General features: G+C 33.0%; 12 protein-coding genes across 12 annotated transcripts; 11 read left to right on the top strand and 1 right to left on the bottom strand.

Annotated features, from left to right (window-relative positions):
- The first annotated feature begins 1,037 nt into the window (after positions 1-1,037).
- Positions 1,038-4,062, top strand: LOC134691582 (transcription intermediary factor 1-alpha-like). Its single transcript, XM_063552147.1, has 2 exons — positions 1,038-1,070; positions 2,227-4,062. Exons 1-2 carry the CDS (start codon positions 1,038-1,040, stop codon positions 4,060-4,062), a joined length of 1,869 nt encoding a protein of 622 aa, XP_063408217.1.
- A 6,904-nt stretch (positions 4,063-10,966) lies between these two features.
- LOC134691581 (E3 ubiquitin-protein ligase TRIM33-like) lies at positions 10,967-12,895 on the top strand. The gene has a single exon (XM_063552145.1). It carries the CDS (start codon positions 10,967-10,969, stop codon positions 12,893-12,895), a length of 1,929 nt encoding a protein of 642 aa, XP_063408215.1.
- A 14,182-nt stretch (positions 12,896-27,077) lies between these two features.
- Positions 27,078-28,997, top strand: LOC134691580 (transcription intermediary factor 1-alpha-like). Its single transcript, XM_063552144.1, has one exon. It carries the CDS (start codon positions 27,078-27,080, stop codon positions 28,995-28,997), a length of 1,920 nt encoding a protein of 639 aa, XP_063408214.1.
- A 10,736-nt stretch (positions 28,998-39,733) lies between these two features.
- On the top strand, positions 39,734-41,629 carry LOC134691579 (E3 ubiquitin-protein ligase TRIM56-like). Its single transcript, XM_063552143.1, has one exon. It carries the CDS (start codon positions 39,734-39,736, stop codon positions 41,627-41,629), a length of 1,896 nt encoding a protein of 631 aa, XP_063408213.1.
- An 11,732-nt stretch (positions 41,630-53,361) lies between these two features.
- Positions 53,362-55,301, top strand: LOC134691578 (uncharacterized). The gene has a single exon (XM_063552142.1). The coding sequence runs from the start codon at positions 53,379-53,381 to the stop codon at positions 55,299-55,301; it is 1,923 nt and encodes a 640-aa protein (XP_063408212.1). The 5' UTR covers positions 53,362-53,378.
- A 6,402-nt stretch (positions 55,302-61,703) lies between these two features.
- LOC134691576 (uncharacterized) lies at positions 61,704-63,638 on the top strand. Its single transcript, XM_063552141.1, has one exon. It carries the CDS (start codon positions 61,704-61,706, stop codon positions 63,636-63,638), a length of 1,935 nt encoding a protein of 644 aa, XP_063408211.1.
- A 45,393-nt stretch (positions 63,639-109,031) lies between these two features.
- LOC134691669 (E3 ubiquitin-protein ligase Midline-1-like) lies at positions 109,032-112,015 on the top strand. Its single transcript, XM_063552231.1, has one exon. It carries the CDS (start codon positions 109,083-109,085, stop codon positions 111,003-111,005), a length of 1,923 nt encoding a protein of 640 aa, XP_063408301.1. The 5' UTR covers positions 109,032-109,082; the 3' UTR covers positions 111,006-112,015.
- A 16,565-nt stretch (positions 112,016-128,580) lies between these two features.
- Positions 128,581-129,183, top strand: LOC134691575 (SUMO-specific isopeptidase USPL1-like; the record flags this gene model as incomplete). Its single annotated transcript, XM_063552140.1, has 2 exons — positions 128,581-128,801; positions 129,117-129,183. Coding segments are annotated over exons 1-2 (288 nt in total), but the record flags the coding sequence as incomplete, so codon positions are not given.
- Positions 129,184-131,961: 2,778 nt separating this feature from the next.
- On the top strand, positions 131,962-132,607 carry LOC134691574 (E3 ubiquitin-protein ligase Midline-1-like). The gene has a single exon (XM_063552138.1). The coding sequence runs from the start codon at positions 131,966-131,968 to the stop codon at positions 132,605-132,607; it is 642 nt and encodes a 213-aa protein (XP_063408208.1). The 5' UTR covers positions 131,962-131,965.
- Positions 132,608-132,810: 203 nt separating this feature from the next.
- Positions 132,811-133,752, top strand: LOC134691573 (uncharacterized). Its single transcript, XM_063552137.1, has one exon. The coding sequence runs from the start codon at positions 132,811-132,813 to the stop codon at positions 133,750-133,752; it is 942 nt and encodes a 313-aa protein (XP_063408207.1).
- Positions 133,753-140,801: 7,049 nt separating this feature from the next.
- Positions 140,802-287,972, bottom strand: LOC134690650 (uncharacterized). Its single transcript, XM_063550642.1, has 32 exons — positions 287,484-287,972; positions 279,970-280,061; positions 272,635-272,709; positions 265,191-265,286; positions 250,811-250,990; positions 240,343-240,987; positions 210,150-210,342; positions 205,231-205,385; positions 203,355-203,433; positions 202,796-202,874; positions 201,680-201,863; positions 200,998-201,131; positions 199,749-199,937; positions 198,936-199,085; positions 197,735-197,880; positions 196,681-196,779; positions 195,090-195,229; positions 193,933-194,212; positions 193,103-193,274; positions 192,293-192,322; positions 190,473-190,544; positions 187,259-187,294; positions 184,574-184,702; positions 184,152-184,211; positions 183,812-183,877; positions 182,110-182,130; positions 178,853-179,051; positions 176,961-177,018; positions 175,847-175,990; positions 174,020-174,161; positions 172,698-172,730; positions 140,802-142,714 (listed from the first exon to the last, which is right to left on the bottom strand). The coding sequence occupies exons 4-32, from the start codon at positions 265,216-265,218 to the stop codon at positions 142,682-142,684; spliced, it is 3,876 nt and encodes a 1,291-aa protein (XP_063406712.1). The 5' UTR covers positions 265,219-265,286; positions 272,635-272,709; positions 279,970-280,061; positions 287,484-287,972; the 3' UTR covers positions 140,802-142,681.
- On the top strand, positions 163,470-165,372 carry LOC134691478 (transcription intermediary factor 1-alpha-like). Its single transcript, XM_063552023.1, has one exon. The coding sequence runs from the start codon at positions 163,480-163,482 to the stop codon at positions 165,370-165,372; it is 1,893 nt and encodes a 630-aa protein (XP_063408093.1). The 5' UTR covers positions 163,470-163,479.
- Positions 287,973-288,358: the final 386 nt, after the last annotated feature.

Genomic DNA, 288,358 nt, shown 5'->3' with positions numbered 1-288,358 from the left:
TAAAGTTACATAAAACCATTGTCACTGGACGATAGTTACATAAAACCATTGTCACTGGACGATAGTTACATAAAACCATTGTCACTGGACGTAAAGTTACATAAAACCATTGTCACTGGACGATAGTTACATAAAACCATTGTCACTGGACGATAGTTACATAAAACCATTGTCACTGGACGTAAAGTTACATAAAACCATTGTCACTGGACGATAGTTACATAAAACCATTGTCACTGGACGATAGTTACATAAAACCATTGTCACTGGACGTAAAGTTACATAAAACCATTGTCACTGGACGATAGTTACATAAAACCATTGTCACTGGACGTAAAGTTACATAAAACCATTGTCACTGGACGATAGTTACATAAAACCATTGTCACTGGACGATAGTTACATAAAACCATTGTCACTGGACGATAGTTACATAAAACCATTGTCACTGGACGATAGTTACATAAAACCATTGTCACTGGACGTAAAGTTACATAAAACCATTGTCACTGGACGATAGTTACATAAAACCATTGTCACTGGACGATAGTTACATAAAACCATTGTCACTGGACGATAGTTACATAAAACCATTGTCACTGGACGATAGTTACATAAAACCAAAGTCACGTGACGATAGTTACATAAAATTGATCAATCAATCAGTCAATCTACAGATGTCGATTGAGTTGAAACATCAGTGGATTCATTTTTATTCGTTGGACCCCAATTTTCGTTGGTTTTGTGGGTACAGGTGAACAACGAATTGCAATGTTCAACTCACTATAAATTTTCTATATGCTTTTGTTTGACAAACTACAATTTTTAAATCTACGATAAATTATAGCCACGAAAATAAATTAATCCAAAGTATTAAAAAAAAAACGTTCAGGACAATGTTCTACTGTGATTAGATACATATGTAAGAAGAAATTTCATCAACCTTCATTTTAGAGTTAAAATCAATATTATAAAACAATGTAGAATATTGATAGTAATTTAAACGTAGAAACCATATTAGGAGATATCAGTACAAAATGTATCATGATAATGATGATCACGTGTTTAAGGTAGCACAATACAAAAATGTTTTCACTTCCAATCAGTAACCTTTAAAATGCTGTAACATTCTTATGAATGCATAAACAATAATAAAAGAGGTATATATAGATAGATAAAAGGTTAATCTTTTGAATGGATGCAATATTTTTATTATGCAGTTATTATGTAATCAATTATTACATAATTAGTGGCAAAATCTCAGTCAGTTCTTTTGAATGAATTTAGCTCTATCATCTCTTTTACAAAATGAAAATTTTAACGAAATCTTAATCAACACATCATGTGCTTCAAAAGGGTGTCTCAAATTGTCCCTATGGTATTCCATTCTCTGATAAATCACTAATTAGTGTAAATATCCTTACCACATAAAAGAAGATAATGTTCAATGAGGTGTAAAATTTGTTCTATACAGATTCTAAAATCTGAGACAACCTTTTGTAGATAATGTCCATAGGAACAACATATAATAAAATAAACCCTCTAGGAATACCTATGCAGAAGCTAATTTCAATTGAAAGTGGAAATTTGGTGAAAAGTATTTTAGACACAGTTAACATTATAATTGGTTACATAATTGTTGCATAATACTAACATTGCATTAATTTGAAAGAGTAATCTGTTAGCTATCCATAACCACTTTTATAAATTTCCAAGCATTATTAAGAAAGTTACAGCATTTTAAAACTTGGAAGTTGGAGTTATAAAATTTTTGTAGTGTGCTACCTTAAACAAGTCAAGGTAAGCAAGCTATATATATCCGATTATAATCATAACTGATCTTTGGACAAGGGAGTTAAAAAAAACACTCGTGTATTGGTCCGTTGTTGTCCTTTCGGTACTCCAAATTTCTGTCCTTATACACCTATTTCATCAAGTTAGATATTACAGTTAAAATGGACATAATTTGAGAATGTTAATAGTAATTTTAACGTAGAAACCAGGAGATATAAGTACAATCTCAACCATGATAATGATAGTCACGTAGTCCAGGTAAGCAAGCTATATATATATTCGATAATATTTATAATTGATCTTTGGACCAGGAAGTTTAAAAGTTACAACAAAATGGCGATGTCGGCGGAGACGAAAGGAGAAAAGTTGAAAGAAGATATTGATGATCTACTAACTTGTTCAATTTGTTTGCAGACATTCAAAGAACCTTAGTATCTGCCGTGTCTGCATACGTTTTGTAAGTCGTGTATTAATACATATATTGGTTCTACCGTGACAGAAAACAATCCGAATGGATTCAAATGTCCCGTATGTCGTCGGTATGTGCCAATTGATGAAAATGATGATAATTCGGAAAATTGGGCCAATAATTTACCCGGGAACCATTTTATTCTATCACTTATTGATAGAAAGGCAATCCAAAAGTCGGAAAAACTTTGCGATACTTGTAAACTAGAGAATATTTCCCAGAATGCACTCTCATTCTGCACTGTATGTGAAGAAGCTTACTGTGAATCATGTCAAAGATGTCATACGCTTTACAAAGCAACAAGAACTCACAAAATAGTTCCCATCACAGATATTATAACAGACACCACCATTTCCGGTATATATGCGCATGTCACTTGTAAAGAGCATCCCAATAAGACGATAGAAGTTTACTGTCAGGATCATTCAAAACCTTGTTGTACAGTTTGTGCCACTGTCCACCACAGAAAATGTGGACAGGTTGTCACTATCGATAAAGCGGTTACCGGGATAAAAGCATCCGAAAAAGCAAAAAACCTGTTGACAACATTAACAGAAACGAGTAACACATTAAGTAAAGTTCTTCAGAACCAAAAGACAAATAAGGAAAATTTTGAAAATGGCATAGAAACAGTTCTTCAAGAAATCACAACTTTACGAGAAAAAGTTTGTAAACATTTGAATGAACTCGAACAAAAACTTCGGGACGAGGCCAACTGTAGAAGGAAAGAAAAAATAATTAAGCTTGATGACGAAACAACACATTTGTCCAGCCTTAAGAATACAGTTGATAACTGGAAGAGTTTATTCGAAGCTTGTTTATCTCAAGGATCAGAAATACAATGTCTGGTCAAGATGGACGAGATTCTAAACAATCTTCCTCAAACTGAAAAAGACATTTCTAAACTTTTACGTGAAATAAGGGCTATATCCGTAAAGTTTGAACATAAAGATATCATTTCAGACATGACCTCTCTCGGCAGTTTGATTTTTGATGAGCAACAGCCTTCTGCATATTCTATTCCCGGAAGGAAGATAGCAAATTTCCACACAGGAAAAATCCGAATAGCTTTCACAATTGATGTAACAATAAATGCTGTAAGTGGGATATTCTTTAATAATGATATCATTTTGACACATTATTCTCATAAAAAGATCGTGTATTACGACAACAAAGGGAAGCAACAAGGACAGTTAAGTATTCCTTACAATGTAACAGACATAGCTAAACTGAATGACCAAAAAGTGGCTGTGTCTTCAAATGAAAAGAAGATAGTGGTTATCAACGTTAAACCGCTGACTATCGTGAAGACTATAAATATCAGCAATCCTTTGTGGGATATTTCGTTTTGTGAAAATGAATTTGTAACTGCTTATAATAGTAAAATATCTTGGTTTAATGCTGAAAATGGTACAATAGTTAAAAGTCAACCAACTACAGCAGGAACAAGACATGTTTATTGCTACAAGAAAAATGAGTACATCTACTGGGATAGAGGACAGTCCATTAAAAGAGAGAGCAATGAAGGAAAAGGCTTTACGTACAGCCATAGTCTATTACAAGGCCCCTTCTCCCAGGACGTTGATAGCGACGGGAACATTTATACAACCGGGTATGGTTCTAAAAACATACATCAGTTAACATCTACTGGAAAACTCGTACGAATTATTCCAATATCAGATATAGACAATACCATCACAGCTTCTCCATGGGTAATACGGTTCCAGCCAAACAGTAACAGATTTTTATTGACTTTTGATCATGGCGCTACTAAAGTCCTTGTGTGTGAAATTGATTAGACATTTAGAAGTAGAGAACTTTAAACTTATATGCGACGGGGACAATGTTTACCTGCAGTATAAGACAATTTCTTGCATATATCAAATAGAATCAGTACTTAACCTTCCAGAACATTAAATTGTTTGTTGTGTGATGATAATATTTGACTCTCTACCAAGTGAAAAGATCGCGAAAGTGTCAAAGATAAAACAATATATCAAATTGATAATTGTACTGTTTGTTGTTTCTTAATATCTTGATTATAATTATATATGAAATGTAGCATATGTTAATAGAAACAAGATTAACAAATGTGTTGGATAGATATAGGATTCCATTTTTATCAACATTTATTATTTTCCCGATTGATAACCAGATTGTGTTTATTTTAGCTACCAGAATTACAAAATATGTTCCATTCTTGTTAGAAACATATTGTACCATTTAAAAGTATAAAGCATTCAGAAGAAAACATAAAGACCAATTTTACAAAAAAGTTGTGCCAAATACGGCTAAGGTAATCTATCCCTGGGATAAGAAAATCCTTACTTATTCGAAAAATTCAAAGTTTTGTAAACAGGAAATTTATAAAAATGACCACATTATTGATATTCATGTCAACACCGAAGTGTTGACTACTTGGTTGATTCCCTCGGGGACTAAACGTTCACCAGCAGTGGCATCGACACAGTGTTGTCAATAGTTATCAAAGGTACCAGGAATATTATGGCTATCATGATTTTCTTGATAGAGGGTTGCTGCTCACAAGGAAGCTATTAAATCAAGAGTTCCAAATGGTGAAGTTGAAATCATCCCTTCGTAAATTGTACGGACCCCATCACGAGTTGGTTGACCGTTATTGAATAATCGCTTCACAAATGATATCGGATATGTTCCTTACGTCGTCCAATTTTCGTGGATTTCGTGGGAACAGTTGAACCACGAAATTAAATGTTCAACGAATGATAAATTGTCTTATAGCTTTCTATGCAGACTTCGGCAAAACCACGAAATCAAATATCCACGAACATGTGAGTTTTCAACAATCCACGAAAATTGGTACCCACAAAAATAAAGGAATCCACAGTAACTACAATCCCCTTCCCTTTCATGAATGTGACCTACCGAATTAGACTATTTACCGGATTTGTAATCACATAAGCCACACGACGGGTGCCACATGTGAAGCAGGATCTGCTTACCCTTCTGGAGCACCTGAGATCACCCCTAGTTTTTGGTAGGGTTGTTTTGTTTATTCTTTAGTTTTCTATGTTGTGTCATGTGAACTATTGTTTTTTTCTGTTTGTCTTTTTCATTTTTAGCCATTGCGTTGTCAGTTTGTTTAGATTTATGAGTTTGACTGTCCCTTTGGTATCTGTTGTCCCTCTTTTAGTACAGTTCAGTGTTTCTGTTGTTCCGTTGTTTTCCTCTTATAGATGATGTGTTTTCCTATATTTTATTTTGCAATCCGGAATTGTTGCCTCTTTGTCAATTTATAGATTTTGACAGTGGTTAACTACTATTGTTGCATTGTTAACCTCTATTTTCGTTTCCTGTTGCAGTTATGAGTAATGTACGTAACTATATTTGATATATATAATCATTTAAAAATATGTCAATACCTTAGTCTTCATAAAAATCTATGTACCAGATCCTCCATGAAATAGGAAAATAAAACTTCTAAATGTACACAAGTCCGTCCGACATGGTTAACCGGACATAACACTCCATGCATTGTTCAACATTTTGTTAGTCCCATTTCACAGATACTATACCTATGTCCGTGTTGCTCAGTCTTTCGTTATGTTGTGTTTTGTGTACTATTGTTTAACTATTGGTCGTTTACAATCTAGCCATGGTATTGTCAGTTTAATTTCGACTTATGCCGCCCCCAAGGGTGGCTGAGGAATAGAAATATGGTCACTTGGTAATCTCCCCACCGGCAGTAAAACGCTTGCCGAAGTAGGTCGTCCGTTTGGCTGTGCGGGATGTATTAAGTTCGCAGTCACGTCCGGTGTGAATGACGTTAAATTTGATGCCTCGTGTTAAGAGAGTGCCACGTTTTTTGTACGTTAAGAACCCTTGCAACAACTCTTTGAGGGGTCCGTAGGTGACTATTTCTGTCCATATTCAATATACCCATAATTTTCTTGTGGCAGTCCAAATGTCCCCGACAATCATCCCAGATGACATCTCTTGTGACAAGACATACCTATTGTATTTAATGTGAACCTATTCTCGTCCTGAATATGCTGAATTATTTTCCAATGAACGTTAGGCAACCAACAATCAATCAATCAATCGACCAATCCGTTTGAATGTCCCTCTAGTATCTTGCCTCTCTTAAACAATTTTTTTTCAATATTTGATGTATAAGTTTGCAGGTACCATTTAACAAAACAGTGATAGGATAAGAATAGAATTTTGAGACAAATAAAAAAAAAATGACGTGAACAAACCAGGTCTCAAAAAGAACTTATAACAAAAACCAATGGTATCTTTGAAATATGAAACGAGTAACAGAGATCGTTTTAGACATTTTTTTCAGCTGAACTGTTTGGAACAAAAAATTAAAGTAATACAAATACTTTGTTCGAAGTGATTACCATAGTTTAAACATGTTTCTTTGAAAATATGTATGCATACTACTTTGTTTAAACAGAGCCCATAGCTTTAACTTGATTAAAGAAAAGGGACCTGGAAGGAGCATGGGTTTGACAAAGCAAGGGGTGCACATGTTTCCACTATGCCCCTCCCATTTTACTGCAGCCTAAACCCTTTAAACAGGACTGTTAAATAACTTGTAAAGGTTGAATTATCGGAAGTACAACACAAATGACATGAAAACAAAGTAAACGGTTTTACCACTTTTGATATTCATTATTACTTCCAGTTTTGAATCACTCTTACTTCAATATATCATGTGATTAGCGGAGAAGTAGCATACACCAGTTTTCATCAGTTTGACCTTATCGGAGATCAAACGCCGACCTGTCGCTTTTAATGCGTCAATAGTAGTATCGATTATTAATTCATTATCCACAGATATATAGTAAAACATTGAAAAATCATTTAGTAATGTGGCAAGTTCATTTATGTTCAATTTATTTTTTTGATAATATTCCCAACTTTGTACTTCGTACATATCTATTTTACCTTTATGTTATATTAAGACATGCTTACAACTTCTCGTCCAATCAAATTGCTTGAATTTGCCTTCTAATTTTCATAGTTCACACTTGTCCGTGTACTCAGTAACTACGCATGAATGACCACAAGGGTAAGATTTTATTGTATCGTAATCAAGATATTAGAAAAAAAATTGCCACTGGCTATTTTGAAATAAATTCTGTGTTCCAAATTAACTAAATAGATTGTAATTAGTTTTCAAATAGATTTTTAACATCCTACTAATCAATCTTTTGGTCTAAATTTTGTTTTGACAATTAAAAAAGATTCTTTCATTAAAATAAAAAGTAATACTTATGGTGCTTTATACCTTGATTAAAGTTCAACTCAATCTAAAATTTGTAATCCTTTATCTTCCATGCAATTACTTTGTAAATTTAAGAATGATCTGCTCTTGTAGCATATTAATCTATTGCAATAAAAATTCATAATTTCAACTAAAATTTGTAGATTTAGCTAACTAAGTCCTTATATTTGTATAAAATAACATTCGTTTATAGTGGAACATTGTTTTACATGAATTAGATGCAATCACAATTTGCTTGCTAGTCCCTCTCTGTGATCACAAATAGATAACTCTGGCTCATTTCCCAATCAATCTGTCATGAAGGTATGTAATCTCCTGCAATTAATATTCATAGTCTATTTCAAAAATGATAAAAAGTTCTTTATATTAGTATGTAATAGTTATCAAAAGTACCAGGATTATAATTTTATACGCCAGACGCGCGTTTCGTCTACATAAGACTCATCAGTGACGCTCAGATCAAAATGGTTTAAAAGCCAAACAAATACAAAGTTGAAGAGCATTGAGGACCCAAAATTCCAAAACGTTGTGCCAAATACGGCGAAGGTTATCTACTCCTGGGGTAAGAAAATCCTTAGTTTTTCAAAAAAATTCAAAGTTTTGTAACAGAAAATTTATAAAAATTACCATATAATTGATATTCATGTCAACACCGAAGTGCTGACTACTGGGCTGGTGATACCCTCGGGGACGAAACGTCCACCAGCAGTGGCATCGACCCAGTGGTGTTAATAGTTATCAAAAGTACCAGGATTATAATTTTATACGCCAGACGCGCGTTTCGTCTACATAAGACTCATCAGTGACGCTCAGATCAAAATGGTTAAAAAGCCAAACAAATACAAAGTTGAAGAGCATTGAGGACCCAAAATTCCAAAAAGTTGTGCCAAATACGGCTAAGGTAATCTACTCCTGGGTTAAGAAAATCCTTAGTTTTTCAAAAAAAATCAAAGTTTTGTAACAGAAAATTTATAAAAATTACCATATAATTTTAAACGTTTCAAATTCATGAAATTATATTCGTACATCAATTGTTTTGATACATCAATAACAAAAACTGAAATATATTGCATTGATTCATTTTGTAATTATTCAAAATTACTAGAACACACCCGTGACATTGCGGATCCGTGACTGAATTCAAGTATATAACTATGCGCAAGCCTTATTTTAGTATTAGTATTGTCATCTGATAAAGTCATGCCTATTATAAGATACACAGTTTTCTCTGCTTTCAAATCTTTCTGTGTGTACCCGTCGAACTGGAAATTATCAACATTTGGTAATATTAATTATTTGTAAAACAAAAGGTCCTGGTATGGAGTCTTTTTAAATCAACAGCATTGTCCTATATTAGTTATAAATAAAATTGAATTCTTTGATTCTACAATAGGTAACAATTTGACAAGTAGTGTCAACCCTGTGATTATGACCCGTTTATATATACATGTAGCATATTAATCCTGAATACACCGTTTGGTGGTGCGCCTGTCAGATGCGGAACGTACAGATAATGTAATAGGTAACATGTGATTATACTATTGGTATCGGTATCGGACTCGACCCGGAACTTCTTAATGATGGCAATATTAATTACGTGGAAAACAAAAGGGCCTGGAGTGGTGTAATTTTTAATCTACACCTTTGTTCTATATTAGTTGTATATAAAGTTGAATTCTTTGATTCGTCGTTTTTACGTGATGACGGCTGACAAATTGGACTTCGTAATTTTAGTATTATAGATATCAGAAACCTAAACATAATTATAAAAACAATGAACCTGTTAAGGGGAGACAATTCTCTTATAATTTTTTCGAAATGGCACATACTACCACGGAATGTCACTCATCATACAAATGGCACACCCATATAATTAATTAACTTCGCAATCGCGCTCCACCTTCAATGATGATTCTGAATTATAAATATAACCAAAAGTTGTTAATCTATAGATAGTGAAGACTAATGAAAGCTAACCCACTGTAAAAATATTTTTTTGCACTTTTTTAAAACTTCCTCAGGAAAAATTCTCTAGCCACTTGACTTTCATATCTCAAAATTAAGTAGTTACAGATTATTCGCTTCTCAACGTGTAAGACGCAATAAAAATCGTATGCTTGCACAATCTTACCGAAATACGGATTTAATTAAGTCCTAAACATTTTGACATTTCTTCGTATATTTTTATCGAAAACCGGTTTAAACAAATCACGCGTACGTGTTAAGATCCGACTAAATAACTATTTCCCGATATGGTCAGGTAAAATTGCTAGCTCTTGGTCAATTCATTTTGTCATCTTTCCATGTAAATAAGTACACGTATAGTAAAACAACGCTTTATATCAATAATCATACTTACACCAGCAGCTACCTTCTTTACATTCAAAAGTCAAGGGCCTTTTGAAATCCCATTTTTATAATGATATAATAGTGAGTAGATTTACAAAACTATGTATATGAGCTACATCCAGTCAGCCAAAACATATCAATAGGCTAATTACAGGATTACTCAAGTTGTAAATATGTGCTAAATTGGATGTTGTATAGAAAGGTATATACTATGAAAATAAGAGCTTGAGGCAAAGCCCCTCACTCTAATTTTCATAGTATATACCTTAAGCTTTCTATACAATAACCGAGACATGTTATAATAATCTCACTATATTGAAATGATATGGTTCAATGAATCCAAATAATAGATTTAGGTTTTTTGATATTTACTCACCACTGGCTATAGAACAACTACTTTTATAACTAATTGTTTTATCTGGTTCTGGTTAGTTGGAAAGTTCACTTTGACTAAATATACTGTAAGTTGTATCTATATTGGCAATGCAGAATATGTTACACCAGAAGCAACATTAAGAGCCGTAGCCATCAGAATAATGTATTTTTGGTTAAAAGTTTTTGTCTTACATATATTATTTAGTTTCATTTACTTTGCTTCTTGTATTTCAAACTTTATATTTGATCATTTTACCTGTAGTTAACTTTGCAATATTATTTATTTGCAAGTATGTAATTAAACATAATATAAATTATTTGCTACAAAAGAGTGACGAAAGATACCAAAGGGACAGTAAAACTCATAAATCTAAAACAAACTGACAACACCATGATATATTCATATACATTTATTTGGAAAGTTATTTTTATTTTTGTCATTATCTTTATATCTCAGATCTGTCATTGCCTTCTTTATATTATATAATATTGTATTTGAAAGTTCTGCTTTCCATTCACCAATAGTCGTATTTCACCTGGTCACAGTAAAACAGTGCAAACAAATTCATCGTGATTTATTGAATATGGTATTGTAAAAATGTAGAATTTTGATAACAAAAATCACGTGAAAACTAGTCAAGGTAAGCAGGCTATATATATATCCGATCGATCTTCAGACAGGGAAGTTTAAATTATACTACAAAATGGCGATGTCGGCAGAGGTGAAAGAAGAAAAGTTGAAAGAAGATTTTGATGATCTGCTCACTTGTACAATCTGTTTGGAGATTTTCAAAGAACCTAAGTATCTGTCGTGTCTGCATACGTTTTGTAAGTCCTGTATTAATACGTTTATTGTTTCAACCGTGAAGGACAATAACCCAAGTGGATTTAAATGTCCCGTATGTCGTCGGTCTGTGTCAATAGATGAAAATGATAAGAAGCCTGACACTTGGGCCAATAAATTACCCGGGAACTATTTTATCGTATCACTAATTGATAGAAGAGAATTACAGAAACCCGATAAGCTATGTGATACTTGCGAACAGGACAAACAGAAAGCTATTTCCTTCTGTACTGTTTGTGAAGAGGCATACTGTAAAACGTGCAGAATGGCCCACAAAATTTTCAAAATGTCGAGGAGTCATAAGATAATATCAATCAACGATATCAATGCAGAAACTTCAAATTTTAGTATACATTCGCATGTCAAATGTAAAGAACATCCCGACAAGACGATAGAAGTGTATTGTAAAGATCATTCGAAACCTTGTTGTACAGTTTGTGCCACTGTCCACCACAGAAAATGTGAACAAGTGGTGACTATTGATAAAGCGGTGACTGGGATAAAAGAATCCGGAAAAGCAAAACACCTGATGACAAAGTTAACAGAAACGAGTAACACGTTAGGTAAAGTTCTACAAAACCATAAAACTAATAAAGACAATTTTGAACACGGAATAGAAACAGTTCTACAAGAAATCTCAGGATTAAGAGAAAACGTTTGTAAACATTTAAATAAACTCGAACAAAAACTTCGAGACGAGGCCAACAGTAGCAGGAAAGAAAAGGTTATTAAGCTTGATGACGAAACAACAGATTTGTCCAGCCTAAAATATACAGTTGATAACTGGAAGAGTTTATTCGAAGCTTGTATATCTCAAGGATCAGAAATACAATGTCTGGTCAAGATGGACGAGATTTTAAACAACCTTCATCAAACTGAAAAAGACATTTCTAAACTTTTACATGAAATAAGGGCTATATCCGTAAAGTTTGAACATAAAGATATCATTTCAGACATTACCTCTCTCGGGAGTTTGATTTTTGATGAGCAACAGCCTTCTGCATATTCTATTCCCGGAAGGAAGATAGCAAATTTTCATACCGGAAAAATCAGAGTAGCCTTCACAATTGATGTTACAGTAGTTGCTGTTAGCGGGATATTCTTTAATAATGATATTATTTTGACTCATTATACGCAAAAGAAGATCGTGTACTACGACCACAAAGGACAGCAACAAGAGCAGTTAGGTATTCCTCACTATGTAACAGACATAACCAAAGTAGATGATCAAACTGTTGCCGTGTCTTCAAATGAAAATAAGATATTGGTTCTTAACGTTAATCCGCTGGCTATCTCTAAGACATTAAACATAAGCAACCATGTGTGGGGAATTTCTTTCTGTGAAAACGAATTTGTCACTGCTAATGGTCAAAAAATATCTTGGTTAAATGTTGAAAATGGTACAGTAGTTAGAAGTCAACAAACAACAGCAGACACAAGACATGTTCATTGCTACACGAAAAATGATTACATCTACTGTGACAGCGGACATTCTATTAAAAGGCAGAGCAATGACGGAAAAGGCTTTACGTATAGTAATACAAGTTTACAGTACCCGTATTGCCAGGACGTTGATAGTGACGGAAACATTTATACAACCGGGTATGGTTCTAGAAACATTCACCAGTTAACATCTACTGGACAACTCATGCGGATCATTCCCATATTGGATATAGATAACACCATCACAGCTAGTCCGTGGGTAATACGGTTCCAGCCAAACAGTAACAGATTTCTATTAACATTTGATGGTAGTGCTTCCAAAGTTCTTGTGTGTGAAATTGATTAGATTCATTCAGAAGTGGAATAATTAGAAGTGAAGGGAACAATGATTTGCTTTAGGGAGTATGAGCCCATATCTTGCTGATTTGTTGTTTAAATTACAATAGTTGATATTGCGTTATGTTGAACTCTCTATTATGTGAAGAAATAGTGTCAAGGATAAGACAATATTATAATAACTGAGAGTTGTATGTTGTGTTGATTTTTAATATCTCTCTTATAAGTGTATATCAAATGTATTTAAACAAGATTTAATTTTTATCTTTTTTTTGTTTGCCAGATGGATATCCAAATTGTGTGTATGTAAAGTAACCATACTAGCAAAATATGTTTAATTCTAGATATAAAAGGATTCAATAATTTATAAGTAGATTCGCAATCAATCAAATGATAAAACGTTTAAATCGAAACATGTTTTTGAACTTATCTAAGTTAGAAATCTGATGTTCAGTGGGTGTAGTTTGTTGATGCGGTTAATAATTTTTTGTATATTTAAAATTTGAATATTTCGAGAAAAACTATGGATTTTTTTTATCCCAGGCATAGATTACCTAGCTGTATTTGACACAACTTTTTAAAATTTTGATCTTCAATGCTCTTCAACTTTGTACTTGTTTGGCTTTATAGATATTTTGATATGAGCGTCACTGATAAGTCTTATGTAGACGAAACACGCGTCTGGCGTACACAATTATAATCCTGGTACTTTTGATAGATATTAATAAGTGTTTCTCAATTTTATCTAACCTGGCCCGAAGGGCCTAGTGAGCTTTGCTCATCACTTGGCGTTCGTCGTCTGTCGTCGTCCGTCGTCGTTAACTTTTACAAAAATCTTCTCCTCTGAAACTACTGGGCCAAATTTAAACAAACTTTAATGTCTCTCTTGTTTGACATAGTAATATTGTTTGTTAAAATTTTCTATTATAGAATTTGAAATAATTATGTATTTAGGAATATATCTCCACTCAAAGCTCTGTTTTGGAGTTGACTATATCTTAACTTAGATTAAAACAATATAGTAAGTGATAGCTATAGTTTGTGTTGATAACAAATGTATTTAAACAGGAATTAAACAAATATATTATGGTATAGAGACTAGATTTCTAATTTTATCAAAATTGATTATTTTTCCCGATTGATATATATCCAGATCGTGTTTATTGTAGCTACCAGAATAACAAAAGATGTTCAATATATATAAATTAACTTTTTTGGTTTTATCCACTTTTCAAAGTTTGTATGGGATTTTCCATTTTTATTTTTTTTGATTTTTTTTTATTGCAAGCAACACTGTTGTGAGATTTAATGTCTAAATGTGCATATGGTGGAGAAAAATTTGTACCGTTGAGTTTACTGAATGTGAAACATGGATATGTTATCCTGGAGGTAGCGTCGACGTTACCTGTTTATGACGCTTTATTTTACAGTTGGTAGAAGAAATAAACTATTTATTTGTTGCATACAGATGCCTCATATACGATTTGTGATACCTTTTGTTCATGTCCCCAATTTCATACCTATGCGACTGCCCATAAACAAATATATAGTGTGTATTATGTGGAGCAGGATCTGCTAACCCCTCCGAGACGCATATGATCATCCCTGAGTTTTTCGCGAGTTTTGTGTTGCTCAGTCTTTAGATTTCCTTATTGTATAGCCTCAGGATATTCTGTGTCCTTGTCTGTGGATTCATAGGTTAGAGACTGACCATACAAAAATGTATATGTTGTTATATATGGAGAGGAATTGGCCTACCATTCAGAGGCACCTGACATCACGTTTTTTGCGACATTCGTGTTGCTGTTGCAGTCCTTAGTTTTCCATATTGTGTCGTGTGTGCTCTTTTTTTAATTTTCGTTGTTTTTCGTATTTTGTAATGCTATGTCAGTTTTATTATAATGTCGTGTACCAAGTAAGGACTGTGACATTGGTTATCAAATAGTTGGTTTATATTTATGTTGGCGTGTGAATTTGTTTCATTTCAGTCATCAGTGTTTGTGTTGTTCCGTTGTTTTCCTCTTATGATTGATGTTTTTCCCTCCGTTTTATTTTGAAATCCGAATTTGTTTTCTCTTAATCGATTTATGACTTTTGAACAGCTGAATACAACTGTTGTCTGTATTCATTCGACTGACGAGTTGGCCGTGTGTTACCTTTCTTTGTCAGTTTTAATCAAGCGTCGTATTACAGTACATGATATATAAGGCATGGAGATGTTATTGTTACAGATCAGCTCAATTATCTATAGTAAAGGATCCTACAAATTAATGTAAGATACAGTCACACAAAATAATCATATTTATAAGTACGTCTGAGTCGGTGACAACTCTACAACAGATTTATCCATCGGATCATATATACATATATCGTAAGGTATAGCCGACTACGAACTGACACAGTTCTAAAGTACCACTAAGCCAAACACAGATAGAAAAAGAATAGAATCCTGAGATAAATTGAAAAAATGACGTAAACAAACCATGCATCAAACAGTACTTACATGTATGTTAAACAATAGTATTTTTGAAAAATCATACGAGTAACAAAGATTCTTTTCAGATAATTCTTCATAGTCACCTAAAACACATCAGAGCTAGCTATATAGAAGAACAGGAGACAATTGATCTATAGTGTTCTAATATTATCAGACCTACTGTCACACTCAAGCCTTCTTCCTTCGCTTCTCGTTGAAGCTATTTTCAGGTTCTGGAAACCCTAATCCTAGCCTCCCCGACCACGACGTCCTCGTCATTCTGATTATTAGTACGCTTAACGTATCTCTCTCCGGCGGTCATTGTTCGTGTTCACATGCATGATTAGTCAACTCCACACCGCATTATTCATTCAACTTAATCATTGACGGCTTCGGGTTTTATAAGATTCATTAGACCTTCTTATTTCCTTTTCTCCAAATTCCATTCTTTCATCCTTCCAATTCCTCAAAAGGACGTTTTATATACATATAAGAAAATGTGGTATGTGTACCAATAAGATTACTCTCCATCCAAGTGAAGCCACAATATATAAAAGTAAACCACTATAGGTTAAATTCCTGTCTTTAACACGGGGCCTTTGGTCACACCGAACAGCAAGCTATAAAGGATCCCAAAATGACGAGTGTAAAACCATTGCTCGTGTTAACGCGAAAGACTAGTCACTTGAAATACCGCAAGTTCATTCAACTTAATTATTGGCGGCTGCGGGTGATTTTAGCCTGTCATTGGACCTTCTTTTTTTTTTAATTCTTGACGTTATCGGTTTTGCACATTGATAAAGGTCGTTTTGTCTCCAATATTTGGTTATATCTACATTATTTGTTCCCTGCATGGTTCGTAATTTTCTCATTGTCAAAATTTGACCGTCTTATTCTAATGATAATGTTTAAAAACAATAAAAAAAAAAAAGGAACCAATCTAACGAATGACATTGAAATCTCCTCGCTGAAATTCATGCATTAAGTTCACACTCGAATGATAAATAAAAGCATGAAAAACATTATATCGCCTTTATGTATATTCATATTGGCCACCAAAATGACAGGAATACCTCAAAGTGTTTTATACATATATTTTATTTGTCACTCATTCGTATTAGTTTTCTTTGATTCCTCTAGAAATTATTTTCTTCTTTTTACATGTTTTACACGTTAAATTCCTAAATCAGTATCGAGATAAAGGGTGTTAATCCCCCTCCTGATCCCTAAATTCAAAATGTTGTCCTCTTTTGAGGGCATGATTACACAAATTGCAACCCCTTTTTTACTTGCAACGCTCGGCAATCGTACTTTACTGTTATGAAATCCCCCCTTTTCTCTTTTAAAATTCTGGATCCAACTTGACAAGTAAATGCATATTCAGGACGAGAACATGTGAATTTGAAATTAATTGGACAAGATAAGATAGTTTGTCTGTATGAAAATAGGCTAGTGAACAATAAACTATTTTGTTAATAAGTCTAATGATTCCAAACTTCCTGTTTGGGTCAAGTGTAGCAAAAACGAAGGTCATCATTAACGAGCTGATGGAGGAAATAATTTATGATCAACTGTTTGAAATACAAATTCTTTGTTTGAAGTGTTTATGATAGTTTAAACGTGTTTCTTTAAAAATATTTATGAATACTGCATTGCTTAAACAATGTTAAACAAGGCCCAAATAGCTTCAACTGGATTGAAAATTTGTAGATTTCAGAACATACCTGGAATGGAATAAATAAAGATAAGGTGTATATATAATACACAATGAACAGACATTGTAAATCCAAGTGCCGCTCGTGTCAATAGCTGTTTAGACATTTATTAGAAATGTACTGTTTTTGTTTCATTTTAATGTTATCATTTATTAGTACATAGCTTTTATATAGCGCCTATCTAATAAACATAATACTCTAAGCGCATAACATATAAAATTGTAGGAAAATATGTATCACAATGTATACAATAATAGCAAATATATATATCTGTAACAATAACATCTCCATGCCTTATACTGTAGTACGACGCTAGATTAAAACTGACGAGGAAAGGTAACACACGGCCACCTTAAGCTTTATTATTGTGCAGCCCAGTTGGTCGTGTGGTCTAGCGGGACGGCTGCAGTGCAGGTGATTAGGTGTCACGATATCTTAGTAGCATGGGTTCGAATCCCGGCGAGGGAAGAACAAAAAATTGCAAAGCAAATTTACAGATCTAACTTGGTTGGGTCGATGTTTATACGAGTGGTATATATATAACCCAAGATAACTGGAAGAGTTTATTCGAAGATGGCATGTCTCAAGGATCAGAAATACAATGTCTGGTCAAACAGCCTTCCTCAAACTGAAAATGACATAAAAGACGGAAAAAGCTTTACGTACAGCAATAGTCTATTGCAACGCCCCTATACCCAGGACGTTGATATAGCGACGGAAACATTTATACAACCGGATTTAATTCCAGAAACATTCATCAGTTAACATCTGCAGCTGTGCTTTTTGAGCAGTCAAATTGCATTGACCGTATATTCATATGTGATAAACAGTCACTGACCGTATATCACATTGTTTATGACGTTGACAATGACGTCAATAAAACATACAGGTTCGCGGAAATTTAACTTCGTCCGCTTCAAATACAGAAATGATGTTTTTTACCCAAAATACATCATTAAGAACAGTTTCAAAGCTGCAGTATATAAAGAATAACCATACATTGTCTCGAAATATCCCCATATCAAATATAGATAATACCATCACCGCTGCACCCTGGGTAATACGATTCCAGCCAAACAGTAACAGATTTCTACAAACGTTTGACAGGGGTGCTACTTAAGTCCTTGTATGATAAATTCAAAAGTAGAATAATTAGATGCGAAAGGAACAAAGGTTTGCTTCAGGGAGTATGAACCAATATCTTGCAGATTTGTTGTTGTGATAACCATCTTTGTCATTGCGTTTTTGAGTTGGTTATATCTTATTTTAGCTTAAAACAATAGAGTAAGTGATAGTTATATTTTGTGTTGATATCAAATGTATTTAAACAAGAATAAAAAAAAATATATTATGGTATAGAGACTAGATTTCTATTTCTTTCAAAATTGATTATTTTTCCCCATGGATATCCAGATCGTGTTTATTGTAGCTACCAGAATAACAAAAGATGTTCAATAAATATAAATTTACTTTTTTACTTTTATCCCATTTTCAAAGTTTGTATAGGATTTTCCATATTTTTGGGAGGATTTTTTTTTTATCTCGAGCAACTCTGTTGCGAGATTGATTGTCTAAATGTTCATCTGGTGGATAGAAATTGGTACCGTTGAGTTTACTGAATGTGAGACATGGATATGTTATCCTGGAGGTGGCGTCGGCGTTACCTGTTTATGACGTTTTATTTTACAGTTGGTAGAAGAGATACACTATTAATATGTTGTATACAGATGCCTTATAGACGATTTGTGATACCCTTTGTCCTTGTCCCCAATTTCATGAGTTCATTTATGTGACTGCCAATAAAAAAAATATAGTGTGTATTATGTGAAGCAGGATCTGCTAAACCTTCCGAGACGCATACGATCATCCTTGAGTTTTTCGCGAGCTTCGTGTTGCACAGTCTTTAGATTTCCTTATTGTATAGCCTCATGATATCCTGTGTCCTTGTCTTTGGTTTCGTTGTTTAGAGACTGCCCATAAAAACCGTATAGGTTGTTATATACGGAGCAGAATTGGCCTACCCTTCAGAGAAACCTAACATCAAGTTTGTTGCGAGATTCGTGTTGCTGATGCAGTCGTGTGTGCTCTTTTTTCGTTGTTTTTCGTACTTTGCAATGTCATTATCAGTTATTTTAGTGTCCTGAACCAAATTAGGAATGTGGCATTTGTTATCAAATAGTCCGTTTATATTTATGTTGGCGTATGAATTTGTTACATTTCAGTCATCAGTGTTTGTGTTGTTCCGTTGTTTTCCTCTTATGATTGATGTTTTTCCCTCCGCTTTAGTTTGTAAACCGAATTTGTTTTCTCTTAATCGATTTATGACTTTTGAACATCTGTATACAACTGTTGTCTTTATTCATTCGACTGACGAGTTACAATGCCACTTCGACATCGTTAGCCTCTCTTTTGTTCTAATGTTTTAATAATGATACACAGAATCCTTCCAATACATCTCTGTCAGACAGGGTTCCCCTGACTATGGCATCATTTCAATGATTTGTTAGTTTTTTTTAAATTTTTATACCAGATTCTCTATATTATTATGTTTACTTAATTTGGGTTATCGATAAATTATAAAGTGCCCAAGTTTGTCCGACGTGGTTAACATTTCCCCCGGATTATTGTTCAACATTTATGTTGGCCTATTTCTCAGATACTTTAACTGAGTTCGTGTTGCTCAGTCTTACGTTTTCTTTGTTGTTTGTTTCTTATATTGTTTGCCTGTTGGTCTTTTAATTTTATTTTTAAGATATTGTTTTGTAAGTTTAATTTCGACTTATAAGTTTGAATATCTCCCTGTTATTTTTCGTCTCTCTTTAACATGTTTAACAATTTTACTATGTGTGATGTACTTGTATGCAGCTATCGTAATATATATATATATCGTTAGGTATAGCCGACTACGTACTGACACTGTACCACTAAGCAAAAAAGTATGGAATCTTGAGACAAATTGAAAAAATGACGTGAACAAACCATGCTTCAAAAAGTACTTACATGTATATTAAACAATGGTATTTTTGAAACCATTCAAACGAGAAAAACAACAGAACCTGGTGTAATTTTTACAAAAAAAAGCAAGAAACAAGAAACACGTATGAACCACATCAACTACTCAACTTCAGACATGTTTAGCTCAGTTATAAGTCTTAAATGTATAAACCAAATAATTATAATAATATGAAAACATGATATATCAAGACATTCGGCAAAAAAAAAGTTTTTCCTGAAAAAACTATAGCAGAATATATAAACAATGACTGGAAGTCAACATCATCTGATTCCTGATCTCTGAATTAATAAGTTCGAAGAGTTCAAGGAAGCTATCACAATCCAGAAGAGAGACTGGCAACAATGTCAAAAAAAATACAAGTCCTCAAATCACTCACAGAAAACAGTAAGATTGAACAATAAAACCCTGCAAATGGTTAAAAACTAAGATGCGCAAAAAAAGTTATCTTTTTTGCTCGTCTAGTGGCATTGTCAATGTATTCTAGTTAATGCTTATGTCAGTAGCGGATAGGGAAGTGTGTCTATTCTATTGCAAAGACATTACCATATTTATAAACCATCGGTACACGAAAATTCTCTAATCCTTAAATAAAACACTTCTGCACCAAGAAAGCATGATATACGTATACCCGTCTTGTGCACTGCGCTATAGACAAACTTGCACAACGATATACTTCGGTGTATACATATTACCTTAACACATGACTGTGGAATGACAAATCCAAAAATTTCTAAATTGTAAGGTTTATTACATTAACTACATTTACCAAATTCACTAATACATCCAATCACAAACTACAGAAATCTGTTGAATAGGGCTCAACTCATCAAATTGATACAATGCTTATTCAAAGTCAACGACTAATAAAACATAATGTTATCAATCAGTACTCATTCAACATCCGATCGATTTTATGTTTGCTTTTTAAATCAGCTCTATTCTGGATAATTTTTCCCCGAGGATACTGATCGCCCAGTAGTTTGTTACCAAACATGAAATATTGTTGGTGTAAAGGTCCTTTGGTTTTGTGAGTCTTTGTTTACCATTTTGTTTTGATTGTTATTGTCTCTAAGATACCATCATTAAGGGAAATAACACCTAATTGATCAAATTGAGTTAATATCAAGATTGCAATGTAATTAGATATACAACCTGCAATACAACCCTGATAACAAAGATGACAGAAACAAGTACCACATTAGGTAAAATTCTTCAAAACCAAAAAACTAATAAAGAAAACTTTGAAAATGGCATATAAACCGTTCTACATGAAATCATAACTATGCGTGAAAAAGTTTGTAAACATTTAGATGAACTGGAGGCAAAACTTCGGGATGAGATCAACAGTAGCAGAAAAGAAAACTCAATTAAGCTTGATGACGAAACAACAGATTTGTCCAGCCTAAAGAATATAGTTGATAACTGGAAGAGTTTATTCGAAGCTTGTATATCTCAAGGATCAGAAATACATTGTCTGGTCAAGATGGACGAGATTTTAAACAATCTTTCTCAAACTAACAATGACATTTTAAAACTTCTACGTGAAATAAGGACTATATCCGTGAAGTTTGAGCAGAAAATTTTTATTTCAGAAATTAGTTCTCTCGGCAGTTTGATTTTAAATGAGCGCCAGCTGTCTATTCCTGGAATGAAAATAGCAAATTACCATACAGGAAAAATTAAAACAGTGTTCACAATTAATGTTACAACATCTGTTGTTAGCGGGATATTTTTTAATGATGATATTATTTTGACGCATTATAGTCAAAAGAAGATCGTGATCTACGACGAAAATGGACAACAAAAAGAACAGTTAGGTATTCCTCACAATGTAACAGACATAGTTAAAGTGGATGATCAAACAGTCGCTGTATCGTCTAATCTACAGAAGATTTTTGTTTTCAACGTTAATCGATGACTATCAGTAAGACCTTGAATATAAACAACCCTGTGTGGGGTATTTCGTTCTGTGAAAATGAATTTGTTACTGTTTGTGATAAAATAATATCTTGGTTAAGCGCTGAAAACGGTACAGTAATTAGAAGGCAACCAACAACAGCAGACACAAGATATGTTAATTGTATCCAGAAAAACGAGTACATCTACTGGGATAGCGGACATTATATTAAAAAGGTGAGCAATGACGGAAAAGAATTTACGTTTAGTAATACTAGTTTACAACACCCGTTTTCCCAGGACGTTGATAGTGACGGGAACATATATATTAGCGGACATGATTCTAAAAACATTCATCAGTTGACTTCTACTGGAGAACTCGTACGAATTATTCCCATATCGGATATAGACAATACCATCACGGTTCTTCCATGGGTAATACGGTTCTAGCCAAACAGTAACAGATTTCTATTGACATTTGATTATGGCGCTACTAAAGTCCTTGTGTGTGAAATTGATTAGACATTTAGAAGTAGAGAACTTTAAACTAATAAATTATACGCGATGGGGACAATGTTTACCTGCAGTATGAGACCATTTCTTGATGATATCAAATATAATCAGTACTTAATCTTTCCGAACATTAAATTGCGTTTTGAACTCTTTATCAAGTGAAGAGATCGCGAAAGTGTCAAGGATAAAACAATATATTAGATTGATAATTGTATTTTGTGTTGATTCTTAATATCTTAATTATAATTATATATGAAATGTATCATGTGTTTGAAGAAACAAGATTAACAATTGTGTTGGATAGATATAAGATTACATTTGTTATCGACATTTATTATTTTCCCGATTGATAATCAGATTGTGTTTATTTTAGCTACCAGAATAACAAAATATGTTCCATTCTAGTTATAAACAAATTCTACCATTTAAAAGGATAAAGCATTCAGAAGAAAACATAAAGACTATATTCCCCATTTTTTTTTTCAATTTCAAAATTAAGGCGAAAAAGGTCTCACAGGTGTCTAATAGTTATCAAAGCATTGAGGATCCAAAATTGCAAAAAGGTTGTGCCAAATACGGTTAAGGTAATCTATTTCTGGGATGAGAAAATCCTTACTTTTTCGAATGTAATCAGGAAATTTATAAAAATGACCATATTATTGATATTCATGTCAACACCGAAGTGTTGACTACTGTGCGGGTGATTCCTTCGGGGACGAAACGTCAATCAGCAGTGGCATCGACCCAGTGTTGTAAATAGTTATCAAAGGTACCAGGATTATAATTAAGTACAGTTCAGTGTTTCTGTTGTTCCGTTGTTTTCCTCTTATAGTTGATGTGTTTTCCTAAATTTTGATTTGCAACCCGGCATTGTTGTCTCTTTATCAATTTATGGCTTTTTAACAGTGGTTAACTACTGTTGTCTTTATCTATTCGACTGACGAGTTTAAATGTCCCTTTTGTATTGTTCGCCTCTAATTTCGTATCATGTTGCAGTTATGAGTAATGTAACTATATTTGATATATAGAATCATTTAAAGATATGTCAATACCTTAGTCTTTATGAAAATTTCTGTACCAGATTCTCCATGTGATAGGTAAACTAAACTTAGTATATTGATAGACGATAACTGTGCACAAGTATGTCCGACATGGTTAACCGGACATTACCCTCGATGCATTGTTCAACATTTTGTTAGGCCCATTTCTCAGATACTATACCTATGTCCGTGTTGCTCAGTCTTTCGTTATGTTGTGTTTTGTGTACTATTGTTTGGCTATTGGTCGTTTATAATCTAGCCATGGTATTGTCAGTATAATTTCGACTTATGCCATCGTAAAGGGTGACTGGGGAATAGAAATATGGTCCCTTGGTCTTCTCCCGACCGGCAGTAAAACGCTTGCCGAAGTGGGGCGTCCGTTTGGCTGTACGGGATGTATCAAATTCGCAGTCACGTTAGGTGTGGATGATGATTTTTCATTTCCTATCGTTAATTATCCGTTTTTAGATGGTGACGTTCCCTTGTCACCATCTTACGGCGTTTATATATCTCAACTTGTACGATTCGCTCGTGTATGTAACAATGTTTTAGATTTTAACGAGAGAAATTTATGCATTACTGAAAAATTATTACACCAGGGTTTTCGATATCACAAACTAGTCAAAACATTTACGAAATTTTATCATCGGTATAAAGACATCATTCGTAAATATAGCTCAACATGCAGACTTCTTATACGTTCAGGTATTTCACATCCAATTTTTTATGGAAATATTCTTTATAAAGCACAAAGGTGTCAGTATTCACCTCATAAACTTACAAAACCTTTGAATAGACTTATTAAGAAGGGATATAATTACGATACTGTTGTCAAGTTTTTAAAGATTGCATATTTTGGCGTTAATATTGAATCACTGATAAGGTCTTTGCGTCGGAACTAAACACATTTATTCTAAAAACAGTTGTTGGCATGACACGGGCTATGTTCTTCTCATATATGTTATGATGGTATGATACTTAACCCCAAACGGGAAGGATTGTGCCTGATTTTCATATGATGAAATCATAATCTTTCAGTCAGTTTAATTGAAGTATGGAGCTGGCATGTCAGCTTACTGCTAGTAGTCTGTTGTTATTTATGTTTATTGTCATTTTGTTTATTTTCTTTGGTTACATCTTCTGACATCAGACTCGGACTTCTCTTGAACTGAATTTTAATGTGCGTATTGTTATGCTTTTACTTTTCTACATTGGTTAGAGGTATAGGGGGAGTGTTGAGATCTCACAAACATGTTTAACCCCACCGCATATTTGCGCCTGTCCCAAGTCAGGAGCCTCTGGCCTTTGTTAGTCTTGTATTATTTTAATTTCAGTTTCTTGTGTACAACTTGGAAATTAGTACGGCGTTCATTATCACTGAACTAGTATATATTTGTTTAGGGGCCAGCTGAAGGACGCCTCCGGGTGCGGGAATTTCTCGCTACATTGAAGACCTGTTGGTGACCTTCTGTTGTTGTTTTTTTAATTGGTCGGGTTGTTGTCTCTTTGACACATTCCCCATTTCCATTCGCAATTTTATTAAATCTGATGACTCGTGTTAAGAGAGTGCCACGCTTTTTGCACGTTAAGAACCCTTGCAACAACTCTTTGAGGGGTCCGTAGGTGGCCTGTTGCAAGGCAAAATTGCTGTCCGTATTCAATATACCCTAATTTTCTAGTGGCAGTCCACATTTCCCCGACCACCATCCCAGATGACATCTCTTGTGACAAGACATACCTATTGTATTTAATGTGAACTTGATCTCGTCCTGAATATCCTGAAATATTTGCCACTGGACGTTAAGCAACCAACAATCAATCAATCAATCGACTTATACGTTTGAATGTCCCTCTAGTATCTTTCGCCTCTCTTAAACAATTTTACAATATGTGTGGTATAAGTATGCAGGTACCGTAAGGTATAACCGACTTAGTACTGACGAAGTAGCAAATACCATATGCATTAAACAAAACAGTGATAGGATAAGAATAGAATTTTGAGACAAATTAAAAAAAAATGACGTGAACAAACCAGGTCTCAAAAAGAACTAATAGCAAAAACCAATGGTATCTTTGAATAATCAAACGAGTAACAGAGATCGTTTCAGACATTTTTTCAGCTCAACTGTTTGGAACAAAAAATTAAAGTAATACAAATACTTTGTTCGAAGTGTTTACCATAGTTTAAACATGTCTCTTTGAAAATATGTATGCATACTACTTGCATGTTTAAACAGAGCCCATAGCTTCAACTTGATTAAAGAAAAGGGACCTGGAAGTAGCATAGGTTTGACAAAGCAAGGGGTGCACATGTATCCACTATGCCCCTCCCATTTTTACTTCAGCCTAAACCCTTTAAACAGGACTGTTAAATAACTTGTAAAGGTTGAATGATCTGAAGTACAACATAAATGTCATTAAAACGAAGTAAACGGTTTTACCATTATTGATATTCATTATTACTTCCAATTTTCAATTACTCTTACTTCAAAAATCACGTGATTAGCGGCGAAGTAGCATACACCAATTTTCATCGGTTTGACCTGATCGGAGATCAAACGCCGACCTGTCGCTTTTAGTGCGTCAATAGTAGTATCGACTATTAATACATTATCCACAGATATATAGTAAAACATTGAAAAATCATTTAGTAATGTAGACAAGGTCATTTATGTACAATTTTTTTTTTTATAATATTCCCAACTTTGTACTTCGTATATATCTATTTTACCCTTATGCTATAATGTTATTATGATATCACTATATTGAAATCATTTAGTTTATTATATATAGTATATTAATATTTTTACTCACCACTGGCTATAGAAAAACTACTTTTATAACTAGTTGTTTTATCTGGTTCTGACTAGTTGTGCAGTTCACTTTGACTAAATATACTGTAAGTTGTATCTATATTGGCAATGCAGAATAGGTTACCCCAGAAGCAACATAATGAGCCGTAGTCAGCAGTATATTGAATTTATCATTTCAAGGTTTTTCAAATCAATCTATGGTTAAAAGTTTTTGTCTTAAATATATTATTTAGTTTTATTTACTTTGCTCATTGTATTTCAAACTTTATATTTTTTCATTTTACCTGTAATTAACTTTGCAATATTATTTATTTGCAATTATGTAATTAAACATAATATAAATTATTTGCTACAAAAGAGTGACGAAAGATACCAAAGGGACAGTCAAACTCATAAATCTAAAACAAACTCACAACGCCATGATATATTCATATACATTTATTTGGAAAGTTATATTTATTTTTGTCATTATCTTTATATCTCAGATCTGTCATTGCCTTCTTTATATTATATAATATTGTATTTGAAAGTTCTGCTTTCAATTCACCAATAGTCGTATTTCACCTGGTCACAGTAAAACAGTGCAAACAAATTCATCGTGATTTATTGAATATGGTATTGTAATAATGTAGAATTTTGATAACAAAAATCACGTGAAAACTAGTCAAGGTAAGCAGGCTATATATATATACATAGACAGGGAAGTTTAAATGATACAACAAAATGGCGATGTCGGCGGAGGTGAAAGGAAAAAAGTTGAAAGAAGATTTTGATGATCTGCTAACTTGTACAATCTGTTTGGAGATTTTCAAAGAACCTAAGTATCTGTCGTGTCTGCATACGTTTTGTAAGTCCTGTATTAATACGTATATTGTTTCAACCGTGAAGGACAATAACCAAAGTGGATTTAAATGTCCCGTATGTCGTCGGTCTGTGCCAATAGATGATGAGCAGCCTGACACGTGGGTTAATAATTTACCCGGGAACCATTTTATCGTATCACTAATTGATAGAAGAGAATTACAGAAACCCGATAAGCTATGTGATACTTGCGAACAGGACAAACAGAAAGCTATTTCATTCTGTACTGTTTGTGAAGAGGCATACTGTGAATCGTGCCGAAAGGCCCATAAAATTTTCAAAATGTCGAGGAGTCATAAGATAATATCAATCAACGATATCAATGCAGAAACTTCAAATTTTAGTATACATTCGCATGTCACATGTAAAGAACATCCCGACAAGACGATAGAAGTGTACTGTAAAGATCATTCGAAACCTTGTTGTACAGTTTGTGCCACTGTCCACCACAGAAAATGTGAACAAGTTGTGACTATTGATAAAGCGGTGACTGGGATAAAAGAATCCGAAAAAGCAAAACACCTGTTGACAACATTAACAGAAACGAGTAACACATTAGGTAAAGTTCTTCAAAACCAAAAGACTAATAAGGAAAATTTTGAAAATGGCATAGAAACAGTTCTTCAAGAAATCACAACTTTACGAGGAAAAGTAGGTAAACATTTAAATACACTCGAACAAAAACTTCGGGACGAGGCCAACAGTAGAAGGAAAGAAAAATTAATTAAGCTTGATGACGAAACAATAGATTTGTCCAGCCTAAAGAATATAGTTGATAATTGGAAGAGTTTATTCGAAGCTTGTATATCTCAAGGATCAGAAATACAATGTTTGGTCAAGATGGACGAAATTCTAAACAACATTCCTCAAACTGAAAATGACATTTCTAAACTTCTACGTGAAATAAGGACTATATCCGTAAAATTTGAACAGAAAGATATCATTTCAGACATAAGTTCTCTCGGCAGTTTGATTTTTGATGAGCATCGGCCTTGTGCATATTCTATTCCCGGAATGAAGATAACAAATTTACATACAGGAAAAATTCGAATAGCATTCACAATTGATGTTACAGTAGTTGCTGTTAGCGGGATATTCTTTAATAATGATATTATTTTGACCCATTATAACCAAGCTAAGATCGTGTACTACGACCACAAAGGGCAACAACAAGAGCAAATAGGTATTCCTTACTATTTAACAGATATAACCAAAGTGAACGATCAAACTGTCGCCGTGTCCTCAGAACAACAGAAGATAGTGGTTATCAACGTTAAACCGCTGACTATAATAAAAACATTAAATATTAGCAATCCTGTTTGGGGTATTTCGTTCTGTGAAAACGAATTTGCTACTGCTAATAATAAAACAATATCTTGGTTGAACGCTGAAAATGGAACAGTAGTTAGAAGTCAACAAACAACAGTGGACACGAGACATGTTTATTGCTTCACGAAAAATGAGTTTATCTACTGGGATAGCGGAAATTTTATTAAAAGAGAGAGCAATGAAGGAAAAGGCTTTAAGTATAGCAATAGACTGTTACAAAGCACCACCTCCCATGACGTTGATAGCGACGGAAATATTTATGCCACCGGATATAATTCCAGAAGCATACATCAGTTGACATCTAGTGGACAACTCATAAGAATTATTTCTATATCAGATATAGACAATACCATCACAGCTCAACCATGGGTAATAAGGTTCCAGCCAAACAGTAACAGATTTCTTCTCACATTTCATCCTATAGCTAAAGTCATTGTGTGTGAAATTGATTAGATCCATTTAGAAGAAAAATTAAAAACTCAGAATCGATAGGGACAACAGTTAGCTGCAGAGTATGAGCCAATACCTTGTGAGGATATCGAATGAATGACATACGATATAGTCAGTACTTTACCTTTTAAAAACGAAGAATCGGTGTGTTGTTTGATTACAATATTTGACATTGCGTTTTGAACTCATTTTCGAAGTTGCAATTTTGTATACATTGACAATGCAATCTCTTTTTACGCCTAAAACTGTGACACTTTTACTATGAGGTTTCGTGAAAGATAATATCCAAGAACGGAAATTGTATATGCACTACTCTTCAAAATAAAGGGATGTGCGACATATTTACAACATTCATATGCCATGAACCTCTAAGAGTTAAAATTATACTATACTACCCTTACCTCCATTTTTGGACTCCTAAGAATTGATATTTAGGAGCAAGCGCGTTTTTTTCTATACTTGTTACATTCACAAATAAACTCATTATAGATACCAGGATCAACATTTTATATTTACGCCATACGCGCTTTTCGTCTAACAAAGACTTATCAGTGACGCTCGAATAAAAACAAACATTTAAAAAGTCAAATAGAGTACAAAGTTGAAGAGCATTTAAAACCAAACATTCCTTAAAGTTTTGCCAAATATAGCTTAAGTAATCTATTCCTGTGGTTGGAAGCCTTATTTTTTTTTTATCTACGATTATGAACATCTCAAGTGACGACTCTATGAGATGAAACCCAGAGATCATAATGGGAACCAAGACGTTAAAAAATTAACATATTTATGAATATTATATATCTCCCCAAAAGAGGCATGGTTTGAGAAACAGCTGTATCTATTAAGTGCATAGTTAAAAAGATGAACTAATCATATTTTGTAAATGCCCTATAATCGACTTTTGGATATAATATGTCCTTGTCTTCAATTTCAGTGTTAAGTGACTGTCCATTAAATAAAACGTACAGGGCAGACTCTGCTATCCTTCCGATGCAACTTCTATCACCACAAGTTTTTTGCAAGATGCATATTTCTAAGTCATTAGTTTTTTATATTGTTTCTTGATTGCTTTTGTTTGTTTTTGCCATGTCATTGTGTTTGGTTTTTTTGTACCACGTCAGAAGTGTGGCATTTGTTAACGAATTTGAATGTCGCGTTGGTTTCGATTGTCACGATTTCTGTTATTATGTTTCAGAGTAATATTACTATATTTGATACACAGAATCCTTCCAAGACATATCTGTCAGACTGGGTTTCACTGACCTATGGACATTGTTTCAATAATTTATTCTGTTCTATGTTATTAAGTGTACATATCCGGCCGACATATTAAACCGAACATTCCCCTCGGTTTATTGTTCAACATTGATGTCAAATGAATGTTGTCCAATTTCTCTTATACTATAATGATGTTCGTGTCGCCGAGTCTCATGTTTTCTGTGTTTGTACTACTGTTTGTCATTTCTCTCCTCTTTTTAGCCATTGATTTGTCAGTTTGATCTTGACTTATGAAGTTATGAGTATGAATGTCACTGTGGTATGTTTCGCCTTTCTCCAACATGTTCAGCAATTTAACTACATGTGATGTACTTGTATGCAGCTGTCGTCCTACATATATCGTGCGGTATAGCCGACTACGTACTAACGAAGTACAAAAATCCCATTGATTAAAACAGAAATAAAAAGAAATGGAATCTTGAGACAAATTTTAAAAAATGACGTGAACAAACCATGTCTAACAAATTACTGATATTGAAACAATAGTATATTTAAAAAAAATCAAACGAGTAACATAGATCGTTTCAGACAATTCTACTTAGACACCAAAAACACATGAGAGCTAGAGGAACGTCAGACGATTGTATATCTAAAAGTGTCTAAATATTGTCAAAACCATTATCGACCAACTGTCACCCTCAAGCCTTCTCCCTTCGCGATTCGTCGAAGTTATTTAAAGTTGTTGCTACTTAGAGCTTTTTCTCGATCATACTGATTTTTGGTACGCTTACCTGTTATCTCTCAAGCGGTCATTGTTCGTGTTTACACGAACAATTAGTCATTTCAAATACCAAACAATTCATAACATAGCATAATCATTGACGGCTGTGGGTGATCATAATGTGTTATTGTACCTTCGTTTTTTAATTTTCCTCAAAATTATATTCTTTCTTTGTTCCTTTTTACCTAAATAGTCGTATGATATTGTGATAAGAAGATGTGGTATGATTGCCAATGAGACACATATCCATCCAAATTACAGTTTATAAAAGTAAACCATCAACATGATCAAAGTCAAAAAATGGAATTCAACACGGATCATTGGATCACATCGAACAGCGAGCTACAAATGAATAAAGGGTCACAAAATGACTAGTGTAAACCCATTCAAATTGGAGAACCGACAGAGTTATCTATAAAAACCGAGGAACGGGATATACGTATGAACCACATCGACAAACGACAACTACTGAACATCAGGCATGTTTGACCCTGTTTTAAGTCTGAAATGTATAAACCAAATCATTCTAATACTATGAAAACATGATAAATAAACACATTCGGCAAACAAAAATATGTTTGTTAAAAAACTATAGCAGTAGCAAACGCGCGTCTGGCGAAAATACAAAATTTAATCCAGGTATCTTATTTACAACTACTTAGTCGATGACACTGCTGGTGGCGTATTGATTCCCCGAGGATTGCATCAGCCTAGTAGTTAACACTTCTGTGCTGACATGACCTATCATTGATATGGTCATATTTATAAACTAAAAGAGGGACGAAAGATACCAGAGGGACAGTCAAAATCATCAATCGAAAATAAATTGACAACGCCATAGCTAAAAATGAAAACGACAAACATACAAACAACAGTACACATGGCACAACATAGAAAACTAAAGAATAAACAACACGAACCCCACCAACATTTCTTTAGATTTTTTTTTAAATACTAAAGCTTTTCTACCTGAGGAATAGATAACCTTAGCTGTATTTGGCAAAACAATTAGGAATAATGGTCCACAATGCTCTTAAACTTCGTACTCTGATTTTATAAGTTCAAAGAATCCAAGTAGGGCAGTAAAAGCCAAAATAACATGAAAAAAAAAAACAACTTAAAAATAAGAAATAGAAATTCCCCAAAAAGGGGTTATTAACTAACACTTCTAACACCAATTGTCACGGATAGACGAGTTTTGGCTTGGAGGAAGTCTGTACTTACAAAACAAGTGACTAATACTTTAAACAATAACAATTTATTCTAGTACAAATTTAATTTCACAAATTATAATTCGGAAATGTTCAAATTCTTTTTCACTATTTAACGAAAATATACTTAATCAAAACTGACCCAACATAACGTGTAGTTTACGGCGGCCCTAATGACGTCTCTTACGGTTAAGGTTGCCATAGAAGAAACTATAAATTTTTTTCATACCATACTGTTCAATACTTCTACCAGCTGGTTGTGTATCTCCTTACTCCCTACTTTAAACTACATACTACTCAGTCCTCTGATTGAGACCTATCGAAATATATATATATATATACTATACGTTATAATAAAATAGATACATACACTTATGTTTTACACATATCGTATAAGTATTTATAAACTACAATGCTCCGAAAAGGTTAGCGTTTTGCTCCTCTAGTGACACCCGTAATGATACTCAAGTTGAGGCATAAATCTATAGTGGATAAACAAGTGTATCTATTCTACTCCAAAGACATTGTATATTTATAAACCATCGGTACACGAAAATTCTCTAATCCTTAAACATGAATGAGACACTTCTGCACCAAGATAGCATGGTATACCCGTCTTGTGCACTGCACTATAGAAAAACTTGTTTTTGATGCGTTTTGTTTTTTGATTTTGCCATGTGATTATGGACTTTCCAAATTGATTTTCCTCTGAGTTCAGTATTTTTGTGATTTTACTTTTTGCACAACGTTATACTTCAGTGTATAAATATTACCTTAACCCATAACTGTGGCATGACAAATCCAGAAATTTCCAAATTGTAGGGTAAATTGCGTTTACCAATTTTACTAAAACCTCCGCCCAACTCATCAGATTGATACAATGCTTATTCAAAGTCAACAACTAATAAAACATCATGTTATCAATCAGTACTCATCCAGCATCCAATTTAATGTTTGCTTTTTGTATCAGCTCTATTTTACAAGATTATATCATTAAGGTACCAGTCCTGTATTACATTTTCAGTTTCCGGTGCATGTCAAAACATGGAGTGTAATAAAATAGTTCCAATTTTTCTGAATTTTTTTTCTGCACTGCCTATAAACTGTTTGATTAAAACTTTGTGATGAATTGAAAGAACTATTTAAATGTAACAAAAATATGGCATCTTTTTTCAGAAATTAAAACAGGAAGGTGGAAGGATCTCATGTTAACTAGAATTTGTGCGGTCGGATGAAAACAGCAAACAGAAAGTAGAAAAAGGGAGTTTTGACATTGAGGTTGATTAACTTTTTATTCTTCGTAGCAAGGTGCCATTTTTTGCATGAAATCATAGTATGACCTTACTAAATGCATGATATGTAGACTAAATATTTTTCTATGTAGCATTTTTGAATTAACATTTTTTGAAGATCAGCTATTTTGCATGTAAGCCTATGGAGCAATCAATTATAAGACTGCAACCTTAAGAGAAATAACTCGTAATTGATAAAATTGAGTGAATCCCAAATGATTAAATGAATATAAAACCGGCAGTAAAATCAATCTTAAAGTATGACCTCAATTGTGCCGTGAAGGATGTATAAATTTGTTGTCGCGTATGGTCAGAGTTTTAGTGTTAAATTATATGCATCATGTAGAGAGATAGTACCATTCATTCTATTCTAAAGAACCCTTACACACTCTCGTTTATGGGCCCCAAGGTACCATTTCGATACTCTTTATATCTGGCATCATACTCATTGACTTTTTCTATTGACCTTCTAATGGACGACTGATCTACGTATAACGGTCTAGATTGGATTACGGAATACAAAATACTGGATAGGACGTGTAGACTAAAATCCCCCCCCCACCCCCCAAAAAAAAAGGTAAAGAGAAAAATATGTCGAGAAAAATAACGAATAGAGAATAAGGTGCTGAAATATAAAGAATAGAGAAAAACGACATAAAAGATAAAATAATCTCCAATCCAGACAAACACATGTTGTCTTAACCGTTTTAACTACTTATAGTTTTTGTCCTGAACATGCATAAAACATTGTCACTGGACGTTAAGCTACATAAAACCATTTTCACTGGACGTCAAGTTACATAAAGCCATTGTCACTGGACGAAAGTTACATAAAACCATTGTCACTGGACGATAGTTACATACAACCATTGTCACTGGACGATAGGTACATAAAAGCGATGTCACTGGACGATAGTTACATAAAAGCATTGTCACTGGCCGATAGTTACATAAAATCAGTGTCAATGAACGATAGTCACATTAAACCATTGTCACTGGACGAAAGTTACATAAAACCATTGTCACTGGACGATAGTTACATAAAACCATTGTCACTGGACGATAGTTACAAAAAAACATTATCAATGGACGATAGTTACATAAAACCATTGTCACTGAACTGAAAGTTACATAAAACCATTGTCACTGGACGATAGTTACAAAAAACCATTGTCAGTGGACGATAGATACATAAAACTATTGTCAGTGGACGATAGTCACATAAAACCATTGTCACTGGACGATAGTTACATAAAACCATTGTCAGTGAACGATGGTTACATAAAACCTTTGTCAATGGACGATAGTTACATAAAACTATTGCCACTTGACGATAGTTACATAAAACCATTGTTACTGGACGATAGTTACATAAAACCATTGTCACTGGACGATAGTTACATAAAAACATTGTCACTGGACGATAGTTACATAAAACCATTGTCAGTGGACGATAGTTACATAAAACCATTGTCAGTGGACGATAGATACATAAAACCATTGTCACTGGACGATAGTTACATAAAACCATTGTCACTGGACGATAGTTGCATAAAACCATTGTCACTGGACGATAGTTACATAAAACCATTGTCACTGGATGATAGTTGCATAAAACCATTGTCACTGGACGATAGTTACATTAAACCATTGTCACTGGACGATAGTTACATAAAACCATTGTCACTGGCCGATAGTTACATAAAATCATTGTCAGTGGACGATAGTTACATAAAACCATTGTCACTGGACGATAGTTACATAAAACCATTGTCACTGGACGATAGTTACATAAAACCATTGTCACTGGACGATATTTACATAAAATCAGTGACAATGGACGATAGTTACATAAAACCAGGGTCAATGGACGATAGTTACATAAAACCATTGTCACTGGATGATAGTTACATAAAACCAGTGTCAATGGACGATAGTTACATAAAACCATTGTCACTGGATGATAGTTACATAAAACCAGTGTCAAAGGACGATAGTTACATAAAACCAGTGTCAATGGACGATAGTTACATAAAACCATTGTCACTGGATGATAGTTACATAAAACCATTGTCACTGGACGATAGTTACATAAAACCATTGTCAGTGGACGATAGTTACATAAAATCAGTGTCAATGGACGATAGTTACATAAAACCAGTGTCAATGGACGATAGTTACATAAAACCATTGTCACTGGATGATAGTTACATAAAACCAGTGTCAATGGACGATGGTTACATAAAACCATTGTCACTGGACGATAGTTACATAAAACCATTGTCACTGGACGATAGTTACATAAAACCATTGTCAGTGGACGATAGTTACATAAAACCATTGTCAGTGGACGATAGTTACATAAAACCATTGTCACTGGATGATAGTTGCATAAAACCATTGTCAGTGGACGATAGTTACATTAAACCATTGTCACTGGACGATAGTTACATAAAACCATTGTCACTGGACGATAGTTACATAAAACCATTGTCAGTGGACGATAGTTACATAAAACCATTGTCAGTGGACGATAGTTACATAAAACCATTGTCACTGGATGATAGTTGCATAAAACCATTGTCAGTGGACGATAGTTACATTAAACCATTGTCAATGGACGATAGTTACATTAAACCATTGTCACTGGATGATAGTTACATAAAATCACTGTCACTGGACGATAGTTACATAAAACCATTCTCACTGGACGATAATTACATAAAACCATTGTCAGTGGACGATAGTTACATAAAACCATTGTCACTGGACGATAGTTACATTGAACCATTGTCACTGGACGATAGTTACATAAAACTATTGTCACTGGACGATAGTTACATAAAACCATTGTCACTGGACGATAGTTACATAAAACCATTGTCACTGGACGATAGTTACATAAAACCATTGTCACTGGACGATAGTTACATAAAACCATTGTCACTGGAGGATAGTTACATAAAACCATTGTCACTGGACGATAGTTACATAAAACCATTGTCACTGGACGATAGTTACATTTAACCATTGTCACTGGACGATAGTTACATAAAACCATTGTCACTGAACGATAGTTACATAAAACCAGTGTCAATGGACGATAGTTACATAAAACCATTGTCACTGGACGATAGTTACATAAAACCATTGTCAGTGGACGATAGTTACATAAAACCATTGTCACTGGACGATAGTTACATAAAACCATAGTCACTGGATGATAGTTGCATAAAACCATTGTCAGTGGACGATAGTTACAGAAAACCATTGTCACTGGACGATAGTTACATAAAACCATTGTCACTGGATGATAGTTGCATAAAACCATTGTCAGTGGACGATAGTTACATTGAACCATTGTCACTGGACGATGGTTACATAAAACTATTGTCACTGGACGATAGTTACACAAAACCATTGTCACTTGACGATAGTTACATAAAACCCATGTGACTGGACGATAGATACATAAAACCATTGTCACTGGACGATGGTTACATAATACTATTGTCACTGGACGATAGTTACACAAAAACATTGTCACTGGACGATAGTTACTTAAAACCATTGTGACTGGACGATAGTTACATAAAACCATTGTCACTGGATGATAGTTACATAAAACCATTGTCACTTGACGATAGTTACATAAAACCATTGTCACTGGACGATAGTTACATACAACCATTGTCACTGGACGATAGTTACATTAAACCATTGTGACTGGACGATAGTTACATAAAACCATTGTCACTGGATGATAGTTACATCAAACCATTGTGACTGGACGATAGTTACATAAAACCATTGTCACTGGATGATAGTTACATCAAACCATTGTCACTGGACGATAGTTACATAAAATCAGTGTCAATGGACGATAGTTACATTAAACCATTGTCACTGGATGATAGTTACATAAAATCAGTGTCACTGGACGATAGTAACATAAAATCAGTGTCAATGGACGATAGCTACATTGAACCATTGTCACTGGACGATAGTTACATAAAACCATTGTCACTGGACGATAGTTACATAAAACCATTGTCACTGGACGATAATTACATAAAACCGTTGTCACTGGACGATAGTTACATAAAAGCATTGTAACTGGACGATAGTTACATAAAACCATTGTCACTGAACGATAGTGACATAAATTTATTGTCACTGGACGATAGTTACATAAAACCATTGTCACTGGACGATAGTTACATAAAACCATTGTCACTGGACGATAGTTACATAAAAGCATTGTCACTGGACGATAGTTAAATAAAAGCATTGTCAGTGGACGACAGTTACATAAAACCAGTGTCAATGGACGATAGTTACATAAAACCATTGTCACTGGACGATAGTTACATAAAACCATTGTCACTGGACGATAGTTACATAAAACCATTGTCACTGGACGATAGTTACATAAAACAATTGTCACGTGACGATAGTTACATAAAACCGTTGTCACAGGACGATAGTTACATAAAACCATTGTCACTGGACGATAGTTACATAAAACCATTGTCACTGGACGATAGTTACATAAAACCATTGTCACGTGACGATAGTTTCATAAAACCATTGTCAGTGGACGACAGTTACATAAAACCAGTGTCAATGGACGATAGTTACATAAAACCATTGTCACTGGACGATAGTTACATAAAACCATTGTCACTGGACGATAGTTACATAAAACCATTGCCACTGGACGATAGTTACATAAAATCAGTGTCACTGGACGATAGTAACATAAAATCAGTGTCAATGGACGATAGCTACATTGAACCATTGTCACTGGACGATAGTTACATAAAACCATTGTCACTGGACGATAGTTACATAGAACCATTGTCACTGGACGATAATTACATAAAACCGTTGTCACTGGACGATAGTTACATAAAAGCATTGTAACTGGACGATAGTTACATAAAACCATTGTCACTGAACGATAGTGACATAAATTTATTGTCACTGGACGATAGTTACATAAAACCATTGTCACTGGACGATAGTTACATAAAACCAGTGTCACTGGACGATAGTTACATAAAAGCATTGTCACTGGACGATAGTTAAATAAAAGCATTGTCAGTGGACGACAGTTACATAAAACCAGTGTCAATGGACGATAGTTACATAAAACCATTGTCACTGGACGATAGTTACATAAAACCATTGTCACTGGACGATAGTTACATAAAACCATTGTCACTGGACGATAGTTACATAAAACAATTGTCACGTGACGATAGTTACATAAAACCGTTGTCACAGGACGATAGTTACATAAAACCATTGTCACTGGACGATAGTTACATAAAACCATTGTCACTGGACGATAGTTACATAAAACCATTGTCACGTGACGATAGTTTCATAAAACCATTGTCACTATACGATAGTTACATAAAACCATTGTCACTGGACGATAGTTACATAAAACCATTGTCAATGGACGATAGTTACATAAAACCATTGTCACTGGACGATAGTTACATAAAATCAGTGTCAATGGACGATAGTTACATAAAACCATTGTCAATGGACGATAGTTACATAAAACCTTTGTCACTGGACGATAGTTACATAAAACCATTGTCACTGGACGATAGTTACATAAAATCAGTGTCAATGGACGATAGTTACATAAAACCATTGTCACTGGACGATAGTTACATAAAATTGATCAATCAATCAGTCAATCTACAAATGTCAATCAAGTTGGAAAATTTGTGAATTCATTTTTATTCGTTGGACCTCAATTTTCGTTGGTTTTGTGGGTACAGGTGAACCACGAATTGAAAAGTTCAACGCACTATAAATTTTCTATAGGCTTTTGTTTAAAGAATTTGATAAACTACAAAATAAAATTAACCACGAAAATGTAAGTTTTCCTAAATCTACGATAATTGATAGCCTCGAAAATAAATTAATCTAAGGTATTCAAACAACAAACGTTTAGGACAATGTTCTACTGTGATTAGATAAAAAGAAATTTCATCAACCTTCATTTTTAAGTTAAAATCAATATTACAAAATAATGTAGAATATTGATAGTAATTTAAACGTAGAAACTATATCAAGAGATATCAGTACAATATGTACCATGGAAATGATGGTCACGTGTTAAAACAAGTCAAGGTGAGCAAGCTATATATATATATATATCCGATTATAATCATAACTGATCTTTGGACCAGGAAGTTTAAAAGATACTACAAAATGGCGATGTCGGTTGAGACGAAAGGAGAAAAAGTGAAAGAAGATATTGATGATCTACTAATTTGTACAATTTGTTTGGAGACCTTCAAAGAACCTAAGTATCTGCCGTGTTTGCATACGTTTTGTAAGTCGTGTATAAATACATATATTGTTTCAACCGTGACAGGAAACAATCCGAATGGATTCAAATGTCCCGTATGTCGTCGACCTGTGCCAATTCATGTCAATGATGAGAAGTCTGACACTTGGGCAGATAATTTACCCGGGAACCATTTTATCGTATCACTTATTGAAAGAAAGGCAATCCAAAAGTCGGAAAAACTTTGCGATACTTGTAAATTAGAGAATATTTCCCAGAATGCACACTCATTCTGCACAGTGTGTGATGAAGCTTACTGTGAATCATGTCAAAGATGTCATAAGCTTTACAAAGCAACACGAACTCACACAATAGTTCCCATCACAGATATTATAACAGACACCACCATTTCCGGTATATATGCGCATGTCATTTGTAAAGAACATCCCGACAAGACGATAGAAGTTTACTGTGAGGATCATTCAAAACCTTGTTGTACAGTTTGTATCGATAAAGCGGTGACCGGGATAAAAGCATCCGAAAAAGCAAAAAACCTGTTGACAACATTAACAGAAACGAGTAACACATTAGGTAAAGTTCTTCAGAACCAAAAGACTAATAAGGAAAATTTTGAAAATGGCATAGAAACAGTTCTTCAAGAAATCACAACTTTACGAGAAAAAGTTTGTAAACATTTGAATGAACTCGAACAAAAACTTCGGGACGAGGCCAACTGTAGAAGGAAAGAAAAAATAATTAAGCTTGATGACGAAACAACACTTTTGTCCAGCCTAAAGAATACAGTTGATAACTGGAAGAGTTTATTCGAAGCTTGTTTATCTCAAGGATCAGAAATACAATGTCTGGTCAAGATGGACGAGATTCTAAACAATCTGCCTCAAACTGAAAATGACATTTCTAAACTTCTACGTGAAATAAGGGCCATATCCGTAGAGTTTGAACAGAAAGATATCATTTCAGACATAACCTCTCTCGGGAGTTTGATTTTTGATGAGCAACGGCCTTCTGCATGTTCTATTCCCGGTATGAAGATAAAAAATTTCCACACAGGAAAAATTCGAATAGCATTCACAATTGATGTAACATCAAATGCTGTTAGTGGGATATTCTTTAATAACGATATCATTTTGACCCATTATACTCAAAAAAAGATCGTGTATTATGACAACAAAGGGAAGCAACAAGGACAGTTAGGTATTCCTTACAATGTAACAGACATAGCTAAACTGAATGACCAAACAGTCGCCGTGTCGTCAAATGAAAAGAAGATAGTGGTTATCAATGTTACACGGCTGACTATCGTGAAGACTATAAATATCAGCAATCCTGTGTGGGGTATTTCGTTTTGTGAAAACGAATTTGTTACTGCTCATAGTAAAATGATATCTTGGTTAAATGCTGATAATGGTACAGTAGTTAGAAGTCAACCAACAACAGTAGACACAAGACATGTTTATTGCTGCAAGAAAAATGAGTACATTTATTGGGACAGCGGACAGTCCATTAAAAGAGAGAGCAATGATGGAAAAGGCTTTACGTATACCAATAGTCTGTTACGGAACTCGTATTTCCAGGACGTTGATAGCGACGGAAACGTGTATATCACCGGATATAGTTCCAGAAACATACATCAGTTGACATCTACTGGACAACTCGTAAGAATTATTCCCATTTCGGATATAGATAATACCACCAAGGGTTCTCCATGGGTAATAAGGTTCCAGCCAAACAGTAACAAATTTCTTCTTACATTTAATGGTAGTGCTACTAAAGTGCTTGTGTGTGAAATTGATTAGATTTATTAAGAAGAAGAGAATTATTGGAAACTGACATGCGAAGGAGACAACGGTTACCTGCATGGAGTTAACGTATGATCCCATGACTTGTAAGGATATTGAATGAGTGACATGTGATTCAATTAGTACTTAATCTTCCTGAATTTGTTTGTTGTGTGATTACAATATTTGACATTGCGTTATATTAAACAATCACTGGTGACTCGTGAGAACGTGTCAAAGATAAAACAATACATTTATTAATAATTGTATTTTGTATTGATTCTTAGTACCTTCATAATAAGTATTTAAACAAAATAAAAACATAATTATGGAATAGAAATAAGATTCCATTTTTATCAAAAATTATAATTTTTCAAATTGAAGCCATTTTTTGTGCCTATAACAGTTCGATTAACTTGATCTCCATCAAAAGCGCAGTTGTTGTTTTAAAGAACCAGCGTTAGCATTGTGACTAGGCATTCAGTAAGATGCAAGTTAATGAAACTGCTATGGGAACCAAAATGACTCCATCATATGCCAACATGTATATGGGCAAATTAGAAAGAAAACAAACAAATCCATTAATCTTCCATTGACAAAGTGCTTTCCTTGTTTAGATTAATAGATGATGTGGATATGAATGTGAATAAATGTGACGAGGATCTAGATACACTCATAACTTTTGCCAACATCATACATCAAAGTATCAAATTTACTTGAGAAATATCAATCCAAAATCACCTTCCTCGATGCTTCCAGTTCTATAGAACCAGGTTTAATCCACCATTTTCTACATTTGAAAATGCCTGTACCAAGTCAGGAGTATGACAGTTCTAGTCCATTCGTTTTTGAGGCGTTTTGTTATTTGATTTTGCCATGTGATTATTGACTTTCCGAATTGATATTCCTCTAAGTTCAGTATTTTTGTGATTTTATTTGTTATCCACATAATAATATCTGTATTCTAAGCCAATGAGACTCACCAACATCAGTTCCCTTAAGGTTGTCATTCTGCTCTTTGTACTTACAGCATCCCGTATAGTCAGACACTCAGAGTCAAGCGAATACGGTCCAACACAAAAACAAACAAAAAACAACTATGTCAACCCCAAACCTGTTTGGGGAGTAAGGGTTAAAACACAGAACTACCCATAAAAGGTTTCTATAAAGCAGAAACTATTCCAAGGAGTAAACTGTTTGAATACAAAGATAAAAAGGAACATAAAGGGACTCCATGTGTTATTATGTACCACCCATCTCTCATGGACAGCTTCGGCGTTATTCGTGAGCATTGACAAATAATTGATGTCAACACTATCAAAGATTTTACCCGAGTTTCCCATGATAGCTTTTAGGCAACACAAAAGTCTGCAGAACTTGCTGGTGCGGGCTGAAGTGTCTTATAATGGTAATACTTCTGGAGAATGTTGTTCATGGGGTAAAACAACACTGCAAATGCTGCCTACAGATGTATCATGCATCAACATTTCACAGTAAGGCAACCGAAAATAACCATAAGATATTTTGCAATGTTTCCTGCAAAAGTATAAATGTTATTTAGGCCACACCAATCTAATTTCTTGTTCTACGGATTTTTGGGGCGAGCGAGCGATTTAAACATTTTAATAAAAAAAAATTAATTTGCAAATTTTTGAGGCGAAGCTTGTAAAGTAAAAGCGACCGATTATATTTTTTTTTGTAAACATAAAATAGTCGGTTTTGTCAATATAAGAATATAAGTTATAATATATTTGTTTGTACAAAAAGGCGCATGTTTTCTCAAAGAAGTATATATCTATCTGGTATTAAATGGTCAAAACATGTCCAAGAATTTTGTAATATTTCTGAACTTAAACCATGTTAAATTAACACATTTACTTTAAAAGTTTAATATTATTCAAAATAAGTGGACCCCTCTTTTAGAAAAAAGTTGTTTAAAATATGATGTATCATTCCTCTTTTTGAGTACAAAATTCTAAGTTTAAAGGTTTTTTATAAAAAAAACTATACAAATCCTTGGTATTTCTATTTTCTTTTCTTCTTCAGTAAAATGACCCCTTATCTGAGGGAGGGTTGTTCTCAACCTGATTATAACAAACACAGATCAAAGTACGGCCTTATACACAGGGCTTTGATACAGACCAAACAGCAAGCTATAAAGGACCCCAAAATTATTAGCGTACACAATTCGAACAGGAAAACCAACGATCTAATTTTATATCCAAACGGGAAAATACCAATTAACAACATCAACAAACGATAACTGCTGAACGACATGCCCCTGAATCATTCAGTACAGCTAGGTGCATAAACATGCAGTGGCTATAGATAGTTTTGTTTCGCCAGCATACAAAATAATTGCAGTTGAAGGCAAATCCTTCAGAAGTTCTTTGTACTTTATTCTAACCACGAACATTTTTTGATAGGGAATATAAGTAAGGGGGAAAGAAACCAATTTGTTGTTCTTTACGGGTATTTCCGCTGTTATAATTTTATATCGGAGCACTCCCACTTTGGATAAATAGGTTTCATGCTGAACACAAATATTACAGATATTTACACAGTGTGGTGACGAGCTTTTATATACAGGTTAGACTGTGATTTTAAACACAAATGTTGATATCTTTTTATATTATTTACAAAAAAACGGTGCGGGAAATGGACATGATTACATTTCCGGATGCGGGAAGCGGGAATATAAAATTTTTTTTAAAAAAAATCTGTTTTGAAAAAATAGGTGCGGGCGGGTCCGTCGAACAAGGAATCAAATTGCTGTGGCCTTACATTCTACAGTTTTAGGTTTGTGAACTCCAATATGTTTGTGAGTCAAAGTAGTCTTTCTACAAACGCCTAAATGGCCATAGGAGTGATATATCTATAAAGCCACTTCTCACATTTTCTAAGCATTTCAGTTAGTGGTGTCACTACCTTGATGATTTTAACCGCATGAAAATCCTAGTGATTGAACAGAATCATTGTTAAGGTTATAATTATAAATGAACTGTTCACAAAACTTTACATTTTTGAAATACTAAGGCTTTTCTAACTCATGAATGAATAACTTTAGCTGTATTTGGCAAAACATTTAGGAATGTTTGGTCTTCAATGCTCTATAACTTTATTTGGCCCTTTAACTCTTTTTTATTCGATCGTCACTAATGGGTCTTTTGAAGACAAAACGCGCATTGGCGCTAATGCAAAATTTCAAACCTGTGGTCTATGACGAGTTTATTCCCATACCACAAGCTTAAGATTCATTTAACATATTCATTTACGGCAGCGAGTGATCAAAACGTGTCATTGGACCTTCAATTCTTACTTCGTTCCTGTTCATCTAAAACGTCATTTATTCATGTTTGACTCAGTTTTAAGGCTGAAATGTATAGACCAAATCGTTCTTATAATACGAAAACATGATATATATATAAACTCATTTGGTAAATACAAATATCCTAGTTTAAAAACTATAGCCGCTGTTCAAATAAGGAATAAACTAATATTGGAATAGTTTTAACACCATCTGAATCTTGATCTGTGAATTAGGAAGTTCGAAGACTCTTAGGACGCTACTGAAATCTAGAAGTAAAGGAAAGACTGACAAGGCTAAACAAAAAATCAAAACTTTAACAACACAAAAGTCCTAAAATCACTCACAGGAAAAAAATGAGATTGAGCAATAAAATCATGCAAACATTATAATAAACTAAGATGCTCTGAAAAGGTCAGTATTTTTCTCCTCTAGTGGCACCCTTCATGGTAATCCAGTGAAGCCGTAAATCAATAGGGCATAGGCAAGTGTACAAATTTTACTGCTAAGACATGACCTTGTTTATAAAACATCGGCACACGAAAATTCTTTAATGGATTATCCTTTATCATGAATGATACATATCTGCACCAAGAGTGCATGGTACTGTTTGAATTTGGACTGTGACCCATCTAGTGAATGGGGATATAGAAAAACTAGCACTGCGATATACTTCGGTGTAGAAATACATGTATTACCTTAACCCATTACTGTGGAATGACAAATCCAAAAAATTTCCAAATTGTAAGGTTTATTACATTTACCAATTTCACTGATACATCTAACAAAAAACTGTATAACTCAGTTGAAAAAGTCTTTAAAACGTACCAAATCGATACATTTCTTGATGTCAGCCAATAACAAATAAAACATTATATGATCAATCAGAACACATTCAATATACAAACGATGTTATGTTTGTCTTTTGAATCATCTCTTTTCTACAAGATATCATCATTTAGGGACATACCTTGTTGATGTGAAAGTAACATTAAAAAACGTTAATATGTATCCGTTTTTGTGCTCAACCGATCCTGTTATTTGTTCCTTTTTCGAATAAGTCAAGCGCAGAAACTGGTACATACGCGATAATAGAAAAAAGGTATTAGTCTAGCTCAGAAACAGGTACACAAGCGTTAATAATAGGTTAATTTCACCTCTTCGAACCAAGAACAAACTCCAGATATACGACAATAAAGCAGTTAAAAGGTTGAACGTATTAAAATCGAAAAAGGAACAAATAAAAGTATCGGTTGAGCAAAAACACGATTACACGGGTACTATCACCTCAACAAAATAAGAACTATTACCAAACATAAGAATACAAAGAAATAAAAAGGGAGAAAGATGTCATAAATCGAATAATTAACGAATAAGGAGTATAACGAATAAGTAAAGAATAAGGATTAAGTAACGAATACAATGTAGGTAACGAATAAGGAATAAGGAATAATTAACCAATTTGACTGAACTTAGTTTTCAAATACTCTATATATATCAATATATCGTTTGATTAGCGGAGAGGTAGCATAAATCAATTTTCAAATCATTGACTGACTCGATCGGATATCAAATACCCGATCGCGACATCTCGCATTTGATGCCATAAACGGATCCAGGGACAGGCACTGGAAGGCCCGCCCCACCGCCCCCTTTCAAGGGAAAAATTTGTTTGGGTTAAATATAGAAAATCACTGAAGCATCACTCGAGGTGTCAACAGTAGTATCGAAGTTTCCACGTAAGCCACAGATATACTATAGTATAGTAAAACATTGCAAAATTATTGCAAACACTAATTGGTTCACCGCTATGGAAAAACCGTTTCACAGATGATATCGGATATGTTTCTTATGTCGTAGCTACAATATCATCCCCTTCCCACGTGTGTGACCTACCGAATTAGACTATTTTTCGCATTTCTAACACCATAAGAAACGATTATAAGACGACGATTGCCACATGTGGAGCAAGATCTGTTTACCCTTCTGGAGCACCTGAGATCACCCCAAGTTTTAGGTGGGATTCGTGTTGCTTAGTATTAAGTTTTCTATGTTGTGTCTTCTGTACTATTATTTGTTTGCTTGTCCTTTCATTTTTAGCCATGACGTTATCAGTTTATATCTATATTACTCTTATGTTAAACTGATCTTATTATATTAAACACATTTATTATCATATGGTTCAGTGAATCCAAATTATACATTAAGATTCTTTCATACTTACTCAACACTGGCAATAGAACAACCACTGTTCTTAATAGTTAATAGTTGTTAGATCTGGTTCTGGCTAGTTGTGCAGTTCACTTTAACTATATAAACTGTATTTTTTATCTACATTAGCAATGCAGAATAAGTTACCCAGAAGCAACATTATGAGTATTTAGCCAGCAGTATAATGTATTTTTCATTTCAAAGTTTTTCAAATCAATCTCTGGTTAAAAGTTTATGTCTTGAATATAATATTTAGTTTCATTTATTTTGCTTATTGTATTTCAAACTTTATATTTTGTCATTTTACCTGTAATTATCATTGCAATATTATTTATTCATGTTATTTGCGATTATGCAGTCCGTAATGCGGTTCGATAAAATTGCTCCCCTTTTTTATTTCGCTCTCCTGTCAATTCATGTAATTTCGCTACCTCCAATGGTAGACTCTACAACAATGGGTGTCGTCAAGAAAGGTACGATTAAAGGAATCAGCTAGGAATTAGACGATCGTCATTGGTATAGGTGAGTTGTTTAATAGTTATTGCATTGGGATCGATGCATGTTTGGGATTAATTCATAATCAGGAATAGCTGGGAAGGAAAGAAACTTGTTGCTACGTGAACCCGGAAAGGCCGGGACGAATTTAAAAACAAAATCTAGAGACGATCGTTCTGAGTGTGCCACCTGCACATTTAAACGTGTATACAAGGACAGTATTCCCTATCTTTGTAATGTGTTTCATAATTATGTGATATAGAGCAAAAAAAGGTAGCAGTTTTTTGTGTCGTGTCCTTAAGCATTTCCAGGGGATATAAAGTTATTTTTCACGGTGTGTTTGATAGGTTTGTTACATTGTAACATTATATAATACACACTCATAAAGTGGATTTAAATAGTCTCTCACACTCAATTAACTGAATTTCAATTATTCTATTTACCGTAGTGGTATTATATAAGACATAGCACTAATATTCAACGTTTTTATATCGGATTTATTTTTAACATTGTTATTGAACGGTTCATAGTAAAAATTAAAAAAAAAACAGATAAAACCGTTGAATGTAAATGACATGAACCTCCGAAGTCTTATATATTGTCCTTTAATATAAGACCGGAGGTTCATATCATTTACTTTCAACATTATTTATCGATTTTTTGTTTACTTTCAATGTTGAACTGTTCAACGGTTCAACATTGGAAGTTAAAAAAATCCGATAAAAATAAATGGTTCAACATTGATATACATTATTGGACTATCATTTATTAGTTCTTTATACCAACTAAATGCTTTTTTTTTGTGGTGTATATTACAAAACATTAACGTTTTGTACCTTATTAATGATGCAATATCTGTTTACAGAATGAGAGAGATATTTCGTATTCTAAAACTAATTTTTCTCACATGTGTGTTAGATATGTTGAAATTACGATAAATGTTTAGTACGCATACCCATCCCCTCTTTTTCAATCCATTAGTTCAAGATACAGCTCTGAAGAATATGCAATAACCTAACATTGATAATTTAGCTAACAATAAATTCAGTACATTTTTCTAACAAGTGAAGACCAATGAAAACATTTGATAGGTTTTGAAAGCATGGCCAATTCAGTAGGATCTAGTGGTTTCGTAGACATAAATGATAATTCAACATTTTCGATTCATATTCTATAAAATTTAGAAAGGAAATGGTGAGTATGTCAAAGCGACAACCACCCGACCATACAGCAAAGAACAGCCGAAGGCAACCAATGGGTCTTCAATGTAGCGAGAATTCCCACACCCGTAGGTGTCCTTCAGCTGGCCCCTAAATATGCATAATAGTACAGTGATAATGGACGTCATACTAAACTCCGAATTATACACAGGAAACTAAAATTTAAAATCATACAAGACTAACAAAGGCCAGAGGCTCCTGACTTGGGACAGGCGCAAAATTGCGGCGGGGTTAAACATGTTTATGAGATCTCAACCCTCCTCCTATACCTCTAGCCAATGTAGAAAAGTAAAAGAATAACAATACGCACATTAAAATTCAGTTCAAGAGAAGTCCGAGTCCGATGTCAAAAGATGTAACAAAAGAAAATAAATAAAATGACAATAATACATAAATAACAACAGACTACTAGCAGTTAACTGACATGCCAGCTCCAGACCTCAATTAAACTGATCTAGTATATTTAATAACATGTTTATATTTTGTGACACATCTGATGTATAAATCCAGTGCCAGAACCGGGAAAGAGCTCACAGTTCCGATCCGTTTGTACGGGGAACATGTGGTTGCAACCTCCTCTTTAACTGCCTGTTCGATTTTTTGTTTGCAGTGTCGAAAAGGGAGAAAGACAGCAGTTTTATCAAGAAGTTATGTAAAAGATCTGCTATACATCTGACAGTCAGGAATTATTCTGAAGTACACATGTCGACCAGAGGCATGTAACTGAGAGGAGAGGGTACCAGATGCTTATCTGAGATTCCAATTTAAACTAAAGAAAGGCTTAGGCAATATATAAAGATATGTTGGAGAAATAATCTATATGAATAAAGTTATGCCGCAAAAAGGAACTTCTTTTTTTTATTATATACAGAATTTGTCAAACGTATCCATAACAGAAGAGATCGATTTGGATGCATCCTTCATAGCCTTGTAATACTGATGGTAACAATTTATATAATTTCTGAGATGATATAGCAGTTACATTGGTCTCCTTCTTCAAAGAACTTGATCATCTCAACTCTTTTTTTTTTTTAAATTGGAGCCCTGTTCAAGAAGAGTTAAAAGAGCATATGCTTAATTTTCGTTATTTTTTAGAATCATCATTTTTTTTTTAAATGAAACAGGTTGTGCATTCTACATAAAAGATCCCAGTCAACCGTAAATATTAACACCCCAAAAAGGTCTTTAGTATATTCATTTGTCAACTTACAGAATATGTCAAATGTTTAAGCATTCAAACCATTACCATGTGACTTGAGTTTTTGATTTGTCAATATAAAGCAAGGCAATTTCGATATTTTCCCTAACATCATAATAGTCCGTTTTATCATTAAAAAACAAAGGACTAACTCTTGTACAAAACTGTAACAGATTATCAAAGACTGTCTAGTAAGTACAATCTTAACCAAGCCCTGCTCTTTAAGCACCGTCTTAGCAATGGCTTGGTTGATTGTAAGTGTTTGGTGCAGATACTGAAGACTTGAGACAATAGCTTGGAGGTAAGTATGTATAAGAACAACGTTTTCAAGAATATAGGCGGATTCGAGGGGGGGAGCTTTAGTCGGAAAAAAATGTTTGATTAAACATAGGGAATCACTGAAGCATGACTGGAGAGAGCTCTCCTAAGCTCTGCCGTGCTCAGACAAGAAAACCATACCTCCTTTGAAGTTGAATGATTAACTTACTTCCGTGTTGATGGATTGTTTCCTGGGTTGCTTTGGTAGGGTATTGTTGAATGTTTCACACTCGAGTAATATATATATATACATGTGTAGTACATGAAATGTGTACAACTATAGTACTTGACTCCTAATAGTGATAGTGATCATGTATGAGAAAAATAGAGTGAGCTACCGTATACGGTAAAAATTAATATAAGGAATCTTTAATATCCTTGAATCTGTTTCTGACTTGTGAAGAACTATCAAGAGAACTTACAGTAGGACGGTTATTCAAGTAAAATACTATAATAAATCGAGTCTTTATGTGATAAACTATAATAAAATTGAGTCTAATGTAAAACTTTTAAATAAGTAAAGACTTGCAACTTTTCGACTGAAAGAAAAGGATATAAATAGTAAATTCAAATCGTATGAATCGTATGAATGATATTGGCGAACAAAAAAAAGTATCACATTATGTCGTCTGACAATTGTAAGATGCTATAAGATAGACTAAAAATGTATCGAAAATATAGCACAAAAGAAATCATGAAATAACTCATTGCAATCCCAATTTAGGATGCAAACACATGAAAAGAAAAACAAAATCACACCATATCTCCACATGACACAAAACAAAAACCAACTGCAATCAATAAATAAGACGCAAAGAGTCACAAGAAATGAAAAAAAAATCCATTCGCGGGCAACTACGACTTATTATACTGTATGATCGAACACAAACATAGCCAAAATATGACACTCAAGAAATAAGACCCAAACTAAATTACAAGTAATTGCAAGATTAATAAATGATGCATAAAAAATAATTCCGAACAACAATTGGTTAACACAAACAAACGGAATACAACGATGTAAATCTATGCTACCCCAAAAATTCAACTTCACAATGGTCAACCATTATTAAAATATTCAATTTTCTATATTTATAATATACTGGTCAACAAAAGAAACGATACAAGACTTTTTTTCAAATTAAAGATAAAGTTTTCCATTAAATGGACCAATATTGAAGGTAGTAATACTTAATCATCATGGAAATATAAATTCTTTAAAATTTTTTCCTTTTTTTTCTTTCGTGACGTTTTTTTCGCGATTTTTTGTTTTTTACAAAATTTACATAAAACGGCAATTCTAAAAAAAGAAGTTCCAAATAATGATGCCAACCTTTTAATTTAAAGGTAAAGACAGTGTTTGCCATTAAGTTGTTTTTAAAAATCATACAGTTTCTTCATTTATTTGTTAAGCAAAGTTTGTCCCCACGAGAAATCGTTAAAATGTATACATTATCAACTGATTTACCATAGACAGTAAGTGTAAAGTGATATTCAAAAAGCGGTAACAATCTTAAAACTTATCCGAAAGGTTCCAAATTTACTGTGTGTTGTTTTCATATCTAAAGCATTGATTTGAGACGAACATAAAATTATTTTTTTTGCATTTTTTGAGATCTCAAAAAACACTTTTTTCCCAAAAATTAGAAAAAAACAATATTTCAACCCATTACTTACAACATGAACATTACTTGATTAGCATATTAAATATTTTTAAACAAATTTGAAATTTTATTTAGAACTTAGAAAATTATGTGTCGATTTTTTATTCAACTTCCGCAAAACTAATTTGCACCCTACGATCGTTTACACTGAATTTAGATGCTTTCCGACAAGTTTTAATTTTCATTATCACATGTGAATACATTGCAAATGAAAGCTTTTTAAAATAGTGTATCTCATTTTTTTTTTATATTTAATACTTTTTGATCAATTTTATTTCAAAGTCGTGTATCGTTTCTTTTGTTGACTAGTATACATATATATCACTTCTGTGAGAATTAGTATGGATAGTAAAATTGGGTATTTTCTCTGGGTCGTTTAAATTACTCGCAACTAGGTGAGACACGCACAGAAGTGATAGTTATGTATTATAAATATAGAAAATTAAATATTTTTAAAAATTAGAATTTTATTTTTTTAAAATGTATCATAGACCCAAGCGCCTGTGATCAGGGTTACTGTATAACTGAGGTGTAACAAAATGTGTAACAAAACTTTTATTGAATATTACAGAAATTATGACTGTCGGTGTAATTGTAATTGTTAACGAAAAAAACATGTCAAGCATGAAAATATAATTTAAAAATAAATAGTTTAAATCACTTAAAAGTCATTTGATGTTACATATATAGGACGGGTGCGTTCGATGCGTAAATAAATTAACAAACCCCGTCTTATAACATCCGACTTTGAATTTGCGTCTTAATGTCAAATTTAGGTGTGCAACTTTGGGAATGGTCTTAAACGATTGACAACTCATTTCTCAATTTTTGTAATTTTCCTATATTTTTTTCTTTGTCCAGCAAAAAAAGTAGCAGTTTATAAGGAGACCCCCTAAATGACATAACAGCTTGACTTATGGTCGTTTTAAAAACGATTGTTTGCAAGTTGCATTGTGATCTATTGTACAATATGAAAATTAAACAACGTGAATGCAAATATTTTTAATGACTTTACGGAAAATAACCTTTGTGTCATCTTGACAACCGTATACAAAGTTCATTACACTTCTCTACCTTCTAAACACAAGAGGTCGATTTCTTTTGTTCTATTTAAACCGCATATCGGACTGTATGTAATTCAACATAGAATACATTATTTGATACAAAATGATACATTCATCCTGGATTTAATTGTCTGTGGTATAGCAATCGTCGAATTCCCTAAAACAATTTTATCCTAATGTATCATGTGTATTTGATAACAAGAGTCATGTGTTAAACTAGTCAAGGTAAGCAGGCTATATATATATATCCGATCGATCTTTAGACAGGGAAGTTTAAAAGATACAACAAAATGGCGATGTCGGTGGAGGTGAAAGGAGAAAAGTTAAAAGAAGATTTTGATGATCTGCTAACTTGTACAATCTGTTTGGAGATCTTCAAAGCACCTAAGTATCTGCCGTGTCTGCATACGTTTTGTAAGTCGTGTATTAATACATATATTGTTTCAACCGTGAAAGACAATAACCCAAGTGGATTTAAATGTCCCGTATGTCGTCGGTCTGTGCCAATAGATGATGAGCAGCCTGAAACGTGGGCTAATAATTTACCCGGGAACCATTTTATCGTATCACTCATAGATAAAAGGGAATTACAGAAACCCGATAAGCTATGTGATACTTGTGATCAGGACAAACAGAAAGCTATTTCATTCTGTACTATTTGTGAAGAAGCATACTGTGAATCGTGCAGAAAGGCCCACACAATTTACAAAATGTTGAAAAGTCATAAATTAGTACCCATTAAAGATATCAATGCAGACACTTCCGTTTCCGGTCTATATGCGCATGTCACTTGTAAAGAACATCCCGACAAGACAATAGAAGTGTACTGTCAGGATCATTCAAAACCGTGTTGTACAGTTTGTGCCACTGTCCACCACAGAAAATGTGAACAAGTTGTGACTATTGATAAGGCGGTGGCTGGGATTAAAGAATCCGAAAAAGCAAGAAACCTGATGACGAAATTAACAGAAACGAGTAACACATTGGGCAAAGTTCTTCAGAACCTAAAGACTAATAAGGAAAATTTTGAAAATGGCACAGAAACAGTTCTTCAAGAAATCCTAACTTTGCGAGAAAAAGTTTGTAAACATTTAAATGCACTAGAGCAGAAACTTCGGGATGAGGCCAACAGTGGAAGGAAAGAAAATGTAATTAAGCTTGATGAAGAAATGACATATTTCTCCAGCCAAAAAAATACAATTGATAATTGGAAGACTTTATTCGAAGCTTGTTTATCTCAAGGTTCAGAAATACAATGTCTGGTCAAGATGGATGAGATTCTAAATAACCTTTCTCAAACTGAAAAAGACATTTCTAAACTTTTACAAGAAATAAGGGCTATATCCGTAAAGTTTGAACATAAAGATATCATTTCAGACATTACCTCTCTCGGCAGTTTGATTTTTGATGAGCAACGGCATTCTGCATATAATATTCCCGGAAGGAAGATAGCAAATTTCCATACAGGAAAAATCAGAGTCGCGTTCACAATTGATGTGACAATATCTGCGGTAAGTGGGATATTCCTTAATAATGATATCATTTTGACACATTATTGTCAAAAAAAGATCGTATATTACGACAACAAAGGGCAGCAACAAGAACAGCTACAAGTTCCTCACAATTTAACAGACATAACAAAAGTGGATGGTCAAACTGTTGCCGTGTCTTCAAATGAAAATAAGATAGTTGTTATTAACGTTAAACCGCTGTGTATCTCTAAGATATTAAATATAAGCAACCCTGTGTGGGGTATTTCGTTCTGTGAAAACGAATATGTTACTGCTAATGGTCAATTAATTTCTTGGTTAAATGCTGAAAATGGTACAGTAGTTAGAAGTCAACAAACCACAGTAGACACTAGACATGTTTATTGCTACACGAAAAATGACTACATCTACTGGGATAGCGGAAATTCTATTAAAAGAGAGAGCAATGAAGGAAAAGGCTTTACGTACAACCATAGTCTATTGCAACGCCCCTATTTTCAAGACGTAGATAGCGACGGAAACATTTATACAACCGGGTATGGTTCTAGAAACATTCACCAGTTAACATCTACTGGAAAACTCGTGCGGATCATTCCCATATCGGATATAGATAACACCATCACAGCTAGTCCGTGGGTAATACGGTTCCAGCCAAACAGTAACAGATTTCTATTAACATTTGATGGTAGTGCTTCCAAAGTCCTTGTGTGTGAAATTGATTAGATTCATTCAGAAGTAGAATAATAAGAAGCGAAGGGAGCAATGATTTGCTTTAGGGAGTATGAGCCCATATCTTGCTGATTTGTTGTTTAAATTACAATTGTTGATATTGCGTTATGTTGAACTCTCTATTATGTGAAGAAATAGTGTCAAGGATAAAACAATATTATAATAACTGATAGTTGTATGTTGTGTTGATTTTTAATATCTCTCTTATAAGTTTATATCAAATACATTTAAACAAGTTTAAAACAATGATAGGATTGAAATAAGATTCAATTGTTATCTCTTTTGTTTTGTTTTCCCGATGGATATCCTAATTGAGCGTATTTTAAGTACACATACTATCAAAATATGTTCAATTCTAGATATGAAAGTATTCAATAATTTATATGAAGATTCGCCATTCAATCATATGATAAAACGTTTAAATTTTCTTATCCCAGGCATATAAACCTTAGCCGTATTTGGCACAACTTTTTGAAATTTTGGATCCTCAATGCTCTTCAACTTTGTACTTATTTGGCTTTATAAAAATTTTGATATGAGCGTCACTGATGAGTCTTATGTAGACGAAACGCGCGTCTAGCGTACTAAATTATAATCCTGGTACCATTGACAACTATTAAAACGAAACATTGTTTGCACCTATCTTAAGTCAGAAATCTGATGTTCAGTGGCTGTAGTTTGTTGATGCACTTAATAGTTTTGTGTGTATTTAAAATTTGAATTTTTCGAAAAACTAAGGATTTTTTTACCCCAGACATAGATTACCTTAGCTGTATTTGGCACAACTTTTTAGAATTTTGAATCCTGAATGCTCTTTGTCTTTGTACTTGTTTGGCTTTATACATATTATGATATCAGCGTCGCTGGTGAGTCTTATGTAGACGAAACGCGCGTCTGGCGAACCAGATTATAATCCTGGTACCTTTGATAAATATCAATAAGTGTTTCTCGTTTTTATCTCACCTGGCCCATACGTGGCGTCCGTTGTCCGTCGTCGTCTGCCGTCGTCGGTCGTCGTCAACTTTACAAACTACTTGGCCAAATTTAAACAAACTTCAATTATTTGACATAGTAATATTGTTTTTAGTCATTTCTATTATAGAATTTGAAATAATAATGTATTTAGGAGTATATATCCCTCACTCAAAGCTCTGTTTTGGAGTTGGCTATATCTTGTCTGAGGTTAAAACAATATAGCTAGTGATAGTTATATTTTGTGTTGATAACAAATGTATCTAAACAGGAATAACAAATATATTATGGTATAAAGACAAGATTTCTATTTTTATCAAAATTGATTATTTTTCCCATGGATATCCAGATCGTGTTTATTGTAGCTTCAAGAATAACAAAAGATGTTCAATAAATATAAATTTACTTTTTTGCTTTTATCCCCCTTTCAAAGTTTGTATGGGATTTTCCATATTTTTGGGTGGATTTTTTTTTTTATCTCGAGCAACTCTGTTGCGAGATTGATTGTCTAAATGTGCATCTGATGGAGAGAAATTGGTATCGTTGAATTTACTGAATGTGAGACATGGATATGCTATCCTTGAGGTGGTGTCGGCGTTTCCTGTTTATTACGTTTTATTTTATAGTTGGTAGAAGAGATAAACTATTTATATGCTGTATACAGATGCCTTATATACGATTTGTGATATCCTTTGTCCTTGTCCCCAATTTTATGATTATGCGACTGCCCATAAACAAAAATATAGTGTGTATTATGTGGAGCAGGAGCTGCTAACCCTTCCGAGACGCATAATATCATTCCTGAGTTTTTCGAGAGCTTCGTGTTGCTTAGTCTTTAGATTTTCTGATTGTATAGCCTCAGGATATCCTGTGTCCTTGTCTTTGGGTTTATAGATTAGAGACTGTCCATAAAAACGTATAAAGGTTGTTATATATGGAGCAGAATTGGCCTACTCTTCAGAGGCACCTGACATCACGTTTTTTTTTGCGACATTCGTGTTGCTGATGCAGACTTTAGTTTTCCATATTGTGTCGTGTGTGCTCTTGGTTTAATTTTCGTTGTTTCTCGTAATTTGCAATGCCATTGTCAGTTTTATTTTTATTGACCTGTACCAAATTAGGAATGTGGCATTTGTTATCAAATAGTCCGTTTATATTGATGTTGGCGTGTGAATTTGTTACATTTCAGTCATCAGTGTTTGTGTTGTTCCGTTGTTTTCCTCTTATGATTGATGTTTTTCCCTCCGTTTTAGTTTGAAACCCAACTTGTTTTCTCTTAATCGATTGATGACATTCGAACAGCTGTATACAACTGTTGTTTTTATTCATTTAACTGACGATTTACAATGTCCCTTTGGTATCGTTAGCCTCTCTTTTGTTCTAATGATTCAATAATGATACACAGAATCCTCCCAACACATCTCTGTCAGATAGGGTCTTTTTCAAAATTTCTATACCAGATTCTCTATATCATTATGTTATCTAAATTTGGGTTATCGATAAATTATAAAGTGCAAAAGTTTTTCCGACGTGGTTAACATTTCCCTCGGATTATTGTTCAACATTTATGTTGGCCTATTTCTCAGATACTTTAACTATGTTCGTGTTGCTCAGTCTTACGTTTTCTATGTTGTTTGTTTCTTCTATTTTTGTCTGATGGTCTTTTTTCTTTTTAAGATATTGGTTTGTCAGTTTAATTTCGACTTATGAGTTTGAATGTCTCCCTGTTATTTTTCGCCCATCTTTAACATATTTAACAATTTTACTTTATTTGATGAACTTGTATGCAGCTATCGTAAAATATATGTATCGTAAGGTATAGTCGACTACGAACTGAGTTCTAAAGTACCACTAAGCAAACCAGAGATAGAAAAAGAATGGAATCTTAAGACAAATTAAAAAAAAACCATGCATCAAACATTACTTACATGTATATTAAACAATGGTATTTTTGAAAAATCTTACAAGTAACAAAGATTGTTTCGGGTAATTCTTCTTAGACATCAAAAACACACCAGAGCTATAGGAATGGGAGACAATTAATCTATAGTGTCTAATATTGTCAGAACGACTATTTTGACCTACTGTCACACTCAGGCATTATTCCTTCGCTTCTCGTTGAAGTTATTAACAGGTTTTAGCTAACCCTAATCCTAGTCTCCCCGATCATGACGTCCTCGTCATTCTGATTGTTGGTACGTTTACAGTGCCTCTCTCCAGCGGTCATTGTTCGTGTTCACACGAATGATTGATTACTCACTTTCACACCGCAAGATTCATTCAACATAATTATTGACGGCTTCGGGTTTTATAAGAGTCGTTAGACCTTCTTATTTCCTTCTCTCTAAATTCCATTCTTTCTTCCTTCCTGTTCATCCAAAAGGACGTATTATATAAATATAGGAAGATGTGGTATATGTTCCAATCAGATTACTCTTTATCCAAGTCCAAGTCACAATATATAAAAATAAACCATTATAGGTCAAATTCTGGTCTTAAGCACGGAGCCTCTGGTCACAACGAACAGCAAGCTATAAAAGATCCAAAAATGACTAATGTGAAACCATTCAAACGAGAAAAATAACAGTACCCGATGTAATTTTTCTGAAAAATAAAAAACGAGAAACACGTATAAACAACATCAAGAACGACAAGGGGCGGATCCAGTCATTTTAAAAAGGAGGGTTCCTAACCCAGGACATAGAGGGGGTTCCAACCGCAGGACCCCCCCCCCCCCCTCTGGATCCGCGCCTGACGACAACTACTCAACTTCAGAAATGGTTTGCTCAGTTTTAAGTCTTAAATGTATAAACCAAATAATTCTAACAATATGAAAACATGATATATTAACACATTCGGCAAGTAAAAAAGTTCATCCTGAAAACCAATAGCAGTTGTTTAGATAAAGAAGAATACACAAACAAAGACTGAATTAATAAGTTCGAAGAGTCCAAGGAAGCTATCACAATCCAGAATAGAGGCTACAACAATGTCAAAAAACAAACAAAAACAAAAAAATTACTACAAGTCCTCAAATCACTCACAGAAAACAATGAGATTGAACAATAAAACCCTGCAAATGGTTAAAAACTAAGATGCGCAAAAAGGTAAACTTTTTTGCTCCTCTAGTGGCATTGTCAAGGTATTCTAGTTAATGCATATGTCAATAGCGGATAGGGAAATTATCTATTCTACTGCAAAGACATTACCATATTTTATAAACCATCGGTACACGAAAATTCTCTAATCCTTAAATATGAATAAAACACTTCTGCATCAAGAGAGCATGATATACCCGTTGTGCACTGCGCTATAGAAAAACTTACACAACGATATACTTCGGTGTATAAATACAACCTTAACCCATAACTGTGGAATGACAAATACAGAAATTTCCAAATTGTAAGGTTTATTGCATTAACTGCATTTACCAATTTCACTAAACATCCAACCACAAACTACAGAAATCTGTTGAAAAGGGCTTAACTCATCAGATTGATACACTGCTTGTTCAAAGTCAACAACTAATAAAACATCATGTTATCAATCAGTACTCATCCAACATCCAATTGATTTAATGATTGCTTTTTGCATCAGCTCTATTTTACGAGATATCACAATAAGAGAATAAACTCCTAATTTATAAAATTGAGTGAATCCAAATGATGAAATGGATATAAAACCGGCAGTAAAACCAATCTCAAAGTATGGCCTCAATTGTGCCGTGAAGGAGGTATACATTTGTAGTCGCGTATGGTCAGAGTTTTATCGTTAAGTTGTATGCATTATGTAGAGAGATAGTACCATTTAATCTATTCTAAAGAACCCCTTACAAAATCTCGTTTATGAACCCGAAGGTACCATTTCGATACTCTTTATATCTGTCATCAGACTCATTGACCTTTTCTATTGACCTTCTAATGGACGACTGATTTACGTATAACGGTCTAGATTGGATTATGGAATACAAAAAACTGGACAGAACGTGTAGACTAAAATCCCCCTCCCAAAAAAAAGGTAAAGAGAAAAATAGGTCAAAAACATAAAGAAAAGAGAACGAGGGGCTGAAATTTAAAAGGAGAAAAAAACGACATAAAATATAAAATAATCCCCAATCGGGAAAAGCAGATATTGTCTTAACCATTTTATTTGTCCTTAAAATGCATAAAACATTAGTATCGTCACTGGACGTAAAGTTACAAAAAAAACTAGAGGCTGAATCTATGTCGCTCACCTAGGTCTTTGTGAATATTAAACAAATGATGGATTCATGACAACATTGTGTTTTGGTGATGATGATGTGTTTGTACATCTTACTTTACTGAACATTCTTGCTGCTTTAAATTGTCTCTATCTATAATTAACTTGGCCCAGTAGTTTTAGTGTAAAATGTGAGTAAAAATTTACAAATTTTATGAAATTGTTAAAATTTGACTATAAAGGGCAATAACTCCTCAAGGGGTCAACTGACCATTTTGGTCCTGTTGAATTATTTGTAAATCTACTTTGCTGAACATTATTGCCATGTGATTATGGACTTTCCGAATTGATTTTCCTCTGAGTTCAATATTTTTGTGATTTTACTTTTTATTGCTGTTTACAATGATGACTGTGGTCAAGTTTGGTTTAATTTGGTTCAGTAGTTTCAGAGGAGAAGATTTTTGTAAAATTTAACGACGCCGGACGATGACGGACGGACAACAGACGACGGCCGCCGAACACCGGACGATAGGGATTGGAAAATCTCACTTGGCCCTTGAGGCCAGGTGAGCTAAAAAACTTGTCACTGGACGTAAAGTTACAAAAAACCATTGTCACTGGGCGATAGTTTCAAAAAAACATTGTCACTGGACGTAAAGTTACATAAAACCGTTGTCACTGGACAATAGTTACATAGAATTGACCAGTAAATCTACACATGTCAATTAAGTTGGAACATCTGTGGATTCACTACTATTCGTTGGACCCCAATTGTCGTTGGTTTTGTGGGTACAGGTGAACCACGAATTGAAATGTTCAACGCACTATAAATTTTCTATAGGCTTTTGTTTAAAGAAATTGATAAACTACAAAATAAAATATCCACGAAAATGTAAGTGTTCCTAAATCTACGCTAATTGATAGCCTCGAAAATAAATTAATCTAAGGTATTAAAAAAACAAACGTTTAGGACAATGTTCTTCTGTGATTAAATAAGAAGAAATGTCATCAACCTTGATTTTTGAGTTAAAATCAATATTACAAAATAATGCAGAATATTGATAGTAATTTAAACGTAGAAACTATATCAAGGGATATCAGTTCAATATGTACCATGATAATGATGGTCACGTGTTAAAACAAGTCAAGGTAAGCAAGCTATATATATATCCGATTATAATCATAACTGATCTTTGGACCAGGAAGTTTAAAAGATACTACAAAATGGCGATGTCGGTTGAGACGAAAGGAGAAAAAGTGAAAGAAGATGTTGATGATCTACTAATTTGTACAATTTGTTTGGACACCTTCAAAGAACCTAAGTATCTGCCGTGTTTGCATACGTTTTGTAAGTCGTGTATTAATACATATATTGTTTCAACCGTGACAGGAAACAATCCAAATGGATTCAAATGTCCCGTATGTCGTCAACCTGTGCCAATTCATGACAATGATGATAATTCGGAAAATTGGGCCAATAATTTACCCGGAAACCATTTTATTCTATCACTTATTGATAGAAAGGCAATCCAAAAGTCGGAAAAACTTTGCGATACTTGTAAACTAGAGAATATTTCTCAGAAGGCACACTCATTCTGCGTTGTGTGTGATGAAGCTTACTGTGAATCATGTCAAAGATGTCATAAGCTTTACAAAGCAACAAGAACTCACACAATAGTTCCCATCACAGATATTATAACAGACACCACCATTTCCGGTATATATGCGCATGTCATTTGTAAAGAACATCCCGACAAGACGATAGAAGTTTACTGTCAGGATCATTCAAAACCTTGTTGTACAGTTTGTGCAACTGTCCACCACAGAAAATGTGAAAAGGTTGTCACTATCGATAAAGCGGTGACCGGGATAAAAGCATCCGAAAAAGCAAAAAACCTGTTGACAACATTAACAGAAATGAGTTACACATTAGGTAAAGTTCTTCAGAACCAAAAGACTAATAAGAAAGATTTTGAAAATGGCATAGAAACAGTTCTTCAAGAAATCACAACTTTACGAGAAAAAGTTTGTAAATATTTGAATGAACTCGAACAAAAACTTCGGGACGAGGCCAACTGTAGAAGGAAAGAAAAAATAATTAAGCTTGATGACGAAACAACACATTTGTCCAGCCTAAAGAATACAGTTGATAACTGGAAGAGTTTATTCGAAGCTTGTTTATCTCAAGGATCAGAAATACAATGTCTGGTCAAGATGGAGGAGATTCTAAACAATCTGCCTCAAACTGAAAATAACATTTCTAAACTTCTACGTGAAATAAGGGCCATACCCGTAGAGTTTGAACAGAAAGATATCATTTCAGACATAACCTCTCTCGGGAGTTTGATTTTTGATGAGCAACGGCCTTCTGCATGTTCTATTCCCAGAATGAAAATAACAAATTTCCACACAGGAAAAATCCGAATAGTTTTCACTATTGATGTAACAATAAATGCTGTTAGTGGGATATTCTTTAATGATGATATCATTTTGACTCATCATACTCAAAAAAAGATCGTGTATTACGACAACAAAGGGAAGCAACTAGAACAGTTAGGTATTCCGTACAATGTAACAGACATAGTTAAACTGAATGACCAAACAGTCGCCGTGTCTTCAAATGAAAAGAAGATAGTACTTATTAACGTTAAACCGCTGACTTTCGTGAAAACTTTAAATATCAGCAATCCTGTGTGGGGTATTTCAATCTGTGAAAATGAATATGTTACTGCTAATAGTAGAACAATATCTTGGTTAAACATTGATAATGGTACAGTGATTAGAAGTCAACCAACAACAGCAGACACAATACATGTTTATTTCTACAAGAAAAATGATTACATCTACTGGGATAGCAAACATTCTATTAAAAGGGAGAGCAATGATGAAAAAGTCTTTACGTACAACCATAGTCTATTGCAACGCCCCTATTTTCAGGACGTAGATAGCGACGGGAACATTTATACAACCGGATATGGTTCTAAAAACATACATCAGTTAACATCTACTGGACAACTCGTACGAATTATTCCCATATCAGATATAGATAATACCAACAAGGGTTATCCATGGGTAATACGGTTCAAGCCAAACAGTAACAGATTTCTATTAACATTTAACAGTGGTGCTACTAAAGTCCTTGTGTGTGAAATTGATTAGATTCATTCAGAAGTACGTTAATTAGAAGCGAAGGGAACAAAGTTTTGCTTCAGTATGAACCAATTTCATGCAGATGTGTTGTTGTGAATATAATCTTTGCTATTTCGTTATTTTGAATTCTCTATCATGTGAAGAAATAGTGTCAAGGATACATCAACATAATAACTGATAGTTGTAAATTTGTGTTCATTCTTAATATCTCTCTTATAAGTGTTTATCAAATGTAATTAAACAAGATTAAAAGAAATGTCGGGATTGAAATTAGATTCAATTTGTTTCTTCCTTTTTCCCCGATAGATATCCAAATTGTGTGTACTTAAAATAACATACTAGATAAATATGATCAATTCTAGATATGACAGGATTCAATGATTTCAAATAAAATTCGCCTTTCAATGAAATAATAAAATGTTTGAAACGAAACGTTGTGTAAACCTATCTTAGTAAGAAATCTGATGTTCAGTGGTGTCGATTGGTGATGCGTTCAAAAGTGTTTCTCGTTTTTTATGTAGTTTTCTGTTTGAATGGTTTTATTCTGGTCATTTTTTGGGGGACTCGATATAGCTTGCTGTTCTGTATGAATCAAGGCTACATGTTAGAGACATACTTTTACCTATAACGGTTTCCTTTTTCAAATTGTGACTTGGATTGAGTGTTGTTTTAAAGGAACTCGTGCCATATTTTTATATCTATGTACCAAACTAAGACGAAATTGGTTTTAAGATACTAGTACAAAAGAGGAGAAATATACCTGAAGGACAGCCAAACCCGTAAGTCGAAACTTAACTGACAACGCCATAGCTAAACATAAGAATAACAGACAAACATTAGTACACAAAACACAACATATTAACAGTTTTCAGCACAAGAACAACAGGAGACGGAATACTTTCATTTTGATAAAAAAAAATGTGAAGAGTCGTGACAAGCTCTTCTCCCGACATTTGTGATTTTCGTTACTCCGTTTTGCTAATAAGCTTTTTAAAAAGCTGATCTTATACGATAGTATAAAAATAATGAACTTGAAAGAAGAGAAAAATAAAGGGTCTGTGTGCTTGTTTTTCATTGCAATTTTTTGGCAAATGATCCTCTCTTGAATTTTCCTACTTTTAACATTGGCCGCATATTTGTTTCATAAACTATGAAAAAGTAAAAAGGATTTCATCAGATTTAAACAAAAAAGCATTTTTTTTAGAACTATGTAAAACTAGCGATTAGTGGACATTTTTATTAAAAGATAATTTAACCAGAAGATTACGAAAATTAAGCAATAAACATCCTAAAGGTTTTTAAATTAAGTGTTGTCAGAAAAATAATTCAACTTTTTCGCACTCAAGCATTTTCCACCGCAGTTCGTCGTAGCTATATTATATTTAAAGGTTTTTGTCATTTAAATTTCACCCCGAATTCGGTGTCCTCGACCACCTGATTGTTAGTACGTTAATAGTTATCAAAGGTACCAGGATTATAATTTAGTACGCCAGACGCGCGTTTCGTCTACATAAGACTCATCAGTGACGCTCAAATCAAAATTATTTTTAAACCCAAACAAGTACAAAGTTGAAGAGCATTGAGGAACCAAAATTCAAAACATTTGTGCCAAATACGACTAAGGTGATCTATGCCTGGGATAAGAAAATCCTTAGTTCTCCAGGTGTCCTTGTTTTTGTTTAAACTAGGGATGGCAAACAAATCTGAAATTAAATGCATGATACTCGCGAGTACTCAAATACATCTTAAATGTCAAGTGATAGGTTTTGATTTTTGTTGGGACAGTGTGCTTTTTTGGTGATTACTTTTCATAAACTTAATTATAATATGAAGACATCGTTTATATTTAACTTTGCCATAAAAACGAGAGGTTTGGCATGCCACAAAACTAGATTCAGCCCAGCATGTTTTTCTTAAAATGTCCTGCACCAAGTCAGAAAAATGACCATTGTTATTTTATAGTTCGTTTCTGAGTGTGTTACATTTTAGTGTTGCGTTTCTGTTGTATCGTTCTCCTCTTATATTTGAAGTGTTTCCATCAGATTTAGTTTGTAACTCGGATTTGTTTTTTTACACAATCGATTATTGAATTTCGAACAGCGGTATACTACTGTTGCCTTTATTTAAGCTCTGACGCCATCACTTTGCGATAAAAAAATTTATGTTTGTTGGAACAGTGTGGTATTTTGGTGATTAGCATTAATAAACTTAATCCTTATTTGATGATAACGTTTGGCATCCTAACGAAAGACATACATATGGTTGCAGACCTCAACTGTATGACTACAAAATATAACTTTATTTGTACCAATAGAACAATGAATAAGGCACCACCATTTCTAACAAGTAATCTATCATAACAGCAATTAAAAGTTTTGTGTGTTAACGAACAAAATCAGAAACAAGCCAATTAAACAATTGATATATTCATAAAATCCGACTTGACAGACAATCTGTATCACCTGTTCCTGTGAGGTTAGTATTTTTAATGTCACGACTTTGCGTAAATAATATTTCATTATGAATTATACAAGCACATTTTCTATACGCTTTCACAAAAAGGATTCCTAAAAACTTACGACTGGTCTCATGATTTGTCAACAAAATATTTGACTTTCAATTAATTATTTGAAACGATATTTAATTAAACATTAAACAATGATAAAGTTTCAAATTAACATACCAATCACGTTCGAAAGAAGTCTTGAAAAACAAAGACAAAGACGAGTAGTTATTATATAATAAAATCAACGATACCAATTTTCTTGCACCAGATGCGCATTTCGACAAGACATGTCTCTTCAGTGATGTTCATGGCCAAAATATTTGAAATCCGAAGCTTATATAAAAGACGAAGAGCTATAATCCAAAAGGTTAAAAAGATATAGCCAAATCCGCGAAAGGAATCAGAGCTTTGCATTAGGAAGATACATTCCTTAATTTATAATAATTTCTAATATTTTGTAACAGCAAATTTTGATAACACAAAAATCCGTATTTTCATGCCAATACCGAAGTACTGGCTACTGTGGTGGTGCTACCCTAGGGGACTAATAGTCCACCATCAGAGACATTGACCAGTGGTAGTAATAAAATCAACGGTACCAATTTTCTTGCACCAGATGCGCATTTCGACAATACCTGTCTCTTATATAAAATATGATCGAGGTTTACAGCTTGTGAGTTATTAATAGAAACAGTTCTACAAGAAGTCACACGTTTGAGACAAAATGTTTATAAACATTAAAATGAACTCGAACAAAAACTTCGAGACGAGGCCAAGAGTCTGGTAAAGATGGACGAGATTTTAAACAATCTTCCACAAACTGAAAATGATATTTCTAAACTTTTACGTGAAATAAAAACTATATCCGTGAAGTTTGGCCATAAAGATATCATTTCAGACATATCCTCTCTCGGCAGTTTGGTTTAAAATGAGGACCGGCCTTCTATTCTAGGAATAAAGATAGCAAATTATCATACAGGAAAAATTAGAATAGCGTTCACAATTAATGTTAAAACACCTTCTGTAAGTGGGATATTCTTAAATAATGATATTATTTTGACCCATTTTACTCAAAACAACATCGTTTACTACGACCACAAGGGGCACCAACAAGCATAGTTAGATATTTCTCAATCTTTGACAGATATCACAAAAGTAAACGATAAAACAGTTGCCGTGTCGTCTAATTCACAGAATATTTTGCTTATTAACATTAAACCACTGACTATTTCCAAGACATTAAATATAAGCAACCCTGTGTAGGGTATTTCGTTCTGCGAAAACGAATTTATAACTGCTTATAGAAGCAACATATCTTGGTTAAACGCTGACAATGGAACCGTAGTTAGAAGTTAACCACAGTAGACACAAGACATGTTTATTGCTACAAGAACAATAAGTACATCTACTGGGACAGCGGACAGTCCATTAAAAGAGAGAGCAATGATGGAAAAGGCTTTACGTATACCAATAGTCTGTTACAGAACTCGTATTTCCAGGACGTTGATAGCGACGGAAACGTGTATATCACCGGATATAGTTCCAGAAGCATACATCAGTTGACATCTACTGGAAAACTCTTGCGAATAATTCCCGTATCGGAGTTAGACAATACGATCACGGCTCCTCCATGGGTAATAAGGTTCCAGCCAAACAGTAACAGATTTCTACTGACATTTGACGGTGGTGCTAAAGTCCTTGTGTGTGAAATTGATTAGATTTATTTAGAAGTAGAGAATTATTGGAAACTGACTTGCGAAGGAGACAACGGTTACCTGCATGGAATATACTTATGAGCCCATAACTTGTGAGGATATTGAATGAATGACATGTGATACAATTAGTACTTAATCTTCCTGAATTTGTTTGATGTGTGATTACAATATTTGACATTGCGTTATATTAAACTAACTTTATCTGGTGAATCGTGAGAACGTGTCAAGGATAAAACAATACATATATTAATAGTTGTATTTTGTATTGATTCTTAGTATCTTCATTATAAGTATTCCATTTTTATCAAAATTTATAATTTTTCAAATTTAAGCCATTTTTGTGCCCATAGCAGTTCGATTAACTTGATCTCCATCAAAAGTGCAGTTGTTGTTCTTAAGTACCAGCGTTGGCATTTTGACCAGGCATTCAGTAAGAAACATGAAAGAAATTTCGTAACATATCGAAAGAGTACATACGGAAACATCAACGGTTGTTCGTTTTAATGGTTTACTCGAATACATTGAGCGTGGTACCATCTCTCTTCATGATGCATATAATTAAGATTACCTTAGCCATATTTGGCACAACTTTTTTGGAATTTAAATATCCTCAAAGCTCTACAACTTTGTACTCGTTTGGCTTTATAAATATTTTGATATGAGCGTCACTGATAGAACCCAAAGAGATACATCAGGAGATCCGTCCATGGATCCGACGAGAATTGGTATAAAATGGCCGAGAATATGTAACATTCGGAGAGAAAGGATTATATCTAGTGCTATAAACAATGACAGTTCGCTTTTATATTATTTGGACCACTTAGGTGAATATATGAGTGACATTCGATAATTTAAAGAATACACTAGTTTAGTAGAGGATATGTGCGGATAATAACATTACTGACAATCATTTGATGTATATTTTGATTTATGTGAATTTGGTCATAGAACATATCAACTATTTATTTTGTTTGTCTCTATTCTGCCTTGCCCATAAAGGTTCACTTTACAGATACTCTTAATTTCTGTCCTCATACACATTGCCCTTTTTATGTTGGTCAACTCGATCGACCTTTTAATGTATAATTGTAACGAATTTAAAAATATTCGACTTGGATAAAATAAGAGATTTTCTTATCATCAAACTTGATTTTTAAGTTCAAAGCAACATAATTTTATAATGTTTGTAGTAATTTAAACGTAGAAACAAAATCAGGAGATATCAGGACGATATGTACATTGTACCGTGATAATGATTGTCATGTGTAACTAAGTCACATGTTAAAACAAGTCAAGGTAAGCAAGCTATAATTACATTCGATCATAATTATAACTGATCTTTGGACCAGGAAGTTTAAAAGTTACAACAAAATGGCGATGTCGTCGGAGGTGAGAGGAGAAAAGTTGAAAGAAGATTTTGATGATCTGCTGACTTGTACAATTTGTTTGGAGATTTTCAAAGAACCTAAGTATCTGCCGTGTCTGCATACGTTTTGTAAGTCGTGTATTAATACATATATCGTTTCAACTGTGAAAGACAATAACACAAGTGGATTTAAATGTCTCATATGTCGTAGACATGTGCCGATTCATGACAATGATGAGAAGTCTGACACTTGGGCTAATAATTTACCCGGGAACCATTTTATCGTATCACTTATTATGTTTGTTATTCTCGTGGTGTATTGTCTGTTGCTTGGTCCGTTTCTGTGTGCTGTTGCGTTTCGGTGTTGTGTCGTTGTTCTCCTCTTATATTTAATGCGTTTCCCTCAGTTTTGGTTTGTTGCCCCGATTTTGTTTTTTGTCCATGGATTTATGAGTTTTGAACAGCGGTATACTACTGTTGCCTTTATTTATTGAAAGAAAGGCAATCCAAAAGTCGGAAAAACTTTGCGATACTTGTAAACTAGAGAATATTTCTCAGAAGGCACACTCATTCTGCACAGTGTGTGAAGAAGCTTACTGCGAATCATGTCAAAGATGTCATAAGCTTTACAAAGCAAAAAGAACTCACACAATAGTTCCCATCACAGATATTATAACAGACACCACTGTTTCCGGTATATATTCGCATGTCACTTGTTACGAGCATCCAGACAAGACGATTGAAGTTTACTGTCAGGATCATTCAAAACCTTGTTGTACAGTTTGTGCCACTATCCACCACAGAAAATGTGCACAGGTTGTCACTATCGATAAAGCGGTGACTGGGATAAAAGAATCCGAAAAAGCAAGAAACCTGGTGACGAAATTAACAGAAACGAGTAGCACATTAGGTAAAGATCTACAAAACCATAAGACTAATAAAGCCAACTTTGAAAACGGAATAGAAACCGTTCTACAAGAAATCATAACTTTGCGAGAAAAAATTTTCAAACATTTGAATGAACTGGAGACAAAACTTCGGGATGAGGTCAACAGTAACAGAAAAGAAAACTCAATTAAGCTTGATGACGAAACAACAGATTTGTCCAGCCTGAAGAATACAGTTGATAACTGGAAGAGTTTATTCGAAGCCTGTTTATCTCAAGGATCAGAAATACAATGTCTGGTCAAGATGGACGAGATTCTAAACAATCTTCCTCAAACTGAAAATGACATTTCTAAACTTCTGCGAGAAATAAGGGCTATATCCGTAAAGTTTGAACATACAGATTTCATTTCAGACATAAGTTCTCTCGGCAGTGTAGTTTTTAATGAGCATCGGCCTTCTGCATGTTCTATTATCGGAATGAAAATAGCTAATTACCATACCGGGAAAATCAGAATAGTGTTATCAATTGATGTTACAATACATGCTGTTAGCCGAATATTCTTTAATAAAGATATTATTTTGACCCATTATACTCAAAATAAGATCGTATACTACGACCACAAGGGACATCAGCAAGAACAGTTATGTATTCCTTACTATTCAACAGACGTTGCTAAAGTTAATGATCAAACAATCGCCGTGTCTTCAAATCAACAGAAGATAGTGGTTATCAACGTTAAACCGCTAACTATATTAAAGACTTTAGATATCAGCAATCCTGTTTGGGGTATAGCGTTCTGTGAAAACGAGTATGTTACTGCTTATGTTAATAAAATATCTTGGTTAAATGCTGACAATGAAACCGTAGTTAGAAGTAAACAAACCACAGTAGACATCAGATATGTTTATTGCTACAAGAAAAATGAGTACATCTACTGGGACAGCGGATATTCTATTAAAAGAGACAGCAATGATGGAAAAGGCTTTAGGTATACCAATAGTCTGTTACATAACTCGTATTTCCAGGACGTTGATAGCGACGGAAACGTGTAAATCACCGGATATAGTTCCAGAAACATACATCAGTTGACATCTACTTGAAAACTCGTGCGAATCATTCCCGTATCAGAGTTAGACAATACATTCACGGCTCCATGGGTAATAAGTTTCCAGCCAAACAGTAACAGATTTCTACTGACATTTGACGGTGGTGCTAAAGTCTTGTGTGTGAAATTGATTAGATTTATTTAGAAATAGAGAATTATTGGAAACTGACATGCGAAGGAGACATAGGTTAACTGCATGGAATATACGTATGAACTTGTGAGGATATTGAATGAATGTGATATAACATGTATAATTAGTACTTAATCTTTCTGAATTTGTTTGTTGTGTGATAACAATATTTGACATTGCGTTATATTAAACTAACTTTATCTCGTGAATCGTGAGAACGCGTCAAGGATAAAACAATACATTTATTAAAAGTTTTAAACAAGAATATAAACGTAACTATGGAATAGAAATAAAATTCCATTTTTTATCAAAATTAAATATTTTTCAAATTGAAGCCATTTTTGTGCCCATAGCAGTTCGATTTACTTGATCTCAATCACAAGTGCAGTTGTTGTTTTTAAGTACCAGCGTTAGCATTTTGACCAGGCACTTAATAAGATGCAAGTTATTGAAACTGCTATGGGAACCAAAATGGCTCCATCATATGGCAACATGTATATTGGCAAATAAGAACAAAAAACAAATCCTTCAATCTTCCATTGAAAAACTGCTTTCCTGGTTTAGATTAATAGATGATGTGGATAAGGTTGTGCATAAATGGGACGAGGATCTAGAAACACTCATTACTCGTGCCAACAACATACATCAAATATCAAATTTACTTGAGAAATATAATCCAAAATCACTTCCTCGATGCGTCCAGCTCGCTCACAGATAGCATCATATCACCAGCGCTATAGAACCAGGTTTAATCCACCATTTTCTACATTTGAAAATGCCTGTACTAAGTCAGGAATATGACAGTTCTCGTCCATTCGTTTTTGGTGCGTTTTGTTATTTGATTTTGCCATGTGATTATAGAATTTCCGAATTGATATTCTTCTATGTTCAGTATTTTTGTGATTCTACCTTTTATCCACATAATAATATATGTATTTTAAGCCAATGAGACTCACCAACATATGTCCCCTTAAAATTGTCATTCTGTTCTTTGTACATACAGCATTCCGTACAGTCAGACACTCAGAGTCAAGCAAATACTGTCCAACACAGAAACAAATAAAAAAACAACTATAACAACCCCAAACCGGTTTGGGGAGTAAGGTCTAAAAATGCAGAACTATAAAAAAAAACAATTTCATTAATCAGACATTATTCAAGGAGTAAAGTGTTAGAATACAAAGATAAAAAGAAACATAAAGTGACTCCATGTGTTATCATGTACCAACCATCTCTCGTAAACAGCTTTGTTGTCATTCATGCGCATTGAAAAACAGTTGAAAGAAGTCAATACTATCAAAGAGTTTATCCAAACCTCCCATGATAGCTTTTAGGCAACCCAAGAGTCTGCGAAACTGTCAAAGTATCTTATAATAGAAGTATTTCTGAAGAATGTTGTACATGGGATGAAAACGATGCAAATGCATCATGCATCAACTTTTCACAGTAAGGCAATCGAAAATAACTATAAAATATTTTGCAATGTTACCTGCAAAATGTGAATGATATTTACATTCTAGAATTTTCGGTTTGTGAACTCCAATATGTTTGTGAGTCAAAGAAGCCTTTCCACAAATGCCTAAATGGCCATAGGAGTGATATATCTACAAAGCCACTTCTCACATTTTCTAAGAATGGATAACTTTAGCTGTATTTGGCAAACATTAAGGATTGTTTTGTCTTCAATGCCCTACATGTATAACTTAATTTGGTCCTTTAACTCTTTTTTATTCGATCGTCACTTATGGGTCTTTTGAAGATAAAACGCGCGTTTGGCGGTAATGCAAAATTTCAAACCTGTTGTCTATGATGAGCTCTTCCCATACCACGTGATTCATTCAACACATTCATTTACGGCTTCGAGTGATTAAAACGTGTCATTGAACCTGCCATTCTTAATTCATTCTTATTCCCCTAAAACGTCATTTGTTCATGTTTGACATAGTTTAAAGGCTGAAATGAATAGACCAAATCATTCTAATAATATGAAAACATGATATATATAAACACATTTGGTAAATACAAATATCCTAGTTTAAAAACTATAGCCGCTGTTCAAATAAGGAATAAACCAATATTGGTATAGTTTAACACCCTCTGAATCTTGATCTGTGAATGAAGAAGTTCGAAGATTCCAAGAACGCTATCAAAATCTAAAACTAAAAGAAATATTGATAAGGCTAAACAAAAAATCAAAACTTAAACAACACAAAAGTTCTTAATCACTCACAGGAAACAAATGAGATTAAACAATAAAACCATACAAACATGGTAATAAACTTAGATGCTCCGAAAAGGTCAGTGTTTTTTTCTCCTCTAGTGGCACCCTTCATGGTAATCTAGCGAAGCCGTTAATCAATAGTGTCCAAATTCAACTGCTAAAACATCACCTTGTTTATAAAACATCGCCACACTAAAATTCTTTAATATTTAATCATGAATGATATTTATCTGCACAAAGAGCGCATGGTTCTATGACCCATGTAGTGAACGGGGCTATGAAAAAAAACAGCACTGCGATATACTTCGGTGTATAAATACATGTATTACCTTAACCCATAACTGTTGAATGACAAATCCAGAAATGTCAAAATTGTAATGTTTATTACATTTACTAATTTCACTAATACATCCAACCACAAACTACAGAAATCCGTTGAATAGGGCTTATCTCATCGGATTGATGCAATGCTTATTCAAAGTCAACAACTAATTAAACATCATGTCATCAATCAGTACTCATACAGCATCCGATCGATTTTATGTTTGCTCTTTGAATCAGCTCTATTCTGGACAATTTCTTCCCGAGGATACTGATCGCTCAGTAGTTTGTTAACAAGCATGAAATCTATAACTGTTGATGTAAATGTCCTTTGGTTTTGTGAGTCTTTGTTTATCCCTTGGTTTTGATTGTTGTTGTCTGTAAGATACCATCATTTAGGGAAATAACTCTTTATTGATCAAGTTGAGTAAATATCAAAACTGAAATGTAATTGGAGATACAACCGGCAGTAAAACTCATACCACAGTAGGGAGTCCATTGTTCTGTGTTAGATTTTTAATTTGTAGTCCCGTATGATCAGTTTGTTAGCGTTAATAAGTTTTCAAAGGTACCAGGATCACAATATTGGACGTCAGACGAGCGTTTCGTCTATATAAAACTCATCAGTGACGCTCATATCAAAATATTTATAAAGCCAAACAAGTACAAAGTTGTAGAGCATCGAGGATCCAAAATTCCAAAAAGTTGTGCCAATTACGTATACGACTAAGGTAATCTAAACTATCTGATCATTAAGAGAGATGGTACCACGCTCAATGTATTCAAAAAAAAACCTTAAAACAAACACTCGTTTATGGGTCCGTATGTACGTTTTAGATATATATATGTTGCGTTTTTTCTTTCATTCAACATCCAGTTTGAGCCCCAGAGGTCCGTCCATGGATCCGACGAGAATTGGTATAAAATGGCCCATAACATTTGGAGAGAAAGGATTATATTATATACTATTTGGATCACTTAGGTGAAAATACGAGCGACATTCGATAATTTAATTGATTACACCTTATGTAAGAATCCTGGATTTTGATTGGTCGATAACCAGTGTATTTGTCATCAATTTACTGGTATCAAATGAATACCGTTCAATTTTTAATTGCCAAAAGGATATGCCTTTTTTACCCTCTGTGTCGTGGTACTTGCCAAAAAATACTCTATCCGACTGGACGCTCGTAACGTCACGAGCATCATTGCGTTTTTTAACATTAACATTCGGTGTAATTAAGGTAGATTGATGGTATACCGCCATCTTGGATTGTACAATCACAGTACAAAATCGGTCTATTTATTTGACCAAATCAGCAAATTTGGAAACAGATTTGCAATTTTATGGTTAGACTGTTTATTTATATAAAGAAAACTTGTTAATTTATTGTATTATTCAAAATATTTTAACAAATATCAACCTTTTTGGTTTTTAAAATCATTTTTTGCAAATGAGCCATTTAAGGGGAGATAACTCTTTTAGTACAAAATTTATACTAGGCTAATAGGGAAATTTTTAATTTTTACTTGTGGCAAGAAAACAAGTTCGGTGACACCATGTTTTCTTTTTATTTTCTTAAAGCATATTACGAAACCTATCTTCTCACAATTTATTTCGAAATTCTATCTCATAGAACTTTTTTTATGCACTCTTATGTGTTTTTCCATGAACAAACTAACCAAATTTAGGCAATTTTCAACGACTCATAGCTGGAAAAATAGCACGGTGACCCATACTTTTTATCATATTTTTGAAAAAAGCATAGTAAAATCTTCATTTTGGCAAATTATAAGAAAATTCTGTCTCAAAAAACATTTACTTATGATCTACCTTAAACAGATATCTCATGTTCTTGAGGGGTATTTGCGAACAATACTCCTTCTTAAAATGATATATCTGTTTAGAATACACTAGTTTAGAAGAGGATATGTGCGGATAATATTATTACTGACAATCATTAGATTTATTCCATATTTATAAACTATTACTAGTATTAGTAGGTTTTTCTATATGAATTGGATTTTGAATAAATAAGCATATTCATCTGCTTACATTCATTTCTTTCGGATAATGGAATAAAACATTTACTGTCTTTTGTTTCGGTAAATGTGTGGTTTTATTGACTTTTGAAAAACTGATATCCACTGAGGCCAACGGCCGAAGTGAATATCAGTTTTTCAAAAGTCAATAAAACCACACATTTACCGCATCAAAAGACAGTAATTGTATAGTATATTTTTATTTATGTTATTTTGGTAATAGAACATATCAACTTTTTTTTTGGACTCTATTCTGCCTTGCCCACAAAGGTTCACGTCACAGATACTCTTAATTTCTGTCCTCATACATATTGCCCTTTTTATGTTGGCCATCTCAATCGACCTTTGAATGCATAAATTATAACTAATTTTTAAAATATTCTACTGGGATAAAAGAATTTTTTTTTATCACCAAGCTTGATTTTTAAGTTAAATCAACATAATTTTAAAATTTTAGTAGTAAATTAAACGTAAAAACTAATCAGAAGATATCAGGACGATATGTACATTGTACCGTGATAATGATGGTCATGTGTTACCAAGTCATATGTTGAAGCAAGCCAAGGTAAACAAGCTATATGTATCCGATCATAACTATCACTGCTCTTTGGACATGAAGTTTGAAAGATAAAACAAAATGGCGATGTCGGCGGAGGTGAAAGGAGAGAAGTTAAAAGAAGATTTTGATGATCTACTAACTTGTACAATCTGTTTGGAGATCTTCAAAGAACCTAAGTATCTGCCGTGTCTGCATACGTTTTGTAAGTCGTGTATTAATACATATATTGGTTCAACCGTGACAGGAAACAATCCGAATGGATTTAAATGTCCTGTATGCCGTCGATCTGTGCCAATTGATGAATATGATGAGAAGTCTGTCACTTGGGCATACAATTTACCCGGGAACCATTTTATCGTATCACTTATTGAAAGAAAGGCAATCCAAAAGTCGGAAAAACTTTGCGATACTTGTAAACTAGAGAATATTTCTCAGAAGGCACACTCATTCTGCACTGTATGTGACGAAGCTTACTGTGAATCATGTCAAAGATGTCATAAGCTGTACAAAGCAACAAGAACTCACACAATAGTTCCCATCACAGATATTATGGCAGATACTTCCGTTTCCGGTCTTTTTGCGCATGTCACTTGTTAAGAACATCCCGACAAGACAATAGAGGTGTACTGTGAAGATCACTTAAAACCGAGTTGTACACTTTGTGCTACTGTCCACCACAGAAAATGTGAACAGATTGTCACTATTGATAAAGCGGTGACTGGTATAAGAGAATCCGAAAAAGCAAGAAACCTCTTGACAAAGTTAACAGACACGAGTAACACATTAGGTAAAGTTCTTCATATCCAAAAAACTAACAAAGACAACTTTGAAAACGGCATAGAAACAGTTCTACAAGAAATCACACGTTTGAGAGAAAAAGTTTGTAAACATTTAAATGAACTCGAACAAAAACATCGGGACGAGGTCAAGAGTCGAAGGAAAGAACATATTTTATATATAAAAAAAAAAAAGAATTTAGTTGATAACTGGAAGAGTTTATTCGAAGCTTGTATATCTCAAGGATCAGAAATACAATGTCTGGTCAAGATTGACGAGATTCTAAACAACGTTCCTCAAACTGAAAATGACATTTCTAAACTTCTACGTAACATAAGGACTATATCTGTAGAGTTTGAACAGAAAGATATCATTTCAGACATTACCTCTCTCGGGAGTTTGATTTTTGATGAGCAACGGCCTCCTGCATGTTCTATTCCCGGAATAAAAATAACAAATTTTCAAACAGGAAAAATCCGAATAGCTTTCATTATTGATGTTACAGTAGATGCTGTTAGCGGGATATTCTTTAATAATGATATCATTCTGACACATTATTCTCAAAAAAAGATCGTGTACTACGACAACAAAGGAAAGCAACAAGAACATTTAAGTATTCATCATAATGTAACAGACATAGCCAAAGTAAATGACCAAACAGTCGCCGTGTCTTCAAATTACGATACGATAGTGGTTATTAGCGTTAAACCGCTGACTATCTCAAATACATTAAATATCAGCAGTCCTGTTTGGGGCTTTTCGTTCTGTAAAAACGAATATGTTACTGCTTATAGTAGTAAAATATCTTGGTTAAATGCTGACAATGGTACAGTAGTAAGAAGTCAACCAACAACAGCAGACACAAAACAAATGATTACGTCTACTGGGATAGCGAACATTCTATTAAAAGAGAGAGCATTGAAGGAAAAGGCTTTACGTACAATCACAGTCAGTTAAAACGCACCTTCTCACAGGACGTAGATAGCGACGGGAACATTTATACAACCGTATATGATTCCAGAAATATTCATCAGTTAACGTCTACTGGACAACTTGTACGAATTATCCCATATCAGACATAGACAATACCATCACAGGTTTTCCATGGGAAATACGGTTCCAGCCAAACAGTAACAGATTTCTAATAACATTTGATGGTAGTGCTACTAAAGTGCTGGTGTGTGAAATTGATTAGATTTATTAAGAAGAAGAGAATTATTGGAAACTGACATGCGAAGGAGACAACGGTTACCTGCATGGAGTTAACGTATGATCCCATGACTTGTAAGGATATTGAATGAGTGACATGTGATTCAATTAGTACTTAATCTTCCTGAATTTGTTTGTTGTGTGATTACAATATTTGACATTGCGTTATATTAAAAAATCACTGGTGACTCGTGAGAACGTGTCAAAGATAAAACAATACATTTATTAATAATTGTATTTTGTATTGATTCTTAGTACCTTCATAATAAGTATTTAAACAAAATAAAAACATAATTATGGAATAGAAATAAGATTCCATTTTTATCAAAAATTATAATTTTTCAAATTGAAGCCATTTTTTGTGCCCATAACAGTTCGATTAACTTGATCTCCATCAAAAGCGCAGTTGTTGTTTTAAAGAACCAGCGTTAGCATTGTGACTAGGCATTCAGTAAGATGCAAGTTAATGAAACTGCTATGGGAACCAAAATGACTCCATCATATGCCAACATGTATATGGGCAAATTAGAAAGAAAACAAACAAATCCATTAATCTTCCATTGACAAAGTGCTTTCCTTGTTTAGAGTAATAGATGATGTGGATATGAATGTGAATAAATGTGACGAGGATCTAGATACACTCATAACTTTTGCCAACATCATACATCAAAGTATCAAATTTACTTGAGAAATATCAATCCAAAATCACCTTCCTCGATGCTTCCAGTTCTATAGAACCAGGTTTAATCCACCATTTTCTACATTTGAAAATGCCTGTACCAAGTCAGGAGTATGACAGTTCTAGTCCATTCGTTTTTGAGGCGTTTTGTTATTTGATTTTGCCATGTGATTATTGACTTTCCGAATTGATATTCCTCTAAGTTCAGTATTTTTGTGATTTTATTTGTTATCCACATAATAATATCTGTATTCTAAGCCAATGAGACTCACCAACATCAGTTCCCTTAAGGTTGTCATTCTGCTCTTTGTACTTACAGCATCCCGTATAGTCAGACACTCAGAGTCAAGCGAATACGGTCCAACACAAAAACAAACAAAAAACAACTATGTCAACCCCAAACCTGTTTGGGGAGTAAGGGTTAAAACACAGAACTACCCATAAAAGGTTTCTATAAAGCAGAAACTATTCCAAGGAGTAAACTGTTTGAATACAAAGATAAAAAGGAACATAAAGGGACTCCATGTGTTATTATGTACCACCCATCTCTCATGGACAGCTTCGGCGTTATTCGTGAGCATTGACAAATAATTGATGTCAACACTATCAAAGATTTTACCCGAGTTTCCCATGATAGCTTTTAGGCAACACAAAAGTCTGCAGAACTTGCTGGTGCGGGCTGAAGTGTCTTATAATGGTAATACTTCTGGAGAATGTTGTTCATGGGGTAAAACAACACTGCAAATGCTGCCTACAGATGTATCATGCATCAACATTTCACAGTAAGGCAACCGAAAATAACCATAAGATATTTTGCAATGTTACCTGCAAAAGTATAAATGTTATTTAGGCTACACCAATCTAATTTCTTGTTCTACGGATTTTTGGACTCCAAAATGTGGGGCGAGCGAGCGATTTAAACATTTTAATAAAAAAAAAATAATTTGCAAATTTTTGAGGCGAACACTAGTAGCACGATTTCAGTCTGAAACGGTCATTTTGGTCTGATCACATCTTAATAGACTGGATTTACCGCTAGAGGAAAACGTCACGACTTGTCAGATCGTTAAGTTACCCGTTCCGATCGATAGTCTCATTAGGTAAATCAGTCCGTTAAGGCATGTCAAGATAAATCAGACTGATTCTTCTAGCGAGCTGTTCAGATCCGTTAAGACCGTGTCAGACCAAAACAGATCAAATCTCAAAATTGACGTTCAAAAGTGTCAGACCATGTTTAGATCCGTTCAGTATCCCGGTATGATACCACGAGTTACGCCCCTTCTGCTTGATTAGTGCATTTTAGATTAATTATATATGTATTTGAAGTATGAATAATAATAGAAAAAAAAGTAATTAAAGATTAAATTCTCTGTTGATTCTTTATTACTGTTGTAGTTTGTGAAGGAACTAATAGATTATTCGTCTATATCTGTTACTTATTTTTTAATAAATATTAGTTTATTTATTTATATTAACTATAAATTGCAAGGACGCATGGTAATTATATAGGTACACATAAACATGTTTGCCATACATATAACCTTAAAATGTTGTGAACCCTTTGAGAACATATTTGTATTTGAAAATCAGAAACGTAAAAATCTTAAACATAACCTAAAAAAAGGCGATGTTGTATAATTGCCAACGAGACAATCAATAAAAATTAACACATGCGCATTTTTGTTTTAATTCGTATTCTGTTGATATGTCCTACTTTAGTATTACCGTTGGAGCTGGGTTTTTTTATTATTATTTTCGTCCTTATTACTCTGTTAAACTCGGAATCGCTTCTATTAGCATAGCTTTGTACTGTACAACATATCATTAAACAATTATTCATTTTACACAACGGTGCGTCTAAAGACCACCAAGGTCGCTAACGTCCATGAAGCTGATCATGATACTGCATTCAGTCTTAGTCGAGACAGTGTCGGAACTATAAAGTACTATCGTATAAAGATTTTCATTCAAATAATTAGTGTATATATATATATCCTGATGCTTATTGTCTAACCCATATGCACAAGTGTCAGATTACCCGACCGGGGGCACCTGTGTGTAATGTCTCTGCAAAATTAAAATACATGTACATACATGTTGATTAGAATAGTACGTTATATTAGTGTATAATACAATACAGATAAAGATTGATTTACAAGTGAAACTTCTGATCTGTGTTTTTAAAGAATAGGTACAAATATATATGTTTAATGTATTTCATTTTTTTTGGCCGTTAGTTTTCTCGTTTGAATTGTTTTACATTGTCTTATCGGGGCCTTTTATAGCTGACTATGCGGGATGGGCTTTGCTCATTGTTGAAGGCCATATTTAAAAAACTGGCTAATTTGTTTTGAATACCATACATGTACAATATTTGTTTTTTTTAAACGGAATGTTGTATTGCCTTCCCTTCTTATTTCCTCCGGTCCAGGAAAATTTATTGGCAATAATCAAATGCGATTTTTTTCACAAGATCTACTTTGGAGCAGAATCTCGGACTTATACATTTCTCTAAAAGCATACAGTTCTAAAAGTTGTGTATTTTCTTGTCTAAATTACCATGTACATGTATGAGGATAAGAATAGGTTACCATTTATAAAGATAGAAAGAATATATAGATGATAAAATATAAAGAACAAATTGATTGATTGTTTGGTTGTTTTACATCCAGTGGCAAATATTTGATGCATTTAAGGCAGGCAAATATTCAGTATAAAGATAAATGGTATAAAAATAAAAGATATATAGAAATGATGATCTGAGCTCCCCTCCCCGAAAAAAAATCACTCGTATTATATTAATCTACAGTAAAATCTGGATCCGCACCTGTTATATTTGGCGTAATTTCTGTTTTAGCTAAAATACTTGAGTTCAATGGCACGTGCTAGTAATCAACCGAGGCAACAGGAAACAAAATCAATGATCCATAACGCAAAAAGTAAATGACTTTTACAATATACAATAAAAAGGTGCCAAATATATTCATTTTCTCCGTGTCAGATATTTTTATTGACTGTACAATCGCTTGCAAGTTAGCTGTACAATTATTCGGAGCCTTCCTGTACACTCACTTTGAGCTTTCCTGTAGAATTGCTTGGTCAAATTTATTAAATACATTGCATATGCATTGCATTGGTTGTTCCTTGTCTGTCCTATTACATTCATCTATGGTATTTGAAATGAAAATAAGCACAAAACAAGTCATTTTGACAATTAAGATTCTATTAAGGAACCCTTTTAAGGTGACAATACCAGAGACAAAAAAAAAATGTGAACAATAGATACAAAAAAAGAAGAATTGCCAGAGACAACTCTCCACAAGACCAAAATGACACATAAATTACCAACTATAGGTCACCGTACGGCCGTCAACAATGAGCAATACCTCATAGTAAGGCCCGGAAATAACAATGAATGATATAAAGTTTTTAACACTACAACCACAGAAGAAGAGTGGCTGCTTTTATATTTCCATATGTCGGGGTTTAAATCCCATTCAATAGAAGAAGATGGGGGGAAACGGTGTTTGGTTATATTTATATCATGTCTATCATGACGCGGGGAACTTCTACATAGTTGTTAATAATTCGTAAATCATAATATAAATTTCACCAATAATAGGGAGCATTAAGTCGCAGAAATAATTAAGGGCAGTCTCTCTATGTAAAGAATATTCCACATTGAGCTTTCTGAACTTTCTTCTGTCTTCTAGCAATTTCCGGACTATTTCGAAATATGTAGCTTAACGTCTGACACATAAGTATGCAAATTCAATAATTACATGTAGTTTAATCCAGGTTAGATTTAAACGATCAAGATTATTTCTTTATAATGCATAATTGGGACAAATTCGTTGTTCAAAATTATTTTCCAAGTGTTATTTAGATTTCAAATATGCATATTGAAAGTAAATTTTAGTATTGTTTATTGAATCAATTAAAATTCAGATCAAATCCGCTTAAAGAAAAAAAGAAAATAAAACCGGCGAATGACACTCATTTTTGTTGAATTTGGGTTTGACTGACCTTAATTGATATTTTGTTTAAAACAATTCTTCAAATTAAATATACAATTAATTTACGTTTTTAAGGGGGGCATTGAAACTGAAATAAATACTAGTAACAACAATACAGGCTTAAAGTATTTTGAATCATTTTTGAAGTGTTCCAATATAATAAACCAGAGACACATAACTTGTAATTTATGTCTCTGAATGAACGAATGATAATTTTTACGAATAGAAAGAAAAAAGCAAGTCTGTCCGAAAAATTTGTCAATTTGATATTTCAAAGGCAAATGTATAATCATAGTGTGTTCATTGTATACTTTAACTTCAACCAGAATGCGTCGAAATGTCTCTGCATGTTTATAGCAGTCACAAGTCACTTCTAAAATTAAAGATAAGCGATCGATTAAAAATTCATGCAATAATATTTTGTCAAAAGTGATCGAGATGCCCTTATCAGGTAATTCAAATAATCGGACCCTTATGTTTTTTCTTCCAAAACACGTTAAAGTTAATATCAGAGCCATATAATTCATGTTTTATATCTTTGACTATTATGCTAGTACTAGTATAATTTTCTCAGGTTATATTCTCTGTTCATATGCATCTTTCTTTTAAGGTCTTTAAAAGTCTTGTTTTTCTCTAACACTTTAGAATAGTATATCGGGACCATTTCTGAAAATAATCTTTCAAAATGCAAATTTAAGTTTTAGCCTTTAAAACTTGTATGCCAGATAATTTGACCACATGACAAGAAATTCTACAATAAACATCGGTCACGCACGACAGATTCCGATGTGAGACAGTCACACGTGCCGTTACAATAGCCAGTGTACACGCATCAGTGCACACGTGTATGTCAAATCACAGGCGCTTGGGTCTATGATACAGATTTTTTTATTTTTTTTTATTAAAATATTCAATTTTCTATATTTATAATACATATCTATCACTTCTGTGCATGTCTCAACTAGTTTCGAGTGATTTAAACGAACCAGAGAAAAAAACCAAATTTTACTATCCATACTAAGAAGAATGTGTTTTTTTGCACGATCTTTTTCATTTACTCATTTTGTTTGCGAGTAAAAAACAAGCCTTTTTGCAGCTGCGTACAGTGATACCGAGGTCTTTGGCAATTCTGATGTCTACGGTGTTTTTAAGAAGCTCTAGATCTCAAATATCGTAAAATGACTGCAATACACCATCTTCACAACACAACTTAAATAAACTAATAGTATACTACTTTCCAGTGACTTCTTATGTAACAGTTCATTAAGAAATTTTTGGAATTTAATTTTTTAGTCGACATATTGCCATTTTTTCGAAATAACAAATCGGTAATGACCATCGGTATAAAATGTGTTTACTTTAAATTTGACAATTAAGAAAAATTAACTATGTTAAACTTCTTATTTCTATTGAGCTTTTTTTTTATTATAATATAATGATAAAATTACCTATATGATAGCGTATTTTGAATTACCATATGAAGAGTTTAGAAGTATTAAAAGTTAACTATAACAGAGTGTTAATTACCCCGACCATACGCGTATGGTCCGACCATACGCGTATGGTCGGACCATATGAGTATATACCCATATGGTCATGACCATACGCGTATGGTCCAAATACTCATATGGTCCGGAACATATACACAGAGATTGGCAACTCCGTGAAATCCCGTTAAAGATCGCGGCCCAGAATGAGATTCTCGTCGATAAAATTTAGAACATGCAATCAAGTCGGGGATGAATAACCTCGATAGATAATCAAGAAAAGCAATGGGAAAATTATATCAGATCATATTTTAATTTCTTTTCTAATATAAATGTATATATGTCTCTGACCGTACCAAGTGATTATTATTTTTGCACACGACATCTAGGCTGTCGTCCCTCCTCTAACAGTAGACGGTTCTCTTGGTGGGGATATTGTGCATTCAACCGTGAATATGATAAATTCACTGTAATGAACAAAACTGTAATGTTTTGATCGTGCAATGTCCTCATTTTTAAGGTTACGCGGGTTCGGTATTAAGCGGTACAATTGGTATGAACACATTTCGATATACGTGTAAAATATATAAAAAAAAAAGCTTTCAAACTCAAAGTTATTTACGAGGATATTTAAAGATACAAATAAAGATCCTTTTTTATGTTTTTGAATTAGGCTTTTAATTTCCATACCTAATAAGTGTAAATAAAGTGCGAATCCAGCTAGTTCATTTTCACTGTTATATGCGGGTATATCTATTGTAGAATAAAGGATCATGGGAAAACTGTATTTGTTTACGTTATGATTATTGTATTTTCAAATTGAAATACAAGCTGTATAAGGTGAAACGGTATGTGACATAAATTATCCACAGTCATTACAACATGAAATGTAAGGTGTGTGGGCGAACTTTTTTGTTTGCATTGGTACGTGACGTAGAGCACCCTTGATACAAAAAAAAAATGATCCGTAATGCACAGCTCGATACCAGACGGGAGGATTTAGGGGGGCAGGGGGTTGCCCCCTTTTGGGGAAAACACTTGGTTACTTTTATAGAATCACTGGAGCGGGCCCCCTCTTAGGCAGTTATTGGGCCCTACTTATGAAAATTTCTAAATCCGCGAGTGGATACACAGTACCACAGAGGTCAAACAATGCACATTTGGGTAATTGTACACGACATGCATGCTACAATTCATGTTTGATGATCTTAGACCCTTTGGACCTCTATGTCACAGTGGGCTATTTCGGTAACTTGGCAAAAGATCCCTAAACTGGATACACGGTTAGATTCAGCATGTCAGAGAACCCCAAATATCCATAAGGACTCTTTTGTCTATAAATTTGAAGACCACAAACTTGAAAAAGGGACCAAAAATATGAAAATGCATGCATGGGATACATTTGTTATTGAAGGCATGACTGTAACAATATGATGAAGATAAATAAATATCTTATTCTGGGCTATCATTTGGGGGGGGGGGGGTCTGATACCTGATCCCGCTCACTGCTTTGTCAGATTCCCGTATCCCGCTTATACTATGCAGTTCTCATTTTTTGAAATTTTCCGTGTCATGCTATACTTTATTTCTCGTTTTCACGACACAATCATTTAACTTTCACGTGTCACACTTACAAAAACAATCGGCAATTCAGCTTCACGCTTATACCCCAACGCGACTCACTATTCTACTCTTTTCTGACTCATATTAAGCCCATTATAAATATATCAAAAAAGTGTGTTTTTATCCCTTTTTGTCCCGTTTCGTTTCGGTTTGAGCCAGCCCATAGATAGATAAGATGTCGTATGTGACAATGAGACAACTCTCCGTCCGAGTCACAATTTATAATTATAGTATATAATAAAAATAAGTCAAAATACGGTCTTCAACATGGAGTCTTGGTCGACACCGAACAACAAGTTATAAAGGGTCCCAGTGTAAAACCTTTTAAACGGGAAAACCAACGATTCAATCTATATCAAGATGTACGTAATTAGTGGTGAAGTGTCATGGAAATGAATAAAAAAAAAAACCAAGGATATGGAAATGGATAAAAAAAACAATGATAAAAATCCCTATACGATTTATAAGAAATTAAATGGAATACATTTGAAATAAATGAAATTTCTATTGAATTTATTTAGAGTGTTTTAAACCCAAACTTTCCTCCATATGTTAAATTTTATCAAATCCGTCTCTTACTTTATCTATTGTTTGAGCAAGTCGGCTAAATTAAGGCTTTACAGCTAGTTTCCTAATGCATGTAAAGCAAAACTTTGGTTTACTTGCTTGCTTTGTTTGTATAATTGTTTATACAAACTTTGTTAATAAGATTGACATCTTCAAACAATATGTATCGGCATAGTTTAACCTGTATTTATATAATTATTATATTTGAATTAAATTTGGTGTTTATATCATAATGATTGTACATTGTACAATAAAAAAAAACCAAAGCAAGCACGCTAACTAAAGTCTTGCTTTACATCATTTCATCATTTAATTTATAAGTGCACTTGAATTGTTTAGGTTTTATGTGGTTTACAATTGAAGGATGGAAGAGTTATCATTGATATGTTCATAATTATAAATTTATATTTAATAAAATTTTGTATTTTTGAAACACTAAGGCTTTTTATCTCAGGAATAGATAACCTTACGGAGGATGAATTGACGAATATCATTATATCATGAATGTAAAGCGTTGGATGTAGCTATAGATAGACAGACATTTTATACTGGATAATTGCTGCAAATTTTATATCAAACGAATCGCTTTCACGTTCTATACTATTCATGTACTACAAAACTTTTTTAATGTTCAATCTCTGAATTGAGACAGCACTATCGGTCATCTTATATAAAAAAAAATCTATTATACTCTTAAATAAGCAGCGTGTAATGAATATATTCACCCATCCCGTCCCGTGTGCAAATAGGATGAATATGAAGGATCCTGAGTGCACATTGTATGTCCTGAGTGCACGAAGGAGGTCATTAGCGGTGTTCAGACGTACCCCAAATAAAAATTTGGATTTTTGTTCAAAATTAGCTCACATGCAATGCACCACCTCTTCGGAGTCCTCCAAAAAGGTAAAATTCCCCTGTATTAGTATGTCTATTGTGTATATTATCCGTTCCATCTACAATATACGTGGAAGTGACACGGCCGGGTATTGTAAAGCTGTTGAGGGACTTTAAATGTCAAATTCATATCCCTGGGCGAAGAAATTACCGGTTTGTGAAAACTTATATTAGTGTGTTACCTTGGTTCTGGTCTTTCACGCTGTCAGAATGAAAGGTAGGGACTCTGTTGGAACGTCACGATAAGAAACCTATATCTGCCGCAATGCATTTTTTGCATTTGCAACGTTTTTGTAACTGCAAAATAAACAACTTTTCCCTCACTGTAAAAAATAAATAAAAATAGCTTGAGAAACTACAGTATCTGCGCTTTTCAATTCAGTAATAATCTTATATTTCAACGTGTATATTAGCTTGCAGTAAATCTTTGAACTACGATAAGAGTTGCCGTAAACGTCAGTTTTCTACGGAAGCCGATAAGGGCCATTAAAAAAAAAAAAATTTATGTCGTTATTACGACATAGCATGTCGTAATTTCGACATAACATGTCGTTATTACGACATCGCTATGTCGTAATTTCGACATAACATGTCGTTATAACGACATCGATATGTCGTAATTTCGACATAACATGTCGTTATTACGACATCGCTATGTCGTAATTTCGACATAACATGTCGTTATAACGACATCGCTATGTCGTAATAACATCGCTATATATAAAAGAATATGTATTATGATTGGCAAGAGACTAAATGACAAAAAATTAACAATTATACGTCATCATAATGTCCCCGATAATTATAAAAGCCCCCGCATGGTCAGCTATAAAAGAGGGAAGAAAGATACCAGAGGGAGAGTCCCCGAAATGCTGTGTGGCAGACAGTGTTATTATTCAATTATTAGCTCCCTTGGTAAAACTCCAAATTTCATATTTAATGTATTCTATTGTTAAATAATTTACATGAAGCTTAATAAGTATATATTTGTTAATTGCATAGCTTTTGCTATTTGAATTCATTGGTTAAAGATATTTATTTATATTGTAAAGATTAATATTTGCATCGTCTCAAAATCTTCGGTTACCTTCTTTGGATACCTTCAGTGAGAAACTTATATATATGTTATAGACTCCACTGTAGATTAACATGGTCCATAGTGCTAGGGCTGTTCAGTCAGACAAAGTCGTTAAGGTTAAAAAGTTACCGGTCGTAGAACAGCTATGCAGTCACACATGTTGGAAGAATGGAATGTGGAATTATTAGAGGACTGAAATTGTACAACCAAGTCAAGCCAAGCTTTCCATCTCCCTTCAAATAAGGGCAATCTACATGGCTTCTTGGTATAAAGGTGTATTGAAGTATTGATAGCTCTATTTCTACTTTCAGTCGTTGGGCACGCGCGATGTTCCTACAACCCCTAGGATTTAAAACAGAATCTTCGAAATTTCATCCGCAAAACAAAATAAAAATGTTAGAAAACACGAACCAATATTAAAACAGATTCAATATATGTTTTGAATTATGTTTTTACAGCTCTTGATCATCATCTAAGTACTATCTAGTATATTTGAGGATTACAAAAAGAAAGCTATGTGAAAAAACGGATATCCCCATCCATCGTTACAATTATGAAAAACTGTTTTAACTCTTATGTAAAGTGATCCTATTTCTTATTCTCTGATCTTCTCGGATTCTTGACAGGAACAACGACATGTGTCGGTTCTTTGTGGCGTTAAAGCCGTTATTTTACCAAATTTCATTTGACTCGACTGTATATTATAGTAGAAAATGAAAATAGTAAGACAATTATAATATCTAACAAAAGTACAAATATTTGCCTCAATAAAATCTTCTCTATACAGTCGTTTTTCAAACGGTAGCCATTTTGTCCAAGTTGAAATTTCATTTTTCAAAGCAGTTAAGGCGTAATTTTTTTATAATTGATCAAATCAAAAGTTAGATACACGAAGAGTAAAAAATGCCAAGATTCTTTCCTTATTAACTACATATTTGGGTCTTAAAGGAATAAAATGCTTCCATACATTACAAAACGGTAGCCAATTTTTTCAAATGTCTGAAAACGTCTAAAATCCTAAAGACGCTAATTTCCGACGTTAAATGTGCTAAAATTTCAATTAAATGTTTATGATAATTAAAACAAATCGTGTTATGAAATTTGGAGAAAGATGTTAATGATTGCTGTTAAAAAAAATTTAGTGCATGTTGCTTAAGACTCCGCCCGGGGAAATAGGTTCGACACAGGTTAAATTTTGCAATTTTTATTAATTGTATAGCTTTTAACGATTTATTTAAAAGAATTTGGAAATGGGGGGAAAATCCCATTTTGTAAAATAAATTGAAATTTATGTTACGGAAGTACTCCGAAATAGATCATTTAAAGTCGTCACTTCAGTAAGGTGCAATCGCCAATATCAAAACACTTAATACCAGTTCACGGAATGTTTTACTTCGCGATTTGTCCTGCTATTTCGTGATGAAAGTAATTCCTGTACTAGCGAAGCCGGAACTTTTCGTCAATATAACCTTGTGCATGAAATGGAGGTAATTGAAAGACAAATCCCAAACAGCAACGAAAACCGTTTCATCGAATTAAAAAAAACCGGGATTATATTTTTGTTTGCCGTTTTCGCGGACGACCCAGGAGTAGATTACTATATTTTAAAATGTATATATCTGAAGATGACTTGGGAAATAATTCTCAAGCCAAGGTTCAAGTAATTGAAAGGGTGTATTTCGACAACTTATGTGTCAGGGAAAATACAATTCTATTCAAATTTAACCAAGGGTAAAAATGTTCGATTTACTTGCAGAGTGTCAGATATATATATATTGTACTGGGGATGAATTAAGATATAGAAATTTTACAATGACAGATGATATGCAACTTGAAAGTTAAACATCCTATGATAAAAAAAAATTATGAAAACCGTATACATGTACTTCCGTCCCATCTTTCCATCCTACATTACTTGCGACAGTACTGCATTTTAAGTTGAAATAACTTAAAGGGTTAACATTATTATATCGATTTCCACAACTCGAGGTCATTTTTTGATAAAATGACATCACAAAACGAACAGAACCAGAATCAACCAACAATATAAAAAACCGAATAAAACTTGCAAAAATTAATCGAAGTCAAAGACCCTCTTTGACGTCCCATTTTTTAAGTGTAACGTGTTGTAGGAATATCGTGCCCAACGTTTGAAAGTAGCATTAGAGCAATTGATACATAATTCACGCTTATTACAAGAGGCTATGTAGTATGCGCTAATTTTGAGGGATGTGGGATGCTTAGCTGGCAATTTAGGCTCGCTTATGAACATGGTATGATATACCTATTCTGACAGCCATTTAACAATTGTTAATTTATTAACCGCAATTGTTTATCACAAAATAAAAAAAAGTTTCTCACTGAAGGTATTCAAAGAAGGTAACCAAAGATTTTGTGACGATGCAAATATTAAACTTTACAAAATAAATAAATATCTTTAACCAATGAATTCAAATAGCAAAAGCTATGCAATTAACAAATATATACTTATTAAGCTTCATGTAAATTATTTAACAATAAAATGCATTAAATATGAAATTTGCAGTTTTACCAAGGGAGCTAATAATTGAATAATAACACTGACTGCAACACAGCATTTCGGGGACTCTTCCTCTTGTATCTTTCCTCCCTCTTTTATAGCTGACTATGCGGGGGCTTTTCTAATTATTGGGGGCATTATGATGACGTATAGTTGTTAATTTCTTTGTCATTTAGTCTCTTGGCAATCATAATACATATTCTTTTATATATATATATAGCGATGTCGTTATTACGACATAGCGATGTCGTTATAACGACATAGCGATGTCGTTATTACGACAGGATATGTCGAAATTACGACATAGCGATGTCGTTTTAACGACATGTTATGTCGAAATTACGACATAGCGATGTCATTTTTTTTTTTGAATGGCCCTTATCGGCTTCCGTAGTTTTCAGCTATCGAGACAGACAAATGCTAACCCTTTCCGTTCCTCGCGCTATTTATAGAAAGGTAAACAGACAACGAAAATTGACACACAAATGCAGAAATGAACCAGGAATCTGATTTTGTAAGTATCTCGAGTAAAATTGTAGAAGAAGGTAGAAAATTATTAATATTAACGACATTTTTTTATTGTTTTTGCCAAAAATAAGTGTTATTTCTAAAAATAACGGGGGGATCCATACTTTTCCAAAATCTAGAATATTTTCTCCGTAAAACCATGTTGGATATGTGTTGATCTGTTCTACATGAGCAAGGCGCGACCCTGGTAAAGATGGTATGTTTTGTCTAAGAAAAGGCGGGAAAAGATAGCCGTGAACGTTCACGACGTTACAAACCACATGAAATATTTTCTCATTGGAATTTTAAAATCGGCGCTCCGTAGAACTAGAAGTGTCTTCCTATTTTACAACTTTGATATCGGTGATTAACAATTTTTTTTTATTTAATTTTAATCTACTGTGTTTCAATATCTTCACGAAGAAAACTATAGTATTATACTCTTCACACTGATAATCACTCGAGGATAACTATTATCGACAGTGTAGAATTTCTGTTGGTTTGTAATTCATACATATGGGTTAATTCCCTTTCCAGGTAAAACTATTGAGGCACTATGCGGGATAATAAATAAAAATAGCTTCATTCAGAGTCGGCATTTCCATATATATTTTTAACTGCCATAATATAATTCCCAATGAACTGCATTATATAGTTAGATGACAGAAGGCTGTAATATTTATATTATTTGCTAGGCAAATCAGAGAAAAGAATATAATTATGTAAATTGTCAAATAACAATTATTAAGTAGTATGTTTTTTAATTATTATTTTCTTGTTTGTAATTAATATGTACCGAAGGGCCCTTTAATTATTAATAGAATGATTTTTTTTTATTTGATTTGTAGTTCAAATATTGTAAAAATATTTATTATAAAAAGGAAGATGTGGTATGATTGCCAATGAGACAACTCTCCCCACTAAGTTAAGAGACACAGAAATCAAAAACTATAGGTCACTGTATAGCCTTCAACAATGAGCAAAGCATGTACTGCGGCATAGAAAGCTATAAAGGGCATTGAAAAGACAATGTAATTAAACGAGAAAACTAACGACCTAATTTGTGTACATAATGAACAAATTCAAACATGTATGTCATAGACAAACGACAACTACTGAATAACAAGCTCCTGACTTGGGACAGGCACATACATACAGAATGTGGCGGTGGGAAATATGTTAGCGGGATCTTAAATCCATTTGCTGCCATTTGATATCGATAATTTATTGAAAAAATATATAATATGTCTCAATATATTTGAGTATGGTAAATTATTGATAAATAAATGTGACCACATTTACAATGGCAATTGCTGGTAATCATTTGATACCTCTGTTGCATAGATTTATATTTGAAGTACAACAGTGACCACAAAAAATACAAACTTATTAATTAAAGCAGCAACCTTTCCCGTAAATACAATTTATTTAAAGAACATTTGTAAAGGATCAAATCATTGAAATTGTACATATGTAAATTAAAAATATGCATGACACAAACTTTATTTCTCCTTTCAATGGGTTAAAATACCTCGACTTCAATCATTCCATTAGAATTAAAACCCACTATAGAAAGTAAGGTGTCTTCTGACTGTGTTGGGTATATAAATACGCAGTAACGACCAGTGGGGATGGAGACCTAATTTAATTATAATGCATTAGATTGAAACTGATTTACTTTCTGAATTTAAAAAAAATCCTTGTAATGACTCACGACAGCTATGTTGTTGTTCTCTAACAAGCAAACCTCAGGCCAATTGACAACATAACATCAGCATGTACTCAACCACACATGGTTAAAGCAAGGCATATAAGCAAAAAAAATCATAATTCTACAAGCTACACGTAAATAGGACTTTTAAATGTCGGAAATATTTTTAGTATTTTGACATTTTTATGAAAGTAGGTTAATTAAATACATGGTTATATTGATAAAGTTACATCATATCAGTTTGCAACTACTGAAAACTATACTGGAAATTGTTTTTAAATTTTTTATTCATCAGATCTAAACAGTATTTGATATATTTGTTTTGTATCCTCCTGAATATAATGAAATATTTGCCACTTGACATTAATCAACCAATCTACATCTTTGATCCTCCGGAACATAATGAAATATTTGCAACTGGGATTAATTAACCAATCTATAACTTTGATCCTCCTGAATATAATGAAATATTTGCCACTGGGATTAATTAACCAATCTATATCTTTGATCATCCTGAATATAATGAAATATTTGTGACTGGGCATTAGTTAACCAATCTATATCTTTGATCCTCCTGACTATAATGAAATACTTGCCACTGGGCATTCATCCACCGATCTCGTATTCATTACAAGGAAGATTCTCCTTTCTTTTTTTTTTTTAATATTATAAAATGAAAAAGAGTTTATATAGGTATAGAACAAATGGTTTTCATTTCTACTATTTTATACTTTCAGGCTGTGAAACAACTGCTTCAGCAATAAGATGGAACTAGCTGTTTGATGGTGTTTGATGAAGGATTTTTTTTTATTCAGATTTAATTTAGAACATTTTGAAAAATTAGTTTGTCTTGTCTTTGTACTTTGTGCTAACAAAAAAAACACCAAAATAAAGCATTTTATTCTTTGACCTTTTATTATGAGTTAATCTTTTCTTGGCTAACATGGCATTCACGATCTATAGATATAAGAAGATGTTGTATGAGTGCCAATGAGACAACCTTCCATCCAAGTCATAATTTGCAAAAAAGAAATACCATTATAGATCTAAGTACCGTCTTTTTAAACACGGAGCCGAAGAAGGCTGCCACTGAATAGTAAGCTTCAATCCCTTTAATGAATGTGACCTACGGTATTGTACTATTCGCTGGATTTTGTTATAGCATAAGCAACACGATGGGTGCCACATGAGGAGCAGGATATACTTACTATTCCGGAGCATCTGAGACCCCCAGTTTGTGATGGTATTCGTGTTGCTTATTCTTTAGTTTTTATGTTGTGTCATGTGTACGATTGTTTGTCTGTTTATCTTTTTCATGTTTAGCCATGGCGTTGTCGGTTTATTTTCGATTTATGACTTTGACTGTTCCTCTGGTATTTTTCGCCCCTCTTCTTTAAAAGGCCTTAAAATATGACTAATATAAAACCATTTAAAATTGCATTTATATTAAATTCTTTCCTTTTGCACTGCTATAAGACCTGCTCCATTATGATGGGTTGGGGTTCAGAGGGGTCCAATTCCTGAATTTTTGTCCATCTCGATTTCCAGGGCCTTATTTGACAATATCTCATCTCAAAATCCCGATAAAATTATGTTTTTATATTTTTGGAAAATACATTGATTGATGAATGTGCACTGTTCAAAGCAACCAGTCTGAGTGTCTGTTGTGCAGATTCCCTGTATCTTAAATAAGTTGTCCAGTTTGAGCTACCAAAAAAAAGAAGGTAAAAAATGTTCGTCGGTTACTTGATAGTGCATTGTACACGTTATTACTCTTCATAACTCTGCAACTTTTGTTGAACTAGTCTGTAGCCAGGATACAATGTCAATAGATATAGGATGATGTGGTATGAGTGCCATTTTTTTTTTTTAAATAAAGTCTATTTAGCTCTGTGTTATCGTTGATCACCGCAGTGACGGATCCAAGCAGAGGGTTCTGGGGGTTAGAACCCCCTCCTTTTTTGGACGATCAATGCATTTGAATGGGGACATACCGTTGGAATCCTCACCCCCTCCCTTGTCCTAGTTTGGGAACCCATATTTTTAAAATGACTTGATCTGCCCCTGCATGCATGGCGAACAGTAACCGACATTATTCTGTATATAACTTTGTGGAGTGCTTTGAAACAAGATTGTGTTACGCCAAAATCAAACACATTTTTGGGGATTAAAGTCAGAAGAAGCTTTGGGAGGGTAACTTTTATTACAATACTAATATCCGATGAATGAAAACCCCGATTTACTGGACGTATATACACATAAATCCAGATTTCAATTACATTAAATCCAAAAATCCCTATGTTGATATACTTTGTTTCTGAAATCGGAAGTTAAAAAAAAAGAGGTCCGACCACCTCCCCAGTTTTAAATGCTTATTTTTTTTGTCATTTCCACCAAATCAGTAACAATCATAAATAAACTTCAAGTAATAAAATAAAAATTATCCTGTTAAATATGTTCAGTTTTAGTCAAATTTAATTTTTCCAGTTTTACAATCTCAATACTATTATCTCTGTTTATTTCCTTTTTTAATCATTTGAAAAAGCTGATAACGACAACATAAGCTTTAGTAAACAGGAAAAAATACTTTTAAAGACAATGTATCTAAGTTTTCGACATTTTTACATTTTTTGTACATGTATATTCAGTTGGCATTAAGGATGAAGAAATTTTGGCAGAAAAAAATAGTTTTGTCATCAAATTCCGACACGTGCTAGGGGTCAAAGGTCAAATGATTTTCTGAAACCATGTACGTTAAATTTCTTCTGCCATATGGTACATTCAAATAATACATTGATATTAATTACGAAATACTCCTATAAAAATCCCACAGAGTCCCTATGAAAGGTTGAGCAACTTTTGTGGGTTATAAATGAAAAAAGAGAAGACCGTAAAAAAATTTAAGAGAACAGAAAATGAGCTTTACAAACGTGTCTCTAACGATAAAAACAATGTAAATTATTTAGATCATTCGAACTTGTGTAAATAATGAATATTAAGTTGTTAAGACTATTTCATATAATTGTTTATATTTATTGTATTTACAAATTTTATACAAACTTATGACGATTGATCATTCAAACAGTGACCTTTTGCATAGACACCTGTTTCTTGTTGAAGACTAAACATGCGCTCTTGATTCATCTTTGTTTTTTGTCGTTTGGTTGCTGTCAAATTGAAATATATCCCACATCTCCTGTAGTATATGTTCCGTTTGATTACTTTAAAATCAGTTTATAAGTATTTATAATTGAAAGGGTTATTTGCATGAGTATAGACCAATTCAATACTAATATATACTTATATATATATATATGATATTAGGAACCTCATTAATTTCGATCTAAACAAGATAATTATAAAGAGATCGATATTTTAAACAGTCTTAATAAATTATTTCGTGATTCTAAAATACGTTTTTTTTTTGGCGAATTCCGTACACTTTCCTTTTAATTTCTAGCATTATTAAAATCGTAATTTTTGTATCCTTGCTATCCTTGCTAAATCTTTTGCTGTATATCAGAGCTAGTGAATAAGTCTAAATGTCCGTACAGTGTATAGTAAGATCTCTTTTCCACACATGGACATTTCATAAGTATAGAAAGTTCGCTATAGTGTTCCATCATGGTCTTAGTGCAGTTTCGAGACCTTAGTGCACCACGGCGGCCAAGGTTGTTTTTAGACGCACCGTAAAGTCCCTGTCACACCATTGCAACAACGTCCTTTTATGATATATTTTTTTAAATTGCTAGGATTATGATCTAATAGTAAAATATTTCACTTTTAAATAGTAATTGTTATGAATGATAATATTTTATGCATGTATGTATGCTGTCTTAGTTTTTTTTAAAATAGTTATTTGGTATAATATGGGGTCACGTAAGTCATTTTTGGACAGGATATTGTTTGTTTCATAGTATATGTATATTCTGCACGAATATTTTTTTTCGCTACCATTACATGTATAAAAAACTAAACTATGTGGACCTTATGAGATCGCACACAAGACAGCTGATTGGATAAGTGTGATGAATTGTTACGCCTACATACAACTGATATCCAATCGAATGCCAGCAGACACCTGTCAGTAAAAACAAATTGCAAGCGTTGATGGTTAGAGATTTATTTGTGTATTTGATATTTGAAAAATAAGTTAGATATACAATATTCGTTTTCCCTTTTTTTCAGCTGGATTTCAATAACTGTTTTTACACTTTTTTTATGTAACAGAAAGGTATTTGAATAAAAGCGCACCACATGTAATGGAGATTTACAAGCATTTAATATATCGACTGGTGTTTTCGGAACGTCATATTTTCAATAATTCACAGACTTTTGCAATAATATTAAACCTTTATTTTTTAACGAATGCATCTAAATCTGGTATGTAAGAAAGTTATAAATGGCTTTTGGATTATAGACACAATGAAAAAAAATATGGAAATCAAACGCACAAGTCTGAAAAAAATGAACGGACAATGCTATGACAATAAACAGAAAACGACAAAAGACATACATAGTACTGTTATAGTTTTTTCCTGTCTTAAGTTTACAATAACTTAAATGAAATTTATATAGAAAACATGAAAAGTTAAATGATAATGCATATTATTTACAATATTAAAGAAAAGTAACATCAACAATTTAATAAATTAAACATATTAATTAGATAAACATATTTAGATTACGTTTTCAAGTGTTAATCCCGACATCCGTAATTTTTAAGGGTATACAAATTATCTGTAACGTCAAGTTGACACATTCCCCCCCCCACCACCCCCCCCCCCCCCCCCCCCCCCCCACGGCACAAGTCTGTAATTGCATGAATATTTATTTACAATCACTTGTAAACCATTAAATATAAAGTTTTTGATGTGTATATTCAGTGAATAATTATTAAATATAATTTCGACAATCTGTTGATTTTAAACTCAATTCACCACGGTTTGCGCAGCAGTGTGACTTTGAACCACTTATGTTTTTTTTAATATAGAAAATGTTAAATAAATAAATAGGAAGAGGTATGAATTAGAATTGATTACTTTCTTTATTTAATTAAAACATGGCAGACTTTCAATTAACATAAACCATCTTCTTTTTAATTTTAATTTTATTCTTAAAAGGGGAGCAACCCCTGATAAACACTGGGAAAGTTTTACCCGTTTTCTGTCCAAATTAATAAAATCGGAACACGACTAAACACGGTCTGACAACATCTTAACGTAATTTTGTATCCATGGTCTGTTTCGGTCTGACACTGTCGTAACAGATCTTAACAGCTCGCTAGGAGATTCAGTCTTGATAATCTTGACATGCCTTAACGGACTGATTTACCTGATGTGACTATCGATCGTAACGGAGTCTGAAACGGTCTAAAAAGTCTCGACGATTTCCTCTAGCGGTAAATCCAGTCAATCAAGATGTGATCAGACCAAAATGACCGTTTCAGACTGAAATCGTGCTACTAGTGGAAGCTTGTAAAGTAAAAGCGACCGATTATATTTTTTTTTGTAAACATAAAATAGTCGGTTTTGTCAATATAAGAATATAAGTTATAATATATTTGTTTGTACAAAAAGGCGCATGTTTTCTCAAAGAAGTATATATCTATCTGGTATTAAATGGTCAAAACATGTCCAAGAATTTTGTAATATTTCTGAACTTAAACCATGTTAAATTAACACATTTACTTTAAAAGTTTAATATTATTCCAAATAAGTGGACCCCTCTTTTAGAAAAAAGTTGTTTAAAATATGATGTATCATTCCTCTTTTTGAGTACAAAATTCTAAGTTTAAAGGTTTTGTATAAAAAACTATACAAATCCTTGGTATTTCTATTTTCTTTTCTTCTTCAGTAAAATGACCCCTTATATGAGGGAGGGTTGTTCTCAACCTGATTATAACAAACATAGATCAAAGTACGGCCTTATACACAGGGCTTTGATACAGACCAAACAGCAAGCTATAAAGGACCCCAAAATTATTAGCGTACACAATTCGAACAGGAAAACCAACGATCTAATTTTATATCCAAACGGGAAAATACCAATGAACAACATCAACAAACGATAACTGCTGAACGACATGCTCCTGAATCATTCAGGACAGCTAGGTGCATAAACATGCAGTGGCTATAGATAGTTTTGTTTCGCCAGCATACAAAATAATTGCAGTTGAAGGCAAATCCTTCAGAAGTTCTTTGTACTTTATTCTAACAACGAACATTTTTTGATAGGGAATATAAGTAAGGGGGAAAGAAACCAATTTGTTGTTCTTTACGGGTATTTCCGCTGTTATAAATTTATATCGGAGCACTCCCACTTTGGATAAATAGGTTTCATGCTGAACACAAATATTACAGATATTTACACAGTGTGGTGACGAGCTTTTATATACAGGTTAGACTGTGATTTTAAACACAAATGTTGATATCTTTTTATATTATTTACAAAAAAAACGGTGCGGGAAATGGACATGATTACATTTCCGGATGCGGGAAGCGGGAATATAAAAAAAATTTAAAAAAAAATCTGTTTTGAAAAAATAGGTGCGGGCGGGTCCGTCGAACAAGGAATCAAATTGCTGTGGCCTTACATTCTACAGTTTTAGGTTTGTGAACTCCAATATGTTTGTGAGTCAAAGTAGTCTTTCTACAAACGCCTAAATGGCCATAGGAGTGATATATCTACAAAGCCACTTCTCACATTTTCTAAGCATTTCAGTTAGTTCAGCTACCTTGATGATTTTAACCGCATGAAAATCCTAGTGATTGAACAGAATCATTGTTAAGGTTATAATTATAAATGAACTGTTCACAAAACTTTACATTTTTGAAATACTAAGGCTTTTCTAACTCATGAATGAATAACTTTAGCTGTATTTGGCAAAACATTTAGGAATGTTTGGTCTTCAATGCTCTATAACTTTATTTGGCCCTTTAACTCTTTTTTATTCGATCGTCACTAATGGGTCTTTTGAAGACAAAACGCGCATTGGCGCTAATGCAAAATTTCAAACCTGTGGTCTATGACGAGTTTATTCCCATACCACAAGCTTAAGATTCATTTAACATATTCATTTACGGCAGCGAGTGATAAAAACGTGTCATTGGACCTTCCATTCTTACTTCGTTCCTGTTCATCTAAAACGTCATTTATTCATGTTTGACTCAGTTTTAAGGCTGAAATGTATAGACCAAATCGTTCTTATAATACGAAAACATGATATATATATAAACTCATTTGGTAAATACAAATATCCTAGTTTAAAAACTATAGCCGCTGTTCAAATAAGGAATAAACTAATATTGGAATAGTTTTAACACCATCTGAATCTTGATCTGTGAATTAGGAAGTTCCAAGACTCTTAGGACGCTACTGAAATCTAGAAGTAAAGGAAAGACTGACAAGGCTAAACAAAAAATCAAAACTTTAACAACACAAAAGTCCTAAAATCACTCACAGGAAAAAAATGAGATTGAGCAATAAAATCATGCAAACATTGTAATAAACTAAGATGCTCCGAAAAGGTCAGTATTTTTCTCCTCTAGTGGCACCCTTCATGGTAATCCAGTGAAGCCGTAAATCAATAGGGCATAGGCAAATGTACAAATTTTACTGCTAAGACATGACCTTGTTTATAAAACATCGGCACACGAAAATTCTTTAATCCTTTATCATGAATGATACATATCTGCACCAAGAGTGCATGGTACTGTTTGAATTTGGACTGTGACCCATCTAGTGAATGGGGATATAGAAAAACTAGCACTGCGATATACTTCGTTGTAGAAATACATGTATTACCTTAACCCATTACTGTGGAATGACAAATCCAAAAAATTTCCAAATTGTAAGGTTTATTACATTTACCAATTTCACTGATACATCTAACAAAAAACTGTATAACTCAGTTGAAAAAGTCTTTAAAACTTACCAAATCGATACATTTCTTGATGTCAGCCAATAACAAATAAAACATTATATGATCAATCAGAACACATTCAATATACAAACGATGTTATGTTTGTCTTTTGAATCATCTCTTTTCTACAAGATATCATCATTTAGGGACATACCTTGTTGATGTGAAAGTAACATTAAAAAACGTTAATATGTATCCGTTTTTGTGCTCAACCGATCCTGTTATTTGTTCCTTTTTCGAATAAGTCAAGCGCAGAAACTGGTACATACGCGATAATAGAAAAAAGGTATTAGTCTAGCTCAGAAACAGGTACACAAGCGTTAATAATAAAACACGATTACACGGGTACTATCACCTCAACAAAATAAGAACTATTACCAAACATAAGAATACAAAGAAATAAAAAGGGAGAAAGATGTCATAAATCGAATAATTAACGAATAAGGAGTATAACGAATAAGTAAAGAATAAGGATTAAGTAACAAATACAATGTAGGTAACGAATAAGGAATAAGGAATAATTAACCAATTTGACTGAACTTAGTTTTCAAATACTCTTACGTCAATATATCGTTTGATTAGCGGAGAGGTAGCATAAATCAATTTTCAAATCATTGACTGACTCGATCGGATATCAAATACCCGATCGCGACATCTCGCATTTGATGCCATAAACGGATCCAGGGACAGGCACTGGAAAGCCCGCCCCACCGCCCCCTTTCAAGGGAAAAATTTGTTTGGGTTAAATATAGAAAATCACTGAAGCATCACTCGAGGTGTCAACAGTAGTATCGAAGTTTCTTACAAGTTAATTTCAACGTAAGCCACAGATATACTATAGTATAGTAAAACATTGCAAAATTATTGCAATCACTAATTGGTTCACCGCTATGGAAAAACCGTTTCACAGATGATATCGGATATGTTTCTTATGTCGTAGCTACAATATCATCCCCTTCCCACGTGTGTGACCTACCGAATTAGACTATTTTTCGGATTTCTAACACCATAAGAAACGATTATAAAACGACGATTGCCACATGTGGAGCAAGATCTGTTTACCCTTCTGGAGCACCTGAGATCACCCCAAGTTTTAGGTGGGATTCGTGTTGCTTAGTCTTTAGTTTTCTATGTTGTGTCTTCTGTACTATTATTTGTTTGCTTGTCCTTTTATTTTTTGCCATGACGTTATCAATTTATATCTATATTACTCTTATGTTAAACTGATCTTATTATATTAAACACATTTATTATCATATGGTTCAGTGAATCCAAATTATACATTAAGATTCTTTCATACTTACTCAACACTGGCAATAGAACAACCACTGTTCTTAATAGTTGTTAGATCTGGTTCTGGCTAGTTGTGCAGTTCACTTTAACTATATAAACTGTAATTTTTATCTACATTAGCAATGCAGAATAAGTTACCCAGAAGCAACATTATGAGTATTTAGCCAGCAGTATAATGTATTTTTCATTTCAAAGTTTTTCAAATCAATCTCTGGTTAAAAGTTTATGTCTTGAATATAATATCTAGTTTCATTTATTTTGCTTATTGTATTTCAAACTTTATATTTTGTCATTTTACCTGTAATTATCTTTGCAATATTATTGATTCATGTTATTTGCGATTATGCAGTCCGGAATGCGGTTCGATAAAATTGCTCCCCTTTTTTATTTCGCTCTCCTGTCAATTCATGTAATTTCGCTACCTCCAAAGGTAGACTCTACAACAATGGGTGTCGTCAAGAAAGGTACGATTAGAGGAATCAGCTAGGAATTAGACGATCGTCATTGGTATAGGTGAGTTGTTTAATAGTTGTTGCATTGGGATCAATGCATGTTTGGGATTAATTCATAATCAGGAATAGCTGGGAAGGAAAGAAACGTGTTGCTACGTGAACCCGGAAAGGCCGGGACGAATTTAAAAACAAAATCTAGAAACGATCGTTCTGAGTGTGCCACCTGCACATTTAAACGTGTATACAAGCACAGTATTTCCTATCTTTGTAATGTGTTTCATAATTATGTGATATAGAGCAAAAAAAGGTAGCAGTTTTTTGTGTCGTGTCGTTAAGCATTTCCAGGGGATATAAAGTTATTTTTCATGGTGTGTTTGATAGGTTTGTTACATTGTAACATTATATAATACACACTCAGAAAGTGGATTTAAATAGTCTCTCACACTCAATTAACTGAATTTCAATTATTCTATTTACCGTAGTGGTATTATATAAGACATAGCACTAATATTCAACGTTTTTATATCGGATTTATTTTTAACATTGTTATTGAACGGTTCATCGTAAAAATTAAAAAAAAACCCGATAAAACCGTTGAATGTAAATGACATGAACCTCCGAAGTCTTATATATTGTCCTTTAATATAAGACTGGAGGTTCATATCATTTACTTTCAACATTATTTATCGATTTTTTGTTTACGTTCAATGTTGAACTGTTCAACGGTTCAACATTGGTAGTTAAAAAAAATCCGATAAAAATTAATGGTTCAACATTGATATACATTATTGGACTATCATTTGTTAGTTTTTTATACCAACTAAATGCTTTTTTTTTGGTGGTGTATATTACGAAACATTAACGTTTTGTACCTTATTAATGATGCAATATCTATTTACAGAATGAGAGAGATATTTCGTATTCTAAAACTAATTTTTCTCACATGTTTGTTAGATATGTTGAAAATACGATAAATGTTTAGTACGCATACCCATCCCCTCTTTTTCAATTCATTAGTTCAAGATACAGCTCTGAAGAATATGCAATAACATAACATTGATAATTTAGCTAACAATAAATTCAGTACATTTTTCTAACAAGTGAAGACCAATGAAAACATTTGATAGGATTTGAAAGCATGGCCAATTCAGTAGGATCTAGTGGTTTCGTAGACATAAATGATAATTCAACATTTTCGATTCATATTCTATAAAATTTAGAAAGGAAATGGTGAGTATGTCAAAGCGACAACCACCCGACCATACAGCAAACAACAGCCGAAGGCAACCAATGGGTCTTCAATGTAACGAGAATTCCCACACCCGTAGGTGTCCTTCAGCTGGCCCCTAAATATGCATAATAGTACAGTGATAATGGACGTCATACTAAACTCCGAATTATACACAAGAAACTAAAATTTAAAATCATACAAGACTAACAAAGGCCAGAGGCTCCTGACTTGGGACAGGCGCAAAATTGCGGCGGGGTTAAACATGTTTATGAGATCTCAACCCTCTACCTATACCTCTAGCCAATGTAGAAAAGTAAAAGAATAACAATACGCACATTAAAATTCAGTTCAAGAGAAGTCCGAGTCCGATGTCAAAAGATGTAACAAAAGAAAATAAATAAAATGACAATAATACATAAATAACAACAGACTACTAGCAGTTAACTGACATGCCAGCTCCAGACCTCAATTTAACTGATCTAGTATATTTAATAACATGTTTATATTTTGTGACGCATCGGATGTATAAATCCAGTGCCAGAACCGGGAAAGAGCTCACAGTTCCGATCCGTTTGTACGGGGAACATGTGGTTGCAACCTCCTCTTTAACTGCCTGTTCGATTTTTTGTTTGCAGTGTCAAAAAGGGAGAAAGACAGCAGTTTTATCAAGAAGTTATGTAAAAGATCTGCTATACATCTGACAGTCAGGAATTATTCTGAAGTACACATGTCGACCAGAGACATGTAACTGAGAGGAGAGGGTACCAGATGCTTATCTGAGATTCCAATTTAAACTAAAGAAAGGCTTAAGCAATATATAAAGATATGTTGGAGAAATAATCTATATGAATAAAGTTATGCCGCAAAAAGGAACTTTTTTTTTTTATTATATACAGAATTTGTCAAACGTATCCATAACAGAAGAGATCGATTTGGATGCATCCTTCATAGCCTTGTAATACTGATGGTAACAATTTATATAATTTCTGAGATGATATAGCAGTTACATTGGTCTCCTTCTTCAAAGAACTTGATCATCTCAACTCTTTTTTTTTAAATTGGAGCCCTGTTCAAGAAGAGTTAAAAGAGCATATGTTTAATTTTCGTTATTTTTTAGAATCATCATTTTTTTTTAAAATGAAACAGGTTGTGCATTCTACATAAAATATCCCAGTCAACCGTAAATATTAACACCCCAAAAAGGTCTTTAGTATATTCATTTGTCAACTTACAGAATATGTCAAATGTTTAAGCATTCAAACCATTGCCATGTGACTTGAGTTTTTGATTTGTCAATATAAAGCAAGGCAAACTCGATATTTTCCCTAACATAATAATAGTCCGTTTTATCATTAAAAAACAAAGGACTAACTCTTGTACAAAACTGTAACAGATTATCAAAGACTGTCTAGTAAGTACAATTTTAACCAAGCCCTGCTCTTTAAGCACCGTCTTAGCAATGGCTTGGTTGATTGTAAGTGTTTGGTACAGATACTGAAGACTTGAGACAATAGCTTGGAGGTAAGTATGTATAAGAACAACGTTTTCAAGAATATAGGCGGATTCGAGGGGGGAGCTTTAGTCGGAAAAAAATGTTTGATTATTAGGGAATCACTGAAGCATGACTGGAGAGAGCTCTTCTAAGCTCCGCCGTGCTCAGACAAGAAAACCATACCTCCTTTGAAGTTGAATGATTAACTTACTTCCTTGTTGATGGATTGTTTCCTGGGTTGCTTTGGTAGGGTATTGTTGAATGTTTCACACTCGAGTAATATATATATATACATGTGTAGTACATGAAATGTGTACAACTATAGTACTTGACTCCTAATAGTGATAGTGATCATGTATGAGAAAAAATAGAGTGAGCTACCGTATACGGTAAACATTAATATAAGGAAACTTTAATATCCTTGAATCTGTTTCTGACTTGTGAAGAACTATCAATAGAACTTATAGTAGGACGGTTATTCAAGTAAAATACTATAATAAATCGAGTCTTTATGTGATAAACTATAATAAAATTGAGTCTAATGTAAAACTTTTAAATAAGTAAAGACTCTTAATGTCTTGCAACTTTTCGACTGAAAGAAGGGGATATAAATAGTAAATTCAAATCGTATGAATCGTATGAATGATATTGGCGAACAAAAAAAGTATCACATTATGTCTTCTGACAATTGTAAGATGCTAAAAGATAGACTAAAAATGTATCGAAAATATAGCACAAAAGAAATCATGAAATAACTCATTGCAATCCCAATTTAGGATGCAAACACATGAAAAGAAAAACAAAATCACACCATATCTCCACATGACACAAAACAAAAACCAACTGCAATCAATAAATATGACGCAAAGAGTCACAAGAAATGAAAAAAAAATCCATTCGCGGGCAACTACGACTTATTATACTGTATGATCGAACACAAACATAGCCAAAATATGACACTCAAGAAATAAGACCCAAACAAAATTACAAGTAATTGCAAGATTAATAAATGATGCATAAAAAATAATTCCGAACAACAATTGGTTAACACAAACAAACGGAATACAACGATGTAAATCTATGCTACCCCAAAAATTCAACTTCACAATGGTCAACCAATCAGGGTCACAGGCGCTTGGGTCTATGATACAGATTTTTTTTATTTTTTTTTATTAAAATATTCAATTTTCTATATTTATAATATACTGGTCAACAAAAGAAACGATACAAGACTTTTTTTCAAATTAAAGATAAAGTTTTCCATTAAATGGACCAATATTGAAGGTAGTAATACTTAATCATCATGGAAATATAAATTCTTTTAATTTTTTTTTTCTTTCGTGACGTTTTTTTCGCGATTTTTTGTTTTTTACAAAATTTACATAAAACGACAATTCTAAAAAAAGAAGTTCCAAATAATGATGCCAACCTTTTAATTAAAGGTAAAGACAGTGTTTGCCATTAAGTTGTTTTTAAAAATCATACAGTTTCTTCATTTATTTGTTAAGCAAAGTTTGTCCCCACGAGAAATCGTTAAAATGTATACATTATCAACTGATTTACCATAGACAGTAAGTGTAAAGTGATATTCAAAAAGCGGTAACAATCTTAAAACTTATCCGAAAGGTTCCAAATTTACTGTGTGTTGTTTTCATATCTAAAGCATTGATTTGAGACGAACATAAAAATTTTTGTTTTGCAGTTTTTGAGATTTCAAAAAACACTTTTTTCCCAAAAATTAGAAAAAAACAATATTTCAACCCATTACTTACAACATGAACATTACTTGATTAGCATATTGAATATTTTAAAACAAATTTGAAATTTTATTTAGAACTTAGAAAATCATGTGTCGATTTTTTATTCAACTTTCCGCAAAACTAATTTGCACCCTACGATCGTTTACACTGAATTTAGATGCTTTCCGACAAGTTTTAATTTTCATTATCACATGTGAATACATTGCAAATGAAAGCTTTTTAAAATAGTGTATCTCATTTTTTTTTTATATTTAATACTTTTTGATAAATTTTATTTCAAAGTCGTGTATCGTTTCTTTTGTTGACTAGTATACATATCTTTCACTTCTGTGAGAATTAGTATGGATAGTAAAATTGGGTATTTTCTCTGGGTCGTTTAAATCACTCGCAACTAGGTGAGACACGCACAGAAGTGATAGTTATGTATTATAAATATAGAAAATTAAATATTTTTAAAAATTAAAATTTTATTTTTTAAAAATGTATCATAGACCCAAGCGCCTGTGATCAGGGTTACTGTATAACTGAGGTGTAACAAAATGTGTAACAAAACTTTTATTGAATATTACAGAAATTATGACTGTCGGTGTAATTGTAATTGTTAACGAAAAAAAACATGTCAAGCATGAAAATATAATTTAAAAATAAATAGTTTAAATCACTTAAAAGTCATTTGATGTTACATATATAGGACGGGTGCGTTCGATGCGTAAATAAATTAACAAACCCCGTCATATAACATCCGACTTTGAATTTGCGTCTTAATGTCAAATTTAGGTGTGCAACTTTGGGAATGGTCTTAAACGATTGACAACTCATTTCTCAATTTTTGTAATTTTCCTATATTTTTTTCTTTCTCCAGCAAAAAAAGTAGCGGTTTATAAGGAGACCCCCTAAATGACATAACAGCTTGACTTATGGTCGTTTTAAAAACGATTGTTTGCAAGTTGCATTGTGATCTATTGTACAATATGAAAATTAAACAACGTGAATGCAAATATTTTAAATGACTTTACGGAAAATAACCTTTGTGTCATCTTGACAACCGTATACAAATGTTATTACACTTCTCTACCTTCTAAACACAAGAGGTCGATTTCTTTTGTTCTATTTAAACCGCATATCGGACTGTATGTAATTCAACATAGTATACATTATTTGCTACAAAATGATACATTCATCCTGGATTTAATTGTCTGTGGTATAGCAATCGTCGAATTCCCTAAAACAATTTTATCTTAATGTATCATGTGTATTTGATAACAAGAGTCATGTGTTAAACTAGTCAAGGTAAACAGGCTATATATATATATATATCCGATCGATCTTTAGACAGGGAAGTTTAAAAGATACAACAAAATGGCGATGTCGGTGGAGGTGAAAGGAGAAAAGTTAAAAGAAGATTTTGATGATCTGCTAACTTGTACAATCTGTTTGGAGATCTTCAAAGCACCTAAGTATCTGCCGTGTCTGCATACGTTTTGTAAGTCGTGTATTAATACATATATTGTTTCAACCGTGAAAGACAATAACCCAAGTGGATTTAAATGTCCCGTATGTCGTCGGTCTGTGCCAATAGATGATGAGCAGCCTGAAACGTGGGCTAATAATTTACCCGGGAACCATTTTGTCGTATCTCTTATAGATAAAAGGGAATTACAGAAACCTGATAAGCTATGTGATACTTGTGAACAGGACAAACAGAAAGCTATTTCATTCTGTACTGTTTGTGAAGAAGCATACTGTGAATCGTGCAGAAAGGCCCACACAATTTACAAAATGTTGAAAAGTCATAAATTAGTACCCATTAAAGATATCAATGCAGACACTTCCGTTTCCGGTCTATATGCGCATGTCACTTGTAAAGAACATCCCGACAAGACAATAGAAGTGTACTGTCAGGATCATTCAAAACCGTGTTGTACAGTTTGTGCCACTGTCCACCACAGAAAATGTGAACAAGTTGTGACTATTGATAAGGCGGTGGTTGGGATTAAAGATTCCGAAAAAGCAAGAAACCTGATGACGAAATTAACAGAAACGAGTAACACATTGAGCAAAGTTCTTCAGAACCTAAAGACTAATAAGGAAAATTTTGAAAATGGCACAGAAACAGTTCTTCAAGAAATCCTAACTTTGCGAGAAAAAGTTTGTAAACATTTAAATGCACTAGAGCAGAAACTTCGGGATGAGGCCAACAGTGGAAGGAAAGAAAATGTAATTAAGCTTAAAGAAGAAATGACATATTTCTCCAGCCAAAAAAATACAATTGATAATTGGAAGACTTTATTCGAAGCTTGTTTATCTCAAGGTTCAGAAATACAATGTCTGGTCAAGATGGATGAGATTCTAAATAACCTTTCTCAAACTGAAAAAGACATTCCTAAACTTTTACAAGAAATAAGGGCTATATCCGTAAAGTTTGAACCTAAAGATATCATTTCAGACATGACCTCTCTCGGCAGTTTGATTTTTGATGAGCAACGGCATTCTGCATATAATATTCCCGGAAGGAAGATAGCAAATTTCCATACAGGAAAAATCAGAGTCGCGTTCACAATTGATGTGACAATACCTGCGGTAAGTGGGATATTCCTCAATAATGATATCATTTTGACACATTATTATCAAAAAAAGATCGTATATTATGACAACAAAGGGCAGCAACAAGAACAGCTACAAGTTCCTCACAATTTAACAGACATAACAAAAGTGGATGGTCGAACTGTTGCCGTGTCTTCAAATGAAAATAAGATAGTTGTTATTAACGTTAAACCGCTGACTATCTCTAAGATATTAAATATAAGCAACCCTGTGTGGGGTATTTCTTTCTGTGAAAACGAATTTGTCACTGCTCATGGTCAAAAAATATCTTGGTTAAATGTTGAAAATGGTACAGAAGTTAGAAGTCAACAAACAACAGCAGACACAAGACATGTTCATTGCTACACGAAAAATGAGTACATCTACTGGAATAGCGAACATTCCATTAAAAGAGAGAGCAATGAAGGAAAAGGCTTTACGTACAATCACAGTCAGTTACAACGCCCCTTCTCACAGGACGTTGATAGCGACGGGAACATTTATACAACCGGATATGATTCCAGAAATATTCATCAGTTAACATCTACTGGAAATCTCGTACGGATTATTCCAATATCAGATATAGATAATACCATCACGGCTTTTCCATGCGTAATACGGTTCCAGCCAAACAGTAACAGATTTCTATTAACATTTGATGGTAGTGCTTCCAAAGTCCTTGTGTGTGAAATTGATTAGATTCATTTAGAAGTAGAATAATAAGAAGCGAAGGGAGCAATGATTTGCTTTAGGGAGTATGAGCCCATATCTTGCTGATTTTTTGTTTAAATTACAATTTGATATTGCGTTATGTTGAACTCTCTATTATGTGAAGAAATAGTGTCAAGGATAAAACAATATTATAATAACTGATAGTTGTATGTTGTGTTGATTTTTAATATCTCTCTTATAAGTTTATATCAAATACATTTAAACAAGTTTAAAACAATGATAGGATTGAAATAAGATTCAATTGTTATCTCTTTTGTTTTGTTTTCCCGATGGATATCCTAATTGAGCGTATTTTAAGTACACATACTATCAAAATATGTTCAATTCTAGATATGAAAGTATTCAATAATTTATATTAAGATTCGCCATTCAATCAAATGATAAAACGTTTAAATTTTCTTATCCCAGGCATAGATTACCTTAGCCGTATTTGGCACAACTTTTTGGAATTTTGGATCCTCAATGCTCTTCAACTTTGTACTTATTTGGCTTAATAAATATTTTGATATGAGCGTCACTGATGAGTCTTATGTAGACGAAACGCGCGTCTGGCGTACTAAATTATAATCCTGGTACCATTGACAACTATTAAAACGAAACATTGTTTGAACCTATCTTAAGTCAGAAATCTGATGTTCAGTGGGTGTAGTTTGTTGATGCACTTAATAGTTTTGTGTGTATTTAAAATTTGAATTTTTCGAAAAACTAAGGATTTTTTTTACCCCAGGCATAGATTACCTTAGCTGTATTTGGCACAAATTTTTAGAATTTTGAATCCTGAATGCTCTTTGTCTTTGTACTTGTTTGGCTTTATAAATATTATGATATCAGCGTCGCTGGTGAATCTCATGTAGACGAAACGCGCGTATGGCGAACCAGATTATAATCCTGGTACCTTTGATAAATATCAATAAGTGTTTCTCGTTTTTATCTCACATGGCCCGTACGTGGCGTCCGTTGTCCGTCGTCATCTGCCGTCGTCCGTCGTCGTCAACTTTACAAACTACTTGGCCAAAATTAAACAAACTTCAATGTCTCTCTTATTTGACATAGTAATATTGTTTTTAGTCATTTCCTATTATAGAATTTGAAATAATAATGTATTTAGGAGTATATATCCCTCACTCAAAGCTCTGTTTTGGAGTTGGCTATATCTTGTCTGAGGTTAAAACATTATAGCTAGTGATAGTTATATTTTGTGTTGATAACAAATGTATTCAAACAAGAATAACAAATACATTATGGTATAGAGACAAGATTTCTATTTTTATAAAATTGATTATTTTTCCCATGGATATCCAGATCGTGTTTATTGTAGCTTCCAGAATAACAAAAGATGTTCAATAAATATAAATTTACTTTTTTGCTTTAATCCCCTTTTCAAAGTTTGTATAGGATTTTCCATATTTTTGGGGGGATTTTTTTTTTATCTCGAGCAACTTTGTTGCGAGATTGAATGTCTAAATGTGCATCTGATGGAGAGAAATTGGTACCGTTGAGTTTACTGAATGTGAAACATGGATATGCTATTCTTGAGGTGGCGTCGGCGTTACCTGTTTATGACGCTTTATTTTACAGTTGGTAGAAGAAATAAACTATTTATATGTTGCATACAGATGCCTTATATACGATTTGTGATACCTTTTGTTCATGTCCCCAATTTCATAACTATGCGACTACCAATAAAAAAATATTTTGTGTGTATTATGTAGAGCAGGGTCTGCTAACCCTTCCCAGACGCATACGATCATCCCTGAGTTTTTCCCGAGCTTTGTGTTGCTCAGTCTGTAGTTTTCTTTATTGTATAGCCTCAGGATATCCTGTGTCCTTGTCATTGGTTTCATAGTTTAGAGATTGCCCATAAAAAACGTATAGGTTGTTATATATGGAGCAGAATTGGCCTACCCTTCAGAGGCACCTGACATCACGTTTTTTGCGAGATTCGTGTTGCTGATGCAGTCTTTAGTTTTCCATATTGTGTCGTGTGTGCTCTTGTTTGAATTTTCGTTGTTTTTCGTATTTTGTAATGCCATTGTCAGTTTTATTCTAATGTCCTGTACCAAATTAGGAATGTGGCATTTGTTATCAAATAGTCCGTTTATTTTTATGTTGGCGTGTGAATTTGTTACATTTCAGTCATCAGTGTCTGTGTTGTCTAGTTGTTTTCCTCTCATGATTGATGTATTTCCCTCCGTTTTAGTTTGTAACCCGAATTTGTTTTCTCTTAATCGATTTATGACATTCGAACAGCTGAATACAACTGTTGTCTTCATTCATTCGACTGACGAGTTTCAATGTCCCTTTGGTATCGTTAGCCTCTCTTTTGTTCTAATGTTTCAATAATGATACACAGAATCCTTCCAAGACATCTCTGTCAGACAGGGTTTCCCTGACTATGACATCCTTTCAATGATTTGGTCTTTTTGAAAATTTCTATACCAGATTCTCTATATTATTATGTTAACTAAATTTGGGTCATCGATAAATTGTAAAGTGTACAAGTCTGTCCGACGTGGTTAACATTCCCCTCGAATTATTGTTCAACATTTATTTTGGCCTATTTCTCAGATACTATAACTATGTTCGTGTTGCTCAGTCATACGTTTTCTATGTTGTTTGTTTCTTCTATTTTTGTCTGATGGTCTTTTTTTCTTTTTAAGATATTGGTTTGTCAGTTTAATTTCGACTTATGAGTTTGAATGTCTCCTTGTTATTTTTCGCCCATCTTTAACATATTTAACAATTTTACTTTATTTGATGAACTTGTATGCAGCTATCGTAAAATATATGTATCGTAAGGTATAGTCGACTACGAACTGAGTTCTAAAGTACCACTAAGCAAACCAGAGATAGAAAAAGAATGGAATCTTGAGACAAATTAAAAAAAAAAACATGCATCAAACATTACTTACATGTATATTAAACAATGGTATTTTTGAAAAATCTTACAAGTAACAAAGATTGTTTCGGGTAATTCTTCTTAGACATCAAAAACACACCAGAGCTATAGGAATGGGAGACAAATGATCTATAGTGTTATATTATTGTCAGAACTACTATTGACCAACTGCCTCACTCAAGCCTTCTTTCTTCGCTACTCGTTGAAGTTATTTACAGGTTTGAGCTAATCCTAACCCTAGCCTACCCGATCACGATGTCCTCGTCATTCTGATTGTTGGTACGCTTGCCGTGTCTCTCTCCATCGGTCATTGTTCGTGTTCACCTGAATGATTAGTCACTTCCACACCGCAAGAATCATTCAACATAATCATTGACAACATCGGTTATATAAGAGTTATTAGACCTTCTTGTTTCCTTCTCTCCAAATTTCATTCTTTCTTCCTTCCTGTTCACCCAAAAGGACGTTTTATATAAATATAAGAAGGTGTTGTATGTGTACCAATCAGATTACTTTTCATCCTAGTCACAATTTATAAAAGTAAACCATTATAGGTCAAATGTCGGTCTTTAACACGGAGCCTTTGGTCACTCCGAACAGCAAGCTATAAAGGATCCCGAAATGACTAATATAAAACTATTCACACGAGAAATAAGTTCGATGAGTTCACAGAAACTATCACAAACCAGAAGAGAGACTTGCAACAGTGTAAAACAAGAAAAAAATACTACAAACCCTTAAATTACTCACAGAAAACAAGAGATAGAACAATAAAACCCTGCAAAAGGTTAAAAACTAAGATGCGCAAAAAATGTCAGTTATGTTGCTCCTCTAGTGGCATTGTCATGGTATTTTAGTTAGTGCATATGTCAATAGCGGAAAGGCAAGGGTATCTTTTCTACTACAAAGACATTGCCATATATATAAATCATCGGCACACAACAGTTATTCCTTAAACATGAATAAGACAATTCTTAATTAAGAGAGCACGGTATACCCGTCTTGTGCACTGCGCTTTAGACAAACTTGCACAACGATATACTTCGGTGTATAAATATTACCTTAAGCCATTACTGTGGAATGACAAATTAAGAAATTTCCAAATTGTAAGGTTTATTACATTCACCAATTTCACAACCAAAATCTACAGAAATCACTTGAAAAGTGCTTAACTCATCACATTGATACACTGCTTTTTTTCAAAGTCAACAACTAATAACACATCATGTTATCAATCAGTACTCATCCAGCATGCAATTGATTTAATGTTTGTTTTTTGCATCAGTTCTATTTTACAAGATAGCATCATTAAGAGAAATAACTCGTAATTGATAAAATTGAGTGAATCTCAATGATCAACTGGATATAAAACCGGCAGTAAAACCAATCTCAAAGTATGGCCTCAATTGTGCCGTGTAGGATGTATAAATTTGTATTCGCGTATGGTCAACGTTTAAGCGTTAAATTATATGCATCATATAGAGAGATAGTACCACTCAATCTATTCTAAAGAACCCTTAAACACTCTCGTTTATGAGCCCGAATGTACCCTATCGATAGAGAATGAGGTGCTGAAATATAAAGAATAGAGAAAAACGACGTAAAAGATAAAATAATCCCCAATCTGGAAGAGCAGCTTTTGTCTTAACTATTTCAACTACTTATAGTTTTTGTCCTAAACCTGTATCAAACATAAGATTTGTCACTGGACGCACATTTACAAACAAAAAACATTGTCATTTGACGTAAAGTTACATAAAACAATTGTCACTGGACGAGAGTTGCATAAAACCATTGTCACTGGACTATAGTTACATAAAACCATTGTCACTGGACGAGAGTTTCATAAAACCATTGTCACTCGGCGATAGTTACATAAAACCATTGTCACTGGACGATAGTTACATAAACCATTGTCACTTGACGATAGTTACATAAAACCATTGTCACTGGACGATAGTTACATTAAACCATTGTCACTGAACGATAGTTACATCAAACCATTGTCACTGGACGATAGTTACATAAAACCATTGTCACTGAACAATAGTTACATAAAACAATTGTCACTGGACGAGAATGACATAAAACCATTGTCACTGGACGAGAGTGACATAAAACAATTGTCACTGGACGATAGTTACATAAAACCATTATCACTAGACGATAGTTACATAAAACCATTCTCACTAGACGATAGTTACATAAAACCATTGTTACTGGACGATAGTTACATAAAACCATTGTTACTGGACGATAGTTACATAAAACCATTGTCACTGGACGATAGTTACATAAAACCATTGTCACTGGACGATAGTTACATAAAACCATTGTCACTAGACGATAGTTACATAAAACCATTGTTACTGGACGATAGTTACATAAAACCATTGTTACTGGACGATAGTTACATAAAACCATTGTCACTGGACGATAGTTACATAAAACCATTCTTACTGGACGATAGATACATAAAACCAATGTCACTGGAAGATAATTACATAAAACCATTGTCACTTGACGATAATTACATAAAACCATTTTCACTGGACGAGAGTGATTTAAAACCATTATCACTGGACGATAGTTACAAAAAACCATTGTCACTGGACGATAGTTACATAAAACCATTGTCACTGGACGATAGTTACATTAAACCATTGTCACTGGACGAGAGTTACATAAAACCATTGTCACTGGACGATAGTTACATAAAACACTTGTCAGTGGACGATAGTTACATAAAAACACTGTCACTGGACGAGAGTGACATAAAACCATTATCACTAGACGATAGTTACATAAAACCATTTTCACTGGACGATAGTTACATACAACCATTGTCACTGAACGATAGTTACATAAAACCATTGTCACTGAACGATAGTTACATAAAACTATTGTCACTGGACGATAGTTACATAAAACCATTGTAACTAGACAATAGTTACATAAAACCATTGTCTCTGGACGATAGTTACATAAAACCATTGTCACTGAACGATAGTAACATAAAACCAATGTCACTGGACAATAGTTACATAAAACCATTGTCACTGGACAATAGTTACATAAAATCATTGTCACTGGACGATAGTTAGATAAAACCATCGCAATGGACGATAGTAACATAAAACCAATGTCACTGGACAATACTTACATAAAACCATTGTCTCTGGACGATAGTTACATAAAACCATTGTCACTGAACAATAGTTGCATTAAACCATTGTCACTGAACAATAGTTACATAAAACCATTGTCACTGGACGATAGTTACATTAAACCATTGTCACTGAACAATAGTTACATTAAACCATTGTCACTGAACAATAGTTACATAAAACCATTGTCACTGGACGATAGTTACATAAAACCATTGTCACTGGACGATGATTACATAAAACCATTTTCACTGGACGAGAGTAACATAAAACCATGGTCACTGGACGATAGTTCCATAAAACCATTGTCACTGGACGATAGTTACATAAAACCATTGTCGCTGAACAATAGTTACATTAAACCATTGTCACTGAACAATAGTTACATAAAACCATTGTCACTGGACGATAGTTACATTAAACCATTGTCAGAGGACGATAGCTACATAAAACCATTGTCACTGGACGATAGTTACATTAAACCATTGTCACTGGACGATAGTTACATACAACCATTGTCACTGGACGATAGTTACATAAAACCATTGTCACTGCACGATGGTTACATAAAACCATTGTCATTGGACGATAGTTACATAAAAGCATTGTCACTGTACGATAGTTACATAAAACCATTGTCAGTGGACGATAGTTACATAAAACCATTTTCACTGGACGAGAGTGACTTAAAACCAGTATCACTGGACGATAGTTACATAAAACCATTGTCACTGGACGATAGTTACATAAAACCATTGTCACTGGACGATAGTTACATTAAACCATTGTCACTGGACGATAGTTACATAAAACCATTGTCACTGGACGATAGTTACATAAAACACTTGTCAGTGGACGATAGTTACATAAAAACATTGTCACTGGACGAGAGTGACATAAAACCATTATCACTAGACGATAGTTACATAAAACCATTTTCACTGGACGATAGTTACATACAACCATTGTCACTGAACGATAGTTACATAAAACCATTGTCACTGAACGATAGTTACATAAAACTATTGTCACTGGACGATAGTTACATAAAACCATTGTAACTAAACAATAGTTACATAAAACCATTGTCTCTGGACGATAGTTACATAAAACCATTGTCACTGAACGATAGTAACATAAAACCAATGTCCTTGGACAATAGTTACATAAAACCATTGTCACTGGACGATAGTTAGATAAAACCATTGTCAATGGACAATAGTTACATAAAACCATTGTCACTGAACAATAGTTACATTAAACCATTGTCACTGCACAATAGTTACATAAAACCATTGTCACTGGACGATAGTTACATTAAACCATTGTCACTGAACAATAGTTACATTAAACCATTGTCACTGAACAATAGTTACATAAAACCATTGTCACTGGACGACAGTTACATAAAACCATTGTCACTGGACGATAGTTACATAAAACCATTTTCACTGGACGAGAGTTACATAAAACCATGGTCACTGGACGATAGTTACATAAAACCATTGTCACTGGACGATAGTTACATAAAACCATTTTCACTGGCCGATAGTTACATGAAACCATTGTCACTGGACGATAGTTACATAAAACCATTGTCACTGGACGATAGTTACATAAAACCATTGTCACTGGACGATGGTTACATAAAACCATTGTCACTGGACGAGAGTTACATAAAACCATTTTCACTGGACGAGAGTTACATAAAACCATTGTCATTGGACGAGAGTGACATAAAACCATTGTCACTGGACGATAGTTACATTAAACCATTGTCACTGAACAATAGTTATATAAAACCATTTTCACTGGACGAGAGTTACATAAAACCATGGTCACTGGACGATAGTTACATAAAACCATTGTCACTGGACGATAGTTACATAAAACCATTATCACTAGACGATAGTTACATAAAAAAATTGTCACTGGACGATAGTTACATAAAACCATTGTCACTGGACGATAGTTACATAAAACCATTGTCACTGGACGAGAGTGACATAAAACCATTGTCACTGGACGATAGTCACATTAAACCATTGTCACTGAACAATAGTTACATAAAACCATTTTCACTGGACGAGAGTTACATAAAACCATGGTCACTGGACGATAGTTACATAAAACCATTGTCACTGGACGATAGTTACATAAAACCATTATCACTAGACGATAGTTACATAAAACAATTGTCACTGGACGATAGTTACATAAAACAATTGTCACTGGACGATAGTTACATAAAACCATTGTCACTGGACGAGAGTGACATAAAACCATTGTCACTGGACGATAGTTACATTAAACCATTGTCACTGAACAATAGTTACATAAAACAATTGTCGCTGGACGATAGTTACATAAAACCATTGTCACTGGACGAGAGTGACATAAAACCATTGTCACTGGACGATAGTTACATTAAACTATTGTCACTGAACAATAGTTACATAAAACAATTGTCACTGGACGAGAGTGACATAAAACCATTGTCACTGGACGAGAGTGATATAAAACAATTGTCACTGGACGATAGTTACATAAGACCATTATCACTAGACGATAGTTACATAAAACAATTGTCACTGGACGATAGTTACAAAAAACCATTGTCACTGGACGAGAGTCAAATAAAACCATTGTCACTGGACGAGAGTGACATAAAACCATTGTCACTGGACTATAGTTACATTAAACTATTGTCACTTGACGATAGTTACATAAAATCATTGTCACTGGACGAGAGTGATATAAAACCATTGTCACTGGACGATAATTACATAAAACCATTGTCACTGGACGATAGTTACATAAAACCATTGTCACTTGACAATAGTTACATAAAACCATTGTCACTGGACGAGAGTGACATAAAACCATTGTCACTGGACGATAGTTACATAAAACCATTGTCACTGGACAATAGTTACATAAAACCATTGTCACTGGACGATAGTTACATACAACCATTGTCACTGGACGATAGTTACATTAAACTATTGTCACTGAACGATAGTTACATAAACCATTGTCACTGGACGATGGTAACATAAAACCATTGTCACTGTACGATAGTTACATAAAACCATTGTCAGTGGACGATAGTTACATTAAACCATTGTCACTGGACGATAGTTAAATGAAACCATTGTCACTGAACGATAGTTACATAAAACCATTGTCACTGGGCGATGGTTACATAAAACCATTGTCACTGGACGAGAGTGACATAAAACCATTGTCACTGGACGATAGTTACATTAAACCATTGTCACTGAACAATAGTGCCATAAAACAATTGTCACTGGACGATAGTTACATAAAACCATTGTCCTTGGACGAGAGTGACAATAAACCATTGTCACTGGACGATAGTAACATTAAACCATTGTCACTGAACAATAGTTACATAAATCAATTGTCACTGGACGATAGTTACATAAAACCATTGTCACTGGACGAGAGTGACATAAAACCATTGTCACTGGACGATAGTTACATAAAACCATTGTCACTGGACGATAGTTACATAAAACCATTGTCACTTGACAATAGTATCGTAAAACCATTGTCACTGGACGATAGTTACATACAACCATTGTCACTGGACGATAGTTACATAAAACCATTGTCACTGGACGAGAGTGACATAAAACCATTGTCACTGGACGATAGTTACATAAAACCATTGTCACTGGACGATAGTTACATAAAACCATTGTCACTGGACAATAGTTACATAAAACCATTGTCACTGGACGATAGTTACATACAACCATTGTCACTGGACGATAGTTACATTAAACTATTGTCACTGAACGATAGTTACATAAAACCATTGTCACTGAACGATAGTTACATAAAATCATTTTCACTGGACGATAGTTACATAAAACCATTGTCACTGGACGATAGTAACATAAAACCATTGTCACTGTACGATAGTTACATAAAACCATTGTCAGTAGACGATAGTTACATTAAACCATTGTCACTGGACGATAGTTACATGAAACCATTGTCACTGGACGATAGTTACATAAAACCATTGTCACTGGGCGATGGTTATATAAAACCATTGTTACTGGACAATAGTTACATAAAACCATTCTCTCTGGACAATAGTTACATAAAACCATTGTCACTGGACGATAGTTCCATAAAACTATTGTCACTGAACGATAGCTACATAAAACCATTGTCACTGGACGATAGTTACATAAAACCATTGTCACTGGACGATAGTTCCATAAAACTATTGTCACTGAACGATAGTTACATGAAACCATTGTCACTGGACGATAGTTACATTAAACCATTGTCACTGAACGATAGTTACATCAAAATATTGTCAATGGACGATAGTTACATAAAACCATTGTTACTGGACGATAGTTACATTAAACCATTGTTACTGGACGATAGTTACATAAAACCATTGTCTCTGGACGATAGTTACATACAACCATTGTCACTGAACGATAGTTACATCAAACCATTGTCACTGAACAATTGTTACATAAAACCATTGTCACTGGACGATAGTTACATTAAACCATTGTTACTGGACGATAGTTACATAAAACCATTGTCACTAGACGATAGTTACATACAACCATTGTCACTGAACGATAGTTATATAAAACCATTGTCACTGGACGATAGTTACATAAAACCATTGTCACTGAACGATAGTTACATAAAACCATTGTCACTGGACGATAGTTACATTAAACCATTGTCACTGAACGATAGTTACATCAAACCATTGTCACTGAACAATAGTTACATAAAACCATTGTCACTGGACGATAGTTACATTAAACCATTGTTACTGGACGATAGTTACATAAAACCATTGTCATTGGACGATAGTTACATACAACCATTGTCACTGAACGATAGTTATATAAAACCATAGTCACTGGACGATAGTTACATAAAACCATTGTCACTGAAAGATAGTTACATAAAACCATTGTCACTGGACGATAGTTACATAAAACCATTGTCACTGGACGATAGTTACATAAACCCATTGTCACTGGACGATAGTTACATAAAACCATTGTCACTGGACGATAATTACATAAAACTATTGTCACTGGACGATAGTTACATAAAACAATTGTTAATGGACGAGAGTTACATAAAACCATTGTCACTGGACGCTAGATACATTAAAACATTGTCACTGGACGCTAGTTACATTAAAACATTGTCACTGGACGATAGTTACATAAAACCATTGTCACTGGACGTTAGTTACATAAAACCATTGTCACTGGACGACAGTTACATAAAACCATTGTCACTGGACGATGGTTACATAAAACCATTGTCACTGGACGTAAAGTTACATAAAACCGTTGTCACTGGACGATAGTTACATAAAACCATTGTCACTGGACGTTAGTTACATAAAACCATTGTCACTGGACGATAGTTACATTAAACCATTGTCACTGGACGATAGTTACATACAACCATTGTCACTGGACGATAGTTACATTAAACTATTGTCACTGAACGATAGTTACATAAAACCATTGTCACTGGACGATAGTTACATAAAACCATTATCACTGGACGATAGTTTAATAAAACAATAATCACTGGACGATAGTTACATAAAATCATTGTCACTGGACGATAATTACATAAAACCATTGTCAGTGGACTATAGTTCCATAAAACCATTGTCACTGGACGAGAGTTACATAAAACCATGGTCACTGGACGATAGTTACATCAAGCCATTGTCACTGGATGAGGGTAACATACAAATTCACTGGACGATGGTTACATAAAACCACTGTCACTGGACGAGAGTGACATAACACTTCACTGGACGATAGTTACATAAAACCATTGTCACTGGACGATAGCTACATAAAACCTTTGTCACTGGACGATAGGTACATAAAACCATTGTCACTGAACGATAGTTACATAAAACCATTGTGACTGGACGATAGTTACATAAAACCATTGTCACTGGACGAGGGTGAAATAAAACTTCACTGGACGATGGTTACATAAAACCATTGTCACTGGACGAAAGTGACATAAACTTCACTGGACGAAAGTGACATAAACTTCACTGGACGAAAGTGACATAAACTTCACTGGACGATAGTTACTTAAAACCATTGTCACTTAACGATAGTTACATTAAATCATTGTCACTGAACGATAGTTACATAAAACCATTGTCACTGGACGAGAGTGACATAAAACCATTGTCACTGGACGAGAGTGACACAAAACCATTGTCACTGGACGATAGTTACATAAAACCATTGTCACTGGACGAGAGTTACATAAAACCATTGTCACTCGATGATAGTTACATAAAACCATTGTCACTGGACGATAGTGACATAAAAGCATTGTCACTGGACGATAGTTACATAAAACCATTTTCACTGGACGAGAGTTACATAAAACCATGGTCACTGGACGATAGTTACATAAAACCATTGCCACTGGACGATAGTTACATAAAATCATTTTCACTGGACGATGGTTACATAAAACCATTTTCACTGGACGATTGTTACATAAAACCATTGTCTCTGGACGATAGTTACATAAAACCATTGTCACTGGGCGATAGGTACATAAAACCATTGTCACTGGGCGATAGGTACATAAAACCATTGTCACTGGACGATAGTTACATTAAACCATTGTCACTGGACGAAAGTTACATTAAACCATTGTCACTGGACGATAGTTACATAAAACCATTGTCACTGGACGATAGTTCCATAAAACTATTGTCACTGAACGATAGTTACATGAAACCATTGTCACTGGACGATAGTTACATTAAACCATTGTCACTGAACGATAGTTACATCAAACCCTTGTCAATGGACGAAAGTTACATAAAACCATTGTTACTGGACGATAGTTACATTAAACCATTGTTACTGGACGATAGTTACATAAAACCATTGTAACTGAACGATAGTTACATACAACCATTGTCACTGAACGATAGTTACATCAAACCATTGTCACTGAACAATAGTTACATAAAACCATTGTCACTGGACGATAGTCACATTAAACCATTGTTACTGGACGATAGTTACATAAAACCATTGTCACTAGACGATAGTTACATACAACCATTGTCACTGAACGATAGTTATATAAAACCATTGTCACTGGACGATAGTTACATAAAACCATTGTCACTGAACGATAGTTACATAAAACCATTGTCACTGGACGATAGTTACATTAAACCATTGTCACTGAACGATAGTTACATCAAATCATTGTCACTGAACAATAGTTACATAAAACCATTGTCACTGGACGATAGTTACATTAAACCATTGTTACTGGACGATAGTTACATAAAACCATTGTCACTGGACGATAGTTACATAAAACCATTGTCACTGGACGATAGTTACATAAAACCATTGTCACTGGACAATAGTTACATAAAACCATTGTCACTGGACGATAGTTACATACAACCATTGTCACTGGACGATAGTTACATTAAACTATTGTCACTGAACGATAGTTACATAAACCATTGTCACTGGACGATGGTAACATAAAACCATTGTCACTGTACGATAGTTACATAAAACCATTGTCAGTGGACGATAGTTACATTAAACCATTGTCACTGGACGATAGTTAAATGAAACCATTGTCACTGGACGATAGTGACATAAAACCATTGTCACTGGGCGATGGTTACATAAAACCATTGTCACTGGACGAGAGTGACATAAAACCATTGTCACTGGACGATAGTTACATTAAACCATTGTCACTGAACAATAGTTCCATAAAACAATTGTCACTGGACGATAGTTACATAAAACCATTGTCCTTGGACGAGAGTGACATTAAACCATTGTCACTGGACGATAGTAACATTAAACCATTGTCACTGAACAATAGTTACATAAATCAATTGTCACTGGACGATAGTTACATAAAACCATTGTCACTGGACGAGAGTGACATAAAACCATTGTCACTGGACGATAGTTACATAAAACCATTGTCACTGGACGATAGTTACATAAAACCATTGTCACTTGACAATAGTTTCGTAAAACCATTGTCACTGGACGATAGTTACATACAACCATTGTCACTGGACGATAGTTACATAAAACCATTGTCACTGGACGAGAGTGACATAAAACCATTGTCACTGGACGATAGTTACATAAAACCATTGTCACTGGACGATAGTTACATAAAACCATTGTCACTGGACAATAGTTACAAAAAACCATTGTCACTGGACGATAGTTACATACAACCATTGTCACTGGACGATAGTTACATTAAACTATTGTCACTGAACGATAGTTACATAAAACCATTGTCACTGGACGATAGTAACATAAAACCATTGTCACTGTACGATAGTTACATAAAACCATTGTCAGTAGACGATAGTTACATTAAACCATTGTCACTGGACGATAGTTACATGAAACCATTGTCACTGGACGATAGTTACATAAAACCATTGTCACTGGGCGATGGTTATATAAAACCATTGTTACTGGACAATAGTTACATAAAACCATTCTCTCTGGACAATAGTTACATAAAACCATTGTCACTGGACGATAGTTCCATAAAACTATTGTCACTGAACGATAGCTACATAAAACAATTGTCACTGGACGATAGTTACATAAAACCATTGTCACTGGACGATAGTTCCATAAAACTATTGTCACTGAACGATAGTTACATGAAACCATTGTCACTGGACGATAGTTACATTAAACCATTGTCACTGAACGATAGTTACATCAAAATATTGTCAATGGACGATAGTTACATAAAACCATTGTTACTAGACGAAAGTTACATTAAACCATTGTTACTGGACGATAGTTACATAAAACCATTGTCTCTGGACGATAGTTACATACAACCATTGTCACTGAACGATAGTTACATCAAACCATTGTCACTGAACAATAGTTACATAAAACCATTGTCACTGGACGATAGTAACATTAAACCATTGTTACTGGACGATAGTTACATAAAACCATTGTCACTAGACGATAGTTACATACAACCATTGTCACTGAACGATAGTTATATAAAACCATTGTCACTGGACGATAGTTACATAAAACCATTGTCACTGAACGATAGTTACATAAAACCATTGCCACTGAAAGATAGTTACATTAAACCATTGTCACTGAACGATAGTTACATCAAACCATTGTCACTGAACAATAGTTACATAAAACCATTGTCACTGGACGATAGTTACATTAAACCATTGTTACTGGACGATAGTTACATAAAACCATTGTCACTGGACGATAGTTACATACAACCATTGTCACTGAACGATAGTTATATAAAACCATTGTCACTGGACGATAGTTACATAAAACCATTGTCACTGAACGATAGTTACATAAAACCATTGTCACTGGACGATAGTTACATAAAACCATTGTCACTGGACGATAGTTACATAAAACCATTGTCACTGGACGATAATTACATAAAACTATTGTCACTGGACGATAGTTACATAAAACAATTGTTAATGGACGAGAGTTACATAAAACCATTGTCACTGGACGCTAGTTACATTAAAACATTGTCACTGGACGCTAGTTACATTAAAACATTGTCACTGGACGATAATTACATAAAACCATTGTCACTGGACGTTAGTTACATAAAACCATTGTCACTGGACGACAGTTACATAAAACCATTGTCACTGGACGATGGTTACATAAAACCATTGTCACTGGACGTAAAGTTACATAAAACCGTTGTCACTGGACGATAGTTACATAAAACCATTGTCACTGGACGTTAGTTACATAAAACCATTGTTACTGGACGATAGTTACATTAAACCATTGTCACTGGACGATAGTTACATACAACCATTGTCACTGGACGATAGTTACATTAAACTATTGTCACTGAACGATAGTTACATAAAACCATTGTCACTGGACGATAGTTACATAAAACCATTATCACTGGACGATAGTTTAATAAAACAATAATCACTGGACGATAGTTACATAAAACATTGTCACTGGACGATAGTTACATAAAACCATTGTCAGTGGACGATAGTTCCATAAAACCATTGTCACTGGACGAGAGTTACATAAAACCATGGTCACTGGACGATAGTTACATCAAGCCATTGTCACTGGATGAGGGTAACATACAAATTCACTGGACGATGGTTACATAAAACCACTGTCACTGGACGAGAGTGACATAACACTTCACTGGACGATAGTTACATAAAACCATTGTCACTGGACGATAGCTACATAAAACCTTTGTCACTGGACGATAGGTACATAAAACCATTGTCACTGAACGATAGTTACATAAAACCATTGTCACTGGACGATAGTTACATAAACTTCACTGGACGAAAGTGACATAAACTTCACTGGACGAAAGTCACATAAACTTCACTGGACGATAGTTACATAAAACCATTGTCACTTAACGATAGTTACATTAAATCATTGTCACTGAACGATAGTTACATAAAACCATTGTCACTGGACGAGAGTGACATAAAACCATTGTCACTGGACGAGAGTGACACAAAACCATTGTCACTGGACGATAGTTACATAAAACCATTGTCACTGGACGAGGGTGAAATAAAACTTCACTGGACGATGGTTACATAAAACCATTGTCACTGGACGAAAGTGACATAAACTTCACTGGACGAAAGTGACATAAACTTCACTGGACGAAAGTCACATAAACTTCACTGGACGATAGTTACATAAAACCATTGTCACTTAACGATAGTTACATTAAATCATTGTCACTGAACGATAGTTACATAAAACCATTGTCACTGGACGAGAGTGACATAAAACCATTGTCACTGGACGAGAGTGACACAAAACCATTGTCACTGGACGATAGTTACATAAAACCATTGTCACTGGACGAGAGTTACATAAAACCATTGTCACTGGATGATAGTTCCATAAAACCATTGTCACTGGACGATAGTGACATAAAAGCATTGTCACTGGACGATAGTTACATATAACCATTTTCACTGGACGAGAGTTACATAAAACCATGGTCACTGGACGATAGTTACATAAAACCATTGCCACTGGACGATAGTTACATAAAATCATTTTCACTGGACGATGGTTACATAAAACCATTTTCACTGGACGATTGTTACATAAAACCATTGTTTCTGGACGATAGTTACATAAAACCATTGTCATTGGGCGATAGGTACATAAAACCATTGTCACTGGGCGATAGGTACATAAAACCATTGTCACTGGACGATAGTTACATTAAACCATTGTCACTGGACGAAAGTTACATTAAACCATTGTCACTGGACGATAGTTACATAAAACCATTGTCACTGGACGATAGTTCCATAAAACTATTGTCACTGAACGATAGTTACATGAAACCATTGTCACTGGACGATAGTTACATTAAACCATTGTCACTGAACGATAGTTACATCAAACCATTGTCAATGGACGATAGTTACATAAAACCATTGTTACTAGACGATAGTTACATTAAACCATTGTTACTGGACGATAGTTACATAAAACCATTGTCACTGGACGATAGTTACATACAACCATTGTCACTGAACGATAGTTACATCAAACCATTGTCACTGAACAATAGTTACATAAAACCATTGTCACTGGACGATAGTTACATTAAACCATTGTTACTGGACGATAGTTACATAAAACCATTGTCACTAGACGATAGTTACATACAACCATTGTCACTGAACGATAGTTATATAAAACCATTGTCACTGGACGATAGTTACATAAAACCATTGTCACTGAACGATAGTTACATAAAACCATTGTCACTGGACGATAGTTACATTAAACCATTGTCACTGAACGATAGTTACATCAAACCATTGTCACTGAACAATAGTTACATAAAACCATTGTCACTGGACGATAGTTACATTAAACCATTGTTACTGGACGATAGTTACATAAAACCATTGTCACTGGACGATAGTTACATACAACCATTGTCACTGAATGATAGTTATATAAAACCATTGTCACTGGACGATAGTTACATAAAACCATTGTCACTGAACGATAGTTACATAAAACCATTGTCACTGGACGATAGTTACATAAAACCATTGTCACTGGACGATAGTTATATAAAACCATTGTCACTGGACGATAATTACATAAAACTATTGTCACTGGACGATAGTTACATAAAACAATTGTTAATGGACGAGAGTTACATAAAACCATTGTCACTGGACGCTAGTTACATTAAAACATTGTCACTGGACGCTAGTTACATTAAAACATTGTCACTGGACGATAGTTACATAAAACCATTGTCACTGGACGTTAGTTACATAAAACCCTTGTCACTGGACGACAGTTACATAAAACCATTGTAACTGGACGATGGTTACATAAAACCATTGTCACTGGACGTAAAGTTACATAAAACCGTTGTCACTGGACGATAGTTACATAAAACCATTGTCACTGGACGTTAGTTACATAAAACCATTGTTACTGGACGATAGTTACATTAAACCATTGTCACTGGACGATAGTTACATACAACCATTGTCACTGAACGATAGTTACATTAAACTATTGTCACTGAACGATAGTTACATAAAACCATTGTCACTGGACGATAGTTACATAAAACCATTATCACTGGACGATAGTTAAATAAAACAATAATCACTGGACGATAGTTACATAAAATCATTGTCACTGGACGATAGTTACATAAAACTATTGTCAGTGGACGATAGTTCCATAAAACCATTGTCACTGGACGAGAGTTACATAAAACCATGGTCACTGGACGATAGTTACATCAAGCCATTGTCACTGGATGAGGGTAACATACAAATTCACTGGACGATGGTTACATAAAACCACTGTCACTGGACGAGAGTGACATAACACTTCACTGGACGATAGTTATATAAAACCATTGTCACTGGACGATAGCTACATAAAACCTTTGTCACTGGACGATAGGTACATAAAACCATTGTCACTGAACGATAGTTACATAAAACCATTGTCACTGGACGATAGTTACATAAAACCATTGTCACTGGACGAGGGTGAAATAAAACTTCACTGGACGATGGTTACATAAAACCATTGTCACTGGACGAAAGTGACATAAATATCACTTGACGAAAGTGACATAAACTTCACTGGACGAAAGTGACATAAACTTCACTGGACGATAGTTACATAAAACCATTGTCACTTAACGATAGTTACATTAAATCATTGTCACTGAACGATAGTTACATAAAACCATTGTCACTGGACGAGAGTGACATAAAACCATTGTCACTGGACGAGCGTGACACAAAACCATTGTCACTGGACGATAGTTACATAAAACCATTGTCACTGGACGAGAGTTACATAAAACCATTGTCACTGGATGATAGTTACATAAAACCATTGTCACTGGACGATAGTGACATAAAAGCATTGTCACTGGACGATAGTTACATTAAACCATTGTCACTGGACGATAGTTACATAAAACCATTGTCACTGGACAATAGTTACATAAAACCATTTTCACTGGACGAGAGTTACATAAAACCATTGTCACTGGACGATAGTTACATAAAACCATTGTCACTGGACGAGAGTTACATAAAACCATTGTCACTGGATTATAGTTACATAAAACCATTGTCACTGGACGATAGTTACATAAAACCATTCTCACTGGACGAGAGTTACATAAAACCATGGTCACTGGACGATAGTTACATAAAACCATTGCCACTGGACGATAGTTACATAAAATCATTTTCACTGGACGATGGTTACATAAAACCATTGTCACTGGACGATTGTTACATAAAACCATTGTCTCTGGACGATAGTTACATAAAACCATTGTCACTGGGCGATAGGTACATAAAACCATTGTCACTGGGCGATAGGTACATAAAACCATTGTCACTGTACGATAGTTACATAAAACCATTGTCACTGGACGATAGTTACATTAAACCATTGTCACTGGACGAAAGTTACATTAAACCATTGTCACTGGACGATAGTTACATAAAACCATTGTCACTGAGAGATAGTTATATAAAATTGATCTATCAATCAGTCAATCTACACATGTCGATTAAGTTGGAACATCTATGGATTCATTTATATTCGTTGGACACCAGTTTTCGCTGGTTTTGTGGGTACATCTGAACCACTAATTGAAATGCTCAACGCACTATAAATTTTCTATAGGCTTTTGTTTGCAGAACGGTATCAAATGTACCAGGATTATAATTAAATGCACCAGAAACGCGTTTTATCTACATAAGACTCATCAGTGACGCTCAGACCAATATTATTTATAAAGCCAAACAAGTAAAAAGTTGAAAAGCATTGAGGACCAAAAATTTGATTAACTAAAAAATTAAATACCCACGAAAATGTAAGTTTTCCTTAATCTACGATAATTGATAGCCAAGAAAAAAAAATAGTCCAAAGTATTAAAAAAACAACCATTTAGGAAAATTTTCTACTGTGATAGAATAAAAAAAAGAAATTTCCTCAACCTTGATTTTTGAACTAAAATCAATATAATGTAGAATACAGATAGTAATTCAAATGTAGAAACCATATCAGGTGATATCAGTACAATACGGACCATGATAATGATGTTCACGCGTTTAAACCAGTCAAGGTAAGCAAGCTATATATAGATATCCGAGTAAAGTCATAACTGATCTTTGGACCAGGAAGTTTTCAAGATACAACAAAATGGCGATGTCGGCCGAGGTGAAAGGAGAAAAGTTGAAAGAAGATTTTGATGATCTACTAACTTGTACAATCTGTTTGGAGATTTTCAAAGAACCTAAGTATCTGCCGTGTCTGCATACGTTTTGTAAATCGTGTATTAATACATACATTGTTTCAACTGTGAAAGACAATAACCCAAGTGGATTCAAATGTCCCATATGTCGTCGATCTGTGCCAATTGATGAAAATGATGAGAAGCCAGACATTTGGGCAAATAATTTACCCGGGAACCATTTGATTTTATCGCTTATAAATAAAAGGGAATTACAGAAACCCGATAAGCTGTGTGATACGTGTGAACAGGACAAACAGAAAGCTTTGTCCTTCTGTACTGTTTGTCAAGAGGCATACTGTGAAACGTGCAGAAAGGCCCACAAAATTTTCAAAATGTCGAGGAGTCATAAGATAATACCAATCAAAGATATCAATGCAGAAACTTCAACTTCTAGTCTACATGCGCATCTTACATGTAAAGAACATCCCGACAAGACAATAGAAGTATACTGTCAGGACCATTCAAAGCCTTGTTGTACAGTTTGCGCCACGGTCCATCACAGAACATGTGAACAGGTTGTCACTATTGATAAAGCGTTCTACAAGAAATCATAACTTTGCGAGAAAAAGTTTGTAAACATTTAAATGCACTCGAGGCAAAACTTCGAGATGAGGTCAACAGTAGTAGAAAAGCAAAATCAATAAAGCTTGATGACGAAACAACAGATTTGTCCAGCCTGAAGAATACAGTTGATAACTGGAAGAGTTTATTCGAAGCTTGTTTATCTCAAGGATCAGAAATACAATGTCTGGTCAAGATGGACGAGATTCTAAACAATCTTCCTCAAACTGAAAATGACATTTCTAAACTGCTACGTGAAATAAGGATTATATCCGTAAAATTTGAACATAAAGATATCATTTCAGACATTACTTCTCTCGGCAGTTTGATTTTGAATGAGCATCGGCATTCTCCATGCCCTATTCCTGGAATGAAGATAGCAAATTATCATACTGGAAAAATCAGAGTCGCGTTAACAATTGATGTGACAATAAATGCTGTAAGTGGGATATTCTTTAATAATGATGTCATTTTGACACATTTTTCTCAAAAAAAGATCGTGTACTACGACAAAAGTGGACAGCAACAAGAACAGCTACATATTCCGCACTGTTTAACAGATATAGCCAAAGTGAATGATCAAACAGTCGCCGTGTCTTCACATGAACAGAAGATAGTGCTTATTAACGTTAAACCGCTAACTATCTTAAAGACGTTAAATATCAGCAATCCTGTGTGGGGTATTTCATTCTGTGAAAATGAATTTGTTACTGCTTGTAGTAGTAAATTATCTTGGATAAATGCTGACAATGGTACATTAGTTAAAAGTCAATCAACAACAGCAGACACTCAACATGTTTATTGTTACCAGAAAAATGATTACATCTATTGGGAGAGTGGACATTCTATTAAAAGGGAAAGCAAACAGGGAAACAGCTTTACGTATACAAATAGTCTGTTACAACGCCCGTTTTCCCAGGACGTTGATAGTGACGGGAACATTTATACAACCGGATATGATTCCAGAAACATTCATCAGTTGACATCTATTGGACAACTCGTACGAATTATTCCTATATCAGATATAGACAGTACCATCACAGCTCCTCCATGGGTAATACGGTTCAAGCCAAACAGTAACAGATTTCTACTGACATTCAATAGTGTTACAAAAGTCCTTGTGTGTGACATCGATTAGATTCATTCAGAAGTAGAATTATTAGAAGCGAAAGGAACAAATGTTTACTGCAAGGAGTATGAGCCCATATCTTGCAGACTTGTTGTTATGATCACAATCTTTGATATTGCGTTATGTTGAATCCTCTATCACGTAAAGAAATAGTGTCAAGGAAAGAACAATATAATAACTGATAGTTGTATTTTGTGTTGATTCTTTGGCCCATTTTTTTGGAATTTTGGATCCTCAATGCTCTTCAACTTTGTACGTGTTTGGCTTTATAGATATTTCAATATGAGCGTCACTGATGAGTCTTATGTAGACGAAACGTTCGTCTGACGTACTAAATTATAATCCTGGTACCTTTGATAACTTCTTAAAATCTGTTTAAAAGTTTATATCAAATGTATTAAAACAAGATTAAAAAAAATATATCGGATTGGGATGACATTTTTATCTTCTGCTTTTTGTTTTCCCGATGGATATCCAAATGAAGGATTCAATAAATTCAAAAAGGATTTGCCATTCAATCAAATTATAATCCTGGTACCTTTGTTAACTTCTTAAAATATGTTTAAAAGTTTATATCAAATGTATTTAAAGAAGATTAAAAAAAAAAATATCGGATTGGTATGAGATTTTTATCTTCTGCTTTTTGTATTCCCGATGGATATCCAAATTGTGTGTATTTAGAGTAGCCATACTAGCAAAATATGTTAAATTCTAGATATGAAGGATTCAATAAATTCAAAAAGGATTTGCCATTCAATTAATCAAATGATAAAACGTCTAAAACGAAATATTGGTTCAACTTATCCTGAGTCAAAATTCTGATGTTCAGGGGCTGTCGTTTGTTGATGCGGTAAATAAGTTTTTCTCGTTTTTTTATATATAGTTAATTTTGTGTTTGAATTGTTTTACACTCGTCATTTTTGGGACTCGTTATAGCTTGCTGTTCCGTGTGCGACAAGGCTATTCGGTGAAGACCTATAACGGTTTACTTTTAAAATTATGACTTGGATTGATAGTTGTTTCATACGAACTCATGCTAAATCTTATTACGTACCAAACTAAAAAGTAAAATCACAAAAATACTGAACTCAGAGGAAAATCAATTCGGAAAAATCATAATCACATGGCAAAATTAAATAACAAAACGCAGCAAAAACGAGAGAGAGGAAAAACTAAAGAAGAAAGCGGTCTTAAGATACTAGTACAAAAGAGGAGAACTATTCCAGAAAGACAGCCAAACTCATAAGTCAAAACTAAACTGACAATGTCATGGTTAAAGATAAGATCAACAGACCACACATAGTGTTCAATACACAACATATTAACAGATTGTCTCAAAAGCACATCTGCACAAGAAAAACAGGAGACGGAATGCTTTCATTTTGATAAAAAAAAACATTGTGGAACTTGAAATGTAAAGAGTCGTTAAAGCTCTTCCCCCTACATTTATGATATTCGCATCTTAGTTTCACTTAAAAAGCTTTTCCAAATGCTGTTCTTAAACGAAAGTATAAGAATAATGGAACTAAAAAAAGCAGAGAAAAATAAAGGGTCTGTGTGCTTGTTTTTGAGGTATAAGTCATTGCAAATTTGGCGGCAAATGATTCTCTCTAGATTTTTCCTACTTTTAACATTGCCCGTATTTTCTATTTCATAAACATGGAGAATTGATAATTCATAAGATTAAACAAAAAATGATTTGTTAAGATATATGTAATAAAATCACGAAAAGAAAACTAGCGATCAGTGGACATTTTCATTAAATGGCAATATAATAATAACCAGTGGATTACGATAATCTGTCAAAATTCTGTAACAATAGGAGCAAACATCCTTACGGCTGTTAGATAAACATGATAAACAATATCCACTTTTCGCACTCAAGCCTTTTTCCTCCGAACTTCGTCGAAGTGATATTATATTAAAAGCTTTTTGTCATGTAAATTTCAACCCGAATACGATGTCCTCGGTCACCTGCTTTTTTTTTTTTATCTAATGCGTCTCAAGTGGTCCTTGTTTTTGTTTAAACTAGGGATGTCAAAATCTGAAATTTAATACTCGGGCACTCGGTCATTATACTCGCGAGTACCCGCGCCCTTACTGGAAAAATCAGTCTCCTGCAAACATTTGCTGCAAGTCTGCTGCGAACTTGCTGCAGACTTGCAGCGAACATAGAGTCCGTGTTTGGTGCGTATTTGCGGCAAATACGCTGCAGGTCTGGTGCAAACAATTTAAGATGCAAATGAGTGTTTGCCGCAGACCTGCTGCAAACATTTATATGCAAAAGAGTGTTTGCTGCAGATCTGCTGCCAACCTATTTTTACAAATTCATATTTATCCTGCGTGTTTGCTGCAGACCTGCTGCAAATATTTATATGCAAAAACGTGTTCGTCGCTGACCTATTGCTAACATATTTATGAAAAATTAATCCTTCTCCAACGTGTTTGCTGTCTTGTTGTGTACACGTCATTTTATCTCTATTACACACCAAATTCTTAAAAAGTTATGTTACATCCATCCATTCATAACATAATTCAATTATTTTATCATTTGAAAAATTATCATAGCATAAGTTAATACCTTTTAACATGTTTAATAAGTTAAATTAATTCAAAGTACGTTCTCAAATGAATTACATGCATGCACCTTAAGTTAAAAAGATTCGAAATTTACTTTGCGCATATTTATATGATTATATACAGCTATAGTTAAACTAAAATTGTCACAAAATTCAACTAGACTTACATATATTTTGTTAGTTATAATCTCTAAGCATATGAGGGAGTAATGTATATTGCATGGTTACATATTTGAAATTAATGTATTTTAAACCTCATACAGATATCTGTAGAGGGAATGAATTGCATAAGTTAACATTCTACAATGAATATGTACTTACATATAAAGTCTTTAAAAACTTATCTGTTAAGTGCCAAACTATAATGCCTCCCTGAACACTAATATTATCATGACACATACATCACCAACATTTTCAGATTTCAAATCTTTATCTTCCAGGAAGTTACCAATAGGAATGCTCAGTTTTGTTATGTAGTTTCTTGCAATGCTCTTGCAAACATACAAAATTGTAAAAGATTCCTGCAATCTAGCTGCGAGCATCCCTTATATTCTACTTTTCCTGCAATCTTACTGCAAACATATTTCTTTCTGCAACCTTGCCGAAAGCTTGCAGCAAAAAACTGCAATGTTTGCAGGCGGTTTGCAGTTAGCTGCGAACATCTGCAAACATTATTCAATGGGTTCCTGTAAGCATTTTATTTGCAGCAGACCTGCAGCAGGTTTGCAGCAGCAGATCTGCCGCAAATATTTTAGTTCTAGAACAAATATTTAAAGTCCAGCGAAAAGTTTTGATTTTTATTTGGAAAGTGTGGTATTTTGGTAATTACATTTCATATACTTAATAATAAAGAAGATTTTGATGATCTGCTGACTTGTACAATCTGTTTGGAGATCTTCAAAGAACCTAAGTATCTGCCGTGTCTGCATACGTTTTGTAAGTCGTGTATTAATACATATAGTGTTTCAACTGTGAAAGACAATAACCCAAGTGGATTCAAATGTCCCATATGTCGTAGACATGTGCCAATTTATGACAATGATGAGAAGTCTGACACTTGGGCAGATAATTAACCCGGGAACCATTTTATCGTATCACTTATTGAAAGAAAGGCAATCCAAAAGTCGAAAAAACTTTGCGATACTTGTAAATTAGAAAATATTTCTCAGAATGCACTCTCATTCTGCACTGTGTGTGAAGAAGCTTACTGTGAATCATGTCAAAGATGTCATAAGCTTTACAAGGCAACAAGAACTCACACAATAATTCCCATCACAGATATTATAACAGACACCACCGTTTCCGGTATATATGCGCATGTCATTTGTAAAGAACATCCCGACAAGACGGTAGAAGTTTACTGTCAGGATCATTCAAAGCCTTGTTGTACAGTTTGCGCCACGGTCCATCACAGAAAATGTGAACAGGTTGTCACTATTGATAAAGCGGTGATTGGGATAAAAGAATCCGATATAGCTAAAAAATTTATGACAAAGTTGACAGAAACGAGTAACACATTAGATAAAGATCTTCAAAACCAAATAACTAATAAGGAAAATTTTAGGGTAAAACAAAACAATATAGTCATTGATAGATATAGTTTATCTATGTTAAATTTGATGTATGCCTTTTTGTGCTTCTTTGTTACATTTGTTGTTTATGTAGTGATATTAAGATGATAACACAATATTGACTGTTGTACCCCTATTTTTGACATTTTTACTCTTTGAGTATGTTTGTTTTGTTCATGCATCGTTGACAATGTAATGGAATTTGATGCGACTGTCATACAAGTGAGAGGTTTAGCTAGCTATAAAACCAGGTTCAATCCACCATTTTCTACATTAGAAAATGCCTGTACCAAGTCAGGAATATGACAGTTGTTATCCATTCGTTTGATGTATTTGGACTTTTGATTTTGCCTTTTGATTTTTGATTTTCCTTTGTGAATTTTCCTCGGAGTTCAGTATTTTTGTGTTTTTACTTTTTATGTGTCAAATGTATTTAAACAAGAATAAAACAAATACAGTTGGAAAGCGATTATTTCCATTTCATCAAAATTGATTATTTCCCCGATGGATAGCTAGGTCGGATTTATTTTAGCTACAAGCTGAATAACAAAAGATGTTCCATTCTAGTGGTTTACGGGTTCTAATTTTCAAAATATTATTCGCCATTAATTCAAATGATAAAAGGGTTAAGAGAAAACATACAGACTGTACTAAACAAAAGGCGAAGAAAGTCTCATAAATGTCCAAATCTATATTCAGGAATAAAAGATAATTTTGAAAATTTATAATCGATTGCGCTAGTTTCAATGTCTTCTTTGTCATATTGCGTGGTATAATAAAATTGTCTCTCAGGGCATGTTGTGCGGCACAGCAATATTGTCTATCAGGTCATGTTGTGTGGCATAGTAATATTGTCTATCAGGTCATGTTGTGTGGCATAGTAATATTGTCTTCCTGTCATGTTGTGTGGCATAGAAATATTGTCTCTTATGTCATGTTGTGTGGCATAGTAATATTGTCTATCAGGTCATGTTGTGTGGCATAGTAATATTGTCTATCAGGTCATGTTGTGTGGCATAGTAATATTGTCTCTTAGGTTAAGTACTCTATATACCTTCATGATATTTGATCAAAGCATTATCTGTCTCATGTACAACATGTGAGCGGACAAATTGACGGCCAGACGTACAACGGTATACCATAATACTCATCAGTGACGCTTAGATCAAAATAGGTTCAAGGCAAAACAAGTACAAAGTAAAAGAGCATTCAGGACCCAAAATTCAAAAATGTTGTGCCAAATAGGGATAAGGGAGTCTATCCAAGGATAAGGGAAAAAAGCCGTCTGTCAACAGGACACTTATTAAAATGACCGTGTAATTGATATTCATGTCAACACCGAAGTGCTGACTACTAGGCTGATGATACTCTAACATATCTTAGTACATATACCTTGGTGAAGTTGAAATGTGATAGAACAGATATGTAGATTACACCATAATCTACCTGTATTAACTTATCCAAAATTAAGGATATTTACACTCAGTCTTATTTCTAATAAACAATCCAAACTTTTCTGATTTGGTTTCATTAACATATCATCCAGAACTAGAAATTAATGAAACAACAAACACAGCTTCACTGTTAGACTCATACCTCTAACTTGACTTAAGCGTTCATCTCAGAACCAGTATCTATGACAAACAAGATGATTTCGAATTTTTTTATCACTGAAATCCCCTCACCTTCGTAGTAATAGAATTCCAAATTAGACCGCATTTGGATATACATTTCTCAACTCATACGGTATATAGGAACTACTCACACTTAATAAAACGTCACGCAGAACCAGGGTTATGTCAGAAAACATCTTTAAAAAAGTTAATCTGATATATCAGTGACCAGGTGACATGTTGATAAATATTGGGTATAAACTTCACAAACGACGAACAAGGATATAGAAGGATAGATACTAGGTACGGACGTTGTTTACAATCTTAAATATAACATGTTATAGTGTTGAATTGTCTTTGTTAATAGTTATTCTTAACTGTTGTCCATTTTTGGTAATATCCTTTTGGTGTGGCTCAGTACTTATGAATCCCATTAAAGTGTTGTTGTACTGTGGTCATTTTATGCATGTGGAGCAGGATCTGCTTCCCCTTCCGGAGCACCTGAGATCACCCCTAGTTTTTGGTGGGGTTCGTGTTGTTTATTCTTTAGTTTTCTATGCTGTGTCATGTTTACTATTGTTTTTCTGTTTGTCTTTTTCATTTTTAGCCATGGCGTTGTCAGTTTGTTTTAGATTTACGAGTTTGACTGTCCCTTTGGTATCTTTCGTCCCTCTTTTATGTTTTCTTGTCTTTCATTTTTGCTTAAGTGCTTTGTCTATATGGCATTTTGTTTTTGTTAAATCACATATTTGTCATTTCTGTGATTAAAGATTATAACACGTTGTTGACTTCTGTATACTTTCTTTAGACATTTTCGTTTTGTTTGTTCATACATTGTTGTCAATATAATGAAGTTGTATGTGACTGTCATACAAGTGAGAGGTTTAGTTAGCTATAAAACCTGGTTTGATGTGTTTCCCTCGGTTTTGCATTGTAGCCCGGAATTGTTTTTTCCATGGTAGATTTATGAGCTACAGACAGCGGTATACTATTGTTGGCTATATTAATGCACCATTTACTACGTGGGAAAATGTCTGTAACAAGTCAGTAGTATAATAGTTGTTATCCATTCGTTTGATGTGATTAAACATCTGAATTTTCTATTTGATAAGGGGCTTGCCATTTTGAATTTTCCTGTGCGTTTGGTATCTTTCTTATTTCACTTCTGAACAGGCTAATTCCTAAAGTCTCAAAACGACCTCAAGGAAATTTCAGATGGACTGTTAAAATTTTAATCCATTTTTTAGGTGGTATCAATCTTTTGGTTATTTGCAGGGTAAAAAAGACACTGTAAATTTCATCTATGTGTATTTTGATCAATGAATTTTCCAGAATTTTTGGCTACCATGTTAACCAAACAATCTTACATATTTTTGTAGAAAAAAAACTAAAATCAGCAGTATAAATATTGTTCAATAAAATTCAGGAAAATATCACAGCATTAAACAATCACAGTCCCAACACATTATACATATAATGGCACTGATTGGCAAGTCTTATACAGATATACATTATGTTAATCATATGATTACTACTCGAGGATTCCTGACTTCATTCATTACAATATATACATATGCTCACATTGTCAAATTTTCACCAATATTAACACATGTTGTCAAATTTCCACCCATTATTAACACATAAAATTGGTGTAAAATTTCCACCCATTTTAACACAGGTCAAATTTCCACCCATATTGAAAACACATGTCAATTTCCACCCATGTTAACACATGTCAAATTTCCACCCATGTTAACACAGGTCAAATTTCCACCCATATTGAAAACACATGTCAAATTTCCACCCATGTTAACACAGGTCAAATTTCCACCCATATTGAAAACACATGTCAATTTCCACCCATGTTAACACATGTCAAATTTCCACCCATGTTAACACAGGTCAAATTTCCACCCATATTGAAAACACATGTCAATTTCCACCCATGTTAACACATGTCAAATTTCCACCCATGTTAACACATGTCAAATTTTCACCCATATCAACACATGTCAAATGTTCGCTCATATTAACACATGTGTTCAGTAAATCTTATATATCAATAATAACTTGATATCAAATAATTTCTAAATGCTCTTTATAAAAGTCAATAAATAAATAATTATACACACAAAATTACAAATTTGTTATAAAACCCATTGCTAATTTTCTCGTTTTTAACAGATGCATGATTTTATATGACCACATATTGCATTATCTCTAACAAGCTCCTGTCACCAATTACTTAAATAAAATCCTTATTATAAACACAATGTTCTAAATAATTACCACATTGTTAAGATATTGTCATGTGACAGTCATGTGACAGCCATGTGATTCAAGAACAGAGTTGTTGTGGCTGTTCTTAACAAACTAGAATTATAGCACTAAACGTTCACTAAACATAATCCCTTACAATATTTAAATTTTAATAAAAATCAATTTCTAAGATCCATATTTGAATCCGTTTCTTAAATCCATGTGTTTGAATGTTCAATTTATAACATAATCCTTTTCTTAGATCTATGTGTTAAAATCTTCAATAATACGTAATCCATTTCTAAGATAAGAATGTTAACTAAACATATTCCTTTTCTGAGATCTATGTGTTGAAATGTTGAAATAACATAGTTCGTTTCTAAGGTCCATGTGTTTAAATGTTAAATTAACATTTTAATCTGTTTCTAATATCCATCTGTTTAAGTTTTCAATAACAATCAATTTCTAAGATATGAATGTTTACTAAACATATTCCTTTTCTACGATCTATGTGTTAAAATGTTGATTTCACAATCCATTTCTAAGATCTGTGTGTTAAAATGTTTGATAAAACATTATCAATTTCTAGAACATGTGTGTTTAAATGTAAAATTAAAAGAAACCTTTTCTAAGCGCCATATGTTCAAGTGGTAACATAAGCAGTTAGTTTTTATAATAGACCTCATAGCTATTTAAGAATCTGCAACACATCTTTGGAAGATTTTGTGACACTTAACTATTGACGTCATATAACAATCACTGTTGTCTTGTAGAGTACAACATTGTTCAAACACTTTTCCTCTTTGGACACCAAATTTTTAAGGAATGTCATATATGTTCAGTAGTTGTTGACAAATAGCAATAAAGTTCATTATGGGTAGATTCTAATTGATTACATCCTACGGATAAGCCTGTGTCATGACTCAGTTTTCACTTTAATTCCTCTTATCTACAATATAAAAAAATGCATAAGTTACCGTAAAACCACATTCAATGTTCTTATCTACAATGGATAAAAAATGAATAAATTACAGCAAAACAACAATCACTGTTACCTGTATTTTATTTTTTAATGTTATTATTTTACATTTTGAAAATATAATGTCTCAATAAACCAAAAAGCTTTTCGAAATTTAAATGTGATAGTTTTTTTTTCATTTGTTTACATTGTGACCAATGGAGACAATGCACATTTAAATGTCAACTTTTGGTGAGTTTCAAAACTTTTCTGTGAAGATGTAAGAAGGTTTGTAATTTTTTTCTATTTTATAAAGATGTCCTTATAATTGTACAATGTTCAAACACAAATTCATCTTTATAAATTTATCAAATCAACCAAATTTAACTTGAGAGTAAAGCTCAATTAATGGTAATTATATACAAAATACCAGATCACTACTTATGCTATGTAGCACTCATTTACAATGTATAAAATCCACCAGTGCAGCTCTCACCTTTATACAATTATCATAATAATAATGATATAAATAACCCTTCCCCAACTGTGTATATCATAATCCTTTGACTTAAATTGAGTGAATTAATTTTTCATGTTCAACCTTCTTAAAAGAGGGGCGAAAATTCTTAAATTAGGAATTAGTTTTTCATATTTAACCTTTCTTGAATTAAAAATTTATTTTAAATTTTTACCTTTAGAATTATAAATTCACTTTAAACTTTAATCTTTCTTGAATTAAAAATTCATTTGATATTTTAACCTTCTTGAATTAAAATTAATTGAATTTACAAGTTGAACCTTATTTTTCATCCAGAACTTTTGCTAGTAAAATTATTTTTATTAATTTGGTGTCCGTATTATGATGTGCTACATCCCTATAAAAAACGTTGTAATTTATCATATAGCAATACAAATGTACTAGATGACCTGATTTTGACCTCTTTAACCCTATTCTAAGTTTTACATCACCCAATAACCAAACATATGACTAGATGACCTGATTTTGACCTCTTTAACCCTATTCTTAGTTTTCCATCACCCAATAACCAAACATATGACTAGATGACCTGATTTTGACCTCTTTAACCCTATTCTAAGTTTTCCATCACCCAATAACCAAACATATGACTAGAGGACTTAATTTTGACCTCTTTAACCCTATTCTAAGTTTTCCATCACCCGATAACCAAACATATGACTAGAGGACTTAATTTTGACATCTATATATAACCAATAAATTCTATGTTTTCCCCATCACCCAATACCAAACCTGTGACTAGCGACCTTGATTTTGACCTCTATAACCCAATGAATTCTATTTTTCCCCCATCACCCAATACAAAACGTGTGATATACTTCTTAGGCACATCAGACAATAAATCTGGGTCATACAAAACAGTTTTTGCCCTCTTCTTTAATCTATCCAATAAAACGTTCATGTATTCCCTAGCAATGGCAGCTGATTTATTTTGAGGATCACCGTCACCATTTTTAGTTATAAGTCTTTGTATGGCTTCCTCTGCAATGCCATTTTGAAGGGTGCAAAAAGGTAACTAATTATATATTTTTGATTTTTATAAGCCTTTTAATTTCATCCTCTGCATTGAAGGGTGCAAAATAAAGGCAACAGAAGTATACTGCTATTTGAAATTCATATTTTTAAAATTCATTGATATTTTCTACTTTTATCATCTATTTTGGGAATAAATCCAGAACAAGATTTCAGGAACAGAGCAGGATAAAAGGAATTTAATCTACAGTTTCTATGATAGAAATCAAAACACAGGTTATAGAATTTAACACAGGTTATATTTACATATTCCAAGTACACACACTTGCCTATCAAGAGAAGTCTAGCCAAGAAATGTTAGAAAATCACACCCGGACCAGCCACACAGACATAAACAGTATAAACTCTTGGTAAACAGTTAAACAATAAGACAATTAAAACAGGACAGGCTAGCTCAAACAATAAGACAATTAAAACAGGACAGGCTAGCTCAAACAATAAGACAATTAAAACAGGACAGGCTAGCTAAAACAATAAGACAATTAAAACAGGACAGGCTAGCTCAAACAATAAGACAATTAAAACAGGACAGGCTAGCTCAAACAATAAGACAATTAAAACAGGACAGGCTAGCTCAAACAATAAGACAATTAAAACAGGACAGGCTAGCTCAAACAATAAGACAATTAAAACGAACTGTGTTATTATAGAAACTAGAAATCGTACATGCTCTTTTTAGTTTATATTTTGCTGAAAGCTAATCTCAAAATGAAAATTCCAAGTAATATATCTGTAACTTTTAATTAGGCAATTGTTTTTATACAGTTGGTTACCGTCAGACTCAGAAATATATCCAAATATTTACATTGCATATCTGAGGTTAATTTCTTTCTTTATTTTTCACAATGTGTGTTTGATAGTTTAATATAAAACATGCAAATGATCCAAAACTGTCCAACTATGTGTGTTGAAATATTCTCTTGAAAAAAAAATTAGACATAACTTATTCAGGTATGTTTTTTTGTGTATTTCAGACCAAGACCAGGGCTAATTTTTGTCACAAAATTTACTTTCTATTTTTCATAAGAGATCAACTTTCAGTAAATATGGTGCAACTAAACATATTTATGCTGTAGACATACTCACAACATATCCCCATATAAACCTTACCTGCGTGAGTGTAGGCTGTTCTAACATTAAGTCCTACAAGTGTTTGAGCAATGTTGGCCGATCCTTCGTGTAGCGCCACCTGTAGACGATGTTTTAAATCATCTTGTGTTAGCGATCGTCGTAATGACATGATTTGATGATTATACATTCCGTCTTCCTCATTACACTAATGTAGCAGGTTAGGAAAAGCAAGAAAATAGAAAATATAGCAAACTATAAATAGCCCAAATTATGTAGAGTGGAAAATCCAAATCTATAATTAGCAACTATACATAAACTATAACCAGCCCAATTATAGTCGAAATACCATTCTTATAATTAGCAAAAATATACAAACTACAGTTTTATACAATTCTTGCTCACACTAAGTGCCAAAAAAATAAGGTTTAATTTCGATGATCATTTTGTTTCATAAACAGCTCAATTAAACAACCAAAAAGATTCAAGTTTTTTAAGTTATTATAAATCCCTTAATTTCCATTTCTTTGCAAAATCTACATTTTTGTTTCCTTTCTAGGAAGCTTAAAGTGAGCAAAATTGTCAAATGTACAATGAAGAGAATCTTGATTTTGACACCATCGTCTTTTTTTTTTTTTTGAATTAATAAGGATATGGTGTCAAAATGCAAGAATTTCCCTGAACTTTCTAGCAAGCAAATATCTATAACATTACAAACAAATTTCCTCTTTAATACTGTCATAACATTATTTATTGACTGTTTGGATTTTCTGTAAATCTTTGTTGCAAATTATAGCCAAGAATAGATGTGGCAATTTTTTTTCTCTCGCTTAAATCCAAAAATTCCAAACCAGTCTTTCTTTTTAGCAAAAGCACCCTACACCTAATTATGACACATAACACTGCACTCTAGTTAAGCATCTTAAAATATGTATTTAGACATTGATATACTATATACTGCTTATATATTTGAATATTATAACACAACACTTATTAATCTGCATATACTCAGACCTCTATGAAAGAAATATAACCAAAACATGTGCATGCAGTATACAAAAGGGTTAACATATCAAATCCTGATCTTAATAGAGTGTTAACAAATGAAATCTGGATCTTCATAGAGTGTTAACAAATGAAATCCTGATCTCCATCCAAAACATTATTCAGTTGAAAAGCTATGTATATTTGTTATTTTGTGAAATATTGCAAATAAAATTCTGGGCTGGGAGTAGATTTAAAGATAATCAGTTGGATTCCTCTCTTTCTAAAATTCTATGTTATAAGACATGTGTAATATGACATGTGTAATATGACGTGTGTAATATGACGTGTGTAATATGACATTTGGTGAGATATAAAGAAGATATACTTGCCAAAATTGAGTTAATTTTCTCTTTTAATTGACTTTAATATTTTTCATTGAACATAACCAATGTCAAACAATCCACAAAAAGATTCATTCAACTAATTTGTTTCACATTAATCCTTTTTATGACAAATGATTTGTTTAGTAATAACACAAAACAAAACAAGAACAAACAAAGAAACACACAAACATACAAAATGATGGTCCAAGACTTAACACCTAAATCAAAGGCCATTTACAAGTATTGTTAAAACAAGCAAAAACCATTCAGTTTAGAATAAAATCACATGAAAAGAATACAGCTAAATATAGACAACTGGTGTTTACCATACTATAATAAGTTAAATAAAACCATTGTCACTGGTTGATAGTTACATAAAATCATTGTCACTGGACGATAGTAACATAAAACCATTGCTACTGGACGATAGTTACATAAAACCATTGTCAGTGGACGATAGTTACATAAAACCATTGTCACTGGACGATAGTTACATAAAACCATTGTCACTGGACGATAGTTACATAAAACCATTATCACCGGACGATAGTCACATAAAACCATTGTCACTGGACGATAGTTACATAAAATCATTGTCACTGGACGATAGTTACATAAAACCATTGTCACTGGACGATAGTTACATAAAACCATTGTCACTGGACGATAGTTACATAAAACAATTGTCACTGGACGATAGTTACATACAACCATTGTCACTGGACGATAGTTACATAAAACCATTGTCACTGGACGATAGTTACATAAAACCATTGTCACTGAACGATAGTTACATAAAACCATTGTCACTGGACGATAGTTACATAAAACCATTGTCACTGGACGATAGTTACATAAAACCATTGTCACTGGACGATAGTTACATAAAACCATTGTCACTGGACGATAGTTACATAAAACCATTGTCACTGGACGATAGTTACATACAACCATTGTCACTGGACGATAGTTACATAAAACCATTGTCACTGGACGATAGTTACATAAAACCATTGTCACTGGACGATAGTTACATAAAACCATTGTCACTGGACGATAGTTACATAAAACCATTGTCACTGGACGATAGTTACATAAAACCATTGTCACTGGACGATAGTTACATAAAACCATTGTCAGTGGACGATAGTTACATAAAACCATTCTTACTGGACGATAGTTACATAAAACCATTGTCACTGGACGATAGTTACATTAAACCATTGTCACTGGACGATAGTTACATAAAACCATTGTCACTGGACGATAGTTACACAAAACCATTACCACTGGACGATAGTTACATAAAACCATTGTCACTGGACGATAGTCACATACAACCATTGTCACTGGACGATAGTTACATAAAACCATTGTCACTGGACGATAGTTACATAAAACCATTGTCACTGGATGATAGTTACATAAAACCATTGTCACTTGACGATAGTAACATAAAACCATTGTCACTGGACGATAGTTACATAAAACCATTGTCAATGGACGATAGTTACATAAAACCATTGTCACTGGACGATAGTTACATAAACCCATTGTCACTGGACGATAGTTACATAAAACCATTGTCACTTGACGATAGTAACATAAAACCATTGTCAGTGGACGATAGTTACATAAAACCATTGTCACTGGACGATAGTTACATAAAACCATTGTTACTGGACGATAGTTACATAAAACAATTGTCACTGGACGATAGTTACATAAAACCATTGTCACTGGACGTAAAGTTACATAAAACCATTGTCACTGGACGATAGTTACATAAAACCATTGTCACTGGACGATAGTTACATAAAACCATTTCCACTGGACGTAAAGTTACATAAAACCATTGTCACTGGACGATAGTTACATAAAACCATTGTCAGTGGACGATAGTTACATAAAACCATTGTCACTGGACGATAGTTACAAAAACCCATTGTCACTGGACGATAGTTACATAAAACCATTGTCAGTGGACGATAGTTACAAATGTACATAAAACCATTGTCAGTGAAAGATAGTTACATAAAACCTTTGTCAGTGGAAGATATTTACATAAAACCATTGTCAGTGAAAGATAGTTACATAAAACCATTGTCACTGGACGATATTTACATAAAACCATTGTCACTGGACGAGAGTTACAAAAACCCATTGTCACTGGACGATAGTTACATACAACCATTGTCACTTGACGATAGTTACAAATGAACATAAAACAATTGTCAGTGAAAGATAGTTACATAAAACCTTTTTCACTGGAAGATATGTACATAAAACAATTGTCGCTGGACGAGAGTTGCATAAAACCATTGTCACTAGAGGAGAGTTGCATAAAACCATTGTCACTGGACGACAATTACATAAAACCATTTTCAGTGGACGATAGTTACATAAAACCATTGTCACTGGACGATAGTTACATAAAACCATTGTCACTGGACGATAGTTACATAAAACCATTGTCAGTGGACGACAGTTACATAAAACCATTTTCAGTGGACGATAGTTACATAAAACCATTGTCACTGGACGACAGTTACATAAAACCATTTTCAGTGGACGATAGTTACATGAAACCATTGTCACTGGACGATAGTTACATAAAACTGTTGTCACTGGACAATAGTTACATACAACCATTGTCAGTGGACGACAGTTACATAAAACCATTGTCAGTGGACGATAGTTACATAAAACTATTGTCACTGGACGATAGTTACATAAAACCATTGTCACTGGACGATAGTTACATAAAACCATTGTCACTGGACGATAGTAACATAAAACCATTGTCACTGGACGATAGTTACATAAAACCATTGTCACTGGACGATAGTTACATAAAACCATTGTCACTGGACGATAGTCACATACAACCATTGTCACTGGACGATAGTTACATACAACCATTGTCACTGGACGTAAAGTTACATAAAACCATTGTCACTGGACGATAGTTATATAAAACCATTGTCACTGGACGATAGTCACATAAAACTATTGTCACTGGACGTAAAGTTACATAAAACCATTGTCACTGGACGATAGTTATATAAAACCATTGTCACTGGACGATAGTCACATACAACCATTGTCACTGGACGATAGTCACATACAACCATTGTCACTGGACGTAAAGTTACATAAAACCATTGTCACTGGACGATAGTTATATAAAACCATTGTCACTGGACGATAGTCACATAAAACCATTGTCACTGGACGATAGTTATATAAAACCATTGTCACCGGACGATAGTTACATATAACCATTGTCACTGGACGATAGTCACATAAAACCATTGTCACTGGACGATAGTTATATAAAACCATTGTCACTGGACGATAGTTATATAAAACCATTGTCACTGGACGATAGTCACATACAACCATTGTCACTGGACGTAAAGTTACATAAAACCATTGTCACTGGACGATAGTTATATAAAACCATTGTCACTGGACGATAGTCACATAAAACCATTGTCACTGGACGATAGTTACATAAAACCATTGTCACTGGACGATAGTTACATAAAACCATTGTCACTGAACGATAGTTACATAAAACCAATGTCACTGGACGATAGTTACATAAAACCATTGTCACTGGACGATAGTTACATAAAACCATTGTCACTGGACGATAGTTACATAAAACCATTGTCACTGGACGATTGTTATATAAAACCATTGTCACTGGACGATAGTCACATAAAACCATGGTTACTGGACGATAGTTCCACAAAACCATTGTCACTGGACGATAGTTATATAAAACCATTGTCAGTGGACGATAGTTACATAAAACCATTGTCACTGGACGATAGTTACATAAAACCATTGTTACTGGACGATAGTTACATAAAACCATTGACACTGGACGATAGTAACATAAAACCATCGTCAGTGGACGATAGTTACATAAAACCATTGTCAGTGGACGATAGTTACATAAAACCATTGTCACTGGACGATAGTTAAATAAAACCATTGTCACTGGACGATAGTTACATACAACCATTGGCAGTGGACGATAGTTACATAAAACCATTGTCACTGGAAGTTAGTTACATAAAACCATTGTCACTGGACGATAGTTACATACAACCATTGTCAGTGGACGATAGTTACATAAAACTATTGTCACTGGACGATAGTTACATAAAACCATTGTCAATGGACGATAGTTACATAAAACCATTGTCACTGGACGTAAAGTTACATAAAACCATTGTCACTGGACGATAGTTACATACAACCATTGTCACTGGACGTAAAGTTACATAAAACCATTGTCACTGGACGATAGTTACATAAAACCATTGTCAGTGGACGATAGTTACATTAAAGCATTATCACTGGACGATAGTTACATAAAACCATTGTTCCTGGACGATAGTCACATAAAACCATTGTCACTGGACGTTAAGTTACATAAAACTATTATCACTGGACGATAGTTACATAAAACCATTGTCAGTGGACGATAGTTACATAAAACCATTGTCACTGGACGATAGTTACATAAAACTATTGTCAGTGGACGATAGTTACATAAAACCATTGTCACTGGACGATAGTTACATAAAACCATTGTCACTGGACGATAGTTACATAAAACCATTGTCACTGGACGATAGTTACATACAACCATTGTCACTGGACGTAAAGTTACATAAAACCATTGTCACTGGACGATAGTTACATAAAACCATTGTCGGTGGACGATAGTTACATAAAACCATTGTCACTGGACGATAGTAACATAAAAGCATTATCACTGGACGATAGTTACATAAAACCATTGTTACTGGACGATAGTCACATAAAACCATTGTCACTAGACGATAGTTACATAAAACCATTGTCACTGGACGATAGTTACATAAAACCATTGTCACTGAACGATAGCTACATAAAACCATTGTCACTGGACGATAGTTACATAAAACCATTGTCACTGGACGATAGTTACATAAAACCATTGTCACTGAACGATAGTTACATACAACCATTGTCAATGGACGATAGTTACATAAAACCATTGTCACTGGACGATAGTTACATAAAACCATTGTCACTAGACGATAGTTACATAAAACCATTGTCACTGGACGATAGTTACATAAAACCATTGTCACTTGACGATAGTTACATAAAACCATTGTCACTGAACGATAGTTACATAAAATCATTGTCACTGGACGATAGTTACATACAACCATTGTCAGTGGACGATAGTTACATAAAACCATTGTCAGTGGACGATAGTTACATAAAACCATTGTCACTGGACGATAGTTACATAAAACCATAGTCACTGGACGATAGTTACATAAAACCATGGTTACTGGACGATAGTTACATAAAACCATTGTCACCGGACGTAAAGTTACATAAAACCATTGTCACCGGACGTAAAGTTACATGAGACCATTGTCACCGGACGTAAAGTTACATAAAACCATTGTCAGTGGACGATAGTTACATAAAACCATTGTCACTGGATGATAGTTACATAAAACCATTGTCACTGGACGATAGTTACATAAAATTATTATTAAATAGATTTCATGCATTACCTCTCTCGGAAGTTTGAATTTTTATCAGAAACGCCCTTTTACGTGTTCTTTTCCCGGAATGAAGATAACAAATTTCCATACAGGAAAAATCCGAAAAGCTTTCACAATTGATGTAACAATAAATGGTGTAAGTGGGATATTCTTTAATAATGATATTATTTTGACCCATCGAAGTCCAAACAAGATCGTTTATTACGACCACAAAGGGCAACAACAAGCACAGTTAGATATCCCTCACTCTTTGACAGATATAACAAAAGTGAACGATAAAACAGTTGCCGTGTCTTCAGATGCTGAGAAGATAGTGGTTACCAACGTCAAACCGCTGACTATCTTAAATACATTGAATATCAGCAATCCTGTGTGGGGTATTTCGTTCTATGATAACGAATATGTTACTGCTCATAGTAGTAAAATATCGTTTTTAAATGTTGTTAATGGTACAATAGTTAGAAGTCAACAGACAACAACAGACACAAGATATGTTTATTGCTATAAGAAAAATGAATTCATATACTGGGATAGCGGAAATTCTATAAAAAGAGAGAGCAGTGATGGAAAAGGTTTTACGTACAATCATAGTCTGTTGCAACGCCCTTATTTTCAGGCTGTTGATAGCGACGGGAACATTTATACAACCGGATATAATTCCGGAAACATACATCAGTTGACATCTACAGGGAAACTTGTACGAATCATTCCCATATCAGATTAGATAATACAATCACAGCTGCACCATGGGTAATACGTTTCCAGCCAAACAGTAACAGATTTCTACTGACATTTGATGGTTGTGATACAAAAGTCCTTGTGTGTGAAATCGATTAGATTCATTCAGAAGTAGAATAAGTAGAAGCGATAAGAACAATTGTTTGCTGCAAGGAGTATGTGTCCATATCTTGCAGATTTGTTGTTGTGATTACAATCTTTGATATCGCGTTATGTTGAACCCATTTTTATCTCTTTCGTTTCGCTTTAACCGAAGGATATCCGACTTGTGCGCATTTAAAGTAACCATACTAGCAAAAAAAGGAAACATTGTTTGAACCTATCTTAAGTCAGAAATCTGATGTTCGGTGGTTGTAATTTGTTGATGCACTGAATAATTTTGTGTGTATTTAAAATTAGAATTTTTCGAAAAACTAAGGATTTTCTTCTCCCAAGGATAGATTACATAAGCTGTATTTGACACAACTTTTTAGAATGTTGGATCCTCGATGCTTTTCGTCTTTGTACTTGTTTGGCTTTATAAATATTTTTATATGAGCGTCACTGATGAGTCTTATCATGCTTGTGTAGACGAAATGCGCGTCTGGCGTACTTAATTATAATCCTGATACCTTTGATAAATATTGATAAGTGTTTCTCGTTTTTATATCATGAGCTTTTTTCAGTACTTGGCGTCAGTTGTCCGTCGTCGTCTGCCGTCGTCCGTCGTCGTTAACTTTTACAAACTACTGGGCCAAATTTAAACAAACTTCAATGTCTCTCTTGTTTGACATAGTAATATTGTTTGTTGTAATTTTCTATTATAGAATTTGAAATATAGGAATATATCTCCCTCACTCAAAGCTCTGTTTTGAAGTTGGCTATATCTTGTCTGACCTTAAAACAATATAGTTAGTGATAGTTATATTTTGTGTTGATATCAAATGTTTTTAAACAAGAATAAAAATATATATATATTATGGTATAGAGACTAGATTTCTATTTTATAGAATTGATTTTCCCGATAGATATTTAGATCGTGTATTATTTTAATCTGGAGCAACACTGTTGCGAGATTGATTGTCTGAATGTGCATCTGGTGGAGAGAAATTGGTACCGTTGAGTTTACTCAATGTGAAACATGGAGATACTATCCTGGAGGTGGCGTCGGCGTTACCTGTTTATGACGTTTCATTTAACAGTTGGTAGAAGAGATAAACTATTTATATGTTATATACAGATGCCTTATAGACGATTTGAGATACCCTTTTTCCTTGTCCCCAATTTCCTGACTGCCCACAAAAACATATGTAGTGTCATTGTGTATAATGAGTAGGATCTGCTAACCCTTCCGAGAAAAGTAAGATCATCCCTGTTCTCAGCCTTTAGGATTCCTTATTGTATAGTCTCAGGATATTCTGTGTCCTTGTCTGTGGTTTCATAGTTTGAGACTGACCATAAAAAGCGTATAGGTCAGGGGTGGATTAGGCGGGAGCGTGGCGGGCGTGCCCCCCCTAAAACTTGCAGAGCTTTGGTTGTCTTCTAACTTATTAAAGTATGATAAGAGACTATTCCATCTTTTTAACATTGAAATTATATAAAACAGTTAGTTTAACAGAATCAACATGATTATCAATCAGCTGACCTACGATTTATTTAATTTCTATAAATATTCTATAAATGAAAGGTGTCAAACGCGGAGCTGCGTTTAATTAAAAATAAATACGTTTTTAGCAGTTAAAGTACAAACAATTGTTACATTGTATTTGCGGTTTTTATAATAAATTTCCTTGATAATCAAAGTTTCAAAGCATCCCTAACGACCTTACTCACTTTCACAATTTCCTCATGGCAACAGTCCAGGTGAAATTCTTAATGTAAAAATACTATTCCAAGCGAAAGGTTAGTTAATAATTTGCATCTCTGTGTCTTTATTTAGTTCAGAATTTTTGTGATTTTACTTTTTATATAATTCTTACTTGTAACATGGAAAATTTTCCAAATTATGTACCGCATTATTACATGCATGGGATCCTTAGATAATAAACATAACTACGTTAATGCATTTCATTGTTATTTTATGCGGTTTGTTGCGAACACAGTATAGATAAAGTCTGGCACAAACTCAAAAAATCAAAAAAGTGAAAACATATATATTATGAACGGACAATTCAAAATCATGGAGAAAAATAGAAACTTTTGTTTGCAAAATCTAATACTAGTATTGGTCAGTTGGGTTGTTGTGATCTGTGTCGTCTCATCTTGCTTCCGTCGGTCCGCCCGTCTATATGTCAACTCTACCCAGTTCCATCGTCTTAACCAAGTTTGTCGGGTCTAGTGTTATTCTTAAGAGAACCAGTAACATTACACATTATTGAAACCATGTACAATCGGCTTTAACACATTGACGATACGCAAGCAAGGGTTATTTCTTTTTGTCATGGTTCTGCATTTCTTTTTGTCAAAACTACCAGCACCATGTCTTTCAAGGATTAGTTGAGATATTTGTTACCTGATAATGCTATATAGATAATTTTACAATAAGTGCTGGTGATTGGTTTGCATGGGAACACACAATAAAAATAAAATGTTCGGATGATCTTCAGATTCTGTTTTTTGGGATGCAGCGTTATAACTGTAGCTTTATATACTATGAATCTCTTATTGCGTAGGTTAGGGTGTTTAGGAGTGTTGTAGATTTTTCTAATTTGTAGGAGACCTTGCAATCATAACCTAAAGTTCTTCGCGGAACCGGAAGATATTGTTTTACATCTGTCCATGCATCCGTTAGTCAGTCACTGGTGATTATAGATTGTTGACAGGGTGGATTTGAGCGGTCTATGCTTGAAATTTTAATTTCCTGTTAATTTTACCTAACAATAGTACGAAATACCTACATTGCACCCCATTAGAAGAATATTGCAATAATATTTTACCTCAAAAAATGTTTTAAAAAACAAAACTTATTGCCCCCCTAATCTGAAATCCTGGATCCGACACTAGGTTGTTATATACGAGGCAGAATTGGCTTACCATTCATAGGAACCAAACATCACGTTTTTGGTGAGATTCGTGTTGCTGATGCAGTCTTTAGTTTTCCATATTGTGTCGTGTGTGCTCTTGTTGGAATTTTCGTTGTTTTTAGTATTTTGTAATGCCATTGTCAGTTTCATTTTAATGTCCTGTACCAAATAAGGAATGTGACATTTGTTATCAAATATTCCGTTTAGATTTATGTTGGCGTGTGAATCTGTTACATTTTAGTCATCAGTGTTTGTGTTGTTCCGTTGTGTTCCTCTTATGATTGGTGTATTTCCCTCCGATTTAGTTTGTAACCCGAATTTGTTTTCTTTAAATCGATTTACGACTTTTGAACAGCTGTATGTGTAAAGCAAAATTATATCCGGGTGAAATTTGATCCGGAGGAGAAAATGTCACAGTAGTTGTTGTTAATTTTTTTTCCGGAGGAAAATATTTCCCTGGGATTTTTTTTCCTTTGCCGTGAAATTCTATCTGGGTAGTTCCCTTTTAAATAATTATTAGAAAAAACTTATCCTTAAAAAATACTATGAAATAATAATAGTGTATTTGAAATAAAGCGAAATTGTTAAAAAAAAATGTATTATAATAGGTAATAATTTCACAAATTATCCTTGAAAAATTTTCCTGAAATATTCAAGTCAATATATATATCATATTTTTAAAAAGAAAATTATCATGAAATTTTAACATAGGGAAAAAAACCAGAAGTAATTTCAAAGATCGTAATTGTGAAAATAATATCATGATTAAATAAGGTTAGAGAAATACATGTAAAAGTGAGTTTTTTTCAGATCTCAGTACAAATATACATTTAAAAGTAAAGTAGAAATATAGTTGCATTACTACTGTTAACAGTAATAGGAGAATTTAATTATGATGATATTTTAAACTTTATAAATAGTTTTGTCTGGGGACAGAGATGTAGTTGATTATGGAAATCAGATAAATCATAGCATAACAATATATTGGAACAAACGCATGGATAGTTTTTACCTGTGAAATGTTATCTGTCTTATTAAATCAAGTTGTAAGTCATCTTTTTATATAAAGGAAAATTTTTACTATATTCAAAAATAGATTCAGAAATATATTATATTAACATCTTTAAAATACAAATTCCTCATAATTACCTCCTTTGATAAATTATGCAAATTTGATCTACCTTTGTGAAACATTTTATAATTATAGTCAGGTATATATTGACTGTGAGTAACATACATAGTAGTTAATGGGACTCATTTTCACACGGATCTGTGAAATATAGTACGGCAAATATATACCGGTACATACCGGTACATACTATCCGCATAACACAGATAGATTTTCACTCCTCTGGAAAAAATCAACCTGTAAAATACCATGCCTGGAAAAAAATTACCGGGACAAATTATCCTCAGGATGAAATATCACAGAGGAAGAAATAAACCGTTACAACTGTTGTCTTTATTCATTCGACTGACGAGTTTCAATGTCCCTTTGGTAGTGTTAGCCTCTCTTTTGTTCTAACGTTTCAATAATGATACACAGAATCCTTCCAAGACATCTCTGTCAGACAGGGTCCCCTGACTATGGCATCATTTCAATGATTTGGTCTTTTTCAAAATTTATACATCAGATTCTCTATATTATTATGTTAACTAAATTTGGGTTATCGATAAATTATAAAGTGCACAAGTTTTGTCCGACGTGATTAACATTTCCCTTGGATCATGGTTCAACATTTATTTTGGCCTATTTTTCAGATACAATAACTATGTCGTGTGGCTTACGTTTTCTTTGTTGTTTGTTTCTTCTATTGTTTGTCTGTTGGTCTTTTTTTTCTTTTTAAGATATTGGTTTGTCAGTTTAATATCGAGAATAGAATCTTGTGCACTGCGCTAAAGAAAAACTTTCACAACGTTATAATTCGGTGTATAAATATTACCATAACAACCCATAACCATGATAACTGTGTAATGACAAATCCAGAAATTTTTTAATTGAAAGGTTAATTACATTTACTAATTTAACTAAAACATCCAACCACAAACTTCAGAAATCTGTTGAAAAAAATATCATCAGATTGATACACTGCTTGTTCAAAGTCCACAACTAATAAAACATGTTATAAATCGGTTCACATCCAACATCCAATTGATTTTATAAATTATTGTTTGCTTTTTGCAGCAGCTCTATTTTACAAGATACAACAATAAGAGAATTAACTCGCAATTGATAAAGTTGAGTAAATTCCAATGATTAACCGGCAGAAAAACCCATCTCAAAGTATATCCTTAATTGTGCCGTGAATGATGTATAAATTTGTAGTCGCGTATGGTCAGAAATTTAGCGTTAAATTATATGAATCATGTAGAGAGATAGTACCACTCAAGCGATCTGTCTAAAGAACCCTTAAAAACTCTCGGATATGAGCATGAAGGTACCCTTTCGATACTCTTTATAGCTGTCATCATACTCATTGACTTCTATTGACCTTCTAATGGAAGACTGATCTACGTGTAAACTAAAATTACCCCCCCCCCCCCAAAAAAAAAAAAGATAAATAGAAAAATAGGTTAAAAACATAAAGAATAGAGAATGAAGTGCTGAAATTTAAAGAATAGAGAAAAACGACATAAAATATAAAATAGTCCCCAATCGAAAAAAGCAGATATTGTCTTAACCATTTTAACTACTTGTAGTATTTGTCCTTAAAATGCAAAAACATTAGTATCGTCACTGGACGTAAAGTTACAAAAAAACTAGAGGCTGAGTCTGTGTCGCTCACCTTTGTCTTTATTAAATATTAAACAAAGGAAGAGGATGGATTCATGACAAAATTGTGTTTTGGTGATGGTGATGTATTTGTACATCTTACTTTACTGAACATTCTTGCTGCTTAAAATTATCTCTATCTATAATTAACTTGGCCCAGTAGTTTCAGTGGAAAATGTGAGTAAAAATTTACAAATTTTATGAAATTGTTAAAATTTGACTATAAAGGGCAATAACTCCTCAAGGGGTCAACTGACCATTTTGGTCCTGTTGAATTATTTGTAAATCTTACTTTGCTGAACATTATTGCTGTTTACAATGATGATTGTGGTCAAGTTTGGTTTAATTTGGTTGAGTAGTTTCAGAGGAGAATATTTTTGTAATATTTAACGACGCCGGACGAGGACGGACGCCAAACACCGGACGATAGTGATGGAAAATCTCACTTGGCCCTTGAGGCCAGGTGAGCTAAAAAAAAACTTGTCACTGGACGTAAAGTTACATAAAACCATTGTCACCAGACGATAGTTACAAAAAACCATTGTCACTGGACGATAGTTACATAAAACCATTGTCACTAGACGATAGTTACATAAAACCATTGTCACTAGACGATAGTATCATAAAACCATTGTCACTGGACGATAGTTACATAAAACCATTGTCACTGGACGATAGTTACATAAAACCATTGTCACTGGACGATAGTTACATAAAACCATTGTCACTGGACGATAGTTACATAAAACCATTGTCAGTGGACGATAGTTACATAAAACCATTGTCACTGGACGATAGTTACATAAATCAATTGTCACTGGACGATAGTTACAAAAAACATTGTCACCGGACGATAGTTACATAAAACCATTGTCACTGGACGATAGTTACATAAAACCATTGTCAGTGGACGATAGTTACATAAAACCATTGTCACTGGACGATAGTTACATAAAACCATTGTCAGTGGACGATTGTTACATAAAACCATTGTCACTGGACAATAGTTACATAAAACCAATTGTCACTGGACGATAGTTACAAAAAAACATTGTCACCGGACGATAGTTACATAAAACCATTGTCACGGGACGATAGTTACATAAAACCATTGACACTGGACGATAGTTACATAAAACCATTGTCACTGGACGATAGTTACATAAAACCAATTGTCACTGGACGATAGTTACAAAAAAACATTGTCACCGGACGATAGTTACATAAAACCATTGTCACCGGACGATAGTTACATAAAACCATTGTCACTGGACAATAGTTACATAAAACCATTGTCACTAGACGATAGTTACATAAAACCATTGTCACTAGACGATAGTTACATAAAACCATTGTCACTGGACGATAGTTACATACAACCATTGTCACTGGACGATAGTTACATGAAACCATTGTCACTGGGCGATAGTAACATAAAACCAATTGTCACTGGACGATAGTTACATAAAAAACATTGTCACCGGACGATAGTTACATAAAACCATTGTCACGGGACGATAGTTACATAAAACCATTGTCACTGGACGATAGTTACATTAAACCATTGCCACTGGACGATAGTTACATAAAACCATTGTCACTGGACAAAAGTTACATAAAACCATTGTCACTGGACGAAAGTTACATAAAACCATTGTCACTGGACGATAGTTACATAAAACCATTGTCACTGGACGATAGTTACATAAAACCATTGTCACTGGACGATAGTTACATAAAACTATTGTCACTGGACGATAGTGACATAAAACCATTGTCACTGGACGATAGTTACATAAAACCATGGTCACTGGACGATAGTTACATAAAACCATTGTAACTAGACGACAGTTACATAAAACCATTGTCACTGGACGATAGTTACATAAAACCATTGTCACCGGACGATAGTTACATAAAACCATTGTCACTGGACGATAGTTACATAAAACCATTGTCACCGGACGATAGTTACATAAAACCATTGTCACTAGACGATAGTTACATAAAACCATTGTCACTGGACGATAGTTACATAAAACCATTGTCACCGGACGATAGTTACATAAAACCATTGTCACTGGACGATAGTTACATAAAACCATTGTCACTGGACGATAGTTACATAAAACCATTGTCACCGGACGTAAAGTTACATAAAACCATTGTCACTGGACGATAGTTACATAAAACCATTGTCAGTGGACGATAGTTACATAAAACCATTGTCACTGGACGATAGTTACATAAAACCATTGTCAGTGGACGATAGTTACATAAAATCATTGTCACTGGACGATAGTTACATAAAACCATTGTCACTGGACGATAGTTACATAAAACCATTGTCACTGGACGATAGTTACATAAAACCATTGTCACTGGACGATAGTTACATAAAACCATTGTCACTGGACGATAGTTACATAAAACCATTGTCACTGGACGATAGTTACATACAACCATTGTCACTGGACGATAGTTACATGAAACCATTGTCACTGGGCGATAGTAACATAAAACCAATTGTCACTGGACGATAGTTACATAAAAAACATTGTCACCGGACGATAGTTACATAAAACCATTGTCACTGGACGATAGTTACATAAAACCATTGTCACTGGACGATAGTTACATAAAACTATTGTCACTGGACGATAGTGACATAAAACCATTGTCACTGGACGATAGTTACATAAAACCATGGTCACTGGACGATAGTTACATAAAACCATTGTAACTAGACGACAGTTACATAAAACCATTGTCACTGGACGATAGTTACATAAAACCATTGTCACCGGACGATAGTTACATAAAACCATTGTCACTGGACGATAGTTACATAAAACCATTGTCACCGGACGATAGTTACATAAAACCATTGTCACTAGACGATAGTTACATAAAACCATTGTCACTGGACGATAGTTACATAAAACCATTGTCACCGGACGATAGTTACATAAAACCATTGTCACTGGACGATAGTTACATAAAACCATTGTCACTGGACGATAGTTACATAAAACCATTGTCACCGGACGTAAAGTTACATAAAACCATTGTCACTGGACGATAGTTACATAAAACCATTGTCAGTGGACGATAGTTACATAAAACCATTGTCACTGGACGATAGTTACATAAAACCATTGTCAGTGGACGATAGTTACATAAAATCATTGTCACTGGACGATAGTTACATAAAACCATTGTCACTGGACGATAGTTACATAAAACCATTGTCACTGGACGATAGTTACATAAAACCATTGTCACTGGACGATAGTTACATAAAACCATTGTCACTGGACGATAGTTACATAAAACCATTGTCACCGGACGATAGTTACATAAAACCATTGTCACCAGACGATAGTTATATTGAACCATTGTCACTGGACGATAGTTACATAAAACCATTGTCACTGGACGTAAAGTTACATAAAACGATTGTCAGTGGACGATAGTTACATAAAACCATTGTCACTGGACGATAGATACATAAAACCATTGTCACTGGACGATAGTTACATAAAACCATTGTCACTGGACGATAGTTACATAAAACCATTGTCACTGGACGATAGTTACATAAAACCATTGTTAGTGGACGATAGTTACATAAAACCATTGTCACTGGACGATAGTTACATAAAACCATTGTCACTGGACGATAGTTACATAAAACCATTGTCACTGGACGATAGTTACATAAAACCATTGTCACGTGACGATAGTTACATAAAACCATTGTTACTGGACGATAGTTACATAAAACCATTGTCACTGGACAAAAGTTACATAAAACCATTGTCACTGGACGATAGTTACATAGAATTGACCAATCAATCAGTCAATCTACACATGTCAATTAAGTTGGAACATCTGTGGATTCACTACTATTCGTTGGACCCCAATTGTCGTTGGTTTTGTGGGTACAGGTGAACCACGAATAGAAATGTTCAACGCACTATAAATTTTCTATAGGCTTTTGTTTAAAGAAATTGATAAACTACAAAATACAATATCCACGAAAATGTAAGTTTTCCTAAATCTACGATAATTGATAGCCTCGAAAATAAATTAATCTAAGGTATTCAAAAAACAAACGTTTATGACAATGTTCTTCTGTGATAAGATAAGAAGAAATTTCATCAACCTTGATTTTTGAGTTAAAATCAATATTACAAAATAATGTAGAATATTAATTGATAGTAATATAAACGTAGAAACTATATCAGGAGATATCAGTACAATATGTACCATGATAATGATGGTCACGTGTTAAAACAAGTCAAGGTAAGCAAGCTATGTATATGTCCGATTATATTCATAACTGATCTTTGGACAAGGAAGTTTTAACACACTCGTTTATTGGTCCGTTGGTACCCTTTTTGATACTCTTAATTTCTGTCCTAATACACGCTTTTTATTAAGCTTGATTTTTTAAGTTAAAATTGACATAATTTTAGAATGTTAATAGTAATTTAAACGTAGAAACCAGGAGATATGAGGACAATCTTAACCATAAACATGATAGTCACGTGTTAAAAGAAGTCAAGGTAATCAAGCTATATATATATATCCGATCATAATTATAACTTATCTTTGGACCAGGAAGTTAAAAGTTACAACAAAATGGCGATGTCGGCGGAGACGAAAGGAGAAAAGTTAAAAGAAGATTTTGATGATCTACTAACTTGTACAATTTGTTTGGAGATCTTCAAAGAACCTAAGTATCTGTCGTGTCTGCATACGTTTTGTAAGTCGTGTATTAATACATATATTGGTTCAACTGTGACAGGAAACAATCCGAATGGTTTCAAATGTCCCGTATGTCGTCGACTTGTGCCAATAGATGATGATAAGCCTGGCACTTGGGCAAATAGTTTACCCGGAAACTATTTTATCGTATCACTTATAGATAAAAGGGAATTACAGAAACCCGGTAAGCTGTGTGATACTTGTGAACAGGACAGACAGAAAGCTATGTCCTTCTGTACTGTTTGTCAAGAGGCATACTGTGAAACGTGCAGAAAGGCCCATAGAATATTCAAAATGACGAAGAGTCATAAGATAATACCAATCAACGATATTAATGCAGAAACTTCAAATTCCAGTCTACATGCGCATGTCACATGTAAAGAACATCCCGACAAGACAATAGAAGTATACTGTCAGGACCATTCAAAGCCTTGTTGTACACTTTGCGCCACGGTCCATCACAGAGAATGTGAACATGTTGTCACTATCGATAAAGCGGTGGCTGGGATAAAAGAATCCGATATAGCTAAAAACCTGATGACAAAATTGACAGAAACAAGTAACACATTAGGTAAAGTTCTTCAAAACCAAAAAACTAATAAAGAAAACTTTGAAAATGGCATAGAAACAGTTCTACAAGAAATCACAACTTTACGAGAAAAAGTTTGTAAACATTTGAATGAACTTGAACAAAAACTTCGAGACAAGGCCAACAGTAGAAGGAAAGAAAAATTAATTAAGCTTGATGACGAAACAACAGATTTGTCCAGCCTAAAGAATATAGTTGATAATTGGAAGAGTTTATTCGAAGCTTGTATATCTCAAGGATCAGAAATACAATGTCTGGTCAAGATGGACGAAATTCTAAACAACCTTCCTCAAACTGAAAATGACATTTCTAAACTTCTACGTGAAACAAGGACTATATCCGTAAAATTTGAACAGAAAGATATCATTACAGAAATTAGTTCTCTCGGCAGTTTGATATTTGATGAGCATCGGTCTTCTCCATGCTCTACTGGAAAAATCAGAGTCGCGTTAACAATTGATGTGACAATACATGCTGTAAGTGGGATATTCTTCAATAATGATATCATTCTGACACATTATTCTCAAAAAAAGATCGTTTACTACGACACAAATGGACAGCAACAAGAACAGCTACATATTCCACACTGTTTAACAGATATAGCCAAAGTGAATGATCAAACAGTCGCCGTGTCTTCATATGAACAGAAGATAGTGCTAATTAACGTTAAACCGCTAACTATCTTAAAGACGTTAAATATCAGCAATCCTTTGTGGGGTATTTCATTCTGTGAAAATGAATTTGTTACTGCTTATAGTAGTAAAATATCTTGGATAAATGCTGACAATGGTACATTAGTTAAAAGCCAACAGACAACAGCAGACACAAGGTATGTTTATTGTTTCACGAAAAATGAGTACATCTACTGGGATAGCGCACATTCTATTAAAAGAGAGAGCGATCATGGGAAAGGCTTTACGTATAGTAATACTAGTTTACAAAACCCGTATTGCCAGGACGTTGATAGTGACGGGAACATTTATATCACTGGACATGGTTCCAGAAACATACATCAGTTGACATCTACTGGACAACTGGTACGAATTATTCCCATATCGGAGTTAGACAATACCATCACGGCTTCTCCATGGGTAATACGGTTCCAGCCAAACAGTAACAGATTTCTACTAACCTTTAATGTTGGTGCTACTAAAGTACTCGTGTGTGAAATTGATTAGATTTATTCAGAAGTAGAATTGTTTAAAACTGACATGCAAATGGGACAACAGTTAACTGCAAGGAGTATGAGACCATTTATTACAGATCTCGAATGAATGGCAAATGATATATGTACTCAGTACTTAACTTTTCCAAAATTTGAATTGATTTGTTGTGTGATGGCAATATTTGACATTGCGTTATATTAACTCTCTTTATCCAGTGATGAGAACGTGCCAACAGTTAGCTGCAGGGTTTGTTGTGTGATGACAATATTTGACAATGCGTTATATTCACTCTCTTTATCCAGTGAAGATAACTTGACAAGGGTAAAACAATATAGTCATTGATAGATATAGTTTATATGTCAAATGTATTTAAACAAGAATAGAATAAAATACAGTTGGAAAGCGATTATATTCCATTTCATCAAAATTGATTATTTCCCCGATGGATAGCTAGGTCGGATTTATTTTAGCTACAAGCTGAATAACAAAAGATGTTCCATTCTAGTGGTTTACGGGTTCTAATTTTCAAAATATTATTCGCCATTCATTCAAATGATAAAAGGTTTAAGAGAAAAAATACAGACTGTACTAAACAAAAGGCGAAGAAAGTCTCATAAATGTCCAAATCAATATTCAGGAATGAAAGATAATTTTGAAAATTTATAATCGATTGCGCTAGTTTCAATGTCTTCTTTGCCATATTGCGTGGCATAATAAAATTGTCTCTCAGGGCATGTTGTGTGGCACAGCAATATTGTCTATCATGTCATGTTGTGCGGCATAGTAAAATTGTCTATCAGGTCATGTTGTGTGGCATAGTAATATTGTATATCAGGCGATGTTGTGTGGCATAGTAATATTGTCTATCAGGTCATGTTGTGTGGCATATATATAGTAATATTGTCTCTTATGTCATGTTGTGTGGCATAGAAATATTGTCTCTTATGTCATGTTGTGTGGCATAGTAATATTGTCTATCAGGTCATGTTGTGTGGCATAAAAATATTGTCTCTCAGGTCATGGTGTGTGACATAATAATATTGTCTATCAGGTCATATTGTGTGGCATAGTAATATTGTATCAGTCATGTTGTGTGGCATAGTAATATTGTCTATCAGGTTATGTTGTGTGGCATAGTAATATTGTCTTCCTGTCATGTTGTGTGGCATAGAAATATTGTCTCTTATGTCATGTTGTGTGGCATAGAAATATTGTCTCTTATGTCATGTTGTGTGGCATAGTAATATTGTCTATCAGGTCATGTTGTGTGTCATAGTAATATTGTCTATCAGGTCATGTTGTGCGGCACAGTTATATTGTCTATCAGGTCAAGTACTCTATTTACTTTCATGATACTTAATCAAAGCATTATCTGTCTCATGTACAACACGTGAGCGGACAAATTGACGGCCAGACGTACAACGGTATACCATAAGACTCATCAGTGACGCTTAGATCAAAATAGGTTCAAGGCAAAACAAGTACAATGTTAAAGAGCATTCAGGACCCAAAATTCAAAAATGTTGTGCCAAATAGGGCTAAGGGAGTCTATCGAAGGATAAGGAAAAAAAGCCGTCTGTCAACAGGACACTTATTAAAATGACCGTGTAATTGATATTCATGTCAACACCGAAGTGCTGACTACTAGGCTGATGATACTCTAACATATCTTAGTGCATATACCTTGGTGAAGTTTAAATGTGATAGAACAGATATGTAGATTACAGCATAATCTACCTGTATTAACTTATCCAAAATTAAGGATATTTACACTCAGTCTTATTTCCAATAAACAATTCAAACTTTTCTGATTGGGTTCCAGAACTAGAAATTAATGAAACAACAAACACAGTACATTGCTAGACTCATACCTCTAATTTGACATAAGCGTTCATCTCAGAACCAGAATCTATGACAAACAAGATGATTTCGAATATTTTATCACTGATATCCCCTCACCTTTGTAGTAATAAATTTCCAAATTCGACCGCATTTGGGTATACATTTCTCAACTCATACGGTATGTAGGAACTACTCACACTTAATAAAACGTCACCAGTGTCTGAGCAAAACGTTGCTGAACGACAGAACCAGGGTTATGTCAGAAAACATCTTTTAAAAAAAGTTAATCTGATATATCAGTGACCAGGTGACATGTTGATAAATATTGGGTATAAACTTCATAAATGACGAACAAGGATATAGAAGGATAGATACTAGGTACGGACGTTGTTTACAATCTTAAATATAACATGTTATAGTGTTGAATTGTCTTTGTTAATAGTTATTCTTTACTGTTGTCCATTTTTGGTAATATCCTTTTGGTGTGGCTCAGTACTTATGAATCCCATTAAAGTGTTGTTGTACTGTGGTCATTTTATGCATGTGGAGCAGGATCTGCTTACCCTTCCGGAGCACCTGAGATCACCCCTAGTTTTTGGTGGGGTTCGTGTTGTTTATTCTTTAGTTTTCTATGTTGTGTCATGTTTACTATTGTTTTTCTGTTTGTCTTTTTCATTTTTAGCCATGGCGTTGTCAGTTTGTTTTAGATTTACGAGTTTGACTGTCCCTTTGGTATCTTTCGTCCCTCTTTTATGTATTCTTGTCTTTCATTTTTGCTTAAGTGCTTTGTCTATATGGCATTTTGTTTTTGTTTGTTGACATATTTGTTATTTCTGTGATTAAGATTATAACACGTTGTTGACTTCTGTATCCTTTTTTTTAGACATTTTCGTTTTGTTTTATTCGTACATTGTTGTCAATATAATCAAGTTGTATGTGACTGTCATACAAGTGAGAGGTTTGTCTAGCTATAAAACCTGGTTTGATGTGTTTCCCTTGGTTTTGGATTGTAGCCCGGATTTGTGTTTTTCTTGGTCAATTGATGAGCTACAGACAGTGGTATACTTCTGTTGGCTATATTTAATTTAATGCACAATTTTCTACGTGGGAAAATGCCTGTAACAAGTCAGTAGTATAATAGTTGTTATCCATTCGTAAGATGTGTTTGAACTTTCGATTTTTCTATTTGATAAGGGGCTTGCCATTTTGAATTTTCCTGGGAGTTTGGTATCTTACTTATTTCACTTCTGACCAGGCTATTTCCTAAAGCTTTAAAACTGCCTCGAGGAAATTTCAGATGGACTGTTAAGTTTCTAATCCATTTGTTTTAGGTGATAGCAATCTATTGGTTATTGGCAGAGTAAAAAAACACACTGTAAATTTCATCTATGTGTATTTTGATCAATGAATTTTCCAGCATTTTTGGCTACCATGTTAACCATATATTTTTGTAGAAAAAAAACTAAAATCAGCAGTATAAATATTGTTCAATAAAATTCAGGAAAATATCACAGCATTAAACAATCACAGTCCCTACACATTATACATATAATGGCACTGATTGGCAAGTCTTACAGATATACATTATGTTAATCATATGATTCTTACTCCAGGATTCCTGACTTCATTCATTACAATATATACATATGCTCACATTGTCAAATTTTCACCTATATTAACACATGTTGTCAAATTTCCACCCATATTAAAACATAAAATCGGTGTACAATTTCCACCCTTTTTAACACAGGTAAAATTTCCAACCATATTAACACATGTCAATTTCCACCCATGTTAACACATGTCAAATTTCCAACCATGTTAACACATGTCAAATTTTCACCCATTTTAACACATGTCAAATTTTCACCCATATCAACACATGTCAAATGTTCGCTCATATTAACACATGTGTTCAGTTAACCTTATATATCAATAAAAACTTGATATTAAATAATTTTAAATGCTCTTTATAAAAGTCAATAAATAAATAATTATACACACAAAATTACAAATTTGTTATAAAACCCATTGCTAATTTTCTCGTTTTTAATAGATGCATGATTTTATATGACCACATATTGCATTATCTCTAACAAGCTCCTGTCACCAATCACTTAAATAAAATCCTTATAATAAACACAATGTTCTAAATAATTACCACATTGTTAAGATATTGTCATGTGACAGTCATGTGACAGCCATATGATTCAAGAACAGAGTTTTGTTGTTGGTGTGGTTGTTCTTAACAAACTAGAATTATAGCACTAAAAGTTCCCTAAACATAATCCTTTACACTATTCAAATTTTAATATAAAAATCCATTTTCAAGATCCATATTTGAATCCGTTTCTTAGATCCATGTATTTCAATGTTCAATTATCCCACTCTGTTTCTTAGATCCATGTGTTTGAATGTTCAATCATTATAATCCGTTTCTAAGATCCATATTTGAATCCATTTCTTAGATCCATTTATTTCAATGTTCAATTATCATAATCTGTTTCTAAGGTCTATGTGTTTAATTGTTCAATTAACATTTTAATCTGTTTCTAATATCCATCTGTTTAAGTGTTCAATAACAATCCATTTCTAAGATAAGAATGTTAACTAAGCATATTCCTTTTCTGAGATCTATGTGTTTAAATGTTCAATTCACATAATCCGTTTCTTAGATCCATGTGTTTAAATGTTCAATTAACATTTTAATCCGTTTTCTATGATCTATGTGTTCAAATGTTGATTACACCTTCCATTTCTAAGATCTGTGTGTTTAAATGTTTGATAAAACATTATCAATTTCTAGAATATGTGTGTTTAAATGTAAAATTAAAAGAAACCTTTTCTAAGATCCATATGTTCAAGTGGTTACATAAGCAGTTAGCTTTTGTTATAGACCTCACGGCTATTTAAGAATCTTCGCACATCTCTGCAAGATTTCGCGACACTTTAACTATTGATGTCATATAACAATCACTGTTGTCTTGTGGAGTAGAACATTGTTCAAACATGTTCCCTCTTCTGACACCGAATTTTTAAAGGAACGCAATATAAGTAGTTGTTGACAAATAGCAATAAAGTGCATTATGGGTAGTTTCTAATTGTTTACATCCTACGGATAAGCCTGTGTCATGACTCAGTTTTCACTTTAATTCCTCTTATCTACAATATAAAAAAATGCATAAGTTACCGTAAAACCACAATCAATGTTCTTATCTACAATGGATAAAACAAATGAATAAGTTACAGTCAAACCACAATCAATGTTCTTATTTACAATGGATAAAAAAATGAATAAATTACAGCAAAACAACAATCACTTTTACCTGTATTTTATTTTTTAATGTTATTATTTTACATTTTGAAAATATAATGTCTCGATAAACCAAAAAGCTTTTCGAAATTTAAATGTGATATATTTTTTATTTGTTTACATTGCGATCAAAGGAGATAATGTACATTTTAATGTCAACTTTTGGTGAGTATCAAAACTTTTCTGTGTAGATGTAAGAAGGATTGTAAATTTTCTCTTTTTTATAAATACGTCCTTATGATTGTACAACATTCGAACACAAATGAAATTAAAGGCATTCATCAAATTCATGTTTATAAATTTATCAAATCAACCAAATTTAACTTGAGAGTAAATCTCATTTAATGGTAATTATATACAAGCTACCAGATCACTACTTAAAATGCTATGTAGCACTCATTTACAATGTATAGAATCCACCAGTGTAGCTCTCACCTTTATACAATTATCATAATAATAATATAATATAAATAACCCTTCTCCAAATGTGTATATTCAATCCTTTGACTCAAATCGAGTGAACTAATTTTCCATATTCAACCTTCTAAAAGAGGGGCAAAAATTCATAAATTAGGAATTAGTTATTCATATTTAAAATTTTTACCTTTCTTGAATTATAAATTCACTTTAAACTTTAAGGTTTTTAGCATTAAAATTAGTTGATTTTACAAGTTGAACCTTATTTTTCATCCAGAACATTTGCTAGTCAATTTCTTTTTATTGATTTGGTCTCTGTATTATGATGTGCTATCCCTAAAAAAAGGTTGTTGTTCATCATATAGCAATACAAATGTACTACTGAACTTAATTTTGACCATTATAAACCAATGAATTTGATGTTTACCTATCACCCATTACCAAAAATGTGGCTAGCAACCTTGATTTTGACCTCTATAACCCAATGATTTCTAAGTTTTTCCCAACACCCAATACCAAACATGTGACTAGAGGACTAGATTTTGACCTCTATAACCCAATGAATTCTTTTTTCCCTCCATCACCTAATACCCAAACGTGTGATATACTTCTTAGCCACATCAGACAATAAATCTGGGTCATACAAAACAGTTTTTGCCCTCTTCTTTAATCTATCCAATAAAACGTTCATGTATTCTCTAGCAATTGCTGCTGATTTATTTTGAGGATCACCTTCTCCATTTTTAGTTATAAGCCTTTGTATGGCTTCCTCTGCAATGCCATTCTGAAGGGTGCAAAAAGGTTTATAATTATATATTTTTTATTTTTATAAGCCTTTTTATTTCATCCTCTGCATTGAAGGGTGCAAAATAAAGGCAACAGAAGTATATCTGTTCGAAATTCATATTTTTAAAATTTATTGATATTTTCCACTTTTATCACATATTTTGGAAATAGTTCTAGAAAAAGATTTCAATAAGAACGAAAGTCAGAAGAATACATCCTGTAAGTGATTTCAGAGTGGCATTTGGTCTCTTGTTGAGAGTTGTCTCATTGCCAATCATACCACATTTTCTTTTTATAGATACAAAATTTAGATATCAAAGTAGTCCAATATATAGTGTTTTGTTTACTCAAAAATAACAAAGCAAAACACAGTCAAATAAAAGCAATAAGGTCAGCATAAACTGCAAAGAGTTATTATTTTATGATTTTATGAGTTAGGAGACACGTTTTTAATTTACAATTTTTATAATGATTTAATATAAGCATTAGCATACTAAGCAAAACAAATTTCAAATGCTTATGTTTTTTAGCTCATCATTAATTTATCAGTGTATAAATGCAGGCTATTATTTGATTTAAGATAATCCATTACTCCAATAATTGTCCCTGCTCAATTATACCTCCTTTGTAAAATTATTTCCTGACTTTGAGAATAGTATTAATTCTGGAAATGGTTTATGTCATTGATTCCTATGTGGGTATCCCACTAACTTTTCAGTGATGCTTTTATGACTTTGCCCAAACTCTTAACTTAACTCTAGGACAAAATTTTCTAAAAAATCAATGAAATTGATTCCATTCCCTTCCCAAATATCCCAAAATACTATAATTAGTTAAAAAAACTTTTAAATTCTTTTTCTTAAAAAGGTTATAACTTAAATTATTAAATTAATTAATAACAGCAATTGTTCAAATGGATCAGTTATTAAAATGAACTCAAAAATAACTTTTTATATGAGCAACTCTCTAATTAGACTACCTTTGGTACAGCTTCCTCCCCATAGATTGTCTGCTAAACAAAGATAACATTTAAACCTTGCTATAGTATTGGTAAAGTGGAATATATGTATGAACACTCCCTGTCTGCTAAACCAAGATAACATTTAAACCTTGCTATAGTATTGGTTAAGTGGAATCTATGTATGTACACTCCCTGTCTGCTAAACCAAGATAACATTTAAACCTTGCTATAGTATTGGTTAAGTGGAATCTATGTATGTACACTCCCTGTCTGCTAAACCAAGATAACATTTAAACCTTGCTATAGTATTGGTTAAGTGGAATCTATGTATGTACACTCCCTGTCTGCTAAACCAAGATAACATTTAAACCTTGCTATAGTATTGGTGAAGTGGAATATATGTATGAACACTCCCTGTCTGCTAAACAAAGATAACATTTAAACCTTGCTATAGTATTGGTAAAGTGGAATATATGTATGAACACTCCCTGTTGTTACTTACACAGTATTATTACTCAAGGATAACCAAATTTTATACAAGGGGCGATAACTTAAGTTAAACATTTTAAAACTAAGGGGAGACAACTGACAATAAACATTTGAAAATTATCTGATTATCTTACAGATTAAACATTTAAGGTTGATAGACAGAAAGACACGAAAAAAACAAATGTGACCAGACAAAAAAGATTATTTTTTTTAGAGTGATTTGGAATTATTGACTGACATGTGCACAATTGGATATCAGATTAATAATATATCTGTCAGTTGAAGGGGTTTATAGGGATCACTCATTGTTACCTACATGTCATTCCTTCTCAGATATAAGACTCAAATGAAATCCCTTTAATAATGTCTCCTATTTGATTAAAATGAAACATGACTTGTGATGATAATTGTGCTGACAATATGAATCTAACATGAAACAACAAATGGAAGGTGTTTTTACTGGTTAAAGTAATTGTTCTTTAATCTATAGCTATCGAAAGACATCTAAACAGGTGTATCACTATGTGTCCTATCCATGTAACAGAATAGGCCAAGCAGGATGTACTTTTAAAGATTTATAGAAAACAAAATATCTAAATTAAGGTTGTAAATATATCCCCTTACAACCTATTCTTTTAAAATAATTTTTATAATGCAAATATAATTTATTCATTATATTTTACTACAGTGTGACAGGTGTTCTCAGATGCAGAGTTAACAAAATATAAGAAGTTATTATTTTGATTTCTACAAAAAGAAAAAAAAAACCATTATAGAAGATAATTATATATAACAATAAACATAAACAAAAACAATAACTTAATGGGAGGTAATAATAAACATAGCCTTACCAATGGTCCTGCATTAGGAGTAATTCTCGGTCTTTTTTCTGTTTTAATCTCATCCGTTACAGGAAATATGTTTGGGGGAGTATTGTTGAAGGTAATAGATGGTGTGGACTGTCTTCTAGAGGTCCGGGATATTGGACCACTCCTGTTAAAATAAAATGTTAAAAAGCATGAAGTGTCAGATCCAGAGGGGGAGGGGGGTCCAGAGTTTCAAATGAACCCCTTTTTTATTTGATGATTAATGCCTTTGATAATGGACATATGGTTAGAACAACCCATGTATCCTGGAATACTGGGATATTGTCAAAAGTATACCTATATGTATAAGGATCTCAACTAAATCAAAATTTAACACAATCTTTCAAAATTTTCCAGCTTTGAAACTTTCTATTATATCCAAGTTTACTATAAAGACAGATAAGTGGAGGAAAAAGTCTACTACTTTTGCTTGCATGAAATGTATTGTGCATATGACCCATCAGTGACAAAAACAGTCCTCAATCATGTCAATATCAATGGTTGTATATATTAAAAGTATCATCATACCAAGAGATAACATTTGTATACTAATTAAATTACCATTATTCATTTGTATAGAAAACACTTATATTTAGACCAACTAATGGATTTCCAGGGCTTATTGCCCTTACACTTTTGCTTAATATTATTATAATTTGGGTGTGCACATACAATGTATAATACTTAGAAGTTGATATAAACCAGGAAAATAAAGAACATTTACCAAATATATAAATTTCTTCATGGTTCGTTTCAATTGTCATTTCATGAAATGTGAACACCTTGTACTTCAGTGTAGTAAGAATATAGCAAAGAACATATATGGCAACTTTTCAATGGGCAAAATATAGGACTTTTGATGTCCTTACTAGGGACCTTTGTTTCTGATACCAACAATTAGTATTTCACCTGATACAATGTAAGTAAGTTATATGTATAAAGTATTATATATATAAACATTAGTTATTGTTAGTTATAGACATAAGAAAAATACCTGTGTTAACCATTTCCTCCATTGATTTTTTTTTGGCATACTTGATTAGCATAGGATTTTTTTTAATAAAATGGTGAACATATGCTTTAAAGTATAAAAGGCATTGCGAAAAACAACTATTTCATCAAATAAACTTAAGTCGGATGTTCCTATGATATTCCTTTTCATATTGGATACAAATCTTATTAAGTCAACTGCAGACACTTTGTAGTCAGTGTTTCAACTGAGGTACTACACAGGCGTCATTATGGAGTAAGGGGGTTGCGTCAAAAGGGATTATTATGGACTAAGGGGGTGGCGTCAAAAGGGGTCATTATGGAGGAAAGGGTTAAAACTTACCCTCCCTACCCTAAAAATATTTTGATATTTTAACAAGCACTCTAAAAAGCAAGGATACAAGTAGGACTGTTTTTCCTATTAAAATCAGTCATTTATTTTAAAATACAATCAATTGCTCTGTCATCCCTTTTAGATAAAGTCTTAACTATGTATACACAGTATACATACTTCGAGTGTGGAAGTGTGGATATGAACAGTAATTTGGAGTTGGGATTATTAGGTATTAACATTAACTTAGAGACGGTATGTGGGTATTAATATCAACTTGGAGTGTGATTTAGTGGGTATTAGCATCAACTTAGGAGTGTGGAATTCCAAACCTGTAATGGGAATGTAAGAAAAAACATAAAACCTGTTTTGTGGAAGTGTGAAAAATATCCAAAATTATTAGTGTGCTGATATGACTAAAAATTCTTCTACCTGTACTTTGTACTAAAATGTATATTCCTGTACCTCTACTAAAGTGTGATTTCCTATACCTGTATGACTTTTTTGATGTGACATCTAATGGAAGCATTTGTAACTGAACAGAGTCTTGATGGACGTATGGGTTATTCCTAGCAGCTAGAGATAATGTGGCAGAGGTAAAGTCAGCCTCACTTTCACCGCTCCCATCATCAGTACTGCAATCATTGGTTAGTAAATAATATACAGATAGCATGCAAACATAAAATAAAACAGTAACAATTCTTGCAGTCATTTATAATTCATGACTTAGAGGGGGGGGCGGGGGGGGGGGGGGGGTAGCTTAGGTTGACTGTTTATACAGACAGCATAAAGAAAGTTATAAAAGATTGCATATATATCACTCCAAAGGAACCAGAAGGATGGAGGTCTTCCCCTGAAGGTCGACTGGTATGCAACAAATAAATTGCTAATATATAAAAGAAGATGTGGTAAGAGTGCCAATGAGACAACTCCCCATCCAAATCACAATTTGTAAAATTAATACATTTACATATTTGAATGTTAACAATACACACATACATGAAATTTGTTTTTGATATTTTTTTCTTTTGTCAGAGCTTGAGGCTGATTGTTTATCTGACTTTAGGGCAATGGGTTTACGCATTGTTGTATTAAGGTCTTATACATTTTATAATGTCCTAGGATAAAAATAACCTGTTTAAGAGAGCACTTTTGAGTTGTCTCTTAAGACAGGTGGTCTTGTAAAACAGTTTCAAGCTAGATATAAAATATACTACAGATGGATCTTAAATTCATGGTCTTATAATAATGTTTTGCTTAATACGGGTGGTCTCTAAAGCAAGTTTGAAAGCATTTTGTTGGATTGTTGCCTCATTGGCAATCATACCACATCGCCTTATTTCATATGCTCTGTTTAAAGGGTCAAAATTGTTAAAACAAATGTTTTAGCTGTTTATTTATAACTGCAAGAAAAGTATTATAAATTCGAACATAAGTTAAACAACAATTAAATAGTATAAATGAAGCAGCAAGTTAATCAAAAAGAAGCAGAAAAATATATTTATGTATTTACACACGGTTAATTATAATTAAAAACTGAAATGAAATATTGATGTTAAAAAAAGCTGAAAGTACAAAAAATAAATATATGTTGACAATATTTACCTTATGTCCCTGGGTTGAGGTAGTGATGGCATCGTAGAATTCATGTCTCGAAAAGCATCTGTAAGGTCAAAGTTAAAAGATACCATGAACACATATTCAAAACGCACATTAAAAAATAAAATTAACGATATCTTTATCTTATAGTACGAAGTAATAAGAATATTAATATTGACCTTGGTTGTTAAATTTAATAAAGTCTCACATTTTAATAGAATATAAGAGAACAGAGTTCCAATATCCTCATACATTGCATATATTTTATCTATCCAAGGGCAATAACTACAAAGGTATTTTTTTTCATCTTCAAAGTTCTTTAAAACAGCTCTATTAATATGTGATTATCTTGTTTAAGAAAATAAATTGTATCATAAACAGACCTTCAAGGGCATATATATAATATATTTTATGTTTTATTAACCTGGCAAGAAGTGTAACCTCTAACACACACTAACAAGGCCATTTTCCATAAATTTAATATATCCAAGGGGCATAACTCTCATAAAACAGTTGATAGTCCATCGTTAAAATAAAGTTTTGTGATGTGGGCCATTTGGCAACATTTGTTCTACGATGAGAAAAGTAAGCACTTAGTGTCCTAATTTTCAAATTAAGTTTAGATTTTCTCACTAACTCAGTTCTACATAAAACTGTAAATAAAATGATAAAAAATATAATACTGTAAATTCAGAAATTATTGTGTGCATTTATTATTGCGATTTTGACATGTTATACTAAAATGTGATATTATTATTTTTTGCAATATTAATAAAAATCTTGTTTAATTCATATAAAAAATTCAAAATACAAGTTTAAATTGGGATTATAACCCTGTCACATTTTTGCAATAATAAAGACATGGCAATAATTTCTGATTTTACTGTGAGTTATCTATTAAAAAAGGTGAATAGTAAATATAGAATGTCTCCAGAAATAAATCACTCTAATTCAGTAAATAGTTTTTTTCTAAGTTCCACATCTAACTAATTCAAACACTTTAAGAGGCCAGAATGTTATGCAGTATTGTGAGAAGCATAAAGGGAGGAAAAAAATTGACAATTTCAACGATGGTTTATAAAATTGTCTGGTAATGACTCTTAGAAGTGTTTCAATATTGCTCAATTATCGTTCCATAAGTTTAACATAGCTTCAACCTCTATACAAAATGAGTAACACAAATTTACTAATAAATTAACAATAGCATTTTCTGTAGATTGAAAAAAAAAATGAAAAATAATTTAAGATCTTCCTGCTGGCCATGATAATTTTCACATGTTAGGAGAAAACAACATTTATCTTTCCATGGCCTAATATTGGGAAATCTCTGTGAATCCCAGATAATAGAAGTAAAAAGTTGACTAGGATGTAAGTTGTAGTTCTTACAAGTTAAAGAATCACACAGATTATAAATTAGTACAATTAACAAATGAATAATTTTCCTCTATTTTATTAAACTCAGATTAAAGTAGCAAACACAATTATTGCTTTATTGTCCAACACCAGAGTCAGTATATATAACTATTTAACCTTACAATCATTGATACAAGACACACATATCTAGCATATGTATACATATATTCCAGATTCTGAGTAGTACAATAACAGGATATAAGGACTATTATCTACAGTTTCTAAGATGGAAATCAAAACACAGGTTATAGAATTTAACACAGGTTATATTTACATATTCCAAGTACACACACTAGCCTAGAGAGGTCTAGCCGAGAAATGTTAGAAAATCACACCTGGACCTGAGCCACACAGACATGAACAGTATAAACTCTTGGTAAACAGTCAAACAATAAGACAATTAAAACAGGACAGGCTAGCTCAAACAAACAAACGGTCGGTTAATTCACAGAATAAATAGCCAGCCAACCATAACCTTGACTCACAATTCTCAAATGGATCTCTTGGTGGTTTTCTTATCTGTGATAAAGTTTCCTCCAATGTAGGAACACCTTCACATATAGCAAAAGGATAACTCCTCCTAGGTGGTGGAGGAGTTAGTGCCCTTGGTATATTTTGCTGAACTGTTATAATACGCCGTGGCAACCTTGATGAGACTGCTTCAGGGAAATCGCTATCAGAACTCTTATGTTAGGCAGAAAAAGAAAAAGAACTGTGTTATTATAGAAACTAGAAATTGACATGCTCTTTTTAGTTTATATTTGGCTGAAAGCTAATCTCAAAATTAAAATTCCAAGTTATATATCTGTGACTTTTAATTAGGCAATTGTATTTATACAGTGGATTACTATTATTTTGAACAAAAAAAATCAAGACACATAAATCTCACAGAGTTTATTTTCTTCTGGCCTTTAAACAATATATGCGTTTGATAGCTTAATGTAAAATATGCAAATTATCTAATTGCCAAAACAGGTCCGGTGAGATATTCCCCTCGAAAAATTGAAAATAGTAAATTACCTGTTCAGGTAGATTTTAGTGTTTCAGACCAAACCCAATTTTTGTCACAAATTTTACTTCAGATTTTTCATAAGAGATCAACTTTCAGTAAATATGGTGCAACTAAACATACTTATGTTGTAGACATACTCACAACATATCCCCATATAAACCTTACCTGCGTGAGTGTAGGCTGTTCTAACATTCAATCCTACAAGTGTTTGAGCAATGTTGGCCGATCCTTCGTGTAGCGCCACCTGTAGACGATGTTTTAAATCATCTTGTGTTAACGATCGTCGTAATGACATGATTTGATGATTATACATTCCGTCTTCCTCATTACACTAATGTAGCAGGTTAGGGAAAGCAAGAAAATAGAAAATATAGCAAACTATAAATAGCCCAAATTATGTAGAGTGGAAAATCCAAATCTATAATTAGCAACCATACACAAACTATAACCAGCTCAATTATAGTTGAAATTCCATTCTTTTAAATAGCAAAAAATATACAAACTACAGTTTTATACAATTCTTGCTCACTAAGCATAAAGATTTAATTTCGATGATAGTTTTGTTTCATTAACAGGCATAACAGCTCAATTAAACAACCAAAAAGATTCAAAGTAATAATCCCTCAATTTCCATTTCTTTGCCAAATCTACATTTTGTTTCATTTCTAGGAAAGCTTAAAGTGAGCAAAATTGTCAAATGTACAAATAAGAGAATCTTGATTTTGACACCATCATTTTTAGGACAAAGATATTGCAGAATTTTTTTTTCTTTCTGTATTAATAAAGATATGGTGTCAAAATGCAAGAATTTCTCTAAACTTTCTAGCAAGCAAATATCTATAACATTACAAACAAATTTCCTCTTTAGTACTGTTATAACATTATTTATTGACTGTTTGGATTTTCTGTAAATCTTTGTTCACTGGTATTCAAGAGATAATCGTAACTGCAATTACGATTATCTGCATATGGCGACGGCAGATATAGGTGAAATCTTTATAGTCATTTTTCTCAAATGTAGCATGTTTTAGTTACTCAGTTGCAAGGTTTTTCTATACCATTACATCATATTTGAATCGTAACGGTGCAATGGAATTGTCTATAAAGCGCTTTGAAAATTGCCGTTGAAAAATTCGGGATGATAATCATAACTCGGAAAAAAGATTATCTCTTTAATACCAGTGTTGTTGAAAATTATAGCGAAAAAGGATCTAGCCATACAAATGAGTTTCACTTAAATCCAAAAAAAAAGTCTTTCTTTCTAGCAAAAGCACCCTACACCTAATTATAACACATAACACTGCACTCTAGTTAAGCATCTTAAAATATGTTTATCGAAGACATTCAGTTTCAGCTTATATTTGAACATTATAACACTATCACTTATTAATCTGCAATTATACTCAGACCTTTATGAAAGAAATATAACCAAAACTTGTGCAGTAAACAAAAGGGTAAACATACAAAATCCTGATCTTCATACAAAAGTGTTAACATACAAAATCCTGATCACAACACAAAAGTGTTAACATATGAAATCTTGATCTTCATACACAAGTGTTGACATTTGAAATCTTGATCGACATATACAAAAGTTACTAATTGTAAAAGCTTTGTATATTTGTTATATGAAATATTGCACAAAAAAGCTGGACTGGGAGTAGATTTAAAGATAACAGTTGGATTCCTCTCTTTCTAAAATGCTATACACATGTGTAATATGACATTTGGTGAGATATGAGGAAGAAATACTTGCCAAAATTGAGTTAATTTTCTATTTTAATTGACTTTAATATTTTTCATTGAACATAACCAATGTCAAACAATCCACAAAAAGATTCATTCAACTAATTTATTTCACATTAATCCTTTTTATGTCATATGATTTGTTTAATAATAACACAAAAACAAAACAAGAACAAACAAACAAACACACAAACATACAAAATGATGGTCAAAAACTTAAGACCCAAATCAAAGGCCATTTACAAGTATTGTTAAAACAAGTAAAAACCATTCAGTTTAGAATAAAATCACATGAACAGAATACAGCTAAATATAGACAACTGGTGTTTCCCATACTCTAATAAGTTTCCTGTTTAAACAGTTTTACATTTTCTCATGTAGAGGCCTTCTTTAGCTGACTTTCTAATATCAATTTTTTCCTCATTGTTACAGGCTAAAGTTACTTAAATCCACATTATTTTGAGTGGTGGACAGATCCTTCATAAGGGAGCTACCATTTGATTTTTATGGGGGGGGGGGGGCTAGGATGAAATTTGAAAAAAATAGGCAGAAAAGGAGTTTTGAGTAAAAAAAAAAAGGCAGGATGAGACACTTGCATAAAAAAATAGTCAGGACGACAATTTATGTAAAAAAAAGTCAGGATAACCTAAAAAAAAAAAAAAGCAGGACCGGATAGAGTGAAAAATAAAAAGGCAGGACAGAGATTACAACTAAAAAAAATGCAGGACAAAATTTTTCATCCTAGCCCCCCCATAAAAATCAAATGTTAGCTCCCTAAGCAATCATAACACATCTCCTCACTTATTTCTATATATCTATGAGAGAGATATGCTGTTGAAGTAACATGGGTGCTTGATAACTCATACAAACAAAGCTCAAAAACAAGGCAACAATGAAAAACTGTGAAACAAATGAGTGGATTTTACATGTCTGCAACACAAAATAAATATTAGCTCACATACAACAGCCAAACAATGGTATTACCTGTAGTCGAGGTTCTGGGGTCTAGAAGAGAGAAAATGAACACTTATCTGTGGTCAAAAACAAATATTGACCCCTGCTTGGTCAAGAACAAATATTGACCCTTCTCCCCCTGTGTAATCAAGAACAAATATTGGCCCCTGCTTGGTCAAGAACAAGTATTGCCCCTTCTCCCCCTGTGTAATCAAGAACAAATATTGGCCCCTGCTTGGTCAAGAACAAGTATTGCCCCTTCTCCCCCTGTGTAATCAAGAACAAATATTGACCCCTGCTTGGTCAAGAACAAATATTGACCCCTGCTTGGTCAAGAACAAATATTGCCCCTTCTCCCCCTGTGTAATCAAGAACAAATATTGACCCCTGCTTGGTCAAGAACAAATATTGCCCCTTCTCCCCCTGTGTAATCAAGAACAAATATTGACCCCTTCTCCCCTATGTGGTCATGGTCACTTATAACACCCCCATTATTAGAAGAACAGTTTTGTTTTTTTTTTCATTTAAGAGTTAAACATGGTTATCGTTGTATTCAAAGTCATACAGAATCATAAAAGAAAAGAAATTTAAACTAGCTGTACCTTTTGCTTCTACTTAAAGTTAAACTATATTTAAAATCTAGAACAAAGAAAATATAATTCAAATGGCAAACAATATAGTCCGAAATTCTGTTCAATTGATTTCAGAAACTATATACTTGAGAGTTGAACATGTTACATTTCTTTTTCTTCTAATTGCTAATGTACTCCTTATGTATGTGATGCATATAACTATTGTAATGAGCCTACATACAATGTATGATTATAAATCCTTACACGATATGATTATAAATCCTTACATGATATGATTAAATTCTATGATCTTAAAGCAACTGGATTGATCTCCCCTCATGCAAGGTGATTCCTGTAAACCAACTTATTTTTGGAGATACTTTAATTCGTATTTAGCCCTTTGTAGCCCATTTCACTGAGATTTAATTTTGCGATTTTTCGATATAGTTATATAGTCTTACATATTTTCGACAATTTTTATATTATTAATTATATTCTACTAGCAGAAGTGGGTAAAATTCATCGCTGGTGAAAACAGGTTGGTTTACAGCATACAACACTATCATATCCTATCATATTAGGCCAAAGCAATTAAATTCTGTACCAATTTAGGCAAAGCAATGATAGTTTTACCCATTTTATAAATAATAAGTTATTGATTCTGTGTTTATCCATTGCTGGAAATACCTCATAATTAAAGAATTGATATCAATATTTTACAATGAGACCATGGGAAGTCTGGTAACCTCTCTCACTAAATACATTAACAAAGTTGTTTTTTTAATTAAAGAACAAAAAATGTGCTCTGAAAATAATCTTCAAATTGTATTCTTTTGTAAAATCTATTTATATTTTTGCTTTTGATGTATGAAATACAACTGAAGTACTGATATCTCATGGTAAATAATTTACTGAAGGAAAATACTAAAATCTACCCATGCAATTAAAATTTTATACTAAGTTATATTCATGCAAATAGATTGTAAGCTTATAGGATTAAGCTTATAGGATTGAGGATATTAAGAATGTTATCAAATTAGGCCATTCTTATTACATTATTTAGCAACCGTTGTGTTGCAATATTTTATTAAATATACAATTGCTGCCACCAGATGTTATGTAACAAACAATGGGGGTTAGACTAAATTTCATAAACATACTCTTTTTTCAAATAAAGGTGGAGGTTGTCTCTGTCTGTTTATATAGTCCATCATTTGGTCATAAGACTATAGTAAAATATTATATAGTGTGTAATAAAAAGTTAAAAATTGGATTAAAAAAGACAGATTTTAAACTTGGATCCTTTACATTTTCATTTTGGAGAAATTAATATCACCAAAGGGATTAAAACTCAAACAAAAAAACAAATTCCTTTTTTTAGCATAGTCGTTAATTAATTGAGTGTTCTAATAAAAATGTTTTCCTTAAAATAAATCAATTTAACTTCCTAGAATAGTAAAAGTTTGCCAAATTTATTCCTCTTCAATTATGTAAACTTACAAAGAAAGCCAATTCTCTTTGTTTATCTTCTTCTGTTCTTTTCTTCATATCAGCCATTCTCTGAGGGAAAAAGAAAGGGAACAAATACTATTACACGTAAACAACATATTTCTAGTTAAAAAATGGTTTTATCACCACTGCAATTATTTCAGATGCCATTTAGGTATTTTCCATAATAAACTAATGTAAATTATATACTGTTGATTCATTTATTTTTGTAGGTTCCAATTTTCTAGGATTGAGGAAAACATAAATTTTCAGGATATTTTTTGTCAAAGTCTGCATACTAACAGATTACTACTAAATCAACATACATTTTGTGTGTGCATGAATATATATCAGGGATGTCAACTAGAGAGGATGTACTAACTCAAGTTCTCACTCGGTGAAACATTTACAAAATAGAAACACAAAATGTTTACCTTTTGAGCTCTTTCTATACTCCTTTCTTCAGCAAAACATGGTATACCGCCATTTTTCCTCCCTTCATATTTACTGACAAAGTGGGTGTCCTTTTTTTGGTTTCTCATAAATTTCTCAAAACTTGTCGTCTGGAGAATAATGAATTCAGTGTTAATTACAACAGAGACAATGACTATAACAAAAATTCAATTATGTTTTCTTTTTTTTTCATTCTGTAGAACTGAACCCAATCATTTGTTTGTTAAAATGTAGGACTCAGAGATGTGATGGGGAGGCGGAAGTGCAATAATCAAGCTGAGGTTAAAATGCAATGGTCCATTTACTGATGTGCAATGGTCCATTTACTGATGTGCAATGGTCCATTTACTGATGTGCAATGGTCCATTTACTGATGTGCAATGGTCTATCAAACACATGATAGCAAGCTTAAAATAAAACAGATTATTTTGAGAAGTACATGTAGATTAATTCTGTGAGGACAGACTATAGGGTTATTGCATGAATATTGGGGAATATTGTCCCGAGTAGAATTTCATATTGCACGAGCTTGGGAGTGCAATATATGTTCTACGAGGGACATTATTCCCCAATAACCCTTTTATTGTATAGCAATATAATATTTGAAAGTAAAAAATGGTTTAAACTAAGAATTTGTCGTTGATGACGTCATGAATTTTTGAATATTAATTGCACTAGTGCAATATTGGAATTTATTGCACGCTAACTTTTGGTTACTTTCTGTGGGAAATATTATATTGCTATGCAATCAAAGCAAATACTGAGTATTTGATCTTCATAGACCACTCAGCCACAGTGACACAATTAAAGCCCTTGGAAATGTAGGAAAAATCTTACTCACACCTCTCTTTGAATATAAACAATGTATCACACAAAAAAATATCATTTGAGCTCCCTTTATTAATCAGTTGATTAGGAAATTATCTATTTAGTGATCCTTAATAGTATTATACCTTTAAAGAATTCATTTGAGATCCCACAGAATGTAAATTACAAATGTAAAATCACATTCTGTGATCCCTTGGCCATTTAAATATGCTATTCAGATCTCAGTCTGATACGACTGCAGATCCCACAGAAAAGTAACTTATGATTGTAATATTACATTTAATGATTCGACTGCAGATACAAAAAAAATATTTTGTAATCTGTAATAGCAATGTATGAACAAATTTTATTTTTGTAATATATGATAAAAATGTGTGAGAAAATCTGAATTTATGATATAAATTAGCAATGTATGACTAAAAGTGATTAACATTTCTTTACATATTATTGTATGATAAATACATTTAATATCACTCTGACTAATAACAGTGTTAGTATAACTATTCATTTATTAGATGAAAACTTCCAGCTATGTTAAAATTTATAAGTAGTCCACCAAAAAGAAACAATTAACCATCAAAGAAAAATCTAACAAACACAAATTTGATTTTATAAATACATGATTTTAAACTAAACAATTTGAAAAAGATCTACTGACCAACCAACCAAACAATAGACAGAAGAAAACCTATAGACACCAAGACTCTACCAGAGAAAAAGACCTTTGACCATTGGCTATCCTTACTGGTTTTAGGTCTATGAAGACTTATTTAGTAACCAGTACCAGAGAAAAAGACCTATGACCATTGACTATTCTTACTGGTTTCAAGTCTATGGAGACTAATTTAGTGGTTGGTAAAGACGACGGTCTTTTGTTTTTCATAGGTTTAACCTTAGGGAACCGTGTACGAAGTTGAAACTGTGAAATAAAATGTGAAAATTATTTACATAATATTTTTTTAATAAACAATGTGTTTACAAAAGGCAATTTTTTCTTTCTTAATATTATCCTACCATTTTTAAAGGTTCAATACAACTTTCAAAAATCCTGATTTTTAACATTATATTCAAAGACTTTTGTTATTGACAAACAACAATTCTAGTTTTACAAATATGAAATAGTGAAAACATAATATATCAAAAAAGAAGAGTTTGTCTATAAGACACCACTACCCTGTGCACAGCATCACAATTCTATATAGATGTTCCACAAAATAAAAACTATCATTTCTAATATACTTTAAGGAGCCTCAAGGGTACAAAAATTTCAGGAAAAAATTAAACATTTTTTTTCATTTTTTTTTTTTATAATTATTACTTAATTAGTTGATACTTTATCATTTGGTACAAAAATCATACAAAAATAATGCTTCGTTTTGGCCCCAGATGACTTTCAAAATGTCTAAATATCACTGAAAAAGCTCCAAATTATCTCCTTTTTGTGCAAAATGTGAAATAAGCTGTATCACAGAAAATAAAAATTCCTATTGAATTATGGAATTTCCATGGAAAATAAATGAATTTCACGTATAAAACGTCAAATTCTGTAGAAAATAAATGAATTCTCAGTGTACTCAGTAAATTCCAAGAATTATTGAATATACAACGTCAAATTACAATGAAAATAAGTGAATACCCAGTGTACTTCTTCAAATTATAAGGAAAATAATTGAATACCCAGTGTACTACATCAAATTACAAGGAAAATAAGATAATACCCTGTGTTACAACAACACCTAGACATTATAAGTAATTTACTATTCAATCCAAACAACACTTGGTCAATACTATAAACATGCTGCACCACTTTACATGCAAACATTAACAAACAGTTTTACCTTAGCCCTCTCAAGGACAAGAGCTCCTCGAAAAACCTAAAATTAACAAGGTAGTTTGAACATCACTAAAAATACTTTCTTTGTTAAATAGTTAGTTTATTGCTATGAACATTATTTACACTTTTGGTATTTAGATGAATTTTGTCTCCGAATGACTATACATCTGCTCCAAATAACCTTCTGATGTCAAACAACAATCATTTTTTAAGTACAATGTCAATTTTTTTAAATTTTGATGTTAAATTTTACGGAAACCTGTTTGATTTTTAAGTAATGGTTGACAATTTGCATACAAGTGTAAATATATCTATTAGCAGCTATGGTCACAACAGATACAACCTCCTTATGTATTTATCCCCAGTTTGAGTCCTGTTATTTTGCATGCAAGCATAGAACTGTATATTAGTAATCAGAATAACACAATAGTTTACAAATCTATATTATTGCAGAAAGCCGTCATTTTAAAACCAAGCCTGTTTTGACAGCTTTTCTTCATAAAATAATAACTAAATAAAGTAAGTAGATAATAAGGGAGATAATCAATCAAAGTAAGAATGTAAAAGGGGAGATAATTAAAGGCAAAAGGCAAAGAAGGAAGGAAGAAAAGAGAAAGTCCACAAAACAATAAAAACAGAAAGATTTTGAAACACTCCCCCCCCAAAAAAAATAGACAAATTCATGTGATAGAAAAGGGTAGCAAGCAACTCAAGAGTTCTTATTAACTATGATGTTTTCCTCAAATTTTTTTTTTTTAAAAGGTTGGAATATTTTATATTAAGTTTCATTTAATGAATTTAATGAAGAAAAGAAGATAATTTGTGTCAATCTGCATCTAAATTGAATGGTAATCTCCTTCCTGCAAACACATAACCTGAATAACCTTCTACTACGAGTATGCCAAATGTCTATAACAAACATGTCACCTGACTACAACAACCTGACTAATCTAATCATTGCTAATAGGTAAGGGGATACTTGCATTCTTTAATGGTAATAAACAAGGCTAAAATATCAATTTTAAATCTGTCAAAATTAAATACCAGGTTATCTCCCTGGAAGTCAGGGATATATAATAATTTGATTAAAAAATCTTTATGTTATCAACAATGATTTAAAAGTAAATAGCGTATGCTAACAGATAAAATCAATGAGGTAGTCCAAACATTATGACATTTTTCCTTAAGATTAATTAACCAATTTGTTGACCCCCCTTTTCCCTGATTCCTGCATCATGTGGATTGCATTGATTTGGTGTATATAACTGGTAAAGCAAGGAATCCTACTTCAATCATTCCTAGGGGCTTGCTCTGTACTTCTTCATTAGGTGTAAGCTTTTGTTATTTGTTGGAGCACTCACTGACTTTAAAATGAAGAACAGCAATTAAAGCTTATTTTGTCCAATCTAAGAAGTGATTTTATGATATGAATTAATGTAAATTCTAAGAAATAGTGAATCACTGACATACAAACAAGCAATACTAGTAATGAAATAACACATACACACATAATGATATGTTTACAGCTAAATTTTAATTGCAAATGCCTATAAGTTCATCTAAACTCTTTTAAACACTATTCTATAAATTCTATAACGAAAAATAGTGTGATTTTATAGCACACTTCAATGTATTTCATTGTCACTCATCTGTCCAAGTTCACAAATTTAAAATTCCCCACACCTTTCTCAACATCTGTCTTCTTTGTATGAGCAAGAAGACTAGAATTACTTTCTCTTGGATGTAATCTATTGAACTGGTTCCCTGTTTGAAACCAGGTTTTATTACATTTTATTTGTGTAAATGTGTTGTTAACACTCAATTCTAATGTAAATATCTTTGGTTTCACATCAATAAGTTCTTCGTTTGATTTATCTCCCTTTAAAGATTTCTCCTTGTGAACTTTCCATTCCTGATTAACCTCAGATCCTTCTGTTTCTTTACAGTGTATGAATTTTGATGATGGATTGATCCGAGTTCTTTCTGAGTTCATGTTCCACATTTTAGAGGAACCACTGATTCGATAGTCTTCTGTATTTGGTTTCTCCTTTTTGTTATCATTTCTTTCAGTAACAGAAATTTTCTGAATTTTCATCATATGGTCTTGAGACAGCAACATTAAGGGTCCACTTGATAAAGTTCCACTTGATAAAGGCCCACCTGATTTATTTTCAATTCCAAATTTAACAAGTGGAAGATATTGTGAATTTTGTTTATCAACCAATGATTTCTTGCCCAAAAATAGTTTTGGTTTCACAATTTCCAAATTAGGTGGACTGTATTTTAGTGCTCTGTCACATTTTGACTGTTTGTTGGCAAGTTTAGTTTGTCTTACGGATGGGACAGCACTTACAAATCTTGGCAATGCATTGGTTTTTTTATAATTTACAGCTACATCTAGAACACCAGAACTACAAGACTTTACCAGCGGTGCTTTCTGCCCACGTGCAGCATGAAAATACACAACACTAAATCAGGCTACATATAGTTCAGAGGTCAAATATAACACATATATAATTACACAAAACACTTCATTTGTACAAGCTAAATATAGTTCAAAGATCATATAAACTTAATGAAATAAGGGGTGACAGCTATAGCCTGGAGTGTAAAATTGAAAGATTAAATAAAAGTTAAAAAGTTAAACAAAACATGCAGGAAAAATGAACACTCTAATTATTAAATGCATACAACAGACATTGATGGCAAGAAAGCATTCCAAAATATAAAGTTCAGGATTATCAGGTAAATACTGTACATATATAGCAATGGAAATATATGTTATAATGTATAATGTTCAAGATTATCAGGTAAACACTGTATATATAGCAATGGAAATGTAAGTCATAATGTATAATGTTCAAGATTATCAGGTAAATACTGTACATATAGCAATGAAAATATATGTCATAATGTATAATGTTCAAGATTATCAATTGTTAGCAATAAACAGAGCAATGTGAAAAGGTTAATATGTTCATAATGTATAAAAATGATATCATAATATTTCAAAATATTGGAGGGGCTAAGTTGCAGTGCAAACTCTCTATGGTGTAAAAATTTACAATTGTTTTTAAATTAACCAAATATTTTACAGATATTCAAAGATTTACTAATAAAAACATGAGGAATGAAAAACAAACCATCTGCAAAGTCTTTGCCACAGCCCCAAGTTATTATTAAGTTAAGTGGAGATAACTCTTATTAACGTTTCTTACCTGCTTTGATAGAGATTTGTCTCCTTTATCTCTGTCACTCAACTCTGAACAGGCAGGTATATTAGGTAAGGCCTGATGTTAAAAGGTCAAAGGTGAAAGGTCAAAATCCAGAACATCATGCAAGTTGAAGGTTCAAAGTAAAATAAAAAAAGACAGAAAAATACATTAATAAGCAGAAAGATAATAAAACTTGTAATTGCACAACTTTTCATGTTTATAATCAGCATCTGAATCTTTTTTTTATTAATCTAACTTTTATTATTTTGAAAGGATGTTTATAAAGAATATTCAAACAATCAAGCACAAAACTGTGTGCAATTACATTGTATTAATATGTTACACATGCAGAAAACATTTCATTCCTCTTTTCATAATCGAGTTATTTCCCGTTGGTAAAATATATGAATGAAAAGACTGATCTTTTTCATCTTGTAGATAAATTTTTACAACAAAACATATCAAGAAAATTCATAAACATTTAATGTCAAAATAAAATTTTCATGTCCTTGATTATTATTAGTTGCTTTCAACCAGTCATTTCTCAAGGGAGATAAATAACTACTCATTAAAGTAAGTTGGAACTATGAAAAGAGGAATTTTATCAATTTATGTAATAAATCTTTAGCTGAGAATAACTAGTATTAATATAAATATATATATATGCATTATTAGAAGGAAGACTGATTGTTTTTATTCTTAACCCGGTTCAACTCAGTTATTTGATTTGAGCCAATTATATGTATACAAACTATCCTAATGATAATATAGATATATACCTATAAAGATTTAATTAGAAGTTTAATTGAGAACAGATTAGATATATAAGGAAAATTCCATATGTAAATTTAAAGAAAGGAGAACTTATCATAGCTGATCTAAACACAAAGACCTTTACAGATCTTTTGAATGTTAATTAGTGTTTAACATCACTTTCACTACACTTGTCTGCATTGTGGTAATCAGTTTTGTGGAGAACCACTGACTTTCAGCTGAACAAGTGGTAATCCCAGTAGGTAAATCAAGAGTTATGTTCCTTAGTTGTAACTATAATATAATCACATGACGAGATCCAATGACTTTCAACAGAACAAATGGCAATACCAGTAGATACATCAAGAGTTATTTCTCTTGTTTGCAGCCATGAGATAGTCACAGTATTACATGCTATTTAGGAATCAGTATGTTATATAAGAATATATATACATTTCATAAGAACTTTTATTTACACTATAGACTAATTATAAGATGATAGTATTTTAAAATTAAATAGTAGAAAGTAAAAGATTTGGGTTAGAGAAAATAGAAGTATAAAAGTTTGTTTGTTATTAATAATGGGGAGATAATTTAGTAAATTGTCCAAGATTTTAGTTTTAAGAGATAATAATCCCACCTCCTCCGTTAAATACAAAGACATGTCAAACGATCAATACAATCTTAGGTCATACTAAAAATATGATATCTTACTCAAGGTCAAACTAAAAATAGGTTATTACTCAAGGTCATCCTTCAAATGTGTTAATTATTACTCAAGGTTATACTAAAAATATGATATATTACTCATTTCAAAGTCAGTAAATCATTCTTTTTAATTTTTTAGCTCGATCTATATTTCTGACATGTTTTTAATAGTAGAATGCCAAAAAGATTTTTGATCCATTTTTGCAATCATACCAAAATGTCAAAATAACAAAATAACAAAAAATGAATATTTTCAAAGAAAATTTCAGCTTTAATGGCCAAGTTGTGTTTAAGAAACATGATTTGAATGTTGACCTTAGATTGTCTGACCATCATGTTATTATAAGTATTAAGTTAACTACCTGTCCTGCTGGGAAAATTGGTGTCAACTCCTGATAATATCAAATAGCAAGAAGGTCATAGGTCAAAATATTACAAATGTATCTATTACTGTAAACCAACTAAAATTTATTTTGGTCAAGGTCTTACAAGGTTTATAACAGTATCTATTACTGGACACCAACTAATAGGTCATACAAGGACAATTTAGTACAAAAGTCTCCCACCTATAAATATTTCCTAGCAATTTATTTTGGTTAAGGTCATACAAGGTCAAAATAGTATCTATTACTGTACACCAACTAATAGGTCATACAAAGTCAATTTATAACAACAGTATCTATAATTGTTTACCATCTAATGATTGTCACCAGTTTATTTTTGGTAATCATAAAGAGAAGAAAATTGAAAAAGAATATTAGATAATATATGGTAATCAACTTATTTTCACAGATACTATATTTCACGTTTAGCCCTTTTTAACCGACTTCAACGAAGATTTAATTTTGTGATTTTCAAATAAATTCAATACAGAAAGTTTTACCTGTAAGTGCCAATTTATTGGCATCATTTTGGTGTCATTTTTTACTCGCCAAAGTCATGAAACTAAAATGCTAGCAAAAATTAATTGGTTTACATGATTGCAAAACTACACCAGCTTTCATGCATAATATAAAACTACAATAATCCAGAACACTACGTTCAGTTATAAAACATGTCATTACTCGCAAGTATCTAAAATACAAAATCTTACCGTAAGAGACTAATCCACAACACTATGATCAGTTATAAAACATGCAGTTACTCACAAATATCTAAAAACCAAATCTTACCGTAAGAGACTTAGAGCGGACTTCTTCCTGTTTTTTATCAGATGAACCAGAGCCATTTTTTCTATCTGCCTGCTCCCTATCTCTCTGCTTACGAGACTTTCGTTTCTTTTTCTTTGATTTTGATTCAATTATTTTCATTTCTGGTTCAGATTCACTGTCACTGTCACTAGAACTGTTAATAGATAAAATGCATAATGGGTTATCATTTTTTACTGTGAACAGATAACAAACAAAATGTTATCATTTTTTACTTTGAACAGATAAAAAACAAAATGTTATCATTTTTTACTTTGAACAGATAACAAACAAAATGTTATCATTTTTTACTTTGAACAGATAACAAACAAAATGGTTATCATTTTTGACTATGAACAGATAGATATAACATAATGATTATTATTTTTTTAATGTGAACAGATAGCTAACATAATGTCATAATTGTTTACTGTGTTATATTGTACAGAAAGCACATAAATGTTATCATTTTTGACTATGAACAGATGGAAAACATAATATTTATCATTTATACTGTGAACAGATAGCAAAGATAATGGTTATCATTTTTGACTGTAAACAGATAGCTTACATAATGGTTTTCATTTTTGTATGTGAACAGATAGAAAACATAATGATTGTCAGGAAATAGAAAGTAAGAACCATTGATACAAAATTATTGCATTACAATTGTGATTGTGTGCATTCTACCTTCCATTACACATTCAAACTTTTTGCATAGCTTAGATATGAGGAAAAGTTTAGACATAATACAAACTCTGAGCCCAGTATGACCTTCACACATTCAACAGTTACTGAGCCAGGATTATACTCACTCTGATTCCTGCATAACCTCCCGTACATTTAACTGAGCCAGTATTTTCAGACATCCATCCATTGTTTTCAGTGAAGCATTTTCTAGCAGATTATCTACATCCTTACGACTCAGATTAGACTGAGCTTTCTCGCTCTTCTTTGACCGTTTGCCTCGTTTATCCTCCATTACAAATGTACTATTCTCGTGATCCATGACTGTCAGTACAGCTTCTTTAAAAACAGGAGTACTAACATGAGGTTCTGGAGTTGTCTTCTCTTGACTAGAATCGTTACCGTTTTCTATAAAGAAAAAAATACATCGTTTACTTTTCTACATTGGTTAGAGGCATAGGGGGAGGGTTGATATCTCACAAACATGTTTAACCCTGCCGCATTTTTGCACCTGTCCCCAAGTCAGGAGCCTCTGGCCTTTGTTAGTCTTGTATTATTTTAAATTTAGTTTCTTGTGTACAATTTGGAAATAAGTATGGCGTTCATTATCACTGAACTAGTATATATTTGTTTAGGGGCCAGCTGAAGGATGCCTCTGGGTGCGGGAATTTCTCGCTATATTGAAGACCTGTTGGTGACCTAATCTACTGTTGTTTTTTTCTATTGTCGGGTTGTTGTCTCTTTGACACATTCCCCATTTCCATTCTCAATTTTATCAGTCTGAGTGTTTGTTTGAATTGTTTTACATTCATCATTTTAAGGCCCTTGAATGCGGGCTTACTATATGCGGTATGGGTTTTACTCATAATTAAAGGCTGGACAGTGACCTATCTTTGCTAGCTTATATGTTTTTGGGTCTCTGGTGGAGAGTTGTCTTATGGCAATCATACCACTTTTTCTTATTCTTATATTAATGTTCAAGAGTTATCTACCCTTAACAAGAATTATAAAAAAAATGTTTTATTGTTGTAGTGTCTATAGGGGATATAGAAAGCTGCTTGATGTGTTTTTGTTGTTGTTCAGGAGTTGTCTCCACTTGACTACTTATTACCAGTGTCTACCTATGTACACGAGTACTAGTACATTCCTATGTTATTCTGAAAACCCTCAAAAGCTATGAGGGAAAAGTGGAAAGTAAGTTCACTCCATTTTGGTATTAATAGAAATGTCTTAAGAGTTTTTATTGCAGAACTTATCTCCCTTGGCTATACTCAATAATTCTTACCTGTATTATTTATAACATTCTTGTCTCCCCTCATCATTGACTTAAAGTTTGGTAATTTAGGTCGCTCCATCATACCTCGTTGTTCCATGACTTGCTGTGTAACATATCTCGTTAGTTCTAACACCATTTCTGACTGTTTCCTGTTAAAACAATAATTAGTTAAACAAAATTATCATTAGAAAAGTAGTTCTCATAAATGGAAATAAAGTTCTACTGAGTAAATTGTATTCTGAAATCCTTTTATTCTTCAGACACAAAACACATTGAAAGTATAAAAAATAATGAAATATACTTGGACAAGAAAATGTATGATTATAGCTTCTACCATAGTGGTGAGTGTGATATGATATTTCTCCACTTCGACAATTCAATTTTCAAACTTATTAAAACTTTTAACAGTGGAAACATATTGTATGGTGGTGGAATGATATGAGTTTGAGGCCACATGTAAACAAACTTTTCAAGACATCTGCAAAATGATATAAGTTCTTTATACCTGACTCCATTAGGCATGATCTACAGAGCATTGTCATCTTTATTCACGACATCAGAAGGGGAACTTTATAGGATAAAATTTTAACCAAGAAAGAACTGAGCTTAGTGGATAAGAATGAGAGAATTTATTGGTTTAATTGTTTACTTTTATTTTATAATTCAAATGTTGTATGTAAAGTCTCCTTCATAATTGTGAATGAGAAGTCAATCAAACAGTAAATACAAGAATCATTTCAATACAGTTATGATTCATGTACAGGCAAATAACACAGTGATTCAAACATCAAGGTGAAAAGAAGAGAGTGTAAAGTAACCAATCACAGCTTTGTTAGTACAAAATAGTTTATTTTAGATGGTGCAAGGGATACATGTATAATATACTGAAAGATACACATTAATTCAAACTGATTCAAATAAAGCTTATGTGTCCAAGCTTTGCCTACAATGGTCTGACAACACTCCTTGGAAATTTCTGTTCTGGAAATAATAACATTAACCAATGAAATGTCAGCCTTCAAATTTTTGAAGGTGTGTATCATTAAGACAGAACCAGAGGATTTGGAAAGGTATCAAAAACAAAAATGATTAGAGAGCATGATCAGATCATTGTAAGCTAGGCTTGGACACAGGAATTCAATCAGATTGATATTAATTTAGAGTACGACTCAAAGAGGTGTCTGGATTCAAATCTTCTTACCGCTTTCTCTTACTGTAATAAATAGACTTCTTAATTTTAACACCTCAATTACAGAAGAGTTCAGATTTCTTTATATTAAAATTATGTATCACCTTAACTGCAATAGATTTCAAAGCAGTTAAAAGTTATAAAGCAAAGCCCTCTTTTGACTATCTTATTTGGTTAAACTGTTGGCTTAATATCTAATTGGCATTTGATTTCAGTGTTGGTGTCTTTTAATGGAGTGACGATTCAGAACACAACAAAAGACCAACCTCAATTTCTTAACCTTTAAGTCACTCTTTCTTGTTTTGTTAACTGTAATTGACTCTTTGCATAGTTTATTCTTTTTGATTCCTAGAAATTTTGTAATTTATACTTATCTTATATGAAAACCAGGCCAGTGACCTCTGAACTTACGCATTATTTTCCTGTGTTCTTTGATATTCTAGCACTGATTGTGATAACACTTTTCCCATATCTTGAAAGTCATGCACATTAAAATGGCGATATTCATTTCTGAAATTAAATTAAAATTAAAGTTCAATCTCACGATAGTGTCACTCATGCAAAGCTCTGATTCCTTTCACGGATTTGGCTATACTTTTTGGACCTTTAGGATTATTAGCTCTTCATCTTTTATGTAAGCTTTGGATTTTAAAATATTTTGGCCACGAGCATCACTGAAGAGACATGTATTGTCGAAATGCGCATCTGGTGCAAGAAAATTGGTACCGTTAATTTAATTAACACAATATCATTATACATTTGTAAGTCAATTGATTGAAGATTATTTTAGTAAAAGCAATATTTTATTTGCCACTCAAGGATGGTCATAATGAGAATTAATCATATTTTAAATTGTACATAATATACTAGATTTTAGGTTGACTGAATAAAATATATTAGAAATCGGGAATGTGTAAAAGAGAAAATAACCGACCATTATATATATTAAATTTATTTGTTGTTTGAATAACATTCAATTCTAATTTAATGAAATAAGAAGAATATGTATAAGCTCATGTCATTAATTATAAATAGCTTCCTGAATATGACCTACGGAATTAGACTTATAATAGCGTTCTGAATGTGACCTACAGAATTAGACTTATTACCAGGTTTGTACTAACATTATTTACACGACGGGTGCCACATGTGTGGCAGGATCAGCTAACCACTTCAGAACACTTGACATCACCCCCAGTTTTTGGTGGGGTTCATGCTGCTCAGTCTTTAGTGTTCTATGTTGTCTTGAGTACTATAGTTTGCCTGTTAATCTGTTTGTCTGTTTGTCTTTTTCTTTTTAAGCCTTGTTCTTGTCAGTTTATGTTCTACTTGTGAGTTTGAATGTGCCCCTCTGGTATATTTTGCCTCTCTTTTCCAACATATCAAACTATTGGAAATTTCTTTGTCAAGCCTACCTTTTAATTATAACTCTGAACATAAAATTTGAACATAAAAACAGACTTACTTATTCATAATTGTTCCACTAAATGTAGCTTCTAATGTAAAACTATTGAGTATTTTAAATTGCCTCCACATCACAACTCGACCAGTCGATTCTTTGCACCGTTTTATATTAAATTTACAGGATTTAAAGGCAAACTTGTCAGGAGCCTGAAATAAAACACTGAATTCCATTGGAGCACAACAATAACATTTTGACTTTTATAATTGTAATAAATGCCTTTTACAAAAGCATTCTTTCATTTTAAGTTACATCACTGTCCCAGGTTAGGGAGATCGTTGGGACACAGCTAACATATTTAACCTGGCCACATACTGCATATATGTGCCTTCCCAAGTCAGGAGCCTGTAATTCAGTGATTGTCTTATGTTGTTTTTGTGTTACATACTTGGTTATTATTCATTTGATTGGTACATAATTTATGCCATTTTAATTGTTTTATATTTGTCATTTCGGGGTCTTTTACAGCTGACTATGTCATATGAACTTTGCTCATTGTTGAAGGCCGTACAGTGACCTAAAATTGTTAATTTCTCTGTCATTTGGTCTCTTGTGGAGAGTTGTCTCATTGGTAATCATCTTCTTTTTTTATATTTCAACCAACTTTTCTTGTAAATTCATCTGGATTTCTTACTATTGTCAAGTCTTATCCATCAGTATATCACAAGAACCATGGTGTCACATGTGGACCAGGGTTATTTGTTGTTGCAGTATTTATGGAATAAAAGTGTGTTATTACTATCTTTTAAATGTTTTATTCAATATTTTCATCTCTAGCCATAAAACAATGTTATCATAAGCTTGCTGTTTCGGTGTGAGCCAAGGCTCCATGTTGACCAATAATGTTTTACTTTTACAAATTGTTACTTGGATGGTTAGTTGTCTCATTGGCACTCATACCACATCTTCTTATATCTATTTAAAATAATTTGAGTTATCTCCCCTTCATTTATGTGATGACAATATTTTTTTGTATTCTTGTGTTTAATTCTTTTTATGTGCTTTGTCTATATGTCTTTTTGTTTTTCTTGGTGGACATATTTGTTTGTTTTTATAGAGATTAAGATTATAACACATTTTTGACTGCTGCATCCCTAATTTTAGTCATTTTCACTAAAATGGAATTTGATGTGACTGTCACACAAATGACAGGTGTAGCTAGCTATAAAACGAGCTTCAATCCATCATTTCGCTATGTACCCACCTTCTGGGACATTAACCAAGCAAATAATCTCTCGTTAAGGAATGATTTAGCAGCACCAAGACCATTGACGTCCTCTTCTGAGGTATTATTGCCATACATGAACACATTATGTTTCCGACTGTGTCCGTGTAAATCACAATATAATAAAATCTGAAAGTAGAGAAATGTTATGGTAATGATTGCAATAAAATGAAACAAATAACAAAGAATGACTTATTTCTTACATTGCCTATATGAAATATTTGTCACTGAACGTTAATATCTTAAGCGATGCAATACAATTGGAATATATAATATCTTTTCAAAGCTTACATATGTAGGTTTTTCTCCAATTCAATCATGCTTGCTAAGTTTCAGTTTAAAAGTTTTTGTTTTAAGATTTTTAGAATACAAAAACATTTACATGACACACTACACTCAGTGTTACCTGCTGAAACATGCCCACTACACATCAAATTTAAATTAACTTAAAAGACATGTGCTCTACACTAAATTAAATATTTACATTTGAAAACATATGTACCCTTTACATTATATTAAATATTTGCATTAAAACATATGTACAACACTAAAACAAATATTACATTTAATAACATGCCCCCTACACCTCAAATTCAATAGTAGCTTTAAAAAAACTTATACTAAATTAAATATTAACATTAAAGAAAATGTGTCTTACATTTAAATTACAAATCACATTTAAAAATGTAAAGCAAGCTTCCTTATTCTCTCTCCAGTATTTTTTCTATAAGTGTTTTTGTATGCCATACTGTGGGGAAACTTTCTTTACGCGGATGTATAAAGCCTACTTACTTCATGTCTCTCCAGTATTTTTTCTATAAGTGTTTTTGTATGCCATACTGTAGGGAAACTTTCTTTCCGTGGATGTCTGTAATTCCTATTTAAATCTCTAGCAGCCAATGAACATCTATAATTCCCCACTATCACACCATCAGGATTTAACATTGGTACAATTTTAAATATAAACCTATTGCGAAGTTCCTGTGGAGAAAATAAAGATAAATTTATATACTATATGAATATGTTATACTGTAAAATCAGAAATGTGTGCATAATATTTATTATTGTAATTGTTTAATAAGAGACACAATAATGCAACACTAATTGTTGCAATTTATAGAGAGGCTGTACAAATATGTTTACAATCTAAAGCAGAAGTATTTCTGTGCAACCTATCCCACACTTTTTGCAATGATGAAAACATCCCCCAAAAAATATCTGATATATACAAAATCTTGTTTACTGGTAGATTAAACTGTAAATAGATTTTTGTCTCCTGCAAACAGAGCGTACAGATAATCAAACTAGTAAGAAAAAAGTAGCCCAATCCTTTTTATATCAAATACTTTATGAATAAAATATGTTTAAAATCAAATCTTGGATGTAGTTGACAACTGACCTTAGCGACGGGGTCACTAGAGGTAATGTACTCTAAGAGGCCTTTCATCATCCAGCTAGCCTGTGTTTCTCCAGGATGTACCCTGGCAGTGATGACAACAAACTAACCTTTGCGACGGGGTCACTAGAGGTAATGTACTCTAAGAGGCCTTTCATTATCCAGCTAGCCTGTGTCTCTCCAGGATGTACCCTGGCAGTGATGACAACAAACTAACCTTTGCGACGGGGTCACTAGAGGTAATGTACTCTAAGAGGCCTTTCATCATCCAGCTAGCCTGTGTCTCTCCAGGATGTACCCTGGCAGTGATGACAACAAACTAACCTTTGCGACGGGGTCACTAGAGGTAATGTACTCTAAGAGGCCTTTCATCATCCAGCTAGCCTGTGTCTCTCCAGGATGTACCCTGGCAGTGATGACAACAAACTAACCTTTGCGACGGGGTCACTAGAGATAATGTACTCTAAGAGGCCTTTCATCGTCCAGCTAGCCTGTGTCTCTCCAGGATGTACCCTGGCAGTGATGACAACAAACTAACCTTTGTGACGGGGTCACTAGAGGTTATGTACTCTAAGAGGCCTTTCATTATCCAGCTAGCCTGTGTCTCTCCAGGATGTACCCTGGCAGTGATGACAACAAACTAACCTTTGCGACGGGGTCACTAGAGGTTATGTACTCTAAGAGTCCTTTCATCATCCAGCTTGCCTGTGTCTCCCCAGGATGTACTCTGGCAGTGATGACAACAAACTTCTTCTTATGTTGTTCCTCTTTAGATGCACCTAGACAAAACAGTAAAAATAGGTCACAGCAACCAAGGTGTAACTATAAGCTAACTTTTCGTTGATATGATTAATTACCTTAAAATCAATTGAAAAACTCCAACATATTCAATAATTATTTTCTAAAGAATAACAGTAAATATAGGTCACAACAACCCAGATAAACCTATTAACTATTCACTGACACGATTAACGACCTTATAAGCTATTATATTAAACCAACATAATCAAGAATAAAATTAAATATAGGTCACAACAACCCAGATAAACCTATAAATCATTCCCCAAATGATTAATTACCTTTAAAACAATTCTACAAACTTCATAATTAAAAATTGTATAAGAAAAAAAGTTAAGTAAGGTCACAGCTACCAAAGAACTTATGCTGTAGTAAGAGTATCTAATTATAATTAAACCTACTGTAAAAGTGGTTTTGATTGGTAGTAAAAATAAAATTTCATATTTTCTAAGACCAAACGTTTTTTTACAAAACCTGTATAAGAATAGAACTATTTGTAGTTTGTAGTTCTCTAAGAAAATGCACCTACCAAAATTAGAAACTGTAACAAGAAAACAACTATTTCCAGCTCGTGTTTCACACAAGACTTCTCTCTTCATACATTCCTTTCTGTCAGGAGCGTTGATTAGGGAGTCTAAATCCTCCTTTAAATCTGTAAATGTGTAGGGATAACAATGGGCCAGATAACACGCGTCATCTTCATGTGGGAAATCCTGAAAAATATACAATTTATATATAACAATGGGCCAGATAACAAGCATCATCTTCATGTGGGAAATCCTGAAAAATATACAATTTACATATAACAGTGGGCCAGATAACAAGCATCGTCCTCATGTGGGAAATCCTGAAAAATATACAATTTACATATAACAGTGGGCCAGATAACAAGCATCGTCCTCATGTGGGAAATCCTGAAAAACATACAATTTACATATAACAGTGGGCCAGATAACAAGCATCGTCCTCATGTGGGAAATCCTGAAAAATATAAAATTAACATATAACAATGGGCAAGATAACAAGCATCTTTTTCATGAGGGAAATCCTGAAAAATATACAATTTACATTAACAATGGGCTAGATAACAGGCATCGTCTTCATGTGGGAAATCCTGAAAAATATACAATTTACATTAACAATGGGCAAGATAGCAAGCATCTCCTTTGTGTGGGAAATCCTGAAAATATACAATTTACATACAACAATATAATATACATATGGGTTTTATTTTCATTGTTAAAGGCTGAACTGTTGTCTATTTTTGCTAATATTTAGTATACATAAAACAATTAGAAACATCATCCTTATCATCTTGGCTAGCCAAGGGTGAACATGCCTCATCTTCACCCTCTGCACATTAAGATATAATTTGTACATACAACTGTTCAATCAGGGACAAGTCAAGAGTCACGCCCAAACTCACTACATCATTCTTGGCCAATAGTAGCACTTGTTTAATCTTTTGTTAGGAGGTTCTAAAATGGCTGTGTTCAGTGTTTACAAATCTCACGTTTTTCCTTTTTGGATGAGGAACTTGCACAAGAACTTCCATTAATTAATGATTGACAACTATAAATGTGTAAGTAAGTATGGTCAAATGTTTTTGTAATGATTTGTAATCTGGTGTAATTCATTGACTTACCATTTGCCATTCCAACATGTAGTATGCTATTCCTCGGGTCAGTAAGGGGCAGTGTAAATGCATAACATTACGGGAATAACTGAAAAGAAAGTTAAATGATTAACAATTTAATTATTTTATAACATAAAAGTTTACAACCTTTATTTTCCTATAATACATTTGGTGTTGTTGAGAGTGTTCTCCTAGAGTGTCATACAACTAATACTTATTCTCATTATATAGAACCAAATTACCTTCAATAAAAACAGACTTAAGCAGAACACTTAACATTGAAACATGTTAATTAACTTAAGTCACTGAATCATGCCCTTATACATTTCTAAATGATTTCTTTCATTTAACTCTAAATAGGGCTCTAAATATGTTCGGCTTTGACACATTCCCCATTTCCATTTTCAATTTTACTGTACAGACGGGAAGTAGAATTCAGACACTTACATTATTTCTTTGGAGAGAGTTTACCAAGAACACACTTGGTTTTCTCCACTTATAAATTTGTCAAATTGGTTTTATAACCTAACAGTATAAAAGAACAAGTTCAATAAGGGGAAATAACTACCTTATATGATGACCTGCTCTCATCCATCCTCGACCAAGTAACTTGGCTTCTTTTTCTGAGTATTGCAAAGGACGCATGCCTGAAATAGAAATCAACAAGATAGACTTACTGCTAAAATGTTAGTTATTGAGAGTATCAACAGCTTAATTAGTCTTGCAGTTTTTTTTTTAAATTTTGATAATATGTTCCTGAGTTAAGTGTGACATCCATTTTTGCTGAAAATTGCATCTTTTCCAGATATTCCACTGTGAGACGTTGTGAAAAATTATATTTCACATTAGCATCGTCATGACCTCCCCTGTAACTGTATTGTTTGCCCTTAAGATTAATATTGAAGTCAATTTAGTTTTTTAATTATCAGGACATTGTTTAGTTGGACAAGTTCAATTCCTATCAAAAATTCATAACTGGAAGACAGCCGCAGTGAACCTATCACAAATTATATAAAGAAAGATGGACATGATTACATGTGACCTTTAACAAAGAGGAACTAAAAATAACAAATAATGGTTCATAACTTTAGTTCGGTAGAAAACAAGTGCAGTTAAACTAGGCCGGGGTAACACTAAACTGTTTCTAATTTGAGAGTTTTTTTACAAAATTAGAATGGATAAAATCTAGAGAGCTATAAATCAGATTTGTCTTTAAAACAAAATGTTTATTATTATCGTATTACCAAGAGTAAATGAAGCGAACCTAATGACGTTACTGACACTTATTAAGTTCAGTTAAATATTTATACAAAACTTAATATGTAGATTTGAAAGTCCGTATCAAATATCTTTTTGTATAAATATTTACTTTGTTAATGGATTAAATCAATTAATGTCATGCCTGTCCTTTGATCATGGTGATATTTATCCCTTAAGAATATTTGTACATATATTGTTTGTATATTTAACAGGGTTTTGATGTTTACCCTGTTAGACATTGGTCAGTTCAAATGACCTTGTTCTTTATAGATTAGAACTCAATATAAAATAAAATGTTTGTTATAGCTGAAGAAATTGTGACCATAAACAAAGTATTGTCATAGCTGAAGAAATTGTGACCATAAACCAAGTATTGTCATAGGTGAAGAAATTGTGACCATAAACAAAGTATTGTCGTAGGTGAAGAAATTGTGACCATAAACCAAGTATTGTCATAGGTGAAGAAATTGTGACCATAAACAAAGTATTGTCATAGGTGAAGAAATTGTGACCATAAACAAAGTATTGTCATAGGTGAAGAAATTGTGACCATAAACAAAGTATTGTCATAGGTGAAGAAATTGTGACCATAAACAAAGTATTGTCGTAGGTGAAGAAATTGTGACCATAAACAAAGTATTGTCGTAGGTGAAGAAATTGTGACCATAAACAAAGTATAGTCATAGCTGAAGAAATTGTGACCATAAACAAAGTATTGTCATAGCTGAAGAAATTGTGACCATAAACAAAGTATTGTCGTAGCTGAAGAAATTGTGACCATAAACAAAGTATAGTCATAGCTGAAGATATTTTGGGATGTCAACTAAAGCAATTGAGTACAGCTTTTACTTATATGATTATGCATGACATATATGGTCATGATTGAAAAAAATTGATGGTCTATTTTATAACTTAAAATCTTTGATTTAGAGCTTGATAAACATATATGCTACTATCGGTGCTACAATAATTTCTTTTTAATGATTTCAGTCTTTTTTAATGTTTGCAATAAAAACATAGAAAGACAACACATTTTTTCTCATAACAATCAATATTCCTTTAAGTGCTGGCTTTTCAAAACACCATTGTAACAGGAAATATAGTTTGGTGACATCAAACAGAATTCTGGTTTTGACAACCAGTTCATATCTACCATTGACCCTTCACAATGTACATAAACCTACCATAATTATATAAACTATCTCTTTTGAGGAGATTGACTATTCTAAACTTGTACACCACACCGGGTACTGTGTTGGATATTCTGAAGTAATACCATTGTGTGTGTCTGTTAGTGTATAGGTCAGTCTTCAGCACCAATTCATATTCAAACTGCCCTCTGTAATATAACAGAATAAATACATGTGTAAAACAAATAAATATGTTTAGTTTATAACATGTGTAATAAAATATTACTATGTGTTTAGTTTATATCATTTGTCACAAAATATTACTGTGTGTTTAGTTTATAACATTTGTCACAAAATATTACTATGTGTTTAGTTTATAACATTTGTCCCAAAATATTACTGTGTTTAGTTTATAACATTTGTCACAAAATATTACTATGTGTTTAGTTTATAACATTTGTAACATAGTTTATATTTTGTTACAAATGTTATAAACTAAACACATAGTAATATTTTGTAGCCAAAGAGAACAGTATTTGGTTTATTACCTTTTGTAACAAAATGATGAATATGATGTCACCATGTTTTTTTAATATAAAATTATCAGGTCTAAATATCCAATTTAAATGGACATATAATTTTGCCCCACAGAGAACTGAAATTCTTGATTTTAATCTTATATTATCATTTTAAACATCATATTTAACTGAACATATAGTTTCTCCCAATAGTGAAATGAAATATTTGTTTTAATCTAAAATTATCATTTTTAATATCAAATTTAAATGAGCATATACAACAAATGTCTTCTATAGAAATGATAGGTTTTCAACTTTCTCATTAAAAACGACCTAATTTGTAATAGCTCTCAGTTAGATGTTTAAATTACTTTCTATTTTCAGGATCAAATTACAAATTTGTATGAAAGACGGGAAAAATATAAGATATATTTGAATATATTGCATTAGACTGTAAAAAAACATTAAAATATAATTCAGGTCAATTGAACTTTTGTACGAATGAAAAAGATGTAATATATTTCACCGAATTTTAACATGTACTTTATATATATATATAATGCTGTACTTAGTCTATTAAAAATAAGTAATCAAATGACTTTTAAATAAGTTTGTTTTGGTTAAAATTATAGAAAGCAGGCAAAAGGAGAAAGCAACGTGGAGTGTGTAAACCTCATAAGAGTGTTACAAAAATGTAGTGATTCATATATTGGCCATAAACAGGGTCTTATATTTCTAGGCCTTCAAATAATTATAATTCCTAATATTTGACATATTTAAAAATCTATATCAACAGGTCAAAATTGGCAAGTTACAAACTTTCAATAAAAATTCAGTAGAAGAAAAATTATCTCCCTTGGATAAATTTACTTAAAATATTATTTTTTTTGTTAATACACATGCACATGTAGTATAGTATATAAAATGCAGATTGAGACACTTATTTCTATCAAAAGGAAGATCCACTATCAATTTTACCAGCTGGTCCCTAAACTAGTTCATAAAAATGCCTTGTGTCATATCTTAGGCCTTACAGTGCTGAGAGAATCTAGTTTTGACAGCAGAACTTTGATTAGTTTCTGTATTATTATTCACATCCATTTAAGTTTAAGGGTGTAATTTTTAGAGCTCATTTTATCTTAATGACACAGGTCATACTGTATGTTGACCTTGAGATGTGTTTGGTTATTATAATGACACACGTCATACTGTATGTTGACCTTGAGATGTGTTTGGTTATTATAATGACACATGTCATACTGTATGTTGACCTTGAGATGTGTTTGGTTATTTTATTGTAATGACACAGGTCATACTGTATGTTAAACTTGAGATGTGTTTGGTTATTTTATTGTTATGACACAGGTCATACTGTATGTTGACCTTGAGATGTGTTTGGTTATTGTAATGACACACGTCATACTGTTTGTTGACCTTGAGATGTGTCTGGTTATTGTAATGACACAGGTCATACTGTATGTTGACCTTGAGATGTGTTTTGTTATCGTAATGACACAGGTCATACTGTATGTTGACCTTGAGATGTGTTTGGTTATTGTAATGACACAGGTCATACTATATGTTGACCTTGAGATGTGTTCTTGGTTATTTTATTGTAATGACACAGGTCATACTGTATGTTGACCTTGAGATGTGTTTGGTTATTGTAATGACACAGGTCATACTGTATGTTGACCTTGAGATGTGTTCTTGGTTATTTTATTGTAATGACACAGGTCATACTGTATGTTGACCTTGAGATGTGTTTTGTTATCGTAATGACACAGGTCATACTATATGTTGACCTTGAGATGTGTTTTGTTATCGTAATGACACAGGTCATACTGTATGTTGACTTTGAGATGTGTTTTGTTATCGTAATGACACAGGTCATACTATATGTTGACCTTGAGATGTGTTTTGTTATCGTAATGACACACGTCATTCTGTATGTTGACCTTGAGATGTGTTTGGTTATTTTATGTTGTTAGTTTGTTGTCTCATTGGTGTATACTTCAAATCTTCTTTTACTTAGTTTTTCCAGAACCTATCAAGTTCATATGCCAGATATATTTCCCTCAAAAGATAATCATTAAATATCTTAAGAGATTTCAGTCATTATTTAATATAAGTGATGGCATCTTTATAATATCTTACTAATTTCATTAATATTTTAACAATTCAAATTTTACACTAACAATGAAATTAAGTAATTCTTCCCATGTGAAATTTTAACAATTACAAACCAACAAAGAAAAGATAAATTTAATATATTTCAAGAGCACTTATAATAATTGATGTTTTATACGTTTATTCTATGTATAATTTGTTTAATTTGATTTTCAAAGTTATAATGCATCATTTAACTATTGTTCTTTTATTATCTATTTAAATTTCAACTTTAATTTTGTGATATTAAAAAGAAAGTTTGGCAACTAAGTATCTAGAAGATCCCCCCTCAGATTTACTCAACAGATAAATGACTTTCATTATTTATTGTATAATATCCTTTTATCACAATAAAGAGCGCTGGAGATCTTTCAAAAACAATTTCACCATTAAATTAAATTTTAAAGTTTTTGATCAATTAGTACTGTACATCTAGCCATACTAATGCCAATTTACTGTTGACAAATCTTTAGAGTCGTTCAGGTCAAAATAAGGTCAAATTGCTGAAAGACCATGCAAGTGCATGCAGAGGGAACTTTAATTTTAGTTTCTTGTGTACAGTTTGGAAATTAGTATGGCGTTCATTATCACTGAACTAGTATATATTTTTTTAAGGACCAGCTGAAGGACGCCTGCGGGTGTGGGAATTTCTCACTACATTGAAGACCTGTTTGTGACCTTCTGCTGTTGTTTTTTCTATGGTCTGGTTGTTGTCTCTTTGACACATTCCCCATTTCCATTCTCAATTTCATTCTTCTTAATTATTGGCTTTATTTAAAATAGAAGAAAATTGCATCTCAAACAAGTTGAAAATACTTCTGTTACATTTCAAGTTGTAAATGTTATCAATGATATTTTTCATTTGATATATTTTTCTTAGATGCAATTAAAATAAGACATCATTAACACTGATGACCTTGGTCAACCGGTGTAACCTTTTATAAGCTATATCTATAGGAATGATATGAAGAGCCCATAATTAATGTTTCAAATTACTCACTAAGAAAATTGAAGCCATTGTTAAGAGTGGATATATGTCATCATAGAAGTCTAGAATATTAACAAGAGTGCACATGCTGAAATGTCTCGCCTTTTTTTTACTAATCATTGATATTATGTTGATAATCCTATAAAGCTTTATTACAACTGTCACATAATCTTAACATTAACCAAGATAACTAAATAAAGACCACTGAACCATGAGAATGAGGTCAAGGTCAGATGAACCATACCAAGCATACATATACAGCTAACAGTGCTTCCATACAACAATTATAGTTGACACCTATTACTTATAGTTTAAGAAAAATAGACCAAAACACAAAAACAATGAACCGTGAAAATGAGGTCAAGGTCAAATAAAACGTGCGCCACTAACATATAGATCATAAAATATTTCTATACACCAAATATAGTTGACCTATGGCTTATAGTATTAGATAAAGTGATCAAAACTCAAAAACTTCACTTTGACCACTAAACCATGAAAATGAGGTCAAGGTCAGATGACACATGCCTGCTAGACATGTACACCTTACAATCATTCCATACAACAAATATAGTAGACCTATTGCATAAAGTATGAGAAAAAAAACACAAAACACAAAAACCTAACTATAACCACTGAACCATGAAAATGAGGTCAAGGTCAGATGTCACCTGCCAGTTGGACATTTACACCTTACAATCCTTCCATACACTGAATATACTAGCCCTACTGCTTATAGTATCTGAGATATGGACTTGACCACCAAAACTTAACCTTGTTCACTGATCCCTGAAATGAGGTGCAGGTCAAGTGAAAACTGTCTGACGGGCATGAGGACCTTGCAAGGTACGCACATACCTAATATAATTATCCTATTGCTTATAATAAGAGAGAATTCAACATTACAAAAAATCTGAACTTTTTTTATAAGTGGTCACTGAACCATGAAAATGAGGTTAAGGACATTGGACATGTGACTGACGGAAACTTCGTAACATGAGGCATCTATATACAAAGTATGAAGCATCCAGGTCTTCCACCTTCTAAAATATAAAGCTTTTAAGAAGTTAGCTAACGCCGCCACCGTAGCCGCCGGATCACTATCCCTATGGCGAGCATTCTGCAACAAAAGTTGCAGGCTTGCCAAAAATCAGCTCAACTTTGTGGTGGGGCCAAAAAATAAGTTGAGATTGGTCTTTTCCTGGACAAACATTTGGTGAGTTTAAACAAAGCATATCTTGCCAGTATGCAATTAAGTAGAGTCGACTGTATATTCAAAGATATATATATAGACTTACACTCTCCTGGCCTGCCGTAGGTTGCCACTCTCAAATCGAGATTCGAAGACGAGGTTCGGACAACATCCCTCAGGTACAGGCTGTGGCTGTCTGTCCCGACTACTCCTCTCCGAGTCGTACACAATCAATACCCCTCGCCATTTAGACGTAAAATGTGTAACTTGGTTGTCAAATGTTTTAGGATACTGCAGATCTGTAAAAAATAATGTATATTAAAATCTAAAATAAGTGCGGACACAGGACAATGTTTTGCCTACATAATTAGATGGTGATGAACGAAAGTGGCAATTCACTTATATAATGACATAATTATACTGCAAATTCAGAAATTATTGTAATGTTTAATTGCTATTGTAAAAAAAAATCAGAATATTAGCTCTTAAAGTAGCAAGTAGCATCTGATCCCTTTAATTGGTTTTTGTATCCTATTGTATTTGTTTAAGAGTTGACGATTGCACATTCTTAAGGTTTAAGTTTGTGGTTGAAGTTTGTTTTGATATGATGCATCAAATTGGTTCTCTAATTATCAGAAAGAGATTTATTTATGTATCATCTTTTTATCAGAAGAAGAAAGGTTTCTATATCTTAAGTCAGGTTTTATTTAGGGACCGTGGTGCGTTGAAGACCCTTTGGTGGCCTTTAGTTGTTGTCTGCTTTTTGGTCGGGTTGTTGCCTCTCGACATATTCTCAATTTCCATTCTCAATTTTATGTCTCAATATTAACATATACTAGAACACACCCGTGATATCGCGGGTCAGTGACTAAATCTTTCTGTTTGAACCCGTCGAACTGGAACTGTGATTAGTATTTGTTTTGTTATCTTAGAAATAGATATAGGAAGATGTGGTGTGAGTGCCAATGAGACAACTCTCCATCCAAATAACAATTTAAAAATTAAATCATTATAGGTTAAAGTACGGCCTTCAACACGGAGCCTTACTGATTTATAAAATACTACAATAGGTAACAACTTGACAATGGTTGATAGAATTTAGTAGTGTCAACCCTGTGATTATGACCTGTATAAATAGCATAGTCCTAAATACACCGTTTGGTGGTGCGCCTGTCAGATGCGGAACGTACAGATAAGGTAATAGGTAACAGGTGAATATACTATTGGTATCGGTATCGGACTCGACACGGAACTTCTTAATTATTGGCAACATTAATTACTTGGACAACAAAGGGGCCTGGAGTGGTGTAATTTTTAATCTACACCTTTGTACTATGTTAGTTATATATAAAGTTGAATTCTGTCGTTTTTACGTGATGACGGCTGACAAATTGGACCTCGTAATTTTAGTATTATAGATTACAAGTGAATGTTATTTTTTTTTTGTAAAACGCCCATAATTTTTCATTTCAGTAATCCATTGTGGATTTAATAAAACTCCTCATATGATTATCATAATGGTGAAATGAAATGTGATTTGTAAACAGAAATTCCATGAGATATAAATGTAGCAGAAAGTATTGATTGAACCATGTGAAATATTCCTTACATCTAAATTAAGAATCAATGATAACAAAGCCATGAGATATTTTTAAATTTTGGATCTATTCAGGGAAGAAAAGATTTTATATTAAATCTGTTGGATATAGACTTTAAGTTATTACTCTATATAAATGAAGGAAAAAATCAAATTAAATTTATCCATTTATAAAACCTTTATTAATTTATAAAGGCAAATAATCTATATATTTTTGATAAAATAGGTTCATGTTTAATATAAGCTAACTTTCATATCAGTTAGCCTTCTCATAAATCAATCAATTAGGTCAAACAAAAAGTAAACTGTTTACAGTGTTTTAAGTCATTGCTATCCTGAAGAAAATTTGGCTCGATTTTCTGAGAGATCCACAACTTTGTATGATTCATTAAAGTACAAACAGTGCCAATAACATCAGGGTTGGAATCTTTAAGGCTTAACTAAATGGGGCCACTACCGGAACCTTGAAGAATACATTAGTATTCTGCTTTGGCTTTATTGCATTGCTAACCGGTATATAGTTATAATGGCCTAACACTTTTATCTCTATAAACAATAATATTCATGAATTATAAGATATACAAAGTTGTGGTATGCTCAGTGCCAATGAGACAACTCTTCATTCAAGTCACATTTTTTTAGAAACGAGAAAGACTTATGAACCACATTACAAGACGACAACAACTGAACATATGGTTTCTGACTTGGGATATTTTAACACAATTAATTTATCATCAAACTTTTTATTTTACTTTTAAAGATCAATAAGTTAAATTTTTTATCTTTGAAATGTTGGCATTTTAAGGTAGATATTATTAAAGTCTTTATAAAAATAAGCCATAAAAGTTAATAAACAAACTAATAATATTTTGAATTTTAAATTTATAACGGGTTATTAAGTTAAAACATAAAAGAAATAAAACTTATAAATACAACCATAAAATTTAATATGAAATACAGTAAAACCTGTTGTCAAGGTCATGCACTTCTTTTACATACAAACCTGTATTGTTAGAGCCATAATTAAATACATATTGGTTTGTCCAAACTCTACCGAAAGGTCAGAGACAGTGGGAAGGCAGGTAGGCATTTTCTATTGCTTTATTTAGCAAAGAGAATTTGAAGTGTCAGATTTTTTTCAGTCTTCATGTCTTTCTGATTAAAAAAATACTTTTTTACATCAGGAAAATCTAAAATTTTAGTATTAAGGCAGCTATTTTTGGGGTATGTAGGGTTAGGACAAACATTTTTTTTTCTTTTTTATGGCCTTAGGTCACTTCTTTATATATTCCTTAAAAGTAATACAGATGTAAACTGTGAGTCTAAATTCAAAGGTGGCCTCTATCAGTATTTAAACATAAATGAGTGTCTCATAATTATTATTTAATGTGGATATAAAATTTGGTGGCATGCATATTAGACAATGTGACAATAAAAATGTAAAAATAAATCTTGAATCTTGAATCTATATAAAAACATACCTTGGCTGTTAATAAGTCCATGGTATAGTTTCCACTCTGAACTGATGTACCTACCGTTAATAAGCTAATGAAAAATATCCATGTTATATATAACTTACCTTCGGTTAATTTGTCAATGAATTTTTCATGAAAGTTTGGTGCCGTTTTTATAAATCGTGGAGTCTCAAGTATTTCCCTTTCATGATATTTCGGCCAGTACGGTCCATAGGGCCAGAATTTAATGTCTGGTGGACGAGTTTTATAACGAGCTATAAAATCCTCCAATTGTTCTGAGTAATTCCAGTAACTCGTCTTTAGTAGTTCGTTACGTGATTGGTACAGATTTATTTTAGTCTTTTCTGTTGAAACTAACGCCATGGTAAGAAGTTTCTATAAACCATAAATTAACAACTCCAATTACAATACTACCATTTTGAAATAAAATAGCAATCTAAAGACTTTACAACACAACACTGTCAACAACTCCTCAAAATAAGGGGAGATCACTCTTCATTCTCAATCAAATATCATTATTGCACTATAAGAAAGTAAGTTTCACTTCTGTATCACATGATCTTTGTCACATGATTCCTATTTTTTGGTCATGTGTCCTGTCATGTGATCTGTTTCTGTCGTCTGCTCTACTCCTGGGTTGTCTCCTGCTGGCCTCCTTCTGAGTGAAGCTGATGATAAATAAAGATGAGCTATTTTCAATGATTTTCGTCTGAAGTTATGGTTTGGACCTAGATTGTCTATCTTGATGCATTGTCGAGTTTTATGACCCTTTTCAGTTTCTGAATCCATTGTCAACACATTATTCAAAGAATATTATGTGAAGGAACATGATCAAATGTGTGTATTTCAAACATCTACACAACTGCTTTATGAATAAATCATAATGTATTATTTCTCATCAAAAGTATATTAGGAGTTTTTACCTTAAAATTGAAAACTAATTTGAACACTACAATAACTAGTTATCCAATAGACTGTGAGCCAATAAAAGGAGAGATAATCAGTCATGAAGTATTAATATATATCGTAATATATCGCTTCATTACTCTCTACATCACATATAACTTAACAATTACCATCCTAAACATTCAACAAAAAACTAAAATCATTTCAACCACAAAATTCAAAAAATTATAGGATGTCAAACATCCATTCAATAAATAAATGACTTTACCACATTAAATTAAACATCTGTAAAAATCAAATCTCAAAATAGTCAAATATAACAACTTGTCCCTTAACAAATATATATCCATCTTATCAGAATTTATCATACAAATATCAAATAATTTACAATCCAGTAGAAATTACAATCCTGTAGAAATCCTCGGAAATATCATTCAAAATTGTAATGTTCTGTTTTACTCCTTTAAGTAAGAATTTACAGACTTTGAAGACTATCAATAATCAGTCCATGAGTTTCTGAGAAATTCATTCAAGAAACATTTCGCCATAAAGTCTATAACTTTATCTGACAATCTTTCTTTGTTTTTAACACGTAAGTTACATGAATACTATCACAACTTATTGATTAACTCTTTAAAAGTGAAAACCATCTCTACGATCGTAATGACAACAGAGATAATTTATCAACTCATTCCACCTATACGCACTAACACTTTCTAATGTTACTATGCAGCTGCACGTTCAATAACTCCTAATGTTAGGTGCATCTCATTCAAGTCAATTTGTTTTACCCTCCATATACAATGCAGCGGAAAATAATTAATCATACAATAGTCAAGACTTCAAACAAAACTTTGGGGTATAACTAAATGTCCCAAAAGCTCATATCTAAACACAAGACGTCAATTCTTCCACATTCATCATTTACATTTGGACTCGAAATATTAGAAGTCAATTGTTCCACAATATATCACTAATATTTGGACTCTTTTAAAATACAAGACGTCAATTGTATGACATACATCACTAATATTTGGACTCAGCTGTTGATATATTACGATTAAAAATCCATGTCAGTTTCAAGTGGCAATTCTGCAAATTGACCGATCGTTGTGAGAAGTATAAAGTTGACTATAGGTCTAATCTAAACCACCTCAAGAGTCATTGATCAATACTAGCTGATTCAAGTGTTAATAAAAGGCGTCAAGTATTTGTTTTTTCGACACTAATTCAAAGTTTTCCGTGGTAAATGAACGTTGAAGATCATACCTTATAAGTTATATATAGATAAAAGAAAGAGACACCATGTATAATGTGAGTCCCAAACGTAAGCAGTACGTTATACGGCTTTCTTTGATAGAAAAAAAACCCACTGTGGTTTAAATGATCAATTGTTGACTATTGTACAATTAGTTGGTTTGTTATGAAAATTTGTAATTACTGTGTCAGATAATCATCTACCATAATCATCTAGTCATTCAATCAGTTTATGTTATTTCATTGCTAACTATGTCTTCCAATTTCAGAATATATGTAATTAAGAATCTGTCCAATCATGTTACAAAATGTATCACATCCTACTGTTCTAACAAAGCTAACAATTTAAGTTTAATATCTATCTTATCAGAAGAATTTTAAGTCAGTCTGTATTCAAAATTGACAAAAAAAGAAGAAAAAAACGAAAACTAATAGGTCGTTTAACTTAAATATTCTAGCTGTGGCTTCAAAAGTCTGCACAATTCTTTAATCTTTTGTCCACAGAAATTTGTGACGAGCTTTTATACACCAGTAGGAGAATTCACCTATGTGATGAAGAGATACAAGTTCCAATGAATCAAAACATCTTTCTGTCATTCATTATAATACACAGAAATATATCGGGATGTTTTTTTCAAACAAGTCTTTCTAGAGAAAGCATCATAACAGAATCAGACAACGGTCTTTCCACAGAAAGTGTCAAATCAGAATCTGACAGTGTTTGTAGAGAACTTGTATCAGATTTGACATGCACAAAACCTACCACTTATCTTTTTATTAAAAACTTGTCATTAGAATTCAATTTTCTGAGGCACCCACGACGTTATCAATAAAACATTGATAAATTGTCCAAACTCATAAAATGTGTCCAGCCGATTTCAATAAATTAGTTTGGATCTGTAGATTTGGTAACAGAGTAACATCCATCACACTTAACTATTCCTTTTTACTGTTATGATTAATGTATTCCTAAGTGATTCCATGCTAATTACAGTTTACATTGCAACTGACAAAAATGTTTTTAAGTTATTCAAATAATTCACATTATCTTGTTAACATTTCCTTTCCATCAAATATTTGGTGAAATGATAAATTATTTTGTGTGTCAAAGGTTTAACCTTCTTGTTTTCTGTAACACTTCAATCAAGACAAACAATTTCAACATTTTTTATATCACTCTCAGTCGTACTAATTGTATAATATTTGGAATATTATATATTACTTGGTATAAGAAATATTTCTCACTATATGTAATATTTTAACCATCTATGGAACATTTCATCCAACCAGTTTAATTGTCAACTATATCCGATATCTAATATTCATTGTTTTTTTTCTGAAACGCTAAATTTTTAATCCACAAGTGAAACAGTTTTTTTTATATAACATCAAGTCATGAAAAGGTTTCATAACCTACGGTCAACTCTCAGTTCAACTTTCAAGTGTAAATTCAACACATAAATACAAGAATCTGAGTGCAGAAATAATTGCAAAGACGTGGTTAATATGTCCTGTCAGACTAAGTTTAAGATCAAACTAGACTTTTAGATTGAAACCAAGCCTTCATTAATTTCTTTAACAGAAATCTTCCTCCTTTTAAACGAATACTAACAGTTTCTAACATGTAACTTCAGTCCCCATCAGTTTCCTGTGGTTTTACAAAATAGACTCTTTAACTATCCATTAAAACACTTTAAAAAATTCATTTCACATGACTGAATCTAATTCATTGAATATTAAGTCAAAATACATATATTGACTTTGTATATTTTTATCATGTTTAAATAAGTCATTAATTGCTTTTGAAATGCATTTATATTTATCACAATATTAAAATTGATAAAGGTATTATTATATTTTATTTTAACATTTGACCTGAGATGTTCGACATTAGGCCTAAGAAGACGGCAAGATACTTGACCTGAATTAAGAATTTGAGAGATATACTCAAACCTCCTGATTCAATGAACAAGAGTGCACACAATGAAATGTCTAACTTGCTTTACTAACCATTGATTTTGTGTTGCTTAGTCTCAAATATGAAGTTTCACATAAACTAAACAATATCCGAGACAACTGAGGTTTAAGAACCAGATAAACCTACCCAGAAAAAAATGTACACCTTACAATCATTCCATACATGGTGTATATGACTTGTTGCTTATTGTATACAAAATCAGATAAAACCTTGAAAAATTATATTGACCAATGAACCAAGAAAATGAGGTCAAGTTCAGATGAAACATGCAAGACAGATATGTATACCTTACAATCATTCCATACACCAAATATAGTAGACATATTACTTAATAAACCAGTTTAAGAAAAACCTACCAAAATACAAAATCTTAACTTTGAGCAATGAACCATCTTAATGAAGTCAAGGTCAAATAATAACCTGCCTGACTGGTATATACAAGGTAAAATATTTCCATACACCAAATATAGTTGATTTATTACATATATTATTTGAAAAACACATTAAAACACAAAAAGTTAACCCTTTAACCATGAAAATGAGGTCAAGGTCAGATGGCAACTACCAGTTTGACATACACCTCACAATTATAATCTATATATATTAAATATAATGTAAGTGAGTCAATCTCTGTGAATAAACATTTAATGATAACAGTGCCAACTCAACTCATCTCACACAATTCTTTCTTTGGTATTGAAAGAACAGTACAATTTAAAAAATTTGGTACAAGTATGGACCTGAGCAATGTTTTTAATATTGAGTCAACAACATTGGGCTGCATACAAAACACTTGAATTGACACAATTTGCAAGACACTTAAATTGACACATACCAAACTTATTATTACAATGGAGATTTAACCTCAATTGTCATCAATTCTATCATTTCTTTACTTCATACAGAGAAAAGAATAAAATAAATTGCAGTAATTTTAACAGAGTAACCACAGGTGCAGTAGGAAATAAGTAAATACTAGTTACATCACCTGCACAACACAATGGCCCATCAGATATTTATCTGACAATAATGAACTACATTTTTAAATGCCAAGAGTAAAATCCATCTTTCTCGCTTTGGACTCTCTTCGTTAATCATCCCAATGTGCCTTAACTATGAAAAAAGTTTTAAAAGCTGTACTAATAAAATTGAGAATGGAAATGGCTATGTTCAAAAACCCAAAACATTCTAGTCGTAAGACACAATGATCCCTTCATACCTAAACAACATCAATTTAAGGTAAAAACTATGCCTTACAAAATCATACGTTAAAGAGAAATGGACCTCAAAGCAAAAATTGAATAAAGGGCTGCGCTTAAGCGCATGATACGCCCGTTGCTCTTTTAACTATAGTCTTTTATGCTTTAAATGAATTTATATGATCAACTAGAAATAGTTGCATAAAATTTTGTGAAAGTGTTAGTTATTGTCCCAAAATTGGAAAATCCCCCCTTTTTTAAGCATAAAAATTCATAACATGGAAATGTAAAATCTGAAATTTATGAAAATTGAAAAGGAGCTTACATCAATAGATATAAACAATTCACCAAAGTTTCATGGACATTGGTGAAAGCCTTTTTGAGTTATTGTCTGATGTGTTAAAAATACCCCTTTTTTTATGAATAATTAAAGCCCCATAAATCCAAAACTTAAAATCTGAAATTTATGAAAATTGAAAGGGAGCTTACGTCAATAGATATAAACAATTCACCAAAGTTTCATGGACATCGGTGAAAGCCTTTTTGAGTTATTGTCCGAAGTGTGGATGACAGACCCCCTTTTTAATGAATAAAGCCCCATAAATCCAAAACTTAAAATCTGAAATTAAAAAAAATTGAAAGGGAGCTTACATCAATAGATATAAACAATTCACCAAAGTTTCATGGACATTGGTGAAAGCCTTTTTGAGTTATTGTCTGAAGTGTTAAAAATTCCCCTTTTTTTTATGAATAATTAAAGCCCCATAAATCCAAAACTTAAAATCTGAAATTTATAAAAATTGAAAGGGAGCTTACGTCAATAGATATAAACAATTCACCAAAGTTTCATGGACATCGGTGAAAGCCTTTTTGAGTTATTGTCCGAAGTGTGGACGACGGACCCCCTTTTTTATGAATAAAGCCCCATAAATCCAAAACTTAAAATCTGAAATTAAAAAAAATTGAAAGGGAGCTTACGTCAATAGATATAAACAATTCACTTAAGTTTCATGGAAATTGGTGAAAGTGTTTTTGAGGTATAGTCCGAAGTGTGGACGATGGACCCCCTTTTTTATGAATAAAGCCCCATAAATCCAAAACTTAAAATCTGAAATTAAAAAAAAACGAAAGGGAGCTTACGTCAATAGATATAATTAAAAACAATTCACTTAAGTTTCATGGAAATTGGTGAAAGTGTTTTTGAGTTATTGTCCGAAGTTTGGACGACGGACAGACAGACAAACAACGGTATACCATAATACGTCCCGTCTAAAAGACGATGGGCGTATAAAAAAGACAAATATTAATCTACAAAATATTACATTGAAAACAAAAAGAGAGATGGAAGACAATTTCCAAAGCAATATCTAAACTCTGAGGTCAATGACAAACTGACAAATACCATGCACAGCTAAACAACTCCAAATCCACAAAAAAAAACATTATTCTACAAAAACACAAGATAGAAACCTAGAGAGGGAACATTAATCAAAGGGCACCAAGAACTGAAGAGGGAACATTATTCAAAGGGCACCAAGAACTGGAGAGGGAACATTGATCAAAGGGCACCAAGAACTGGAGAGGGAACATTGATCAAAGGGCACCAAGAACTGGAGAGGGAACATTAATCAAAGGGCACCAAGGACTGGAGAGGGAACATTAATCAAAGGGCACCAAGAACTGGAGAGGGAACATTAATCAAAGGGCACCAAGAACTGGAGAGGGAACATTAATCAAAGGGTACCAAGAACTGGAGATGTTTAAATAATAACATCAGTGCTCCAGAAGTGTAACAGGAGATCCTACTCTACATTTATATCCAAAGCGTTACTAATTCCAGATCAGTACACATTTGGTAATAAGGTTCAAAAGGGTCAATAAAAATTCTTTACTTATAAAATACCTTCTGAACTCAATTGCAACCATGCATTTATAGAAATATTTGAACTGGTCAAAATGTTGGAATCAAGTTGGACAGGTCAAAAGGTTAAGTAGAAATAACTTTTACAAGTCTGGGTTTAAATATTTGAAGTTAATATTATTGTGTTAATTTGTTTGTTATTGCTATTAACACTGTAGTTTACATTCAATATTTGTCATATTTAATATGTTCTATTTTAATAAGTAGAGATTAAAGGATGTAATAATGACAAGTTAAATCTTTGTCAAAACAAAACATTCCACGAGTAAATTACATATACTACAGGGATAGATATGGGGGGCTGGTTAAGTTTATTATATTGATATATATCAAGGATATTAGTTTGCTTTGAATATTAAACTTTCATAAAAATACATCTCAGTCATCTAATGTATACATCAGCTTATGTGTTAGATCAATAAAAGGGTCAAAGTTCACATCATTTTACAGGCATATGAGAGGAAGAGTTTTATAAAATAAGAAGATGCCAAAAAAAATATGATTAGTTTAAACATATTTGTTTATAGTGGATTGGGAAACAAGTTTTGCAACTTATATTAATCCCTTTCCACTTTGCCAGTGGGAGTGCTGCCTTAAATGTAGCGGCATTAAAGCCTACTCTTTTTCGAAATCTACAAGGGTGTCTTTAACGTGCAACAGATATGGCTCCTCTTAACACGGGTCAGCCATTTATCGTCCCCTTCCGACAGACTATCATCGTTTCCTCAAGACCATTATGACTCGCAAATGATGTCAAGGAAGTTGAGTTCCTGAAATGTTCATCCCAAACATGAATCGAACAAGGAACCTTTGTGTTAGAAGTCTGATGCACTAACTGCTACACAACGGCTCTCTGCCATATGTTTGTCATTGAGACAAGTCTCCATCAAAGACCAAATAATGTAGAGTGGCTGATGCATTACCTGCTACACAACGGCTCTCTGCCATATGTTTGTCATTGAGACAAGTCTCCCTCAAAGACCAAATGATGTAGAGTGGCTGATGCATTAACTACTACACAACGGCTCTCTGCCATATGTTTGTCATTGAGACAAGTCTCCATCAAAGACCAAATGATGTAGAGTGGCTGATGCATTAACTGCTACACAACGGCTCTCTGCCATATGTTTGTCATTGAGACAAGTCTCCATCAAAGACCAAATGATGTAGAGTGGCTGATGCATTAACTGCTACACAATGGCTCTCTGCCATATGTTTGTCATTGAGACAAGTCTCCATCAAAGACCAAATAATGCAGAAGAACTAAAGGTCGTTAGAGAGCCTTCAACAATGAACAAAACTTATATGCATGTGCATTGCATAATGTGTAGTAAAATCAGACTTTTTTTCATACTATATACTGTTACTGTTTTAAACTCAGAACATCACCCTCCATATCAACTAATATCAAACTCAGAACATCACCCTCAATATCAACTAATATCAAACCCCTACAACAGCTACTAAACTCAGAAGATCACCCTCCATATCAACTAATATCAAACTCAGAACATCACCCTCCATATCAACTAATATCAAACTCAGAACATCACCCTCCATATCAACTAATATCAACCCTCCATATCAACTAATATCAACCCTCCATATCAACTAATATCAACCCTCCATATCAACTAATATCAAACCCCTACAACAGCTACTTAACTCAGAACATCACCCTCCATATCAACTAATATCAAACCCCTACAACAGTTACTTAACTCAGAACATCACCCTCCATATCAACTAATATCAAACTCAGAACATCACCCTCCATATCAACTAATATCAAACTCAGAACATCACCCTCCATATCAACTAATATCAAACCCCTACAACAGCTACTTTAATTACTGTAACAATATTAATTTTATAAAAAAAAAAAATTTAGATATATATAGATATATATAAAGACAATGATGAGTTATACATCAATGAGACAGCAACCTAGCATGTATATACAGATGATACACAGTCAGGTACTTCATAGGGTTGTAAAAGCGTTGACCATGTGCACATTTTTAGAATGAAACGCTTCTGTGCTTCTTTCAAAATGTACTTCGGTCAACGCTTTTACAACCCTATGAAGTTACAAAAAGAAGCATTCAATTCTCAAATAATTACTTGGGTGAACACCTGCTTACAAAAGTCAGAAAAGATTGACATGCAATCATGTACTTACAACGTACAAGTAAACAAAGCCATCTTACACTAACATGGGCTGTGGTTTACTTCAGGACTTTAGATAAATACAATGCTCTTTTATTCTTTACTTTGTTAATAAAGGTTTTCTTTGTGGTCCTTTCACGAAATAACTTTTTTTAATGAAGTCATAAAGTTGTAACTGTTGTGTAACATCAATGTAAATTGAAGGTTTAAAGTGCAACAATGAAACTATATAATATATACTCAACTGTTAACAAAGAATATATGACTTATTTTAATTAAGTTATGAACAACAGCCATTTAAAAACAGTATAAAAATCATTTCTCCTTTTTTATTCTTATCACATATTTACTTTGGTCATTTTCTTTATTGCAATTTGAGGGAAAGAAGGAGGAAGGTGATTTTAAAAAGGCCCCTAAGAGTCCAGTTCTGAAAATATAAGTTTTATATCTTAAATGCCAGATTAAATGCTCTAAATGCCACGTTTTCTTCAAATATAAGCCATAAACTGCATTTTATGTTCTATTTTAAGCCATGGTAGATATGTTTTTTGACGAAACAGAAAATTAAACATAAACTATATTCTAGATACCCATAATACGATGGATGAAGACAGATGCAAATTGATGGGAAAAGGTCACAGTCCCTTCACAACGGTGAGCTAAAAAGAAGAAAGTATCATGAAGCCATTTTATGAAGAACAGGAGAATGTACATTTGGCCATTTTATGGAGAACAGGAGAATGTACCATTTGGCCATTTTATGGAGAACAGGAGAACGTGTCATGAAGTCCATTTCACAGAGAACAGGAGAATATACCATTTAGCCATTTTATAGAGAACAATGTACGATTTAGCCATTTTATGGAGAACAGAAGAATATGTCATAAGGCCATTTTACGGAGAACAGGAGAATGTACGATATGGTCATTTTATGGAGAACAGGAGAACATGTCATAAGGCCATTTTACGGAGAACAAGAGAATGTACCATTAGGGCCATTTTATTGAGAACAGGAGAATGTACCATTAGGGCCATTTTATTGAGAACAGGAGAATGTACAATTTGGCCATTTGGCTTCTTCATATAGAGTGTAAGAAAAGCCATCTTTATAATGTAACATTTGGTCTGTTAATATTTACTACAATGATCCACTTATAAAATACACATGTTTGTCCTCTATGTGTTGCAAGGAATGCAGCTAAGGACTAGATCAAACAATTACTTATTTGTAAATCAATTCAATTTCAGTAGTTCTTATCCTACGCTTTTATTGTATTGTATGTTTGTACTTGTTCTTTTTGATAACAATTTCATTTTCTTAAAATAAATATACAACATAAGATAAATATCTCCTGCCAAGAGTTAGAAGATACATGTACATAAATTAACTAGAGTTCAAACAGCCCTGAAATCTATCAGAATTATAGCTAATCCTATCTAAGCTAGTTCTTTATGAACTGTCTCAGTCACACATATATATTACTTTATAAACTTGTTCAAGTCTAAAACAGTCATCTGTATGTATGTACAGGTATGTCAGTTATGTATGTACAATTGTATGTCTGTTTTCTGCTTTTTAGCAGAGGCAGATTAAGGGGGAAGGGCCCTACTTTTTCCTCAAAATAATTTTGGTTGATTATATCATCACTGAAGCATGACCAGACCAAGTTTAATAGGAAATCAGGGGCCCCAACTTATGAAAATTTCTGAATCCACCACTGTTAAGAGGTTGTAACATCTCTTCAACAATTCACCATTTCCATTCTCAATTTTAGCCTACATTTATATATATATATAATTTGTCAAAAGTATTATAATTCTCAGTTTAATGAACTTGCTTAATGTCTAACAGCAAATATTTTATGTTTAGGTAGTGATATATATCAAACCAAATGTAACAGACTTAAATAAGTCAAAGTCTAAACTAGAATACAGAAAAAAAAGAGTTACTGGCAGTGATGATTTCCATTTGTTCTTGTTGGTTGATGTAGTTGCACATTTGATTTTGGCTGGTTTTATGGTCCCCCCTTTTTGAATTTCCTGTGAAATTCTGTATTTTTGTTAATAGTCTTTATCTCAACCCAGCAGTTTTTCAAATTCAGCTGGGTCCTTTCTGAATTTCAGGATGTTACAGTCTGGACCACAGATCTAAAGGTATAAATAAGCAATTGGTGTAGCCCGACAAGTTACACCTACAAAACATCTACATGTTGTGTTCCAAATCTATATGATCAATATGTGTGGTCACTGATCTGTTTCTGTTATCATTATAGTATAATAAAATATAACCATATTGGAACTTTTAAATTCTGATCACATAATTTAACAAATTTAAATGAAACCTTTAAAACTGTAATTGACCATCATAAATCATTAGACTTTATTTCAACATTATTTTATTTTTGTTACAAGTTTTATAAATTACCCGTCATAAATTATCTCAATTTTCATTTTAATATTAAATTTTATTTCGTTTTTGATCAAATATAAATTGATGTGAAAGAATCAGATGTTTATGATTATAATTGAATTTTGGGGAAAGTTTGGTAATGAAATATTTGGAGATTAATATAGGTCATAGAAGTTACTCTTTATATTCCTGGTTTATTTGATTTTAATATCATCAAAAGAGAAATTTTTTTTTAGAGAGGTTAATGTCTCAATCTTAGGACATAATTTTATCAGCAAATGATGATTTAGAACTTCTCTTAGATATGAAAAGAGCTTCTCAGATTTGTTTTTATTCTAATTGGACATCAGCTTTTCAGAATTAGGTTCTTATTGTAATCAGATATCAAAAAGAACACCTCAAGTTGGTTTCTTAGTATTCTAATCGAATATCTAAATAACAGTTTCTTATTCTTTAACTAGATCTTACATAGAGCTTCTAAAACTGGATCTGAAATTCTGAATAGATCTTTAATACACTATGTGTCAGTTGTGTTTTCTATTCAGATTTTATGAAGAGCTTTTTTGACTATTTTACTTTCTTTACCTACTTTATTTAGAGCTTCATTAAATTTTAACCAGATATTTAAATAGAGCTTTTAGACATAATTTTATTCTATTAAGATTATATTTAGAACTTCTCGTAAGATAATTTTTTCAATTAAGAATTTATATCACAAATTTTTTTTTGTGCTTTTAATAGTTTAATATTAGAACTTCTACAAAGGTTTTAATTTTCTTCTCTGAAGGTTTTTATTCTAATCGAAGGTTTTTATTGTAACCAAGTACAATTACAATGTTATCAAAATCTAATATTGTAACTAAACTTAATGCCCTATTCAATTATACTGTGTTTTCAAAATCTGATATCAATCTCTACCCTTACTTCAATTGTGATGGGGAATCTATAATTAATTCAACAAAGTAAACCTCAATTTAAATATTCATTATGATATAAATAAAGTAGCAACATTTCTTACTTAATGTTTATTTACAAGATCTTTTTACTTTTAAGTATTAAAGCAGAAACATCCAATTTGAAACAGCAGCCAAAAATAGAAGTGGGTGCACTGTACAAACATATATGCAATCATTACAGAATTATAATTATAGTACCAAAATTAACATTAGGTTGTACAAATATATCCACATGCATTATAGGGGGGTCTCAATGGGGGGTTCCTATCCTGGATCCCCCTTACTGTTTTGTCAGATTCCTGTATCCCGCTTACACTATGTACGTAAGCAATTCTCCTATTTTTTGTCATTTCCCGGGTCCTGCAAGATCTCATTTCCCGTTTTCACGCCACAATAATTTGACTTTCACGTGTCACACTTAAAAAAATCGGCAATCCCGGGTCACACTTAGAACCCAATGAGACCCACTTATAGAAAAATTATCATGATAGAATCAACAAACATTTACATGCATGCATAAATACAGAACTATAATTATAGTGCAGATAGATATCTAGGTTGTATCAACAATAAAACTGCTCAATTTCAAATCTTCATTCAATGCCTGACACAAAAAGGGAAAAAAAACCTAACCTTGTTCAAACAAACTTTAAACTTATAATCAATTCAATCATATTAACATTTTCAACACTTTATATGTTATTTTTTTTTAGCAAATGATAATTAACACCATTGTAAAAGGTGTCAGCAGGGGACCTTTTATTGTCACACGTTACTGTCAGAGTTGTTCTAGGATGAGGGGTGAGGACCGAGGTAGGGGGTGTCAAACTGTTAAATATCCCTTCTAATGCAACACGATTGATTGATAAGTGTTAAATGTCATTTTCACACTATTTTCAGGCAGTTTTTGTTGATGGAGGAAACCAAAGTTGCCAGAATCTGTTGAGTCTCAACCATCATAAAACTGACAATCTGAATACGTTAAGATTTGAGTTGGTTAGCCCTGCTGCCACATTCAACTTATCAGAGTTGACAGGTTAGAGATACATAAGTTAGACTTAACTTAGACTTCTTTGAACAACAGTCATCATAACTTAAAGAATTTAGCTGTTCTCCCGGGGGTAATTGACTGTTTTATTTAAATCTATATTATTATATGTTACAAAAGTCATTATCTAATAGAAGTAAGCTATTCTAATAGGAGTGACTGACTGTTTGGTTAAATCTTCCTACCAATGTAACAAAAGACATTGATTATAGTTACAAGAGGTATTCAACTGTTTGGTTAACTTTTGTAACTTTCAAGATTACACTTTTATCATGAAATAATAAAAAGTGCTGAGCTCATCTAAAATCAACAATCTCCAATAAAACAGATTTGAATTTTTCAAAATAACAAAACTGGACTAAAACACAAGTCATATATCATTTGCCATAATTTACAATTAGTAATCAAAATTAATTTGACTCCAATATTTTGATATGAATATTAATTTGCCAATATGAATTGCATTTAGATAATTTTCGACAGTTGCAAATGACCCACGTCATACTGTTGCAATAACGTTATTGATAAAATTATCTGAATATGATATCAAGAGTTACTTGCCCTTGATCTCAAACCTCGACAAACGATACAGTTACATCATTGTTAAATGATGGGGAAATATATCATCAAAAATAAATTTATTGACTTTCGATATTAATATGCATTTAATGATGCAGTGATTTACAATGTATAATTGGGTAAAAGAATTGATGCCATTAATATGTAGGAGTGGTAGCAATTGTATTAACATCTCAGGACGACTATTGCCTGGAACTTTTAGGTTGGTATTAATTGAAAGTCAACTGAACAAGGACAAATTTATTTACATAAATTACATGGATAAAAAAAGATGGTGTACGATTCACTGTTGCCAATTAAGGAGAGAAACTTATCACCCAATGACCAGGCTTTATAAAAATATCAGGTAAACATAGGACCTTTAACAATGAGCAAACCTGTATGATACTTCTATGGATTTATTTATTTTTCATGGATTGAGTAAAAATTATATATTCATAAAGTATGTAAATCTTAGTTTAAACTCTTCAAATGTACCAGGTTTACATATATTATCTTAATTACCTCCTATACATTTCTAGGAATGTGATTGGTTAAAAGCGCCCTCGTGGAGACCGTGTATATTTGATATTAGGTTAATAGGGAGGCGGGGCTTAACTCATACACGTTAGAAGTGGAGTTACGTCCCTTTAAATTCCTTATAAGGTAGTAGGGAGGCAGGGCTTATTTCATGCATGGTTAGTAGTGGTGTTACGTCCCTTTATAAAAACAAAACGGTACTGAGATAATCGTAAAGGTTTCAACAGACAAAGAAAGTGATGATTAAATTAAGATTAAAATAAATTCATAAAACACATTTAAACCTAACAAGTTGTTATTATTGGCATCCGTTTTTGTAGGATCAATGGAAGTAGTTTCTTAATGCTAACAGTATTGAAGACTTGCTCATTTTGATAGGTCACTAGTCTAAATTTCACACGCTATGATAGTCGGTAAGATAAATTAGTTACATAGTGTGCTAGTGACCTAATACGGTATATATATGGGGTCAGTAAATTCTATATGGGGATTCGAGCGAATCCCCATATGGAATTTACTGACCCCATCTATACCGTATTAGGTCACTAGCACACTATGTAACTAATAGTATCATGTATGCCACATACTTATTTCATTGAAAAAAGTCTCATCACTTTTGACATTTGAATCCAAAAAGTAAAAGACCAAACAATTAACATTTAGTTTCAGTGTCTGTTCATTTTTATAGTTTTGATCCACTTGTCCACTAAATATCCTTCTCCTCCTCCTATGTTGCTTTAGATTTTATCCAAGTTAGCAGTGAAGGGAGATAACTTTCCAAGATAGACAATCTAGATTCACTGAAATATCAAAGGGAGATAACTATCCAAGATGGACAATCTAGATCCACTAAAATATCACAGGGAGATAACTCTCCAAGATAGACAATCTTGATCCATTAAATTTCACAGGGAGATAACTCTCCAAGATAGACAATCTTGATCCACTAAATTTCAGAGGGAGATAACTCTCCAAGATAGACAATCTTGATCCACTAAATTTCACAGGGAGATAACTCTTCAAGATAGACAATCTTGATCCATTAAATTTCACAGGGAGATAACTCTCCAAGATAGACAATCTTGATCCACTAAATTTCACAGGGAGATAACTCTTCAAGATAGACAATCTTGATCCATTAAATTTCAGAGGGAGATAACTCTCCAAGATAGACAATCTTGATCCACTAAATTTCACAGGGAGATAACTCTTCAAGATAGACAATCTAGATCCTTCAACGTTCTAATGTACATAACATAAGAATAGAATATTTAAGTCATTAATTACACACAATCATTGAATCCTATCATAAGCCTGTAAAGCAGTGCATTTTGCAAACATATGGGGGAGGGGTTTATTTAGTCTCAGAGTCTTGTCAATTCAGATTTTTATTTTTGCCTTTTTGATTGGTATTATTTCTGATTAAAAGTTGCTCAAAGTAAATAACCATACTCTGCATGATACTTTGGTTATACTAAACTTTACATTTGAAAAATAACAGAATATGTAAAAACTTTTAATAATTTGGATAGGCTTATGATAGGATACATAATTATCTTTAGAGAAAAAGTATGAACTATTAAAATTAATTTTTTTATTATGAAATTTAATAAATCATTATCATGATTACATATAAAGTGAAATTTGTGCAATTAGTTTTTGATTGTTTTGTTAAGAAGTTAGCACTTTTTCTTGTTAAATGTTTTTTTAATGGAAACAAAGAAAAGCCTAATCTTTGATTGTTTAATTGTTTCAAATTAATAAAAAAATATCTGTTTTATGATTACAACTGACGAGAAATAAAATTCGAGACCTACCTTTCTGATATTTTTATATCCGTCACATTAAATGATAATTCCTTTAGAGTATTAATATTATCCTGGACATTCAAAATATCAAATTAAAAATTGTAATTCTTCGAGGTTCAAAAATGTATACAATTCTTTTCCCTTTCCCCACTATTAAACACTTTCTTATTTCTTAATTTAAAGTTCCCAACTTTTCAATTTATTACAAATTACTAATGAAGCGAATCGTTGATAGGTTTTATTCAGGTTGAATTTGAACGGGTCTTTTAAACTCACAGATCACTTAGATTGGTTGTACACTACACATGTCAAATAAGACTTTTATTAACTGCTGGACTATCTACTTTTCTACAGGAACTCACACTTTGCTGGACTATCCACTTGTCTATAGAAACTCACACTTAGTTTGACTTATGATCCACCAGTCTATAGTAACCCACAAGTTTGACTATCCACCAGTCTACAGTTACTAACAAGCAGGACCATCCACCAGTCTATAGTAATTCACACTTAGTTTGACTATCGACTTTTCTATAGTAACTCACAAGTTTGACTTTCTATCTTTCTATAGTAACTCACAAGCTGGACTATCCACTTGTCTATAGAAAACTTGCAAGCTAATATTAAGTAGTATGTCAACTTCCAATAATAAACTTCCACTATCTATTATAATAACGCACAGTATCTTATATTATCCATAGAAACTAATCCACAAAATCTTTAAAATTATTATTCCACAACGATAGTCCTTAATGTCAATATAAATTTAAACTTCCACAAATCTATCAAATAACTCCTCTATTATATACCTCTGTCAACAATCTAATTTTGAAAAGACTTTGAAATTAATATAGAGTTGAGTAAAAATAACTCCTCTACTATATAATATATCTCCGTCAATCTTATTTTCAAAAGTCTTAAAAGTTAGGTATTAAATAATTCCTCTACTATATAATATATACCTCTGTTAACAGAATCTAAAAAGTCTTTCAAATTAATACCGAGTTTGTTATTAAGTAGAAAGTTTCTTCCACCCTACCAATTTCAATAAGACCGTTATCACACGGGTATTTCTCCTGTCAATTTTGTTAAGCGATCTCTTGTTATATTACGAGGAGATAAATATTGGTAAAACATTTTGTCGATAACGGAGTGAAAGGGATCGAAGTGGCGGTACACAATAGGGAATCGCTGTGTAAATATTATCTCTGTGTAATCAACAAGGTAATTATACATAATCTGGACGTACAATTGGGGGCAGAAAAAATACATAATGGAAAACTCCCCGTTAAAAATACATTGTTAAAATTCATTTAAATTTTTTTATTTTTTTATTATTTTTAAAAATTTTATTTTTGAGGATAAAATTCTTAACAAATATACTTTTATTCTATCATTCACCAGAATGTTTTAAAAAAAATATTTTTGTTTCTAAATGGCTTATAAAAGTCCCTCCCTTCTGATACAATGAATAAATAAAGAAAATAGTCAAATTTGAAAATCATAAAATAATCTTTTATGTAAGCTAATTTATCATACTCAATTGTTTGTCCAAATATACTGATCATTGTTTTAGTTTGTTATCAATTTTAATCCTCTTAAAATCATCAAAACATATTGGTATCAAGTAAAATATTTTTCTAAATGGGTGTATATAAAAATGTACTTTGAAAATTGGTCATTAAATAAAAATCTTCTCAGAATTTTGGTTGCTATATAAAAATCTTCAACTAAAATTGGTCATTATATAAAAATATACTATGAAAATTTGTAACTATATACAATCTAATGGAAGGTGTATATAGTTGCAACAACACCACATCTTATGAAATAATTCTGAATAAAACAAGACATCCACCAGTAATTTCATTTGATATTGAATACTATGGATTCGTTTATTTTCGTGAGTACCAATATTTTCCAATTACAAAAAAACATACATCTTCTTTGATATATTATTTTGTGGTTAAGTCGAAGTCTGCATATTGCCTATTTAAAATGTGTTATTTGTTGAACATTTAAGGTGGTACCTAACACTACAGGGAGATAACTCTGTAAAATCAGCTAAAGGTTTTAATTACGTTGTGTTGTTAAGGAAATTTTAAGCTTCTCAATGATCAAAGTTGGTTTCTGTCAAAGTGGTTACTTTGACAAAATTTAAGAAATTAAACAGAATGACCTATTGGATGAACATGTTAGTTGATGTATTCACAAATAAAATGTTGTGCCTAAACTGAACTTTAAAAAATATGAAAAAGGGGGAGGCAGGTGGTCAAGAATTTCAAACTTTGAAGGCTAGTAAAGGTTGAGAACTATGTCCAGTCTGAGTGTTTACCAATACATGCTCCAGTATTTTCATTAACCTTAGGAAGGAAAGTCTATATGAAAACATTTACTAAACTGTTTTGTTCGTCTTTAGTGTTTTTCTTCATTAATTAGAAAATAGGTGAAAGGGTACAACCTTGTTTACTGTAATTTAAAATGTAAACTTTGTCCTTTGATTAAATTTAGTCAAATATGACATCAGACAAATAATATTGCTGGTGGTCATCGAAAGCAATGGTCAGATTATGACATCAGAGATAAAACATAGGTAAACAGTGGTCAGACTATTGGTCAGACTATTAAATCCCTGATAAAAACATAGTTTTGATATTTTGTAAACAACCGTCATATTATGACATCAAAACTATAACAATTATCATATATTCTGTAAATATTGGACAGATTATAGAATCAAAATTAAAACAAATGAATGAACACGTATAAAACATATCTTAGTCCATTAGAAAATATAAGTCACAATTGAAATAACATTGACTAAATTGGTGAAGGTCGGGGCAGACATCAGAGATTGGTGACTAAATAGGTGTGTTACATAACAATATTGACTTAACCATGAGTCTGAGTCTCATATTTTCTTAATAAAGAATTTCCCAAACAACTTATTTATAATGAAGAATAAAAATTGAAGATAAACATATACTTTAATCTATATTATAAGATATTCAGAAGTATTTCCATTATTTCATTATGAATATTTGCAGCAACTTAACCTCTGAAGCTGTAAATTAAGCCAAAACTTTAATAGACATATGATACGTACATGCTGAAGAGAATGTTTGGACAGAATTTTGTGATCATATTTTGAAGAAGATAAACATAAATAAAGGTGTTTTAATAGACCACTTTTGAGTTCATCCATCACCGCAAAAAACTCATCAATTATACGCACCTTTATCACTGTCATTTGTGCGTTTAGGGGCGTCGTCACTTCCCTTCCAATGTTGAGCGAGTGGTTGGAAAACTATAATTCTATATTGTACAAATTATTCGGCAAATTGAATTCTAAAAATTGACAATCAACACTGCTGTCATTAGGGAATTGTCAGTAAGTACCTACAGAGCAACTACTATTTCTAGTTTATCCTGCACAAAGACGATCACTAAGACGCTTGATGAACGTAAATAGTGCAGGGATACAGGCGACCCTGGCCTCTATCTGGTAAATGACGTCATAAAGGCGTGTATAATTGACAAGTTTTTGCCGGTGACGGATGAACTCGAAAGTGGTCTATTGTGGTGTCCTCAATAACATCAAATACTGTCTGTGTGGATAATATGCATCATCTTTTTAGTTTTGTTTTCTTTTAATCATCATTAAGAAGCAGACCAAATATTTTTGCCAACCATAATCACTTCTTTATGACACATATTGTGTGCCCCCTTTCAAACTTTTTATTACTATAATGATAGTGTCAAACCTTGTGTTAGTTTTAGCACTTGTCTCTATGCCACTCAGATTACAAACTGACAGCACAAAAGATATCAATGAAAAACAACAACTTTAGAAAAACTTAATTATTATTCAAAATTATAACAATCATTCATGATTACTTTAAAGAGTGACACTATCTGGTACCAAATATACAAGTTATAAGTTTTAAATCTCTCCTTCACAAATTTATTAAAACTTATATAAAAATTATTGAATATTTTCCAATATAAACACAGTGTATAATCTTGATCTTGATATTATTTTCTGATGACAGCCAATTAGGTTGATACTTTGACGACCAGCAAATTGTATGTCTTTTATCCAATGTAATATGTTGTTGTTTCACAATATTTCAACAAATATAGTTATCATATAACTTATAATAAGAGAGAATTTAACATTAAAAAAATCTTTCTTTTTTTTTCAAGTAGTCACTAAACCATGAAAATGAGGTCAAGGACATGTGACCGACGGAAACTTTATAACATGAGGCATCCATATATAGAGTATGAAGCATCCACTTTTCCGCGTCTGGTCTTCCATGTTTTAAAATATAATGCTTTTAAGAAGTTAGCTAACGCGACACTGCTGGATCAATATCCCTCTCAAGCTTTCTGGACAAAAGTGGCAGGCTAGACAAAAACATTCAAGATAAGAAAAACAATAGGCTCCTGACTTTAAACCGGCACAAACATGTTTTGTGAGATCTCATTTCTCGTTTCGTACCTCCAGCAAATTTAGAATAAACAAACAAACAGCAATATGCAATGTTAAAAAACTGATTAAAACCCTGTAACACACTTTTATAACTGAAAATTGGAATAAGATGTTTTAAATTACACAAAAAACTGATTTTTAACCCTGTGACAATTTGTAATCACACTGTAATCTAGTTATTATACAGAACCAAATTAAAAAAAAAACATACAAGATTAACAAAGGACAACATGTAGGCTTCACTGTGACTTGGGACAGGCAAAACAATATAGATGGATTTAACATGTTTTGTGCACGAGATCTCAACCCTGGAGGAGATCCCCTATTCCTCAAGCCAATGAAGAATAAACATACACACAATTGAAAACTGAATAAAACCCTGTAACAAACTTTTATTTCTGGAATAAGATGTTTTTAATAACCTAAAAAACTGATTTCTAACCCTGTGACACTTTGTCATCACTGTATTCTAGTTACGTTTTCTTTTGACAAAAGTTAGTTAAGTTGTAACATAAAGATTGTATAACGAATGCACCTAAAATGTTATGTTGATTTCAATTAACTAACAATATATCAACCATCAAAAAAGTTTAAAGCACTCAGTAAAATTCAATTAAAATTACCATTAAAATCTTCACCTCATTTCATTTTAATATATACAAACTTTTGTAGCTAAAGTTTTTATAATTGAGTTTACATATGTGGTGATCTTTAAGATTTTTCATTTTTTATGATTGACATTTAGTTAAATATTCATTTGATCAAGCCCACAAATTTCCCAGATCTTCCCACATAATTGGGTAAAATATATCAAGAAGATGCACATATATAGAAGAAGAGTATTTGGTATCAACTCCCAACAAGAGACCAAAATGACACAGAAATTAACAACTATAGGTCACCGTACAGCCTTCAACAATGAGCAAAGCCCATACAACATAGTCAGCTATAAAAGGCTTGAAATGAAAATGTTAAACAATTCAAATGTGAAAACTAACTGCCTTATTTATGTACAAAAAAATCATTATTGGCGAAAATATTTCCAGAAGATGCACATGACAGTCATGTGATGATGATGATGATGAGATGCTTAAAAACTTTCAGCTTCAAATTAATATACATATTATTATTCAAGACAAGTACATGTTAGTGATATAGCTATAGGAAGATGTGGTATGAGTTCCAATGAGACAACTCTCCATCCAAATAACAATTTAAACTATAATAGTAAACCATTATAGGTCAGGGGAAGGCCTTCAACATGAAGCAATTCACACCAAACAGCAAAGTAACAAGAAGACACATGACCTTACCAGGACCCATTATTCTGACTCAGAGCCAAACACTCAGTCGTTGCTGTTATTCCTTAAAATGGTGTTAACTTAGTAATGAGAAGCAGCAAATACCAATTTTTTAATACTTTTGTCACAAAAAATTTAAGCAATGGAGCAATCATTCCAAACCAAAATTAATTGTATTTATATGCCATTCTTACACTGCTTTGAAGATGTTATCAATGACATGCATTGTAGCATTCTTATATAATCTATTATTATTAGCAAATTAATAGACCAAAGTGTCAGAACAAAAGACAAACCTCCTTGAACTTGTCAGTAAAATCACGCCTATTGTATTACATATAAACAATGGAAAGTCAATCTGTCAAAAAATGGGTGGGCCCAACAATGTAGTAAAGGGGTAAAAAAGGGGCTTGGAACAATGAAAATATGTAAATTTATAGTATTTGTTTCATATGAGTGAGCACTAGCCACTGGCCGTTCCATAGAGGGAAGCCCAAACCAACCCCCGCCCCCTTTAAGTGGGCCAAATATGGTTGATTTTTTAGGAAATCACTGTAGCATGACTCTAGTGGCCCAATTCAAACCACCCACCCCCACCACCTACCCACCCCGGCTTATGGAAATTTCTGGATCCGCAATGCTAGCATATTTACTTTTACCCTGCAATACATAGGCAATTTTAACAACAACATTTACACAAAGTTTTTGAAATTCTATCAATCTCAGGTAACTAGTCTTAAATAACCATTTTTTTTTGGTTTTCAATGATAATTTCATAATGAAAAGTTTTATAGTTTGTCAACCAAAAAATGCTGATACAAATTCAGACCTCAACTAACAGGTGGTTTACATATATTTGGTGTATTAAATCATTCATTTCTGGTACCTATAGCCACAAAAGGCAACACCTGGTATGATGTCTGAAAGGTTGGCCCATAACAAGTCATCTTCTACACACCATGACACTGCCTCAGATACAAATGCCTGTTGTAGAATTATATGTCACTTTTATATTCCTCCTTTCAATTGGGAACACCTGACCATGACAGGACTGACTTTTTCTGGTTTATAGTAGCTAAAACAATTAATAAGTACTAAATATTGAGTGCGTACTGCCAGACCCTGCCTGATACAAGTCTTTTTCTCTTGTCACTTTTATACTTAATACAAAACTATTCTTATCTTTAAACAACCTAACATGTGACAGAGAGAGTATTTTAAAGACCTTGGTATATAATCGATCTAATATAAGATATATCTATTGTTTGTGTCTGTCTGTGGTTCATTAACTCAATGGTATATACACATGCATTGCATGGTACTACAACTATACAACTATACAACAATAACCTATTGTTCTTTTCCACTCTATTTACCCAAATTAGTTTAATTATGCCAAAAAATGCACTCATTAGGTCACAATGTTTCTTTTTTTAAGGCCTATTATAAAATAAAGGTAGTTTAGTTATCTTAAAGCTTGACAGACTATGCAAGGTTGTCATAATAGATTTTTAAAAAAATATCTCATGAATAAATATTACCTTAATAAATTGTTCTAAAGTTATTTTTCTGTGGATAAGGTAGGACCTGAGTTATAGACATCATTACCATGTACATGCAGCAAAACTATTATGAAAACTGATTTCAGCCCTCATTAAAGTAAGGCCCATTCAGGAATAGTGCAGCCAGATCGATGTCCTCATGCCTTTAATGGCACCAACAATAAGAAAAAAAGTTATACAGATTTATGCACATATTGTAGGACCCACCAATGACCATCAATGACCACCAGAGACAATATAAATGTTAATTATCATGTCTTACTGTGTTAAATTAAAGTATCAACATTAGGAAGGACAATATTTTTGCAGAAATTATGAGTTGGGATCATTCATTAAACCATGCAGGGCTTAATTAAAAAAAAAAAAATCTTTTACCTAGCTGGCTGCATCATTTTTGTTTTAAATCCTGGGAAATTTTGTTTTAGAAGGGTTCTTGGAACTTTTGTTGTCTTACTTTTTAAACTACTCGGTGTTATGATTGTCTAAGATCCTAGGTAAACACTACATACATATAAATGTTTTTAAAAGTTGTTTACTTTTAACATTGAGTTGTTTGGATTGTTGTAAAATCTACAAAAGTATAGATTACATACACTTACAATATTAAACAAGTTTTTTATACTGAAAAATCATTGCTAATCATGGGATACAAATTCTTGTGATTTTTTTTGTAGGGGTGTGGATTGGGGAAACTAAAATTAATCATATTAGTGAATTCAAAGGAAGCAAATGTTGAGACAACAGAAAAATAAGAAATTTTTAACAATTTTCATTTCACAAAAAATGAACACCAATCTTGAGACCTGTGATTGAATAAGAAATTCTTAACATAATTTAAATCCACACTAATAGTTGTGCAAAACTTTCTTCAATCATTCTAGATCTAGCATTCTAGCTTATTCAATTTTAATAGCAATATAATTAATAATGCAATTTACTACTGTATTGATCTAGAAATATGACAAAAATCATCATCTATATCACATAGGGTAAGTAAAACACAGAAGGTCACTAGAGTTATCTCCCATATACTTGATTTATAAAACAAGAAAGATAACTCAAGTTTTCATTTTTTGTCTAAACTTTGCTGCATTATACTCTACGTATAATCATAGTAATGATAACTCAATATTGCTGGCCAAGTTCTAACCCATCAAGTATTGCTATATTTTATTACTCCAATATTACTGACTTAGTTTTGCTACATTTCTCCTGAATGTGAGTGAGATAACTGTTTAGCGTCGGACATTACAACTTTAGAACTTGTCTTCAGGTTATAGAACTAAGATTTATAGAAATTATTGACAATCAATATAACAACATCCTGGTGTATCATGTTGTTTTACAGACTGATGAAATATAAATAAAATGACAAACAAAGGACACTAATCAATGAAAGTAAGACACCTTAACTTCATATCTTAGACCAACAATGAGGAGATTGTTTCAATATAGCTTTTTAGAGGGCTTGAGTGGTTTACAGCATTATCAATCAGTCATAGAAGAAGGTAAACTTTAAGAAACTTATGATTCAAGCATAACAAATATGTATTTTTGTGACATACAAAACACTGAGAAGAAATGGAATAGTCAAAATATGAGATCATCATTTCTTGAGGTTCAGGGTTGAGGTCTAATATGGCTCTTACTGTGTACATGAAAGAACATTGCTTCCAGAGGTTCAAGGTTGAGGTCTGATTTGGAACGTACTGTGTACATGAAATTACAGGGGTTCTGAAGATGAAGGGTTGAGGTCTGATATGGTACTTACTGTGTTGGTTCTTGAGGCTCAGGCTGGAGGTCTGATATAGTACTCACTGTTTTCATGGAGGAACAGTGCTTCCAGAGGCTTAGGGTTGAGGTCTGATATGGTACGTGCTGTGTTCATGGAGGAACATTGGTTCCAGAGGTTCAGGCTCAAGGTCTGATATGGTACTTACTGTGTTGATTCTTGAGGCTCAGGCTGGAGGTCTGATATAGTACTCACTGTTTTCATGGAGGAACAGTGCTTCCAGAGGTTCAGGGTTGAGGTCTGATATGGAACGTACTGTGTACATGAAAGAATATTGGTCCTCGAGGCTCAGGGTTAAGGTCTTATATGGTACTTACTCTGTACATGAAAGAATATTGGTCCTCCAGGCTCAGGGTTGAGGTCTTATATGGTACTTACTCTGTACATGAAAGAACATTGGTCCTCGAGGCTCAGGGTTGAGGTCTTATATGGTACTTACTCTGTACATGAAAGAACATAGGTTCTGGAGGCTGAGGATTGAGGTCTGATATGGCACTTACTGTGAACATGGAAGAACAGGGGTTCTGGAGACTGAGGGTTGAGGTCTGATATGGTACTTACTGTGAACATGGAAGAATAGGGGTTCTCGAGGCTCAGGGTTGAGGTCTTATATGGTACTTACTGTAAACATGGAGGAACAGTGCTTCAAGAGGTTCAGGGTTGAGGTCTGATATGGTACGTGCTGTGTTCATGGAGGAACATTGGTTCCAGAGGTTCAGGCTCAAGGTCTGATATGGTACTTACTGTGTTGATTCTTGAGGCTCAGGCTGGAGGTCTGATATAGTACTCACTGTTTTCATGGAGGAACAGTGCTTCCAGAGGTTCAGGGTTGAGGTCTGATATGGAACGTACTGTGTACATGAAAGAATATTGGTCCTCGAGGCTCAGGGTTGAGGTCTTATATGGTACTTACTCTGTACATGAAAGAACATAGGTTCTGGAGGCTGAGGATTGAGGTCTGATATGGCACTTACTGTGAACATGGAAGAACAGGGGTTCTGGAGACTGAGGGTTGAGGTCTGATATGGTACTTACTGTGAACATGGAAGAATAGGGGTTCTCGAGGCTCAGGGTTGAGGTCTGATATGGTACTTACTGTGAACATGGAAGAATAGGGGTTCTCGAGGCTCAGGGTTGAGGTCTTATATGGTTCTTACTGTAAACATGGAGGAACAGTGCTTCAAGAGGTTCAGGGTTGAGGTCTAATATGGAACGTACTGTGTCGGTTCTCGAGGCTCATGATTGAGGTCTGATATTAGTACTTACTGTGAACATGGAAGAACAGGGGTTCTGGAGGCTGAGTGTTGAAGTCTGATATGGAACTTACTGTGAACATGGAAGAACAGGGGTTCTGGAGGTAGATCATTAAACCATTTGAATCTTGGTGTTGCAAACAATGGACCACAGTCACTAGGCCAGAATGGTCCATCTTGGTCCCGTTCAACTCCATAACGGTCCTTATATTTCCCATTCTCATTTCTGAAATTATTGCCTTGTCCATTTAAATTGGCAAGAAATCCATGTTTAGTGTAAAACTGTCTCTGAATCTGAGTTAGTGAAGGATACTTGTCAAAGCTCTGTCGTAAGTCCTTCACTCCTTCAGATAGACTAGAGAGACCAAAGACTCCTGGGAATTCAGCCTGATTGGACCGTGAGAGACCATCCTGGAACACGTAATCTACAGGCGGAGTAGGCTGGATATAATTCATTCTCATTAACCTTTGAACTTGTCTCTTAGCCTGTAACGCTCGCCATTTTCTAGATTTTAGAACATCACGATTGCTACCAGCTAATCCAAACACGATATGAGAATTAAGTTCATTTAAAGTCTGACTAGATTTACGGTCTTGTCTGTTGTGATCTGCCTTTTTAGCACGTTCTAGGGGCGGAGTCTCGAGCGCCTCTCTCACACGCTGTTCTAACTCCTCCTCCATCTGTATTCTTATTGATTCCCGCCATGATGGAGATGGATCTGAAAAAAAGAAAAACAATATTAGAAATATTTTCTTCTTAACTGGTCTAGGAACTAGAAGAACCATGCAATGTTAATATTTATCAACAATATGGTTGGATTGGATCTGAAAAGAACAAATTTTAAAATACTGTCATATAAAGGGGGGACCTCTGTTGGTGACCTTGTGTTGTTTAAGCTGATTACTGTAGGCCCATAGAAGTATTGCTAGAATAGTGGTTTTGTAGAAACACTCAATATTTCAGATGCTAAGCTAGAAAATACTTATTAAATATCTTTCCAATTTTGGATGTTGTCACTGGAAAGGGCTCCAATTTTTTGAACAATGAAGAATAGTTGTCTACAAGTAATTCTTTATATTTTGGATGTTTAGATGGAATAGTGGCCAAGTTTTGAAGTTACAAATGCTTTAAATTTTTAAAGTAAGGTAAAATATAAGTTTCTAAGTTATATTCTAATTTTGGATGTTTAGTAGTAGAATAGTGGTCTTGAAGAGTAAAAATGTATTATTTTTAGGTAGAATATTTGGTCTTCAAGTAATGTTTCATACTTTGGATATTTAGGTACAATTAGGTGAGTACTTTATTTTAATTGTTTCAACGTCTACAACATAAATATAAAATTAACCCTGAAATAGTCAGAATATATAAAAAAGAAGATTTGGTATTTTTACCAATGAGACAACTCTCCACAAGAGACCAAATGACACAGAAATTAACAACTACAGGTCACATTCAACAATGAGCAATGCGATTATGATCACCCAGTAGAAATTATGGTATCTTACCTAAAACAAATGTATCAGTATAAAAAAATCCTAATTCATCTAGCTATAATATCCAAACTAAATAAAACCAATTAAGTTTGTTGTTATTTCATCCAATTATGAATTCATAATCTCTACAGGTGTAATATAACTAGCATAAGTCAATACTACTGGCCGCAAATTATTAATGATTTTCTTTATAAAGCAAAAAACAATTCTATATTGTAATATTAATCCATTAATCTCTTATAAATCCACAATTGATTGATTAGACGTCATTTTATAAATCAGATTTATTAAATTTTCTGTCAATATCTTTCACGAGGAATTAATTTTGTAAAGGAAAGTGGTACTTTATTCATGTATTGGGTTCAACCTGATTTTCTGGATTTAATGTCATCAGAAATGCTAAAATACAAATATTTGAAAATCACGCAGGGATGTTTAATAGAAGACCTAAATAACAAAATGTATCTTCAAAATTATTCAAACTGTTCTATGCATGGTCACCTTGCCTCAGGGATTAATCATAATCTTTAATTTCTAAATAATTTCTTAAATCATATCAATGAAGAATTGAAGAAAAGTTTGTTAAAAATAATGTTATGTTTTTTTTTCTAGTCCTGCACAGATTTGTCTCCCTTGGTAGTCTACAATGGTACTGGCATAGTTTTCCCAATAACTTTTATGGAAGATTTTAACAATTTTAAATGAGTATCAATATATTTAGATGTTGATCAATGGGAGATAACTCATTAATTTTTAGGTATGAAAGCATTTAAAGAAATATTGTTTTCTATTGTTCACTTTAATTAAAGAAGATTTTCACTGAGGCCTAAAGTTATATACATCATGTACATGTGGCTTCTGAGTTTCCTAACTAGATTTTAAAAGAAATTAAAATAATTTCAGAAAGACCAAAACAAGATGTCAATGAAGTTTAAATAAATAATTTTGTTCTCCAACCTAATTATTTTGGTGCAGTTTTCAAATAAACACAGTAATAAAACCATGATCTTTGACCTTTACCCAAATATTTTACAACATTAAGTTATAGAAGCCACTCCCGGCAAGCTAGGGAATATAACTTAATTTTTAGAGTTTGAAATAAGAACCATAAAAACGTTTTACTAGGCCTGATTATATAACACTAGAATTATTTTACTTAAACATTTAAAATATGATTTTTTGTATTCTTGGCACAATCATAATATCATACCTGAAGATCATATCTACATACACATCACTTATCTTATAAATTACATGGATAGGTGTCTCAAACAATAAAATTAAAAAAAAATCTCAAACCTTAAATATTGATTATAAGAATAAAATTTGAAATCAAATGATCTTTGGAGATGATTAATTATCATGATTATATTCGTGAAATAAAGTAAAATACAGGGAACACATTTACTTGCAGTACAGGACATGAAGCAAGAGATTAAGAAACCCCTATAATGTAAAAGAGGGACAGTCAAACTTATAAATCTAAAACAAACTGACAACGCCATGGCTAAAAATGAAAAAGACAAACAGACAAACAAAAATACACATGACACAACAAAGAAAACTAAAGAATAAACAACACGAACCCCATCTTTGCTAGCAAAGTGTTACGATTCAGTCCTGTCCTAGCAAACAAAGATACTATAGCAATACATAGGAAGATGTGGTATGATTGCCAATGAGACAATTCTTGAAAAGAGACCAAATGACACAGAAATTAACAACTATAGGTCACCGTACAGCCTTCAATAATGAGCAAAGCCCATACCACATGGTCAGCTATAAAAGGCCCCTGGAAAAAACAAAAAGGATCTAACAATCAAAATGTGGTCTTCAACGATTACCTTTAAAAACAATTTTTTTTTTTCAATGAGAAACAAGACATCAGTTTAAGACTATCCATGTATATACAGAGCAAGGGCAACAAGCATGGTCTAATTTGTGTGGGATCGAATTAATTAATAGAAAAAGTCAAGAAATAAAGCTTCAAAGTTTAATATTCTAAATATTGTTAATCATGGGATCAACACCAACACTTTTATTAACCTAAAAGTCAACCCTTTCTTCCCTTTGCTCATAACTGTACGTGTAAATATACTGAGATTTGGTAGTATTGCTAAGAGACGACCATCCACCAAAGTTCAAATGACATTGCATGTTAGCAATTATGGACAACCGTTACAGCCTTCAACAATGAGAAGAATCCATACTGTATGGTCAGCTATAAATGGCCCTGACATGAAAAATATGAAACAATACAATAGAGAAAACCAACAGCCTAATTCCAAACAAAACAATTTACAAACAACAAATATGTCAGACATGAACCAACTAACAACCACTGAACTAAAGGCTTCTGACTAAAAATATAATGGGACAGTCACATAAAGGATGTGGCGGGTTTTGAAACATGTTTGTGATATCTATTCCAAGTGTGTTCAATACATGCCTTAGTGACACTCAATGCATGTGCCCTAAATTTTAACAGCAATTACTAAAAAGGTCCATAAACGTTTAATCCCGCTGCAAATGTTTGCACCTGTCCTAAGTCAGGAATCTGATGTACAGTAGTTGTCGTTTGTTTATGTAATATATACGTGTTTCTCGTTTCTCGTTTTGTTTATATATATTAGACCGTTTGTTTTCCCGTTTGAATGGTTTTACACTAGTTATTTTGGGGCCCTTTATAGCTTGTTGTTTTGTGTGAGCCAAGGCTCTGTGTTGAAGGCCGTACTTTAACCAATAATGGTTTAATTTTTGAATTGTTGTTTGGATGGAGAGTTGTCTCATTGGCACTCACACCACATCTTCCTATATCCATAATACATGAAACAGTGTGTACTTGTTAATATGTTGACTTATTTTGAAGATTTGATTTGACTTACCAAACAGACAGTTATTATATTTCCAAATAACTTATACTTCAAACTCATTTCTTTAGTCAGGTTTTATTGAGTCAATTAATAGTATTCTTTCACAATAGTATGACTGTTTAAGTGTTTAATGTTATACATTCTAACCTAGTGCTTGAAGTCTGGAGGCCTTTCACAAAAATATTTTATTTTTAAATATGATTTAATTGTTGAAAAGTGCAATTAAAGCTGTTAATTGTTGCTACTATTGACAATCAAAATATAATCAGGTGAAATGAAAACGGACATAAGGGAAAGGTTTCTTGAGGGGAAAGAATTAGATACCTAACAGCAAGGGAGAGGTGTCCTGAGGGGGCAGGAGTTAGACACACAAGAGCAAGGGGCCTAATTTACAGCAAGGGAGCCCCAATGAATTAAAGAAAATAACTTAATTACAAACTTTCTTTTTAGATAAAAGCCATGTTAGTTACTTTCAATAAATTCCTTGTGAAAACGAAAAATAATGAATAAATTTAAATGTCAATCCCTGAAAGTACCCCAAATTTTCTTCTCCTAAATACCAAGGTTAAAAATCATTTAAAAGGTATAAAGAAATAAAATAAATATACATTAGACATAGTGCAGTTAAAGAATTGAATGAATTATTTATACAAAAGATTGTAATTATCTCCCTTTAATTGTAGATAATTTCTCACTTATAATACAAATACAGTTCAAGAAATATACATAACTCCAAGTGTAAAACTTTGTGTGTATCTATAAGAAGAGGTTCTTATCTGTGTTACTTGTCCATGTATTGTAATAGAATCCTTTTAAACTTCTCATATTGCTTACATAATTTCAAATGTATTCAAGTTCAAGGAATTGCTACACTTAAATGTTTTTAAGAGACAGAAAATTCAAAAAACATTAAAAATAATGTGATGTTTTCGTGATTACGAAAATTGCAATGGAATATGTTTTTCTTAAAATGAAAACTTTTATATCAAATATGATAGCATATTTGTAGGCAGCATGTTCTGCAATTAGACTAATTAATTTGTGTCATATTTTTCGTGGAGGTAGAATATGTCGAAAATGTATCTACATCTTCTTTTTTGTGTTAAGCCCATTCATTGCCTAGCATAATCTTTGATTAAATCATTCAGTATTTATAAGTTGTATTTCCAGTTGATTGATTTAGGCTCATAATATTTCTTGCCTTCCTGATTTTTTATATAGATTAGAGCGTTGATTTTCACTTTCAAATGGTTTAACACTAGTCATTTTTTGGGGCCTTTATAGCTTGTTGTTCAATGTGAGCCAAGGCTCTGTGTTGAAGGTTTGTACTTTAACCTATAACTGTTAACTTTTTTTACATTGCAACTTAGATGAGGAGTTGTCTCATTGGTACTCATACAACCTCTTCTTATTTATTTTGGATGAACCATTTCACCAAAAAGTGTTGTTGACAATCTTTTGGGTCACCAGTAATAACTTGGCCTGTCAGATTACCAGGTATATATGAATAGCATTAAAAGCGAAATGGCTCAGGTTCAATAAGGGGGGTTAGAATTATCAATAGAGTCATCAATAATTGAGATCATGCAACATGTGTTTGTAATGGAAAATTTTATCTGCAATTTTTTTAATAGGAATAAGAAATGATAGGTACAAACTGGCCCTTAAAGTAGGGAGGTATTTTTTAAGAAAACCAATTGAAGATGAAGACACTATTAAGGTTTCAGATCAGCATTCCATAATGTATGGTTAAATAGAAAGTCAAGGTACATTTTAAGATTTTTAGTTGTTGGGTTGCTTTCTTAATGGTGTACAACAGGCAAGTTTTTCAACTGCGAAAAAGATGCTCTAAATGAAATAGGGTTAGGCCCCTCTTACATGTTTAACCCTGCCACATTCTGTATGTGCCTTTTTAAAATCAGGAGCCTGTAATTCAGTGGTTGTTGTTTGTTGCTATAATTGCTACATATTTGTTTTTTTGTTCATTACTTTGTACATAAATTAGGCAGTTAGTTTTCTCGTTTGAATTGTTTTACATTTGTCATTTGGAGGCATTTTATAGCAATGCAGTATATATGGTTTGCTCATTGTTGAAGGCCTATGGTGACCTATAGTTCTGTGCCATTTGGTGTTTTGTGGGGAGTTGTCCCATTGACAATCATACCACAACTCCTTCTTTATATAGATATGCTAAACAAAGGGGTAAGTTGGGTATATGTTACACAGATTTAACTTTGTGGCAGTACCAAGTTAGACTATCTGGACACTGTGTAGTTCTTACTTGTTTTTATGTATGTTTTCAGAGGATTTTAATGTTAGTTAGTTGATAAATTCAACTACACTGGGTTGTTATTCAATTTAAAAACAACTTTAAATTCAATCCTTTTTGATTCTAATCCTTAAGCAACCAGAATAACACCAAGGGTCAATATCTATGTTACAGGAAAAAATAGTAAAGAACAAATGAATTAGTAAATGTGCAAAGGCAAAAATATCAGTACATGTGAAAATAAATAGTTACAAATGTAAAACTTAATTTAACCATGTACAGATTTAAGATAACTTTTGTTCCTACCTGTTAAACTTTTCTACCTTGAGTTAAAATCCAATGTATATTTAAAACTCCAGGAATGACAAAAGATATAAGAGAAAATTAACCTCACTCAGCTTAACTAATAGTAATCAAGTTTGGATAAATAAACGGTTTATCTCTGGACGCTTTCAACCCATGACAGGTTAGGGTAGTTACAGTTTTTATTATACTGTTTACATAATGATATTAGACGTATTAAATATACCCCCAAGTTAAGCAAGCTTTTAAAAAATTCACACACCTGATTTTAACAATTAATATTCGATTAGATAATGATGGTTTAAAACTAATGTCAAAGTCTGTTGGTGATTTAAATGTGATTTACATGGAGAAATGACCTCATGCAGAACCGGTTCATTTAATTCATTTTATTAAGCAGTCATAATTTCTTAACAACTGTTTCAAAATCATAAAGTACAAGACAGGGGAACTAACTCTACAGATTCCTGGCTTGGGACAGGTACACTTAGATGCTCTACCTAGTACACAAGTTTTCATAAACAGCGAAATCAAAATTTTTAAAAAATGTGTTCGAATCAAAAACAGATTTTTAACAGCAATTTGTATATGAGAAAGAAAAAAAAATTGACACACATAGAAAAAAATTCATGATTGCTTTTTTCTGTTGCAATAATAAGTCCAAAAAGTGAGGGCAGACACATGTTGTCATTCTGAAACTTCTTTGTAGTTTATTCTTTTAAACTATAGCTCTTATAGTTTTTCTGATAACAGCCAACAATTGGTAAAACTAGAGGCTCTCAAGAGTCTGTGTCGCTTACCTGATTCTATACTTGGGATTTTGAAATAATATTAAAAAATGTAAAAAATTGTAACAGATACTGATAATGATGTTTTAGGCCAAATTTGGTTTAATATTGTTATGTTTGGTTTGATTTCATTCAGTAGTTCTCTTAAAGAAGAATGTATTTCCCATAGGGTCCCATGTTAAACGAACTCCCTGGCTTGCAGCCATCTTGAATAATGGAACGGCTACAAAGTAACAACACTTGGTCAGCACCTCATAAGGAACATTCATGCCATGTATGATTTCATTCCATTAAGTGGTTCTCTTAAAGAAGACGTTTGCATGTATTTCCCATGGGGTACTATGTTAAACTAAGCTCCCCTGCTGGTGGCCACCTTGGATGATGAATCGGCTACAAAGTAACAACACTTGGTCAGCATCTCATAAGGAACATTCATTTCATGTATGATTTCATTCCATTTAGTGGTTCTCTAAAAGAAGACATTTGTATGTATGTCCCATAGGGTACTATGTTAAACTAAGTCCCCCTCTGGTGGCCATCTTGGATGATGAATCGGCTACAAAGTAACAACACTTGGTCAGCATCTCATAAGGAACATTCATGCTATATTTGGTTTCATTCCATTAAGTGGTTCTCTAAAAGAAGACGTTTGTATGTATTTCCCATAGGGTACTATGTTAAACTAAGTCCCCTGCTGGCGGCCATCTTGGATAATGGATCGGCTACAAAGTAACAACACTTGGTCAGCATCTCATAAGGAACATTCATGCTATGTTTGGTTTCATTCTATTCAGTGGTTCTCTAAAAGAAGACATGTGTATGTATTTCCCGTAGGGTACTACGTATGTTAAACTAAGTCCCCCCCCCGCTGGCGGCCATCTTGGATGATGGATCGGCTACAAAGTAACAACACTTGGTCAGTACCTCATAAGGAACATTCATGCCATGTTTGGTTTCATTCCATTCAGTGGTTCTCTAAAAGAAGAAATTTGTATGTATTTCCCATAGGGTCCTATGTTAAACTAAGTCCCCCGCTGGCAGCCATCTTGGATGATGGATAGGCTTCAAATTAACAACACTTGGTCAGCACCTCATAAGAAACATTCATGCCATGTTTGATTTCATTCCATTCAGTGGTTCTCTAAAAGAACACATTTGTTTGTATTTCCCATAGGGTCCCATGTTAAACTAAGTCCCCCACTGGTGGCCATCTTGGATGATGGATCGGCTACAAAGTAACAACACGCGGTCAGCATAATAAGGGAAAAAACTGTATTTCACAGCTATAGGTCATTTTCATATAACTCAAAACTAGAGGTTCTCAAGACCTGTTGCTCATCTGTATCATGCTTTAGAAATCATGTAAAATAAGGTTAAAATCATAATTTATAGTACAAATGTAGTAGATTTAAGATATTATTAGATACTATAATGATATCTAAGATTATAGCAAAAACTGCAAAATTTCCTTAAAATTACCAATTTAGGGGCAGCAACTGAACAATGGGTTGTCAGATTCGTCTGAAAATTTCAGAGCTGATAGATCTTAACCTGCTGAACATTTTTACCTCATGTCAGATTTGCTCTAAATGCTTTAGTTTCAGAAATATAAGCCAAAAACTGCATTTTACCCCATGTTCTATTTGTAGCCATGTGGGACATGTTGGTTGGCAGGCATGGTATCAGAAACATTTTTTAACTAGATACACTAGAGATGATTGTGTCCAACTTTGGTTAAATTTGGCCCAGTAGTTACAGAGGACAAGATTTTTATTTAAGTTAACCGACTACGACGACAAACATGACACATGACGGACACTTAACTAGAAACACTAGTGTTATAGTGGCCAACTTGGGTTAAATTTGGCCCATTAGTTACAGAGGACAAGATTTTTGTTAAAGTTAACAGACTACGACGACAAACATGAGACATGACGGACACCAAGTGAAGAGAAAAGCTTACTGACCTTTCAGGTCAGGTGAGCTAATAAGAAGAATTTTAAGAATTATTGCCATGCTTACCATTTCTATATTATCAAAAAAGTGACAAATAAACATTTCAGGATTAATACCCATATTTGTGAAACTTAATTGTCAGGCTCGGCCATAGGTCAATATAATCAAACAAAATTTATTGTAGAATTTAGCCTTAGTCATTTAGATTTCTAGATTTCAAAGTCTATTGTGAAGACTGCCCTTGTACATGAAACATGCCATTATAGTACGGCAAGTCTTGCCATTCGTATGCACTGAATGTTTACTATATGGTGGATATGTACACAATGCTCAATGAGACCTTCAATAATGCAAGTAGCATGCACAAAATGGAAATCTGTGATAACATTGTTTGTAACAGAAAGAAATATATATTTTAAAGTTTTTGGTTTCTTATAGCTTTTTAGGTCATTAAAGCATATGGTATGTGGCTTACCATTCAAAGGGAGATAACAACCATATGACATTTTATTCCTGGTCTGAGTTATCTCCCTTTGTTTGAAGTATTTGTGCTTTTGTAAACGGACAATATAATTTCCCATAAAAACTTCATTATGCTGAAAACTGAGGATTCTTTTATTTTCGTGAGTACCAATTTTCATGGATTTAGGAATACTTAATTGCATTTAAGAAGATATTTCATTTTGAGGTTTTTTAAAAGTCTGCATTTAATCATACCGCAAATTTGTAGTTTGTTTAACATTTAAATTCTTGGTTTTCAGGTTTTTAGAAATCCACAAAATTTGATATCCAACGAATATTAATGAATCTACAGTACCATGGAAACAACTTAAACTTTTCAAAAGTTGCTCATCATTACCTGAGTAATTTATGGCCCCTTCATCTGTCTTTTCTTCATTTCTTTCTTCCTTTTCTTCGTCCTCATTCTTACTGCCACCTTGTATAGACTGACTAGTTGTGGAAGAACTTCTGCTGGAGGGTAGGGACAGACATTCTAGTATAGGAGCAGAACAAACAAGTCTAGTCTTCATATTATCATCTGAAATAGAGGAATTTATTGGTGACTTAATTTGGAAAACTTGCCGTATTTTTGCTGCTCTATATAAGCAACTAAAAATAAATAAAATCATGGTTTTACCTGAAATGCAAGAAACATTAATAAGAAACATGTGAAACTGATTTTCCATACTGTTTCGTCCATTTCATAAATAAGATTTCATAAAAGGTTAACAAACTGAAGCAATGTTTTTTGTCTCCTGAACATTTAATCTATTAATTAGACTATTTACCTGATTTATCATTACATGAGCAACATGAAGGGTGCCACATGTGGAGCAGGATTTGCTTACCCTTCTGGAGCACCTGAGATCATCCCTAGTTTTTGGTGGGTTTCGTGTCGCTTATTCTTTAGTTTTCTATGTTCTGTCATGTTTACTATTGTTTGTCTGTTTGTCTTTTTCATTTTTAGCGATGACATGGCAGTTTATTTTCAATTTATGAGTTTGACTGTCCCTATGGTATCTTTTATCTCTCTTTTAAGCAGAGCACAAGCATCATACTGAATCAAGAAGGTTGAGAGTTTTCTTCAAGAATACAAAACAGACTCTTGAAAGCTCAATGACAATTGAAAGCAAATTTATTGGGAATCAAACATTGTTGAATTATTACAACAAATAACTATAAAATTGCTCTCCTTTATTTTCATTAAAGTATCTTTTATTCTTCCTTTTTCAAACTCATATCGCCTGTTGAATATCAGTTAAAGTATAATTTGGATGAAATCCAACAATCTGAAGCAGCTTTAATGTTGTACATTACATTTTCTCTCCTGAACATTTGATGAGAGCACAAGCATCATACTGAATACAGAAAGATGACTTTTTCTTCAAAAAATACAAAACAAACTGAAGTACAAATTTGAAAGCAGATTTACCTGGAATTAAAGATTGATGAATTATTACAACAAACAACAATAAAATCTCATATTTTCTTAATAATATTGAGAATGGAAATCGGAAATGTGTCAGAGACAACAACCCAACCATTATAAGAGCAGACAACTTGTTTTGATTTTTTTCATTTGAGTATTTTTCTTCTTCAAAGTAATTAATATCTTCAATGTCACTATTCCTAAAGAGCATGTACAAGGGGAGATAACTCAAAATACTAAATCTATTTTCATTATTGTAAAGAATTGTGAATGGAATCAATTTAATAGTTTTAATATATTTGATGATGTTTTATGTCACTTTTGGCTACGTCATAGATGTAGAATGTTTTAAACAGTATGCAATAAATGATTACAACATAAAAGTTGCAACAATTATTGAGCAATAAGTGCTTGTTCTTCAAAGCCTCACTCAGTAAAAAAATCCACTATAATAATCTTTGTGACAAGCCAATTTTTTAGCAAAATTTATATTTCCTAGAAGCATAAAATTAAAATTGAGAACGGAAATGGGGAATGTATCAAAGAGACGTAACAACCTGACCATCACCTGGAGGTGTCCTTGAAGCAGCTGGCCCTTAAACAAATATATACTAGTTCAGTGATAATGAACGCCATACTAATTTCCAAATTGTACACAAGAAACTAAAATCAAAATAATACAAGACTAACAAAGACCAGAGGCTCCTGACTTGGGACAGGCGTAAAAAATGTGGCGGGGTTTATAAAACATGTTTATGAGATCTCCAATTCCAATTTACAAGGTGATAGGACATGCCACTGTTGTGATAGGTCACATTTTACCGCTTGAAATATAGGAATAGGTAGGAAAAACAATCAGAAGCGTATGAGCAGGTCAAGTTCATTCATGTTAATACTCAAGTTACATGAAAAGCCTTGTAATTTTCTCCCAGTCAAAAGTCTAATAAGTTGACAATAAGGCTGTGCTTTGACCTAAAATGTTACTTTATTAAATTGTGACTTGGATGGAGAGTTACCTCTCATTGGCACTCTAATGCGGCATTAAAGCAACCAACAATCAATCATTGGCATTCATACCACAGCTTCTTATATCTGTATGATGTATTGTAAAATTATAATGTTGATTTATGTATGCCTTCAACCCATACGGGTACAAATGTGCATTTATATTCAATAAAGTTATATCTTATTAATACCATAAGGAAACTGAGCCTTCAATTTGTGCTTTGATCAAAGGTGATTTCTTCTTTATTATGCTAATATGTGATTCTCTAAATTTTACACTTTTATATTCTACTTTTCCAAATCACCACATGAAACACAACCACTGTGCACGGGAAAGGGTTACATTTTTACTTTTGCAATTTATGAAAGGTAAACATTATTAAAATCTAAATTAGATGAATAAGGGTGTGGTTACAGTACTCCAACTGCACCTTTATCTATTAAATATTGAAGTGGACCCCTACCAAAGATTTAGAGACAATTGTGTCATAAACCTCTTATGTAGCCAATGCTTCATATATCATAAATACCTTTGTTTAGATATTGATGATATTTAACACTATTTCTTATAATCCTAAGTTGTCATTTCATAACTTGGTTAAGATATTGATGATATGAAACACTATTTTTATCCTTGTGAATTCTCAAAATTTCTACTTAAAGAACTTTAAATCCTTCCATTGCATTTTTAATAGAAAATCAAATATACCACAAATATTATATTGATATAACTCCATAGTAAGCTCTTTTTGTCTGCCAGGATGCCATTAATTTGTTCAACTTTAAATCACTGTCATAAACTAACTTACATTAACCACAAAATACATTCACTTTCTCAATTTATTAATACCACACACAAAAAAACAGCTACAGGCATTTTTTTCCAGGACACAATACTGTAAGGTGCCTTCTGTTTAAATTTAACCACACTTAATCCATATCAACATATGGTCAAATTTCTCTGTGTTCTATAATGACCAATGTAGTGCCAGCTAGCTCTACAAAAGTGAATATTAAACAAGAAATAAATATGCATGCCTCAGTGTAGATAATTTTGAAAATGAAAATTCCTTCACAGTAGAACCAACCCTAGCCTATATATAAAGAGATGTGATATGATTCCCAATAACACAATCCATCAGAAGTAAATAACTTGTGGTTTAAGCAAGTTACGGTTACAGCATTCAATAAATGAGTAAAACCCATACTGCATTTTAACTGCAAATGCGTAAAGAATGTGTACCAATTACATGGTCATTTAGTGTTTCCATTCAGGGAGAAAATAACGGAGATAAAAAATCCATTTTAGAACACTGATGTCTATATATAGTTTTACTATGATGTTTAGAGATAATCAACTATGGTCTGACTTATGGCCTACATTCCATTTCACTACAAACACAATGTCATATCATTTAATTATATTCTAATTAAACCTGAATTTATCATATTAAATGGGATACTTTACTTCCATGTTGATGCAGTGAATTCTATATTTCAAAATACACAAATATCCACAAGAATAATTTGAAGCTAATCAAAATCATTCTATACTAGACTATAAGAGAGACGAAAGATACCAGAGAGACAGTCAAACTTTTAAGGTGAAATGTATTAATTAAACCAAAATATTTAAATCAATAATTTAAATTGCATTTATTTCCCACCTTTTGATAAAGATATATATGTAAAGTATTTAAACTTTTTGTAACATAGTTATCCCCCCTTAAACAGAACTAACCCTCTCTAATCCCCTTATTGACCAAATAAATCCCCATATTCACCTTTAATCCCACCCATTTCTGGTCTGTTATATGAATAAACATTAAGGACTATAAACGTACAAATAATATTTTATTTTCTCAATGTGGACAAGGGAACTGCATGTAAATACCTCATTTGTAGAGAGACTTGAGTCTTATGTATACGTAATCGTTTCATTTATTATCCAAAGAATATTAACATCATGTCCGGGACAGTCCCTTGAACAATTCCTCTGACCATTAATTATGCCTACTTTTACATTAGCCTCTTTATTTCTTTCTATTTTTGAACATTTGATTTTGGACTTTCCATTTTGAATTTTTCTCTGAGTGTTTTTGGTTTTTTCACCTTTTTTTTTATCACCTTAGTCACTGTCCACAGGTCAATGTCCTGTACTTCTTAGGGGGGAATAATATAATAGAATATTTCTGTCACTTGGACCTTATATAATATATATATATCCTGACACGTGACAGACACCAATTATTCAACAACTCCAGATATTAGGAGTTTTTAACAACCTTGACTTGCTATTCAGTCCTGGCAGTTGGAAACAACTCAATAAGTTCCTTTGACCAATAATACCCCTATGGTGACAGTGATTCCCTATATTATAAATGCATGAAGGCCATACGGTTACCTACAGTTGTTAATTTCTGTGTCATTTTGGTCTCTTGTGGACAGTTATTTCATTCGCAATCATACCACATCTTCTTTTTTTGTAAGCAATAATTTACAGTGGTTTATCTGCCCCTATTTCTCTTCAATGTGACATGAATTCCCCTAATTTACCCCTACATGAATTCCCTTTATAGACCCCCATTGTTGACAAACACAACAATACCTTATCCTTTTCCAATATAAACCTATAAATCATTGTGATCTTTGACATGCTTAATAAGGCAGGTAATTATGCAATTAAGTTCAAATTTCTGCTCCATAGAAATCAATTCCATCACCATTAATTTACGGCATTCTAAAACATAAAACCTTTCACTGTTATGACTATTGAAAATGAATTAAATATGTCTTTGTTTTTATATAGAATGTCGATTTTAATGTCCCATTACCACTTCATTCCTCTGCAATAAATTCTTTTTTATTAATACTTTAGTGAAAGGAAAGAAATTTGTTATCTATCTGCAACACAACAACAAAATGTTTTGAAAGACAGACTTTGTAAGTAAGTATGATCAATTCAGACTTTTCTCACAATCAATAGGTGGATTTAAGGGGGGGGGGGGGGGGCGGGGGACCCGGGCCCCCCTTTTTGGGAAAAAATTTGGTTGCTTATATAGGGAATCACTGAAGCGTGACTGAAGTGGGCCCCCTCTTAGGTCAGTCAGTGGGCCCCCACTGGATCCGCCACTGCAATCAATAGTACTGTCCTCAATATTAGTCGTAAATATTTTTGTGAAAGAGTCTTTGGAGAGTACAGTGATTACTGGCCTCAACCTAGAAAATAAATAGTATTGGACTAGCTCTGGTTATTTGCCTAATCTAGTTTATGAAACAAAATAAAAACCATGCAGCTCTGAATACAGCTCTCATTTGGTGAATGAAACAATCAATATAAAATCAGCCCTGGAAACCACTCTCATCTGATAAATGAAACCATATAAAACCAACTCTAAATACAGCTTTCATATGGTGAATGAATACATATAAAACCAACTCTAAATGCAGCTCTCATCTGGTGAATGAAACCATATAAAACCAGCTCTGAATACCACTCTCATCTGATAAATGAAACCATATAAAACCAACTCTAAAAACAGCTTTCATTTGGTGAATGAATACAAATAAAGCCAACTCTAAATACAGCTCTCATTTGGTGAATGAAACCATCTCTAAATAAAGCTCTCATCTGATAAATGAAACCATATAAAACCAACTCTAAATACAGCTCTCATTTGGTGAATGAAACCATCTCTAAATAAAGCTCTCATTTGGTGAATGAAACCATCTCTAAATAAAGCTCTCATCTGATAAATGAAACCATATAAAACCAACTCTAAATACAGCTCTCATTTTGGTGAATGAAACCATCTCTAAATAAAGCTCTCATTTGGTGAATGAAACCATATAAAACCATCTCTAAATAAAGCTCTCATTTGTTGAATGAAACCATATAAAACCAGCTCTAAATACAGCTCTCATTTGGTGAATGAAACCATCTCTAAATAAAGCTCTCATTTGGTGAATGAAACCATATAAAACCAGCTCTAAATACAGCTCTCATTTGGTGAATGAATCCATATAAAACCAACTCTAAATACAGCTCTCATTTGGCAAATGAATCCATATAAAACCAACTCTAAATAAAGCTTTCATTTGGCAAATGAATCCATATAAAACCAACTCTAAATACAGCTCTCATTTGATGAATGAAACCATATAAAACCAGCTCTAAATACAGATGAATTACTTTTGAAACATAATAAAACAACAGAGTTTCAATGTCCTCTGACTGTTCACATAAGGTACATTGAGGACTGTTCACATAAGGTACAAGGACTAAACAAATCAATAACCTATAATTTCTAGAAAATCTGGTTTGCTTTTGTTTTTTATAAACTTTTTAAAAGTATCATCTTCAAGAAATGAGCAAATGTGATATCCAGTAAAATTGTTAATTCCAAGGATCATAAATTAAAAAAAATATTTGAACAGAGCTTATTTTCAAAAGTGTCACAGACATTGCTGACGTAAACCTATGATATAATGAGTGCTTTATTATCATGCAATTTCAATATAATAAATGTATCCAAGGAATATAACTCTTTGCTAATTAAATTATTTTTATAATCTGTCTAGAATTTTACACCTGAGAATGCTTACTTGACCAAATATTCAGGCATTATCTTGTTGCAACTTGAGAAAGAATAAACTGCTTCATTCATAATTAATGTTAATGTTTTTTTAAAAGTCATTCAGATATGTAATGTTAAACTATGAAAGGTCCTCTGGCAAAGGTATAAAATATTAAAAATGCAAGACTAAATTAAGTTATCTCCCCTTATACAGAAGGATATGATTGACAATTTGACCTTTATTAACCTTTAAGATTAAGTATGAATCCTGTAGTCATTCCTAGCTATCAGTCCCCCTCATACAATGAAATATGATAAATCTAATGTGAAGAAATGTTACACAAAAACATTTCCACTCGACTTGTTATAATACTGTGTAATTCAGAATATATATTAAAGCGTAATAAGGTTCACAATAGTTAACACCAAGTATATGTATTTAATTATCAAGATTTAATTCATGGATTTATCTGATTGTTTAATATGGTCCTTGGTATAATTGACTGCTGGTAGAAACATGTTCATTGTTTATACATAATTATAATGCACTTAATTTAAAACTTCATTAAATTTTCAAAGGGAATTTTGTTTTACAATGTTTTATTCAATAAAATTTCAGTTTGTATTAAATAGTATGTCCTTTGAACTTTTTCTTAATTAAATAAAATTCTGATTTACAATATGAAATTAATATTATTATATAATAAAGGTTGTTAGCTGTGCAGAAATTATTGACAAACTGACCACAGGCAATATTAATTGAGTACACAATAGGATCATATTTGTTATGATAGTTATAATTTCTAGTTAATTATATTGATGTAGTTTTTATACCAATAAAACAAACATTTAAATACACAATTTTACAATCAATTATATACAGATATAAATATACAATCAGAAAATGGAATATTTGAATTTTGTCCCAGTAAATTATTATATTTCTGTGTTTACTGGTCATCATCATTAATGGTTGGTCAAATTTGTTTTAGTCTTAAGTACAAATATTTATATCTATATTCCTGGACCCTCAGATGTCCAATTCACTTTGTCTTTCATAAACTCTGCTTCTATATATTCCTGAACCGAATTGACCCTAATAATTCAGTAAATTACTCTGATTTTCAATAACTTTTTTTATTAACTTTCTAGACCCTCTTAAAGCCAATGTCCAGCTGATCTTCAATAACTCTGCCCTGATAAATCCTTTGGAATGGAATCTTCTATTGTATAAAAACACCATCAATTATCTGGACAAGGGAATGGATTATTTGATGTCCGGAGTTTCTACTGTTTAAATCAATTCTTTGTTTTGTAACTGAAGGCCACTAACTAAGTCATCCCAGATGATGATAATACCTGTAAGAATGTCATTGTCTGCATGTTATACATTTTAGACTTAAATGCGATTTTTATTTTTACGATTTTGAGAAAAATCCTGTTAAATTCATATAAAATATTTCAAAATGCGAGTTTAAATTATTGCGTTTACAACTCAGTCGCATTTTTCGCAATAATAAAAACCTCGCATTAATATCTGAATTTACAGTATATAAACCAACTTTGTAAACAAAATGTATCAAAAAAATATCAAAGATGATTAATAATTGTTAAAACAAGTGAAACTGCGAGCTACTGCTCACTGATGATACCCCCGCTGCAAACGGATAATATTAATAGTGTAAAAATATGCAAGTGTTTCGTAAACAGGAAGTTGTCGAGTGATGAATCTGAAAACGCATCACACAGTATAACTGACCTATATAAATCCTGTAACCAAATTTCAGAAATCCTTGTATTGTAGTTCCTGAGAAAAATGTGACAAAAATTTTCAACTTGGCTATCATGTGTAAAATCATACAAGTATTGGGTAAACAGGAAGTTGTCAAGTGATCAATCTAAAAACGCATCACACGGTATAGCTGACTTAGATAAACATTGAAACCAAATTTTAGAAATCCTTGTATTGTAGTTCCTGAGCAAAATGCGACGAAAATATTCATGGGACGGACCGACTGACTGATGGACTGACTGAAGGACAGACAGAGGTAAAACAGTATACCCCCCCTTTTTTAAAGTGGGGGTATAAAAAACAAAATGAGAAAGTGGCTTGGCACTTAAATCATCAGGCTTTGTGGTGCATTACAGGGCAAGGGTCCATTGCTAGACACACTTTATAAGGTCAGGGTTCATTCCTAAACAGATTTTACAAGGCCAGGGTCCATTGCTAGATATACTTAACAAGGACTGGGTCCACTGCTAAACAAACCTTATAAGGTCAGGGTCCATTCCTACATAGACTTTACAAGACAAGGGTCCATTGAAAGACACACTTTATAGGGCAAGGTTCCATTGCTAGACACACTTAATGAGGTCAGGGTCCATTGCTAGACAGACTTTATAAGTGCGGTCCATTGCTAGACACACTTTATAAGGCCAGAGTCCATTGGTAGACAGACTTTACAAGGTCAAGTTCCATTGGTAGACATACTAACAAGGCCAGGGTTCATTGCTAGACACACTTAATAAGGCCAGGGTCCATTGCTAGTCACACTTTATAAGGCCAGGTGCCATTGCAAGACACACTTAATAAGGCCAGTGTCCATTGCTAGACACATTTGTGAGGCCAGGGTCCACTGCAAGACACACTTAATAAGGCCAGGGTCCATTGTTAGACATACTTTATAAGGCCAGGGTCCATTGCTAGACAGACTTAACAAGGCTAAGGTCCATTGCTAGACACACTTTATAGGGAAAGGGTCCATTGCTAGACAGACTTTACAAGGCCAGGGTCCATTGCTAGACAGACTTAAAAAGGCCAGGGTCCATTGCTAGACACACTTTATTAGGCTACGGTCCATTGCTAGACAATGTTTATAAGGCCAGGGTCCACTGCTAGACAGACTTAACAAGGCTAAGGTTCATTGGCATTGCTAGACACACTTTATAGGGAAAGGGTCCATTGCTAGACACACTTTATAGGGAAAGGGGCCATTGCTAGACACACTTTATAGGGAAAGGGTCCATTGCTATACAGACTTAACAAGGCCAGGGTCCATTGCTAGACAGACTTTAAAAGGCCAGGGTCCATTGCTAGACACACTTTAGAAGGCTAAGGTCCATTGCTAGACAATGTTTATAAGGCCAGGGTCCACTGCTAGACACACTTTACAAGGCCAGGGTCCATTGCTAGACAGACTTTACAAGGCCAGGGTCCATTGCTAGACACTTTATAAGGCTAAAGTCCATTGCTAGACAATGTTTATAAGGCCAGGGTCCACTGCTAGACACACTTTACAAGGCCAGGGTCCATTGCTAGACATACTTTACAAGACCAGGGTCCATTGCTTGAAACACTTTTCAGGGCCAGGGTCCATTCCTATACACACTTTACAAGGCCAGGGTCTATTGCTAGACACACTTTATAAGGCCAGGGTCCATTGCTAGACAGACTTAACAAGGCTAAGGTCCATTGCTAGACACATTTTATAGGGAAAGGGTCCATTGCTAGACACACTTTATATGGACAGGGTCCATTGCTAGACAGACTTTACAAGGCCAGGGTCCGTTGCTAGACAGACTTTACAAGGCCAGGGTCCATTGCTAGACACACTTTATAAGGCTACGGTCCATTGCTAGACAATGTTTATAAGGCCAGGGTCCACTGCTAGACAGACTTAACAAGGCTAAGGTTCATTGCTAGACACACTTTATAGGGAAAGAGTCCATTGCTAGACACACTTTATAGGGAAAGGGGCCATTGCTAGACACACTTTATAGGGAAAGGGTCCATTGCTAGACAGACTTAACAAGGCCAGGGTCGATTGCTAGACAGACTTTACAAGGCCAGGGTCCATTGCTTGACACTTTATAAGGCTAAAGTCCATTGCTAGACAATGTTTATAAGGCCAGGGTCTACTGCTAGACACACTTTACAAGGCCAGGGTCCATTGCTAGACAGACTTTACAAGACCAGGGTCCATTGCTTGAAATACTTTTCAGGGCCAGGGTCCATTCCTATACACACTTTACAAGGCCAGGGTCTATTGCTAGACACACTTTCTAAGGCCAGGGTCTATTGCTAGACACACTTTATAAAGCTAGGGTACATTGATAGACACACTTTACAGGGTCATTGTCAATTGCTAGACACACGATACAGGGCCATTGTCTACTACTTAACACACTTTATAAGACCAAGGTTTATTGCTAGGCACACTTTATAATACCAGGGTCCATTGCTAGACACACTGTATAAGGCCAGGGTCCACTGCTTGACTCACTTTACAAGGCCAGGGTCCACTGCTTGACTCACTTAATAAGGCCAGGGTCCACTGCTAGACGCACATTCATAAGACCAGGGTACATTGCTAGACACACTTTATAAGGCAAAAGTTTTATTGCTAGACACACTTTACAAGGCCATGGTCTATTGCTAGACACACTTAACAAGGGCAGGGTCCTTCTTTAGACACACTTCACAAGGCCAGGGTCCATTGCTAAACAGATTTAATAAGGCCAGGGTACTCTCTTGATACACTTTATAAGGTCAGGGTCCATTTAAAGAAGACTTTATTTAAAAAGTTTTGGTTCACTGAAAACATAGTTCAATCAGCAAACAGGTGTCAAGTTTGTGTCAATATTTTAATAGTGCATCAAATGAAAAATTAATATAATATATGCAAATTAGCCTTCAAATTAAATATAATTATATGTTCCCTTTAAATGTTGTAAAGTCATCTATTGAAGGACAGTTTGTAAAACCTGAAGAGTCAAGTACATGTCAACAGTGGTGTATCAAGTGAAAGAGAAAAACAATCTGTTTCTAAATATTGACTTTGTCAATAATAAAATTGGTATTTAACTCTCTTTATCTGTTTGTAAATGTTGACAACTGTTTAATCAAACATGTTTCTGTGAGAAATAAGGGGGTTGTATTAGTGCAATGTTCCCCCTTTACAATCGACGGACAAAGACTTTTATTAAATGTCTCAATGTATCACATCGTTATGACAAGGTTTCTTTTCACTGTCCAAACAACATGTAGGACTCAGCTCAACATTTTCTCATGACTTACAAAAAACATAACTTTTTATATTAACAGAGTGTATTGTTATGTCTTCTGATGAACACTTCCTTCTTTGATTTAAGAACATTTGTCTATAAGCCAAAATGGTCCTTTAAGCTTGCTGTTTGTGTGAGCAAGGCTTGAGATCTGTGTTGAAGACTGTACTTTGACCTATAATGGTTTACTTTCATAAATTGTGACTTTGATGGAGAGTTTTCATGTTGGCACTCATACTACATCTTTCTATTTTTTTTAAAACATATCTATATATGTTCACCAAAAGATAAGACCTCAATTAGTTGCACTTAGAAATGTGTGATTGGACCAAATATGTATACTTATAGTTGTTAATTTCTGTGTCATTTGGTCTCTTGTGGGGAGAGTTGTCTCATTGGCAATTATACCACATCTTCTTTTATATATCATGCTGGTAAAAAATTAATTAGATGTGGTGTAACTGCCAATAATAATTCTCCATCAGAGACCAATGCCAACTATAGGTCATGGTGTCACGGAATAGAAGTTCCTTCATAATATAAGTTCCAAAAGGAACAAATATTCTGGAAAATTATTTCCATAGGAATAAATATTACAATATATGTTCCTAACAGAATAAATGGTATAGAATATTTGTTCCAACAGAAATAGATATTATGACAATGCTTATAACAAAGTTTCCATTGGAACTTCTATAAGGCGAAACAAATATACAGTCTTCAACAATAAACAAAACAACCATACATGCCATAGTAAGCTACATAATTTATTCAATTTAGTAATTTATTTCTTTTTGTAATGTTATTGAAGCAGTTATTTTTGAAGAATATTTGAGTGTAAAAGCTTACAATAATGCTCATTACTAGTTTTTTTTAGGAATAAATTATTCATTAAAACATGTGCAAAGTAACTGGTAATTTGGTGGGTATAAATTATTCATTAAAACAAGTGCAAAGTTAATGTGAAAGATTTAACCTATGGGGATATATTAGCAAGTCAGATGTAAATTTGTACATCAGTGGTATCTCAACAGAACTATTCTTCTTAAAAACTTTGACAATTTTCAATTCTGAAATTTCAATAATCTTTTGGTGTGCATATTTGAAACAAACATTCAGGCTACAAAGTTTAAGGGTGTGTTTACAGGAGTGGATCCAGCCATTTCAAAAGGGGTTCCCAACCCAGAACAAAGTGTGTGTGTGTTTGTGAGGGGGTCCAACTATATGTCCCCTTGTAAATACATTTATTGTCCAAAAAAAGGGGGTCCAACCACCAGAACCCTCCCCTGGATCTGCCACTGGTATACACAAGTAATAGAACATGGCTATGTCGGATAATACAGGTTTAAGATGGGTTAAAAAAGAGAAATTTAACATGTCCAAGATAAAAATGAGATACAATTAAACATGACAATGAAAAAGGTACCCGTGTCTTTATTTGTTAAAACTATATAAACTCTTATTGATTTCACCTTGTATCTGAATTAATACTTAATAAATCATGAGGTCCATTGTTGTTAAGAAGTTGAAATGCATGAACTAATAAATTTTAATATCTTCACAATTTCTTAGCATTGTTAATTTTTCCTGATATAAATCACATATATTGTTATATTGTATCATAGTTACATTACAGTATTAACTACTTGTCTTATAACATATGACAAGAATACTATTTAGAATCATAGCTACTTGTGGTGTAAATTAATATAGTATACAAGTATATATGTACTGGATTATACAGGGCTTGCAAAATGGTCATATATTCCAGACGATTATAAATCTATTCGACATTGTCTGCCTGAGGAAAGCATGAAACGGTCATCTTCTATTTAGTTTTCATAAGGGATGGTCATTTTAACATGATTAGCAATTTTTTTTATCCAACCTTTTGCCTTTACACACATTTCTGGTCATAAAAGTACTATCGAAACAACTATAATAAACAAGTGTATGTGTGCTGGATATTCATATTATTTTACAAATAAATTGAGAATGTGTCCATGGAACTCCGATGATGTCCTTGCTTGCATATTATGTTATAAAGGGACATAACTAAGACGAATGGTAAACAAGAGTGCACATGCTGAAATGTCTCACTTTCTTTACTAATCATTGATATTTTGTTGATAGTCCTAAATATAAAGCTTTATTACAACTGTCACATTAACTTCACATTAACCAAGAAAACTAAACATTGACCAATGAACCATGAAAATGATGTCAAGGTCAGATGAACCATGCCAGGCAGACATATACAGCTAACAAACAATATAGCTTAGAGTTTAAGAAAAAAAGCTAGACCAAAACACAAAAACTAAACACTTATAAAGCTTTTAAGAAGTTAGCAAACACCACTGACACTGGATCACTATCTCTATGTCAAGTATTCTGAAACAGAAATGGCTCAACAACAAAAATGACACAGCCCGAATTGAACTTGATCTGTTTTTTTGTGGTAATAAGCCATAACTTCATCAGTCAGAAATAATTAATACTGTGGATTCATTTATTTTCTATAGATGGCTATAGATTTTCCTAGATTGAGGAAAATTAGCATTTTTGTGGAAATTTGATTTTGTAATTTTGCCAATTTGTGCAACGAAAATTGGTATTCAACGAATAATAATGAATCCACTGTATTTTTTTAAACTTTTTCTCACCTAAATTTTCCTCTGGACTCTCTGACATCTTGATGACCTTGACATTTTCCTCTTCATTGTCAAAGGACTTGGCTATGGAGGAAATCTTGTTGGTCTCTGAAATAAATAAATGAATTCCTCATCTTTATTTATCAACAATCATTTTCTGTCTGGGACATGGTCCTAATACTATATATCACTCCAGCCAATAGATTAACAGATCTTATAAAAATCATAGCCACTTATTTGACCTGTCCTTTGTCAAGAACCTCTAGCTGTGTGTGTGGTATTTATTTTGTTTTAAATTGGTTCATTTGGAATATGTTACAGAGTTAAATGAGGCATCCTTTTTGTAAACCTATTATTTGTTATTGTTTAAGGACCATGCAGCTTGGGGTCAGGCACATGGGGGCTGAAGACCAATTTATTGTTAGCCTTGGGCTGTTTTCTGCTCTTCGACACATTCCCTTTTTCCATTCTCTATTCTATAAGCAGTTCATGTAAAACTCAAATATTAAACCTATATTTATAACTATTTCTCTCAATAAAGGCCTGTAACATAATCAGATTTGTGTCATAAATAATATCTTTGTCCATATCTTGTCTTTAATTTCAATATCAAACTTTTAATCAACTTAAATATCTCCATATAAACTATGATCAACAGTTAAATGCCTCTATTTATATCCTAATCAACAGTTTTCTTTACAAAATTCCAGATTGTATTTGAGATTTAAATAAATTATCCACGGTTTAATTACAGCTCTCCATTACTGAATGACGAATCATAATTAATGATAGGAAATCAATGGGGTTAAAGGTCAAGTGTCTCACCTTAAAACAAGGTTAAAGGTGAATTCTTTTTTCATATGATATATAGTTTTAGTTTAGTTTAAACATATTTATTTATAGTGGATTGGGAAACAAGTTTTGCAACTTATATTAATCCCTTTCCACTTTGCGGGTGCAAGTGCTGCCTTGTAGTGGCATTTATTACGCTTAGCCTGCTCTTTTACGAAGTCTATAAGGGTGTCTTTTACATGCAAGAGATATGTCTCTCTTAACACGGGTCAGCCGATTATTAACGGTCCTCATCCGAAGGACTATCATTGTTTCCTTAAGACCATACTCGCAAATGGTGTCAAGGGAAAGCCAAAAATTCAGTTCGAACCTGGAACCTTTGTGACAGGTGTATACATATATTCTACTAATTACGCTCCTCGGCTCTTCGAGGATGTAACTTTAGCATTCATTTCCCGATGTGCAACGAGGCATCTCATTTAAAAGAGGTCAAAATCCTTGACCTATGGGTATGACGTAGCTGTACCTAGCTATAAATACTGCGGCTATTACCTGTGCCAATCATATTATTTTTCGAGCAGCGAGGTGTCTAACTCGTTATAATCTGTGACGACGTCCAGAATTTTAAGATTTTTTAAAACTGAGAACGATGTTCCAGTATAAAATGTTTTATAAACATTAATTATCTTGAGAACTTATTATCCAAGTTCGTTAAATACAACGTATTTTATCGTTGTTCTATTTTCTAAACCTTGTTCTAAAAATACACGTGTACTGTGATGTGTAACACACAGGTGCTTATCACGTAATCAATGGTGGACCGAACGTTTTCACTCTTTAATAATTAATATCGTAGTTATTTTTAACACGAATGAATCTCTATACAGAAGTATATGAGTAGAATATCTTTCTTGTTTTTCAAGGTAAGTTCAAAATGTACGGAGGTGTACTCGTATATTCTTGCTTTAATGTACCCACGTAGTGACGTACAATTTATAGAAAATATAGCAAATATATTTGAGATTTATTATCACAAAATGTTGTGATTAAAATACATTTCTTATTCCAATATAAGAAACTGTAATGTTACTGTAGTGCATTGGAATATGCTAGACTACGTGTCGATATGAAACACCTGTATGTGTGTTACTATAAATAGACAAAAGTTAGTGATTATACGGAAGGCATTATGTGCCACTTCCAATCTAAGGTATCTGAAAACCTTTGCTAAAATATGTTATATCAAATAACGTTCAAATAGCTAATTTTTAAAAGCTTATTTGTCTAAAGCAATTAATGAGCCTAGAGACTTTTATAAGTCCTTGGTGTGTCATAAATGTGACAACAGTTCAGAATGAACTTACAATATTGTTTTAACTACCATATTGAGTAGCAAGTGGTATATCATGGCAAACAAGACCAGAAAGGTCGAAGGTGGAACATCTTTACATTTAATGAATAGTTCCTTGTAGAGCATTTAACATGCCACTAACAAACAATTGATTAGGTAGAAATATACTGTAGAAAATAATAGTAAAACAATTATTATTGTTTGAAAAATTTGCAACAAAATATTTTTAAAATATGCAACTTTTGTTGCATAATTCTGTACATGAAGTTAATCTCATGTCTTTACTATGATTTAAGATTTATATCTTTATCTTGGCAAAAAATAAAGCAGAGGATTATTGCCAATTGTTAACTTAAGCTTTTTGCTTTTGAAAAAGAATTAGTACAATATGATAATAATGTTGTAAATTGTGAAAAGTGTAATGCCAACATATCAAAACATACTAGTTGATATCAAATAGTAAAAAAGAAAGATCATAGGATCTTCTGAAATAATTATATGATTGACCTGCATTGGTCCATGTAAATTCCTTTTCTCAAGGATATTTTTTTATGATGTTGACATAACATGCATTATAGTGTTACCGACCAGTGATGGTCGTTAAAAACTTCCATATATATATATATATATGCAGTGTGGAAGGAAATAAAAATAATTTCCATTGGATGGTTTTATCAGTGCCTTGAAATTCATCAAAGGTAGATTTCAGATTATGAATAAAATTGTTTGACACTTGTAAAATGATACGTTCATGTACATTTATTACCATATTATATAAAATATAATAAGAGTTTTTTCAGTCTTATATCTTGGCATTGTTATAACATTAATTATGAAATAACAAACAAAGCCTTGGAATAGGTAAACAGTAGCTCTTTTCTGAAGAAAAAGCTCAAAGTTATTGTTCCCATTAATAAGAACACAATTGTAGATCTTGATCTTGCTGTCTACAAGGTACCAGTAATAGTAAACAACTTTTTACTGTAAAATATAGTTTGAGAATATATACAGAATATGTATATTTTTAATATACAAAGCCATTAAGGCTTCAAAATAAGCTCTTTGTGAGATAATAATACTGTGTTACAGTTGAAATATTTACAGAAATAATATTATGTGATTGATACAACTATACTTATTATTTAGACTCTGCCAAGAAAGGATTATTTCCAAAAAGCAGTGATCGGGAAGGACGTGCGCCCTGCGCCTATAGCGCATATTCACCAGAAATGGCGCATAGAGTGACAAATGTAAGCGCCCACGTGGAGCACGATATTTTTCACATCTTTTCGAAACGTTTAGATATCGTCAAATAGATTTCCGATCGTGTTCCGTGCCACATGTGTGTGGAAACAACTGTAAAATGTTCCTCCAATCATTGGAGCACCTATATATTTTTAGGACGTCTCGGGTGTTTTCCTATGGTAATAGAACCATGCGGTTTAACGTCTCGGGTGTTTTCCTATGGTTATAATAGAACCATGCGGTTTAACTGATAACCCAAAAAACGCAATTAACCATCATTCATGATATAATTTTTTATAAACAACTTTACATTTGTGAAATTTGGCTATTACAGACGAGATTTAACTCTAATATATAATCTTTTGATTTAGTTTAGCTTGCTATTATTTCGATTGAAAACCCCTGAAGCCATTTTATGAATATAGTTTTTGTCTCCATTATAGGCGCTTAAATGTCCTTGTCATTTTTTGGTCTTTGGCTCGTTTTGACATTTTGTAAACATGACTTCAGCGAATTATTATTTTGTTCTATCAATTAATGGTACTCTCTACTGTTATTCTTGGCATCTTGATGAAGCAATAATAATAATACAAGAAGTGCACAGGACGTTCCTGAAATGTCCTCTAATACGGAACGTCTGGAATGAGTATGGTATCGACGAAGACCCAAATTTAATGTTAAAAAAAACATGAACATGAAAACAAGTCAACAGTAACAGTTTAAACATTGTAAATAAAGGTTTATCTTTAATATTGTCCTTTTTGGAAGAAGTTATTGTATATTCATTGAAATTACAGAATCACAGGAACAATATTATTTAAAATCATAATTTTTAGGTAAATTTGTACCAACACCTCTTTTCCAAAACATGGGAAAATAATGATACTTTTTATTTTTTTACAGAAGTCAATTCAAATGGCCCACTCATTTGACAACATGGCCCATTATTTTTTAAAATGGCCCATTGAATTTATTTTTGAGGGGCCCTGGGCCCATAGTGAAAAAAGCCTTCCAGATCACTGAAAAAGTCGCTATTTTGACTTGCAGAAAGTAGTGTAAAAAGGTGCTTTTTTGACAAGACAAATTGTGCTTTACAATCTAAGTAATGATACTAGATATGATAAACTTTAATATATTTATTAAATTGCTCATGGTAGCAGCAATGAATGTTACAGAACTATACAAAACAAGAAGATTTTTCTCTCAACATGCAAATTTTGGTTTGATGTTGGACATGAAACATCTGACATTTTTTCCTTTTTATAAAGGAATACTATAATGTACATTGGATGTGCATCACTAATCTTTAAGTGACTATTAAAGTGTTGCCTTGTTATAGGCTATAGTCATATCTCTGTAAACATTTGTATATAATGTGAAGGGGACTAATCTCCTACAATTTTTTCGTGTCAGATAGCATATACTGAAGAAAGTAGTATTGCATGAATTTATGTAGAATTTATAAAGTTTCTATAATGATAATCAAATGATTATATTGCATCTATGCATCTGTATTATTGAAATCCATGATGGTAATTAAAAATACAAAAAGAAAATGGTGCTCTTTCTAGACTCCATGAGCTTGAGATAGAATTGCTATATTGATGCTTTTGTATCATCAGTTTATAAGAATTGACATAGTCATACTATGATATATATATATTATATATCATTTATATCTTTTTATGCTCCATCGAGAAATGAAACTTTGAAAAGTCTCCTATCATTTTTTGTCTATAAAGCATTAGAATTTGCAAAGCAAATTGCAAACTTATATTTTGTACATGTACACTGGAATTTCTTTTCAGTTCAATTAGGATTTACTTTTCTTAAATATATGTAGTTATATTGCTTTAAATATAACATAGCCATATATAATATCAGATGTATATATATAGAAAAATAGTACATGTAAGATGTATCATAAGCATATTGTACAAAAGAGCAGTTCAAGACTTGATTGATATAGGTTATTATATACAGTAATAGTTATATTCCTTCAATATCTAACATGTGTATGGATATCAGGATGGGTGAAGGTCATTTTCAAATGTTACAGTTTACAATGAAGTATAAACTTTGTAACCCTTCTCCAGTTCTTTTCAAGATAATTATCAGATTATCAGATGAGTGTTCACAGAACAGTATTACTGTTAGGATTTTTAAAACACGCTGGATCAGGTTTTAATTCTGGATATATTGATCTATATTAATTCTTATAACATAAGATATTAAATAGCTACACTGTGCTTTGTATAATTTGTTTATACTTAATGAAATATCATAACGATGATACTTTTGAGATGATTTACTTTAGAATGACACATTAGATGCAGTAGGTATATGTAGACCTAGTCTGTATGATGTGTTGGATTTTATAAGATTCAATTTATTATCAATACTGTTTGATATATATATATATATATACAATGTATATATAATTCATATACATGTACTACATATACCCATCATGCCCATTGTCATAAACTAACATGGAATGTAAATTTACTGAACCAGATATCAAATACTATATTGTAGTTGGTATATTCCAGATAAAAATGAATAAGATGAAATTTGTAAATATAGTCACTTCATTAAGTGTCCTGAAAAAGAACTACAGTAGAGGCTGTTCATCTTTGGCATCTACATGTAGTTTTAAATAAGTCAACCTTTACTTAACAGGTGACCTTTGTGTGACAGTAATCACCTATGTATGACTTTTTAATATGACTCAGAGAGGAGTTTTTGATTGCTAAGTTATGTTAAAGTTATGAATATTAATTCTATTTGAAGCTTTCGTTGCTTACTTGAGCTTTTGAATCAATTTTTCTGTTCTTACAATATTAAAGACAGACTGAATGCAAATGTCATGCAAATAGATAATACTTGTAGAACTTGCAGTGACGGTTTTTAGCTTGTAAATGTACTAGATATTTTACCATGGATTGATATTAGATATATCATGTATACATAACATTGAAATCTTCAGAAGGCTAATGAAAATCTGTATATATGGCTGTGTTTACATTGTTATTTAAACTACTGTCTCCTGAATTTGTTTTCAAATTCTTGTTTTTTCATACACATCTGAACTACAGAGAGTGTCATGTTAGAAGAGTACAAAAAAGAAGGGCTACAGGATTAAACACTTTCAAATATTAAATACAAGTGTTGCTGAATAATATGTCAGTAGATATTTAGATATACAATTAATGGTTTGTAAGCAAGTATCAGGCAAATGGTATTTTGAAAATTCTAAACTTGATATATAGATATAGGAAGATGTGGTATGAGTGTTAATATGCTCTTTATATAGTTAAAAGAATTTCTCTTGAATGTAAAGAATACGTTATTATTCTTGAAAATAGTAAAATTCAGACTACAAAATCTATTGATATTTTGATATATATTTATTTTCAAAATTACTTTAAATGTTTTTGAAACTATTTATTTTTTATACCTGTACTTACAATATTAGTACTTTACCTTCATATTTAGATGATATTTATTATTAATTCAGAAAGATTAGTTAGATTGACTACTATCTTAGTCTCCAGTATATTCTGGACTGAATCAGCAAATTATGATTTGCTCTCTGTTAGTTTTCAGGGAACTACTTGTTTGTGCCAACACTTTGAATATGCTAAAGTTACATCCTCGAAGAGCCGAGGAGCGTAATTAGTAGAATGGACTCTCATCCAAGTATAACTTGGAATATGAAGGATGAGAGTCATTCTAGTAATGGAGCCTGAGGCTCAAGAGGATGTAACAATTTACCCACCCAGTTTGGAGGGTACTGTTTGCCCATCCCAATTGTTTTGGTTGCACAAACAAACTTTGAATCATGATTGGCACAGGTAATAGCCGCAGTATTTATAGCTAGGTACAGCTACGTCATACCCATAGGTCAAGGATTTTGACCTCTTTTAAATGAGATGCCTCGTTGCACATCGGGAAATGAATGCTAAAGTTACATCCTCTTGAGCCTCAGGCTCCATTACTAGAATGACTCTCATCCTTCATATTCCAAGTTATACTTGGATGAGAGTCCATTATATACGTACTTACAATAGAATCACTTATCTTCTCTCTCTCTCTCTATTTTACACTTTCTCTTCTTAAATATGTTCTTCTATCTACCTTCTAAAATAAAATATCAAATAATAAGATATATTGAATTGTGCAATAGCTACTTATAAATAATAAAACAACCTGGTCTTATAAGGGGAGGGAGGACTCGTGTGTTTGTCTTGAATATATAAGCTTCTAGGGTTCCAATGATATATATATATACGAACAAAGAAAACAGATGATCCAGTAGCCAACCATTTCATTCAGAACAATCATTCAATGACAAATTTGAAAGTTACCGCCATAGAAAGAGTATTTCGGACAGAAACTTACAGAAAAACTAAAAAAAGCCTTTTGGATAAAAAGGCGAAAAACTTTAGAACCTGAAAGAATCAACACAAGGTATGAATGATAATAAGTATATTTTTATTAAAAAAGCGAAAAACGTGGCAAATGAACGTCATAGAAGTTATAACGAAATGTATCCAAGTGATGTAATTTATTCCAATGAAGAAGGCCGTACGTAATGGCCGAAACGTATGGGAATTTGTGTTATAGTTTTTATTATATATATATATATATATATAATTATGATGTGGTATGATTGCCAATAACAAAACAACTCTCTACAATAGATTAAATGACAGAAATTATAACAACTTTAGGTCACCATGCAGTCTATAACAATGAACAAAGCTCATACCGCATTGTCAGCAATAAAAGGCTCCTAAATGACAAATGTTAAGATTCAAATGAGTAACCTTTAATGGCCTAGTTTATGTACAAACATGATGATGTCAATAGCAGTCCATTCCGCTAATGATAGTAAAAAAAATATATGTGTCCATTTAATAGGGACACCATGTCCATGCACTCGTACCATCTGATTTCAATATAAGTAAAACATGAAACTGGGTGATACTCATGATTTGACACATATTTCAAAAAGTTCACATATGCTAATAAACAAGAGTTCTTGAATTGAAGATCATGTCATGGTACACAAGTTCAGGCTTTAGATGTTACCTTAACCAAAAATGTACAAGTATAAAGTTTCAAATGCACATGTATTATTTGAACTAAAATGAACACACCATCATGTAACAATAATAATTAGTCTAAACTGTACATGTATGTAAGTCTGAGTCAGAAATGTAGATATAGAAGAAAATTAGCGAGATGTGGTATGAGTGCCAATGAGGCAACTCTCCACCCAAGTAACAATTTATAAAGGTAAACCATTATATATAGGTCAACATAAGTACAGCCTTCAATACGGAAACCTTAGCTCAAATATCCAATTCAGTCTGAACTTATTATGTAGATAAAAATTTGACTGGACATGGAAAATATGTCAAAGAGGAAACAACTTGACAAGGGTAGAAAACAGCCAGTCTTAAATATACATGTATGTTGTCCCGAGTCTCAAATTGTACATGCAGGATTTGCACTTTAATTTAAATGTGGTCATTCAAGTGGCCTAAATTGACTGTCTTTTGTTCTCTGACACAATTTCCCCATCTCCATTCTCAATTCGATGTATTATATATATCTGAGACTACTATAACACAAGTATAGTCTCAGTATCTATATATATCCAGTATCAATAGTACATGTATATGTATTCAGTTTTGTAAATGTAGTTGTATATTATATTGACCTTTTAATCCTCAACAACATCTTGTCTTAACCAACCATCTGGGTTTTATTATATAATTCAGAATGTTTATAGCAGTTTCACTCCATATTACTCCCTATAGTTGTTTATGAAGTTCATATAAATACTGCAATAAAATGCACTTTAAATTTAAATGGTAATAAATGTTCATGTTTTATGCACTTCAAAGCTTTTAAAGATATAAAATATAAAAATCTTACGGTTCAAAATTTTAGATTTTAAGTTATTAATCACAGATTTTAAAAGTTTATTACTTTAAATTTTAACTTACAAAATTAAAACAGAATTTCTTATTTCATTATAAAGTACATCTGAAAACTGATTCAAATATTTTTATATTGCTGCATGATTTTTACCGTCACAGCTAATATTTCAACATGAACCAAACTCGGAGCATTCTTACAAAATTGTTATGTTTTAAATGGGAGTGATGAAACTGACAGTTATCTTTTGTGTATTAAGTTTCAGGCAGAGTAAGATTGACAATAAATCATTTCCCTTCTCCCTTTGCCACATAATCGTCCGTATCATTTCTGGATATTTCACCAACTGAAAAGGCAAAACTATACCACTTTGAGTAACAGCCTGAAGCAAAGCACAAAACATGATATCAAATGTAGAAGAGAGATTAGACAGACCTACAGAAAAAAACTTGTTCAATAACTAATAAGTTATGAATGGAGTACATCTGGCCATGCTCAGCCAGGTTCAATCTCAGTACCTTTAAGCTAAGAGTTAGAAGACAAGAGATCGACCAATGTACCCGTACGAAATAAGTAGTAGGATTCCACCCAGACATTACTGGGAATGAAGAGGGGGGATAGGACCTTTATCAGGACTCCGGGGATTGGGTGTTTATAAGCTCGGGATTACGGGAATGACCCTTTCGGGATCCGGGAATTCTTTATTCGAATTTCAGGACCTCGGGATTTCGTGTTTTTAGGTTCAGGATTTCGTGTTTTTAAGCCCGTTATTTCGGAATCAGGACCCCTCCTATCCCCCCTCAATGAGGTAGGATCGAATCTACCTAGAATTAAAGATTCCATATAGAAAGTAGGTGGACATTGAAAATGAACAAAATTCTGACTGGATTTTGTTTAATATTCCTACTATATTCAGTGTACATTTCATACAGGTTGTTGGAGTTCTTAGAATATTTTGCAACCATGGAAGGCCCCTTTGATCCTAATACTTGAATGCTTCTTTATCAGCTACCATCTTATGTGTTTCTTGTATATGTGGCTTTATCATGTTGATGCACAAAAAACATTATCATGTTGGTCAATGTGATGTAATTTTTAGTATAAAACTGCAGAGGCGGATTTAGGGGGGAAAAAATTTGGTTGCTTATATAGGGAATCACTGAAGCGTGACTGGAGTGAGCCCCCTCTTAGGTCAGTCAGTGGGCCCCCACTTATGAAAATTCCTGGAATCACCACTGTAAAACTGTGGTAAGGTTTAACAAATGTCATCACCATTAAAGTATTATACAATCTATCTTATAATCTTTACCATACAAATAAACACATGAAAAATCAAATGGTTGCTGCCTAAAGGTTTAACAAATGTCATCACCATTATAGTATTATGCAATCTATCTTATAATCTTTACCGTACAAATAAACACATGAAAAATCAAATGGTTGCTGCCTAAAGGTTTAACAAATGTCATCACCATTATAGTATTATGCAATCTATCTTATAATCTTTACCATACAAATAAACACATGAAAAATCAAATGGTTGCTGCCTAAAGGTTTAACAAATGTCATCACCATTATAGTATTATGCAATCTATCTTATAATCTTTACCATACAAATAAACACATGAAAAATCAAACAGAGCACTATAACTTTCTCTCAACATAGATGGAAGTCAACATTAGATACAAATCACCAGTCTATTTTTAGATAATAATGATCCTTCTTCAAAGTATCTAAAATACAAAAATAAATATTTCCTACTCTTAACTTACAATACAATAATAACAAGCGTAAACAGAAACCTTTCAATAAAGTCATTATAGAGATCAACTTACAATCCAATGGTTCAACCCTCCATTCTAATCACTTTTACCCACTTTGATGTAGGAATATAACACCATGGCACAATTCATAAATCATAAAATATTGAAATTTTAATTTGTCCCATAGTGACTTCAATAATTGTAAAAGTGAAACATCAATAATCCTAACTGTTACTAACTATGGTGCATCATAATATTACATTGTCATCATAGTACATTCTTAGATTACATTGTCAATGTAAATAGACATTACATTACATTGTCATTAACTTATGACATACAATAAATCTCAATGGTCTTAGATACTTTCATACCAGAAATCTGATAAGGGGTGTTTCAACTGAATATGTAAAGACATGAAATTAATTGATATATCTTTCAATTCAACTGATATTTAATTATTCACAATATTATACATTTAACAAATTAAAAGACTCACTCATTATGTAATGTTACAAATCTACATGCTATCTTTTTATCTTTATATTTAAGTCAAAACTTGTTCTTGCTACAGTCATGACAGTTAAATAAGTATTGAAGGTTAATTTTACATCATAACTGTAAAGATTTGATAAAAAAAAAATAGTGGGCCTAAAAACTATATAATGTAGGTGAAAAACTAGTTCAAAATTTTGGCTCTTTTTTATCTGTGATGATGTTGTGAAATATTTTAGCTCAAACATAGCAAACAAATAAAAACAACTTAATAAATACATGTGAATTTTTTTTATTTTAAAATTTCTAATATTTTCACTATGGGTAACTCCCCCTTTTTATCTGAAATATTCTATCAACCACTTCCTGTACCCCTGGGGGGGGGGGGGTTCCAACTACATGTCCCATTCAATTGCATTGATCGTCCAAAAAAAGGGGGGTTCCAACCCCTCCCCCCTGGATCCAAACCTGATTCCACTGGGTAAAGTGTAACGATAAACATACAGAATCATGCATCAAAGTGACTAAAGATGACAAATTCTAGTAAAATGGACAAAATTGAGAAAGAAAATGGGGAATGTATCAAAGAGACATTAAGTTACAACACGACCATAGAAAAAAATGAAGTCTATTCCTATTTCAGATTAAACTCTGGTTACATAATGTGACTGAAACATGTCCTGGTCAAAGTAGGCAAAAATAACTTATATCTGGGGAATTTAAATCTTTCGTCAGATGAAACTGAATTTTGAGGCCAAAATGAGTCCTTACCGGTCACCTACTCCTTTAGTGTTGATCACAATTATACCAGAATTAAAATATTAAAAGCTCTGACCAATGTTTATTATGATCGTAATTAATATATAATGGTATCAATGTCAATTAAACAGTATTCACCTTCTAAATAAATTTGCGACTGACATTCGTCTTGATTTAATTCATTTATGTTTCCGTCATATGATATACAATAGAAATGATAAACTAAATATTTATTTTTCCTTATCGTGATTAAATTTCAAAGGACTTGTATAAATCATGGATACATTTTATTTAAACAGTGCACTGTTCTGCAGATATTGAACAATGTCAATTAAACAGTATTCACCTTCTAAATATGTTTTATCAGATCTTATTAAAACTTGTCAATACAGCTCAAATGTTTGTAAATGGTTCGCAGCCTTTTCATTGCAGCCTTTTTAACTGATAATACGACTCCAGTGTTATGTTTGTGAATGGTTCTTTCCTTTTCATCGCAGCCTTTTTAACTGACAATTTAACTCACAATACAACTCAATGTTTTTATAAATGCTTCTTTCTTTTTATATCAAAGCCATTTTAACTGTATCTCAAGGCTCATACTTTAAATGTGCATATTCAATCAACACCAATCAATGACTTGGTAATATTCAATGAATTAGAACATAAAACATTAATTATATTCTCTACATTAAATGTCTAAACATTTCTAAACGATTTGATTTTTTTCTTTAATTAAAGTGCAAATTTTTCTGAAGCATTCAATTTATTTCAAAATATATTCATTAATAAATTTAATTTCATAAATTATTCAAAGGTACATTTGTATTCAAATTCATGCAGTTGTAGAAAAGAATAGAAAAAGGGAATGTGTAAAAAACATAACAATCCAACAAAGAGCAGAAAAAAGACCAAGTAAATATTATTTGATGATTAAGACTTCTTATTACTGTGGAAAAAGAGTGGATATTGTGAATAAATTCATTAAACAACAAATGGGACACAGACAATGCCCACTGGCTTCCATATCATGTTATAAAGGGACATAACTCAAGAGGCTGCAGATGAATGAACAGACAGACAGACAGACTGATAGAAGAAGCATATACAGACAGATCTAGATGAACAGACAAGTCACAAACTTTATATTCCAAAGCTAATAATAAATCAGAATAATTTGACATTTATTTTACTTTCTTAAATGCCTTTCTTTTGACTATATCATTAAAAAGGGATTGATTGATAAAAATAAACAATTGTTGACTTAAGGATAAGGTCATTTAACAGAATAAAAAAAAGAAAATAAACAATTATTGACTTGGGGATAAGGACTTGTAAGGATAACAAAAATAAACATATTTATCAGACCCAGGTATTGTGTAGATTGTTCATTCACAGACAAATGTGAAATTAATTGATAATACCCTGATACAAGGTGGACCAATATATCTTACTTTACAACCTATAATGTTTTGCAATAACTTTTATTTGGAGCTTCTTATTGTGGAAATTCCAGGAGGGGGAGGGGTATCAATATTTCAAATTGGACCAATTTATGATTTGCAATATAACATGTTACACATTGTAAAATAACTGTAATTGTAATCTTCTCATTGTGGAAATTCAAGGAGGGGGAGGGAGTATCTATATTTATGTATTTTGACCAATATATGCATTAGACTGTTGGTTATCCTGTTTGAATGGTTTTACATTTGTCTTATAATTTTGGGTCCCTTTAAAGCTTGTTGTTCAGTGTGAGCCAAGGCTCCATGTTGATTGACCTATAATGGTTTACTTTTATAAATTGTTATTTGGATGGAGAGTTGTCTTAATGGCACTCATACCACATCTTCTTATATCTATGGTTTACAAATGTACAATAACCATCATAAGAAACTTAATATTGTGGAAATTCAAGGAGGGGGATGGAGGGGGTATGAATATTTGGACCAATCTATGTTTTACAAATGTACAATTACTGTTATAAGAATATATATTAGCTTATCATTGTGGAAATTCAAGGAGGGGAGGGAGGGGATATATATATATTAGAATCAATTCATGCCAGTTTACAACCTAAAGCAACTGTATTTGAAGCATCACATCTTGTGGAAATTCATGGTACAAAAACTATCATTAGAATTAGAAGCTTCTCACTGAAGAAATTCTAGGGGGGAGGGTCTATCTCAGGACAAAATAAAATTCAGAAATTTTGTTGTATTTGAATGTTTAAAATTAATCAAGGTCATATAAATGTACATGTACACATGCACTTGCAAAGGGTCAATTCTTTAAGACCCAGCTCACATGGTATAATGAAGTTCATGTGGTGGTGGTGACCCTATGTAGGATTATCATACTTACAATTATACTATTCTTGGTATTAAAAGCAGGTTAATGGAAATAAGTTACATTAGGTTTAGGAATTGTACAAACCTTTGTATTCTCTCTGTGTAAAATAATCCTTACAGTTAAATCCAATATTCTTTGTACTATAATCCTACACTGAATAATCTGTTGTCACTACTCTGAAATAAGAAAGATTAAATAAATTATCACAATTTGTAACATAAAAATAAAAATAAATAAGATTCATAAAAATTTAAACCAAAGTGAGTTAAGCTTTATTGATTAATTGTGCCCGAAAATTAAAACTCTGAAAATTAAAACTCGATATCAAGTGATTTATTGATAAATTGTTGCCTGTTAAATGTTCAATGGCAAATATTTCAAGTATGTTCAGGACGACTGGTGTAAACTTACAACTTATACTGGGAGAGAAAACCTTACTCTATAGACATTTGTACCAAGTCAGACTAAGAAAATCCAAACTTGATCCGAACCTGATATTTGGTAGAAAGCTCCATGTAGTTCAGACAGATGAAGGAACAGCATGCTCACTTTGAACTTTCATTCAGTTCACACATAGATAACATATATAGTATAAATCCTCAAGATCCAGTCGCATTCAGATGAGGAAATGACAAAAATCAGATGTTTAAACACTTACATACTAAAATCTATCCAACTATCTCACAATACTGAAATATGGGAAAATATTTCATTACAATTGTTTGGTTTAGAAATCTTAAATCCGACTCCAACAATTTTAACATACAATACTGTAATATTCAGCTTGACTCGTTCAAGTGAGAAAATTTGACTCTTTGCATTTAAACAGAATACAACTTATCATTATATATCAATCAAGATCACCTAGAATTCTACGCTTTAAAGATCCATTGACAATGAGATATAATACAGATATGACGATGACGCTGTTAAATGTTAATACATGTTACAATAGGACATCATATACATAGATTTAACTGGACAATACAACCTACCAATAAGTATATTTAAATGGTAAACATAACTTCACCTTAGGTACAAATGATCTAAAGATGATGGGTGTTTACATGGTAAACATAAACATAGGTACGCTAAGGTAGAAACATCAGATGGTGATGGGTAATTACTGATTCTTTATCAGTGTGAAGATTAACACCTTCTACCAAATGAGTCTGTATTGTATATTCAATGTATAACTTTAAAAGTGGGGGAAAAGATACCAAAGGGACAGTAAAACTCATAAATTTAAAACAAACTGACAACGCCATGGCTAAAAATGAAAAAGACAAATTGAAAAACAATCATACACATGACATAACATATAGAAAACTAAAGAATAAAAATTTTAAGTTATACTCTGAACAGTCAGGGCGGGCGTCAAAGATCAGATCAACAATTAGAGGCCGTATTGTTTTTAATGGAATCTAATTTGTCTTTAAATAACCTCTGAGTAGATAATTACATTGTCTTTAAATAACCTCAGAGTAGATAATTACATTGTCTTTAAATAACCTCAGAGTAGATAATTACATTGTCTTTAAATAACCTCTGAGTAGATAATTACATTGTCTTTAAATAACCTCAGAGTAGATAATTACATTGTCTTTAAATAACCTCAGAGTAGATAATTACATTGTCTTTAAATAACCTCAGAGTAGATAATTACATTGTCTTTAAATAACCTCAGAGTAGATAATTACATTGTCTTTAAATAACCTCTGAGTAGATAATTACATTGTCTTTAAATAACCTCAGAGTAGATAATTACATTGTCTTTAAATAACCTCAGAGTAGATAATTACATTGTCTTTAAATAACCTCAGAGTAGATAATTACAATCTTTTATTATTGATGGTCTACTGGTGATTTAAATTCCTTCTTTCTTTATTATATCTGATCAAGTAAATAACAAGAATGTTTTATACATTGTTATAACAGACTCAAAATGCTCAATCTAATTTTAAAACAAATCATGGGACAAATTAAATATTTCATAATAAAATTAAGTTAAAAAATCATTTAGTTCAAATAAAACTTGTATATATTTTTTAAACAAATATAGCAGTAGTGGCATCATTCACAACATTGTGTCTAAGGATGTGGTATTATTCAAACCATGAAGTCAAGGAATGTGGCATCATTCACAGCATAATGTCAAACAATTGTGGCATCATTCAAACCAGTATGTCAAAAGATGTGGCATTATTCATAGCATGAAGTCAAATAATGCGGCATCATTCACACTATGAAGTCAGAGTGTTGCATCATTCATACCAATATACTGGTGTGAAAGATGTGGCATCGGTATGTAAAGATGTGTCATCATTAAGACCATGAAGTCAAAAGGTGTGGCATCATTCACACTTTTACGTCATAAGAAGTGACACCATACACACCATTGTGTCATAGGTTGTGGCATCATTCACACCTTTAAATTTAAGTATGTGGTATCACTCACATAATTGTGTCACAGGATGTGGCATCATTCACACCATTGTGTTACAGGATGTTGCATCAATCACAACATTGTCACAAAATGTGGCATCAATCACAACATTGTCACAGGATGTGGCATCATTCACACCATTGTGTCACAGGATGTGGTATGAATCACAACATTGTCAAAAGGTGCAGCATTATTAAAACTATTGTGTCACAGGATGTTGCATCAATCACAACATTGTCACAAAATGTGGCATCAATCACAATATTGTCACAGGATGTGGCATCATTCACACCCTTGTGTCACAGGATGTGGCATCATTCACACCATTGTGTCACAGGATGTTGCATCAATCACAAGGCCATAATAAATAATAGGTTTGTTTGCCCAAACGCTACCTACCCAGAAAAAAGCTGCCTACTCAAATTCTTTTATTGTCCTGATTTGAAAAAGTTTTTTTTAACCAAATAGGTATGAAAACTAATTAAACATTTGATACTTCAATTTCTTTTTTTGAAAAAAAAAGAAAATGCCTACCTACCTACCCACTATCTCAACCTTTGGGTAGGGTTTGGGCAAACAAAAATATTTTTAAGTGTGGCCCAGCATTGTCACAAAATGTGGCATCAATCACAACATTGTCACAGGATGTGGCATCATTCACACCCTTGTGTCACAGGATGTGGCATCATTCACACCATTGTGTCAGAGGATGTGGCATCAATCACAACATTGTCACAGGGTGCAGCATTATTAAAACCATGAAGTCGAGGATTGTGGTATCATTTAAACCAGTATGTCAAAAGATGTGGCATCATTTATAGCATAAAGTCAAATAATGTGGCATGTGAATGATGTGGCATCAGTATGTAAAAGATAACATATCATCAACAACATGAAGTCATAAGGTGTGGTAGATTTACACCATAGTGTCAAGGGATGTGGCACCATTAACACCTATAAGTCAAAGGATGTGGCATCATGCACACCAGGATGTGAAAAATATGAATTGATTTTCAGCTGCAATCACAAAATTGACTCTGAATCATAGACAATGATAGAGGATCTGAAAATGAAGTTAATCTAAAATTTGACTATTGATGTTTACTGTCAGTCCATAATAAATGAAAGTGCAATTTCTAGTACTATATTAAAGTTTATACCATTAATACTTCATATAAATTCTTAGTTGCAAAGGTAAAACCCCTGGAAACTTTGGTGCATTCAATAAACTTTGTATTGTCCCCAAGAATGTGTTGAGAGGTACTTATGTCACTGATAATATAAACTGCTTGTCATATCAAACTACAGTAAACAGCAATAAAATACATAATACTAAACAGTCCTTAATCATCATAACATAGATACCACATCATTTTCTTTGATAATACACTCAATTATTTAGGGTTGTATGTTCAAATGTGATAAACTTTTAAACTTCCTGCAATTTTTCAGACGTAAAGAATGGTGAACGGACAAGGCAACCACTAACTGTGATTAAAGTACAATGTTTATATAGTGTGATAGATTGGTTACTCTCCGTCTATCATACAGGTTATAGTCAGATATATTAGGTATATAATTTAAGGGCTGTTGGTGTTACCCATTGATTGTCTAATGCAATACAGTTTATGGTGAAATATATTTGGCAGTTAATTTAGGGGCTGTTGTAACTTAGCTTTGTTCAATACTACTGAATTGTTGAAGTGAATCAATATAGAGGCGATAGATACAATTAAGCAGTTAAATATACCAAAGAGAGGTGAAATAAACCAAAAAGAAGCAAAAGATACCATAGAGAGGCCAAAGATTCCAAAGAGAGGCCAAAGTTTCCAAAGAGAGGCCAAAGATTCCAAAGAGAGGCCACAGATACCATGCAGAAGCAAAAGATACCAAAGAGACCAAAAAGAAACAAAAGAGAGGCCAAAGATACAAAAGGGAGGCAAAAGGAACCAAAGAGAGGTAAAAGATACCAAAGAGAGGCAAAAGATACCAAAGTGAGGCAAAAGATACCAAAGTGAGGCAAAAGATACAAAAGGGAGGCAAACGATACAAACGTGAGGCAAAAGATACCAAGCAGAAGCCAAATATACCAAGCAGAAGCCAAATATACCAAGCAGAAGCCAAATATACCAAGCAGAGGCCAAATATACCAAGCAGAAGCCATATATACCAAGCAGAAGCCATATATACCAAGCAGAAGCCAAATATACCAAGCAGAAGCCAAATATACCAGCAGAAGCCAAATATACCATGCAGAAGCCAAATATACCAAGCAGAAGCCAAATATACCAAGCAGAAGCCAAATATACCAAGCAAAAGCCATTTATACCAAGCAGAAGCCATATATACCAAGCAGAAGCCAAATATACCAAGCAGAAGCCAAATATACCAAAGGGAGGCCCAAATATACCAAGCAGAAGCCAAATATACCAAAGGGAGGCCCAAATTTACAAGCAGAAGCCAAATATTCCAAAGGGAGGCCCAAATATACCAAGCAGAAGCCAAATATACCAAAGGGAGGCCCAAATATACCAAGCAGAAGCCAAATATACCAAAGGGAGGCCCAAATATACCAAGCAGAAGCCAAATATACCAAAGGGAGGCCCAAATTTACCAAGCAGAAACCAAATATACCAAAGAGAGGCCCAAATATACTTAGCAGAAGCCGAATATACCAAAAGGGAGGACAGTTAATGCCACAAACAACCACTGCAGTTTTTTTTATTTTTAAAAAGATTCGAGGAAAGTTGTTAGGTAAACAATTGTTTACATCTTACACACATCTTATAATGTAAATATGATAAGTTTATATATTTTAGTTTCATTCTACTCAATTTAACTTGAAAAACTAGACATGAATAAATGTGCCTTTACATTTTAATTTCTAAATCATTTCTTCAGAAAAAATTTAATTAATGCAAACTAAATTCAAATTGAGTATTTAATTGCAACCTTATATGCATTGACAAATATGTATAATTACCATAAACATACCATTATTATTCTCCGTTCTTACTGTACCTTCATATTACTTTTATTCTCCGTTCTTACTGTACCTTCATATTACTTTTATTCTCCTTTCTTACTGTACCTTCATATTACTTTTATTCTCCGTTCTTTTCTGACTGCTACCTTCATATTACTTTTATTCTCCATTCTTTTCTGACTGCTACCTTCATATTACTTTTATTCTCCGTTCTTTTCTGACTGCTACCTTCATATTACTTTTATAATTTATTTTTGACAAAGAAGAATGGGCTAACCATCAATTTATTCTTTCATCAAAAACATTATATTTTACTTCTCAAGCTTATAAAAGGATATTCAGAATTTTCTAGTTTTATCTATGTCTAGTGTAAATATAAAATTTGCCTGCCAAACCTTTACTTTTCTTTTCAAAATTTCATAATATAATAGTTTTAAAAAGCCTTTTTTTAATCTAATAAAATCTTTACATTTTCATACCTTTTGAAAGAAAACAGTGCCAATGTTACATTTAAGAAAAGTCTGGAAAGAATCTGTTCAGCCAAAATTTCAATTGATTATTTCTCCAAAACAAGGATACATACAGACCTTTCATTATTTTCTGCTTTTTAAGTTTCATTACATTGTATTTATATAATTAAAGGAAGATATGGTACCAGTGCCAATTAGACAACTCTTCATATAAACTAATGTTTATAATAGTCTTTTAAATAGCTTGTTTTTTTTTTTAAACAGATCTAGAGAAGGGGACATCCTCAAAAGAGGGGGGGGGGGGGGGGGGGGGCAGGACCTTTTTCTGAACCTCTGGATTTCATGTTTTCAAAAGTGGGATTTCGAGATCAGGACCCCTCCAACTCTTGTCCTGCTAATTATTTCTGATTTTAAAATTGTCTATCTACATTTTTATCTGTTAAACATTACATGATATTAGGCAAAAACTGCCAAAAATGGTATTTAAAGACATCTTTAAAGGGAAAAAAAGGGTTGACTATTAAATATATTTGCTGATAATTTTTGCTATCAAATATTTCAATCTATCAATTTAATTATACAAAATATAATTGTCAAAATCAAAGGCAATTTTTAATGAAAAATATGGGGGAAAATGGACATTAAAGGGCAATAACTTCAGTAATGTGTCCACTACAGGCAATAACGTCAGTAAGCAGTCCAATAAGGGCAATAACGTCAGTCACAGAGTGACTTAAAGGGCAATAACGTCAGAAAGGAGTCCACTTAGGGCAATAACGTCAGTAAGGAGTCCAATAAGGGCAATTACTTCAGTAAGGAATTCATTAGGGCAATAATGTCAGTAAGGAGTCAAATAAGGGCAATTATTTCAGTAAGGAATCCATTAGGGCAATAACTTCAGTAAGGAGTCCAATAAGGGCAATTACTTCAGTAAGGAGTCCAATAAGGGCAATTACTTCAGTAAGGAGTCCAATAAGGGCAATTACTTCAGAAAGGAGTCCAATAAGGGCAATAACTTCAGTAAGGAGTCCACTTAGGGCAATAACGTCAGTAAGGAGTCCAATAAGGGCAATTACTTCAGTAAGGAGTCCAATAAGGGCAATTACTTCAGTAAGGAGTTCAATAAGGGCAATTACTTCAGTAAGGAGTCCAATAAGGGCAATTACTTCAGTAAGGAGTTCACTAAGGACAATAACTTCAGCAAGGAGTCCACTTGGGGCAATAACTTCAGTAAGGAGTCCATTAAGGGCAATAACTTCAGTAAGGAGCCCACTGACCATGTTGGTCATCTGTCATATTAGAAGATCTTGACTTTTTGATCATTTTGGCTTTAAAAAGTTTCTTCCTATGTAGTTTTTAAGATATATGGCCTTTTGGCCAGGTGAGCTATAAAAGATCAAGTGTGTCATATGTCAATGAGAGAGCAACCAAACAACACATACAATATAATCATTCCAGTGTAGAATTTGTACATGTTACAATTTATAGATCTCTATACTGTATTATGCTTCCTAGAAAAACTTCATTTTATATATAAATGTATATCTAGTTGTTTATATGTTACTAAATCTTAACATGCTTAATGGTGAAAGTCTGAGAGAAAAACGAATAAACTATAAAAGTCAATGATTTTGCATTGAAATTTTAAAAATAAAACTGACCTAACTGACCCTAATGACCAAAGAGATAATCTTACCTGAAAAGGTGATAACTCAGGGAAAATCAAATTGGTGTATTTCACAGGTGAATTTGTTAACATATATATCCTTGTTACAGCACTATTCTTGTGTCCATCAGTAAAACAACAAATACTAATCCTTATTTATGAGAGAGAAAATCACGTAATCCACAAAACTTAATCCAGGAATAAAATCTAGAGATATCCAAAAACAAAACCTAAGATACGATAATTCAAATGTATGATAAAATACTAAATAGTCAAATAAATCAATAAATCGCCAAAATGACTCGGTATCTTTGTACTGTTAAGTGACGGGAGATTTTCCAAGTCTTTTCCTAATCCGTATTATCTCAAAGACGTTAGCAACCTGGACCTCGTTCAGTCAAGCGTGAAGGTTAGCATCCAAAGACAGATATTTCTCTATTATACAATGGCCAATACACATATTTCACAAACAAAATGTTACCGTTTTATAAAGACAACCATAAACTAGCTGAATCCTATCTGTGCTTTATCAGGGAATATTGTTTCAAAATCTGGTATTTAAATATATAAATGTTTACCGTGTGATTATAACGGCTAATCTGATTTTGGATTTGTTCGTTTGTTTTCCACTTGAAATGGCTACCTGTATTATCAATAGGATAAATATTAGGATATAACAGGTGATTCTCAACAGAATATCTATATGTTTTATTTAATGCAAAATATAAATAAAATATATATTCAGAATTAAGTTCAAACAGTAATATTCAGTCCTGTTTAGTGTTGTGGCTCTTAATCTGTAACCCTGACTTCCCATTTCAAAACTTTAAAGAAAATGAATTATATTCATAATTTATATCAAAATTGCTCTGTAAGGAAAGAAAAGTTGGAGACTGGCTCACATA

The sequence above is a fragment of the Mytilus trossulus genome, chromosome 11 (assembly GCF_036588685.1).
Source record: "Mytilus trossulus isolate FHL-02 chromosome 11, PNRI_Mtr1.1.1.hap1, whole genome shotgun sequence".
NCBI lineage: Eukaryota > Metazoa > Mollusca > Bivalvia > Mytilida > Mytilidae > Mytilus > Mytilus trossulus.
The sequence above is the reverse complement of the archived record's forward strand: the minus strand, read 5'-3'. Positions and strand labels throughout refer to the sequence as shown.

Bases quoted from the DNA above. Each gene is read 5' to 3' on its own strand.
- LOC134691582 (XM_063552147.1), top strand. From the start codon at position 1,038: ATGTATCATGATAATGATGATCACGTGTTTAAG. The intron at 1,071-2,226 runs GTAGCACAATAC...AAAGAACCTTAG, and splicing joins ATGATGATCACGTGTTTAAG to TATCTGCCGTGTCTGCATAC.
- LOC134691478 (XM_063552023.1), top strand. From the start codon at position 163,480: ATGGCGATGTCGGCGGAGACGAAAGGAGAAAAGTTAAAAGAAGATTTT.
- LOC134691574 (XM_063552138.1), top strand. From the start codon at position 131,966: ATGTCGGCCGAGGTGAAAGGAGAAAAGTTGAAAGAAGATTTTGATGAT.
- LOC134691579 (XM_063552143.1), top strand. From the start codon at position 39,734: ATGGCGATGTCGGTTGAGACGAAAGGAGAAAAAGTGAAAGAAGATATT.
- LOC134690650 (XM_063550642.1), bottom strand. From the start codon at position 265,218: ATGTCAGAGAGTCCAGAGGAAAATTTAG. The intron at 193,275-193,932 runs GTGAGTATAATC...ATCTATTAACAG, and splicing joins GAGGTTATGCAGGAATCAGA to TTCTAGTGACAGTGACAGTG. The intron at 183,878-184,151 runs GTAAGTTTACAT...ATTTTACTATAG, and splicing joins AAAGAGAATTGGCTTTCTTT to TCTTATGACCAAATGATGGA.
- LOC134691573 (XM_063552137.1), top strand. From the start codon at position 132,811: ATGGACGAGATTCTAAACAATCTTCCTCAAACTGAAAATGACATTTCT.
- LOC134691580 (XM_063552144.1), top strand. From the start codon at position 27,078: ATGGCGATGTCGGCGGAGGTGAAAGGAAAAAAGTTGAAAGAAGATTTT.
- LOC134691581 (XM_063552145.1), top strand. From the start codon at position 10,967: ATGGCGATGTCGGCAGAGGTGAAAGAAGAAAAGTTGAAAGAAGATTTT.
- LOC134691576 (XM_063552141.1), top strand. From the start codon at position 61,704: ATGGCGATGTCGGTTGAGACGAAAGGAGAAAAAGTGAAAGAAGATGTT.
- LOC134691669 (XM_063552231.1), top strand. From the start codon at position 109,083: ATGGCGATGTCGGTGGAGGTGAAAGGAGAAAAGTTAAAAGAAGATTTT.
- LOC134691578 (XM_063552142.1), top strand. From the start codon at position 53,379: ATGGCGATGTCGGTGGAGGTGAAAGGAGAAAAGTTAAAAGAAGATTTT.